This window comes from Alosa pseudoharengus, unplaced genomic scaffold (assembly GCF_046254945.1).
Source record: "Alosa pseudoharengus isolate Yale_2024_CS ecotype anadromous, Long Island Sound unplaced genomic scaffold, YU_APseudo_1.1 YU_APseudo_1.1_scf_5, whole genome shotgun sequence".
NCBI classification, from domain to species: domain Eukaryota; kingdom Metazoa; phylum Chordata; class Actinopteri; order Clupeiformes; family Clupeidae; genus Alosa; species Alosa pseudoharengus.
In genome coordinates, this window is record NW_027468837.1 from 5655517 (window position 1) to 5943874 (window position 288358).

The following is a 288358-nucleotide window of genomic DNA, read 5'->3' on the forward strand; positions in this document are numbered from 1 at the left end:
CTAATGAGATTTGCTTGTGTGGCTCCTGCAGCATGTCGAGTGGTTCAGACAAGCAGGGCCACACATGAGCTCCCACTGTGGCGAGTCCTCCAGCTCCCGGTTCCCAGGAAGCTCAAGGTGGATTCACTGATTATCTGCACACAGCACAACGGAGGAAGTCTGCATTTGAGATTTAACACTCGTTAGCTGGTCAGAAATGCCAGATTAGGCTGATTATGGACCTCATTCATGAGAAAAAGCTCTTATTAGTTTATTGCAAGCTGATTTCACATCCGCCCAGTAAAGAAAAGAGGCATTCATTCAATCTTCTATATTCTTCTTTGCCATTCAATCATTCATTCATTCATTTATTCATTCATTCTTTCTTTCTCTTCTCATTTTTGTTTCATTGTGGCTAATAATTCTATTTCCTTCCTGTGGTTCATTCCACACCTCCTTGCAACCAGTAGCCAGTAATATTTAGTGAACTTTTGATGAAAGGAATGTTCATTCCATTTGATCAACCTCTCCCCTTGTAAAACAGTTTCAGCAAAGGATTAGGATAGAGAGCTACACAATAGTGGAAATATCTCTTGAAATCCAGCCTCAATCACCAAAAAGCTAACTATGCAGTTAACTATGCCGTTATTGGCTATGTAGTTGTATACCTCTAGTTAAAGCCACAGTGAGTGCTGTATTTTTAAGTTTTGCCGTTTTGACGAGTGACAAAATTATGTCATATGCATAACATACACAGTGATCCTTAGCAACGTTCTGTTTTGGATATTCTTTGTTGCATAGTCAGTCAGTGGATTTTTATACCCCCCTACACATGCACACACACACACACACACATGCACATTAGACTCTTTCCCATTGCTACTCTACCTAGCAAAACAGGTGTGGAATGGTATGTTCTCTCTCTCACTCTCTCTCTCTGACAGTGAAAACACCCATGAAATATTCATATTGTAATGGTTTGAATAGAAGTGAGTTTAACCCTTTTAGAGGCATTTCCCGCCTCGGTGTGAATGCGGAGGCATTTGGGAGGTCAGAAAACAGAGGTCTTGGCAGCAGAAGGAGTCCTTCCAGCCGCCTCTTACCAGCCTGCATCCTGTGTTTGCCAAGATCAAAGGATTAAAGACACCAATCATAAATGAAAGACAAGGAACTGTGCATGTTTTCCTTACACACACACACACACACACACACACACACACACACACACACACACACACACATCCCTAGACAATTGTACACACACATAATACACAGATAATTAAGTATCAACTCTGCTAGATGCACACGTGCACACACACACACACACACACACACACACACACACACACACACACACACACACACACACACACACACACACACACACACACACACACACACATACACACACACACACACACACACACACACACACACACACACACACATCCAATTAGCCCCTCATTGTGCACTGGAATGGGCTGCTGGGGCCTGAGCTGTCTCAGAGGAGTGCTGAAAGGAACAGGTGCTTTTCTCCTTCCCTCCCTTCCTAATGCCTTCAATCAGAGCAAGGCCACGGGACCACCCACATCTCGAGGTTCCATTAGTGAGATGGCGGAAGGTCTCCCTGTGCCCCTGATTTGAGTCTTGTGCCCAGTCCCTCATGATAATCACATTTCAGTCTACTGACTCTTCTTCCTTTTATGCATTTCAGCATGCAGGTTATCTGCTGATGCTGAGGGTCCATTTCTTTTTTCTGCGACCGCTAAAAGATTAGTGTTAGTTAGTCCCAAATAAGCCTAAAGTTACTATGTCCAAGAGTGTCTGTGTAAATGTTGAATACACTGGAGTAGAAAACAAACAATATCATATTTATGTTACAGACATATTCATGCGATGATGACGCATCATTCAGCAACATGATTTCTGGCTGCCTTACTCACTGCTGAAGAGCTGAACAGTGCTTTACATGCTTTCACCACCTCTCTGTCCCTTTGCTCCAAGTACTGAGTGCTTTTCTAGCTAAGCACATCCTTCCTTCTCGCCACCACTACCAACACTGCGGAATGCCTCACAGGCACAAACCGGTTAGATCTAGTTCCTGTTAAGCCATCTTATCTCTAGTCGAGCAGGCTTCCTGTCAGAAATCCAGCGGCTTGATTGCTCCATAATGACACTGGGCTGGGCTCCAAGCCTGCGTTGACGCTGCTGTGGCGTAGCCCAGTCATGTGACCTAGTGCCACTGCGACACGCTGCACAGCTCCATTCATAGCAGCTCGATCAATGGGGTGGAAATTTGTGTGTGTGTGTGTGTGTGTGTGTGTGAATGCGTGTGTTTGACTACAACTGACTCGCATGCTCCCTGTGGCGGGATCTGTTCTCTCTCTCTCTCTCTCTCTCTCTCTCTCTCTCTCTCTCTCTCTCTCTCTCTCTCTCTCCATCTCTCAGCTCTAATTATTTAGCTTGTACCTTTCCTTTCCTCCTCTCTTTCATAGCTTTTTACTCTATGTCTTCTTTTCTCAGATTCTTTCTCTCTCTCTCTCTCTCTATCTATCTCTCCCCAGACCTTTTCTTTTCAGCTGAATGATAAGCGGCGGTGTGTCCAGCTGAATGGGAACAGGCAGCCCCTCCCCTCTGATGCAGCGCGCCACTCTGCTGTACTCTGATGAATAACTCGGCTGTGCCGCAGCACAGATCAGGAGCTGCATTCGAAAAGCTTCCCTTCCTGCCCAACTCCCCAGACACCCTTTCCTGGACAATCATTCAGAAGACATTCATTGATATATACATTTATATATTGTGTTTACACACGGAAGAACAGGTATGATTTATCAGAGAAACACATCATATTTCCTCCAGTAATTACCTGGAACACAAATACTGTGGGTAACGCTGATTCATGTTCTGTCGTATATACTAGTAATGCTCAGTGTTACCACCATGGACATACACAAGATACTGTATGGGACCAGGGTCTGGCTGCTGGCTGTGTGGATGCATATTAGGAGGTCTGCATGGTTCTTTGAGCATTACCAGTGGACATCTCCATTTCACATGCTAACTGACTTCCTGTTGGCATATAACACCAGACAATGTAATGTTAGCTGCCACTCCTCAGACACAGGCCCCAGAGCATACAGGTGAAATGAAGTGCAATTGTTCACTGTGCATGATGCATTTAGTTATGGGCAGACTTATGAATGTGAAATTACTTTTGATGCTAACCTAGTAGAGTGTGTTTCTCTGCTTCCTGTGTAGGAGCTACAGTCTTGCACCATTGTCCTCTCTGCCAGTATTCTCACTTGGTAATTGCACACATTTGCTTTGGATGACAGAAGATCATTTCCTGTATGAAAAAGAATGTAGGGAAGCTTTCAGTAACTGGGTCAGGTCTAAACCTCAGCTTAGTTTTTTTTGCCTTGGATGTCTCTTCTTTTCAGCTGCAGTTTTTGAGCAAATCCTTGACAGGTGGTGAATTTACTGGATTCTCAAACGGAGAACACGGTTTATAAATGCATCAGTGTGGGTGTTTCAAAGATACTCTCTATGTTTGGCTTCCAACATTCTCCAGCCCACTCCCCCCATTCCAACTTTCGTTCATCAAGGACTAGCAAGATATGTTATTTAAAAGTCATTGACTATTGCTGTAAGCACTCGGAGTGAGCAGGGGCTTAGTCAATAATGGAGAGCTGGTGACTCACTCCTAAGCCGTGGTGCGGAGGCAGACTAGGATGTAAATGGAGCCTGGTGAAGATCTATGGGTCATGCTTGTGCAGAAGTGAAAGATTTGGGAAAGGAAGCATTATGTAATGACCTTTGATGGGCATGTATTGATGCCTGAACCAGCTTGCATTTGGAGCATGGTGACTCTGTCTTGACTTGTTTTACTGGGGATTTTTGAAAGAAACTGTTAGCTTGTTGTTTATATAATCCCTCTCCTACACATCCATGAATGAGGCGAGGCTTACAGGAGATGAGCCAGGGACTAGTCACACTGAATGAATGGATGAGTGAGGACACAGTCAGTCAGTTGCTCCATTCACATAGTGTCACTGACTTGCTTGCTGTACGCTTGCTCTTAATACCAAGAGACAGAGAACATGACCAACTTGGCTTATTTGTAAAGGAACCTACAATGACCTTAGTGTGACAATACCTCCCTCTATGATTAGAAATTAAAGAAATGTGAAAAGTGGACTAATACAGTATTTATTGTGGAATAAATACACTTAATGGATTAAACAAATACTGTTAACATTGACATAATGGACGTAATTAGAACTGACCAAATCCAAATGACCAGAGCAGAGGGCAGATTTGAGGTAATATGACATTTTACCTGGCTGAAGCCAAGTGAGACTGCTGAAACCCTGGCATGTCAGACAGCAAGTGGTAAAGGACTACGTCATTTATATACCGTAAGCCATTTTAACCACTGGGCAGGGAACAAAGTCTAAGCAAACATTACCTCACATTTAAATGACATCCCGTATGCAAACAAGTGTGGCGCACCCCTGTGAAAAAAAGCGGACAGATGGAGGAGAAGGTGTAAATCATGTGGCATCTCTACCTTGGGCTGGCCTGTCACTATTACACTTGGGCTCCAGAGATGGATTCTTTTTGTCTCACTGAACCGGAAACAGAGGGCAATTTTAGTGCTGCCAGGGCCCACACACCCCCATGTGGGTGAGGCGAGGTGAGGCGAGGCAGGAGGCTCATGGGAAGGGAAGTGGTGGCCTGAGCTCTGTAATCTGGAATGGCCGTCAGCAGCCTGCCTCTGACTCATCCTTCCTGCTGACAGATGAGGAGCTGAGGAACTGAGGGATGCCAGAGCAGAGCCTGCTTTCCACTTCCTCTTTGAGGCCTCTCTCTCCAGCTCTCTCCTGCCCCGTCGCGTGGCCAGCACCAGCACCAGGACCTGCTCACCACTTTGCCTTTGGTCTTAAAGAAGGGTCTTATAGAGACACCACTAGCCTTTAGTGTCATAATTCATCTGTAATATCGGATCCTCATTTAGCCACAGGAGGCAAAACAATCTTTGGTTTTAAATGTGAACTGAATGCATACCTGTTGCCTGGTTTGTGATGCTGGTTTTGTCCATTGGAGCATTATAATGTGGAACAAGGACTATTTTCCCATCAACTTTGTCATTGCTAAGCTCAGTGAGGTCAAATGACTTTGATGACCTTAACCCCACAGGCTTGGTGGAGCACAGTATTCCTTTCATGAAGCTGCCGTGAGTAATTATCCATATTTACAGTGATCATAAATACGCTTAATCACAAAGGCACTTTTGTCATTGTCCACTCCTGAGATCCAAAGTGCAACATCAACTCTGGCAACTCATGGCAACGTACAGTGCTCTACTGTACACGTGTCATCTCAACTGTACTGCTCTGTTCTGATAAGCCGGCTCAGTTTTCGTACAAGTCCTGGGCTCAGTTTTCGTACAAGTCTTGGAAGAGAGGACTCAATTCCATTATAAACCAAAACAATTTGTTGAGCAATACAACAGGAACTAAAGCAGCCTTTGAGGCATTAACGCAGTAATTGCATTCCTTGAGATAATCCAAGATTTTTGTGGCTGATGAATTGGGTTATTTGTAATGAGCTTTTATTAAAACTGGTGGAAGGAGGGGGCCCTTGACTGGTTGTATTGCGCATTTCCAATAATACGGAAGATTTAAGGAGTGCTGTTTAGGCATTATTATTCATGGCTAGCTTGGAACTTAAAACTTGTATCATAAAACTTCCTTTAGCACTTTGAGCTGGTGTGTGTGTGTGTGTGCACATAGTTGCGTGCTCGAGGAACATACAACAGATACCATACTACAGCAGCAGTATGCAGGGTTTTACAGCTTTTGAGATTTGTTTGTGTAGGTTACTAGATTGCTGTGCCATGGCAGTCCACATGGCAGATTTCTGTCCCCTTCTTACCGTATACGGTCACTGTGAGGTTTAGTGGCACCTGGCACTGACACTGACACCACAGGCCTGAACTCATTCAACTCATTGAACATGAACATGACTCATGTATACTCATTGACCTCATTCAAATGTACCACTCATCAGAAAACAGCTAATATGGGTTAACCTGAGGTTAACATGAAGGGAGGAGACAGTTGCCAAAACAACAGAGAGAAGCCTCAGGCAACCATCTGACCGAGCTAACTATGCAGAGAAACACCTGGGAAATATGTTCATGCTCTGCTATGAAAGCTGTTACACTTTCATATTGGAAGCGGTATATAGTCTTTTGGGTCCCCACATTGACTTCAAGGCAGGGTTAGGGCTAGGGTTAGGTGCCTTGAAGTCAGCGGTGGCAGTGCTGCCTTGAAGTCAATGGTGGGGGCCCAAAACACCATCTAGCATTGGAGGCACACACACATGCACACACTCACACACACACACACACACACACACACACACACACACACACACACACACACACACACACACACACACACACACACACACACACCCCAAACACAGTTTTAGAGCCTACAATTGTTGTTTGTTTTAAGTCACCACCTTTCTTTCTTTCCTTATTTCAGTCCTCTCTTTCTTCCTCTCCCCATATCTCCTGTGTTCTTTTCTGTCAGTCACACCCTCCCACTCTCACTCATTGAACTCTTGAGTTGGTGGACTGGCAACATTCCAGGCACCTTCAGCAACAGTTCAGTTCCCACAGTGTCATTTGCGAAGCAGCCATTCATTTAATGTTCCTTTACAGCAGAATGTGCACTTTCATCCACTGCAGTGAAATGAACTCACAATAGTATTCAGCATCATATGCAAGACGTCTGCTCTAATGAGTGAGGGATAAATGAGTGTGTTTCAGTAATATAGCCCCTTTGGCAACAGGGTATAGTAATAATAATGAATTATCCATCCCCACCCCTGCCTACTGGTCGCTATATTAAAATATATGAATATGAAGGCAAGAAACTGTTATAAGACAAGCCTTTTCAAGCTTTGTTGCTGCTCTCATGGTGTTCAGCATTAAACAGGGTCATTAAATGATAGGAAAAGATGCATTTTCAGCCACAAAAAAAAAAACAGGTCACAAATGTCAAGTTGTCCTGAGACACAGATTAGTCAATATGGCCATGTTAAAAATCTTACTGAATGGTATACAGTATGTGTGTGTCTGAATGTGTGTCTGTGTCTATGTGTGTGTCTGTGTGTGAGACGAGCAGAATGAGTCATCAGACATGCCTTACGTAACTAAATCACTTCTCTCATACACCACACCCTATCTTCTCCCACTCCACAGCTGATTGATAGCATAGATGGCTGTGTTCTTGGACAGTCAGACACCCCCATTTTCCTCCTAATTTATCCCTTAAATGCCCTTAGTCACATTAACACCTGTTATTTATAGCTCTGCCTTTTCATCTGCCACATTCTACTGTATAGAGGCACTAGAATCTTAATTGAGGAAGTGCTAAGTGTAGAGACAGGTCGGAATGTACATGTGTGCAAGTATGTGTGTGTGCTCCTGGACCTGATAGCACATTAGACACACAGGATTAGTGTGAGCTGCCTCCATCTGCCTAATGCCTGCACTGATTCATTGTGCATGTGTCTGTACTGCATTGCTCTCTGTCTCTCTCTCTCTCTTTCTCTCTCTCTCTCTCTCTCTCTCTGTCTCTCTCTCTCTCTCTGTGTTTGTGTGTATGTGTGTGTGTATGTGTATGTGTGTGTGTGTGTGTGTTTGTGTACGTGGGTTTCTCACACAAACATACACACGGCGAGGACTCCGTGCAGTGCCAGCCCCAGATGAGCCGCAACAGCTGGCTCCCATTCAAATCAGCTGCCCCTCATTCACTCTCTCTGCCAGCCAATCACAGAGGCTGATCTCATCCAGGCGCGCGGGTGCTTCCTCCCCCCCGCTTTGTTCCCTCCAGTCCTCTCTTCATTCTAGTATGCCAAAGTCCCGCCCCTCCGTGCAGTGTGAGCAGACACTCAACCAATCGAGGAGAGGGGAGTGTGTGTGTACTGCAGTGGTGGTGGTGGTAGCAGCTGTGGGGTGGTGCTCACGGCTCAGGGACAGAAGAGGACATAGCACACACACACACACACACACACACACACACACACACACACATACCACCCTCCCTCTGACTATCTTAGCCCACCCTCCCTCCCCTTACTCAGTCCCTTCCTCTCACATCTTTTCTTTCCAAAGGCTTTCAGGACAGAACACCATTCAACAACCCCCCCCCCCCCCCACCCCTCCATCTCTTCCGCTCCTTAGCTAACCACATGACTTCATTGGAGTGGGCTGGCAGCTATTCCCACATGGAGGAGGCAAAATGTCAAATGCTCTAGGGTCCCTCGTGCACAGCTCCCGCACTGAAAGAGAGAGAGAGGGAGGGAGAGAGGAGAAAGAAAAAGAGAAGCAGTGGTGGAAGACTTTACATTCACAAGAGACCAGAAACACCCCCCCCCCCCGCCTCTTTTTACAACACAGAGATGACAGGTCTATTCCAAGTGATAACAGACTGTCTGCAAAGCCAGGCGCAGCACAAGGTGTCACTGGCATATGCTTCTGTGCTTCCTTCGTGCTCTCCCACATCCATCCCCCGGCACATGCCAGGGCACAGGAAGATGGCTTTAACATGGACGTGGCAACACATCAATGGTGCTGATGAGAGAGAGGAGAAACAACCAACCTCAGGGACTGATTACAGCACACTGCAGTGTAATGCTTTCCAAATGGCCTCTCTCCATCTTTTTTATCTCTCAAATTCCTTGACTCTCCCTCTTACTCTCACCCTCCATATTTCTCTAATGGGCACCTGTCCCTTTTCCTGGAGCTTGGACTTGGCCTGGTCTAACTCTCGTTGTAATATGAGACGACACCCAGCAGAAGACAGTTGTCTCTAATGCGAGCCACATGCACGTCTAGGCGTGTCTGCGGTTTTCCTCAGTGCTCACTCTCCAATTGAAAGTTCCGTGACAGGTTCCAGGATGTGGGTGGGATATTTTATCCCCCTCTTTCCTCTTTCGCCCTCTCTCTCTCTCTTTGCGATCACCCTCTCTCCTCTGCACCCTGTCCTTCTTTCTCTCTCTCCCTGCCTGTCTGCTCCAAGGAAGCTCTCCTGTTTTGAGTGGGTGTACTTTAATTGCAGTAATTATATGGCTTGGGTGGTGGAGAAAGTTTTATTTTTTTACTAGGTTTATTTTTCACTGTCGCTCTGGTGATCCCTGCCTTGAGTGGAGTATCTGTACCTCATTTCCCTTACCAACAACCTGTGGTCTTGGTCCTCTAGGATGGCTCTCTGCTGCCTGTGGTCTTGCCCCTCTAGGATGGCTCTCTGCTGCCTGTGGTCAGGCAACTAGCAGGCCGTGCAGGGAATATACAGAATGACAACAAAGAAGGCCACAAGTAGACAGGCAGAGAAAAGGGCCACTGGCTCCCTTCACATACAGTACACATAACCTGGCAAAGGAAGTGCTGCACAGAAGAAATGGAACCTAAAAGAATGAATGTGTAAAAAGGCAACTTTGATATTATGTTGTATATTAGACATGATGCATTTCTGTAGTTTAGGGCCATTGGAAGTGCGCAAAGTTCAAGTTTCACTGGCAAGTGCAGCTGTGGTTGGAGGTTTTTGAACAAACTGCACAGGTATTCAAATTCAGCACATCACATAATTTAACTCATTTATTATTTAGACCTCAGTGCATCAGTGTCATCCCATATGTCACTTCTGAAAAGGCATGATTCTGTAGTTCCTGTGGGACTGACCGCTCACAGAAGGCAACCCATTAGCTAAAACCATGGAAACCATGGCATTTATGAAGAGCCCAAGGGCCCTATTTTGAATGCTAGGCAAAGAGCAAAGTCTTAAAAAATTACAACTATTTTGATAACTAGGCAAAATCGATTTGCTAATTTGGGCAAGACTGTAAGCACAAAGATTGATGAGTCAGCTCAATGCTCCCACATACCACAGGATAGTTTTAATTCATGCAGAACTAGCTTGTTGACAGACTTTGCCTGCCATTTGTATTAGAAGTTGGAGATAGTGCTTGAGATAATGATATTAGTTCTGCAGCACTGATACATTTTAGAATCTCTGCAGAGGGGTAGTTGTGCTGGAGCAATATGAAAGTTTCTTAGTCACGTATGTTGAACATGGCATTAAGGGTCTCCTAGATTTGCAACGTTGCACATTTTCAGTCAGAGTTGTCTCAGCACCTGCCTGTTTTCCTGTGTGCGTTCGCAAATCAAACTCCTTTGTAATAACCCCAGTGATATATTTTTCATTAACAAAATCTAACTCAGCAACAATGCAGACACTCATGTGGCTTTCAGCCTGAAGCATGATTGCTCAACTACTGGCAATTCATTATTCACATAATTAATCAGCCATATCCTTGTGGGTCCTCATTATGCCCGTTGCCTAGACTGTGAATGTTTTATTTTTACATGTGTATGGCTCTTGTGAGAAGCTGCAGTCTGTTTTTCAAGTGTATAGTTAATTTAGTTTTAGGCTCTATTTGTCCACAGGGATGTATGTGTTGATGTACACAAGAGTGATGTCACCCACACAGAAATACTGCTATTCTCTTCAGAATCCAAAGCCCAGGTATGAATGTCTTTGCATAACAGTCAATTGTATCTTGATTGCATTATGTACGAGTGAGGATGGCACAGTTGGATATGACCAGTGGTTCATCTGAGAGCTGATTTAAAGGAGGTGCAGAAGACCTTCACTCTCCTCTGATGTAATCACACAAGCATGCATAATTTAGCAACATCAAGCCATTTGAATTCCAATGAAATGGCTTCCATAGTTGCAAAAGGTTTGCAGTATTTCTCTCAGATTGAGAAATATATACATCTACATTTCTCTTATTTGGCCCCAAGTAATATCCTGTTTCACACAATAACCAATACTGCCCTCTGATGACTTCTATTCCATGAGCGTTCGAAAGCTTTAGTGTTTCTATTTTCAAGACCATTCACTTGTGGAAGGTAGGTGGCTGAAATAACCCTCCTTTTATTTCCCTCCTTCTTTCATCTCAGTCTCTCTCTGCTGCTTTGGAAGAATAAGCACTTTCCCTTTCAGATAAAGACCTCCTCACCCCCTCTGGCAATCCACACCATACTGCCCAAACAGTTAGGTGTGCTCCCAGGAGGGATTTGCTCAAATCACCCAGACAACAAAGGGGGATTTTGCAAGGAGATCTCTCTAGTTCTTGCAGATAAAAGAGCAGGAGCGGGAAGGGAAGGAGCGGGGCTTAGAGATGAAGCCAGCCTAGCGCTGGGATGGACCATGTGATTCCTGCTGTGGTTCATCAGGCTGCTGTTACATAAGCATCATGGGTAACCTTCATGCTATGTAAGGAACTGGTAGCTGGAGGCAAATGGCTTTCCCTGTCCTGGTGGTCCTTCCTGTCTGCATTTCTGATTAGGGGAGTGGGGAACATGTCTAAAATGAAAAGGTGCAAATACTCATCTCATCTCACAGCTCACATCCTATTCTACAGCCTATTTGATTAGTGTTTCTATGTATCTAATATTTTATTTACTAATTGAGATTTGAGGCGATCATGATGAGAAAAGATTAACAAAATATGAAAGATGACTGTGTGCTCATAAGTTCAGCGAGCATTACGCACAGTATCCAACACAACTACATTATTATAGAAATGTTCTTCCAATTCAGATGTCTGAGAAGTTTCATTTGAATAAAAACTGTCCAGATTTACAGTCTACTGTTAAGCAATGCCTTGTGTGTAAATGAAGAGTACTAAAGGCCCTGAATGCAATGCCTGTGAGAGGGGAGTCGGGGCAGCATCAGCGATGAAGGAAGGGTCTAAATATAGGATGCTGCGTGATTACTTCAGCTTCAGTGGAGCTTTGCCTCGCTTGAGCAGCGAGTGCTCACAGAGGAGAGGAGACGAGTGAGTGAGTGAGTGAGAGAGAGAGAGAGTGAGAGAGAGAGAGAGGGAGAGAGAGAGCCATGCACTGTGAGGCTTAAAGATATTCCAAGTTGTGTGATTTGTGCACGAGATCTACTCCACATCACATGGCCTTTGATGATACCACAACACAGAGAGGAGGCAAGAGGAGGGGTTTCCTGGTGCTCTCCACATCATACCCACATCAACTCATCTCAAATCTGTACAGCAGAGAGAACGGCACCTCCTGGTTGAAGGATCCACTTCCATCTGAATGGTCAGAGGAGAGTGCTGAAAAACACTATACCACCACTAATTATTCTGTTCATTTTCTGTACTGTGTATGAACAATTTGTTACATGACCAATACAGAAGCAATGTTATCCCATCAGCAAGAAATGTTTCCATGCAGTTTTGTGCACATAAATCAAATAAAATTACATATTTTATCAATTCGTAAATATTCTCCTTTGGAAGCTGGCGGATGTTTTAAAACACAAATCAAAATGTGTTTTTGACCTAAAATATCTTACTTAAAGAAGAGACTGTAAACTAGTGGTGCAGATTGCGCTCACGTGATTACAAATGTGGTTTGCAGATGAAATAGATATTTTTTGTTCAGCTGGCTCCCTGTTGGTAAGGAGGTGTGTAACATGGGTTCTTTGCCTCAGCTAGAAGATGCCAGAAGCCAGAAGATGTCTCCTGGATGCTAAAACATTGAGCAATACTGACACCCTGTGGAAAGAATTATAATGTAACTGGTCTTTTTCCATTTTTTTGTGGTGTTTGAAAGTTTGTGAATGCAAATTCAGAAGTATGACTTAATGTGATCTTCCATATCATAAAAAATGTTAAATAGAAGCTGGTTCAATATTGATAGACTTATTTACAGAAATGGGTACGTTACTTGTTATGACCAATGATTTTGACATAGTCAATCAAGAAGACAATTTCCTCAGCTATAGTAATTATTTGCTAGACTGACTTATGTGCATAAAGTCAAGCTCCAAATAGACAGCCTCACATTCTGTCGCAGAATTTATTTGCACAACACAGAAATCATTTCTGTCAGTGATGACATGCTACCCCCTGGTCCTGAGGCCTCATTTATTTATTTTTCATTCTGCTTAATATTGTGTGTTTATGTTTATGAGGATTTATCCAGCTCACCACATAGAGCCTAGGCCTACAGGTCATGAGAAATTGAGATACACGATATTGTGCCTACTACTTAGTAGGCTATATATTGAAGCACATCATTTTATAAATTTGCCAATGCAATAAATTAAGATTAAAACAGATGACTGGTAACTCTGTGAGGAGCAAAGGAGAAAAGGGCCATTCCATGATCAGATAAACATGCAATCTAGGCACTCCATGGAGGTTTCTTTTTTATTTTATTTTTTTATCATAAACCATTATACAGGCTTTGTCATCTCCTCTTCCCTCGTCCTTACCTTCCTTGGAGTGCCTAGATTGCTTTTGTATATCATACAATAAATGAAGTGTAGGCACTGTCTCTTAATGCAATACACCTTTGTTTGGAAAGAATCAGTTGTCCTTACGTGCTCCTTCATGTGTGCACTCAAAATAAAGCTCTAGTCTTGACTCTGTAAATGGGAAATAAGCTAAACATACTGGCTATAGTGGGCACAAATACATCAAAAACTATTTTGTTACAAATTACAAATACTGGCTCATGAAATGTAAAAAAATAAAATACAAAATACTGATGTGAAAAATGTATTTAATTAAAATACAAGTAATTTGGAAATACAAAAATACCCACAGAATAATCATGGTATACTAACAAGGCATATTATTGAAAATGTACCGGTATCCCCAAGAGACAAGAAATACTATTTTTGATTGGCTGGCAAGGGGCTATTAATTCTGTACATTGGGGCACCTATGAAGTAGATCTGGTAAAAAATGTAATCACCATCCCACCACTACCAAACTACCCACCATCATTTTCCGTAACCAATGAAAGTAGTACAACAAATTGAACAGGTCGGCCTCTTTTTAAACTGAACTACATTTCCCTTGTTGTGCTATAAATGTATGCCTGCTGGCAACATGGGGGATAAACAGAATAACAACCTATAAGGTGTCCCAATATAAGGAATGAATTAACTTGGGAGAGAATTCCACTCCGGGAGGTCTTTGTCTCTGTCTCCTCCATTATTTCTGCATATCAGGACACTTCAGCGGATGTTACTCCTTACATAAATCCTCATGTCAAATCCAAGTTTTAATACTGTCCTGTAGTAAGAATGAACATCAGCTATTAGGTACTCAAGGTCATGGGGTCAAAGGCTGTGGTCCTAATATTCTCCCTCAGTATCTTATCTGTATCGTTTTCAAATTTTAACACAGCTGACAATTCAAGCTCCTAGTTACTTTTTTAATTTCTTTCAACTTCCTGACATGTTCTAAGCGGTTCTAAGGGGCTTTAAGTTGTCTACAGGGTGACAAAAATTGACATAAACAAACAAATTGGGTTTACACCCCATGTTGTCCCTACAGAAGGGTGATAAAGTTGACCATTTTGGCTCCCACAATTGACTTCTCTTTTCATTTTTTTCAACTTTACACATGTTCGGAGGGGATCGTATAAATAAATACGTATTTTAAATACATATAATTGAAATACTGCCCATGTAAGGAGGCCATTAGATGTTTTTTGCCCACATAGGGGGCAGCATTGGTTTTATTGTGGAGTTCCAGGCCTGCTACTTCGGTTCTTTCATATTTCCCACAATTCCATCGTGTGTCCTCTTCCGGTGCAGAACCCCTACGTGTGGCAGGTATTAGATTTTTCTCACAACATGTTTTCTGAATCTAAAGCAATCTTACATCTTTCAAGCTTTATTTCAAGCTGTTGTTCTAAAGAAATTAATAACCATTAGTGTGCTATATAGATTTGTCTTTATGTTACAACTCTCTTGTAGTATCACTTCAAAATTATAAGCTAATTTCTACTCATCACAGATTTCAGTTCTGTAACGTTAGTGTCCCTTTTGTGCTACCTAACTACGAATTTTCTTGAAACCAATTTATCGCACAATGTTATCACAATTAACACCACAATGCATTCTATTCGTAGCTTTCTGGTGTGTCGGAGTAAGTGGTTAATGTTAAATGTAAGGGCATTTGTGGATGTTGGTATGGTTGGCTAACGTTCGCTGGCTATTTGCATCTTCTCCCTCCCTTTCTTTCTAACAGAATCAGCTACCGAAATGGCAAAGTCAAAGAATCATACCACCCACAACCAGTGTAAGTAGTTCCACTGTGTTCATTGTAATACCTTATAAACCACCGTAATTAATGTGGTAAAACTGAGGTCGATGTTGGACAACTAACGTTGACGCTAGACAGCTAGCCTAACATTAGTGTAGCTTGGTGCAAGCTCATGTTGTGAACATCAATTCAGCTTCCCCTGTGTTTTGAAGTCTTGTAATATTCTTAATCTTCAGCTCGCAAATGGCACAGAAATGGCATCAAGAAGCCAAAGTCCAACCGTTACGAGTCTTTGAAGGGGGTAAGTTGAAATTAATAGTTTTTGCTGAAGATGTAAGCTTGCTGGTTAGTGGAAGTGTAGGCTACACTTTCATGTTGTTGGATTAAAGTTACCTGTTTTGGTAGGCGTGTTCAAGTCGACCATGCTTGTTACTGTTTTGTGCAATGTCTTACTGTGATTTCAACTGTTTTAACTTCTATGTTCATGTGTATCTATTACTGACTCCCAACTTTTTGACTAAAGTGCTCGCGTGTGTGTCCTTTACCAACCGCACTCACACCCATAGTACTTAAACAGTTTTCAATCAGATATTTCTAACAAAATGAATTGCATCCATATATCCTTGGTCGATGTGTGACTATTTGGGTGCACCTACATTTGGGTCAATGGAGTCTGAAGTGAGTCTGGAGCCCTGAATGGCAATCAATGGAACAGCAGCAATTGCTGTTTTCAGTTAAAGTGTATTTTGGTTTAGGGCATGATTTGAGCCTAGTGACCCTTTACTGAAATAATGGGGTATGCCATCATTGTTTCCTGCAGCAGGTATGAGAAAATGGTTCTCAAAAGGGAATTTTGTGGAAGTATGGGTAAACATAAAAATATACTGAAGATTGATACATTTGCAAATACTGACCCTGGCCTAATGACCAGACAATCAGTTGACACCTAGTCCTGAGGTTTAGCAGTGCTGCCTTTTTAGTCATTTCTCTGCAGCTAAGGCTTCATAGCTCTTGTATTATTGTTGAGTGTGCTTGTGGATTAAGCACTGACATGGCAGTTGATATTGTCTGTTGATTGCTGCTTCTGATGCATGCGGTCATCTTATCTCTGGTTCTGTTTCCCCTGAGTTTGGATGACCATACTGTCAATCACTAAAGCGTAGATGAACAGTCAGATGTGTTTTCAGACATGGTCGATGTGATCCTTGCCTAACTCTGACATGGACAGCTAATCAGTCTTGATAATCATTGCATTAATGCAGTGCCAACCTCAGCAGATTCTATAAGATCTACTTAAAGGATTTTATTTGTCAGGACATGAAGTCCTTTCGACATGAGTCCCCCATGGCTTGTAGTCTTTGATATTGGTACTGCAGGGTCTGGTTTTCACTGCCTTTGTCTTTTCCTGCAGGTTTGCCCTAAGTTCTTGAGGAACATGCGTTTTGCCAAGAAACACAACAAGAAGGGGGCGCAGGCCATTGCCAAGAAATAAAACAGCAAGAGATATTCCAGAGGCACCACATATACCATCTTTCCTAATGGACTGTGTACTACCACAACAATAAAGCCATGGTTTGTTAAGGACACTGTCAACAACTCATTATTAGTGTGAATGGAACATGAGGGTTTTTTTTTTTTCCCATGCAGATTCATGTAGTTTCTGTGAAGCATTATGACCAGCTGAACTGCATTTTTGAAAAGGTTCACTGCTACTTTCATTTTACATTAAAGTCTTGGGTGTGCCTGTAATCCTCAAACTAATTCTGGTGTCTGTTCTCAAATATTGTGCAATGGGAATCCATTGGCCTCTTGTTAGTTTACCTTGATGTGGTAATCAATTCTTTACGGATTCTTGACATCCTGGAGAAGTCCTTTTTTGCCACTGCATTTATTTTGGTTGACATGGTCAGTTGAATATTCATGGATTTCATCAGGTCCCTTTCCACAGGTGTATTAATCAAGCACCATGCAGTCTGCATTGATAATTAAGGTGCTTGATTTTATACACCTGTGGAAAGGGACCTGATGAAACCCATGAATAGTGGAGTTCAACAGGGTTAAATGTTGAAGCGCTATTCACTAGCGCAGACCTGAGCTCCTTCTCGTACTTTCCCAGTAGCGAGGTCCTGAGTTAAAACGTTGTAGAGCTCTATGGCTATTGCTTTACTGTGGTGATCTTAAAGTAATATTATAAGCCAATATACTTTGCCACACTCGGTAAATGTCAAGCCAATAGAAGTATGCATGCACACTGGAAAAAAATATTGCAGGCTCCTTTTACCGACTGATACTCACCCGTGGAGCACTGAAGGGGGGTATATTAGTTCGGCTATTGAATTCAAATATCAACACTTTCTCCAGTATTACTGAACTTTCCTTCAGAGGCATTAACAACCTTCACAATATGGCTGCTGCAAGTGGCAATGAATCACCTTGAATCATTGGTCTAATAGCATTCCTGTTGTCAGGACTGCAGAACTTTTGAAAATGTGCAACATCTAATGCAAAGTGAATTTATTACCTCATTGTTAGTAGCAGCTTAATAGACACACTGTCTCACGATTTGTTCATTGAGCAGAAATAGCACAGTGGGGCACACAATCTCTCAATGGTCCAGTTTTCATTTTCATGACTGATTTATGCTCATGGCCCTGGATATTTGGGGTTATATGCACGAGTTGTTTCTCACAGGAGCAACAAGGTTATTTCCTGTGATTACACATTACTAGAGGTATGTGCACTAGCAACACTTGAGAGTTTTACAATATCTCTACACAAAGACTTAATAGAAGAACATAGCATAGACATGTACCATTCATTGTTCATTTTTAACATGTATGAGGAGTATGAAAGCAACTGAGCCAAGGCCAAGTGTCTTATAACATTCAGACATGTCTGCAACTGCATTTGATGGAGAGTGATGATGCATGACACGTGCATGTTAAAACAACAGTAAGCCATTCTTTGAATGTTTAAGAGCCAAGTAGCTAAAATGCAACAGATGGACACTAATAGAGGTAGCTTATTGGTGTGTTCTGACAATATAAATATATTGTCAAAACACACCAGTTATCTAGTTCAAGTTCAAAATTCTCCACCTCAAAATTAAATTGTCCTTGTTTTTCGTGCAGGTAAAAGTCTGGTCAAAAGCCATGTTTCATCATTCCCTCATTTACCTATGTACCATCAGAGTGAGGCACATCAGTTAAGCATATCGTTAAAAGAATGAAGTAAAAACCTGCACAATATGCCATTAACTTTACAGTGGAACTATTTTAAGCAGACTTCCTTGGAACATTTGTAGAAAGTTTAAATACAGGTCATGATGAGCCAATTGTCTTACACAATCTCACTAGAGACACTGCCTTTGGTATGTGTGGGTCATTTTAATTTCTGTCATGACCCATGCATGACTCCAAGTCTTGTCGTTGGCCTTTTTTCCTAAACAACTGTTTGACAGCTGTACTAAGCACAGATGAGGTAGTGACAGACAGATGAGGTTCCTCTGCAGTGCATTGGGAGGTCAGAGTCTCAAGCCTGTTGCTGCCCCTTAGAAATCCTCTTTGGTGAATTTAAATGTTGTTTTGAAATGTAGCTGTTTAAAACATCCCATGGTGTGGTGGTTGCAAAAAGGGATAGTGTAGCTTGTGAAACATTTCAGTATTTTATTGTGTTCCATAACATTGACATTGGTATGGTCTTGCGGTGAAAATAAGAAAATAAAATAGTGATGTGTGTTGCTAAAAGCTGAAATGTCTATTGCCTTAACAACACGCATTGTACAACACGCATCTGATGGTTTGCAAAGACATCTGGCAACTTCAGTATTTCCCCATGCATGTGAGGTTGGGACAAGGCTGCATCTAAAACAAAAAATATATATTCTAGCATACAACATTACAAACCAGAGCACATTACCATTTGTTTGTTTGGGTGAACATGAAATTTGCATTACAGTGATTGCTGTTGTGAGACTTAATCAAATACTCAAAGCAATTCAATTTACACAGTCTTGATCTACTGGGTTTACTCCACTCCTTTCATGAATTCCAGGAATTCTGAGGGAGAAAATATATTGTTCTTAGATGATGGTCGTAGAAATGCTCTAACAAACATCATTCAGAAATACAATCACAACAGTCAATTATGCTTGTTTTTAACCAGTTTATCAAATATATTCAAATATACAATCAATGGGCTGCTATTGGACTGTCTATTCCAATCAGTATCTTACCATCATAATCAATTTTCCCATCATTGTTCCTGTCTCCATCTTTCATCAATTCTTCTATGTCGTCCTCTGTGACGGCCTCCCCAGTGGCTTCCAGCATCATCTTCAACTCCTCCAAATCAATATATCCATCTGCATTTCTGTTGGACAGCATTCGTTTAAAATAATTTGATTAGTTAGGCTATTACTTTATTAAGGGAATCACACACAACAGGTGGATGGAGTAACAAATGTAACTCACTTGTCAAACATTCTGAAAATGTCTGCAAGCTCCTCTTCAGACCTGTTTTTGCTGTCGTCCTTCATGCACCTCACCATCATAACCAGGAACTCATCAAAGTCCACTGTGCCACTTCCTGAGAAGTGTCACCCAACACAGGAAAAACTAGTGACTTAATAGGCAAATGCCTGTGGTTGATCTGGATTATACAGAGCAGGCTAATATACATGTACAGCAAAATAATGATCTTGGGTGAACAAACTAAGTTTCCAACCCAGAGCTAGTTCCATTTAAAGTAATGCCATTCATATTATCTGAAAAGCACATTGCTCATACATGTCATGTGTACATGCTGTTTGAATAATTGCACATGTAGAACTGCATCACAAGAATTGTTGACATGTAAGTGAGACAGCAGTATACAGTAGATGCCAACATTACCATCCTCATCCACCTCGTCAATAATCTCTTGGAGTTCCTCTGGTGTGGGGTTCTGACCCAGCATCCTCATCACTTTACCAAGCTCCTTTGTGCTAATGCAGCCATCTTCAGCATCTTGCACAAATATGTCAAAGGCAGCCTTGAACTCTGTATTGTCATACAGATAGCAGCCAGATGAAAGAATACATCTTTTGCTTTCGAGGAAACAAGGAAGGCAACTGGTTCCAAGTCGTTACTCAAGTACGTATGTACCAGTTACTTCTTGTATAATACATATAGACATCTATACATTTGATCAATTAAAACTTCCCTTATTTATTTGTTCCTATGTTGAATATTTGAACAGTGTTTTACATGCATAGTGTGGGGTGTAGTCCCAGAATGTGGTAACATCTATGCAAAGTAAAAATCATTGCCTCATTATTGTTAGTAGCAGCTGAATAGACACGCGCTATCTCATGATGATTTGTTGTTTATTGAACAGAAATAGCACATGCACCATGTGAGGTGGGGCACACTGTCTCTCAATGGTCCAGTTTTCATTTACATGACTGATGTATGCCCAGGGCCCTGGGTATTTGGGGTTAAATGCACGAGTTGTTTCTCACAGGAGCAACAAGATTATTTTCTGTGGTTACACATTACTGGAGGTATGTGCACTAACACTGAGTGTTTTACAATATCTCTTTACACAAAGACTTAATAGAATTACATAGCATATAGACATGTACCATTCATTGTTCATTTTTAACATTTAATGGTCAAAGCAACTCAGCTTGAAGGCCAGTGTTTTACAATATCTTATACACAAACAAAGATCGAATAGAAGAACATAGACATGTACCATTTTTTTGCTCCTCTGTAAGTTGTTCAACCTGTACAGGAGAGATGAATTAATTTTATCATCTCATTCATCTGTAAAGCTTTCCTGAGACACAAATTGTATAAGGATATACACATGAAGCAAACAATTATTACTTTGAGCTATGATATGCTTTTAGTATAGCACATTATAGTAACCCAAATTGCTTCCAGATGTGTTTCAATAAAGTACAGAAAAATGGAGTCAGTCATTACCCATTTAGTCTCACATTTAGGTTTTTTTCAGTCAAAGAGGGCACATCTAACTCCTCTGCTACTCACCTCTCACTGGCTGCTATAGAGTTCAATTGAAACCCCTCACTCTTGGACAATCACTGGCCCAGCACTAGTTAATCTAAAAATGCTATGGATCAAATCTATTCCCCTTCTTGATGTCATCTACTTGTATTATACCTTCTGGAGGATTATAACATTGCTAAATTAAATGACCTTAAATGTGGTTTAAAGAAGGGGAAATCTATGCTTAATTCTGCAGTCAACATTTGATCAAAATTCATTATATTACATTAAGGATTAAGCTATCTGTCTTTTTTTCTTGGTTGTTCTTGATGATGAAATAATAATTTCCTATTAGAGAAAATATTTTATGAAATGTATAACTTCTCCTCTTAAAAATGATTTCATTTACATATTGCTGTTTTGATGATAAAAAATACTGGAGCCCATGGCGGATTTTTTAATTTAACATAATTTACATTTAAAGTTTACTTTGCACGCTGATCTGTTGTAGTGGAAAGAAAGGCTTACGTACCGCTGCCTTGTAGATGTTGTCCATGGTGTTTCAGAGATGGCTTGTTTAAAGTTCAACCCTTACTTTATTCCACAGGTGGAAAGACTTTATAAAGAAAAGGACTGGCAAAAGTGGGTTTTATAATCTAGCCTAACAACTGGGGGTGGGTCCTACCTCCAAATATGGACCCCTAAATTGTCTGAGATTCCCTTCACTCCTTTTTCATAATCTTGGTGGGACATGGAAGGTAGTGACAGATCCTGTCAATGTTTGTCTGTATATATATATAGATCATTCAGGGGAAAAAAATAAAAAGGGAAATTGGAATGGAAATTGGACACTGAGGATAATCCACACGTCAATAAGACCCCAATGTGACACGAATGCACAAGTTGAGCATTGATCACATTAAGGAATAATAAAGATCATCCAAATCTGGATCATAGGCCTACACATGTAGCCTGTGCATCAGTTAAAGCTGATTATTTATGTTTCTCATTAATCAGCCATTCCTTTTTTATAGGACTTTAACCTCATAAAATCAAGGGCCTGTAGCCAGATGTTTATAGTAAACTTGTATAATATTTCTATGACGTTCTGTAATACCGCTGCATTATCCTTCTAGTGTTCCCATGGGCCTACTGCAGTATCTAAGGCATAGCTAACTTCTTTAGTAGGTTGTCCCAAAAGATAGGCTGTAAGATTGCTATGGTTTAATCTATTAGGCAGTCCCACCTTTTATAGGAAATTGGTTAGATGATCTGAAACATTTGCTTGGACAGAAAGTGCAAGTGTACAGAAATGGAGTGAAAGTATGACCTCTGCTGGTCAACAGGAAAGTTTTGCATTTTGACACACTTCATTGGTCATTTGAGCTGTTTAGTCAGGGGGCCTATGTGGTTTCTGTGGGATTGAAATGTTAATTTTTGGAGAGTGGTTGGACTGTCTTTAGAGGTCATTGAACATGGAGAAAAATGATGTCTCCATTTTTTTTTACCTGTTTTAACCCTATTTCTGTGAATTTGTATATTTCACTATAATTAACACCATATATTTCGCCTAAATCACAACAGTTATTTTCTTATTTTTAACATTATGATTGTATGTCAGTATTATGATTGTATGTCAAACAATTAGAGATAAGATCAATAACCAATCAGTTTCACCAAATACACATACTCCATTGCTGAAAGATAGCAAAATCACAGAATCACAGATGAGACCTCAAACAACATTTAATTCATTTACATATACACAACATATTAGATCTCACCTCCACAATTTCCTCATCAAAATCTACTAGTCTACTACTACAACTAGTCTACTAAACCTTATTCCTACTCGCCTTCTTAAGACTGCTCTCCCCTTCCTGGATAATGTTTTGCTCTAGATTATAAATAATTCAATGCTATCAGGGCATGTACCGCAGTCGTTTAAGACATCTGTTATTAAGCCCTCCCTCAAAAAACCTAGCCTTGTATCGATACTGGTCTTCCTGGACCTCAGCGCTGCATTTGACACCATAGACAATGACATACTACTTAGGCTTGAAAATTTGAAGGCATCAAAGACTCAGCACTCGCTTGGTTTAGATCAGTGTTTTTCAACCACTGTGCCGGGGCACACTAGTGTGCCGTGAGAGATCATCAGGTGTGCCGCAGAAAATTACCCAAATGTCACTCACTGGTCCAGAAAAGCAACTGTTGCATCAAAGAATTTATAACCACATACTCTCATTGATTGTATGATTGCACTATTTGTGGTATGCAGGCATTGTACAACGGGGGCCCCATATCCAGTATTCACAGAATCATCACATATCCAGTTCAAAACAACAATTAAATTAGATATAGTCACCTACAAATGAAACAGAGGGCGCTTGTTATATTGAGCAGGTCTTGCATAGAAGCCATAATAAGGCCATATCTGTGTATTATTTGAAATTTTAGGCTATGGTATGTTTATTTTTTCTTCACACAGGATTACTGTGTTAGTGTGCCGTGGGACATTTTAAGTGTCAAAAGTGTGCCGTGGCACAAAAAAGGTCGAAAAACACTGGTTTAGATCATATCTTCCTAACCGTCAATTTGTACAGGTCCATAATAAACCATCTACCCAGATTATGGTAAAATGTGGAGTGCCTCAAGGCTCAGTACTGAGGCCCCTGTTGTTTAGCAGATGATGCATAACTATACCTCTCCATAAAACCTGATGAATTAACACTGTTAGCCAGACACATGTATAAGAGATATAAAGACATGGATGACGAATAATTTCCTGCTTTTGAACTCAGATAAAACAGAAGTCATGGTTTTAGGTTCTAAAAAGATGAGGGATATCCTATCCACATCACAGGCTACATATGGTGATCTTCCACTGACCTCATCCACAAGTGTTAAAAACCTAGGAGTTATAATTGACCAGGACCTAGCACTAAGTAATCACATAAAACAGATCACCAAAACTTAATTTTACCATTTAAGGAACATTTCAAAGATAAGAAAGTCCTTATCCTTACCAGATGCCGAGAAATTAATGTTTTGTCATCTCAAGGATGGACTATTGCAATGCTATTGCAATGCTATTATGCTGGCTGTAATAATACCTGTCTAAAGAGCTTACAGCTTATACAAAATGCAGCTGCTCACACACAAAAAAAATATGAACATATTTCCCCCATTCTAGCATCTTTACACTGGCTACCTGTTAAAAGTCATTGACTTCAAAATATTACTTATAGTTCTTGGTTGGTCGCCTGCATTGAAAGAGGACATCTCATGAAGACGCTCTTTTGTCTGCTTCTGACAGAAGGAGCACTTATCTATGCTGGCAGCAGCTGCTGCTGAACAAGTGTCCCTCTAGATGGACTTGATGCAGTTGCAGGTGTTGCTGCAGGTTCAGAAGATGGTCTACCGCGTCATTTCTGAAGACACTGAGTCCTGCCTGCTTCACATGATTTGTAGTAGCGAATCTTAGCATGCTGCAGATGCTCTGTTACAGGTGGATTTGTAGCAGTTCCTGTGCCTAACTGCTTTGTTCTGTTGTAAAATAACTGCACTGTAACAATGTAATCGTTGGCTGATCTGTGATACCCATCTCCATACTCTCTCATGGACAAAAACAAGAAATTTGGCATATGTCTCTAGTGATGGGTCATTCACCAGTCCACACATATCTGCCACTGGATACATAGCCCAAAATCTGTTTCTTTTAGAATATGTGTGCCATCACCTGACTAACAGAAAGACACCTCAGAAACTAGACTGTGCCACCATGAACTATGAAAGTGTGCTTGCTCAAATGTAGAAGGCTAGAAGGTCACTATCACCAACCATGAAGAACAGAGCACTATGTGCTTCAAGTTATTCGATATTCTAAATTCTATCACTGCCAGATATCAACAGCCAACTGTCACTGGTAGTCAGGGATGGATTACTGCACGGGCCTACCGGGCCCAAACCCAGAGGCCCAAGGAGTCAGAGGGCCCAAGCCATTGCATGGAATCATTGCCTCAATATCAACACATAGGCTATGAATCTGATTGAAATAAAGTATTGGCCATCCCCAAAATGCACCAGAATACAGGAAATCACATCAAATAAATTTAAAAAATGTCCCCTGCAACAATTAGTGGGGGGCCCTTAATACATCAGAAAGTTCATAATCCGTCCATGCTGGTAGTGTCTCTCTTTCTCTTTCTCTCTCTTATACACACACACACACCTTTCTGTTTGTCTAGCTGATCCTTTACCCTTTCTTTTCTTCACACTTACATAGGCTTCGGAAGGCCTTACAGACTTCAGCTGGTACTATGTAAAAGTTTATTAAACTTGATTTAACAGAGATCTCTGCACTTTGTGCTCTGAAAAAATGTTTTATAATGTTGTATTGTTTATGTGGTCCACTTTTGCACACTACCTTGTAGAATATCTTTGCTTTTTGGCACCAAACCCTATGCTATAATACCAGCAATGTGAGGTTTATGGACAAAACACCAAATTTGACCTTTTCTGAATTTGACCTTTGATTTGGGTCCTTCAAAACCTTCAAAAAAATGGAGACATTTTTTTTTTTTACTATTAAGAACCCCTAGAACAAAGATATAATACTCTCCAAAAATTAACATGCGAATCCGACAAGCCCCCAAATTAGACACATAGGCCCCCCTTCTAGTTTGAAAGAACGCTAACATCATACCAATGGCTAGATACCCTAGTAGGCTACTTCAAACTTCCTTACACTGCTGCTATAATTCTTATATTAGGCTACTATGTTTACATTTTTCTCTATATTGTCCATATAATTATACTATAACTGTTATGCTTACATTTTTTCTCTTATAGCCTATTGTCCATATTTAATGCTGGACTAGGCTAGACTTTAACCATGCACTGTAGCACTGTTGGACTTATTTGCACTACCACCATGGTCCATGACATACACCTCATTGAGCACCTTACCACTGCATACTGAATCACAGTGTCAATCCCTGCCCTGTCACTGCAAGCGCCTCATACAGTACAGAAAGTGAATCCTTGTTTTAGAAGGCTATCTTTAGTATCTTTTACTGTTCATTTTAGTCATGTGGATTTTTTTATTTTTTTTAAATCATCCTCTTTATCTTGTTGTGTGTGATGTCTTAAGCTACTGGGACCTTGAATTTCCCCTTGGGGATCAATAAAGCATGTATCTATCTAGATCATAGACTGTAAAAAATAGATGCAGTCGACATTCTCTGTCGTGCACTTTGGTATCTATGGTTAAATACAGGGGTAACATTTCCGGTTCCGCTCACGCTTTCCTTTCAGTTGCATCATTTCCCTGTCACCTCCCCTTTCAGCTCACCGGCGAAGCCAGCATGTGAGTAGATTGTAGTATTGAAAATATTACACAGATCTTCCTGCGACTTTCAGTAACATCTTAGAAATCATAATTATTTAGAGCGTCTGTGTAAAGTCGCATTCCACTTTTAGTAAGCAACAGTTGCTTTGACGCGCAGCTAATCAGTTCATGTTAGCTGAAGTTAGAAAGCATACTAACGTTAACGTTAGCTAACAAAATTTAGGCTACGTCATTTCTTTGACAGGTCGTGCATTGTCTAGTTGTTGTACAACCTGCAACACCGGTATCTTTTTGTTTTGGTTTTAGTTCAGGAATAAGATCAATATAATTCGTTGCTCAAAAGCAATCCAGAAAAGTTACTTTTTCATTGTAAGTCTGCGTTTTAGAGTAACTGAATCAAAACACTTGTGAGTAAGATGAACTTGTGGACTTGAGTGGAAATGTGGTGTTTGTTTTAGATAGATAGATAGATAGATAGATAGATAGATAGATACTTACTTTATTGATCCCCAAGGGGTTTTGTCTGCAACTTTGCTCGTAATGCATTAAAAACTACAGCTGTTTCAATCCAAGGCTCACACACATGACAATGCCATATCCTCTGGTTCCTATTGGTTTGTTGTTTATATTGACTTGTTTGATCGGTAGACACCATGGTGGAACCAGTGCCTGAATCCATCCACTTTCCCTCTGAGGAGGAACGGGTGCTCCAGTTCTGGAAGGACAAGGACTGCTTCCAAGAATGTCTCAAACAGTCCAAGAACCGACCAAGGTATGACAGACAGAGTTTAATGGTTTGTAAGAGTATTGTGTTTTTTATTATTATAAATTAGATTGTAATGTATCAGCAATAAACATTATTGCAGCCATACTTTATATTAAGCCATAACTGAAAATGTAGTAAACTCACAATTCACTACACAAAGCAACATTCCTCAAATGTTGTGTGTGGAGTGGGGATGATGTCCTTTAATCACAACCCAATTCTTCATCAGAAAAATGTCTTGCCTTGTTTTCTTCGCCTCATCACTTCATTCCACATTAAGTTAAGGTCATTGACCTGCATGTAGAGAACCCAAACAAAGTGGAATGTTGCAATGCTGGTTTACCATTGTCCAAGATTGCTTCCTGGATATATTGTCATTGCGGTTAGTGATGTCATTTTCTAAATAATTCTGTCTTGATGTCACTCGTAGGTACACATTCTATGATGGGCCTCCATTTGCCACTGGCTTGCCTCATTATGGTCACATCCTGGCTGGTACCATCAAGGACATTGTCACCAGGTTTGCCCATCAGAGTGGCTTTCATGTAGACAGGAGATTTGGCTGGGATTGCCATGGATTGCCTGTGGTATGAACCATTTATGTTGCACTTTTCAATTCCGTGTGTGGCTTGTTGAATGGTAGTAGAGCTGCAAGTCTTACAGTATCCATTTCCCCCAAAATGTATTTGTTTTGACTGTAATAGCTGTTTCAGTACTACCACAGCATTGTCCTCAGTAGGGATGTAACGATTACTGGTTTAACGGTAAACCCCAATAAAATTCTTGACGATAGCAATTACCGTTTTGATTTTAATTATCTTAATTACCATGGTGTGAAAAATGTGTGTGGAGTTCTTTCCAGCATCATCTGAGTAGAAAAAGGCGCACAGGCGCAGCATCAACGTGGACTTGTCATGTGTTTGAAATCAGGTGCCACTGCTGCGCATAGTTCAGGATGACTGCAAACACAAATAAACCTAGCTAGATTTGTGGATCTGCGGTGCATTTTTGCAGGCCTACTCTCACAGGAATGGTTCTCCATTGAATCTATCAAATGTATAAGATAAGTGGCATAACACTTTTGAGATTTTGAGATTTTTTACCACTCGTCTGATATGAATGCATACAACTGCCTACTGCATCTTGGAAGTTTGTTGTGATAAACACTCATGGCATCTACTAGGCTACAGCTAACGACAACTTGTGGCGGCCATTCATTCACGATATGTTGTAAAATATTGAAATTGTCGGAAGTTTACATAGGCTAGTTTAAACTGTAGCCTATGCTTTTCTTGTCCCCCATGCCTGCTTCATTCATCCTGACCAGGAGGGACAAATGAAACAATACGCACATTCCGCTTTTGTTGAAATAATTCCTGAAAGGTTTTGTTTAGAGCTGAAAATGCAACTATATGTTACAGAGGACAGATGTAGGTTGCTAGTGACAAAATATTAACTTTCAGTGTGGCACAATCTTTTTGTGAATTAAGTTTAATTAAAAGGTGTTTAATGGTCCCAGCTCTCCCTTATGGGTGGCTAGTTGTGAGCAACAGACATGCACAAGATACAGCTTCAATCAAATGAGTTGCAGCTTTTTTTTAGTGACTAACAATTGACTAACTTTACCTTAGTCAACTGCCCATATTCTATTCGTTTTTCATGTTTTCTCTCTCCCTCTGCACTAACATGCACCAAGTAGCAAAAAGGGAGCCTTTTTCTCTTAAAGGAGCTATTTCATGACAAGACACTATTCTATTCTGTTGACTCAGAAACATTTTCAGCACATTTGAAAAATACTGTGATAGTACCAACAACCGTGACAATTATGGTCACTATAATAGTCATGTTAAATTTTCATACCGTTACATCTCTAGTCCTGTGTGTCTCAAGTAATAGCAATTGAGACAGAGATGTTATACATTTGCATTTTTGTACTATAATGTCTAATGTTTCTTCCCCCTCTGTCCCTCTTAGGAATATGAAATTGATAAAACCCTTGGCATTAAAGGGCCAGAGGATGTGGCCAAGATGGGAATTGCGGAATACAACAAGCAGTGCAGGAACATTGTTATGAGATACTCAAATGAATGGGAGGTATGTTTATGTTCAATACTTGGTACTTGTTCAGTACTTGGTGTTGAAACTTTTCAATGTGTTTCCAGTAGTAGAGACTATTTATTTGTTGGACCACATTGTTGTGAGCATCTCTGTCTTGCTTGATCACACACAAGGCTAACACATATAGGGGTAGGGTGGGGATAGTCACACATTGGTCCTTGTCTGAGGTACGAAATAATGACTTTGGATATTTCACTGAATCAAAACATATGTGATAAAAGGAAAGTGGTGTAAAGGCAAGACTGAGATTTGGCCTGAGAAGGAGATATTGAAATGGATGTTCATATCTAAAATCCTGATTTGAGATACGATTGACCTCAAACTCATTATTATTATTTTTTTTATCAGGTATCTGTTACCCGTATGGGACGATGGATTGACTTTAAGAATGACTACAAGACTCTTTATCCTTGGTTCATGGAGACTGTTTGGTAAGTTCAGTCATTATAGACAATGTCATCAGTAAAATAAACAAGCAAAACCACAACATAACAAGACACCATGTTGTTAGCTGACAGTCATTATTCAGACATAGGACAGAACAGATTTGAACTGAAATAGTTAAGAACTATTGATATTGATATTACTAGCTGTAACTATTAAAAAAAGTAGTTCCACCGCACTTCTGATTGCCAATCTGGTGCTTCACGGGAGAGGACCGATCATGTGGAGAGCGGGAGGAATCACCGGAGCACACAGACGTGGATGCTTGTTATTTTATTTTGGAGCAGTAAAAAGAGACGTTTCGATGGGTATTACATCTTATCATTTGTTTAGAATATTTCTTCCCGGTGCGGGGGTGTGAAAAGTGCTTTGTTTTGGTGGAGTTTGAGCACTGTGTGCAGTTGCTGCACTTGTGAAAACATTGAGGTGGATTGGAAAGCCAGGTTATGGGACAAGGGATTTTCATGTCTGAATGGACAAGGTGGTCTCTAATATTTTCGAGAGTGTCTGAAAGTGAATAGTAGTAGACTCCCTGAGGGTCAGGTTGCATTGGAGAATATGCCAATGTTTGCGGATTATGTTTTTTATTTTCCTGGCTGCTGGAGAGTAACAAGTTGACGTCTGATTTTGCGTAGCCCCTTTGCTCAAAGCCATTTGATAACTTGAACGGCCTTGGATGCAAAATCTGAGATGGAACTGCAGTTCTTCCTCACTCGTAGAAATTGGCCCATTGGAATGTTCCGACTTAAGTGAGTTAGATGGTTATTGTCAGCTCTAAGAAGGGTATTTCTGCTTAAGGATTTGCGAGAGATGGTAGTTTGTAATGTATCATTTTCATCCCTATAGATGCTGAGGTCCATCTTGGTAGTGTATAGGTCTAATTGAGTGACTGTCACTTTAAGACGTTCGTGAGGGAACCCTTGCAATTGTAACACAGTTAAAAGGCTGCTGATGTGTGGATGCAATTCATTACGTTTTCTACATAAAATAAAGGTTCGTACTTTGGGACAAGCACTTTTGAATTTTGGAAAACACTTTTCCATTTATATCGGGATTTTGCAAACATTCAGTGTCAGAGTCAATAAAATCAACCCTTCAACGAAAAAAAATCAACGAAAAAATCAACGAAATTGACAAGCAGCTGTAAGTAGGCTAAGCATGCTAAATTCGACATCCAAACAGTATTCTAACGTTAGCTTTGAGATACTGCTTGATTGCATAACTTAACTTAGTTTAGTCTCCTCAATGTAGCCTACTATGTTGTGATAAGACCTTAGCAGAGTTAACTTTAATGCAGCAGTTTTGAACAAATTTGCGCAGCATGGTCACGATGCTAAGCGGATTTAATAGCAATTTAGCCAGACGTATTCTATGCAATGCTTCTATGTGGCATTAATCCTTCAACATTCGTGAATATTTTGTTAAATGCACATGCAGAGGAGTGGCAGCGGGCTACGAGAGAGAGCGGGGCGGGGCAAGGAAAGGCTGGGTGTGTAAAAAGTGCAGCTCAATGCAAGGATTTGATCTTATATTTAATTTAAATTAAATTAAATTGAATTAAACACAGAATATTAATGTGGGGCGGCCGGTTTTGATTTCATGGCGCCCCGCCACAGATTAGTCAATGTATGGGAAACACTGCCCCCTTATGAACGGAATTCCACAAAACTCAGTATGCATTCAGAGGGTGTCAAAGTGATCCTACAGGTCAAATTTGTGGAGTTCTAAACACGTCAGTCAAAGATACCTAGTAGTATAGGGCCATTAGTAGAATGTAATGTAGTGGAATTCTTCTCCACCCTAAATTTTTTGAAAAATGGGTTACTTCTAAATAGACTATTTCAATACATGTTATTGCATTCAAGGGCTACACATTTGCAAAATAAGATGGAAGGAAGGGTTTGTTTTAGTTTTGTACCCTTTGTACCCTACTTCCAAATGCTGTTTTCACACTGTTCACATCTGCGCTCATGCTCATTTTAGTGTTTTTAAATTCCCATTATTTTGGTTTATGGCCCAATGAATCTAATGCCTTATTAATAATCTAACTACTACTAAATTCTCAACCATGCCTGTGTGCTCCCCCTTCTTAATGTGTTGTTTCCTCTCTTACCTCAGGTGGGTGTTTAAGCAGCTGTATGACAAAGGCTTGGTCTACAGGGGAGTGAAAGTCATGCCATTCTCCACTGCCTGCAATACTCCTCTTTCTAACTTTGAGTCTCACCAGAACTACAAGGTATGCTGCTGGCCTGCTTGCTGTACTGCCCACACACATTCACACTCACAGCAAAGGAATTGGCAGTTCGCTGTTGTAGTGCAATAGATTAAACAAGGAAAAACTTGTACATTTCTTCTGCTATACCCTCACAACGACCAGATTGTTTTTGATATTTGTTTGTTTTTGCTGGACAAGTGAAGGCTTTGGCGCATGTCAGTTGTGATGGGTGTTTCGTGTGCTCACTCATGTCAGTGTTTGCGAGTGTGCTAATGGGCTAGCACTACAAACAGGAAATATTTCATTGACATGACTCAGGGCTGTGAGTTACACCACTACAAGTGAGAAAGACAGAGAGAGAGAGAGAAGAAAAGCTGGGATACGGCATATAGCCTGAGGTCATTCGTATCTACATGTTAAGTATGCACAAACAGCAAAACATGCAGTACCGTTCAAATCAGGCAAGAGTCAAAATACCCCTGCCCCTCGTGATTTATTAAATCTCTCTTGATCTTTATAAATAGTTGGTGATTCCCCCAAGAGCACCACTGCGCAGAAATAAGTTGAATAACCAATCACATTTCACTCCGTGTTCTAGTATCTCTATGTATGTGACAAATACAAGTCTTGGACACTGCTGAAGATGTGGGGACTCTTCAGTCATCACACCTTATGTCCCAAAGTCATTTTTTAGTTGGCTTGCAGATGAATGTTAAACATCTAATACGTGCTAGCTATCTGCTAAAATGAATAGCATAACTAGCCAACAAGCCTTGTAAATATTATCAACAATAAAGTTGGCACTGATGAAGTTAGTAGCTGATGTGTTTGGGTCATAATTGGTGTGTAGTGAAAAACCTAGAAAAATGGTGCCAGTATCGACAGACATGTTTAGCTCTTAATCATATGACCACATACCATCAGAAAGTGTTTGAGGATGGCAAACTTGTTAACTACCAAAACATACCTTAAAACCTTATAAACCTGCCTAATATTGTTATGGCTAAAACATCCTTGCACTGGATCGCAGGCTAATCATGTTCATAATGAGTTTTATCAAGTAATATGTGGATTCTTTTTTTTCCTCTTGATCAATCATCGTGATCTCCCTCTCCAGGATGTCCAGGACCCATCTGTCATTGTCAACTTCCCTTTGTTGGAGGATGAGGCTGTTAGTCTGATTGCCTGGACCACTACCCCCTGGACTCTGCCCAGTAACCTGGCCCTCTGTGTCAATCCAGAGTTCCAGTATGTCAAGGTCAAAGGTCAGTCTGTGTTTTAAAGGCTCAATTACGCTCAACATTAAATACAGATATGGATGCAGTTGGAGCCTTCTGTTCATCCTTGTGTGTTCATTTCGTCTGTCTTTTGCAAATGTTCTGAAAGCTTGTGGATGGAACAGAACAATGTTTGAATCAGACAGATCCATGTTTGTATGAAATGGGAGCATACAGTACAGTACATCAGACATAAATCGGATATGAAAAATCATAATGATAACTACATTAATGATAAGCCTTACATTTGTCCTTTCTAACAAAGGGCCGCCATGGGTCAGTTAATTTGATGCTGATGCTGAAACCATTTGACTGTTCTTAAATGTTATTCTTTTTGCAAAAAGGGCATAATAAGGTGTCCTTCAGCTGACATTTTTGAATATATTCTCCAGTTAGAACTGTGATGCTTTGAAGCTCTAAAGGTCTACAAGTCTTCAAATCAGGTCACTCAAAAAGCCTAGTCTTTTTTTTTAATATAAAAATAGCCCTGGACTCTTTTGTGTGTGTGTCTCTGTGTGTCTGTGTGTGTGTCTGTGTGTGTGTCTGTGTGTGTGTCTGTGTGTGTCTGTGTGTGTCTGTGTCTGTTTGTGTAGGCATGAGTGTGTATTGCTGTGGTTCCCTTTTAGAGAGTGCTGGTGGTAGATGGTTGACCTACTTTCTGTGTAGACTGGTGCAGTTACCAGCTAAAGCAAGCAGGGGGCACTGTTGCCCCTCAGCACAGCCTGCTGTTGCCTGATTGCTGCATGGGAGAACTGCACAGAATACCAATCTGCTTTGCGTCGATGGCTTGGGCCCACGCAAACTGCCAGCAGCAGCAGCCGGCATGGCCTGCGCAATCATTTATTGGCCCGCTCCAGAGGGACGATGTGCCATCTTTTATTGATGTGCTTCCCCCCTTCCCTCTCTCCCTTTGTTTCCCATTCTTCACCTCTTTTTTCGGTCTTCCTCTCCCCCTTCACCAGACCCTGTTTTTGGTCCCATTAGTCAAGACTGGTTTGGAGCCTTGCTCACCTCCTCTCACTGTTCCTAAGTGCTTACACCCATCTCCTGCGGTTCCATGAGTGTGTCTGAAACCCACTGACCACACACTAGTGTTTATACTATATGGAGTCAGGACCTCTGCAGATACAACTGGAATATAAATGCGCTGAGATTTGATTAGCTTGTTTTCTCAATGTTAGATTGGATGTAGAACCAATGTTTTGTATGACTTCACTTTAGTTTCTAATATTTGAAAATGGTCTTTTAATCTTTTTAGTGCAACAACCAGCTCTTCCATTTGGAGAATCTCAATCATTTAAGAAAAAAGGTTGGTCTAATAACAACCTAGGGTCTATTTTTAGATGATAACAAGAGTAAATGGTTGTTGGGGATGTTAACAACATTAATTGGTAGCCTGGAAACCAGCCCAAAATTTGAGGTCGGGAAATTTGGTCAAGCCTTTATGCCCGTATGAGAATCAGCTGACCAATCAGATTGTCCAGGTGAGCTTGATGGACAGATGAGACAGTGACAGTGCCTATTTATTCTCATGACCTGAGCACGCTTCGGTTGATACTGTTACCAGCGGAAAGCTTGTTGCTAGAGAAGCTAGACGTTCAGATGTCGCTATCGCATCTGTCCCACAGTGGAATAACTTTTAAAAAACAAACAGAAAGCTGTGATAAAGGCATTTGTTGAGATGAAGGATCTTTTGACTGTTTGCATGATTCACGGTAGGCTATTTTGTTGTGCTGATTGGTTGGGTCTATCCAATTGTGTGCAGAGGCATTTTTCCTCCTGTGTCTGTTGAAACACGCCCCATATTTACGTCTCAATGCTCCAATTCCAGACTCATATTCTGACTAGAATTGAGTTCTGGCTACGTCAGGCTAATTAATTGGAGTAATTTTGAGTAAGACCGGAATATACATTTGCAATGAAAATGCTAGGGGAAGTCCATACAAAATCATTACAGAATGCAACATAAGCTACTGCATAGGCTCTAATTGCAGGTATCTTTGGCTGATGTGAATTGCACGAAATTTGACCTGTAGGATCACTTTTACACCCTCTGAAGGCATGCTGAGTTTCATGGAATTCTGTTCATGGGATGCACACGCACACTCACATAAACACACCAACACACGCGCGCACACACACGCGCGCGCACACACACACACACACACACACACACACACACACACACACACACACACACACACACACACACACACACACACACACACACACACACACACACACACACACACACACACACACACACACACACACACACACACACACACACACACACACACACACACACACACACACACACACACACACACACACACACACACACACACACACACACACACACACACACACACACAGGCACATAAACATACACACACATAAACAGACATACACACACCATTAACCCCCCCCCCACACACACACACTCACAAGTGAACACACACGCACAGAGAAGCACACATATACACAGAAGCAAGCACACACATGCACACAATCATTTACATGTACATACACAAAAATTGCAAGAGTAGGAGATGGAGACAAATTGACAAGCGTGATTTAATTTTACGGGAAGAATGTGCAGGACTGGGCAGCAGTCAGATTTTGTACCGCTCTGCGGTACATCTAGTTGATACTGCAGTATGTCTGCAGGAACCCTCTCCACAGTATCATAGAAGTGTAATGATGATTTGAGCCTTGTCAGTATCTTAAAGTAGTGATTTACTATGAGTAGCAAGTTTGCCAACAAGGCTATAGCTAGCTATATACTGTTTTGTTGAAAATACATATTCTGGTCTTACTCAAAACTACCCCGATTAATGTTGTTAACATCCACAAGGACATTTTATACTAGTTAAGTTCTAAAAATAGGCCCTCGGTAGACCAAACTTTTTCCTTTAATGAATGATCATAGCTGTTCTATTTTCCTGTTCAGGCAGAAAAGGCTTTACACTTGCATGTTAAATTTGGTACAGTTTTAACCTGTGCCATTGCTCTCCTTGTCAACTTGATGCAGCAAGCAGCTGACTGCCTATTGCTCTGTGTTTCCTTTCCCCTCAGATAATGCCACGGAGAAGGTCTACATCATGATGGAGGCACGCCTGGGAGCTCTGTTCAAGTCGGAGGCAGAGTACACCCTGCTGGACAAGTAAGCGCCAACCTTTGACCTGCTAGCTGTAGCTACTCTCTGCTGGACCTGTCTGAATTCTCAGACGTATTTGCTCAGCTCTTCCCCTGGCCTGTTTAACTCCCACTGCCTGGAAGGCTGGAGCTCAGCGCTGAACTGCACTGTGGGGAGATGAGGCCGCCTGCTTCCTGAGTGGTGATGGGAGGAGAAGGTCCTTGGCCGTTTTAACATCTTAAGCCTTTATTTGTTATTTTTGCAAGTGGTTTGTTGGAGCTGTTAGAATCCCAGTGTCACATTTAAATATAATTTTGTGCTGTCAAACAGTTAGAAAGCTATGATAATGAGCTAAGCTGTTTCGTGACTAACTTGGATTCTTTTCTCTTGTGTGTTTTTTTATAAATTATAATTGTAACTTGTGCTGCAGATTGTTGCTTTGGGTGAATGAGAATTACCCCTCATTGCTTTCACCTTGAAACTCTATTCATGACCTTTATGCCCTCTCATTGTCCTTGGACAGCTTTAGCTGTTGAACTTTCTTTTACTCTTTCTTTTACGCCGCAGTCAACCATAGGCTGAGCCAGACTTTGAGAGATATGACTAAAAGAGAGAACAGAGGACAAAGGAGAGACAGAAGTCATTACACAGCTCAGTGGCTGTCCTCAGAGCTGCAGGAAGCAGCGTCAGAGGATGGGGTGAGACTGGACAGGCAGAGAGACAGTCAGACAAAACAGATCCTGCTCCATAGAGCTGCCTACGCCAGGCACACTACTGGCTCCTATGGAGGCTGACAGGCCAATAAGCTTACGGTGTCAGGAAAGATTGAACCGCTGTCTTCACTGCTCTCATCTCCCTCCCCCAGGTTCCCTGGCAAGGCACTGAAAGGGAAGAAGTATAAGCCACTCTTTGAGTACTTCAGCAGGGTAAGCGCTCGTCTGACCTCTGATACAATCAATATGTGGGCTCTTTGGGAGAGTTATATTAAGCTTTATGGTATAGTGTGCTCTTGAGCTGTAAAATAAGTTAACTTGGGGCTATTCTGTGGCTTTACAAAGTCATTGCCAAAAAACTTGAATGTGTTCGAAAGGCCTGTGTCAGATTAGCATACAGTAAGTCATTTTGTTTAGTTCCATAACTTGGTTGGAACTAGCTTTTGTCTGTTTATTTTTCATGTTGGTCTCTCTCTCTCCGGTGCAGTGTAAGGAACATGGGGCCTTCCAGGTGGTGTTGGATAACTATGTCCGTGAAGAAGAGGGTACAGGGGTGGTCCACCAGGCACCATACTTTGGCGCTGTAAGTACTATTGGGCTGCTGAAAAAAAGACACTTCCTCTCACCTCATTTATTTTAATTTATTTAATTTAAGTCCCACGCATAACTGTTGTAGCATACAAACCCTAGCGGCATTACCTTAGTGCTGTATGTGGAGATATAAAAATGTGTGCAAATCAATGGGAAATATAGCAATTACCACACTGCCTCTGTCATCACAGACGTAAAGCCATTGGCCCATGGTAGGGTGTTTACATTTTTTTCATGCTGGTGCAAGGGGCCGTTCAAAGGTAAAATATAAAGCAGCTACAGCACAAAGGACATAAAAAATCAAGTCAAAATATGTTGTTGCAGATCTCCCAGTATAGGCTTGCACGACAGCGTGTGTAATGTAACAGTATGAAAATTGAACATCACGATTATAGTGACCAAAATGATTGTGGTTGGCAGTATTATCGCAATTACATGTTGAAGTGTGGTGGAAATGATGGAAAGTCAGCAGAATAGCATTAATGTCAATGTCAATTTATTTTATATAGCACATTTAAAAAACACCAACAGTTGACCAAAGTGAAAGTGCTGTAAAAATAAATAAATAAATAAAATAATAGTAATAACAATACAAAGTAGATCCTACATTAACAAAATAGTAATAAATGAAAGCAGTTGTCACAAAAAAAACAAATCAATGAAAAGAAAACCGGATCAAGAACAAAAAGAAATGAAATACAAGGTAATAATCTAAAATCTAAAATATGGTAGTGGTGGTAGTATATAGCAAAAAGCAATTGTTTTTCAGTCCTTGAACAATCATGCACAAACCGTATGGGATGAACACGGAATGGCCACAGAACTTTCGCAAAGATATGCTTTCATTGGCTAAACCATCGGGAAAATAAGACCCCACCGCTGGTGCTTGGGGGTCCGGTTCGCCCTGTTGGGACTTATTTTCCCGATAATGACCGGCGTTCTATACATTATCCCTTACATACTCATATATGGTATATGGTCATAATAATAATAATAATACAATTCAATGCTAGCGTGACAGAGAGCATAAAGGCAAGCAGACTAGTAGGCTATCTTTCCAAACACGCTCACATCATTAGCAGACAAACCATCTAGATGAACAGACTGAGTTTTTCCTCCAAGTAGCAGGTTAAATGGGCAGAAAAGGCACACAAAAGAGAAGATTTAATTTCACCGGTGGGATCATTTCTGATGGGCCATTGGACAGGGTGTGGGCCCATTTTGGTGGCCGATGAGCCCTGAGTATGTGTTGTGGAACAAATTGGGAGACAGAAACTTGGTCATAGAAAAATACAGGAATTACCCTTGAGGAAAACAGAGAATGGCATAGAGCAGGGATAACTGGTACCAATATGCATATCATAATGGGCAGAGTATTTTTTTTAGACAGAAACATTTTCATTTATTTCATGTCCTCAAGCCTTTAAAGTTTCAGTTTTTGAAACCAAATCGTTTCATCCATGATGGCGTTGTGTTCTTCCCTCAGGATGATTACCGTGTCTGTATGGACTATGACATTATTCAGAGAGACTCCGCGCCAATCTGTCCTGTGGATTCATCCGGCTGCTTCACGGCTGAAGTCACCCACTTTGTTGGGCAATATGTGAAGGTATGGTGCCCTCTGAATACATTAAAGAGCCCATCTGAGTTCTGGCACTGCAATATTTCGTTTTTCACACTTTTCTTGCAGGTTTGAAAGCTTCCAACATATGAACGCAGTTAATCAAACATTATTAGCCAATATACCAATGATGAGCACACAATCCCTGCATGAGTCTGTGGAACCACCACAGATTTGTGAAATTGCAGATTTTGATACGTACTTTATGTATGAATTTGGCACACGGTGTATTATAGAAAAATGGGATGTTTGAATTTTCCAGTCTGTTGGCATTGGAAGTTGTGTTCTACATCAGTTAAATGAGCTGTGCTCACAATGAAATGTAGATTTTTCATGAAATGTTTCACAAATGATCACAAATTGTGTCAAAACATTGTTTCAAATGACCTGATTTCTATGGAAATTCCATTTCATTTTGATGTCACATTGTGAAACCTCCAAGCAACACGGCTTTTGGCAGCCTTTACACGTCAATGAAAATAATACCACATGATTGTGGGTTCTACCTGCTCTGTAGTCTTAGGTGTCTTGCTGTATACATATCCCCTCCTTAGTCTTCCTTGACAAATGTATTGCCATTTATCTTTTTTCCGATGGACTTGGGCTTGAGGTAATTAAAGAAGAAAAGCTCCTGACTTCTATTTGTCAGGATCTCTGTCCTGCTGGCAGCTTCTACATTTATAGTAGTTTCAGCCTGCTGCTCACTGTCCTCCTTCGGACAAACACAGGGCGATAAAGGGCAGGCTGGTGAGTTACAGGCCAGAACAGAGGAGCTGCTGTCAGCACTATGCCCAGGAGGGTGGGGGAGTGGGCAGGACCTGCAATGCAACAGCACTGCGCTTCTCCGAGGAGGTCCATCGAGGGGATGGATGCTAATGATGAGCAGAGGAGCCCCTAGCTTCCACAGTGGCAGTGCCTGTCTTTCTTTTTTTTTATCATGACACCCCCAGAATCACACACACAGACATAGGCTGCCAAAATGTCAGTAGTCTTCCAGCTGCCACCTGTGACTTCTAGGTCAGTTAGCTCTCCGTTGTGTTGTGTTGTGTTTTGGTCTGAATGTAGGCTCCAGCACTTCACGTTTGTCTGTCAGTATCAGACTGTGGTGGTTTGCTTGCCATTTAATCTGCTTGCTTTTGGCTGTAGGGCCGTTAGCCACATATCTGCCCTCAAGGTTATTTTGGCAGAGGACAAGATGGCTGTCAGGATTATTCCTTTCTTTTCCGGTCTGTAGCACCATTCTGTTTCGTTTGGAAATATTGCTGATGAAGGTTTTGCAACACCAGGACAGAACCTATCAATGTAAATGTCCCTAGTATGTTCTTTCACATTGTCAGCATAGAAGATGTCCAAGTGTTAATTATATCATTGTATTTTTGGCAAACTGCAAACTCAGCCCTCCTCCACATCTTATGGCTAAAACACTCACCTATGGTTTGGTTGTGAAACACATTTATCTCTTTGTGAGGATTTTGTTCTCAGAATAAATGTGCTTCCCTTTAAGGTTTGTGAAACCAAGATTAAGCAGTAAAAGAAGATTTTCCCCACCTGTTTTACTCATCTTTACCAGGGGTGCCAGTAAATATGCAGGTCACTGTATGTCAGTGGAGAATACCATGCTTCAATGCTTATAGATCTATGCTTATAGATCTCAGTGAAAGGATATCGGATAGGTGCAAATACTGCCAGGCTTTAGGGAGTTGAACAATTGGCATGGTAAAATTCAACAGAAGCCTGGTGTAACGCTGGAGGTCAAGAAAAGGGCACTGACAGCACTTTATAATATCTGGGGGCCCAGAAGTATTGTCTGTGATAGAACCCAATTTTTCTAGCAGTGCCCCTGCTACAAGGACACAGTGGACATGTCTCCATTGAATTAATATGACTTTTTGTAGGCAGTTTGGCGCATCATTACAGCGGGAGTGAAATGTGTCAAAAAAGGGATGTAGTGAACGGAGAGAGCAGTGACCCCACCCGGTCTTGAACCCAGGTCTCCGGGCCACTAAACCTGCAGCTTGACCGCAACACCAAAGAGCCAGGCCCGTTGGTATGGCAGTCAGAGTGCATACTCAGCCGTCACACTGCCCTCCCCTTCGGAAAGCTTGCCCATGCGCTTCACGCACAATAGCGTCCCTCACGCAATCACCAGCCATACTTCCAGCGTAATAATCAAGGACTGTTGCAAACGTACCATGGGCACAGCAGTACAATGATATCATGCAGCACCTGAAAATAGTCCCCGTAGGCTATAACTTCCAGCAACAAGTTTGAGCGGCAGCAGATTATTACACCAGAATAAGAGTATAGTTCCATGTCAAATCAGCCTAAAAAATCTCCATGTTTCATATTCCGTTAGTCTTATTACACTTTCTAACTTGAGAAGAGACAAGTTTTAAATAGGAAAATTACCGGAAATCTTAAGTCATTTAAGCGTGATGCTAGCGGGCGAGATGCTAATGGTCTAATCCGATTCAATGATCTATGCTAGGCTGGAGCTAAAAGTAGAATCGCCAGACTCAGAGAAAGGCTGGATGAAACGGAGACAGGTAAAACTCAATTGTTTAACTCAAGGGGAGGTGGAAAATGAGCATATTTCTTCAAATGGTGGCTCTTTAAGAAAAAGCGACAATGAGGTATTAATGCTACCAATGAAGCATTGTTGATGTATTCTGTTTATTTGGCTGTCCCTTGTAATTTATTAATCCTCTGTCCCCTTTAGGATGCTGACAAAAACATCATAAAATGGTTGAAGGAAAGTGGACGCCTGGTGAATGCCAGTTCGTTCAAACATAGCTACCCTTTTTGCTGGAGGTGAGTAGTAGAGTGAGTGACGATCCAGAACTTTGTGTTGTCATCTTGTCGACTTTGTCCATTAAAGATGTCCATTTGTCCTCCTTAATGCTCAATCTATGTTTAAGCACCTGCTTGTTGTAAGAAAAAGTGAATGGTGTGTGTGTGTGTGTGTGTGTGTGTGTGTGTGTGTGTGTTTAAGGGTGTATTGAACATGTTTAAGTAGGCTTGACAGGAGGCTTCCTTCAGTGCAAGTCAGTAAAACATTAGCATTTTCTGTCGATACTATCTTTTGCTGGCTCAGCATCTGTTGCCATTGAGGGAAAGGTCAGTAAAGTGTCGTATCCCCACCCATCGACCCTCTCCCACCCAGTGTTACACATGCTCATTAACCTCTCATAAATGCTGCAGCTCTGATGTCTTGCCTTTTGCGGTCTTCATGGAACGTCTGCTCCCCAGCTGGCTAAAGGGTTTCCCCTTTGCTGCCACCTCTGGTGCACCTCATTTAATTAATAAGTCAAGCATTGAACGCATCATGGACGAGTGTGAGGAATGACATCCACACTGTGCTTGTACAGGACAAGTGTAATGGGTAGTTAGTATCCGTTGGTGAGGACAAGCTCTGACATGAATGTCTAAATGAAATACAAAAGCAATACAAATCTGCAAGTTGTGGATTTCGCTGAATATCACTGTAGTGACAAGGGAGATTCAGTTTCAAACGGTAAATTTTTCATCTATCCAGGGCTGGACTACCCCTGTATTCTCAGGATACGTTACAGATACCCCAGTTTCACCGTCCCGGATACTTTATATAGGATACAGTATGTAGCCGGTTTAGGGGCCTGTTTAGAGCCATTAGTTGCATGGTGAATAATCTCTAGTAGGGGGGTTGAAAGGGGACATTTGCATTTTGGGCCACCTGGTATTCATCAAATGTGTGCATGGGTTTTTGGATCTAATTGACAGGTCAGACACACCGCTGATCTACAAGGCAGTACCAAGCTGGTTTGTTCGCGTTGAGCACATGGTTGAGAAACTTTTGGAAAACAACGGCAAATGTTACTGGTGAGACTGAACCCCTAACATAACACAACAGCACTTACACCTCTACCTCAATAATGCTTTTCCCCCTTAATACACCTCAGTGTGTAACAATGGACACTTTCTTGTGCAATATGGAAGTAATTAAAAGAAAGATGTTACAGCTACTGAAGTAAAACCAATTTGTCGTCTACCTTTCCTGCACAGTTTTAATTGATGTTATCATTACATATGAAGAATATAAAGACAGTGAGTCTCCTCAAAATGAGTCTCCAGTGAGTCTCCTCAAAATGAGTCTCCTCAAAATGGAATTGAAATGAAAAAAGAGAGAATCTCTAAGACTTTTAATTACTTGAAAAGCACTGTAGGTATTACTTGAAGAATTTTCAGTTAATTGACAGATGCATTACATTAGAGGGTAGTTGTTGAGGTTTAATTTTATTTATTGGTAGCTAATATTCTTTCTGCTGTAACAAGTCTGCCTTCTGCATTGTCTGCAAGCAAGCCTACTTCATAAACTGTAGATAAATAGCCTAGGTTGTAACATCCTAGTCAGAGTTGTCTACCCCCCTCGAGCAGACATGTTTGACTTTTAAAAATGGATTAATCAAAACCATTTGATTAAACTTTTCTTAAGTGTTTGTACCATGATGTGCATGTATTCTGCTTGTTGACAGTGCTGTTTGATCATCTTGTCGTGGGCAGAAAAAGATTTAGCTTCACTAAAACTGATTAGATCTACTCATGGTTTGATCCACAAAATAGCGCATTCATTTTTGTGTATGCTCACAACTTTCACAAGTAAACACACTTTGTGAAAAATATTTTGGTGATCTATTTAATAGCTGCTACTGTACAGTACATGAAAGGCTCCTTGAATCAGGTGTGTTCCAGACCACATTAGTTCACCACCTGATGTCACTGTACAGCTCTGTCTAGGGACACAAACCCTCCCCCTCTCCTCTGTCCTGGTAACATGGGGTCAGGGTTGATCACTGATGTACTGTAGATGCATCCAGGTGTGTTTTCGTTCCGGTGCGGTTCACAGACCTGCCGGGAAAGGGTCGGCAGCTCCAGTGACACCTGCCCTGATTGTTGTGCTCTTGTGAAGGCTACTGTTTGCCAACAGACACACAGACTCTGGTCTTAAGTAACGGCTTGAGGTGAATTATTTAAAGATCAGATGGAAAGAAAAGATGAAGGTCATGTGGCCAGGAAAGATGGTGACCTGAACCATCAGCACATCCGGACTGCAAAAAAACTACTGGCTGGCTTTCAGGCAGCAGTAAGACATTGCTAATATGACTAGAAAATAGCAATTGCTCATTTGAGTCTTACTGTAGTGTCTTCACACAAGTGTATTTCATAATTTTCTTTGCTTGGTGAAATATATTTTGATATCTAGGGACCCAGAAATGCAGCCATCTTGTGCAACTTTGACATCTACCACAGCAGTTAATGGCATCCTGTTCTTGTGGTGCATGATGTGATATTTGTGTTCATATGTTTGTCTTCCATGCTACAAAGTTTAGACAGGCTAGGAATAAAGGTTTTAAAGATAATAATGTCCAAACATGGCCGCCGTGACAAGACATTTTTGAGAGTGTAAAATTGATGGAAAATCAAGGGTGAATGTATGAAAACATTGGAATGGAAGTTTTGGGACCTAAACATTATGTAGACAAACTTTGAGCAAAATCTGAGATGGTGTAGCAACCATTTTCATGGATTCTGTCTGTTTTGACACAGAATGACCCTTAACTCACTTTCTGGAGACATCTATCTTACTCTCACACAGAACTGACTGGTCTTTACTTAACATGGTTTATTATGATGATGAATGGATTGAAGAATTTCACCAACTGCTTTTCATGAGCAAGAAAATAGCCTTGTCCTTTCCTTTGTCTAACCTCAGGTAGACCAAAGTTATCAGTTGAATTGGAGCAGGGCAGAGAATTTGAAGCATATGGAGAATTATTGACTAGATAAAAAAGCTGATGAAAAAGATGATTATAAGAAGAGAAGAGAGTGGAGTTGAAATATGAACCTGCTTCTTGACAACAAGTGCTGTATTTCCTGCGCTATGAGTCTGTGATATACATTTACAAACAAACCACACTCAGGGGTCGAATTCGGTACCTCTGTTACCTCACATCATTCAGTTCTCCTCTCCACACAGTGCAGTGGTACTGATTGGTAAACCTTATCTTGTTTAACGCTCCCAAAAGGGTCCCACCTGGGAGAGAGCCAGATGCAGTTTGGACATTTGTATGCTGAGAGAATGGCCCCAGCTCAATGCTGCTAGTCCCTCTCCACACACACCTATGACAAACTGCCCAGATGTTGTATATGTTAATACACTGCAGTGTAGCATTGCGCTTCAATGCCATTTAATCCTTTCATTATTTCATACATTGGTTGAAGGGTGAAAGCCCTTAAATGTCCATGCTGTCATTATTTTAAAGGTCAGAGAAAGACTTTTTAGACTTTCTTCGATAACTTCGCTTTAACCCTCTACCTAATAACAAAGACTGGAAAACAGAATCAGACACTTACGACAAGGAATTTTTATTATACGGTGGTATTGGTTGTCAATTAACCATTGGAAGTCTTTTACCATCATTGAAGATGAATTATGTCAATTGTAAAACTGTTCATTATGTGGATTGATATAGCTAAATGTTGAACTAAGCTGCATTTCCAGCAAATGGGGAACCATGGTCTATTTCAGTGGTCCCCAAACTCTTTCTTCCGAGGGCCAGCTCACTATGCCTGGCTCTAAGAGAGGGCCAGATACTCTGAGTATATCAACCATAAATAGCTTAGTGCTGTGAAAAACAGCAGTCTACCTTAGTTGAATATTCCATTACATTTAATCATAGGCTACTGCAATTTAATACCATTGCTAGCTATTTTTTTATGTTGCCACCATGCCATATCAGTGTAAAATGTAGCTCAAATGAAATAATACTAATAAAAAGTAAAAGTAAAAAGTTGTGAACAAGCAATATCCTACAAATAATTTAAAGTTATCAAACTATGAGAGTTTTATGAAGTGCTGGCAAACACATCTGAAATGACCACCATTCTAACTTTCACTCACCTGATGAGAACTTTGAACTCTGTATGAACATTTGAACGTGTGAATAGAAATAGAAATAATTATCCCAGAAAGTCCCAGAAATATGACTTGAATAGAAGTTAGTTAGTTGATAAACTTTTAGAATACTTTGAGCACTGATGCAGTCAGCATAGGCCTCTTACATTGTTTACAGGTAGGCCTACATTTCATTCCGTTTTCGATGGCAAACGCGAAACAGCGCCAAAACAACCACCAGTGGACAAAAAGAATCCTGTTAAGACTCGCCATAGAGAATGAATGGGGAAATTACGGAGGTTAAAGTTTGACGATGTCGTACTCCCGTGCGGGCCAGATGCTATATACCACGTACATGTTTTGGGGGGCCACCTAAAATGAGTTGGCGGGCCGTAGTTTGGGGACCACTGGTCTATTTTTTTAAACTCAAATTGGACCATATTTATTTCGCTGTGATTTATTTCGGTGTGATTTTGACCTAAAGTGTGTTGAAACATGATACCGAGTGTGAATGCATGTCTCATAGCTCACCTCGGCTTGTCCCTTGCACTCAGAAATCTGGCGCTAGTTAGCCAATGCTACCAACACAGTGTTTCGTTGTGGTGCCTCGGGCATCAGCCTAGCCATGCAAATAAATCACTGTGAAAACAATGTGGTACGATCACTTAAAATAATTACTAGTGGCTTTAGTTATCAGTAAAATTCTGTTATAGCAATTCACAGAAAAATGACAGCCCCTGACTAAAATGACAGCCCCTGCACAAGCTATCAGGTTAAATTGATGCTCCTTTCTCTTAGTCTAAGTATTTTGATGAGCAGGTTTTGTATGGAATGTATTGAATTCCTCAAATATACATTCAGAAATTGTTTTCATGAAAAAAATCCCCCTTTAGCCTTAATATGGTTTAAATGTAACTTCACACTTTCTTGTGGGATTAGGATCTATCTGGCCCTGCCCCCTCTCCAAACAATGTTCAGCTACTACTGGCTGCTGCAGCTGACACACTAGCTAGCTTGTTTGCGTCTTAAGGAAGAATTGTCCCACCCCAGGGTACTCAGGATTGGTTCTGTACCCTTATGGTGCACTAATGGATTGATGCCTGAATTGGGCCACATAGACTGTGATTGGTTGAAACATAGTTCTAAAGTAGAAATCCTCAGCCGTGACATTGACTGCTTATTTCGCTTATGATACATCTTGGAAAACATAATACGTAGACATCATACAAACATGTTAAAATGTTAACTTGATTTTCACCAGAGGACTCTCTGACTTACTCCAGTTGTTGGACTTTCAGTTGTGTGGCTTAGGTCTTGTTGAAGGTGTTTTAAAGGAGATTCTCAAAGGAGAGGCTTAGTTTGGTCTGTGTGTTGCTGCTGGAGGGAGGCGGTATGATTAGTTGTGCCAAACCCACATGCTCCTTCTGTGCGCCCTCTGAACACTTATTGATTGGATCCCCCTCCTCATCCTTTATGATTGGGATCTCAGAGTCCACCTATTACCTAGTGGAAAGAGGGCACTGTGTTTGCCATACCCTTATGGCTGGAAATACTCTGAAAGCATAATTGCAGGAACCAAATCAATATGTTCTCATATCCCATTCGCCTTCATTATTCTCTTTTATTTTTTTTGTTAAATGTCCGATATAATTCAAGTCGGGCCTATAACCTACTGAAATCATGAAATGAATGAAAATAATTGTAACTGTTTGGGTAGAGTTGCTAATAATTTTCCTCTTCACCTAGTATAAGGTTCCTCCTCCCCTCCCCCTAGACGCTACATACTGTAATTAGGGCTGTAATGGAACACAAAAATCGGTTTTGAAGCCACGTTAATTTTTGGTACAGTAAGCCTGTAGGTACTGCTAACCTAAAATTCAATATTTTTGATCCACAGTGGGAATAGTATTTTGAAAAGGTGTCATGTGTTTTGACATTAATTGACTAAACTGACATGACTCAAGTTTGAAACATGGTCCGCAAGCAAAAAAGCGTACTGTTGATTACTGTTAAAGAGTGAATTTGGTATATTCGGTTCGCATATTTAACCTAACGTCCTCTACGTTCAGTACAAATATGTGTATCTTTACACCCCTATTAATCAAATGACAACTCTCCTATGCTCCTGAAGCAGGCTGTTCGTTGGCTGGAATTCGTTCCCCATTTGTATCTGTTTTCCGTGCACGCTTAATGGACAATTAGAGCACTGTGGGAAGTGATCAGCTGAATTTATCAAAAAAGTGGATTGGATTAGGATCATGGACTGTAAACTAGAAAACAAAGGCATGAGGCGCCAACATGATGATGTTTAATTAATCCTACACAGTCACACTTTACATTCCACATTTACTCCTAAGGAGAGGGAGGAAAAGAGAGTGAGGTGGAGAAAATCATTCAATTGATATATTGGGTGCCTAAATAGTAATGCCTGCCACAAATGGGAATTGATGAACTCGTTGCTCAGCTGGTGGAACATGCCTTCCCATTTATACGCTGATGTTCTCTAAGGGTAGCACCATGTCCCACAAAAAGAAAAGAAAAAAAAACATTATAAAAATTGAAAACTGTTGAGATGAAGGGGATGCCTGGGAGAGAGCTTTAACCTTTGCAACTTGTAAAAGAAGGCTACAGTTTATTTTTAGATGCATAAAAGAATCAAGAAGCTGCGAGAAATGACACTGCTTCAGAGAAATTACATTTGAAATGACTGATTTTGAGTAAGTTACACAAATGACTCCTATGCTAGTGAAGCATATGACTAAACCAAGTTAATGCTGTAATAGCATATCTGTGTCATGAAGGATGTATTCAACAGCATGGATGGATGATTTAATTCAATAATAGTAACAATTGTAAAAATAAAATTCTTAAAATGATATTAAGTGATATCCTTCAGTAAAAACATCCACTAAATCCACCCTGCGGATAACATTAATGACATTAAAGGTGCCCTGCCACACAAAACCGTTTTTATTTGTATTTTTTTTAAACATGTTAGGTCCATATGTGTTTGTGCTATGTCGTGAATGTGAAAATGAACAGCTACCTCCTCTGTCAGCTCTAGCCACTGAAAAGAAATAAGCAGAGAAATTAGGCCAATTGCAAAAGCTCTTCAGATTGATGTGGAATTGATGAGCTCATTACTATTCATGAGCTCGCCCAGTTGAGACCTATGCAAGGATGGCTGAATGTCAACGGACTTGTGCGCAATGCACAAATAGAACTTCAACAATGCATTTTGCCCAAGAACCCAGACTTAAGGATCAAATGGCTTCAGTTTATTTTTTGGGACAATGTCACAGGCTTTGCGAAAAGGTTGCTGTTGAAGCCTGGAGCAGTAGGCTACCATCGCAGTCTACGACCAGTGCCTGTAAGTAAGACGTAATTGTCAACTAAAGGAAGTGCTATGTTATACAGGTTTAATGCACTCGCTAGCTTAGCACTCGCTAGCCAAGCTAAGTTCATGCCATGAAGCTAAAATTAGTTGATAACACCTGTCATGTTATGGACGAAACCTACTAGCTGTTAGCCAATCAGAGTCAAGCAGCTTAGCTCGTTGAATATTAATGAGAACTGGAGCAAATCGAGCTGAGTCTTCATGCAGGCTTTCAATACCACGCTAAAATGGCTTGAAACAAGGTAACCAAGGCATGTTTTCCACAAAAAATGTTAGAGACCATGGTAGAACTTCAGACATTACCACAAAGTAATGAAATACGTGTGGCAGGGCATCTTTAAGGTCTGTTTGATTATATTTATGAAACTATCTCCCATAAAAAAGAGCACCTATTTCAAATCAAACAGACTTTCCGGTCACTTTTGATTTTTAGTGTCAAGGATTAAATAGGTCTCAGTTTGACCCATGTCTCAAACTTCTTTACTTGCAACAGAGCTGTGATATACACCTAAAAAGTGTGCATTGTGGGTATTTAAAGTCCTGCTGAACTTCACTACTCATTCTACTGTGTGATTTACCGATCGTCGTGGTTTCCAAACAGATGTGCTGGTTGTGCTGGGAAATTATATAAGCTTCATTGTATAAAATTTTTTCTGTTCCCACTAGTTTATGCATCATATCTCTGTGCTTGCCTTCTCACCACAACACCCCCTCCCCCAACCACAACCTCTTTATTTTAATACCCCAAAGCACCACCCCACACACATTTCAGGGAACTAATTTCTTGCTGTCCTGAGGAATTTGATTTGTCTTCTAGGGTGCCAGAGTTTGTGCGGGAGAAGCGCTTTGGCAACTGGCTGCGTGATGCTCGCGACTGGGCCATCTCACGGAACCGCTACTGGGGCACCCCTATCCCACTGTGGGTCAGCGATGACTATGAGGAGGTCAGTCATGTGGGAGCGACCAGGGGCTCTGTCTGTCGCTCTTACTAGCGTCATGACAATTTTGTGCAGTTCCACACATGGGGTTGTTGAGTCCTAAGAATAGATTAATGCTGAAGTATATGTTACAGAACAGGGTCTGAAATGACGAGTGGAACAGTGGCTGTCAATCTTGGGTGGGCAACTAATGTTAGAGTCTAAGAACATTAAGTAAACTCATTTGATTCCTTATTTAACTATATGTACCGCATAGCGGTACAAAATACCACCGCCGCTCAGTCCTGTACATCCATTCCACGAAACTAAATCATATTAATGAATTTGTCTCCATCTTCTACTCCATCCCCCACTCTTGAAACTTTTGTGTATGCTTGTTTGGAATGTGTGTTTGCGGGCCGCACACAAAGTAGCCTACTGGCGCTGCAAAGGTGAATAGATTTGTAGCACTTGCCAAAAAATTTGTAGCATTGTTATAAAACCTTTAAAATCTCTAAACAATCACAAGTAGGGCAGTTCATCACAGTCCATCCTTTGCAACTGGACTGATGAAAGGTACACCCGTAGGCTACATTGTATTTGGGAAAAGCAGAAGGTAGCAGCATAATGTATTTATTTATTTATTATTAAACAAAACAATCCCTGTCAGTTCCATGCAGTTTTCAACAGCTATCAAGAAGAGAGGTCATTTCATGGATTTTTGTGAATGTTTGTTCTTCTACATATGCATAAGTTTAGTCATCTAGTTCAAATGATATTCAGCTTTATTGTCAATGCACAAATTAAATACCAGTAGTCTAAAACAAAATGCTGTTTTACCCAGTGGTGCAAATAACTGACATGTCCAAAAGGGCCTTCATGAAATGCGTTGCTAGACTGTTCATACACATTTTAACGGGCCAAGTTGACGAGCTACTGTCCGTTATTGTTTGTGCAAATAATATGCTGACTCATGTTCCCTTGCATTTTGCAACTATGAGGTCCATGGTTAGTCTGGCGAAAAGCTCAATCTTTTAAGAAATCGAAAAGGAATCGCCGGCAGATCAGGCTGAGTTCACCCAGCCTAGTCCATGGTAGGCGCTCGATAGAAATATTGTTTAATTTTGCGATTTAGATATTCACGCACTGGGGCCCCCCCCCTGCGCTTTTTGAGACTTTGAGCAGAAATGTCCCAGCCCGGTGTTTAGGATGCATCATATGTATCTTTCAGGTAGCCTATAGGCCATATTTTCCATTAGAAAACCATCAGGTAGCGAACGTGTCTAACTCACTTAGCTCCTGTTAGTAGCCTAGGTTATGGTCATAAGCAAATGAGATGACAGTCGAAAGATACAATTAGTGCTGTTATCAATTTGCTTGGTAGCCTATAACTGCATTTATGGTTTTCTACAAATAAATCAATAATCAAATTGGCCTCCATCACTCAACCAATGCTAACTGTAACATTATTTTACCTACGTCCTAGGCTATTGATATAACTTAAGATTAACATAGCCTACATGCAGTAAAAACCAAGCATGTCCGATAAACATTCTCAGATTTATTTCGGCTTTAAGAAGAAATGGGAATTACATGTCATTCAGAAATCATTCTACCCTTATTAGACGTTCTCTGCAGTAAACTACAGTTGTAGCGTAGTGTCTTTCCAACCCACTTTAGATTAACTTCCAACAGAATTACGTCTCACTGCAACGATGCGCCATCTGGTGGACACACGACTACGTGACGCCAATACTGGAAATGCAGCCAAAATATTATGATGAATATTTGGTTTTCCTTTAATCCTACTGAATTTGTAATTATATATCGGCCGTTCTAATTGCCGATACTGATGGTATCTGCGTGCCTGTGTGTGTGTGCGTGTGTATATTTGTGCACCACCATCTACAGGCCAATGAGTGTACAGTCACTAAATGTATTCATAACTTCATTTTTTTAGACCCCCCCCCATGATGGATCAAATTTTACGAAACTTGGCATACCCCCAGAGAATGTCAAGTTAATCATACACATAAAATTTGGTGCAGTTCTGAACATCTTAACTGAAGAGAGGGGCGATTAAAGCAGAATGATATTGCATTTTCATTTTTTACCGGGGGGGGGGGGGGTGCAAATCACAAATGAGTGATTATGGGCTAGGTTGATGTGGGCCCTTGAGACCAACATACCACAAAAATGTCTTCATCCTCGGTGCCACGGTTCAGGTAGTTATTTAGGAAAAACTGCATTTTTTGGGTTTCGGGGGGCCCAGCGAGGGGGGACGGGGGGGGGGGGACGGGGGGTTGGCCCCCTGGGACCAAACTAAATTTTTCCGTAAAAGTCTAGTGGGGCTACATACCCATCAAATTTCATGTGCCCCGGTGGTTCGGTGTCCCGGGTATCATTGACCAAAAATTCCGGATGTAGATGACGGGGGGGGGGGGGGGACTTTGACAATCCCTATATGACCGCTTCGCTAGCTGCAGTCATAATTAGTGACATTGTGAATCTTTAGGGAAAATGACTCATTTGCAGTATGCCTGGCCTCCATTGCCAAAAGGGGAAGCGTTTTTTACTGAATCAATAACTTGTCAAATAAATCACAACCAGGAAAGACATCTCCATAATTGCACACCCATTAAGTTATTATAAGAACCTTTACAAGTGAATGGTCATCTATCCAATAAATAGACCTGGGAAGTAGTGAAAAAAATGTAAAAAAGATGAAACCCCAAAAAAGTATTTGCAGTTGGCTTATGGGTGACAGAAGTGGGTTGTTGGGGCTCTCTACACACATGGTAAACGAATCCACTGTGGTGAGAAGAGAAAGAGGGACAGCGTCCTGCTTCCTGAAAATAGCCTTATGACTGTTTCAAGGCGGCGGTCTCTGGAGTGCTTCCTTGAACTCCCCAAGCTCAAGGCAGTCCAGGAAAAGTGGATCTCCTGCTCTTCATGCTCTTCATGCCGCCAGAGGCCTCAATCTGGGCCAGCGCTCCAGCAGCCTGCTCTGGAAGTGGAACAGGGGGCCGCTGGCTTCTCTGCTCGCGGAGGGAGACGGATGCTGTGCGTTCTTTATTTATTTATAATTTGGCTCGAGTCCTAGACAAGTTCAGCAACCCACCTGATCAGTCTGACCCTGTTAGCTTCAGCTTTTAGTTTACGGACATAGGTTGGAAGGAAAAAGAAATCTTACTTATGTTTGTATACTTTGTTAATATAAAAAGTAGAAAAAAAGCCTATAACAGGTTATTGGACTTAAATAGGGACTGGATGAAGAGCTTTTCTGTGGATAAAGTCCGTTTCTCATGTTTATTCTAGGCATCATCTAGTGAAATGTCTCTTGTGTGTCTTGATGCCCCTAAAAAGTATGTCAGCAGGCAATCAGTTCACCTCACTTAGTGACAATTAGGTCACATCCATCCACCAGTCTGAAGTCTGAAATGATGCTCTGACCTTACAAGAATGGCAACTGCTTCAGCACTTGTTCCGTTTCTGGAAAGAGAACTGTAGCTAAATTTAAGCTCCTTTAATGAAGATGTTCACCATCTCCTTCAACACGCTTCAAACCTAAAATACTGCAGTCTTCTACAGGAAGAATAGATTCAAAGGTTGGATGGTTGCCAGTGAATGTGAAGGGACTAGAGGTGAAAAATGGGAATGAGAAACTGTACATTTTAACAGTACTGTGCATGTGCAACTGTACTTCTTTTAGAATTATTATTATTTCAAATGAACAGTGACTACATTTGTAAGTTTTGTGAAAACATTTCACGCTGATCCAAAGAAAGGCTTACAGATCATTTTGAATGCTAGTTTTAGAATATTTGACATACATTTTGAACTATTTGATATATATAGGTTACCCTAGTGTCATTATTATTTAGGTTAACTTTTTTGTCTGCCATCTGAAGGACACTTGAGCTCAGGTACCATTTTTAAAGTAGAGCAAACCTCACAGACTTGTTTTCTGTCTTCCCTTGCTGTGTCTGTCTGTGTGTCTCTCTGTTGTTCAGGTTGTTTGTGTGGGCTCCATGGCTGAGCTCGAGGAGCTGAGTGGAGTGAAAGTAACCGATCTGCATCGGGAGAGGTGAGTCACTGATCGCCTGGTCCGCCATCACACCGGATCTCTCTCTCTCTCTCTCTCTCTCTCTCTCTCTCTCTCCCCCTCCCTCCTCTTCCTCCTCCACTCTCTCTCCACCACTGAGGCGGAACGGGTGGTGGTACCTAGAGGAGAGGGCTGGATCACTTTCACCTCTTAATTACTCTTAATTAAGTGCAGCACAAGGACTCCTCCCTTTGTCTGACGACTGAGGAGGATCACTCAGCTCGTCCCTCTTTTATGGGCGCCGTGCCTACTCACCCTGGTCAGCCCATTGTGTGGGAAATACTGTTTTGCCTGCAGTTAGAAAATGGCAGCTGTGCGTGTAGTTCAGCAATGGCACAAACAATTCTCTGGCATTTAGGATGAGTAATTTAGCTTTAGCACAAATTGGAAATAATTAGATGCAAAAAGAAATTGCAAATTATTTAAACAATCAAGAAAGTGCCAAAGTCACATCTTTTGAAGATAACTTTTTCATTGTATTAGAGAAACTATCCACATCCCTTCCTTTTTGCGTTGTTGTGCTAATACTTACCGGCTGACTACACATTAGCTCATACCTAACTGAAAGCCCCAAACGCTAACCTACACACTGGCCCCACGTGGTGTAAAGACTTGAAAGTAAGACCTATGGTGTGTCATTGAAATGTGTGTGTCAGCTTGACAGAGCTCCAGTGAGAGGTCACTTACCTATGGCTCTCACTCCCCATTAATAGCTCTCTCCCAACGTACCTTCTGGATAGCCAGTCTCCTCACAAAGGCCTGTAGTTATTGTGAGCCCCGAAGGTGAGGACAGGTGTTCATTTAACCAATTAGCCACAGGTAGTGGCATCACTGAAGCCCCGCCTGTAAGTCAGTGCTTTCCCTACCTCATGCCTAACCTATCGCAACAGTGTTTAGTATTACATTTAATTTGATTTGAACAAAAAGCCCTTTGATTTCATCTCACCTATAACATATACCCTTACATGCTTGCATGTGTGTGTGTGTGTGTGTGTTTGTAGCATTGATGGCCTGACCATTCCTTCTCGCTGTGGCAAGGGCCAACTGAAGCGTATTTCCGAGGTGTTTGACTGCTGGTTTGAGAGTGGCAGTATGCCCTACGCTCAGGCGCACTACCCCTTTGAGAACCGCAGGGAGTTTGAAGACACCTTCCCTGCTGACTTTATTGCAGAGGGCATTGACCAGACCAGAGGATGGTAAGAAGCCGTGACCGACATCTCTTAATGCCACATTTACAGACTACGAAGAAGCCACAAGGTGTCGTGTCATTTAGACCTGTTGTGTAGCCTTTCATTGTTGATTTTTTTGTTATTTTGTTGCTGTTAAGTATACATATTTAACATTAACAGCATACATATTCAGCATGTGGCATTAGTAGGAGCAACTCTATCAGTTTGTAGTAGTAAGAGGAAATATGTTATGTTCTGTTGGTCAAAAGATGCATTGTGATGTGTAATTGTGTTCACTTGTATAGGTTTTACACACTGCTGGTGCTGTCTACGGCCCTCTTTGGTAGACCTCCCTTCAAAAATGTGATTGTCAATGGACTGGTGCTGGCCAGGTTTGTGCTCTTTTTAGTCTCCGACCATATGCAGTGATGCTGTATGACATTCAGCCAGTGGGCTTATCATATGCTGCCGACAGGTTTCTTGTCTTTAGGCATAAATACACACACACACACACACACACACCCACACACACACACACACACACTCAAACTCATGCAAGGACATCCATGCTTACAATACATGCTAATAACTAAGTGACCTGGAAAGCTTTGTCGAGTTACTAGCAGCATTCACTTGGCTGATATGCTTTTCTGTATGCAGTGATGGCCAGAAGATGAGCAAAAGGAAGAAAAACTACCCTGACCCAAATGTTATTGTGCAGAACTATGGTGCTGATGCCTTGAGGTAAGGAACTACGATCATTTAGACAAATAGCGAATCAAAAAGCCATTATTTTGTGGAATAATCCTGAAATGCATGTGAAGAGGAAATGCATGTTTTGCCTCAGACAGAGCTAGCTAATATGAAGTGAAGCATGCAATTGATGTGTTTAAATTCTCTATTTTCCTTTTTTCCCCTCTTTGCTCTATTTTAATCAAATGGTTTTAGGCGATCAAGTGACATTGCCATATGGCTAGTGAATGAAGCATTATTGAATACATCCATATGTTCAAGACAGTTCCACAGTAGCCATTGTTTGCCCTGAAGCTTATAATTCCAAATGCTGTTTAGTTTGCTCTCCTGTCTGTTTTTGCTTTTTTGAGTTAATTGCATTTGTCTCACATTGATCTGTATCCACAAAAGAACAAACGCAGCCATTATTGACCCTCCAGCTAAATTGGCATCTAAACTATCCAAATATTTTCTCTCTAATGAGACTTGGGCCAATTATCTGCATGGATGCTGATCCTTGTAGCTGAGTCAGTGGTTGCACCTCTTGAGTTATTTGACTCTCCTGTGACCTGTAAATCACAAAGCATTTGGATAGTTGACTGCAGGTGTTCTACCACAGAGGTGAAGCTCCTAATCTGTGTCAGGGAGCAGCATTACTCCAGAACACTGTCTTCACCATGTTTTAATGTGGCCTCTGAAAGCATTTGTTTTTAGCGAGGCAGTCTTTTTCATCTGCTGTTGGACTGCCATTTGTTCAGACCACCATATGTCAGCTTGGACCGTGCTAGGGCTGCAATGGGCACGTGGCTGGCCTGATTTACTCTCTCCTCTCCCCGATCATCAGACACGACCGAGACGGGCTGGGCTCAGTGTATTATATCTCTCTCTCCTCGTTGGGAACCCTGTGATCAATGCTCAGAGAAATGACTTCATGTGTCTTCCAGACAATCCCATGAAAACTCAGCAAATGCATTCCTGGGAAAAGAAAAAATCATCTTGCTTATTCACTCTACTCACCATCTGCCTGACTGGTGTCTCGCTCTCCCCCTTTCCCTTTCTGCTTAGTGCTTGATCTCATTTCTGGGCAGTGTGGCCTGATGACCATTACATCAGGGTGATTCATGATCCCCACAGCCAGGAACCTCTCGTCCCTCCACACATTTACGTCCCGCTGACTTGCAAATCGATGGCCGGCAATGACCAACCGCTCTCGCAAATCATCTGCATTCTAGGAAGAGTGCAATTGAATGGCCTGTTGATGAGACGAGAAAAGGGGGATTGGGAGTGGCAAGAGTTAGGGAGGTGAAGATGTGAGCCTCCAGCTAGGGAGAGAGAGTGAGAGAGAGAGAGAGAGAGAGAGAGAGAGGGGGAGATAGAGAGAGAGGGAGAGAGGGGGAGATAGAGAGAGAGGGAGAGAGGGGGAGAGAGAGAGATGGAGAGAGAGGGAGAGAGGGGGGGTAGAGGGGGAGAGAGAGGGGGAGAGAGAGAGAGGGGGAGAGAGATTGAGAGAGAGTGGGGGGGAGAGAGAGAATGGCTTAAGGCAGGATGCTGGAAAGGAAGAAGGGAGAATTAAAATGCATGATGAGAACCAGTTCTAATCTGGTGATGTGCGGTTCCCTAGGCTCTACCTAATCAACTCCCCAGTGGTGCGTGCCGAGAACCTGCGCTTCAAGGAGGATGGTGTGAGAGATGTGCTGAAGGATGTCTTTCTGCCCTGGTACAACGCCTATCGCTTCCTGGTGCAAAATATACACAGGTTGCAAAAGGTAACTGATTCCTCAGAGACTAGTACTAAGACACTACTAGACAGTGGTAGGCACTAGTACAACATTGTGCATTATCCATCACTTCAAATGAACATGTGTCTGAAAATTCCAGTATGGAAAGATCCCAGATCATTCCCATACAGTTTTAGAGTTTTTTAGAGTATGCCCATGTACACCCCTTAAATAAGGACCTGAAGTGTTGTAGACTCTTTACCACCTACACGGTCAAAGACAGTGGGATACTCACAGAAATAAAAACATTAAGTAACCCTCAATCATTTTCACTTGTGCCTACAGGAGGAAAGTATCCCATTCCTGTACCATGAGGGCACTGCCAAGCCTAGCAACAACATCATGGACAAGTGGATCCAGTCTTTTACTCAGTCACTCATCCAGTTCTTCAAGGCTGAGATGGATGGTGGGCCTCACATCACACATTCACTCCAGTTTGATGAAATGAACGTTAGTGAGCACACAGGGACAGCTATGGAGAGTGTTTCTAGAGCATACACTCTGTGATGAGGGAGATGGATATGCTCACTCATATATGCCAGATTAACTCATACATGAGGACTTCTGGCCTGGAGTATGAGTTATTGGTTATCCTATTCATATCCTGACATGTCCTGTTCTGTTCAGACAAAAATATATGGGTCCACTTTTCACTTTTCATCAAATGTATGGCTCCACGTCTCACTACTAAAAGGGTTGTCATTATCAACCAAGAGGTTGGAAAGGGACTAACTAGATTGCTGCCAATTCAAAGGCTACTTCTACTTCCAACATGCTCTGTGTTCTGCTCTGTCCAGCGTACAGGCTCTACACTGTGGTTCCCAGACTGGTCAAGTTTGTGGATATGCTCACCAACTGGTATGTGAGGACTAACCGCAGGCGTCTAAAGGTATGGTGTGGTCATGTTTCACCTGAAAATTGACTAGGGGTGCAATGGATCACCCCCAGCGGTTCGGCATGCAGGTGAACTGCAGATTGGTTGGAAAGTTTAAATAGAGCAAATTCTAATACATCAGTACAATAGAGCAGATCAAGCATGGCTGCCGCAGTTACTGTTGCTGAGTACTGAGTTATAATTCCCCACATCTCCATACAGAGTTGCCATGAGGAGAGAAAGAGGAAGCAGTTCATGTGTGAAGAGCAGTTGACCGTGACTGTCATAAATATAGAGAAAAAAGAAAGAACTGCAGTGAAATCGGATTCATGTTTGATATTCAGTGCAGCCCTAGGCTATTCAATTTTGTTTTTGTAGGCTACGTTCGGACATGCCAAAACACCCCAACTTAATTACGTAATGTTAATGGAATGTACACTGTAATGTGCTAAGGAAAACAGCAACACTTGTTATTTATTTTAATCCAAAAACAGTTTCACGACTTAACCTACTACGTTCTGCTTAAGGCATCATCTGTAAATGACACATTTAATTCATTTTAATGTTTTATTAATGAATAAAATCACCTTTACACCACCTCAGCGGTCTAGGGCTAGACCACCTCAAGGGCCAGCTCAACATTCAGGGCTTGAACATAATCAAGCCCTGAACTAAAACTTTACCTCAGTTCAAATAACATTAGGATATTTACTTTGATGTACTAGAGTACTAGGTTTTGCACTTGAAAAAATGATCCAATCTGTTATTCAGAACTGTGGTATGATCCTGCTGTGAGTTTTGTGATCCATTGCACCTCTACTTCATATGTGTTCACATGTCCAAATATTCCTTTCAATTTATAGAGAGAGAAAAATAACTGAAAACATGTCTCTATGAAGCAGTGGATGAATTCATTTAAATGTTTGATAAAGTCTCCTGTATTTTTTGCTCTCTTTGATATCCAACATTGTTTAAAAAGATAGGGTCTGACCACATGAAAGTGACAATTTTGTCCTGAAGAATGATCTTGAACATCTAAACAGGCTTAATGGGAGATTAAGGGCCTACAGACTGCAGCTATTCAAATATGTGGGGAGTAATGTGTTCATCAGGATGGTCACTTACAGAAGTATGTGTCTGTTGTGTTAGCCTGTGTGTGTGTGTGTGTGTTGTGAATAGCTGCAGTACTACAGCTGTCCCTGAAGGCTCAGCGTTTTACAGAGATTCAATGTTTTGACAGTGTGGTGACTGCAGTGGGTTCATCTGTGGGTAGCAAACCCAGGACCTGCAGTCATGTCATGACTGTGTGTGTGTGTGTGTGTGTGTGTGTGTGTGTGTGTGTGCGCGTGTGTGACCTGTAGGGTGAGAGTGGAACGGAGGATTGCCTGTGGGCGCTGGAGACCCTCTCCAGTGTGCTGTTCTCCATGTGCCGGCTGATGGTGAGTCATTCTATGTGTGTGGGTTTCCGCATGTGTGAATGTGCTTGTGCTTTGTGTGGGATTAGGCCTATGTGTGAGCATGTCTGTGATTTTATGCATGACTACCTACGGTGTGTGTGTGTGTGTGTGTGGTGAAGTGCAGGGGAGATTGCGTGTGTGTGTATCTGAGTGGGGGTGTATGGCTTCTACTGAGTTTTTGTGTGTGTGTGTGTGTGTGTGTGTCTGTGTGTGTGTGTGTGTGTGTGTGTGTGTGTGTGTGTGTGTGTGTTTCTGTGTGTGTGTGTGTGTGTGTGTGTGTGTTTGCCTGTAAACTCCTGAGCGTGACAGTGTGTGGATGTGTGTGCATTTATGTCTTTGACCTGGTTACATCAGAGCAGTTTGTGTAATGCTTATGTGGGGATTTTCTCTGTCAGTATTTTTTCTTTTTTTGTGAGTGTTTTAAATATATATTCAGATATAGAGTATGTCAGCTTCTCATTGAATATATGATTGAGAGTAAATCAGATAGAGCACTTGGTCTCCGACAATCTATGTATTTAACTTCCTAAGACTGGTGAACCGCATACTATAGGAGTCATCAGGAGTCTATGAGGATATGGATGAAAGTTTTCTGAAGGTGACAAGTGATCATTTCTCAGTAATAAATCTTCCAGCGGAATGAGAGCAAACCTAACCTAATGCAAAGCTGATGTAGAAGCACTCTCTTGAGTATCTCAGCGCTAATTCATGACATTAAATACATTTTCAGATTCATCAAACTATCTAATTTTCCACCTGAATGATTCGCTAGTGCCACGCTAAGTGTTGATTAATCAGATTGCAGTGCAGAAGAGGCCAGAGTAGTGGATGATGCTGTGCACATTAATTTGGGTAACTCTTAGGAACTAAGATCTGGTTAGGAGACTGTTGGAAAGTGTTTTAGATTGTTCTTTTGATTTCTCAAGAATGCACCATCACGAGCAATATACAATTTCAGCTTGAGCCTCTTACAGCTTAGCCAATGGAGAATTATTTATTCTACATTTATTCAGGTTAGATATAGATTATTTCAGTTAAGTATAGACGAATTTGTTCAGGCTCTTCAAGCAGTTACCTCAGTAAAGCCCAGTTTCCTCTCTGATTGTTTTCCTAATATCAACTCTAATTAGCCAAACTGAAGCCCACACAGTTATGGGACAAACTGCTTATCATTAACAAGGAGTCATTTCACATTTCTTTGTATTGGATTTAAGTGTGTTGACCAGGTGTGTGTTTTTCTCTCTCGCAGGCTCCCTTCACTCCCTTCATCACCGAGATAATGTACCAGAACCTCCGGCATCTGATTGACCCATCCAGCGTGGAGGAGAAGGACGCCAGCAGCATCCACTACCTTATGCTGCCTCAAGCCAGGTACATCAAGTCATCCCCTGACATCCACCTTCTGATTCGTCTCTGTCCTCTGCTGTAAAGCTCTGTGTGGCAATTTGTGTTCATCTTCCCCTACAGCTCATTATTGACTAAGTTTGGGCATTTTAGGGTGAAATTGCAATCATTTTATGGTGATCGATATATGTTTTGATAAGAAATTATGTTAGAATTATGCATTTTATCTTCCTTTTGGCACACCATGAAGGATAACTGTGGTCACAACATAACACATTTCTTTCTATTATGCCAATATGTCATCCATCTACCATTAGCTTGGTTGTTAGCTAGTTAGTCAGGTTGAAGTATTTTAATCAAAACATTTCCAAGTGTCTGGTAAATCCTGAGTGCAGTCATCAAAAGAGCTAAGGGTTGTAAATTTTGCTCAACAGAACTCCCCATAACTATCTTGTATACAACTAAATTGTCATTTTGGGGTTCATTTTCATTGAGTGATTAATTTTCGTATGCAACTGCATAACTTTCCGGAAACACGTCTTATCATTTTATGCAGCTACACTGACGTCATGCTCTATCGCTTTAACTGGAGAGCCCAAAGTAGTGCTCAGAGAGTGAATAAACGAACAACAATTCCAAAAGTATTACGAATTTATATTTCAAACTAAATTCCGGAATGCCAACAGTGCTTGGAGTGGCATATTGTTAAAGTCAAGATCCGCTAAATGTTTGCCTGCCAGTAGGCACACCGTGTCCGCCATAATGTTGAGATGATGTTGATTTTGTTATTTTCATCCAAGCAAAGTCAATCCTGACACTGCTTTCACTTGTGTTCTTAGCAATACACCTTTCAAATGTGAAGACAGTCAAATATAGCTACAAATATGCAATGCACAATGAATCAATCCCTACAACAGTTGAAACATCTTACAGGAAATTACTAAAATCTAGATCCTCATTGAGGTCATTGTAATGGGTTGCCTTTAACCTGAACTAAAAAAAATAATCATGTACGCATTGCCTCTTTCACTGAATAAATGTATTCATGGCAACTTTCATATCCTCAACTTTGTTACCTTTTCAATTTTGTTTTACCTTTAGCAGTGGTGGTTATTATAATTTGAGGGAAAGCCTATGCTGCTGTCTCTTTTGTCAGTCTCTACACCTGTTCTCCACTCCAGCAATGGTTGTGAGGAAATCACAATGGCTTCCTGTCCAATTAAATTAACCATTGTCTGTTTACCAAAAGGCCCCCTTTAGATCAACTCCCTCAGTACAATTCCAGAGCCAAGCAGAGATGAATCTGAGCTCGCCCGGCAAATCAGGCTGGATGCACCGAGTTCCTTCCCCTTCTCACCTATCTCTGGCATTTGAATTTGATTGTTTTGCTCCTCAGGTAAACAGACTCAGCCATTAGCGTGAGTGACGCATCTCCGTCCGTCTGGGCTGCCTAATGAGAAGCGCTGCTGATAATTGTATTGTGATGGATTTCTGTGCGACACCCCTGGAACCTGGAACTGCAAAACAGGCGATCTAGAACAGAGTTCATTAGAGAGTAGTGAGCTGCCAGAAAGCGGCAGTGCTGAAGCTGTCAATCAGGCGATGAGAGCCCATGTCAAACAGCTCTCTCACTTTCTAGCTGTAGTAAAAAAAAAAAAAATGTGACTGGGTCTCACTTAAGAAATACAGCATGAGGGAGAGTGAAGGATTATTAAGAAAAGAAATTTGAGGTAATAGGGTATAGTTAACCTCAGAGAGAGTTCATGCAATAAGATGCAGTCTTATGTGCATGCAAAGAACGGCATTTCAGCTATGGAGTTTTGGCTTAGCATAAAATGGTTTTGACATACTCTATATCTTCATTACTTACTGAAATATGCTGAGATGGAATAGTTTTCATCTGCAATCACTTATTTTGCATTATATATTTTTTATTTAAAATGAGATTAAAGATGGGATTTTTGTAAATTATTGTAAAAAAAGGTCAAATTAAATTGACAAATCCATATATTAAAGTAATAAAAGGGGAAATATGCAAGGGGCGTGAATACCTTTTATAGGCACTGTACGTGCTTCGCTGTTGGTACTAGTGCATTCACTGTGGTAGTCCTGACCAGATTCACACCAAACACTTTGGACCCCATTTGTGCAGAACAGCCCTTAGGCATTAGCTTGGAAATCCAGACCCAAATCCGAAAGATGGCCCAACTCGAGGGGCGGCACCAAGCATGCATTTGAATATCATTAGATAACACTAAGACCAATGTTTACTGACTGATTCTGGACTTCGACGTTGCAGTGCAGTCGTCATCTGTTTAGCTCACCTCTGGCCCGCTTATATCAGATACACTGATGTGATTGGTGCAGCCCTGCTCCATGGGCATAGTTAATGAGCATCTTTACTCATCACCAGAGTGACTCTCTGAGCATATTAAATTGTGCTCGCGCAAAAACTCTGGATTTCCAGGGTACTTAGGCATGACAATTCAAGATTAAACTTTGCTGAACATGAAAATAATGTGATGCAATTTTGAATTATTTGCCATTCTTTTTTAATGAAAATGAATAAATATGAATGAAAATGCAACAAGGAACTTAACTCAATGCCTTTTGATGTTGTTACCATTCGTGGTTTCCGCTGAGAAAAAAATAAGTTCTTCACGCAAATGATGTTCTTGAATGTTCAGGAGTGGCGTAGCAACGCATTACTTGATGCCTGACTTTTTAAATCGGACCTCTGAATGTTGGGAAGGCCCATTTAAGTCTAGGGAACTTTTTGCAGTCTTCTGAAGAGTCGTGTAATAAATGGTTTAAAGTGAATACCATCTAGTTAGTATGCTGTTCTAGAGGCACATTCTCTCAATTGCCCCTAAATGTCCTCATGTCTCCTGTGCCCTCCTGTCTGGGCATTCTGACAGCAGTACCTTACATCTCACGGGACATTGAGTAGCCAGTCGTGTGTGTGGTGCCGACCTTGATGACCTTTAGTGACAATCGAGTCTCATTAACAGTAATGCATCTGTCAAGTCTCTAAAAAAGATGCAGCTCATTTAAAATAACATGTATTTTTGCTGTGTCATTGATACATTAACTATTTTAAAATGATCCAACTGCGGAGGTTGAAAGAGCTCATGCATTGTACATTTGGTCATAGAGGACAAATAAAATGTAAAGAGAGGGGAGGGGAGACACTCTGCTTAATAGTAAATGGGTCATGTAAAAATATCATGTGCTGTTCCCTTGGTTGCCATGAGTTAACAGCAGCTTTTTTGCAGTGGGAAGTTCAAAGAGGACCCACCGACTCAACTCTTAAGTGTCTAACTGCCTAATATGTGAAGCACTCTTCCTCCACTGTCTGACTAACATTCTCCCTTTGCCCACTTTCTGCGCCTCTCTCTCTGACTGTCCTCTAATGCAGGGAGTCATTGATTGACAAGCGCATTGAGAGCGCCGTGTCCCAGATGCAGTCTGTCATTGAGCTGGGCCGAGTCATCCGGGACAGAAAGACCATGCCTGTGAAGGTTCGGCTGCTGCCATCGTCTTTGCTTTGAGGAGTTTCATAAAAATCCCTGTTTTGAAAAATGTGCAGGAAGATGGCATCCTTTCTCGGAGCTGTCAAGAGAGGGAGGCGGCAGCCCCACCATGTCTTATTATTTCTCCCAAACATCTGGCACACAGTTATTTATTTATGCTTCTTCTATTTGGCCATGAATCTTTCATTTTTATCCCACATTGGTCTGAGTCACAGTGCCATGTTGCGTCTCTCTGCTTTTGTAACCAGCTTCTTGGTAGAGGGTATTTATATAAGTCGGCATACAAATAGAGATGAACACACACACACACGCACACACACACACGCACACACTACCCATATACATCTCTGTCTTCTGAATGTTGGTGTGTGTGTGAGTTTGTGTTTTGTGAGGAGACTTGATGTTTTGGGTTGTATTTTTAGTATCCCCTGAAGGAGGTGGTGGTGATCCACCAGGACTCTGAAGCTCTGCAGGATATCCAGTCCCTACAGAAGTACATTCTAGAGGTGAGCCTGCCGCTCTGCCCATCTGTGTGGAAGTTCCCAGTTACTGGCTCTGTACTCAACCCCGTCTCCTCAACTTCCACTCTCTCCTGTGACTTGTTGCTCCCCTTGGTTATATCAGTTGCTTGGCTCTCTCTCTCTCTCTCTCTCTCACTCACTCGCTCTGTCATACCCCCCCCCCCCCCTCTCTGCCACCCTTTTAAAGTCTGTGTTCTTGGAGTCTTGGTTATTCTCCAATGGGGAGACCTGTGCAAGCAACCTTAGACAGCAACATTAATGTCCAATAGTCATACAACATTGATTTGCTGTATTACTAGATTAGTAGTATATCAGTTATTAACTCATTGAGTGCCAAAAACGTAATATTAAGTTTTTCCTTCCCATGCGTTGAGTGCCAAAAACTTAATATTACGTTTTTAGCTTTTTTTTTAAAATTACGAAACTAGACACTCTTAACACACCTTATATGTGATTTTGGATGGAAATGAAATATATGACGATCGAAAACTCATGAAAACGCAAGATCTGGACATTTTATCTGGACGTTTGATCTTAACTTGGCTTTTGATGGTTGCCGCTTTGTTTCGAATCAGTCACTGATTAGCCTATCAGTGACATGCACGCCAGGTGAAAATCAGGTCATTTATTTTCGTGGGTTTATCACTAGGTGGCAGGTCTCGTTAGATCTCTTCCCAGAAACTTTGCAGGCAACACTTCTCAGGTGCTGAAGGGAGAAATGAAAAAGTCCACCTTTCTACTAAGACAAGATGACTCTGACCACGACAGGTCAAAAACATTACAAGGAGTGACTGAACACCGTGCTGAGGAGGGAGTTCCATCTCCACCACGAGCCGGGCCTAGCGGAGTGGGTGGTAGGCCAAGTCGCGCTTGCAAGAGGGCATGCCCTTGCCAGAGTGCCGAATATGTCGGTGATAGTGACTCATGAAAGATGCAATATCTTCATTTCTAGAAAAAAAACAGGGATTTTGATGAAAACTAGCCACTGTTTAGCGTGGGATTTCTCAGGAACAGAGGCGTGTAGAAATACACGGTTTGCACCCACTGAGAGCTTAAAGTCTCACCTTTTAAACGAGCCATTGTATGTGTTCATAGCTATAACACAGAATATGCTGTGGCTGTACAAAAATCATCAACAATGGTCTAGATTGCTGGCACTCTAGGACAAAGCTTCCGAAAACAGCTTGGCATTCAATGAGTTAAGACGACAGCCTTCGTATAAATGCTACGGTCTTCATTTGTAAAGGGAGAACCACATTTTAAAAGGTCTTAAGACTTCATGATTTAAGAGATGATGGACAGTGATGGCTTGCATTTGGGTCTGACATCATTGTGTGCCCATGTATCATTTACATGTTTTTTTCAGAACACATCTGGCCTGATCCAATGTTGCTGTGTTACAGCTATAACTATATTCTATACTTTTGATAGAGCAACTGTGTTAAAGTAAAGCAAGGACAGCCTTGATGATTTTAAATTACAGTAATTCCACCCCATTATATATCTGGCTGTAGTAAACACCTTGGGACATAAACAACTTTATCTCTGTCAGTGCAACTCAGCCTTATCAGCCCCTCTTTATTGCATGAGAAATTGCAAGCTCGACTTTCAACCTTGGCCATGCCTCCCATACGTAAACATTTTTTATCCTCTAATGTTTTTGTTTTTTCATCTCTACAGGGTATTGAAATAATTTTGTGCAGTTCACAAGTCCATCAACTGGACTTGTAGGTAGAGGAATACATTGTACAAATTCAAAATCCGTCCTCAAGTTCGAAGACTATAACAATATGACCTCTTGACTATTAATTTCAAAACAGTCTTATTTCTTATCCATCTCATTTCAGTTCAGGCTCTCAGGTTGTCCATCTGCATTTTTCTTTTAAATATATATTTTGGGGCCTTTTGCCTTTTATTTTGATAGAGAGAAACTAACAGGAAGTGAGTGGAAGAGAGAGATGGGGTGGGATTGGGATGACTCGGGTCGGACTAGAACCCAGGTCCCTGTGGTGCGGGCGCTGTAGCCAGTTGCGCCACAGTGCCCCTGTTCATCTGTATTTTGGTCACTTCTAAGTTAGAAATGATGATTTAGGGGGACATGTGATATAAGTGGCTAGAATGTCCATACCATTTTCGGGAATTTTTAGCACTGTGCTGCTTCACCTCTTCATTTAACAACATTTTGTAAATGTTTAGGAACTAAGGAGACCAGTTGCTAGAGTTTTTAGATTGAAATGTCGTCCCATTCCTGCCCGATATAGAATTTTAGTTGCTCAACAGTATGGGGTATTCTTAGTCATGTTTTTCATTCCAGCATAATTTGACAGGCCTGGTCTGCATTTTGGCATTGTTTTCTTGAAATATTCAGGGTCTTCCCTGGAAAACACATTGCCTGTGTGGCAGTATATGTTTCTCAAAAAACCTGTACAGTGTATACATCATTCGGAATTGATTGTGCCTTGCCAGATGTGCAAAATGCCCATGCTGTAGGCACTAATGCACCCCCACACTGTCATAGATATTGGGTTTCAAACTGAGCACTAAAACAAGTTATGTTCGATAGCCCCTCTCCTCTTTAGCCCAAATGAGTCCATGATTTCCAAAATGAATTGCAAACTTTGATTGATCTAACCACAGGACCTTTTTCCTCATTACCTCAGTCCATTTTAAACAAGCTTAGCTCAAACTTAAGACGGCGTTATTTCTGTATCGTGTCTAAATACAATTTTGGCTGTTGCATGGTAAAGTTTAGACTAGCATTTCTGAATTGAGTATCAAACTGTGCTCATAGACAATTCTTATCAGAGGTTTTCCTCAATTCAAATTCAAAATTTACATATATTTTCCATGAAATAGTCAAATTTGTCATTTTTATCATTTGATACAGTATGTTGTCTGTGTCCTTTTTGCAACTAAGTAGGAGTTTATGAGATTTGCAGATTATTACATTCTGTTTTTATTTGCATTTTACACAACGTCCCAACTTTTTCTGATTTGGGGTTGTACATATGGTATGTAGAATGTAGTCTTCAGGTATAGTCTGCGTCATACTTTTAAGAAGAATATAATTAAAAACATTGTTCAGTGTAGGTCAGCCTTCTCAGTTGTATTTGAATGCCATTTTACACAATATTCTAGTAATTAAATAAGTTACATTTTAGTTCTGTTGTAGGACTGAACCTGCTAAAACAGCACATGGAAGATGCCATGGAAGTGTTTAAATGTACATTCCACTTGTAGAAGGCACCACTGCATCTGGTCATTCAGCCTGTCCTTCACCCCCCACCTCTCTGTCAGGGTAGCCTGATTGATGGGAAGGCCGTGGTGCAGACCTAAATTTAGCGCCCCCTTTGCTGTGCCTGACACGGGCAATTTTGTGGCAATGATGTGTGAGAGAGGTCTGCAACATCATGCTGCTGCACCAGGGATTGATAGACCACAAAACATGTATTCCTCTCAGCCTTAAAAGCACAAACTTGCTTCAGCTTGCAACTCCATGCAAGTGCACATACATTTTCACACAGTATGTCACAAATGCTGGACAATACTATGATATTTTATAGTGTACAGTAATATTCACTAATTATTTAAGCCACATTTACATTTATATAACATATTTTAAACAGTTAACTATTGTATTGCACATACTTGTTTGAGTCACAGACTTTACCCTGTACATTTCTAACGTAGCCCAGTTTTGCATTATTTAAAAAAAGAAAAATAAATCACCTTATCTTTGCAGTTTAGACCCAGAAGCACCTATCCTGTTACAGAAAGGAATAGCTTTTCACACTGCACAGACATTCTGTTACCTGTAGCCAGCCAGCCAAGCATAGCGGAACTAGGTTAACCTGAGGACAACTGTCAGAGATTCCTCCAGCCTTAATGTGTGCTTAGACATGTGTTATTATATTTTTTATTTCGCCAGAGAAGTGGATGATAAAGGGTTATTAAATGGCCACCTGTCTGTCCTGACTGTGAGTCTCACTGTTAGGTGTGTTTGTTTGTTTTATTCTGATCTGGATCTGACACTTGTTCTAGATTAAAAAACTAAAGTAGATGGAGTTACAGCTGTGGACACTGGTCTTGTCAGAGAGATTAATTTCCGTTTGACCAGACCAGACTGCAGCAATAGTATCCGGCTGCAGTTTTTACTTCTCTAGATATGTAGGACCTGCTGTCTCTTCCATTGATATATCAGATATTGAGATCAGCATATCTTGTATTTTTTGCATTACTAATTTTATACCTTAACATCTATATATTTGCGTGTTGTTCCAGTTGTTTTCTCGTTTTCCCATTTAGCAGCATAAGTATATATACTCTTTTGATCCCGTGAGGGAAATTTGGTCTCTGCATTTATCCCAATCTGTGAATTAGTGAAACACACTCAGCACACAGTGAACACACAGTGAGGTGAAGCACACACTAATCCTGGCGCCTTCAATAACAGCGGCGCTCAGGGAGCAGTGAGGGGTTAGGTGCCTGGCTCAAGGGCACTTCAGCCATGCCTACTGGTCAGGGTTCGAACCTGCAACCCTCCGGTTACAAGTCCGAAGCGCTAACCAGTAGGCCACGGCATGGCACGGCTGTGGTTGCCTTTCTTTTTCATTTTGCTGTGTTATGGAAAGAGCTTTTAGGGTTGCCTATGAGCGCTACTGCTCCTTAGCGAATGACCTATCTCCCTGGTCTCCCTGACTTTCATATTTCTGTAGCTCTCTGGTCTTCTCTAGTGTCCCAGACGTTCACCCTGGTAAAGCAGGGTGCTGCCATGGTCTTAATGAGGCAGACGTACTGTTAGAATATACACGTGCTGTCATTTCAGTTAGTTTGTATACGGACACTTTCATTTAAACACAACTATTTCTCTGTTTTTTCCTCTCAACTGTCTTTGTTTCCATATTCATCCCTTACCGGTCTCTCCCTCACCCTCTCCAGGAGCTGAATGTGCGCCAGCTTACTCTGTCCACTGACAAAGACAAATATGGCATCCGTCTGAGGGCGGAACCTGATCACATGGTGCTGGGCAAGCGTCTAAAGGGAGCCTTCAAGGCTGTCACTGCCTCCATCAAGGAGCTGAAGAGTGAGCAGCTGGAGGCGTTCCAGAAGTCTGGTGAGCATTCTGCACACCTACAAGCCACTTATGCACTTTATGCCAAGCATGACTGCAGAGCAAGGCCTTGTGGTGAAATTGTGATCGTTATTAGACACCTAGGCATCCTTTCATACAAAGCTGCACACATACCCTCTACAATCCTGCAGTAGCAGTCTTTGTATACTTTTAGTCTGCTAATATGTAGTCTAAATGGCTGTGTTCCTGCACTCATTATGTATAACATTGTAGGCATTTGGCATTGTTTCAGTTACTTTCATGGACTGGAAGAAAGGAAAGAGCCCTTTCATTATCTCTTGAATAAATCAGGAAAACGCAGCGATTCATGCTTGAATACATAAGGGTTGCTGCATTGGGCCTGTCAGTCATCATGACGTCTCATATTCATAAATTATTCTGCTTCATGTGTGACACATCAGCGTCTGGAGTAGATAAAAAAAAAACATCTAAAGAATGTCCGACAGCCGCAACCCTTTGATGGAGCTTACATTTGGTTCCTTTTCAACATAGCTGGAGGTGCTGGTGTTGAATTCAGTTCTGTCTTCATATTTAATCCTAGTGGACCAAAGGGTAGAGCTCCAGGGTTGAAACATGTTGGAAACTCAGCTTCCTGACTTTTGACCCCCCCCCCCCCCAATTCACCCCCCTCCTTCAGTGTGTGTAGGTGGCTGTCTTGCCAGTTAGCTGCAACCAATCCGTCTTATGAGGTGGGTGGTAGGTTTTAATGAGTGGTAGCTTTACACGTGAGAACAAACTGCCTGCCCTAGAGGAAAGAAGAGGAGGAACGGAGTGTGGAAATCAGGCATATAAGGCGCAATCAGTCTGATAACAATGTTCCACCTAACATGGCCATTTTAGATGTATTTCATGCTTTTTACACACAATCAGCATGGAAATCTGGAACATCAGATAAGGCTTTGTTTGATAAGAAACAAACTACATAAACAACATCATAACTCATGCTTTGTATCCAAGTATCTCTAATGGTAGTAGCTTTCAACAGCTCATATTTAGTGCTTGTGCCTTGTCAGGTTCCATCGTGGTGGATGGACATGAACTCCATGAGGAGGATCTGCGTTTGATGTACACCTTTGATCAGACGTCTGGTTCATCAACTCAGTATGAGGCCCACTCCGATGCTCAGGTACTGGCCGTGACAACCACTCCGATATCAACAAGGGCCGGTTGGCTGAACTTGACGCTTTCTTTTCAATATACAGTATCTAGTCTCTAGCTAGCCATTGCTCTTACTCCTAAAAAGGAAAAGTTTAAAGTCCTCAAGTCAGTACTTAAAGTCGGACAAAGCTCTTGTAAAATCCTCTTTGCAGTTTACAGGTATGGTAGAGAGATTCATCATGTTGTCCTGCTCTTGCCTTGCCCTAGTCCGTGCTCCATAGAAGAAACCATATTGTCAGGAGCAGAGCCTGCCTTTAATGAAAAGCTATAATGGCCCAGTTAGGAATTCATCAGTCACACAGAAAGTGTCTCTAGCTCAATCACTCTGTAGATTTACCCTACTTGAACGTTGATAGGATGTTTAATAATCTTTACTGAAACAGAAGTCTGAAATATCTACATATCTCCTCTAATCAGCATTTCTCATAACATTCTACCTCTTGATTAAGGTATCCTGCCTAGCCACTATATGATGGCAGAATCTAATGATAAGCTTCAATGTGCCATTGAAGAGGCAAATGTTAAAGTGCTTAAGTATCCTAATGAATGGTAACACTAACTGTATAGTAAAACATGCCTACCACTGACAGATCAGTGTCAGATCAAATTCTTTTTCATGGTTTTTTTGTTGTGTATTCTTCTGATTGTGTGTTTGTGTGAATATGTGTCACTTCAGGTGCTGGTTCTGCTCGATGTTACACCAGACCAGTCCATGGTGGATGAAGGTGTTGCCCGTGAGGTCATCAACCGCATTCAAAAATTACGCAAAAAGGTGAGCAGCTGCTGCTTTGGCCTGTGCTACAGAATATCAATAGCGGTTGTTGACTGTTACACCTCTATTGGTTAAATGCTGTAATTCAAACAAAGATTGATCGACATCTTCATTGGAGCAATATTTGGCACAACACACAAGCTTTACATAGTTTAGAATACACCTTCTTCCCATTGTCCCATCTCTGCCATAGATTGAAATTGTTTCACTCGGGGTTTGTATATGGAGTCATTATAAATATGGGTGTGTAGAGCTAATTCCCGATCCATGGTTCCAAGCAAAAAGTTTCTGTACTATTTAGCTGGTGTGGACAGTTTCAAAATCTTGGTCTTTGAGTAAATTACTTAAATAGAGGGGGAAACAGCTCTGGGCTTACCACTGAGAGCTCACTTGAAGAACGAACACAGCTTTGAAGTGTTGTTTTAGTAATGTGAAGCATGACAGATTTCCTTCCTTTCGTCCTCTTAATAAACAAAAATGTTTCTGTCCTGTAGCTGTTGCTGGGGACTGTGTTGCTGAAGAAAGGGGGTCGGGAATAAGGGAGTGAATATGGCAGCATTGGCTGCCTGCCAGGGTTGAATTCCTGTTGTTATTGAAAAATCTAAAATCTGCCGGAATTTTTCCATAGCAGGGAATTAGGTTTATTTATTTTTTTCAGACATGTCCTGTGATGAGTACAGGACAGGTAACCAGGGGGCATTGACTCCTGAGGGGCCTCAGATAAATATGGAAAGGTGAGGAATGAGGTTAACCCTTGGAGGATGAGGATTGGCCTTGGGGTGGGGGGTTGCTACATGGAATGTGCAGAAAAGCAATACAAGGATTCCTACACTAATTAAGCCAAGTTATATATGTGTGTTTGTGCGTGTGTTTGTGCGTTGTGTTGTGTCTGTGTATGTATGTGCGCAGGTGCGCGCGTGTGTGTGTACAAATATGTGGGTGTGTGTATGCATGCTTCTGCGTGTCTGTGTGTGTGTGTGTGTGCGTGCCTGTGCATGTGCCTGTGTGTGCCTGTGTGTGTGTGTGTGTGTGAGAGAGAGAGAGAGAGAGAATGAGAGTGTGTGTCTGTCTGTCTACATTCTCTGTCTCTGCGTTGAACTGGACCGTAATTGCTGGTTTGGTGGATTAAGGACATCGAGACAGAGCTATATCCACCTCAAACATGGGAGATGGGAAGTTGGGGGTTGAGAATGTTGAAGGAGCCAGGAGGAGGAAATTAGAACTTGATGATCAGATGAGTGCCATCCTGTCAACCTGCCTTGAATGTCTAATCTGCTCTCAGTCCAGAGCCAGCTACACCACCTGCTGTTTCTGTAACAGTTAGTCTCTGCAGCACTGCTTGCTTTATGAATGAGAGAACAGCACAGTGGTATGTCAAGAAAATATCTGGGGACAGTGCAGTACCATTTTTTTAAAACCCCATTGAATGTGTAACACGCATGCACAAGTTTGTTGTAATGTAATATATTGATTTTGAGTAATTAATTTCCTAGGGCCACCTGGTTCCCTCTGATGAAATCACAGTGTACTACAGCTGCCAGCCTGCAGGGGAGTACCTGGACAAAGTTATCCAGGCACACACAGACTTCATCCTGGCCACGACTAAGGCTCCACTCAAACCCTACCCTGTGCCCAACACGGCCAGTGTCATCATTCAGGAGAAAACTCAAGTAATGCTCAGGCCTACCTGCACAGATGTTTTTTATTGAAGATAACATGTTAATAGTAATCAGTAATCATTTTAAGAATGGGTAACATTACACTGTCTAAGGCAATGCGCTTCAATTTCTGTTTCTTGTTTTGGTATGCCATGCATCTAAGCAGAAGAAGTAGAAATAACATTATGTTGTTATGCTTGAGTGATTTTATAAACAAACCTTTAGGTGTCAACTCTTTGTGTTGGTTAAATATAATGCAAGAATGACATAAGTCAATGAATATACAGAATTTCAACAGTACAGTCTACCTAATTCACTAATATGGAAACAAACATGACTTCTTTGCTCACTGTAATTGTTTTGTTTGTATCATATTAGCTGAAGGGTGCAGACCTGGATCTGACCATTGTGAAGGGAGCTGCAGCTTCAAGAGCCCCTCTAAATGGCCCAGCCTGCGCCTATGTCAACCTCAGACTTCATCTTGGCAACAAGGAGCAGGGTACTGTGTATACTTAAGACTGGAACCAAAACGTTTAACCCCAAACAACTGGTTTAATTGGTTATGTCTGGAGTTGCTATTGTAGTAATATGTCTTTCCGATGCTTCAGCTATCTATAAGGTTAATGGCAGGAGAAGTTGTCTGTTAAACATACAATGTATTGCTGATGTACAGAATTTGATTTAAAAAAAATCCATCTTTACTGTGAACATTATCATATAGGCATAATAACTATTTTTTAACTGTTGTTTAACTGTTGTTTAACTGTTTTTTTAACATCAAAACACAAATCCCAGTCCAATAGACTTCTTTGATCTTATCATATCTAGAGGGTGTTGCACTTCTGGAGAATCCCAAAGGAGACAACAAGCTTAATGTGGAAAAACTTAAAGTGGTGTGCCAGAGCATTTTTGGGCAGCAGAACTCCTCACTTGCAGTTTTCAATGGGAAAAATGGTAAGCCAGCCAGTTTTAATATGTAAAATCATGAACTATATATTGACAAAGTGCCACGAACACTGACTAACAGAAAATTGAGGCCGTCAGCTTGGGTGAATCCTTTCCTGAGTTTGTTGTGTGTATACGTTGTGTACTGAACATATCATAGTGTGTATTTGAACTCAGTCACACTCTCCGTTTACAGTTACAGTCTGGTCTGATCTGAAATACAGTCTGCTTGCATTTGAAGCATTCCCGGTGGAACCATTTGATAGGTTATTTTTAGCTTCACTGAAATTATTCACTTGCCCAAAGGATGGTATCTTTTTGATGTTCATGCCACTTTTAGAAAAACGTGAGTGTTCGTATTTGTGAGGGAAGCTTGAAAGAGGTTCAGTAGAATTTGGGGTAAATCGACTTTGTCTAGTTGGCCTGTCCAGTTTTGTAGCTTGAAGGATGTATTTTTTGCAGGACAGGTCAATTGAGGAATTTACTGAGTTGAATATGTGTGATCAAAATGCCCTTGCCTAGGCCTTGCCATGTGCATGTGAAAGCATAGGTGTGTTGGTGCAGGTGCTGTACAATTTCCTCCCTCTTTGGCCCCAACAGTCAGTTTTTCAGTGGGTCTTCTGGACCTGCCAAGAGAGAGAGAGAGGGGGGGGGGGTGAAGGAAGAGAGCGAGTGTGGAAGAGCGGCTTCTCTCAAATGATTCCCCATCTTGAGTCAGTTCATCTTCTTGTGTCTAAAAATTGATGCGTCATAACCCCAGTTGCTTAGGAAGGACAGGGAACGAGTTATGAAACAACAACAGGTAGGTCTAGAGATTATTATTATGTTTTATAAACTACTCTTCAAAATAGCCTATTTCAATAAAATATACAGTCAGTGTTGAGGTTGTATAGCCCCAAGACATTTCAAATGTGCAGGCTGCTGGTGACAGGCCTAGCTTTTGCTCTCTCCTTCCCTCCCACACATAGCCTAGGCACACACAGTAAAGACGACTCGTGATACAGTGCCAATTTCTCAAGTTCTGTGTGGTAGGAAGCAAATGAACAGCTCTGGAAAAAAAGAGACCACTGCACATTTTCTGATGTCCTCCTACGGTTGCTGAGTGGCATTTGAAAGAATGGACAGTCATATTCAAAATTGAGAGACCACTGCCAATTTGAATATGACCATTCGACGACAACTCATTCGAATGTCACTCAACCGTAGGATGACATCTGAGAAATGTGCAGTGGTGTAGGTCCTCTGAATTAACGTATGAAGCATTTGTTTTGTATTAGATGTAACTGTGCAATTTAAAAGGGGAGTCTTGTCACGTAGGCTATGGTTGTTTGACACATTAATGTAATGGCCAGTGTAGGTCAAGTTACTTGGAAAAAGTAATTAGTTACTGATTACTGATTACTTATCCAAGAAAGTAATCCAGTTACTTTACTGATTACTTATTTTCAAAAGTAATTAGTTACTTTACTAATTACTTTACTTAGTTACTTTTCAAAAACACACTAGCTATACACAACCTGAATACGCTTTTTTAAAACTTGGTTTTATTAGTTTCAATCTTAACTTTTTGGTGTGTATACTCCTTCATTCGAATAGATGTAAATAAAATACAGCAATAAAATAATTAAAACCAAAGTCTCTATTAACATTTACATCTTTTAACAGTTGCAGTGCAGAGAGGAGTAATGCATTTACCAAAACAGAAAATGCTGTTGCATGCCACATTTAGGCTGTTCTAATGTCAAAGAAGATGTGTTTGAACTGTGTGTGTGCAGTGCCGCTGCTGGCTGTTTTGGTGCACAAATAAAATTATATTGTAATGTATATTATTTAAATGATAATAATGACATTTTAGTTTAAAATATTTCTTAAGAAATACTACTAATTTGATGCAGTTTAACTCATTTATAAATGGTGCGCTGTCACTTTAAGAGTGTCTACACAACTCTCATAATGATCAGCTCCATTCAAATATAAGCCTATGGCTAGTCCACAAACTCCACATTTAGCACAATATTAGCAATAGTGATGATGATATTAAGTTGGTATAATCAGCTAGCTAGACATTTTTTGTTTGCAATCAAAAGTGATAGTTATCTGAGTGGAATGTGTTTCAATCGGCATAGGCTACTGTGCTTCATGTAAATGCTTAGTTTAAGGGAAACTAATTATTGAAGACTTCAACACTCATCAGACCCATTACAAAAAGGCAAAGACCACAATATATTTGTGCCCTTTTTCCAAATCACAGTGAATGCAGCCAAAATATTATAATGCCCTGGCTCCTTTTATAACGGGGCGGGCCAGTAGGCTACAGGGAACCGGCGACGTAAGTCTATTTTCACCTGTTGCTGCAGCCGTCATGTCGGGATCTGGGGGTGTCTCAATGAGTTTCACATTCCTGTGCCGGCTTGCTAAGGGCTTTTCGTAATGTCTGAACTGCAATGAATTAAATACTCCATGTTCGCGCTCTCTCCCGCACTCCATGTCTTGCACACGTGTGTCTGTTGTTTACATCTATGTCGCGCAGCTTTGGGGTTACGTCATTGTCACGAGTTAGTCTCACAAAGCAAAATCCATACAGCAAAATCCCAAATTATTTTACTGTCTATGGCAAAATCACGGTTTAGTAACGCAGGCTGCTTGCAGGAAAGTAAAAGTAATCTCATTACTGTTTTTGCAATTGTAATCCCTTACTTTACTAGTTATTTGAAAAAAGTAATGGGATTACAGTAACGCGCTACTTTTAACGCGTTACTGCCCATCACTGGTAATGGCCCACCTTACTTCACCCTAGACTCACCACTGCGATACGTGTGTACATTTGTCAATGTATTACTCAGTAAATGTTGTAAATCTTCTAAACAGAACCATCGTTATCTATCATTGTCTTATATGTGACCATATGTTCCTTTTCTGGCCTTTTTTTTTATGCCTTTATTGATAGGACCGTGGAGAGTGACAGAAAGCGAATGGGAGAAAGAGCAGGGGTGGGATCCGGAAAGGACCACGGGACGGGAATCGAACCCGGGTCGCCGGCGTACAGTGCAGGTGCCCCAGCCAGTTGCGCCACAGCTGGGGCCCATATGTTCCTTTTCTGATGTATTTGTGTGTTCTTTTCTAGAGCTAACTGGAAAAAGCGATCTATTTGCACTGAGTGGGAAGACTCTGTATGTATCTACAAATGGAGTCTCCAGTGAAGCTCCCAGCTCTAACACCCTACTCTGTCCCTATGTCAACCTCCAACTTGTCAATGCTCAGCCTGCAGGTAAGTCCTCCTGGTCATTCTCTCACCTTTCACTCAATTTAACTAAGCGTTCACTTCCTGGTTTAGAGAGTGTGTATGTGTGTAATGAGCAATAAACATGAGCTTATTGAAGTGCCTGACCCATGTAGAAGAAGGTGCCGTTTTGGTTAGTTGTCTGACTTCCCTCGCCTTCCTGTGCTGTAGAATGCCAAAGTGGGAATGTGGGAACTCTGCTGCTGTCCAACCCAGTGGGCCAGAATGGCCTGACGTATGACAACCTCCTCACAGAGACTGGCAAGGTATTTGGCCTCCGCAGTCGAAGACTCAAGCTCTACCTGGATGAAGACCTCTCACAAGGTATTAAGGCTGCACAATTAATTCATTTTTAACCGAAATTGCAATTTGCAAATGCAATTAGCTAATCACAGTTAATCATGCAGCAGGCATCTTTGCCCCAGTCGTTAATCTTGGCACATCTATGATTTTTATGGTCATGTTATCCTCTTTATGTGACTTCTCGTACACTAGACATGCTCACCAATGAGAAGTAGCCCAACGTAAAAGATTGTAATTCTCCTAAACAACCCAAACTAGCAGGTGCCTCTACACCTACTGTTGACCTTATTCTGAAGTATAATTACAGTGCATGAAAATGCACTGTTCTGTTATCCGAAGTCGTTTTCTTCTTCTTCTTCTTCTTCTTCTTCTTCTTCTTCTTCTTCTTCTTCTTCTTCTTCTTCTTCTTCTTCTTCTTCTTCTTCTTCTTCTTCTTCTTCTTCTTCTTCTTCTTCTTCTTCTTCTTCTTCTTCTTCTTCTTCTTCTTCTTCTTCTTCTTCTTCTTCTTCTTCTTCTTCTTCTTCTTCTTCTTCTTCTTCTTCTTCTTCTTCTTCTTCTTCTTCTTACCATTCACTCATCCACCCATTAAACTATCTATTAACATCCATTACAATCTGCCTATCAGCATCCATTAAACTTTCTGTCTATCAACAATCATTACACTATCTACATTCTACTTTTAAACTATCTACTCTGTCTCAGGCTTTAAGCATACAATCTGGCTCTCTTAAGACTACAGATCCTGTTCAACTGTTTCCTCTGCCCACAACTGTTTTAAAATAGATGTCCTCACTACAATAATTCACTATTAAATAATTTATCTATTTAAACTACTCAATGATTAACTCTTCAGCCATTGCAACTGTCTGTTGTCATCAACTATGACTCCCGCCAACTGTTTCCTCTGCCTACAACTGTTTCAAAATAAAGTCCTCACTGCAATTAATCCCTATTAAATAATTTAACTATTTAAACTATCCAACTATTTAACTATTCAGCCATTCCAACTGGCAGTTATCATCAACTATGCCTCCAGCCAACTATATTAAACCACCACCTACCCAGCAACCAACATAGCAACCATTGAAATAAAGCATCTATGTCAGTTTCCATAGCAACCGACATGATTACCCTAGCAACCATCATAGAAACAGCTTTATTTAACATTGCAACAACCTTGTCTACCTAAGCAAAATCATTGTAACTATCTCTACATTATCTGTTTTAACACTGTATATTTTACATCATATGTTTTGCATTTTCATGCACTGGTAATTCCTCGGAATTACTTTTTCTAGTTTAAAAGTGAAATTTGTTTACCTTATCTCGTTAAGGCATTAACCCTTCATTATTGTTGCAAATTTGATGTTATCTTGAATTAAGTTGAATAAAATTAAAAGACATAAACAAGACTATAAACATCCTTAATGATGTTGAATGTTAAACATCCATGTTAGACCGACACAATTGGGAATTGCTATACGTCCCCGGTCCCTTTTAGGGGAAAGTAGACCGCTTTGATTGAATGGAAACCAATGGTGCTGCATTGACGTGGTGAGGTGAAAAGTGCTTACATATTAAATGTTTGGGCAAACGTGAATAAAAGGGACAAAATAAGATTGGTGTGACATCTGTGTACATCTGTGTGTACGTGGGATTTAGGAGACCATTACATTCCTATTTTTTGCTCTTTCCAGTTTACTAACAGGAGTATCAAACAAAGTCATGCCTGCCTGTGACAGTATAGCTAAGTTTGGCAAGCTTGACATGTCATAACATCAACTAAACTTAAGTCTCTGCTTAATTCTGTCGCTTGAAATATGAACGTTTTTTCTACAACTAAGGCCAAATAATTGGCTATGTTATACTAAAGATCCACAGTTTGCTAGTTAGCAAAACTTGTTTAGATGTTTATTATATCATTTTCCAGAGCTGTATTTTATTATATTCCTGTCTGTTCCATGTGAGGGTTGATCCAGCTTAGTGTCACTCATGACACCCTCAGACCATTTTAGAGTACATTTTGGAAAAAAAAAACATGGCTAAGATCCTGTCACCTGAGTCCCAGCCATTGTATCCCAGGTCTTGTAAAAGCATTGACAAAGGGGTTGTCTGGCTGCACATTATGTATGTTTGTTTGTGGCTGGTCAGAGTGGGAGTAAAAGTAGGTTGTGTAGGCTGTGAAGGCACAGTGTCGCTTTATCCTGTCAGACCTGTGAAGGACACTTTCACTGATAAAATCCGCTCCTATTTCGTTTCCCGCCTGTCTAGAAAAAGCTAATGATGTGCAACTTCCCAGCAACCTGACACCCTACAGATATTGCTGCTGTCCATCCAAAGTTCGATTCATGTGACATTTAGCATCTTGTCATCTCTTGTCTTTGTAAACCAAAAAGTTTCATTCCTTAACACATTTCTGTGGTTAATTGACTTCAATATTATATTTTCTTTCAGAGTTCACAGATCAATGTCCTCTGAAGACCCTGAACACGAAAACTTTGTTCGTTTGGGTGCGACCCACAACTGCTGAAGCCTGAATATCAGGGAACCTACTGTACATCAAAGAAGTGACATGTCCACCTTCAATATTAAGAATACTCTACAACTTCTCTTGTTGTGGAAAGTCTCTACTTTTCTTATCAGGTCAGAAAGGGCTGTTCACCATTCTGTTCACCACTCTGGGCTTTCTTTAGGGAATAATCAGAAGGACTGTGGAGAATCTGCTTAGTGGGTGTGGAACTTTTTGTTTTTAGGTGCCATATACTTAAGGGAAATGTCAATCATGGGGAAAATTAAGAACAGAAAAAGTAACATAGTAACATTACCATACATACTCTTTTACAACATAATGTGTGTTATTTGTTGCCTAATGTTGAAGGTTGTCTACTGTACATGATGATCCACTTAAAGGAATTGACTAGAAGTATTCCCCTATAAAAGGTCCTCATTGAACTCTTTGCTTTCAAAGCACACTCTCAAATTGGTCTTTCTCTATTAACCTAAAAACATGATGAATTTAACTTTAGAGACAAACAAATAAAGTACTTTGAACCATCATTATTGCTTTTTTTACCAGCATTTGCCTTACCAGTTTCTGTAAATAGCATACATTTCCTGTGTTTCTGGTTAAGAAAGCACCAGCCAAGCATGCTTGCATAAAGAAGCCTATATGTGACTAGTGACTCTCCAGAACCCCTGGAAAGAAAAATATCTACTCCTGCTGTGAGCCAGTTAGTAAGTGGGCATCTGTTGCCATTCCCTTGTGTTTTTGTTTTGGTAAGTTGCTGTTTCCATGAAAGCTCTGCCCAGCAGTTTGTGCCACTCTACAGTTGGTGGTGCTGTTGTTGCTGAGGTGACACCAGTCTTGCTATATTTGCACTTGTGCATCCTTGGTGTCTAGCAGATAAATAAAAACCCATCAGCTCACACTATATCAGACAGTCCATCATCATAGTCCCAGAAACATGATTTAATACCTGCAGCTGAGACTCAAGGTGCTCGCTGTCTGCCTGTCTGGCTTTGCCTCACCTCCAAAGTCTTGCTAAAGGTCAGGCTCCGTTCCCTGCTGCCATTGCAGTCACACTGAACAAAGATGCCTGTCCGTTGTTTGAAGGGAACATCCTTGAATAGCAATGACTTGGCCTTTCCATGCCACGATGGCCTGTACTGCATCTTGTGCATATTAAACACACCTTACTCCATCTGCTCGTGCCGCACTAGCGCACACACACACACACACACACACACACTCATACATTCACACTATCGCTGTGTCTCCTCTCCATCTGAAGATTCTCAGCCGGGGAAAAACCTAAGCCAGCCAACCATCTGCTGATTCACACACACACACACACGTGCCCAGCTTATGATGTCCATGTCTGTTCTTTAGCAATTTTTCGGAGGAATATTAGAGCTGCTGTTAAATCCCAGTCCCTTTTCAAAGTTAAATGTCAGCATATTGCACTCAAACTATTTCACTATGCAGATACATACTGTACGATTATTCAAACTGCAACCTGAGCTCTGTTGTCCCAACATGCTATATAGGCTACTCAGGGGTTGCATTTCACACATTCACAGACATAAGGTCCATGTAATTAAGGGTGAAGTGGAGTGGACCAATAAGTGGTTTCAGTCTAATGCCACACCTGGTCTCTGTAAGAATGTTGGATGTCGATCAAATGTCATCACTGAAAGTCTAGTTAAGACCTTTACTATTCCACAGGGTTACCTCCAACATAACCTGAAATTCATAACTGGTGCAATAAGCAGTTTTATTTTTTTGAGTGTTTGCTGCAGATCAGTATGATTTTAATTCATGGAGTATTTTAGGATGAAAGTTCACAGAGAGCTTCCACTGAGGATGAGATTCTACCTCTGGACTCCAACAGATTTAATTAACTGTCTAACAAGAAGGTCTTCAGTGAGTAAGACTAGCAAGTGGGGCTACTGAGGGTGAGTGCAATGGGAACATCAGAACATAGCTCAGGTTCCTACCTCAATTAATGTTCAGCATAGAGCTGTGTAATGAAACCTCTTGTTTTCAAGTTGATACTGTTAGGTTATCTACTACAGAATTCTTAATCTGTAGGCTACTGTCAGTGTTCCTAAAACTAAAACACAGTCATTGCTAAGTAAAACAGTCCAAATGGTTTCCTCTGGTGCATGATGTAGGCTATTACTGGTTTAGTAGACCTGTCATAGTATTCCCATAGGGTTTTGTGCCATTATGCTTTAGGAATCATGTTTAACATGTAGCCTACACTGAATGAATACTGGTTTCCATTAGTTTTTATTCTAAGATAAAAAATCTAAGTTCAACAAGGACTGTAAAATTCTTGATGATTGGAGCAACAGAAAAATAAACATTTATCATTGAAAATGAGACGCTGCATCTTTAAACGTTTAAATACACCATTATGCCTTTGTCAATGAAAACCTCACAGTGTGCGCTCCCTTTTCAGCTTCCCCCAGGCCCTGCATGTGTGGTACGTAATGGAAAAATCTAAGTAACTTAAATCTACTTTCAGGCCCCCTTGCCCTCTCTGACAGAATCCTTTACCCACTGGACGTTGCTCTTAGGACCACCACACGCAAATAGGAAAAGAAAAATAGGTAAGAATGCAACTTGGCACAGGCATTGCCGCGATTTACGGAGCTTGATTCACTTGTGTTGCTGTTTGTTTGACAGTTTCCGTTAACATACATTATGCACGCACGAACATGTTAGGCTACACGTTAGGATGCAGCACCACTATCACAGAAACATCCTGCTGGACAAATGTCTGGTTTGTGAGTAGCCTACCATATGTAGGCCTACTCGTAAACTCACACTATTGCTATTTCCTAGGCTATTCAGTGTAGAATTTGGGGGTGGAGTGGGGAGGGGTTGGGAACTGTAAAAATCGGCATCATGTGCAACTTGGATTTCTGACCCTACCCGCCCTTCGGTCTCTCATGTTCTGTGTCAAGCAACTGCCTTCCTATGTAGAGTTAGAGACCAACTTGTGTGGCTAGTGGTCTGGAGGTGAATGGTATTTTACAAACTCTCTTGGTTATTGTCACCGTAGACTAGCCTACTAACTTTAGACAATGCGTCGAACGTAGGTCACAAACTAAAGCCTGCGAATATTTGATGAAATAGCCTAAACTCCAACCCGCCAGAAAAGGATGTTCCTTGTCTGTGTGCGGCTCAGCGAAGGTGTGCACGCGCCACATAGCAACAGCATCCCTTCGTCAGTGCGTCTCCGACAGAGGTAACTGTAACAGGTAAGCTTAGGCTATATCTATCTTTTTACCACTTGTATAAGCGTCTGTGTACTGGTGTGATTCTATAGCCAAATGTGCTTAACAGCAACAGTTTTTGTCCACATGTTGTCCGAAAATGAGAGATTAAGGGTGGGACTCATTCATTGCCTGCAGCGTGTCCTGTCTTGACTTAATGTCGACGTCTGAAGGCGTGATATGTGTCGCTCACCTCATACGCATCGCTTTGCTCCGATAGGATGCGTCGTTAAAAGGTTAACACTAATGCAAATGCCATTGATAGGCTAACGAACAGAAGTCTAGTCTTGTGATATTTTTTTTTTAAACAATGCAGAACGACAGAAGACTAAATGTGGTTATTTTTACAATTATTCGTAGCCTATGCAGATCAGTCGTAAACCCATCTACATTGAAATTTCTTTTATTGTACCGAGATGTGATATATTAGGCAGTAGCCTAGCCTATCTTAGATATCCAGACGTGAATAGGTCATGCATGAGGCATTTTCTTTCTAGTAGTTTAGTCTACACAACTGCTGTAGCCTATCATTGGTGCCCCCTCGGTCAGTGCCCCTAAAATTGAGACATCTGACTTTTCCTTTTCTGTAAGTGACAAATATTTAACATGGATAGATGAAATTGACAAGTAGTCGAAAATGCTCTGACGTGACTGCCACTGAAGGCCTACTGACAGGAAAATGTCAGCCAACATCTGCTGCTTTAAATTGATTTAATGCAGTAGTCTATGTATGGCAATCTTTCCTGTAAATAATAGGCTACTGAGCATGCATGCCCTCACAACCTTACATTCCCCGGCAAAACAAAGACTGGTTTATGACCAGACTACAAGTCTATATTACAGACAGCTTTACAGATTAAGTAGGCTATTTAGAGAAATTATGTTCTGTAAAACACTTTGGAATCTACAGTCTGCAGAACTGTGAGCTGGTTAGTACCCCTGGGTTTAATGATGACAAAGTCATTGATTAATGTGTCTTTTTTGTTTTTATTGTTGCCCACCATTATGTTTCTCTTTTCTGTTGGTGGCCTACAACAATATACCGTCGATGCTGTGGACATTGATTCATCGTCATATGGTAGAATATGGGATATGAGTGCATGCACACCAGCTGTACTGTGCACAAGTATGTGCTACAACATATTGTGATAAAAAGTCTATTTGTGTCATCTTACAAGAGTGGTGTCTGATGAAGACATTCAGGTCAAAATGTCCAGCTAAAACTTTCAGAACAGTATGTGTGGGTATTTTCAGACTCAATCAGTCACAGAGAGATCTACTAAGGCTGATACTGAAACAAAGTTTTAGACCAGCAAAACAATTTCATTGTAATGCCATTCAGTAATGTTGCATTGCCAATTGAACAGTTACTGAACAATGTTAGGATGAATTGTGTATCAAGTTTGGTGTTTGGGAGCTTTAGAGGAGTTCAACAGAACAAGGGAGAATTGTGTTATCCTTTTTACAAAGGACGTGCCCTAGTAGCAAAGAATAATCTAATTGGGGTCTAGAGACCTCCATGAGGATTTTCTATTTGTGTCCATCTCTGACCACTCCCTCCTATTCCCTCTCCTTTTCTGTTCATCCCCTCTTCTGAAGGGTTTGACATGTTTTCCCTCTTAACTGATACATTTCATTATCTTCCTCATCCTTCTTGATGTAGGTTTGGAAAAAGCCACAGAATGTCCCCTGCCCTTGATACTTTTTCTCACTTTCAGGACACGAAACATCTGAATTGTGTTTACTTAGATAGATAGATAGATAGATAGATAGATAGATAGATAGATACTTTATTGATCCCCAAGGGGAAATTCAGGATTCACTTACTGTCTTCTGTGAAAAAGTGGCAAATAAAATATGAAAGATTTGGCCATAGGTTGAGGAAGGCACATTTTTGTTCAATGATGCCACTTGATGCCACCATTGATGAATTGGCATACAGTGGCTGAAATATTTAATGAGTGTATATGCAGTGCTGTTGACCAGAACCTTGTTGGCTAGTATAGAGGCGCGAGCAATGTGAATGCACTTATCACAACAACTTAGTAAGAACTCGTACCTGCTGGCCAGAAATGGGTGCTTGCTTTGATTATGTATGGTTTTGAGATCTACATTAGTAGAGCAGCCTTGGCTTGCACTGTTCACAAGCATATGTTTGTCTGAAAATTTCTTCAGTTGAACCCATGTGGTATTCATGGTAAGCGGCATGTTTAGACTGTCCGAAGAAGAGACTAATTGACATATAAAAAATGTTGTCTGATGCCACTTTTGTACATTTGCACATTTTGTACATTTGCTTCTTCAGCACAGCTGTGGTGTGCAGCCCCTCATTTAAAAAGATCTAGATCTGTCTTCACTAACGAAGTGAGATGCTATTTTGTTTTAATTGTGCCCCCCCCCCCCCCCTCCCCCCCAACACACACACACCACCATCACCAATGATATCTGACTATCGTCCTATACTGCTTCCTGGGTTTCCTGACCATTTCCCTCCTCAGGGGTTCTGATCAATGCATACATGTAGATTCAAAATGAAGTTTCTCAACCTTTCTCCAGTTCCAAGTCTTTGAAAAATTACAATGGCAGCCGAAATACACTGAGAAGTTGTACATACAACTGCAAATACAATGTAGGCTTGGAAAGCTATAATACAAGTGACTTCTGCCATTAATATGTTCAGAGTTATAGAGTGTGTAATATCGAATGCCCTTTTGGGGACACAGTATGACTGAGATTTAGGTCTCAGAATAGGTTTGGAATCGGCTTTGACTGTTTCATTAGTTGGCTCCTTGGCTGGCCATTTAATCCAAAGGAAATGACAAAATTCTGAAGCATATTAGAACAGTAGCAGTTTTTTTTCTTACTGTTGACATTTAGGTCAAGCCCCTAAATGTACTGCAGTCTTGCACTGTATAAGGCATGAAGCCATTAGTCAATCACTATGTCGCTGTATACTCACTGACAAAGTGAAAGAGAGTTTCATGTTAGTTTCACATCATACGGATGAATGAATAAGGTGGACGTGTGGTATTTCATGAAAGACCTGTTTTAAGTTGGTTTATTCAGAATGACCTTATACTTTAATCATACAGTGTTGTAACAACCTTTGAAGGTATTGTTTTTCCACCTGCTGTACATTCTAATCCTAGTTTACTCCTTGGACAACGTAAATCCGGTGATATACTGCAAAAACTGCTTATCTAATAAAATCTAACCAAGTTTTATTGATCAAAAAATCTAGTTGGTATTGTTTTCAGTATATAGAGTCTTACCTAGCGCTTTCTCGTAAAATCATTTGACTTAATTTAAGAAGAGTTTGATTTCTTTTAAGACGTCTCATCGTGAAAACAAGCAAATTTGTCTGCCAGTGTGTTAAGCAAATTTGTCTGCCAGTGCGTGATAAGACTCCTTAAAATAAGTCAAAGTGTTCTTAAATTAAGTCAAAATGATCTTTCGAGAGAGTGCTGTATGAAGTCTCTTCATACTAAAAACAATACCAAATAGATTTTTTGATCTTAATATAAATATCTTATTTTTTGCAGTGTATCCAGTGGAAAAATAGTGGATAAAATGTTGGATTATGCTGACTCAGCTAGCCAAACTTGTGGCCAACTGAGTCAGCATATGGTCACAGCATACGTTGACTAGCTGGAGGACTAGAACTAGTCATGAATGCATGCAGTGTCCCTCTTGAACACATACTGAATGTGGTGTGCATTTCAATATTTTATAATATATTATTCTTTCACAGAACCTCTCTTATCACTGTTAAAACAGTTCATGAATATAGTTAAAACAATAACATTAATACAAAATAATAATAGTAATAATGATAAATGCATTTTTATTAGGAAATAACAAATGTTTTATTAATAGTAGCTGTAAACATCAGTAGCTTGTTAAGTTTTTCCCAAATGCTATGTAAATTCAATAAATTGGCTCCACACGCATGGGTTTTTCCAAATGCTTACTAAATGTAAACACAATAAATTAGCTCCACACCCATGAGAACATTTATGAGCTGGCTGGCAGCCAAGAATTCAGCCAGGCTAATCACTTACAGAAACTCAACATGGCTAACAACAAACTGTAAATGTCAAGTATTAACTGTAATTCAGAATACTTTCCAAATGCCAGAAAAAGTTTAAATTATTTACATTTACATTAATTGATTGTAACCTCTGCTAACTTGATGGAGTTAAACATTTTAGACCATAGGAATACCTCACAAACATCACATGAACTAACTGATAACATATCTGAAGTCACGTTCATTTCTGTAGTTCATATCAACAAAACTTGTTTGCTGCACAGACTCAGTTAGGGAAAGAATGAAGTAATAAATCACACAAAAAAATTAGATTCTAACCCATGACAATGAAGTGATAAATAGAAAATATACAGTTTTCAGGGAGTGCTTAATTTATATTTAACAACAGATATGAAAAGAGTATAGCAATAGCCTTTGCTGAACCTTTGCTGCTTTGCTCTTAACGGAGAACATAATTTGTGCTTCCTGCTGTGACGGCTGAGCCACTGATTGTAGCCTTAAGAGTTTTATGTTTGTCCCTTTGCTGCTGTACTTCCCCATGGGAGTAGAGCTATTTTATCAAAGAACCCCTTCTTGCTCCAGTCCTCTGTGTTGGCCTTCATGAAAAACTGTCCCGTCACTGTTTATTTGAACAGACCTTCTTAAAAACATGCCAAGTTGAAACTTGTAAAAATTGTTAAGTTGAAGTTTGTGAAAATTGATTATTATCCTTTTGTATAAATATATATGAACCTTTTAAAGTGAACTATTTAACAGTCTAGTCTAGTGATAGTTTTAGTATGGTTGAGTATGGGTTGACTAATAAGGACTTGGATAATAAGCTGGATGTATTGGCTCAGTAATAGTTTTAGTTAAGAGGTTTTGTTCTAGAACGACTTCTTGGAAAGTATAAATTTGCCCTAGTTGTGAAATGTTTTTTTCTTTTCCTTTTGTAGAGGGATTAAGAATATTTTTTTTTACTTGGTGTGTATTATGGTTATGTAACAAAAGGGATTGGATTTGTATAGACCGTGGATAAGTCACACATATACCCTTGGTCCTCTGTTGGAAATCAAGACCCCGAGACAACTGAGCGATTAGCAGGATAGCAATGTTTCATGGGACATTCAAATTATTGTAGTATTGAATTAAGTTTGATGTATACTGGTCTTTGAATCACACACTCTTCTTACTTTCATGTGTGGAGTGTCTAAGCTTGAAAGCTGACAACCAATTCTTTCTGAGGAGTAATCTTCTCGTCTTGTCCGCCACAGCTAGGATAGTTGCTAGGATGGCATAATGGACATGGAAAAAATCCCCTCACAGCTGAAGAAACAAAAACAGGTTTATTTTTACCACAGAGTGAAACACAAATCCTGCTTGGCCAGAGTGACTTAATCACTTCAGGAGAGTTGCTTTGAATGATTATCTGCTGTTTGCTGGTTAGTTGGACCTAAAGCATGGATATTAATTTAGGACAAACAGTTAGTCTTTTCCTTTTGTCACAGGTGATAAAAGAGACATTGTCACCCTTTGTGACTATTTGTAATGTATTCTATCTTCTATAATCTATTAGATGTACACATGAGTGTATACTTGACATGTTGTACAGTGCAGTCTTTTGTGTACAGCATAGTGTAGGTGTTGTGTGTAAAACATGGTTGTGTTGCAGTAGTTTTGACCACACAAAGGGGCCTGTCACCTTAAAGCAAGGCCTCTTGTTGGATTCTGTTCCCCTGGGAGGGATATAGACTCCTGTAGAGCCTGCAGCTGTACAAGTCTGTGGGAGTTTGTTGTTATGGCAAAGATGTACAAGTCTGCTGTTGCACTGCGCTTGGGTCCTTGGTAGGAGCAGACGATCATTAAAAAATGATAATCCTCATAAAATGTTAATGTAACTTGTCTGACTGCAGAATGGTAGTTAAGAGCTCATGTTTGAGCTTTTGCAAACCGAGACACCAATTAGCAGCATGGATTTAATCGGCCGCAAAAGAGGACTTGTTCTCTTATATATTACCTTTCCCTGATTTATCTGATCAAAGTGTGCATCCACCTCAGATATATAGTTGATGGTAGGTCATACTGTTCTGGCATCTACGTAAATGATGTGTGTTTATCACAGTTGCAAAAACGGTGTTCAATCAGTTGTTTAATTTAAATGCTGTGACATACCAGTTTGTCACTGTCTTTCCCTAAATTCAAGTGTTATCCAATTGCGTCGAAGTACGGAATCAGTCAGTAAACATTGGTTGTAGTGTTATCCAATTGCGTGCAGTGATATTTTCAAATGCATGCTTGGTGCCGCCCCTCGAGTTCGGCCATTTTCATTACTCGTGGCCAGACCCTTAATCTTTCTAGATTTCCGGGTCTGGATTTCCAGGCTACTGCCACTATAGAAATGAGGTCTACATAAATTGTGGCATCAATTTTGAAATATAAGTACACATATCATCAGAGATGCAGATTGGGAGGGAAGTGTGCACCGCCTTTTCATCAGTAGATGCAGCAGGTTCTGGTTGCCGTGCCGAACGTGCAGCTGACACAGCCAGGAGAATTTACTGCATGCATGTTAGGTGGCACAGGGCCACATGCTTCCACTCATCGCCATAGATGTTATACAACTGGTAATTTAATCTTTGCCTTTGACCTTGAGTCCTGTACAATAAAGATTCAGTGCCATCTGGTGCTGACATCTCAACCTCTATTATTCAAGCCAGAGCTAGCTTGGAGATCAAACTGATGCTACCGTTTTACCCCACAGTCACCAGATCAGACAGGTTTGACTTCTCTAACGTAACATTCTAATATGGATGGGTATCATTTGAAAATGGCATTGATGTAGAGGTATTTGTTTTTCGACCTTGACTTTCGAAAGTGATACATTTCACCAATACAGTAGCTACATTTCCTATGTTTGTTTATGCATAAGACATGGGTGTTATCTCAGGTCATATTAGGTTGTTATGGGGTTTAACTTAATTATTAAACCACACATTTATATTACAGTGTATCTGCAATTACTGCTGTAATTGTCAGAATATAACTGGGATGGAATGATCTTAAAGATCCCATGTCTTCTCTGTTTTTTGACATAATTATTTTGAAGAATATCACCTTGTTATTCTTTGCTGCATTTATTTGTACAATATTTCTTACCATGGAAGGGAAAGCCAGTAGATCTTAAACTGATGAGCCAATATGTTAGACAAAAGCCTACTGTAAGGCAAGTCAAATAATACTTAAGAACTAGACTGCATTTCCGGCGGGAACTGCGAAAGTGTGCTTGCCCTGGTCCGGTCACCAACGTGAGCAGACAGTGGCATACGCTATGCTGAACCTGGCTTGATCCAGGCATTGTAACAGTGCCTTTCAGTGTTGGAGCAGTGGCAATGTCTCAAAAGCTCTAGGAGAGGGCTATTCAACTATTGGCTTGCGGGTTGAATACGGTTCGTTGGATTTTACCTTTGGGCCTGCCTTCGAATTTAGCTTCTATGACTGAGATCAAATCAATAAAATAAAATGACAGCAGTGATTGGCTGCAAAAATAAATAATGTCACGCGTTTTGCGCCTCTCAAACTGGGCTATCAGGTAACCTACAGAGGAATTGAAGTTATGAAATATGACCAAGGAATTAAAAAGCTGCTTGTTTGTCAGGATACTTTTTCACTGATTTATTTAAAAAAATATGAGCTATGAGTGTGAATGTTATATATTCCATCCCACCAGTGGCGTAACAAGCCAATGGTGGGCCCAGGTGCGAGAGCGCTAAGCGGGCCCCATACCGACGAACTTTGGCCCAGGATGAATTAGCTCTGATACATGCAATACACATTAAGGGCGACTTCAATTGTTTATGCAAAGGGGCTGAGGCACCGAAGTAGTTTAGTAGTTACAGATTACAATTTCAAATAAAAAACACACGACTACATATCCATTACATGTAAAAAATATTAAAAAATAATTTTATTAACAGCCTGCAGGCCAGGGTAATCTAATATTACTGCATTAACATCAACTCGCATGGAATTATGGGAACACTCAATGCGCTTCTTCAACCCTCTGCTGAAACTGCAAGCGTAGATTGCTTGCTTATAAACTCGCACTGCGCAGAAACAAAACTTAATGTAGCCTAACTTATTTAACCGTCCAGAAACCAAATAAAATCATTCATATGCATACAATCCCCAATATGCGTGAATTAGGCCATTAGAAGAAGGCCATCTTACGAGCCTTTCGTTGTGCAAAATCGTCAACGATGTTCCCAATATTTAATGCTCTGGCTCTCGTATTTTCAATGGACAGGATAGCTAACCCACGGAGCCTCTCCTGCCCCATGCTGCTTATTAGGTATAGGTCTTAATAAGTTTGAGTTTGGAAAAAGATCGCTTAGCTGTTGCCACAGTCACAGGCAATGTCAGAAACAACATGAGCCCGAATGTGGATGTTACACTGTCAATCTACCACCAGCATTTTGGCAAGTTGAAAAATAGATGACTTCTGTGAAATCTCTGCTTTAAAGCAAGACCTGAATGAGAGGAGTTGTGTTTGGAATGTCGGTGCAATGTCCCTGCTATAATGGTCTGACAAACGTCTTGCCTTTTCAAGCAGTTCATCATCACCTGCGAGTTGAAGGGTCATAGGACGTAAAGACTCAAACACATGACAAGTTTCCCGCATACTTGCAAATCTTTGGGAGAGCTGACTGATTATGATGTCCAGAGTTGCATTAAATACCTGCACTTTGAAGTATCTCTCTGCATCGGTTAAGCGCTCATCTTCCGATAGATCGTCAAAGTGACGCTTCACTCTCCGTGCTCTAACATTCTAAAGTTCTAAAAAAAAAAAAAAGGGCGGGGGTAGCGACGGGCCCCGGGAGGTCACGGGCCCTGGTGCGACTGCACTTGCTGCACCTACTATAGTTACGCCACAAATTATGTTTTACTTGTTTATTTGACAAATAATCTATATGGATTTGCTCTATAAAGACCTTATGTCTGTTTGGGATTGTTTTGTGATCCTGGGGTTGTTTTGAGAGCCTATTGATGTAGCCTATCTCAGATGTATCTCAGAATAAAGGAATAGCCTACTTCATATTACTCTAAACCACCGTCTGTAAATCAACTGTATACTACTGTCTACATTGCACTATATTTCTTGACCTGTCTCTGTATATTTCATCACCTTTCTATACTTTGCCTCACATTGCAACACAGCTCAGATCTTTGGTTGCTATGAAGGCCAATCGTTCTAAATGGATGGTTGCTATGGCCAAAGGCCAGTTCTACGTATCTCTGCCGTTGTCAAGCGGCATATCATAGAATTCTGATTAATCTTATCTTATTTAAAAACATCTCTATTTTACTTAGCCCACTTCCATACAGTGGGTCCCATTAAGAAGTGGCCACTTCATTCGCGCTTACCATGATTCACACAGCAGCATTATTAAATTAATCTGTCACCATATGCCTATGCCTACGTTTGCAAAAAAAAAACATTTTAATTTGATTCACATGAAACGTCACATTTAATGTACATGTTGACAATGAGTAGGCTGGTTTTGGTTGTTGGTGGTGTTATTGCATTCCTTAGTTATGCCTACAATGCAAGTTCCCTCGCGATATGGAAGCTCCTGTAGACCATTAGGAGTTAGGAGTCCTCGCCACTTCTTTTAAGCTGTCACAGACTTAGGTGCTACTTTTAGGGCTAAAGTGCTTCGTAAATTACTGTTAGTAAAAAAAATAGCAGTCCTAAAGTTACAAGTGACGAAGTTACGAGTGCAAGCATCTCATATCAAATGACCATATGGCATTACGCTAAACAACATAAATCCCAATTAGCAACATACATCTCCTCCCTATAGTTAGCCACATAAGAAATTATTGATACTAAATCTCTGCTTAGCATGCTTCTCCGCTTAGTATTCTAATAACAGAAGGGGCACATTTGTGTTGACCACTACAACATGACTCATTATGTCTGTAACGTTAACTGTATAAAACACTTACTTTCATAAAGGACGCACACCATCCAGCACATATACATGGAAACCGATATTTTAGGTTCTTGGCCACAAACTCAAAACGTGTTTCTCTGAAGCCCTGTTCTAGAATCTTTGCTCTGAAGGCTGCGTTGCTAGGCAACATCAAATAAACGATAGTCTTTTCAAGGTATTACAAGTGTACGTGTGTTTACGAATGGATGTGTGTGGTTTGCAATTAGAATAAACAAGAAATAACATTTCCAATAATTTCCCATGATAAATTACATAATATTTGCACCTTCCTTACTTATGAAGCTCACACCGTATTTAGTGAAATGTAATACAACGTTGCCACCTAGCGTTCAGATGTATTTAACACTAACGTGACATTTCCTGCTTATTCTTTCGTCAACTCTATGCTTTTAGGAAAACAATCTTTTTATCATAGTTCCCTCTTCAATGAGTGATTACCAGCTCGTTTTTGTAACAGATAGCTGTTTATTGTCCCTAGGTTTACAGAAACACCTATTCATATTAATACGTATGGAGTGCTGCCGACCACTGTTCATATATCACATGGCCCAGAATGCCTTGCATGTCTTTACAACAAAACAACACAGTAAAACCTAAATGCCCGTAAACATATGAATTTGCATACTTGTAACCTTTTTAATAATACTCTCCCATCATGATATTTAACAATAATGAAAAATTTATTTTGAATACCGTCAATGTGAAAATAACTGTACTACATCAGCAATAAATATAGCTAGTGTTCTCCTTACCATTTCAGTTCGTAAGTCCATACTATCCCATGGCTGAGCAAGGATTTCATGATTGGGCAAGGCTGCCCAGACACATTGTGGCTGCCCAGAGACACTGTGTATACTTGGAGGGCATTGTGATAGAAGTACAACTGTGAATGTGAAAGGTGATAGTTACCAAATACGGGTGGGTGGTTTGCCAAATGCTGGAATCTTTTGGAATGTTTTCTTTTTTTTTAGCTTATGCACCCTCACATTGGAGTCCCGAGTTTAAATACAAAATTTGTTATCGATATGTGACAGTGTTCCTGAGATATGGACGACTTCCTGTTTCGGAGCTTCGCCACCGATTTCGTTTGGCTGTGACGGGCAAACGCTTTCGAAAATCAAAAGTCCTTCTGGTAACTTTTGTAAGGCTTGGTTCAAGGATAATGTACGTCAAGTTTTGTGGCGTTCGGACCAAATTTGTGACCTGTGAAAATTTTGTTTCGCTTTCTGTTCAATCCAATATGGCGGACGAACGACATGCCCACCTGACATCATCTTCGTGAGCAACTTACACTGGTACTTCCCGGACGTTTTAAAGTTGGAACGGTGTCTCTGTCTCAAAGGGCCTAGGCGCAAGAGCTGACAAAAAATTAGGGAGACGGGAATAATAATAAAACTTAAGAAGAACAAATATAGCTGCAAGCAGCAATGAGGGGGCCAAGCAGTTAAGCAGGAGTTGGGATTGGATTGGATTGGATTGGACTGGACTTGACTGTGTTGTGTTAGATTGGATTGGACTTGATTGGATTGGACTGGACTGGATTTGAAGGTCACCAAATTTGTTGTGTGTCCTCAAGATGTACTCCTAAGTCCACATACCAAGTTTGGTTTAAATCCGTGAAAGTATTGATAATTATAGCACCCCTAGTGGTGAAAGCACACCAAATGAATTGTGCATCCTCAGGATGTAGTCCAAAGTCCACATACCAAGTTTGGTTGCGATAGGTGAAAGTGTTGCTAATCATAGAGCCCCTAGTGGTCAAATGTCACCAAATGTATTGTGGGTCCTTAGGATGTGTTTTAGAATCAACGTATCAATTTTGGTGTCGATACGTAAAACTCTTTCTAATTATAGCGCCCCTAGTGGTCAAAGTATACCAAATGTATTGTGTGTCCTCAGGATCCGATCCCGAGTCCATGTACCAAGTTTGGTTTTGATAGATAAAGGCGCTGCTGAGATATGAGCTAATTTCCTGTATCTCTAGCGCCCCCCTAGTGGTCTAAGGTCACCAAATGTATTGTGTATCTTCAGAATGGGGTCTCAAGTCCATGTACCAAGTTTGGTTTCAATATGTGTAAGCATTGCTGAGATATGAGCCTACTTCCTGTGATTATAGCGCCACACAGTGGTCAAAATGTACCAAATTTCTTGAGCCTCCTCCTAATTGGGTTCTGAGCCCAGGTAACAAGTTTGGTTTTGATATGTGAAAGCATTACTGAGATATCCCTTCACTTTCTGTTTGGTGGCTTCGCCGCCAATTTTGTATGGCTGTTACGGGCGAACGGTTTTAGGTTTGAAGACAAAAAGGGATAACTTTTTTGAGGCTTGGACTGAAGATTATGTGTGTCAAGTTTGGTGTCAATCGGACAAACTTTGTGACCTGTGAAAACTTTTAGGTGTTTTTTATTAAATCCAATATGGCGGCCGAATCAATTAGGATGACATCACAGTTTTGCTTGGGTCAGCCTAAGGACCTCCGACTGTATTAACAGACCCCACTAGTACATTTTAATTCCAAACACAACAGCAGCTACAGGCCAAAACACATTGCTCCTAATTGCAGCGCCCCCTAGAGGTCAAAGGTCACTAAAGTATTTGAACATCCTTCTGATGGAGTAATGAGTCTACGTACTAATTTTGGTTATGATACATGAAATGGTTGCGGAGATATGAGCTCACTTCCTGTTTGGCGGCTTCACCACAAATTTCGATTGGCTGTTACGGGAGAGCGGTTTTAGTTCCGAAGACGAAAAGGGATAACTTTTGTGCGGCTTGGTCTGAAGATCATATATACTAAGTTTTGTGAAAATCGGACAAACTATGTGAGGCGTGAAACTTTAGTTTCACTTCCGATAAAATCCATCATGGCGGAAAATGACGTCATAGGGTGCGTTGAACTCGGCATGGGCCAAGGATTCCAACAATACCTCTTTTTGACAATCGGGTCAACAGGTCAAAAGTTACGTGCGTGAACGCACGTCCAACTTTGGCCTGTTGGTGGCATTAGAGTGCTCAAGGTGCCGACTTGAAACTTGGTGAAATTAATCATGGGACTGTGCCTAATTTGTGTGCCAAATTTTACAACTTTTTACCAGATGGTTCTATGGGCTGCCATAGACTTCCATGACGGAATAATAATAATAGGAAAACGTAGAAACACAATGGGTGCCTTCGCAGCTTTGCTGCTTGGCCCCCAATAAGTGTGCTGCTTTGCAAGCACACTTAATTATTCAGTGTATCAAGATTCTTAGAAAGGGAATTCCTCCGAAACATTATTCAACAAGGTGCCTTCAAGCGATCATGTTCAGGTATTATATTAGGTCTACCCAACTTCATTAATTAACAATTGGTACTTGGGTCAGATCAATAATTTAACTCTCTTGCTTTCGTGGAACTTAATGCTTATGCAATGTAAACAGATGAGCCTCTGTATGGGTTCGTTTTATGGCAGTAGGATCATGAGAGTGTGATGTGTGTTAAGAGCACAAAGGCCAAATATTGTAAGACAGTGTGTTTTACTTTGTGTTTATGAGATGACAATAACGTGTATTATACCCCTTCAGTTAGACAAGTATAAACATTCCTTGGATAGATGATAGGATAGCATAAATTCTTTGGACAGATGATAGGATAGCATCTTATGGCAGAAGTATTCAATCATTCCTGTACTTTGTTAGTAAATATTGCTACGTTCTGAACTTCTGGTTACTGGCTGTATTTCATCGTCTTTGCACTTATGCTCAATGACAAAGTTGAATCTAAACTAAACTAATCTAATCTAATCTAATATCAACTTTATTTCCAGCTATGTTGGATTTCCTACCATGGTGGTTCCCATAGTGGCCTGCTTGCAGCATTTTCATTTCTGAATATCTTCTACTGAACTCATCTGCTTATCAACCCAGCTTAGATTTATCTACGGTGGCCTGGAAGTGCCAAAAAAAATAACAATGGTAAAATATAGCTGCAAGCAGCAATGAGGGGGCCAAGCAGAATAGGCCGGAGTAGCCAGGGCGACAAGATAGAACTCAACTCAGCAGACATCCGCGATCAACGCTTTCAACTAGTGTAACATCAAAACATAACTGACTTTGTAGGGCTGAAACAGGGCTGAGTATTGCTGCTGCCTCCGCCAGCCAGCCCCCCACCTAATCACCCCTGCCCGTCCCACTCCGTCCTGCCCCGCCCCGCCCTTGCACGCACGCATTAGAATGAACTGGATGGAACATGTTGTCATCAGTTTCACATCAAAAAATAAAAGATCGATAAAACACATCAGCAACTACAGATCAAAATGCAATATTGCTAATTGCAGCACCCCCTACAGGTCAAAGGTCACCAACGTTTTTGAGCGTCCTCCTAATGGGGTCATGAATCCATGTAGTAAGTTTGGTTATGATACATGGCTGGGTTGCTGAGATATGAGCTCACTTCCTGTTTGGCGGCTTCGCCACCAATTTCGATTGACTGTTACGGGCAAATACTTTTGTCAATTGTTCCAGAAAGCAATATATTGATAGGTTATGGTCTGAAGATGGTCTCTGCCAATTTTGGTGAGGATCCGCTAAAATTTGTGACCTGCGAGAACTTGTACGTGTTTTTGATTAAATCCAATATGCCGGCCGAATCAATTACGATGACATCACAAGTTGGCTTGGGTCGGCCTAAGGACCTCCAACAGTATTACCAGACACCACTAGTGCGTTTTAATTCTAAGCACAACAGCAGCTACAGGCCAAAAGGCATGTTCTAAATTACAGCGCCCCCTAGAGGTCAAAGGTCACCAGATTTCTTGAGCGTCCCCCTGATTGGGTCCTGAGTCCATGCACCAAGTTCGGCTTTGATATATGCAAGGGTTGCTGAGATATGAGCTCACTTCCTGTTTGGCGACTTCTCCGCAAATTTTGATTGGCTGTTACGGGCAAATGGTTTTAGTTCCGAAGAGGAAAAGGAGTATCTTTTGTGAGGCTTGGTCTGAAGATTTGGTGGATTTGAAGGTTTGGTGTTGATTGGACAAAATTTGTGACCTGTGAAAACTTTTTAGTGTTTTTGATGAAATCCAAAATGGCGGAAAATCCATCATGGCGTAAAATGACGTCATAGGGTGCATTGAACTCGGCTTGGTCCAAGGATTCCAACGATACATCATTTTTGAAAATCGGCCATACAGGTCAAAAGTTACGTGCATGAACGCACATCCAACTTTGGCCTGTTGGTGGCGCTAGAGCGCTTAAGGTGCCGACATGAAACTTGGTGACATTAATCATGGGACTCAGCCTAATTAGTGTGCCAAATTTCACAACTTTTCACCAGACGGTTATATGGGCTGCCATAGACTTCAATGGCAGAGGAATAATAATAAGAAGAAACAATAGAAACACAATGGGTGCCTTCGCAGCTTCGCTGCTTGGCCCCCAATGAATTACAAGTTTTTAAACAAATGTACAATGTTTTAAGCAAATTGACAATTTGTTAAACAAATTTACAAGTTTTAAACAAATTTACAATGAGTGAATAAATGTACAAGTTTTTAAACAAATTGACAATGAGTGAACAAATTTAAAAGTTTTTAAACAAATGTACGTTTTTTACGGAAAGGGTAGGTACAATAGACGGAAGTCTGGTCTAGGGGTGGGCGATATATATCGTCTGCAATAATATCGTGATTGTTGTTTTAACGATGTGCAAATTGACATTATCGAGTATTTAAATTTACTTATGGCGGAAAAACACTCGAAATCACGCATTGAAGACTCATACATTCCCAGGAGGTGTATGCGGAAAAGCCTATGGGAAAAGCCCCTGGCCGCAGCAGAGCAAGTGTCACGTGATCACTAGTGGGTCACAACGTTGTCACACGCACGCTTATGTTTATTTTGTGCAGCAAGAGTATACTTGGGATTTTATGCAGCTACTTCTGTTCAAGTAGCATTGATTAGACAGTCACGTTTTTTCCTACACGGTATTATATGGAGAGAAAACATTAGCCTTTGAGTATTTTAATAGTCAGTTGTAAACAAAGAACTATTCTCATGTAACTCTTTTCTAAATGGACAGAAGTTCGCTCTAAATATCTACGGTTACCGATTATGCTAACCGTTAGCATCTCTATGGGATTTCTCATATACATTAGCCATAAGGTAACGCATTCGTTTCTATTCTGTAACTTGGAATGCTAGCCTATGATTGCTCTTAAACTAAACATCGAAGGAAATTACTGAGATGTACTCTGTTGGTCTGCTTAGTTTTACAGTGAATCCTATGCAAAGGTTTGAAAGGAACCAGCTATAGACTTTCTCTTGGGAAACTGTTAGGCCTATTCATCTTCTCTAATGTATCTGGCTAGACCATGTCTTTGCCACACACACAAGTGGGGGCAGAATTGGAAATGTGTCATAGAGCGACAATGCATTGGTTGATTTGGTTAAAAAGTCACAGGTTAGGTTATTGGTTATTATTGTAATGATGCTATTCATAAAGAATGAGCTGTAAATTAACTCAGACTTTAACAAAAACAATTCTTTAAAGGATATCGACTAATTATCGTTATCGTCAAAATCACAAAAAATAGAGATTTTATTTTTTGTCCATATCGCCCACCCCTAGTGTGGTCTATCAAACACTTCACACTTCCTAGCCTTCTTGTTAGCTAAAACGTATTGCGAAGCCGCTATTCACCAGATAATTTAATACTTTAATCGAGGCCTAAACCTTGCATGGGGTTAAGATTAGTCTGCGCAGTTTAAAAAACAAACTTAAAGAGGCTGGACTGTCTCGTCGCAAAGGATTTTCCCCAAGGAATATAGTGAGGAGAGCGATCAGGCTGGAACTTCGTGGGCCAGGGCAACTTTTTGGCTACAGAACAATGTGGCAAGTTCTGAAGCAAAAGTACCAGCTGACAGTTAAACGGGATGATGTGATGGTATGTGAGCTCAATCCTGTCGGATGCGAAAGGAGATCGCGGAGGAGGTTTGTCCGAAGAACAACTCCATGGGCCCAAATTATCTCTGGCATGCAGACGGTTATGACAAGTTAAAACCGTTTGGCTTGGCCATCTCAGGGTCATGCTACTGTTTGAAAAGACCTCACTTCCTGTAGCCACTACTTCTGTCTATTGTACCTACCCTTTCCGTAAAAAACTTACATATGTTTAAAAACTTGTAAATCTGTTCACTCATTGTCAATTTGTTTAAAAAGTTGTAAATTTGTTTACTCATTGTAAATTTGTTTAAAACTTGTAAATTTGTTTAAAAAAATGTAAATTTGCTTAAAACATTGTACATTTGTTTAAAAACTTTACTCTTGTAAATAATTAATTTACCATTGTTATTTTTTTTGCACTTTCAGGCCACCGTACTTATCTTAGACTACTCTCAAGTGCTCTAACAAACACCACCAATAATATTTCATAACATTTACATTATTCATTTAGCAGACGATTTGATCCAATGGGGAATGACATTCCAGCTAAAATGCAGAGGAAACTTAGCCTGGGTGTTCCCATGCTGCCTTGCGCGCGATTTGATTCACGCTGCTAAGGCAGCCTGGAGACCATGGAGCAAATTTTCGCCTGAGATAGGAGACCAATCACAGAACAAGGGGGAAAGCAAGACGATGATGAGCTATGCACAGACGCATTTGATAGACATCCGTGGCACCCAATAAACGGATCTGGGCATTTTTTTCAAATACGAGAAAATTAATGCTTGGTTCCCAGACCACGTCTCATTGAGAAGTGGTGGCGCTAGCCAGGCTAGAGGAGACTAAGAATTAAGAATACTAAGAATTAACACAGGACTATACATTCATACAAGAAAAAGGAAATATATACATATACATATAAATATATACAGTACATATACATATATAGCAACATACAATAACTGTAGGGTATTTAGCATACATAGCTTGAATGTATACGGTTATTTGACATTTATGAGCCCACTGGACTGAAATCCAAATGTTCTAAATTCACTCAAATGCTCATGTACATTTCATGTACTGTAAATGTACATCATGTAAAGCTATGAAGCCACTGGAGTCAGTGCAGAAACGTTTACTCTGCGCTTCAGCTTGAGCTTCAGCATTTGGTGGCTTTCATTCTCTGAAGACAGGTCCAGTTCTGTTCTGTACATGTATATAGACCTTTTAGAATAGAACACCAGCTCGTGTTTTCTCGTGATGGAAGGCTGGGTCACTTGCCAACCAAAACAACTGAGTATGATGGGTGTGAGAATTAAAAACATCTTCTTTAGGTCCCAGGCCTTTTATGGGGGTTGGATTCTTACAAGCTCATACTAAAAAGAGATTTTTGGGGGTGCTCTCATACAGTATATAGCCAAGAGGTTGACGAAGATATGCAGGGTCTCTCTGCACAAGTAAATTTAGTCTAAGTAGAAAAGCAGGAAAGGAAACCTTCCTTTCTTTGTCAGCATCCATGAAAGGTTAGCCTTTAGCCATATAGGATTTGGTCTCCTTGTTCTTCATATTAGCTCCCTGGAAACAAACAGAAGAACAAAGATTAATTGCTTACTTTTACTGTGTGTGTGTGTGTGTGTGCGTGCGTGTGTGTGCGTGTGTGTGCATGCGTGTGTGTGTGTCTTTGAGTGAGTGTGTGTGTCTGTGTTTTAAATGATAAGTCTGTCTTCTTCTTCAGCTCCAAACTTTTGCATCCAATAACTTATTTTGCACTGTTTTAACTGTCCTATTGAACGTAATAAAATGTTGTTTACTAAGCATAAAATCCGTACACAGCGTCAGAGTTATGCTCTATTTGACATCTTTTAATAGAGCAAGTGAAACCAATCTTTCTATCACTTAATTAAATTCATCCTACTTGAGCATGATTGTTCCCTGCGTCCACGTTCTATTCTTAGCATCTCAATGTCGAATGAATGACATGATACAAATTAGGTGGACAGGAATCTCACTGGGATCCTCAGCAGGTGTGAGAAAACAACAGTGATGGCTTGGTGGTGGGGGTGGGGCTGAAGCATTTATTTCACGCTGACTGAAGTGTGAAATAAAAGGAGATTACGCCAATCAAACAGAGGACACTCATGCAGGGCTGGAGTCTCACTCCCAATGCTGAGGCTCCCACGCGCCTCTTGTCCAGTACAGGCTGGCCTCCCTGTCCTGTCGCGGTGTCATTGAAGGTCACTGTGCTGTGGGCTCTCTGGGAAAGTGGCTGTCATGCGCTGCCTGTGTCAGAAGCAGGAGGCTGTAACCACAGCCCTTCCCTCACGTTCGGCACACATCCGTATCAGGAGGAGGTCAGCACACACAGTGCATTGAGCGAACACTTGCTTCATTACAAGCCTTCGAAAATGCGAAAATGAGAGATTACAGCCTGATTGACTTTGTTCTTTTTGGTGGGGGAGGGAGGGGGGCTGAGAGTATGGGAAGATTAAAGGCACCGGAAAAAAAAATCAGAGATTCTTGCTCTGTTCAATTATGCTGAGGTATTGCAAGGCTTTTATGGTCTACCCGCGAGTTTCTTCCACACCTTTAAACAGTTGTAGACCTCAACACCCATTAACCCTGGATAACGGTTGGTACCATTCTATGCCATTGTGTCCCCTTGCATCATATGATGACCATCTTTGGCATCGGAGCACAAGAAGAGTGACTGATGGTTGCTCTCAAACTCCGTACTGCTAAGCAGTGGGTGGTAAGCAGGCTTGTCGTGTCGCTGTCTGCAATCAGCCCATTCTCAACTTTAAAAATTTCTCACTTGAACAATGTCGTTTCAGCAGCATGGATTTGTTTTTTAGCCACAATCTGACGTTGTAATCCCTCTCCAAGACAGCAGAGAAACTGACACGACAGCACATGAATTTTGCATGATTTTCGCAGATGCATTACTTAACATCTGATATACTTTGAATGGTCTTGCTGCTTGTACACTGTTATTCAGTTTGATTGCACACATTAATCATGTCAAGTGACTTCTGTTAATTGAGGCCAGGGGTCTAGTATGTAGGTCACAGGAGTCTTGCAACTGTTTGGACAGAAAGCACACGATTAATCAGGCTACTGGTGCTCATTGCAGAAAGGGCTAACCTTGAGGGATGGGTAAGTCAAGGTTTAAGGGCAGACTGCTCGGATGCTTTTCAGTAGAGGGCAGTGTTTGCCTTTAACTATGAATCCCTTGAGCATGTCAGCTAAGCCAGACCAAAGCTCTGTTTGCTCCGTCCCAAGTGCCCAGGTCTCTATGGCTGCCCCTGTGTCCAAGCAGTTGACATGCAGCTATGCTTGCTGTTTCTGTACACATGACACAAATAGGTTTAACCAGCAAAGAATGAATATATTGCCTTTTTCCCATTCAAAAGTCCAAGTGTGTGTGCACAAGCAGTGAATATATGGGAGTATATAGGGGGTTGTTTCAATGGGCTTTGAGTACAACTGCTCTGTTAAATATCAAATGCACTTAGAGTCAAATGTGCTTGACCATTAATAATCAAAAGGATGGGTCATTGTGACTGATATTATTGTTATTTTTTTACAGTTGGTCTTCTAGTGCTTAGAGCCCTCCGAGGCATGAGTGTGTGTTTTTTTTAATGTACAGTGTGAGAATGTCATGTACACACTGAATCAATTTTAGTGCTAAAAATAGTGACCTTTGAACATGCTTCAGTGCCTGACTTTCATTAGCTGCAGAAAGCACATCATTTCTTGGGTTGATATGAATGCCCATACACATCCGGCCCCTCACTCCATCTAGCTCTAGCTCCACCGAGGACAGAGGGAGGAGCGGGTCATGGCTGAGCTTGATTTTTATGGAGCTGGTGATACTTGGTAAAGCCACCACGCTAACCACTGTACGAAGCCACATGTGAAATTTCTCTTACAACGTGAATTCAGCTTTGCATTGGAATCACAATGCTTGCAGGGCTAGCGTGCTTGTATCTAGCATGCTTGCATGCTCTACTCACCATCCACCATCAGACTTGGCTAGTGCAGACCTTATCATATGCATGAACGCACATTTGTATGAGGCATTCTAGCTTTGCTCATCAGGAATCTGTTTTGAATAAAACAAGTCTTTATTTGTGTTGCACCCAGAATTGCCATTAAATTACAAATTAATGCCCTCTATCTGTTGGCCTGATTTTTATTTTGTAGTGTACAATTTCATCTTTTTGAGAGGGGGAGAATAGAGGAAGAAAATAAAAAAAGTTGCTTGTTGCTGGCTCCAGGGGAAACAATTGAAGTGACAGACAATCCATTTGCTATTAGGTTCACATAATGCCATTCCGAATCAGTGCCTGTCTTCTGATGTACCATCTCAAAGTGCCATGGGCAGCAATTACATGACTATAGAACAATATCTTAAAACACAGCTAAGCATGCTGCTCTCTTAAGAGGCATGCTGCATGACTAATCGCTGAGTGAAACATGGCTTCTATAGTTGATCCTGTATACAACCACGTAGGCCTATCACATCAAAAACGGTGGTATGTGTCTGCACACTCAGTATCTTTGATAACTTGCTTGTTCAGCTTGTTGGGCAAATCAAGAATTACCAGCTGAAGTAGATCTTGGGTCAAGTGTGAGTGTATTGTTGCTTTAATGTCACCTTTAGGGATGGAGGTAGTTCATTAGTATTGTCACTAATGGGTGTTTTGTAGTTGCTCAAGTCTTGTTTCTGTTAAGTAATTCAAGTAAAGCATCTCATTTATTACATTGAAATCACAAGGCTGATTTCAGGAACACAACGCAGCGGGAGGGAATGCAGAATTCAGTCCGCACTCTCTGCACACTCTACTACACTAGAATATATTTTCTGATAAGCCTGATCATGAGGTTTGAAAAGTGCATCTGTAACTTCTCGGAATGGTTCCAGGGAAGGTCTCCATTTTCCCTCTGCATATGAACAGCTGACAGCATTATTAGCAGTGATTACATGACATTAAAAGCATTACATTTTTGAAGTGCTCTCAGCAATGGTGTGAAATTTTAATGGAGGGCCCTCCTCATGATTTATTTAGCCTGGGGCAAGGGGGGCCACTGGTGTGTGCTTTACCCTGTCAAGGGGACTGTGTAGCCCACCATGCATGGAGCCTCTGGCCTCTGATGTCTTTTGACATCACCTTAGGTACATGAGCAGCCTACGGTTTGTGCAATTCGTCTGTAACTTTGTTGTAACTGTTCTTTCTGAAATGTGTCATTTTAGTTTGATGGTGTCTACACACTCTAGTGAGTCTGAATCGTCATGCTGTGTCTTTTTGTCTTTCCTTCATTTGCCTTTGCAGTACTCTTCTCAATATTGCAGGCCCTGTTTTGTATTCACTCGGCCTGTCAACATTTCAGATGGAAATTGCGGTCCTCAATAAATATGCAAACAAGCAAACTGAAACAGGACACACAGATATATGTAGATGGCAGCATTTGAAAGCCAAATGCATCTTTTTCAGCTAAACCTTCTGGGTTGTATCTCTATTGATAAAACAGTGGCTGTTCCTGGTGCTAAATGTTTACCATGTTAAGCCATCCAGTTTTTACTTACTGTAAAATAAGGCAACAAATCTCAGATGCTTTGAGAAGGATGAACTGAGACTGACTGCCACTAAGAGGACCTTTGAACATGAGGACCTACTACATACTGTAGTAGGCTACTCAAACATGTCCTAAAACAACCCTTAACATTCGTTTTCAAAACTGTGCAACTCACCGAGTGGTTAGTGGTGTTCGTTGATGTTCCAAAACAAGTAGCGTAGCGAAATACAGTTTCTGTTGTGTTTTATTTGGCATTTTGAAAAATCCCATTGATTTCTGTTGGAAGACTCATTGCACGTTGATATTACTGTGCCACCGTCTATGCTTCAGGTTCAAATATTGAGTGGAAGTTTATACACGGTTGTGAGGTGTCTGAATAAATAGTTCCACAATAGGCCTAGCAAGTAGGATGGCTGGAAATCATACATTGTGACGATATATTTGCTTTTAATAGTCAACGAACTCCACTAACCACACGGTGAGTTGCACAGTTTTGAAAACGAACGTTAAGGGTTGTTTTAGGGCATGTTTGAGTAGCCTAACGTTACAGTATGCCTGTTGGCAGCCACCCTGAGCAGTCAAAGGCTATTCAAAAACGAGTCAGAAAAGTCGAGACAGGACCAATCGTCAAAATTTCGGTGTCCACCAGTCTAGTTCATCCAAAACAAACCAGAAAAGGGCCTTAAAGTGCTAAAAACCGGAATTTTCCTTTAATATGATTGTAGAACTACATTTGAATGCTGTAGATGGTGTTTTCCGTATTGGTCTCCGTGTTAGTGTTATCTTATTCTTGCTAAAGGAGTAGTTTGTAGACTATTTTTTTTTTTACTAAAAATGTACCAAAAGCTACCGCTATGAGAAAATCAAGAGGTTCTGAGTGCCCACTGAAAAACTGAAAAGCCCATGTAGGCTGCTATTAATAGCTGTGTTTTTGGGAGAGGGGGTGCAGGCTATTTAAAGAGCGGTTTTCCTGTGAGAGATGTCCAACTCCTATCCAAAGGGCATGGGAAGTCTGATTCAACAATTGGCTTCTCATATCCTCTCCTGACCACTGTGTACTGTAGCTCTGACTGTAACAGAGAAAAAAGAAAAAAGAAAACCTTCACTGAAAACCACCTATTGTGTTAGTTACAGGAAAAGAGTATCAGACCCTCATATGCTGACCCCCCTCCAAAAGTACCTCCCACCCAATCCTCCGCCTCCATATCATCTCATTATGGGTTACAAATTACAATATTGTCTTCTCTAAAAAAAATAATATAAAAAACTGTATTAGTGGGCAGTTATCAAGTAGAAATATGTTGCATTCTGACATTTAGTGTCATTTAATAACCTTTTCTACAATGAATATGCAAGGCTGGTTTACTAGCACAGTTGTAGGGTGGGCGGAGGACAGCACTAAAGCAGTGTCACAGAGGGCACTAAGTGACAGAGCAGGAGTGAATGGCTGCGCTCTGGACTCTCCACAGGCACCTGCTGATGGGGCAGTCACAGGCGCACGGCAGCTGTTCCGCTCTGACCTTATGTGATCGTGCGGAGGCTGTGCCCGCCTCAGATGTAGGTATGTGCAGCCACGCTCACTCACCCGCCCCATAATGACCATGGCTGGGCCCCCGCAGGGAATCTGTAGCCGGCTTTTCTGGCCTCGGAATGGGCTTTCTCATGACAAATGCATTGTCCGCGTGGAAAAGCGTGATCTGAGCTCTAGCCCTGACTATTTTTAGCTGCCGGCAGCCCTACAGGATGTTCATGTAGATATGCCATGCTTTCTCAGATGTTTTAGAGTAAGTATAGTTTTTGTGTTGCTTGTTTCTACGACACAAAGTGTTTTTATGTATCTAGAAAAGACAAATTGATATTGTTGAATTATACTTGTGGTGTTTTGGGAGTTATAGTTTTTGGTGTAGTGAGGGTGATGTGTGACCACATATTTCATTATTTGATCAATGCTTTGTCATTAAATTATTAATGTTGGAGGTGAATGCAACATGTTGCTATTTTATAGAGCATTTTAACTTTAGAAAATGTATTAATATTTCTGTTGGTAAGATTTTTCTAAATTGATAGATAGGTGTAACTATTATAATTGTTCATAGCCCTTGCCATAAGTCTATCCATATCTTAGTAAAAGGTTCTGCTCATGCTGGTACAAGTGCATGCGCACTTCTTGTGGATGGTCTTTTTTTAATCTCATTGATTTGTAGCATTATATAACATGCATAAATAGCCCTTTTGGTTTCATAATAACCCTGGGTTTTTAGATGTTATGAGATGTGGTCTGAAGTCGTGATGATCTCTGAAAAATGACCCATTTTTAAAGTTTGTAACAAAAGTAATCCCCGGATGAAACTGTGCGTACGTCTGACAGATTGGTCTGGACATTATCCCACTGAGAGCAGAAGCACTTTGACAGCAGAGAGTAGAGATGGGAAGCATTCTTGGGTGTGCTTAGACACCGGTGGATTATTTTCACTTCTTGGGAGTGCCAATAGGGCTTCTCAGTTCAGTTGAAGTAAATGGAAACTTCGTAAGCAAGGCTGTGATCCTTTAAAATGGAAAATAAAATGTGCTGTACCAAACTCCATTTGTCAGGAGCCAAGGCATGCTCATGACATTTCTGAAAGTTAATATCAGAAATAAGATCAGGACATGGAGGACCAATTAAGTATTTTATTAAACATTTGACAAAAAAGTAGAATATTATTAGAACATTATTAGAACATAATGGCCAAATATACTTTTTTTTTAAATGTCAGCCGCTGTGGTGTTTTTTTCTGGTTAAATGGTTAGTTTTAGATGTTGATAGAAATTTGTGGAGAGGGTTTTCCAGTTTTGTCTGGTAGACCATGAATTCTGACATGAAAAGTATGTAATCTACTGAATTATATAACTGTCATAGCTTTATTGTAGGTCATCTGTACGTAATTGAACCATAAACTATTGTAGGTCATCTGCACAATTGAACCAATTACTACCAGGGGGGATTCCAGTTCAAAGAAAATCCTGTGACGTATAGTAATATTCATCATGTAATGTCTTCATATATAGCATTCCTATGAAAACATGTTTTCAGGCAGTTTTGCTTAACTCAAAAACTAATTTCATGTGATATATATATCGCATATATATATAGCGAGAACATCCCCGAAAATGCATAGTGCATTGCAAATTAGAGTTTTATACTTTTATTATTATTATTGTATTATACTTATACTTTGCAAATTAGATATTAGAGCACTTAGACAATGCTCTCTGATCAGATTTAGCTGGTCAGGCAAGTATCATGCATCATGCTGAGTGATGAATGATCCAACTCCAATGATATCTATGATGATGACAATTCAACACCACATACCATACATGCTTATAAAACAGCACATAGTCTATTCCCAATACACAATGTAAAAGTCCAGCTGATCTGCCGGTAAATATCATTTGAAAGTGTCAGCTGTATTACTGTCCTAGCCAGAGGGGCATGAAGATCATTATTGAACTCTTGGAGATGGTTCCACAGCCTGTTCCAGAGGAGATGGCTTTAAAGTTATTGTCGTTTTACCCCTCAGTTCGAGTGACGTGCTTTAACACAAATATCTTAACTAAACTAGTGTATTTCCCACACACATACACCGTGACTTCATCTCAGCTTTGTGCAGTGACTGATGTGACAAAGAGCCTGGATAACAGGACAGTGGGCCTAATGGGATGGCTCTTGGTATCCAATGCAAGCGGTCACTGACACTCTCTTAACAAAAAGAGGAGGTTGACTAAGCAATGTGCCTTCTTCATAGTTCAGGATGTTGTATATGAGTTGCTAGTTGGTATGAGTCAGTGGTTTCTTTTTAGATGCCATAAAGACAATTTGGTGTCTAAGATTAGCACTCAAAACAGGGGACATTTAGTTTGTAGTTAAATGAATATACTACAATAATGCACATTTTTGTCTCTCCTGGAGTCTGATCAGGTCTTAATTCATAGTGAAGGTTTGGCTGCCCCCCAATTTGCTGTGAGATCTGGAGAGGGTTCTCCTAGTCATTGGTCACGGCGGCCTTTGAGAGGTGGGGTGGGTTGCATGGGATGTGTCCCCAGGGGAAATCTCCAGTCAGTGGCTACCAATCAAACTAACACATAAGGTCACTCAAGGTCCAATCAATATTTTCCCTCTCCGACAGCGGTGACCAGGCTGAAGCCTGGCTGCAGTGCAGTTATGACACATTTAATCACTCCATCACCATTTGCAAGCCACTTATGAAGGTTCTCTTATCTGTCCTTCAGGTGACTTAATACATTAACAAGTCCAGTGTTATTAGGAAATTAACATGTGTTTTGATAGGCTAGAAAAGAACTGGTCATTTGATAGAGGATCAGAATAATGCCTACCCTCAAATTAATTGTTTTAGTTTTCCGGCACTAGATATTTGCTTTTAATTAACAAAGACTCGGATCAACCCCTTTATTTACGCAGTGAAAAGAAGCATCCAACAAAGAATGCAATCATTTTGCCTTGCACCAAAATACTTCTCACAACAGCATTAATCACTTGAAGCAGCACTTGTCTGCTCATATCAGGCATTATCACAGCGAACTGGCCCATCATGTGACTGGCTCTCTTTTGTGGCCTGCCTGTGCTGCCGCAGGCGTGCATGCATCAAGCTGGACTCATGTGCACTGGCATGCCCTGGGCTGCACGGCTGCTCCGTGTGCCTTCAGCGCTGTTCAACTCAATGGGCCAGTAAGGCTGTTAGACCTCCAGAGCTACTCAAGTGGTTTTGCCCTTACAGTACAAATGAAGCAGTCATCGGTATAGTGCCCTTTGCTGTATACTTTAAAATTTTTTGTGATTAGTTATTAAATCCATTGTTTATGGAAAGCCTTAATTGTTAATGAATTTCACATATGTGTACCCTATAAAGAAGGATGTATAAGTATTTATATATTGATTTAACTCGCTATGGTGAAATTCATTAATAACTTAAAATGAGTGTGCTAATGTTACATATTCAATGTGTAGAAAAAAAAACTTTGCTGTGCCTGTCTGTTTCAGTAAGGAAACTGTGTTGTTCAGCCGGAATGATGGAAAATCACAGCTAGCACTTTCTTACACTCCAAGCAGTGGAAAATGCTTGCCAGTGGAAAGAACCACAGAGAATAAATAACTTGATAATGCTAATGGCAGACTCAAACAACAAGTAAGAAGCCCATTAAAGTGCCTTGCAAGATGCTATCTACAATAGCCATGTAGTTGAGGACACAGGAGGGACCTAAGTGTAACTGACCAAAAGAGGTCTGCCTCTTTAAAAATAGAGAACAAGAAGTATCCCACTGCAGGGGTGACTCGGTTCAATTAGAGTGTATAATTAATTGACTGTTTATAATAATTACGTAAGTGGAAAAGAGTTGCCTCTGATGGAGGCTCAATACTTCCAGCAAATAGCTCCATGGCCCTTGGAGAGATAGGTTGCTACACATTAGTGTTTGGTTTGACATTCGCGGACAGTCTTGATTTGATACAGTTGTAGAGAAGCGTTTAATCTCAGATGAAGGCTTTTTGTGTGCATGCATCGTTTGCAGCCATCTGTACTCAATGCAGAAGTTCACTTTGTTTCAAGAATTCCTGACCAAGTGCTGAAGAAAAGCCTGGCTAGGTATTTGTGTGGTAGTCCTGAAACTAGGTGGATATTTAGTCATAAATAACTAAAAAAATTACCATGTTTCTTTTATCATCCTCAGGGACAGCCCATGATGAGTTAAATGGGCATTTCATAATTCAGCTTCAGCAATAACTGCTCAACAAAAGGTAAGCCCTCTCTGAAAAGTCTATTTACAGTTATTTAGGAGGGTTGCAGCAAATGCCTTGGTCCAGCTGGATGATTCTACTCCATAAGAGGAGAAATATATGAGCCTTTATGCCTTTGGAGAGAAGTCCAGTTTTTATTTTTTACTCAGTCCTGCTGGTATTGGACCTATTACTTACCCAATCCACTATCAATATGCTTTCTGCTGAGAATAGGAATATTAAGCATACTTTTTTCCTCTGTCATTTGTTTATTGTTGTTTTCCCCAGTGCTTCCATTTCATTGAAATTCTTGACTGGACATTCATCCAGGGTATAAAGAAGGTTGCAGAGCAGAGATGTACAGCAGAGATGTACATTTTCACTTACAGAAATCTCACCTGCACACTTTCAACCATTCAACCATCCGGTGGAGATAGTGAGGACATAGATGAGCAGAGCACAGATTATAATGCAAAAATGTGGGCAACCCCTTATTGCTGGTGATGTTACAGACGATACATTGATCTATGGCTAACTGTCATTATACCACAACTGTCACATTTTACAGATCTGTCACATGTTACATGTACCAGATTTCAGTATAGCGTTTGGAAAATCTTGTGGCTGTGGACAGTTCAGCAGCTGGCTGTTTACCAGCAATTGAGTGCAGATTATTCTTATCTCTCCTCTGATTTGCTGATTTACATACATTGCTGCTTATTTTAGATTGTTATTTGGGCTTTTTATTGTGACAGATTAAATGGTATGGTATTAGGCAAAATTAGCCTTGTCTTCATTTGAATGGGAATGGTAGAATACAGTATGTGCTTCTTTCTTTAGAATCAGAATCTTTAATCTATTGATAAAATAGAGAAATAAATAAAATAACTTAAAGCATTGTGCTTTGAGAGAAGTGATGGTATTGCAGATGTATAGTTGTCATTTATCCAATAAGTATTTCATACCCATAAAGAACCATATTCCTTCAGATGGAAGTTATGTATTTGTTCCTCTACTGCAGCATAACTTGGGGAGCCTCCCTTGAAGTAATTTTAAAGTTATTTGCAACCATTAGCAGTGGGGCATTTTATGTATACATATCTCTGATGCAGTTATCCCACTGAAAAGTAATGGAGTGCACACACACACACACACACACACACAGCCACTAAAGAAATGTTTTGATTTTGTTGATGAAATATGCTTTAAATGTGTTACATTTCCCGGATGTGTATGCAGGTGTGCTCACATGTTTTACCAGCTGGGGATCCAGTAGGTCAAGAAGAACTGCTCACGCTATGGGACACCCTTCTCTACTGAATATTTGATTGAAGATGTTAGATTTAACTTCCTGTAGTATACTCACCACTGAATGAAATGGGGCCACACCATGAAAATGTTGCATTTTTTTAAATACACACAGAAACTTAAAATAAGTTTCTTAATTAGTGCACCTAAATCACATTAGATTAGAGTTAGAAAGCCTCTTAAGTTTAATCAAGAGTGGAGTCGAGTAATTGGAGTAATTTTCAAAACGCAAAGGAAACTTTCAAAATACACTTAATAGTGATAATACAATTAATTTATTCCTTAATTTGTTGGGAGCAGAATTGTATTTTTGCACATTATCGTATTCATATTTAAAGACATCGATCCAGACATTAGAAATCGTATTCTCACATTTTTTTTGTGAGAGTGCAGTTACAAAGGCCATTTAGGAACACAGCACATAACTGCTGTATCTTGTCTTTCATAGTGAACACTGCTGGGAGTTACATTCAGCTTTCTTTTGGCAAACTATGAACTGCACATCTGCTAGTGCTACTTCTCATTTCTGACTTCTGACTGTCCAAGTGTCAGACAGGTAGCTTAGTTTTGGCCTTTGCTATAATGTGTTACAGGAGCCATAATGTGGTATACTTTTTGCATTTCGGGCGGTGTTTGGGCTAGCGTGCAGTAGTCTGAAAGTTGTGGGTTTAATTCCCGGCTTCCACCATTGTGCCCTTGAGCAAAGCACTAAACCCCAAGTTGCTCTGGGGACAATGTAATCCCTTGTAGTATATTTGACATATGTAAGTCACTTTGGCTAAATGAATACATGTAAATGTAAATACATGAACATGTTGGTGCCTTTCAATGTTAATATGAAACATCTAGAAAAAAAGAGTCAGACAACAGATATTTATCTTTTTTTAAAGACATTTTCTGACTCAAACATTTGACAAAATACAAAAGGGAAGTTGCAAGAATTTCATTATAATTGAAGTCTAGTCTCTCAAATTAACAGATTAACACAGCTTCGACTTGTACTGTTCTGTGATAGGTCAGTTAACAATGACCTTTCTTGACGTTTTCATAGGCAGAATGTGTTCATGTGTCAGTGTGCTGCTATGTTCATTGAAAGAGTCTAAAGCAGAGGAGAAATCCTCCCAGCTGACAAGCTTGTCTCTAGTATGAAAATGCAACCAGCATGGCAAATGCTCTTATTGCACTTAAGGCAACCATGTAGCTGCAGAGAATTCTGATGTTTCCAATTGCTGAACATTCAGCTCATCAAATAAATAAATAACAGGAATATGCAGTGCATATTTTGTAATTGTATACAAGTATACATATAACTAGTATGCTTTATAGCAACAACAATCAACACAATAGGTAAGGTAAAGTCATGCTAATTTTATAAACAACAATACCTGTTTGATTTGTATTTCCAAAGCATAAAATTAAATGAATCAATAAATGCCAGAGGCCAGAGGCTCAAATATGCCAATCCATGGGATTAGACAAAAACCTCATGACTATCTGAAAAAGTTCTTTTGCAAGATTATCTTATTTTAATGTTGTGTGTGGAAGGATAGCCCATCACTTTTTAAGTTCACATGCCTGTGTAATAAGTGGCAGTGCAGAGCTGTTTTCTCTCTCTCTCTCTCTCTTTCTATCTCTCTCTCTTTCTCTCCCTCTCTCTCTTTCTATCTCTCCCTCTCTCTCCCTCTCTCTCTCTCTCTCTCTCTCTCTCTGTGTGTTAGTCCTTGTGGAATGAAAAGCTCATGTGGAGGTGTTTGTTAACTAGGTCAGGGACAGTGGGTTTCAATGTTCTTGAAACAAAATGGCTCTCTATACAACATAGCAGAGTGCATGTCGTATTTGTGATATGATAAAAACAGCACATTCTCAAATATACTAAAAATAATTATTTATAAAACATTGTCCTTGTTGCAATCATACAAAAACCTAAAATAAATAAGCAATATTATGTTTTATAGGTAGTGTATGATATCCTTATGAGTTCCTTTTACATCATATCAAGCATCTGCATTAATGACATTGTCAATCACAATAACTAGACCACTCTCTTTATGGAGCTACTGACCACTGCACTGTCTTATCCAACTATTCCTCATTCTGTCCTGTTCTTATCTGTTTGGTCCCTGACTCGGAATGAGATGGGGATGCCCATGAGATGACTGTGAACTCTGGGTATGTCTCCACACGAAGAAGTAGGCTCAGTAGGTGGCTCTCTCTCACATGCACTGAGGTGACTGCCTGACACTTGCCTGTTCTACTGTTTAGTTGTGCTGCAGAGTGGCTACATTAGCCGAATAGCATGCAGGCGTCAGGATGAGAGATGCACTGCTGCAGTAGAGCCTGCATCCTAGCGCAGCATATTGGCATGAGGCAGAGATCCCAGATAGCCAAGCTGTTCTTAATGCAGTCAGGTGTTCTCTTGTTGCACCCTCTTTTTAGGTCTCTTCTCTTCAGTTCCTTGGTGGTCATTTTTCACTTCTCTTTTCATATGATGAATTCCGGATGTGCTCATTTGGGGAATGTAAGACAGATGAATAAAACCTCCAGAATAAAACCAGAAACCTCCCAGGCTGTCTGAAATGCTGTTTGTCCTTGGTAATGCCCTTCAAGATAATAGCTACTTAGCTGAGATACTTTAAATGTGAATGTATTGCCAGTTACACTGGAATGTTCATGAATGTTGACTAAATGATGTTGATGGTGTTTATTATCATAAATTGGTGATAATTTAGACAGGATTCAGGTGTCACTGTAATTTATGATTTCACTATAAAATGTATTAACATTCATAGCTCATTTTGTAGTCCCTTCTCCTGTAGACTCCTGCCTAAGCAATTTTCATGGCACAGAGTTGAATGACCTTAGTTACTTTCCTAATCATGATCCTTCCTAATATTTCTGGTAGCCGTTTCACATTCATTTAGAGTTGAAGTGCTATGCTTGTTGCTGATTGCATGTAAAGCAGACCTGTTGGAAAAATGCTAATAGCAGTTAAATCTTTGCTCTTTACGACCATTACAGTTCATCATGCCAATTCAGTTATGTTGTCAGACTGAGAATGTTCCATTTTTATCTAGAACAAGTTGACTCCAGTCTATAAGCGCAGTGAGAAGCAGACCCAGCAAAGATGTTTGTGAGCGGTGCCATGATCATCATTCACAGTGCCGGGTCTGGTTTGTTGCTTAGCAACTGGAACTTTTGAGGCCACAGCACCTTTCACCATTGGAATGTGTCAAATAGATATGCATAGACAGGATGAAAAGCCCACTAAGTGACATTATTGTGCGATTTGCCAGCATAGTCATGTTCAATAATGCTTTGGACACAAACTGTTCCCTGATTTAGGAGTTCAATTTGAATCTGAAGAGCACAACGAATTTAAATGAGAGTCTCACTTTGCACCTGCATTGAAGCACATTCTGCTGTAACATGTCCTCAAGAAGACGCAGTTCTCAGTTCTCACACTCTCTCTGTGTCACCCAGACATGGTGTGCTGTGATGTACAGTCAGGGTCATGACTGCCCAGTTCCAGGGGGATGCCCCAGGGCCTGTCACAATTATCTTAATGCTAAAGTGCCCTGATTACTCAGTTGAATGCATAGATCATGGTGCAGGGGGTGGGGTGGCAACCATTTAGCCTGAGCCAATACTGGCTTGGTAATGACCCCCTGCAGTGAAGAGTCAGTAGTGGGCTAGATTCCCTGAAACACACATGAAATTCTGCAAGTAGAGTATACACTCAGGCACGTATACATCTGAACTTCTGCCAGATGGACATTTGGGCCCATATTCACAAAGAATCGTAAGGCTGAAAGTAGCTCCTAACTGGCGGATTTAGGAGGAACTCCTAAAACGAATGGGCATGTCATTTTCAAAGCATTCACAAGCAATTCACAAAGCATTTTAGTGCTAAAAGTAGCACCTATGTCTGGGACAAGTTAGAACTAGTTGTGAGGACTCGTAATTCACTAAGATACTATTCACAAACAATCGTAAGCAGCTGTTTGTAGCATTCCACGTCGCATGCACATGCAGAATCACTTAGGCTGACAGCAGATCTCAATCGTGAGGGAATAAGTGTGCATTGTAAGGGATGCAATAACGCCACCAACAACAACCAAAACCATCACTGCAAGCAAGCTCTTGCATGAGAAATTACGTCAATCATAGCAACGGAGCTCTTATCTTATCTAAGGAATTATCACTTTTCCTTACTAGAAGTTGGTCTTAGCAGCTTTGTGAATAGATTTTTGTATGAATAGTGAATAGAGTTGTGGCTTGTGGTTTATTTTTCTTTGCCTCCATGGTAGGCTAGCCTACATCAAGCTACAGGTAGCTGAGTTGAGATCAATGACACTTGAATTGGTTTAGAACATAATTATGTAGGCAGAGTATGGTTGCTTGTCTGTATCATGTTTGATTGTTATAGTTCAGTCCCTCTAATCTTGTCCCAAAGTGCATTTAGCTGTTTAGTTTACTATTGCATTCACTATTGCATCACTATTACTATTGAACAAAAGTTTGGTGTGTGAATGAGCAGATTAGTTTGCTACTTCTGTGGGTTGATCATCTCATCATCACCATAATAATAATGATACTACTACTACTAATGCATTCTACAGTATTTATAATAATCATTATTTTTGTCATTATCATCATCATTGTTTCCACCAAGCATTGTTTCCAAGTCCTGAAATCAATCTGAATGGAATATATTTGGGAGTTAGTTAACCCAAAGACTACTTTAATGTAGTCTTAATAAGGTGAATGATGCCACTGGAAAAGAAACTGACATGTTTTCTTCCTGACATCCTGACCTAATGAAAACGGAGCTATACTTTGAATATGTTGAACATTGCAATGAATGACTGAGTGAATTTACTGAAGTTCTGTTCTTTGTGACAGCAGCCAACATGGCCATTTCATTGTTGTGCCTGTGTGACACAACTTAATCCCTTGGTTGGGAGAAAGCCCTTTCAGAACACAAAAACACTGCCGTGTAGGAGGCCTGTGGACTACATGCTATAGAGCTGTCACATTGTAGTCATTCCTAGCCTGGTAGTGAATGCAGCTGGACACTGGAAATAGAGGTGTATATTACTGCAGAAGTCCCCATGCTAAATTTGTCTTTGCAGGCAGGGTGTGATTATGTTGCTGCAGTTGATATGCTGGATTTCCTCCTGCAAAGAATACAATAGCAGTTGTGAAGTTAGTGATGTGATCAGTTAAGCTTTGCAGTCCATAGGAAAATATTATAGTCAAAGACAGATTCTGTCATAGAAACAAATAAAAATGCAAAAACAAAACATTTTTATTTCGCACATCATCATGTGAAATGTCTTTTTTTTTTTTATATTGGGCACCCTGTAAAAATATTCTCTCAAAAGTGTGATGGCCCCATTCCACAATACTATTCTGCTCCATATTAAGGTCTTAAAATGTAGCATATACTGCATGCTTACAATAGGAAAAATATAGTAGTTATCTGGAAATGTCATATGGACTCATAGCTATGTCCATGGTCTATCTATGCATCTAGCTTACATGAGGCCCTTGGCAACCACCCCCTAGAAAAAATAACATGTAGCCTACAGTATGTGAAACTATAGAAAACATCTGTATGTGAGACCTTCTCAACAGCAAATACACTCGCCTGCACAGTGACACATGATTGACTTGACGTGCAAATGAGCAATGGAAACCCGATTGCCACAAATGAAAGCTAACAAATACTCAGATTTCCTTTTTTTCTTCTTCTTTTTAGCTAGTGCTCGTGCCGCCATCGACAAGAGGCTGCCCTCGGCGGTTGGCAATATTGTCCATATGAGGATCCGCCACTGGGTCTATGTGATAATGGCCTTGTTGTTTTCCGTGTAATTGATATACAGAAAAAATATTCCTGATATACAAACTCTTCTACTTAGCTTATCTAGTCTATTCCATTAGTTTAATACACCTTTACAACCACTATTCCTTACACGTACAGTAGTAATTGAATAAATATCCATTTAACCCAAAGCATAAATTGCACTTGTAGATATGAAATGAAGCTTGAGCAGTATTGGAATGTTATACATTAATTCTATGTGCTTTTCATATGAAATTGATTGTTTTGATGTTTTTATATGGGATTATTTACGCTTACTGTACAAAATGACGTGTCTGCTGATTGCTGAAGATCTGATGCATGTGTGTCACATTCACACTTTCACTGAGTAAAGTTAGGTGAAAGTTACTGATCCAGAATATGAGAATTGAGGTTCCCTTGTTAGAAAGAGAAAGAGATAGAGAAATAGAGATATAGGTTGACAGCACATGAGTGAAATATTTCTTAAACTTTTAACATGGGTACATTTTGTCAACCTTCAAAGACAATGTAGTTATGGTTTTGTATTACTGAATTGTAAGACTTACTTCTTCTCATTACTAGCACTAAATGTCACAAAATAGAGCTTGACCTATATTAAAATGCAAATGACAATGCTGCTAATCATGGAAATATAGCCGTGTGACGGTGGGGATGAATTGGAGCTCTCTTGCTGGCTGCAGCACGGTGATATTTTTGTGTCACTTGAGGCTGTCATGCTTGCTGTCTACAGTATGTGTCGACAGCATGTCAGAAAGAAGTCCCTGTCATTCCTGAGCAGCGCTGACTGTCTCATTTGGTTGACAGTTCCCAGTTTGAGAGTAAGATATAGGAGGGAGTCATTGCTCAGCCCCATAATTCTGTGTCTTTCTCACTCTACTCCTGCTTTAAACTGAAGTCAATTTGCTCTCTCTCTTTCTTGTCTCTCTGTTTCCTCGTCCTCATTCCTGCATCTTCATTTCACACTTCTCTAAAATCCTGTGGGTGCTCTGTGCACTCCATCACCCTTTGGCATGATGTTGTCTACGTAGTGTTTTTGCATGTCTTTTTCCCTCACTTTTTGCTTTCATTTCACCCGCCTTTAATTATCCTATCTCTGTATCATTTAATATTATAATTCTTGTATGTGGGTGGGTGTCTCATTCTCACTCTCCTTGCTGATCTGCAAGGTCAGTGCATGTGAAGATGGAGTCTGCAGTCAGCCCATCCTACTGCACTCCTCTGTCTGTCCATTCTCCTTAACCTGGTGACAACAGAGTGTGTCATTGTATGACCCTGAGTGTCGGCCTGTCCCTTTGCCTAGCATTGAGAACATTCTTGGCACTGAGTAGAAGACTTTCTCTGAGTGAGTAGTTCATGGAGAAAGTAACCTCACTATAAAGCAGAAGTGCCACATTTCTACTACCTCTTCAAAATATTATCACTATGTGTTCATCTGGCGCTTATCTGGTGCTGCACTGTGTATGTGGAGACATTCTGTAGGCTTATGTTTGAACATGAATTTGGTAATGTGACTATTTCAACCATCGGTTATATGGTTTCATTAATCCCCCCACACACATACATCCCATTTTATTCAAGCTGCACTTTTCCTTCACCTGATTTGCATTTGTGTTGAATAAATGGGAACTTGTGGTACAATGTTATCAGTTAATTTGATAGGGGAAGCTAACAATGCCACCACAATGTGTAAACCTTCAGTCTTATTTTTAACATAGAAATATATTTTAAGAAAGCAAAAATATTTATGGATTCAATTATGTGAGTGTGTGCACTGTGCGTCAATGTGCATGGAAATCAAATCAATTAATGGAACTTTTGCTTGTGCAATAGTACTCATTTTATTTGGAATTATTGGAATGGCCAACATTTCAGAGCGGCTCAGTCCTCGATTGATGACATTAAAACTCAAGTGACATTTTTTTGGTCGTTCCATGTTTTCCATTCAGAATATAAATCAACAACAACAACTGCTTCCAATGCAGGGTTCATAATTAAAGCCAATATGCAGAGCATTTTAAATTTATTGGAATTAATGTGGGGATCCAACAAGGCCTGCTCTGGCTCTGTTTGTGTCGCATCTCCAACGTGTAACATATTTCTTCTCTGCATTCATGATCTGCATAGGTCTTTAATGGCAAATGAAGCCATGGAAGCATGTATGATATGAAAGGAACAGGACAAAGTGCTGAACTTTGTGGGACACAAGACAATTCCACCAATTCATTCTGCCTTCCATACAGATTTGCTGGAGAGACATTCAAGCCTGTTCAAAGCGATGTTGTGTTTTCATGGTATGAAGATGTGCTTGAATCAAAAATCTAGTACTTAAATGTAGTGGTACAATAGACATAAGGTTTCATTTTTGCCTTCTGACCAATTTTGAAAAGCCCTCAATAGGTGGTAGGGCATTCAGTGTAGTTGTAATTTTGAAATGCCCTCAATAGGTGGTAGGGCATTCAGTGTAGTTGTAATGCCCTCAATAGGTGGTAGGGCATTCAGTGTAGTTGCTACAGAACTTTGAAAATCTCTCCCACAGTCTTTCAGCTTTTCCTCAAAACTTTAATCTGTATGCTGGCTGCTCTCTTGATCTACTTTAACTGTTATTCATTCTTTAGCTGTTGTTCTTTGTAATGCCGTTAATACTTTTGGCTTGTTTTGTTGTGTTTGTTCATTCCTTATTTTCATATTCCTTATTTTTGTCAAGGAATCTTGTTCGGCCATGCAATGTAGAAGATTATTATTATATAATAATAATAATAATAATATTAATAATAATATTATTATTATTTTAGTAGTAGTAATAGTAATATCTAAGGTCGTCATACTCCTGAAATCTTCAAAATATGATTCAGGCAGTATATGAAACAGTATTAAATGGTATCTTCCCATTTAATATATATATATATATATATATATATATATATAGCCATTCTGACAAGCAAAATACTCAGGGACTCTGGCACACAGACTATCCACTATCTACTCATCTCCAAGATCCTCTGTGAAGCACTGGCAGTCAAGGTGCATCTATTAGGGAAGAGTTACAGTATGATGTGATGTTCTAATAAGTCTATTAATTGTTTAATTATTATTATTATAATTTAATTTAACACCACAATGTTGCAGTCCCTTGGGATTTGCTTGTCTGGCTCGGCAGACCTTTGTAATTGTGTCTGTTTGCCTTAAAACAGATTTAGTGTCCTTTCAGGTGGTATCTTGTCAGATCTGTAGGCCTACATCTCCTTAAACATTATGTGTTGCAGAATGTCAGCTTTATTTGTAGATGGGACCATTTTTGCATGAAGATAGATTACTTGCACAGGGATCCGTTGCTGAAATTGAGCTGTGACAGCAAGGCATTGGTTCATGACAACCATGAACCAGCTATTTCACTGAGCTCGCCAGCATCTCTGCAGAGAGCTTGAGGCTGATGTTAGGTATGGATGCAGTTTAAGGTGAGCTTTAATCATAGTTCTAATTGCTAATGTTGCTGTCTCAATGTCTGATTAAGCTATTTTAGAGGGAGCTGAATGTTGTGTGGACACAACATTAATTTTGTGTTTCCTCTCATTCGCCCTTCTCAGTCCTATGAGTCTGACTGGGAGACAAAAGGTTTAGTGACAGCGGCCTTTGAAATATTCGTTTTGGTGTCTTTGCATGATAGTCTGATCAAATAAATGTCAGTTCTGGTTGATTATGCATGCCTTTGAGCTGTCTTTGAATACTGTGCTAGCCAGGATTATTATGTCTACATAAATTCCCCTAATGAGGCCAGCAGGGCCAAAGCTGCAGAGTGTCATGGAAGTTCAAGGTCAAACTTTGCCCTTGAGAATTAAAATTCCAGTATACAGTATGAATAATAAAATAGAAATTACCATTTGGTCTTTCTGAGCTGTTCCTCTGCTGGAGTCTGGAATATAAGATGTGTGAATGTTCATATAATGTATTGTAAGTTCTAAAAAATATGCATGTTCTTCAAGAAGCATGTTCTTGAAAACTTCTGAGGATGAACATTTCTTCATTGTTCTCTCCAGTCAGGTTACATTACTATTTTGGAGTATGGTGGTAAATTTGATAATTCCAACTAGTTAATCCATGCTTAAAGGTAATAAAAGATTAGCATGGATTTCTCAGCATGGATTTCTGTGTGTAAAAGTGAGTTTATAAATGCCGTTTCACTGACTGGTTTGCTGGAACCGTAGGGAGAAAATGCTGGTCACAGTGCGTTTTCACAACCCGATGTCCATTTGGCTCCTAGCTGCAGCATCTAAACCCCCACTGTAACTTTAGATCGAGGGGGCAGCCCCAAGGAGACGACTCAAATCCATTGAGTCTGACAAATGCTGATGACTACAGGGTCTTTGGGCCCGTCCCAATACCTCCCCTACCCCTAGATTTTTGCCCTAACCCTCGTTTTTGCGCGTGCACGTGTAGGGTTAGGGTGTCCCATTACTTTAGGGAGCAAGGGGAAGTGCTATTTTCCCCATAAAATCAACCCTCAAAATATAGCCAGGACCGATGAAGGCTTAAAACGAAGTGGGAGATGAAATTACCCAGGATACCGTGCAAGCTCAGCGAGCCGGCCAAATGTTTCATATATTTTCGCAAATAAGCATATTAAAATTTCGAAATATGTTGGAATATGTTAGTTTGATGCACATCTGATGGACTGTTGAGTTTTGAACACTAATGTTAGAAAATATCTCACGACGCTATCTGACGATGTTCATGATATCTGCTGAGTGCTTTGAGAGAGTCTGCCCATCAAATAACGTTATATATCTGATTCTGATCTGAGTTTCGTCAATATTTAAGGTGTGTGTTCTGGCATTCACATGAACACTAATATCTTTGTTGATTAACCAGACGTAGATAAACCAGCACAGCCCACACAACAATGACCGCTGGAACGGGCATGTTCCTGAATGAAAATAGTAGCAGGCTACTACCTGTAGATGCGTCGGCGCTGCGCGTGACGTAGGTGAGCACGTTCGCTACGCTAATTTGCATATAGTGGTGTCCCAATTCATAGGGAAAGATCTTCACCTCCACTTCCCTTGTCGAGGGGGCTTTAATGTTGAGGGCAATCAAAACCAAGTGGAAGTTTTAAGGGGGAAGAAATGGGACGGAGCAACTTCTCTTGAGATAAAAAGTGAAAATACAAAAACATTTACACAACAGTTCGAGAGCTGACTAAATGCTAAAGCTAATCACAGGCACCTTGTCAGTTCCCATAAAAGTTCAGCAGTTTCATAGAAGAATTGCAATAATAATAGTCAGATCCTAATAAACTGTATGGTGCCTTCGGGGTGTAGATTTAGTTGAATTCTTGTGTTGAGTGCTATGAAGATCTTTGCTTACAGCTAGATTTTCACAGCAAGGGCTTTACTATCACAAATATCACAAAAGTGTTGATTGAACATATAATATAACAATACATTATCCCTTACATAGTAAAATTACATCGCACCAATTGATTTGAACTGAATTGTATGTATCCCCAGCAAGTATTTTCTCGCAAATACATTGAATTGTCATCTGTCACAAGCTATAAAACTAGCATTGCATTCACATTTCTGCCACCAATTAATATTGGTGGTCCTCCATGATATTATTACCTTTACCTGAGAACTGATTTCACAGAGGCATCTCATTGCATGTTGATAAATATTGGATAAGAGAAGGCAAGTTTATTGCTTTTTCTCCCTTCATTTGGAGTACTGACCTTTGCCTTATCACGTCAACTACAGATGAATGGCCTTGTGTAACATCAGCAGTGCAGTGTCACAGCAGACTCCTGTAGACAGAGCCCTGGGCAGGTGGAAATGGTCCCCAGGCAGAGGCCAGGAGTGAGTGTGGTCTGGATGTCTTTGCACTCAGGAAATGAAACCGTCAGTCATTTAGGAGCACCGCTCGCAGGGGTCATTACATGTCCGGGGATTGGAGGGTGGGGTGGGTGAAGCTTTCTCATACAGATTAAAAGGGGTCAAAGGCCAAGTGACTCTTTGGTAAGGGCTCTGATGATGCTCTGAGGAGCCCTATGGTTATATCTGATATATCTGATAGCTGGATGCATGCCATTTTTGTAAAGTGAGAGGTAGATATGTATCATGTGAACATCAATAAATATCCCATTTGCTGTTTTGGATTGTAGAGATTATTTACTTAAAAAAAAAAAAAACACCTCCGGACATTTACATACATCGATGACTGCCAGGTATGATGGTATTGTTTTGCCATAATGTGCATTATAATACTTTCCAATCTGACAGAGGTATCCACATCTGATCGCAATGCTATTACACCATTGAGTTAATACGTGGCCTGATGTATTTATTGGCATATAAACTCTATCATGATTTATTAAATGTAAACGTAAACCTTAACACGATTCATTTCTGTATAATGTCTTTAGTGCTCTATGTACTAAAAGAGCCTCTTTTGAATTCAAATGGATCTTTTATGGTAACCTGAGCCAGCTTTAATCAATGCCAGTGGGAGGATGTTATGTCCTCTGAGAGTGTCCCCTGAGCATAGGGCTAATGTCTCTAATGTGTCACATGACTGAAGATCATTTCATTAAGACTGACAGAGTAAATCAAACAGTGCACACTCACACACACACACATGAGTGAGCACACAGGCGCAGGCTGGCACGCATCCACATGAGGGACTATAAACCAGCTGCGCTTGAGAGAGAGAGAGAGGTGCTTTGCCTGTCAGCACAGAGGGCCTGCCAATTAAAACAGCACTCTGAAGCTTGACTTGAGTTTAGATGCCTCTCTTAATGCAATTTCACAAACAGCCCCAGCCACACAGCCAACCAGCACAAGCAGTCAACTTTAGTGCAGATGGCATGAGGCTCATTCAGCACAAAGGCCAGGCGGTACCCTGTTGACCAGGCCCGTGTGGAGATGCACGCAGCACTCCTTTTTTGAAGCACTCGGCGCTCTCACACTCTGTTATGCTCCTGTGCCTCCGTGTGGTGCTCTAGTGGGCCGCTAATTAGACACGTTACCTGCCGCTGCTCTCCCGTGTCTCCGCTACACTGCCCGGAGGAGAGGAGGGGCTTTCACATCTCTCTTCAGATCCTCCAGAGAAACACAGGTGGCCAGTGATGAGTCACAGTCCAGCGGCGGGGGGGTCAGTCGCTATCCAGGCAGTTAAGCTGAGAGGGAGGAGTGGGGGCTGGGCGCAGGATTTGATGGTTTGGGGAACTGGAGACTAACTTGCTGTGACATTAATTGCTAACTGCTAGCCATGTTCTTACAGGGCAAAGCAGTAGCCAAAGCTCTCAAGTATTTATACCAGACAGTGTAATCCAACCCTGTTCACTTTGGTCTGATTTAGTCCATTCTGGTGCATTTGATACAATCATTTGGAATCTCCATAATTCAGTTTGTTCACTCAGCCTTCTCTTACAGAGTGTGGAAAGTGAAAGCCATAGCTGAGCATTCACTGGGGTGCTGGGGAGAGATGAAGTTGCTGACTCTGGATCCTATTGGTCCATTATCTGGTGTGGATCAGAACTGAGTCTGTTTCTGAGTCAGCTATTATTCTGCGAAGGAGTCCTTCTTTGTGGACAGTGAGAGAAGGAGAGTATCTTGTCATCAAATTCCTTGGCAGTTCTGTGTGTGGTAGCATATACTAGTTGTCAGTGAGCAGCACCATGGCAGCCATTGGGTGTGAGGGGAACTTTCCTCAGAGTTCCCTTTGCCTCTCCCCCACACCTGTACTTTTTGGTGCACTGCAGCCCAAGCTGGCAAGTACTGCATTGATATTCAGCAGCTGTGTTAGATCCTCATCACTGCCTCTCCCTTCTATTTCTCTCTTTCTGTCTCTCTCACTCTCTCTACCTCTCTTCCCTCTCCTTATTTCTCTCTGTTAATAACCTCATTCCCAAACCTGTCTGTTTCTCTTCATTTCTCTATTTCTCTTCCCCTACCTTTTACCTGTTTATCTGACTATTCTCACTATCTCCCTCCCTTTCTCTCTCCCACACACACACACACACACACACACACATATTGAAGGTTCCACAGGCACTCTTATCTGTCCTGCAACAGTAGTCTCTCACTACAGGTACACCCTACTGCACTGTAAAAGCTGTTTAATCAGTGAGCTGTAGGCTCTCCTTGTAACAGCTCTTGGGTCCTATTGCGATTTACAGTAAACGTCCAATGTTTTCAAGAATCACAAATCACATCAATACAAATCCACTTGTCTGAGAGACATTTTCTTTAGAAAGGACATTCAGCACTTAAGGCCTTAAGTGTTTTGGCATACCCTGGACAAGCAGATGTGTTCGGTGTGTCATGACTCAGCTCAGGAAACCTTTCTACTGAGAGATGGAGAGGCTATCGTTTCATTCATTCATTTATTCATTCATTTAGCAGCATTTCAATCGTATGCCACGTGCTGCATAGCTTGGACTGTTCCAGAGTGATGTTGTTTTTGTCTGTGTTTGCACGTGTTGCATGTGCTTCTCTGTCAGACAGCACCGGCATGGAATGTGTGACAGGTGTGTATAGATGCGAAGGATGTAGCGGTGCCTAGAGATAGGTGTGTGTGTGTCTGTGTATCTGTGTGTGTCTGTGTATGCATATGGGGGCTTAAAGCAGGGTGGTGTCCACCTTGCTAAAAGGCGCAAGCCATCCTGACACTGTGTGTCCTTGAAAGTTCCCCTCTGTGTCCTCCTCTCCGCCCCCCTTCAATCGAATTGAAGTGGCGTAGTCCTGCTGGTGTGCCTCCTCCAGCAGCCCAGTCTCTGGGGACGCTAAGCCACTGAGGGGGAGAGAGAGAGAGAGAGAGAGAGAGAGAGAGAGAGAGAGAGAGAGAGAGAGAGAGAGAGAAAGGAGAGGGAGAGGGAGGGAGGACATTGTGTTCTCTCACCTCTGTGATCTGTCTCAGAGTAAAAGCCCCCCCATCCCTTCATCCTTTGCTGTTCCTTCTCATTCTCTCTGTGTCTCTCTGTCTCTCCAGCACATCCCCTCCCACTCCTCTCCTGTGCTCTCCTCTCACTCTTCTGCATCTTCCCCATTCCCACTGTCTGTCTGTGGAGCCTTATGAAACACCTTAAACACCTTTATACACATTTTCACCCATGTCCTCTTTGTTGTCATTAGCAAAGACATTACATGTCTCAGTCTGTCTGTTTCTTCTTCTCTCTCTATCTCTTTTCTCTCTCTCTCTCTCTCTCTCTCTCTCTCTACCTCTCTACCTATCTGCATCTCAGCATTCAGAAGGGCTGTCCATATCCTCCCTCCTCTGCCACTCCTCTCTCCCACCCCCCTACTGTGCAGTGACATGGTACAGTCGATGTGCAGCGCCTGTTGTAATGTAGCCTCAGCTCATCCAGCCTTTACAGATGCTGAATGGTGATTACGCCAGGCTGTAATTGAAATCATTTTGGATTGGAGATGATTGCATTGCCAAGTAAGTATCGGCTGCTTTGCATGCAAAAAAATAATCTCTTTTTCTCTGTCCCTCTCTCTCTCTCACTCTCACTCTCACTCTCACTCTCTCGGTGTCTCACTGTGACTGTCTCTCTCTGTATCCCTGTGCATATGTTTGGTATTGATAGGTTTCTCTTGCCAAATAGTGTCCTTTAGCGTTAAGTTTGTCCCCTTGTTCCCTCCCACCGTTTTTTAAAGCTATGCTATCCATCTGCCCTCCAGGAGAGAGAGAGAGAGGGGGGGGGTTACATACCTAAACACCAGCTCTACCTCCTGTGCTTTTTCCCCCTCTCTGTCGGTCTCTGTCTCATCTTTATTCTTCCCTGTGTTTTGTGTTTGGGGGAGGCTCAGATGACCAGTGCACGGGATGTGAATGGGTCAGAGCCTTGTTAGAATGCATAGCCTGTGCTGGGCAACTCCGGGGCAGGCTTGAGTAAGGTGAGAGGACCGGCTGTCGGGTGACGACAGGGACGTTCGGTGGCGCATGGAACCGCTGCTCCAGGTGAAGGAGGACGCTGTTTCTAGGGCAGCAAAAAGTTGCTCCTTTCCCCTGTCTCCCTCTCCTTCCTTTCTCTCCCTCTCTCTCTCTCTCTCTCTCCCTTTCTCTCGCTCTATCTCTCTCTCTCCCTCTTATTAGACGAGCTCTCTCTCTCTCTCCCTCCTCTCTCTCTCCCCAGCCCTGTCTCTGTCCTCTATTCCTTTGGCTCATTTTTGTTCGGTGAGACGGAGAAAATTGATTCTTCTCCCACAGGAGTGGATGGAGGTGGCCACACTGCGTCAAGAGAACAGAGCGGTGCTGAGGCAAAGGTTAGATGGGACTAGTGAGGTAGAGACGGAGGGAGAAAAGGCTCATACTACAACAGATGCTCATGATGATGCATGTGTATCTTGTACTGTTATTTTTTGGTGTGTGAAGTCTCTGTGCCTGTTTGATGGGACTGCACTTGTTAGTTTTCAAGGATATCATACTGTATATCTATCTATCTATCTATCTATACATTTACCTATATATATATGTCTATATTTGTATATATGTATGTCTATATTTGTCTAGATGTATGTCTATATAGTGAAGGCTACCATTATAAATAAGCTCTGTTTAAGGTCACATTGTCCTTTAGAATAGTATTCCAATCAAGCCCTGTCTTGCTGCAGTTGAGCGTAGGCGCTCATGCGTTCATGGGTTCCTTTTCATAGTTTGTTGAAGCTGGTTTTGTTCTGCAGTTGGGCTGGTTGGAGTGCAGGCTTGAAGTGGTGTGATTCTGTGGTGGTGGATCTCCTTGCGGCAAGGCTGACTCATAGATTGTTATCTAATTTCTAGTGGGGAAAAGACAGATAAGTACTGCTTGTTGGTCCAGGGTGTATTTATTGTTGGGAAAGCGGTCTGGCTTACTCATCATCCGAGGTCCTAGAGGCAAATGGTTTTGCTGCTGTCAGGACAGACTGAATTGGGCAAACCGACACTGCCCTGCTACATGTGTCCTAACTCTCACACAGCGGATTGACAAACATCATTATAACATTGTGTGTGTGTGTGTGTGTGTGTGTATTTCTGCCTTTGAATCAGGGTGTATGCATTGCATATGAAGTATGACATTATGACATTCAAGATTGTGGTGCTGTGTCTACTGCACCCTTAGTCTGTTGATCTGCTCATTAAATGACATGCCTAAACTGTAGAAATGATTACCCACATTTTACAGATGCTCGTAATCTTCAAATACTGCAGCTAGGGAAGTCCAACAATATCATTAATCACTTTATGCATTACATTGTCATTGGATGTGGAGACAAAGGTCAAGAAGGATTTGAACAGCTCCTATGTGGTCAGCAGACACATGTACACTAGACTCAATTCAAATGTAGATCTCTAGAAGTTTCCTTAAATGAAGTGGGTAGCAACCTTTTGATTGGCAGTATGCTATTTGGATATTACAGATTGAAAAGGACAGACGGCAGGTGAAATGCAGAGGAGCTCATGTCGCACGTTAAAGTTAAGCTCCGTGACCTGGTTAACAAGTAGCCTGTCCATAGCAAGATCCAGCCAAACTGCAGCATGAAAAAAATCCCATTATTTACGTCATAGGAAAGGCAAAGCATATATCTAAAAATCATTCTTCAGAAGTGACACTACAGTAAAAGAGTCTTTTTTGTAATTTTAGCATATTTTTAGAGAAGTTGGTAGCTGAATCTTGCTTCTATTTACAGGTCATGTCCCCACTAAGTTCTGTTGAGAGGGCTGACCACAGCACAATGACAGATGTTAGTTTTCCGTGTCCCCTCATCACCAGAAGTCACACAGATACCTGTCTAACATAACATTTTCCTTTTTGGTCATCTCTTTTTTGCATTCATTAACACTAATGACCCTTTATTTGTTTATTTACTTTTTCCAGATGATTATGTATTACAGAGAAACTACAGCAAATATGAAAAGGGGTGGGTGCTCATTAGTGGAATAGAGTCCTCCTGACTCAGTGTTCACTTTTGTCATCATATATCTCATCAGTCTTTGTTTAGACATTGTACTACTTATGTGATACAGTAGATTATGGTTCAGACAAATATGGTAATTTGTTCTGACCAACAAGCAGCTGCAATGCAGCACTAAATGCAGTGTGTGTAAAATATATGTACATTGTATAATTGTACATTGTTGACTTATTAGCACACATTTGGGTACTTGTTATTCAATGGGTATATTACTTTTACTTTAATTTGCACTGTTATTTTTTAGATGGTGTTGTGTTGTGTTGTTTTATGCTTTAAGAGGGGTGTAAGAGTTGCCAAGATGATTTATCTGCATGGGGGTGTAAGAGTCAAACCAGGCTTACAGGCCATGGTGAGTGGAACAGCTAATTAGCTGATAAGTTTACTGGTTAGTGGTGTATCCCACGATTCCTGGAAGAGCTCTGAGGAGGCTATCTAATGTAAGGACTAGACCTGCCTCCATAGTGCTTACCGTGTTTGGTTGAAAAAGACACCTGCTTGAGGCGGGGCGGGGTGGAGTTGGGAAGATTGGTTACAGTATTGCCATAAGACTTGCCCAATGTTGCTAGGGATCCATTTTGAGCATGGTGGTTGTATCTAGAGTATAGTATGAGCCATATGAGCTGTGCTAGTGCAGAGCTGTACATGCATGTCACCATGCACATCTTTTTCTCATGACCTTGTCTTAATTATGTAGCTCATGGGATTATTTCCTACTGCCAAAATGCCTGCTCTTTATGTGCTCCTCCTAGTGCACTGTGTGCATATCACACACACACACACACACACACACACACACACACACACACACATCTGGCAGGTACTGTATTTAATGAGATTTGATAAGTACAAAAAAGAACGCGCACATCCAGATTCAACAGGTGCTGGACCAGAATACTTCAGAAATAAAAAATGACGTTAGTCCGCACACTGAGAACTCCTTTTAATCACCACATGTGACGTTTCGGGCTGAATACCCTTCTTCAGACATGAAGACAGCAAAAAGACAAGGCACATACACACACCAATCGAAGTCACCTGACAGAACACCTGTTACAGGTTATTATCTTAAAGTGCAAAGTGTCCATTAAAGTGCAAAGTATCCATTAAAGTGCAAGTGCAGACACAAAGTCACATGACAATACTGTGTACTATACATAGTGCCCCAGGCAATCTTAAAGTGGTGATCAAATACAGGCACAGTTAAGCAAAAAAGCAAAAAAGCCACAGCTTATCACAGTAACATGACCTAGCTTAAGAAGTCACAGTAACATGGCCTGTCTTAACAGAGTAATGATGAAATACAAGCCCAGAAGAGCAAAAAACAAGCGAACAGGCCACAACTTATACATCACAGTGATGTGACCTAGCTTAGGAAATCACGGTAACATGGCCTAGCTTGAGAGAGCAATGATCTGATACAGTTAGACCCAATCAGTGACATACAAACAATAAAGTATTTAAATGAGATTTGAACACTCGTTTTTTAACTAGCACAGAGTCGAGTAATATAGACATGATAGTAGCGTATGCAAATGTCCTTGCCCTTGCATGCACATTATTGAAATATCACTGAGGCAAAGCCAATTAAAATATTCTCTACTGAACAACTCTGCCAACTAACGTGAAAGCAGTGCAAAAGAAAAGCCATTTATGCACAAGAACATACAAACAATACATGAAAGAGCAAACAGAAGCCCTAGGATGAGTTGACGAGGAGAGGGAAGTCAGGTTTGTCCTCTGTCAGGTCCATTAGCATGCGCTAATTAATGTTCCAGTGAGGTGCTGTGGGCTCCTCTTACAGGCTATTTATTAGCCCCTCAGAGTGTCCCTGAGTGCTGCAGCACTACTGCATCTGCACCCACAACTGCAGCCGCTCAGGAAGGGATACATGCACCACCATGGCCATTTGTGCTCTCTGTGGAGTGGTGGTGGTGGTGGTCCTGTAGGTATGGTGCAAGGCACCTAACCCCTCACTGCTCCCCGAGCGCCGCGGTAGCAAGGCAGCTCACTGCTCCGGGTTAGTGTGTGCTTCACCTCACTGTGTGCTCTGTGTGTTCACTAATTCACGGATGGGATAAATGCAGAGACCAAATTCCTTGTATGTGCAAGTATACTTGGCATAGAAAACCTGATTTACATGGTGACTTGTGTTATACGTGTGAATGAGAGACTGTGAGGTTTTGTGTCTGCTTCAACTGGTAGTCTGTCTGTCCTTGGGTATGTCTCACCTTGTCTATGCTTAGCACATAATTCTTGGCACACTGGCTTCCAGGACTTGGCTGAATCCTGGCCGTGAGTGGAGGCGTGCATGTTGGAGAAAGTTGATAGTGGTGGGCCAGGCACGAGGTGCTACGGTTATGGCCTGGAGTGGAAGTGGTGCCGCACGGAATAGAATTAGTCACAGCCAAACTTGCCTTTACTGAAATCCGTAGGATCACGAATGGAAGCTAAATATAGTGTGATTGATGGGTGAGCAATGGAGGATGGTGGCAGTTGAAGGCTAGTTCCACCTTGTCACTGTCAACAAATGGAGACTGTCACTCTGTCACTGCCAACAGCACTGGCTAGAGGGCAGAGCACACATGCGAAGGCACAGCAGCCCACAGATCCTGAAGTAAATGCCCAGCTATTAATGTCATAGCCCTGCTGGAAGAGACAAGCAACAACTCTTCCCATTCCCATATACAGGTATTTTTTACATGACCTGTTAAAAGGTTCACGTAACAAAGAGATGTCCATTGGTCTCTGCTCTTATTAGTCAGTGCAAGTGGTTAAGGGATATGGCACATGTATCTGATACTATCACTGTACTTAAAGATTAGGCAATCAGGTCTAAGCTTATTCAGGTAGCAGAACTGTTCATTATACAAATTGTAGTTGTGGTTATCTGAGTCATTAAGCGAGTCAAGTCAATACTCAGCTTCTCATTTCTCTACTTTGTTTACCTTTAGCCAGACAGCCAGATGAATATCACATAAATCATGGCATTCAAGGGAAATCTCAGAATGCAAATCACTGAATGAGTGAGTGAAATGATAAATTGGTTATTTGTGATTACTTCCATTTGGAAGTATTCCATGGTCCATTTTAGTATACATGACCCCTGCAGTCCCTGGAAGAATTGGGATGCACATGTATGTGCTTTAAAAGCTAAACGATACCTTGCTTCTGTCATAAATATGTCACATACAGTTTTTGTCATCCATGAACAACTGTAATCCATGAATTGCTGTAATTCTGTAATTTCAATTACTTTCTGTTGATAAAGGCTCTGTGAGCAGCAGGTTTTAGAGCGCTATAATATTTAAGCTTTAGTTATCACAGCACCAGAGGTCTGCCCTTTGGGCTTAATCTTCTGACTGCCACCCCCCCCCCCTTCCAAGCTCCCCTTGTTATAGCTGAGGTAGATGCATCAGCATGGGCCAGCATTTATCCCTGGCACTCTCTCCTCTCCTGTAAGCTGAGTCTGTGTGCTGAATTTAATTAGAACAATAGCTCCCTAATGATTTTTGCACAATGATTTGGAACAAGTGGAGGGCACTGCCTGCAACCCCCCCCCCCCCCCCCCCCCTTCTTATCCTAAATGACCTTGCGGTCAAAGGTGTGTTTGCTGGCTAAGAAGCATTTTTTTTCTGTGCCACATTTGTCTGCAGTGGTCTGTACATGTAACACATAGACACGCGCACACTCCCAGTGAAGCCATTGTTCTTGTTATTCTGTCATGTTTCCTCTTGTTCCTGTCCTCTATGGTTATCTTGCTCCCAGGCAATAGTGCAGCCATGGTGCTTGAAGAGAGCCAGAAAAGCAAGGTATTAGAGGAGCCAGATGTTTAATTCGGTATTGTTATGTGACAGATGTTGTGCCTCAGAGTCAAACCAATGCAAAAAGAGTGACAGATTGTTAGCAAATACCCCCACCGTGGCCACTCTAACCCCAGCCCCTGCTTTCGCAAGCGCTGTCCTCATTATGCAACAAAAGACAGACACTCTGTTGTCCTGTTGTCATATTAGTGGATTAGTAGACATACATGGGTATTTACTTGACGTGGATCCATCGTCTCGGCAGCAGAGATAAAACCCTCAGATGTGTGCCCTGACACTAAAAAAGAAGATCTGCCTTTGAAAGTCAGTCACATCAAATTGGATTGTGTCTTTTTGTTGGTCGGTTTTCATATTCCATGCTTTGTTTCTCCAAACGAAGCATGCCATTTGAGAAATCAGAAATCAGAGAAATCTTTATGATTTGAATTTAGATCTTGATTTGGTTTTCAGTATGAAGATTTTGTTCTTGTTTTCTTGAATGCAGACAGATTTGCTGTTTACTGATACATTTAATACCATTATTTATGTTGTGTATTCAAATATATTTTGGTATAGAATCTCCATCATACATACAGTATATATCTGAATCTCCATCATACATACAGTATATATCTGAACTATATTGATAGAACTAGATGTAGTGTGTATACAGTAGAGTAAAGCTATTAAATATCCCCTGAACCCTGTTCCATTACATTAAATATCCGCTGAAGCATTCTGTGATTTGCCACATCAGTACTGAAAAGTAACGTTCTTGTAAATGTTGATGTTACACCATAACACACACACAGAGCTTTGGTTGCGTCTCCACTTAGAAATCCTTACGCTATCCGTCATGCTAAAGCTTGGAGCATGTATACGTTTAACACTGACATTATTCTGGGTCAGTGGCCACACAACAGCAGTATGTGTCATGGTTGTGCAGAATGTCTTGCACTGCTCCTTCAGGCTCCCAGTCTGGAATGAGTGGGCAGAAGGCAGCCAAAGCTTGTGGATGACCACAGCACTTAATTTAACCTGGCCTGTCATAACACACAGCACATAGCTGTCATGGGTGCAATGTATAGTACCTTAGGGCAAAGCCTGTAACATCAGCATACGACAGTGAATTCATGACGGGAAAAACTGCAGATAAGCTACCGACCTTTCTGTGCCAATTCTTGGTTGTTCTGTTGTTGTAGTATATCACAACACTTTATGTTACAACAGCTATTCCCAATGCAATGTCATTTCAGTAAATAAACATTGTCTTTGTAATATTGGCTAAATAGTACACTGATTCTGCTGACAAATTGCATTTCAAACCTAAAGGACATGACAGATTGAAATCCATTCAAGAACTCTGCTGGACACCTCCCAGCTCATTCATCTGAGGCTGCGCTGAATGCTCACAAGGGCCTTTTTAAAAATAAAAAACAAGGAGTGTCAGTATCATTTCTCTAAGCCAGAGGTCACCGCCACTCATCTCCTGTGTGCGGGATGCTGCTAATGTCGTAGCAGCAGAGACAGCAGCCCTCACGCTGTTCACCCCACTCCAACATCAGATCAATGTGCATGGTCAGCACTTCAACAGCGGCCTTAAGGTCGAGAGAGGGATAAAGTGGACCCCTACTAACCAGTCAACATGGAGGTCCAATGACCACCTGTAATATAGGAATGCCATTCCCTATGCCCACATGGTTTTTAGCATGTTCTGTGAGGGTGGGTGTAAACCTCTCATCTGCAGGATATGTTGAACAGGATCCATGCAGAGAGGCAGTTTTGTTGCATAACAGCAATAAATTGTTGAGGTGCTAAAGAGGCTTTCCTCAGAACGTCTTATTACCTTTTAAGTCAATGCATGACCCTTAGGTATTTCACCTATTTGCTTACAGCACATCTACGACGAATTACTGATAATGCTAAAACAATGTATTCCTCAAATCCTTAATCCTTAAAAAAAGAAAACAAGTACAAAACGCACACATACACACAGAAATGGCTGAATGTCCCTGAGGAAAAGGATGATGATTTGTATCTGCCTGCTTGTGAGGTAGCTCAAGGACACTGGTGCTGTATTTGAGGTGACGCAGAGTTGGTATAGGGACAGTGAACGGGAGAATGAGGGAAAGCAAGTAGAAATCGAGAACATTTTCTCATTTCATGCATCTAGTAGATGAGTAAACATGAAATTTCCTCTGGAATCATCAGGGGCATTTCTGCCCGGTTGCCCCTCCCTCTGTGCCTCTCTTGAGGCATCTCGGAGTGAGTCACACCAGGCCATCCACCTTGTGGCATGTGGCTCCCTCTCCTAGAAGCCTTTATGGAGACAAGCCCTTTCATCCACAGCAGCACTCAGAGGCATGTGGATGCATTAAAGGTCCCAACTGTAACAAAGACAAGATCACACAAGCTGGCTGCCCCGCTTTGCAACGTGCGGGACACTGTGTGTAATCTCTGCCACTCCGAGGCAAAAGGAAGCCTTAGCCAGCCCAGGGCAATCCACCCCTCTATTTTTCAAAAGCTTTCACTTTCTCCGTAAACAAAAGGAGAGCCTATGCAGGAGAAAGAGCCATGGAGTCCCGTCTCTTTACCCTTTCCACTGACATGACCTCCACCATTTGTCTCTAAAATAGCGCTCCATCCTTTGCCTTTGTGGGCTTTCCATGGCATTCAGTGGGGTTGACAGGTGCTTTCAACACAATTAGAAGTCACGATTCACAGCACATTGGCCAGGCAAGACCACTCAACATCAGAGTTTACTTACAAGTCTCCCTTTTAGCAGGCTGCCATTTAGATGCCTCACTTAGGATGTGCAATGACGTCAAAAAATGCTGTAACAAAGTTGTAGGAAAGCACTATGTTGTGTAACAACAACAGTTGTGTAACAGGAATGTACATTGGCATGTTTGTAAGTGTGCATTCACTCATGTCAATGACCACAGGACCACACAGAAGCATTTTCAGGGCTTGATCATTCAATTTGAAAAGTTATTGTCAAATTTTCAGTAATACATTTAAATTTGAAAAGTGCTATATGAGCTGTGGTTGATTGTTATGCACAAAAACAACAAAAAGAAATTGGCTAGCTTTACATTTTTGTGCCTTTTTTATTTGTTGCTGTAAAGCACTTGATGCAGTAGAGACATGCTACTGTATATCTGTCTAAGTCATTTTGTGAATATCACATTTTATATAAGCATTTTTAAACATCTTTAAAACATGTATTGATTCCAGTTCAGAGATACATTTGTGTATGTTTGCACATGCATGCACACACAGCCACATATAAATGCAAGACAAGCAAGCATGCAAATAAAACAAATCAGGGAGAGAGAGACAAAGGTAGACGGCACAGCCTTCCCACTCTCGCTGGTGGCTGGAGATCAGGCTGCCGTCACCTCAAAGCAAGTAGCAATTATTTAGTAACTGCACGATTAAGTGTCTAGCCCCCTCCACAGCGCCCCCGCTCAGCGCCCAGGAGGACCTGTCATGTCTGGTCCCCTGGAGGGGCTTTAGTTTAGATGTTCATGCTAACCTTAGTCATCCTCAGGCTTAGTCCTTACAACTCGTTCAAGCTCCAAGGAAAGGCACGACACGTGGGTACAGAGTTTTTGTGAGACATCTAATTTTACAATACGTTTAAGCAATAGCATGAAAGATTGAGAAAAAAGAACTACTTATAGATCTATGAAATTCTTGAGACTCTATGGACATGTTTAATGGGCCCCATTTCCTTTCTTTTAGACAAATGCAATGAGAGGTTCTTTCCTCAGGCCTGACTCCATACTGTAAATGTAGGCCAAGGGTTTCTCAGTGGTAAACTGAGACGGTTCCCTTTGTTGAAAACATAATCCACCCCCATCCATTTTATGGATTAAATCATGCCCCTCAAAAATTACTTGTACCATACAGTATCATTACCATCTCAGATGAATGATGGTTTCATCTAGTGTGATGTTAATGTTATACACTTTAGATATGCATTAAAAAGCAAACATTAACATCAGTTACAAATTAATACCAGTCCTTTCCTAATAGTGTGAATGATGGGGCTATCAGCCCATGTTCTTGTTCATTATAGCCAATTAAAATTTAGCATTTAAAAATCAAATGCTTACATCAATAATTAAAATGGCCGCCTAAATGTACTGTAAACAATTTCATTACTCATCTTGAATGAGGTTCTCTTGCAAATTGTATAAATGTTGAAAGATTGAGGTGTCATTCAACAGCAGTGGGTAAACAAGAGGCATGTCATTCCTTCCCATCTGTTGGTCTGACATTTCTCAACTGTGCATGTATCTTACTGCCCCCTCTTCAAAAAACCCAATGGCTGCATACAAAGCAGAATGATTGGGAAGAGGGATCTCTGAAGAGAATAGACCACGCCTGAGGTTGGGAAGCTGCACATTCCATGTTATGTTGGACTGGATTATTGATGTTTTTAAGTCAACATGCTCGTATATCTATGGAGTGCAAACATTGAACTTTTCAGGCATTTTATGTGCACCAACTATAGACAGAGCTGCATGACAAACAGCTAAAATCAAATATTTGTCTGAAGACATTTCTGTACTCTACCTTTTCTGTGTTAATGGAGGTGTATTTCTAAACGGCTATGGTAATATTCACGTGGTTAATCATGTACTCTCATTATTTGAGATTATTTATCTCTAAAATAAAGGTTTTTAAAGTATTGCTTATATGCTTATGCTTATAAATATGCGTTACTATTTTTCTGTTTCTCTCTGCTTGACTTTTAAAAACCAAGTTAGAAGTTAGTTTCATCTGAGATATCATGATAAATTGCCATTCAAGCACATGCTAGTGAATCACCTGAAGAATGCCGTTGCAATGCCACTGCACAGGTCTCCAGTGAGCCCCTTTTAGCTCCGCTCCATGTGCCTCTCTGGGGCCCTCCCTCGCCTGTTCTCATTGGACACGCTGGCACAGCTGGGCGGAAATGGCACGGATAGTACCGCGGTGGCACAAGCTTTGATTACCCAGCCTGCCTCCCTGGGCAGGGAGGACTTGAGGAGATCCTGCTGTCTGCCAGCCAGCCATCTCCAGGAGCCAGACGCCACCCCAGTGGCTGGGAGGCTGCCACGGCCCCTGCCCCTTACCTCTGCAGTGAGCTCTGCCAGTCATGCCACGAGACCAGGCAGCAGGAGGTGCTCATGGTGATGTGCATCACCACTATGGGATGTGCCACGCTGGAGCCATACCTTCTGGTTCTTGACTCTTTTTGTACAGAAGGGGAGCAGTCTGGTGTACAATTGTTTCCCACACCAGTTCCTGTACTACTGCAATTTGAATGGTTGATATTTATAATGTATAATTAAGTAGTGTAAGGCTGTCAAGTGGGCTAAATAGGATGGTAGGGGTATCGTTTATAGAGGGTAAATAATATTTTCATACTGATTGACTCCACACACAGGCACAGGCACTGTGTACAATAGAAGACATACCCTGACATGTGCAAATGTGCAAAAATGTGCGTATGTACGTACACACCACCATCACCCACTCTCTGTCCTTCAGCAATTTCTCTCCCTCTTTCTCCTTCTCTCTCTCATGCTCTCGATCTCTCTTTCTCTCACGCACACACATATCACACAAGTGTAAAATGGAGCTGTGAGGCACTCAGATGCTCTCTCATTAATATGTATGAGGCGCTGTATTTAGCCATAGCTCATGGGATTGATCAAAGAGTAGAGCTGGGATGTGACTGGGTTCTGCTGGTGCTGATGCTGGTGCTGATGCTGATGCTGGTGCTGGTGCTGATGCTGGTGCTGATGCTGATGTTGCTGCTGCATCCGTGTGCATGTGACCCAGGCAGCTGCGTGGACGTGTTCCCTCCCATGGCTCCTCCCCACCACACACGTCTAACGAGGCTCCGTGCCGGGGCTGCTGCATCCCTCCCTCCCTCCCTCTCTCACACCATTTCTGCTCCTCTTGCTCCTTCACTCCCCTCCTCTCTGCTCGCACCCGCCTACTCGCTCCTCCCCCCTTCCTCTCACTCTCCTCCGTCTCTCTCCTCCTCTGCCTTGCTGTCCTTCTCTCCTCCTCCCACCCTCTCTCCCCTCCCCTCTGGCGACCGTGCTGCAACGCTCTCCTTTGTACCAGTGCCTCAGAAACTGACTCCTCTTTCTTGTCTCTCTCTCTCTCTCCCTCTCTCTCCCTCTCTCTCTCTCTCTTTCTCTCTTCCTTCTCTGAAGGAGTAATGGAGTGGAGCACCATGTAGACAGAGGCAGACTGAGGCCAACCAGAATGGGACAGTGCACATGGAGTGGTGCCGGTCTGCAGCCGTGCTGTTGAATGCAGGTCGCCCGGAGCAGCTGATCCTGAGCTCTCTCTCGCCTTCCCGGAGTTTCGCGCTGCTCGCCGCCCTCTGAAACCGCCAGGAGGAAACCTGCCTGCCTGCCTGCTACTCAGACCCAACGCCTCTTCCACACTGAGGACTGGATTTGTTTTCCCTCTCTTCCCTCCTTCTCTCTCTTCCTCTCTGCCTCTTTCTACATATTCTCTCAGCTTCTCTCTCCCCCCACTCCCCCCGCGTCTCCTCTGTGATTAGCCACGCTGCCCGGTGGCGGCCCGTTTTGCCGGTCCTTGTCCCCAGTGATTTTTTTATCAACGATTCTCTTCAGCTCTGCATCGAGCGACACCAAGCAATACTTGCCGCTATGGGGGACATGACTAACAGTGATTTTTACACCAAGAACCAAAGAAATGAGGGCAACCATGCCGAGGGCTTTGGCATCTCGCTCATGGAGCTGCGCTCCCTTATGGAACTGCGAGGCACGGAAGCCGTGGTCAAAATCCAAGAGGACTATGGGGGCACGGAGGGACTCTGCCAGAGGCTCAAGACATCGCCAACGGAGGGTGAGTGGGTGATCCATTTGCTCTTTCTTCTTGTGTGTTTGTGTGAGTAAATATGGTGGGTATATACACACACACACAAATACAACAAACACAATATATACAAACTCTCTCTCTTCCAGTTACTTACTCCCCCCCTCTTTCACACACACACACACACACACACACACACACACAATCAGAAATCAGAGCAGCAATGTGTTGTACTAAATGAGCAGCTTTATGATGACTGAAGATATTCCTCCTGTTCAGAAGCATCTCTGTTTAGCTATTCTGAAGCCTGCCCTTCAGAGCACACCCTCCTTTCTCCCCTCTCCTTTCACCTGCCTCACACAGGAGTTATTAGACAAAATATGTATCCTGGGCAACAACATAGAGGTCAGTCTAAATGTGCCTCCTTGTAATGTGGAGGCACTACCCGCAGTGGTAGAAATGCCAGCTTTGATTGATGACTGGTCTCGCACAAGCTTCTCTCTAATGACTGTTTTGCCTGAGTAATTAAAAAGAAAGTATGCGTTCCAAAACTCCATTTGTGGGCCATCACATTTTGTTGGAAAGTACATGTGGGAAGCCTGCAGGCCTTGTCCTATTAGATGGCACAGAAGAATGTTCTGTTTGCTGCAGCGCTATTCTTCATTGCCCCCACTGTAATGGGATAGGGGCTAGAGTGGACGCCAGAGTAATGTCTGTAATCTATAGCTTTATAGATAGCTACATCAACTTGATCTATGACTGGATGTTTTGTCTGTACGTGTTCATCAATAACAACAGTTGCCCTGTGTGGCACATTAATTATGGTATCTCGTAGATGTTGTTTGTAAAGTAGGCAATGTTGTGTTTTGTTTATCAGATCAATAATTCTTTCATGCACATCATTTCATGTCTTAAATATGCCCAGTGTCTTTCAATGTCATTAGAACCCATTGAACATAGTTAGTCTTTTAAATAACAAACTGCATTTCTGACCACCTCTGTAAATAACCAACCACTGGGAATTATTGATCTAACTGCCAATGTAAATTCAGCTCGGTGTGTAACAGCTCTCAATAGCCTAGCATGATTGTTGTGTTTCGCCACACACATGTTGCTTATACAGCATCATGTAACCACTACTCTAGTCCCTTGTGGTACTGTATATACGAACACAGAAATGAGATACGGCCTCTCTGCCCTGCACTGAAAAACTGTCTGTCAACAGAGTATGTGACTGAGCTAACGGACAGAGGCTTATGAGCCTGTAATGGAAAAAAGTCCATAGCCCCGGAGGTTATCCCAGTCATCAAGCTACTTAAATACTCTTTAGGCTTTGAATACATCTTATGACACAACCCACAGGTATGCAGTTATTCTGTATACTGATTATGTGTGCGACTTTTCCGACTGATTCAGGGATTTTTTCAAGAAAAGAGAAAAGTGTGACACACTAATGAAGACAAATGGTCCCATCCAGTCCTTGTTAATGCGGTGCTGCGTGGCACGGCGTGCTGAGGTGTTCTCTCTGAGGAGCGGGTGGGACTCAGTCACCTTCATGCGCTCAGCAGCCCTCGGTGTGTAGTGCCATTAGGTGCTATAGCTCCCATAATGTGTCCACTCCTTCTGATTTATCTCCACAGGAGACCCAGCACATGCCTGTGCTGACAGCCAGTAGGGGTGGTAGGTCTGTAGTTGGAGGGAGGACACGTAGCACTTGGCTCTTTAGATGTGGTCCATGGGGGTGAATAGCAGGAGTTCATGTCAAGAGTGAATTGGGATGATAGATCTATATCTTGGTAGTGAGATGAGTAGCCAGCCTAATGACATCAAACTGCTTTGATTCAGCCTATGGAGTGGAGGCTGTGGGTGGAGATATATCAGTTGCAAGGTTACCTTGCCCACAGATGATTTTATTATATGAATGAGTCCTGGTATGAGCATGTGGATTCCCAAGTGTCTTCACAGAAAGCTGTTGCCTTCGAGCTGCCTCTGCTTATTATGTGCCTGATGATGCCTTGGTGTCCATGTTCCGTGTCCTTCTTGTAATGGGAATAGCATTGCTTGCCATCTTAGCATAGGATGTGTTTGGGCTCTGGAGCCAAGCTGATCAAATGTTCTTAACTGTTTTTCTCTGCTTGAGCACAGGCAGTTTTTTGGGCAGCTTGCTTTAAAACACAATCGCCACACAGGTGAGCTTGGGTCAGGGGCTGCTTTGAACTTTAGTATACCACTGGAAGCAAAGGGATCTTACCTGCTGTTACAACCTGCCATAGATGCTAATGTTGCCATTCGGTATCACTTAAGTGGTCATTTGTATGCCCTTGTCTCACCAGGGAAACATCTCAGGCGCTTTTATATCGGTTATGCATTTGGTGGAGACACAGAAATGGCCCTCCAGAGAGGGAGAGAGGCTGTGAGAGATAGCTGCTGTATGCTTATATCTGCAGCAGAGCAGCTGTGGCCTACACAGCAGCTGTGAGTTGGCGAGAAGTGTCTGGAGCTGGTAGAACCTGTCCTCCTACACGACTCCCTCCTCTCACATGCCTATTTCTGTTGGATCAATTAAAATGGGACATAACCTACACGTTGCTGCTCTCCTGAATTGCACTGGCTGAGAGTTAGCCATTTCTATTTATTCATTCACTGTGTTGTTTAGATACATGATCAGATTGAAGCATATTTTAAAAGATGGGAGCTGTTTTTTTGAATGATTTTTGATCACTTTGGATGGAAATCCCTCATTTGCTCTGGCAGTCCTGATTTCCTGAAATCGCCACCATGCACCTTTTGGCTGTGAGAATAGTCTTTTTCTCATGCCTAATTATCTCTTTGTGAAGTTAACAAATGACCATAGATGTGTGCTCATGCCCAAAGTGAACAACAAAGTCAGAGAAATCTTTGTGTGCCTATGAATGTGTATGCTCAGGCAGTGGACGAGCAGATGAAACTGGTTGCAGCTCCATTAGTCTCCTGAAGGTCACAGAGGAGAGTGAGAAGCTGCTGTACTGTAAATACAAGCCGACACATGCATCAGACAGCCCGTATTCAGCCCCACTTACCACATCTGCACATGCTGATACAATTCACTGCAGTACAGTGAGACTTTGCATTTATCTGTGTTTTGTGCTGTTTTCATCCAGTTTGACATTGTGCTGAAGGACACAGGGTTTTAGCACGGCTCATTCTCTGCCACTTCTCCGCTTCACGTGGCCAGTTAAATGGTGTCCCAACTCTGAACAACTAACCCCTCGCCCCCCCCCTCCCCCCACCCTTGAGCATGCTAATCTGGTCCACCAAGCGGGCCTTGCATTCCCCTCTGACACATCCTATTTAATCTCAGCCCCACCAGGAATTGCTCAGATAGAGCGCAATCTCCTTTAATAAGGACACTTTCTCCTCCTCACCAGCAAGGCTGCCCTCATTCCAGCAGTGGTTCTTAAAAAGGAGAAATGTGTCTCTCCAAGGAGTGATTATTAATGATACATGGCCTTTTTTCTGCCCCCAAAGGCACTGCAGCTCCCAATCTGATGACCTTGGGGGAACTAGAATAAAATAAAACAAATGTTGCACCGTCTGTGACACAGTATCAGAGGTTGCATGTTAAAATGTCTTTGGTCTGGCTTCATGGAAGATAGTTAGAGCTGGGGAGAAATAAAATGATGTTGAAAACACTCCTTTGATCATCTGTGCTCCTTACACACAACTGATTATCACAGCTTAGTCACCTGAGCTTGCAGCACCTTGACACAACTTAATAGTACAAGTGCAGATTCCCAAGCCTGGCATCTCTTCTCCCAGATTTGATTTTGTCATTTGTGTGTGTTTATTTTTTAGTTCATACTATAGCTGTTAACAGTTAAGTGTGGCGTTACACAGACCTGGCTCTGCTTGTGCCAGATGCTCCACACAATCACAGCCCTCATCTCTCACCATTCAGCCTGCTACTTGTAGGGGATTCAGAGCGCTGAGGGGTGACAGCGCCATTTTAGAAACACCCGGTGATCTGGGGGGCTGACAGGACTCGGCAAGTGAGACCGGCCGAGCTGGTGTGTGATTGCTAGCGTTTCGACGGCGAAGTGTGACGCACCTTCACCTCGGCCAAGATCCGCCGGCATCTGTCATCCACTGTCACCCAGGTCGGCTGTCCCAGTGTCTGTCGGAGAACTGATGCAAATGGCTGCTGACTAAGATGCAACGTCGGCCGGTGTTTAGACCGGCAGCTGGCTCGGTGTCCTGTTTGACCCCCTTGCTGCTATTTTTACAAGGTGGTGATGTGGGCGTGAACGTACACGTAGGATTGTGTGGAGACCAGAGCATTGTCATCCATCCCCTACTATAACAGCAGGTGTCGGAACTGCTCAGTAAGGTGACAGGTACAGGCCAAAGATGGATCGCTGTGTTCCAGAATGTCTGTGGCACCAGGCTGAAAAGCAGCCAAAGCGTGTGACACATGGCAAACACATGCCTCTAAAATAACAGCCAAACTCAAGGCATAAAAGGATTTTAAATTCTAATATTCTCCATTTCCTTCTGTGTCACTTCAGATACAATGCCATCTCAAGGTCGGACAGGCTCAACCGTTGAATAGAAGGAATCTCAAATCTCTTGCTAAGCAGTCTACAGTCCAGGCTTGTAGCACATGCATGTGCTCTTTATTCTCAGGCGAGACGAGGAGTTGCTCGTGAGGTGTAGAGTCTGAGTAATGTGTAAACAGCCGAATCCAACAGCACCCAACACCTCGTCCTCCTCTGTAATATGCCCATTATGAGCCAATTGTTTTAGCACTGCTGCATAAACAGCACAGTAACTCATCGTCTGTCCATGCCGAGAGGAGCAATAAATTACCATATGCTAGGGAAGGTCTGAGGGCTTAATATTACATTCACAATAGAGTTGTGCTGTAGGGGACCCCATCAAGTCTCTAGCAGTTTCATTAACCTCTGTCTGCAACCAGGAGAACTAAAGCTGAAAGAGGCAGATAGATAAAGGAACATCTCTATCTCTTCTTATTGTCAGCAGTTGTTGCTGTACGTATCTATGGGCTTCTGGTTATTTTAGCTTTATATTTCTTTGTCATAGAGGTAGACTATACGATAGAGGGATGGCATGTTGTGTATAAAAAAAAAAAAGACATTTGTGGTTGTATTTTGTCATTATTGCTGAGGGGACCCCAGGGTGGACTGGTATTTTGTATGGATTTAATGTTAGTGATAAGTTAGTGTTTACCTTATGTCCGGAATACATGATGATCCATTGGGAGTAAAATGAATAGGGCCATTATGGGCTCCCGAGTAGGGTTGCAAAATTCCGGGAATTTTCAAAGTTGGAAACATTCCATAGTAATTAACGGGAATATATGGGAATTAACAGGAATAAACGGGAATTAATGGGAATAAACTGGGAATTTTTAATATAGAAAGTTAGTCTATAACAGGGAATTTAAATGTAGTGGACAAAACCCCATCTAGAGCATAATATTCGTTAAAACAACCTGATTTAATGCAATTTCAGTCGAATTTGTACCCTGCACATCAGTCAGTCACATGCACACAGCACTCAGCATAGTGGTGTGGTGTATCTTGGGCAGTTCAGTGTTGCTAGTTTAGCATGCTAGTAAACAATAGGCAGAGAATGGGATTCCCGCTAGCATGCTAGTTAACTTTGTATGCTAAGCTACAGTAAGCGAAAATACAAACATTCAAATCAAATTGCTTATTACGAAAGAAAATGTTTGTTTATATATGAATAAGTTTGTATGAATTACCCAAAATTCACAGTTAATTACCATAAATTCCAATTAATTCCCATAATTACTTTTAATTCCATTAAAGTTACCAATTTGGAATATTTCCAAAATTCCCCAGCTTAACTTCCCATGGTAAGTTTCCGGAAAGTTTCCGGAAATTTACCGGAAATTTTCTGCCCCTTTGCAACCCTACTCCCGAGTGAATCAATAGTAGGCTATGTGAAATTTGTGCTTTGTTGTGACAATATATCAACTGAGGAAGGTCTTTAAAATTGAAAAATATGTATGCGTTGTAAAACCATATTACTGTAACTTAGTTATGTGGCATTTATTGGTAAGCTTTTGCTCCAATGTTATCATTTTATGCTGTCACCATGCAGTGATTTTGAACAAAACACTGGTAAACTTAGTGTCAGAGTTATCAAAACTAACAGGCTGCTAATATATAACCATGTTTTAACAATGCAATTACATTAGCATATTCTCCCTTTTCACATACATTTCCATAAAATATAAGGCACTGTAGAGACCTCTATACATATGACTGCTGTGACTTATGGCTTATGTGTGGGCAGACCACTTTTTAATGTCTTTTTCCCACATAATTTCTCTCACTTCCCCTCATCATGAGTCTTTCATGAGTTTCTGGGCTAATCTGCATGCTAATGAGCTGCCAGTGAGGTAAGGGCTAACACCTGAACCCAGCAGGAGGAACGTGGAATCTGACACCACAGCCTGCAGACCGGGGGACGGCCATGTCACTACACACACACACACACATAAACACACACACACAATCACATTCGATCCATGCGTACCACCTGAGTTGTATGAAGTCATTGTAACCTTTCTCCCTCTCTCTCTCTCTCTCTCTCTCTCTGTCTCTTTGTCTCTCTCTCTTTCTCTCTCTCTCTCTCTCTTTCTCTCTCTCTCCTCTCTATATGTATCCACATATAAACATGTAAAGCCTTTTCCTATGGTTTCTAGCACTTGTTTCTGTGCTGACTGACTCGAGTATCCCAGTCTGCCTGTGCTGGTCTGGCCTGGCAGGTGGGCACTCATGTCCAAACACACACGCTCTGACCCCCCAGCAGATGTCTAATTAAGTTAGGATCTTACCCAGGGCCAGCTGCCCTGGCAACTGGGCTGAAACAGATGTGCAGGAGGGCTAATGAAGGCTACATTTTTTGTGATTTGTAGTTTCTTTACCTTACCTAAATACCACATACCGGTACACACATATTATATTTTATGTGAAATAAAAGTAATTTTTGTAAGTAATAAGTCAGTGTTCTTTTCAGAAGTGTACATTTTTTAATCTCAACAGATACAGATGCAGAATGTAGATGCAATAATGGAAACTGCTCCAGATTGGATGTATTCAGCCACCATATCCAATACGGTTTCACATTCATGAACAAGACATACAGCACATGTACTCACACAAAACCACAGCATCTCCAAAGTTCATTAGTGAGTTTAACATCTTTAATGAACAAGTAAAAAATACTTAATGTCAGCAAAACCCGAGAATGTGCTTTCCCTTTACAGTAGATAGCCAAATAGCCACAATGTGTGATGGTCTACAGGGGCGCAGGAGGCACGGGGGGCGTGGGGGATATGTCCCAAGCAGTGCTGAAGAGACAGTCGCCGACTTTTGATAAGGAAAAAAAGCCTTATAGGTGCACTAAATAAGTAATAACATATAGGATTTGCGCTAACTGTAAAACTCCCCATTAACAGCATCACATCACTAACCACAGCCATCTACAGTAGGCCTACTGTAAGACTGCACAATCTCATATTCACTCTGTTGGATATCTGAAGCCAGTTTGTCTACTAACAATCATAAAATAATCCAAGCTACTTGCTTAGCATAAATCATTTATCATCATCTTTATTTGAGGCAGGCTGGTATTCGAGGCAGGCTTTTTTAAATATGTCTAACCTGCATTTAGACATGCATTTCGTTTGGAGCGGCATGCATACCCGTAGGCTATCAAAAGCATTTTCGGTTTGGTTTGGGATTTAATTTACTTTTGGACTGTTTGATTATATTGCTAAATGTTGGGACTGATGGGCACTGAAATCTGGAAGATATTTGATGGTTCACTGTTAAGTTTCATGCAGTTGAAAAAGTGTCGGGATTTCCACTGCTGTTTATTGCGAGACAAGGCAGCCCTTCATTGGGGTTGTGCTGTAATGGAAACCTTTTTGCGTAGCCAAGTAGCCTAAATTGAGTTATTGTTTATTTATGCATGATTTAATATTTTTTTTAAATAAAATTCGTAGGCTGGAATGCCTTGAGTCGCAACAATTGTGTTTAAATGTAGTAGGCTTCAGCCTCTGGCAATTAGCTCGAAAGGGGCGGCAAGAGAATGAGCTTGAGAACGTGTGTTGGAGACCCATGGTAGGAAAACGACTTTTCTTTGCCAACCGTAGGCTATCCAACCAACATAATACAATACAATACAACATATAATAAAATATTAAGAAGAGGTTATTTCATTGACTTAAATCGAACAATGTCTTCTAGTGGACTGATGGCAATTGTTGGTATGGTAGGCAATTGTTACCCCGTCTTGTACTGTATATGGGAACCTGCCTTTATTTGTCCTGCTATAAATAGAATCAATCCCGGGCATAATTTGAGGATTTATGGTAGCCTAGTGCTCAACTCCTCCTGCTCAACATGACGTTAGCTGTTATGTTTATGATAACAAACTCAACTAGCCTACTTATCAACTCGTTTTCACTAGCCTAACTATAAAATACAAGTCTATCAACGTTTTTGTTCTAAGACATTTATTTCAAACATAATTTCAAGACACAAATTGGATACTTCAGTTACCTTGGTGCATAAATCCCAGAGAGTAGGCCACACCCTAGAGTGATGGGCCTAGCGTTCTTATGCGTTCAGTGTGGGGTATAAACAAGCTGAGAATTTAGCGGTGTCACGTCTGCCTGTCACAGACGTGGGGAGCTCTTTGAAGCTTGGGATAATGTGATACAGTCACTCACTACAGTAACAGTATTTTTTTTTTTTCAATTTTATAAATGCTTTGTTTAAATGCTGTTGGAACAAATAGTTGATTATAAAGGCAACTTTCTGTTGCAATTTTCTGTGTGTTCTGGACTGGTAACTTGTTAAGCCAACACTTGTTAAGTTCTAACGTTGCATAAATATTAACTGCAAACACACAGTGGAGAGTTGATTTGGTTTATACCAGACAATTTAAGTACTGTAGGCCTAACTAGGCTATTTGATCATGTAGTCTTTGTTTGGATCATAGGCATGATGATTCATTCATGGCTTCATAAAATATCAACATCCCATGTTGCTTTTTTCTACCATTGGCCCAAGTAGTGACCAGTATTCTACCATTGGCCCAAGTAGTGAAAACAATTGTTTGAAAACAATCAATGGTATTATCTTAATATTCTGGCAAGTTTAAAATATGATGGTCGAAAGTGGGCCAGAGGTGGCGATCCGATATCTGGAAATCTGATCTCACTATGGGTTTGTGTTCACAATTTGGTCCCCCTCACTTTCAAAATATCTCCTGCGCCCCTGCTGGTCTATATTGTCCCCTTCTTGAGAGCCTCCGCAGTGTCTTTCACTTGTGTCTGTATCCACTGCAGCTTGCCTCCTGTGCCACCAGCATCATCATTGGTTTTGTTTACAGACAGTGAGCTGATAAACCAGAGGTGGACATTTTATGAAAAGTGTGACATGTCTGTGTTGGTATTGGAAATCACTTAGTGCCACAACCCAGACCATATCCCTGAAGGCATAGTTGTCTTTGGGACAGGGATGTTCTGTGTGTGTGTGTGTGTGTGTGTGTGTGTGTGTGTGTACTGTATGTGTGTGTGTGTGTGTGTGTGTGTGTGTGTGTGTGTGTGTGTGTGTGTGTGTGTCTGTGTGTCTGTGTCTGTGTCTGTGTGTGTGTGTCTGTGTGTGTAGGTGTGTGTGTGTGTCTGTGTGTGTAGGTGTGTGTGTGTGTCTGTGTGTGTGTGTGAGTCTGTGTGTGTGTCTGTGTTCACCTATGTATGTGTGTTTAAGAGTTTGTTTGTGTACTGTATATGTGTACATGTCTGCCAAGTGTGTGTGTGTGTGTGTGTGTGTGTGTGTGTGTGTGTGTGTGTGCGCACTAGTGGATGTGTGTCCATTCTCCAAGCCTGGGGGATCAATTACAGGGTGGCCTCGTCCATGTGCACTGGCACAGAAGCCAGGGGCTGCCCTCACTGCTCTTCCCTGGCATGGAGCCGTCAGCCCTGTCCAACACAAACTACTCAGACCAACCTAAAGTAGTCTCTTATGACTGGATCAAAATAAAATGTCCATGCTTTACCATCTTCCATTTGACCTCTAATAGAGAATGACAAGGTCAGAGAGTGCAGACCATTTTGAAACGTTGGAAATTGTTATCAATTATTTTCATGTTATTTCAAAGTGGGCTAAGCTAGTAAAATTGTAATTTTGCTAAATGTCTCTCATTAGCTGTATTATACAAAATTTACATTTGAATGAATCTATCAGTATATGATATTATTCTGTGTATAATATTTTTGCTTGAAACTAGATAAAGTACTCCTACAGATGGGGCTGAAATATTGGTTGTGAGAAACATCAATAAGATGCATCACAACAGGTTTCCAAGGAAACTAGTTTTGGATACAGCACACCATAAAAAAGATACTCAGAATCTGACAGACTGGTGCACTAGAATTCTATGGCATTTAGTCAATGTATAGCAAACAGCATGATTTATTCAAGCATGTCAGTTGTTATTTTTGCTCCTATTTGTCTTCTGTACACACTTTGTTGTGTATTGCTATTGATCTTCCCCTTGTGCCCCCACATTGCCATTCTATTCATCCATCATGTCCTCAAGTATTTTCCGTGACCTGCAATTTCTCGAATGTTCTCATTACGCTCCTGCTCCTGTTCCAGTAAATTACTGATCTAGGGCCAGTCCGGGTCCCTTAGCAACAGAGGGAGCCTTGCATTGGTCGCCTGAGCACAATGGAAACATGGAATTTGCTTTCTCAAGCTCTAGTGGGACAGTTTGAGATAATCTGTTAATGCCTCCAGTGCTAGCTAACCTGAAAGTTGTCTGGCTGAAAAAAGAAAGTCTCTATGTTGCTGTTAAGCCACACTGCAGGCTTTGCAGTGCGCTGACGAACATTCCCATCTAGCCTGTATGATGTGTAGGGTTTCCATGGCAATCTATTTTTAACCATGGTGAAAAAAAACAAATGTTGAAATATGCAATAATGCCCCCTGCTTCTCTCTCTCTCTCTCTCTCTCTCTCTCTCTCTCTCTCTCTCTCTCTCTCTCTCTCTCTCTCTCTCACACACACAGACACTGTCTCTCTCTCTCTCTCTCTTTCTCTCTCTCTCTCTCTCTCTCTCTCTCTCCCCATACACATACACACAGTAGCTTTGGTTTCAGTACCGAATAGGCTCTGCATTCACCTGAGTATCTTTACAAATGTAATCAACAGCAGTGATTGTGAGATAAATGGCTGGGGGTGGCAAGAGTATGTTTTTTGACGTTGGTGCCCAGAGGGGGTTCCAAATGGTCTGGAAATCAATTCAGCCTATTCCCTGTTGCACTTCCCCACACCTCCAGTGTGACACCTCCTCATCAGTGCGCATGAGTGTCCTCATTTCCCTCCCCAAATGAGCCAGGGGGTTCTGTTGGAGCGCCGGCGCTCCCTCCAGTCCCCTCAGCCACCCTCCCCTGGTGCATAATGAGCTCCACTCAACACTTCGCATGTCTCCCATTTGATCTGCTGAGCAAACTGCAGCCGCAACATGTCTCTGTTGATAAATACATACATACATACATACATACATACATACATACATACATACATACATGCATACATACTTACATAGATACACACACACACACACACACACACACATACATACACATATACATACTGTACATACATACATACATTCATACATACACACACACATAGCCCACTCATAGCCCATTCCACCTTCTGATTTATGCTGAGTGTTTGATTTTCTCTGATTTATATGTTGGCTGTTTTGAAGTTAATATTTTAATTTAGTTTAAATGTATTTTTAGTGTTTTGTGTGCGGCAGCACTCACAAGAGCTCAGTAATGTTTTTTACAAAGTACTTTATGAAGCCAAGTAACAAAATGGTGCAATAACTGTTCAATTAACATCAAGGAGATGACGAATACTGTACTGTGGTCATATTTCTTGTGCTGTGAGCTCTTAAATGCCTAATAAAACAGGCACTTTGTAGGAAATTGGAACTCGGTCCAAAATGCACATTGAATTTTTATACTTTAATATTCATATCTCCTTGGAAATTCTGCTGCTGGGTAATGGCTTGGCTTCAGTGTAAGGCTTGCTATGATGACATGCTTTATGTATTCATAACACATAGCTTGTATCACCCTGCTAACATCAGCGCACCATTTTCATAAAACCCACACACGCACCATTTGCATATTCAGACTTCCTCACAGCTCCTAACTTCCCAGCTTATTTCCCGTGACTCCCTGGCGCTCCTGGTCTCGTCATGCGTGCGCCACACTGGGCGCTGGCTGGGGGAGCCTCTGCGGGCAGGCTGGGGTGTGACCGCTGACCTGCTTCTGTTAATTGAGAGTGGCTGGCTGAGGAGCGCAGCGTCTCCGTGAGTGATGCTCAGCTGCTATGGCAGCGCTGGGTGACTGCGTGAGGCCGGTGTCAGCCGTGCTCAGTGCGGTGGGGCTCAGCCAATGAGAGGGCGGCTCTGCTCGGCTCTGCTCTGCTCTGCTCACCCCCGCAGCCCATAGCGGTGGGCCGGGCCGTGGGAAACACGCGTGGGTGCAAGATCAATGAGAGGATCTCCACGCATGCCCAGGCACAATTAAAAAGGGAATGCTTAATGAGGCTATTTTTGGCTGCTCATTTTTATTTGGACATGGGGTGTTTTTGGCTTTATCCCCCTCCTCCCCAATACCGCCCCTCTGCCACTAAGCTGCCCACACATATAGCAACACACTCTCAACTATATCCATGCTCTTGTGTGTGTGTGTGTGTGTGTGTGTGTGTGTGTGTGTGTGTGTGTGTGTGTGTGTGTTATGGAGGAGAGGGAGCTGGTGTTTCCAGGCAACTTCACCCTACTCTGTTCACTTTCACATCATCTATTTTGTGTGGAGGTGGACTTATTTCCGATTGGCTCAGTTCTCTTTATCATTAAAGCCTTTGGGGAAAAGATACAGCAAGACACCCTATCACATTATGTACTTACATCATGATATAAATAAAATGTGTATTTTAAAAACGGATTCCCTAGTCCTTGTCCTGAAGTGAATGTCCTCATTTTCATAAATATCCACCCTCTCTATAGTGGTGAAGAGCCTGCGCTTTCCTCTTGACCATGCCAAGGACACTGGTGTTGCAGTGGCGGCCTGACATGCCTCACTGGACCAGGCAGCTAAATGACAGCAAATTCATATTGAAGCTCTAATCCCTGAAAAGCATTGATGGCAGCAGGGGTGCGTTACAAAAGCACAGACAGTTTCCCGGTGTTCCTGGCCAGGTTTGGCCGCTCTGAGACTCAAAATCAGCAGAGCGCAGCTGGACAGATGAGGCCACTGAAATAGCAGACTTCCACAAATCCTGTTTATCAGGGACCTGAGAAAACAAGGGCCCATGCCCAATCACATTTGCCCAGCTGCCGGCCACAGTTTATCGCTGCCAATAATGTGCCAGTATTCTGAATGCTGTCCAATAGAATTATCTGCTCTGGTGTTGGCCTGGAACAGAGGCATGTGTATTATATCAGCTTCTTGTTCAAATTTGCATTTGCTGTTTTCATTCATTATAGGCTGAGTGATTTGTTTATGTGCAAATGAGAAGATTGACACAACGATGGATTTCCTACAGCAGCCCACCGCTGTGACTGCTCATAGATCCCCTTGATGCTAAGATTAGTTGCAGCTCATTGCTCATCAGCGTCCAGTTTGACCATAATACTTCCATAAGACTTATTCCTTCATGTAGTGCTACTGTACAGATGCATAAATGCAGAACGCTCTTTAGCGGTATGTATGTATGCTAATAGTTTGATAAAGTGCTAGCAATGGGGGGCTGCAGGTATTACAAAAGCAAATGGCTCCTTATCATGCATTTTATCTTAACATGAGACCCAACAACTCTCAAAGAGTTTTTCCAGACTACAAAACAAGACTTCCATACTGTAGCCACATACAGTGCTATTCTCAGTAGTATAGTCTTGGTGATAGCAGTCCCCATTTTTTTTCTCCAATTTTTTTTTTTCTTTTGCTGTTGGTCCACGTTTAAAGTCAATTTATCTTGTTGGCATGAGCCCTAATGGCTTCTGTGGTCTGGGCAGGTGTTATATTTTCTCAGCGGCTGTACAGACACCCCAGCTATGGGGTCTTGAATCATCTGCAGAAGGGTTAGTGGAAGCCTGTATCATATCCCAGCTATCAATTGCCCTGTAAACATATGTCCACAGAAGGAATGGTTAAGTGCCAGCAGTGCACTCCATTCGCATGAGAAAGCTCTAAAAAACTCTCTTAGCTCAAGGTGATATTCTGACATGTAAGGAACCTGTTCTATTGTCATATGACAACAGATGTGCATGTGTATAATGGTAGGGGCATAATAGATATATTCTATAAGTTAGGGTGATGCGATACTATTCAGCTTTATTCAGTAGTATATCTAACATTAACTTCGTTGACTCAGGCAGGCAGCAAGTATATAAGACTAATGCAGTAATACTTGTATTGAAGTTGGGCAATGAATTCACACTTAGTTCAGTGTCAGCTGTTGTAATTCTACAGGGAAGTCACGCTTCCCTGATTTGACATTTGCAGCATAATGTGCCCTTTAGCTGTGTGACGATCATATCGATAAGCCTATTTATACTGCTGCTTTAAGTTTTGATGTGAAATGTCAGTTGAAATGTATCCAGCGGATGGACTATTCCAAAGCGAAATATCCTAGAGTCATATCTTCTTCTGAGCTGCAGCATGGGGCGTCAGAAAAGGGTTGAATCCTGGCAGTTGAACTCTATGTCACTTTTCTATGTTTTTCATCTCTGAGCTAACAGTTAAGTGTGCCTTGAGCCTGCTAGAGAGCTGCTAACACAGGGATGATTTGCATGGCACATGGTATCTGCAGAGGAGGGAAGGGCAGAGGCCAGGGCCCGCTCTCACAAATGCATTATATAAGAGCACAGCTCCGCCCTGGCTGGTGAGTCAGCAGCATAATTGGAGGCTGTGGAGGACACGAGGGCCTGGGAGAAGGGGAGCGGAAGAGAAAGGAAGATTGCGCCGTTTTTAAACTCATGGACACCATGCTCTGTGCCTTACTTATTCTTGGCAAAATTCGTTTGTGTCATTTATTAACTGCTAATTCTGAAGCTCACACTCAAAAGGTAAAAACATAGGATGGGGGGTCACCAAAAATGTTTGCACAACACATTAAATAAGGGCATGTAGTTTGATGAGCCATTAAAAAAATCCTGAGTGGTTAAAAATAGATTGCCATGGAAACCCTACACATCATACAGGCTAGATGGGAATGTTCGTCAGCGCACTGCAAAGCCTGCAGTGTGGCTTAACAGCAACATAGAGACTTTCTTTTTTCAGCCAGACAACTTTCAGGTTAGCTAGCACTGGAGGCATTAACAGATTATCTCAAACTGTCCCACTAGAGCTTGAGAAAGCAAATTCCATGTTTCCATTGTACTCTATTCTGTATGTTTCACCTTCCGAGTGCAAGCTGTAGTGTTGGTTTTGTGATTTGCATTCTGTTTAGAGCCTGCACACCAACACTAGTATAGCCATTTTAAAAGGCGCAGATTTATTCTTGGATAACTTCATTTCTTAACTGCTGAAATAAAATAAATCAAGCCTTGAAACATCAGCCTTGGATATTCTTTGTTGGGAGTCAGGCTTTAACAAACATGCACTGACCTTGTGGATGCCGTCTTCCCTGAGATGTGATCACTGACTTGACCTTTCAAATACATACATTATCATCCTTTCCCAAGAGTTGTCCAACATTTGCTATGCACATCTTACATCTTACTTGCATAATTATGTAACTATCACAGACTTTCTGATTACAAGTGAAATGTTTGAGTGTTTGGTGATGGAAAACAGTTGAAATAAAGCCTAGGACCTTCTAGGACTGTTTAATGCCTATTTAATTGGCTAAATTGTCACCTGTAGTCACATGAAACATCACTGTTTGTATTTCTTCGATGGTGGAATAAGTTACCAAGCACTACTAGAGTTGTAACAAACCTAACTTGCCTACCTCACACTAACCATCCACTTTCTTTTTACCCACTACTATACAGTATCTTAATGACTTTTTCTGGTTTGTCACTTGATTAATTCTGTTTGTCACTTAAACGTCTGTACTCTCATCCTCTGATTATCTTGTACTCTTTGTAAAGGTACTATTTATCTTTACTCTAAAGTATCCTGTTGCATTGTAGCTTAAATGTCAGTCCTTATTTGGTCGTGTTGGATGAAAGTGTCAGGTAAATAAATAAATTTATTTTTTATTTTCTCATGCCCCTGCAGGTTTGGCAGGAGTTGCACCTGACTTAGAAAAGAGAATAGAAGTGTATGGACAAAATCTTATACCTCCAAAGAAGCCAAAAACATTCTTACAGTTAGTATGGGAAGCCCTTCAAGATGTGACCCTCATCATCCTGGAAATCGCTGCCTTGATCTCACTGGGGCTGTCCTTCTACCAGCCCCCAGGGGAGGGGGCTGAGGGTGAGTAACATTTGTTTTGTGTAATGAAAGGCATTCGGCTTGTTTTACATTTTGATATTTTAAATGTGGCAACAAACATTTTTTTTTAACTAAACCTAGACCATGTGATGATGTTTCTCTAAATAGTGGCAGTGCTTGAAATGTGTTAGTGTAATGATATGGGGTCAGGACAGGAGTGGTTGTGAGACATGTACTGCCATGCTGAAGTGGCAGACATCAGTCTCACAACAGTCTCAGGGGGTGTTCCATGATCAAGGTGAAGGGATACTGTTGAAGCTTTTTCAGAGTCAGTTTCTCTCTAACCATTTATTAGTTTCACTCCATGACCATTGAAGCTCATTTGGACTGGACTGGACTGGACAAGTCCTCATCCAGGCATTATGCTTGTATACAGTGTTTCCTTCACACAGCCTTCGGCATTCTGTAAACCCCAGCATTTTTATCACAGTGAAAATATTAAAGCACATAGCCAGTGCCACCACCCAATGGGACATATAAACATTGTTTTTCCTGGGCAGCATTTGCAAAGAAATGAGGCAAAGTGATGGGTTCACCCGCTCAGGAAACGTTCGCAAATCAGTGCACCATTCATATGCAGCTCAGAATATTTACTGTGAGCTGTGCTTAAGCACCTCACCGCAGGCCTTGTTAACAAGAGTGACTGTGCATTCTGAGCTCTCTCAGACAAGTCAGGGGAGTGAGTACTGGAGGGTGGAGGAGGTTGGGCTGGGGGGCGGTGGGTTTATGGCACAAGCACTCTTGAGAGAGATAGAGAGAGAGAGAGAGAGAGAGAGAGAGAGGACAGGCTAATGAAGGCCGCCCCAGGGGAATAACCTTTAGGTGAAGGCTATACATCAAAGCAGCCGGCTATAAAATGTGCAATGAAGACATGGCCATTAAGAAAGTGTGGGGGAGATGCTGAGTAAGTAATATCAATCATCGTAATGGTCCCAAATTCAATTATACCAGGAGCTGAGAATGATCTTTAATTCTGAACATACAGTATTTGGAAGACTAGTGCCAGATGAGGGTTTCTCTTCATGAAAGCAGAATGTTTCTCTTGTTGGTCTTAGTTAGTAGCATTGCTAAAAAGCTGTCTCTGGGCTGAGAGACTAAATTTGATGCGAAAAGTAGTACACACAGTGTAAATAAAAGAGGAAGGGAAAATGGCATCCTTATCATTAACATGCAAATTGCTATGCCTATCCACAATAGGAGCCTGATAATCACAGATCCATCTGAGTCTTAACAGATGTCTTGCCTGCATTTGCCTGTCATGAAGTGTTTGTCTGAATAGCTGCATACATTCTGACTGCAATCTGGAGTTGCTCTGGAAATCCTCTTCTCCTGTACTTTTGCACAGTTTGGAGGCTTTTGTTGCAGAATCCTTTTGAATCCCACTCATACTTCAGTAATCAGTATGTGTTATGTGCATACTCTGAATGTCATTAGTTTTAATTACTGGATTTGCATAGTCATTTGCAGCCTTTTGGATCGCTTTAAAAAGATTAATGATCTGCGGGATTTGCATGGTATGGTTCGATATTAAGCTGAACTTTCATGGGTTTCCTATGGGTTTCTTGTCTGTATTTGACAGTGAAGTTTACTATATCTAGGCTTGAATATAAAAATACCTCAGAATACTGTGTAACTCTTCTTTGGTATATAACCATTTGAAGGTGAAAAAAATGTAAAAAACAAACAAATATAATTTTCTATTTAGCCTGGCTGAGAAGGCATTTAGGAGAATCCTTTTCTATTTGGCCTAGCTGAGAAGGCATTTAGGAGCGAGTGATAAATGAAGATTGTGTTTCCCATGTCACAGTAAGAATTTTCTCCTTGGTAGACACCTTGACAAGCTTTTGATAGCTCTTGAAAGATGCAGGCATGTTTGTATTTGATGACAGCATCACACATGACTTCAATCACAATATAACACGCCATTCCAGCCTCTCAGCACAGCGACTCTGGTCGTAGTATTCATTTTTCTTAAAGACTTTAATTCTGTTGCCAGGAGAGTGACATTGTTGATGTTCCCTTAGGAAGATTAATTGTGTTGCCTGTCTGTGCTTCCAGACATCCCTGGTGTTCAAATTGAATCATGCCATCACAGTGTCTCTGCCTGCAGCTAGCCATGGCTAGATAAGCACGCTCGCATTAGGATCAATGCGGCCTCTGCAGAAAGAAAATGTCATTTTTCTCTGTGTGGCAGTGAGAACTATGACTGTAGAAAGCATTGTTTCATGGAATTGTTTATTGGGCATTCTCCATGGTAGATCCAAGAGTAACCAAATGCCAAAGTTCATTTAATATAAAAGTGTTACATGACAAACAGTACAAATGATAGAACTGAATGGCCTCTGAAATCTGTTTTGAGTTCCTTAGCTCTCGCTAATTGTTGTTTATTTTTCTGTGGAAATGTAAACTTGCATGTGACAGGGCTGACTTCATTAGTGGCAGCCCATTGATGCGGGTGACCTGCTGTAGTATGCTGAGTTGGGTTATCTAACCGAGAGCGTCTCTTCAGCACCACGGACAGCTCCTGACAGTCTGGTGGACACACTGTACTCAGAGTGGCCACAGACTAGCAGGCAGTAGCATGCTGCAGGGGATTAAGTCACATTAAGAGATCTGCAGTGCAGTCACTGATGGGAGATTTGGGCTGATGGGAGCCACAATGGCATCTCATTGCAGTAATGATGGCACTGATGTGTTAAATACCTCGTGGTCACCTCTTAAAGACACATTTCTGTAGGGTAGTCACAATTCAGATAACGGTAAGGACTCTCAACTTATTGGAGCAAAATGGTGATCTTGACATGTTTTTACTCTAAACAGCACACATGCCCTTGTTGATGGTGAAATGATTTGAGCTCTGTGCTCTGGTCCCACCAGAGCGTCTCATTTGCTTTGATCAGTGCATATTATTACACAGCTGTTGACCTCGACTTCGACAAATCAGCCTAATGAAAGTGTGACCACCACCATCTCACTGAGGCAGACTATACAGTATACCTCTGTGGCCAATTTTGTAAAATATTTTTATTCCGTGTTGTGGCTGAATTTTCCACACAGAGCTGCTGCCTCTATGTTATATATCAGGGCTTCCTATGGTGTTAGTGCTTTGTAAAGTAGAACTATCCCTCCACTGAGAGTCGTTTAGCAGGTTTGCTCAATATGTTGCCTTTAGAGCTTCACAGATAAATGGGTTGAATGCATTGTGGTGACAATAAAAGCTACAGTAATTGTGCTCCAAATAGATTTAGGCTTCACACAGTTCAAATGGACACTTTTGAGCCTTAAATTACTCACATGTGTAAATGTGGAGGTTACATGTGTACTGTTGTTAGTGTAAGATTTAAAGATATGGCGAGATTCTTTGTGTGATAAATTGTTAACCTAACCACGTAATGTCCACATGATGTCTACAGGTCTGCATGTCTCCACACATTCTGGAAACCCTGCTTGTTGTGTCTGTTGTGAATTGTTGTTATTTGTTTGGATATGTTTGAAGGCATCACATAGGCACAGCTCAAGCTGGCTATTCTCAAAATATCTATCACATACAGTATGTGGTGTTTTAGAGAATATTCTTTCACTTACTCTGCTTCTGATAACAATACAGATTTATTTTTATCACAGGATGAAGAAGTTTTAAGATCTCAAAGGAATATGACTTCACAGACATTTCCTTTTAAATACAATAAAAAATGAAAACCTCTAAATACCAATTGCACTGCAGTCATTTTAAATAGATTGCTTTTTATCTTTAAAGTACAATTCTAAATGCAAATGTCGCTTACATTTTACTCGCCAACAAAGCTAACCAATACTTTCATAGCATGCAAAAGATCACAATTTCCCAGAAGGTGAATGAATTGAATGCAGTTAATTGCTGATCATCTTACTTGATTATAGACCTTATTTGGTGCTTGTATAAAAGACAAAATGACAGAACATAGAGATGCGATATGTTTTGTATGTGTGCAGGCACACTGAGTGTGCCTTTTAATGGGTTTTATCACTAGACAATCCTCACTATGTACAGTATCTGTATACTATGTATGTACTGTATACTGTACATCTGTGTACCTAGTATGTACTGAATGTCTAACATATATACCTGTACCTACAGTAGTATGTACTGAATGTCTAACATATATACCTGTACCTAGTATGTACTGAATGTCTGACATATATACCTGTACCTACAGTAGTATGTACTGAATGTCTGACATATATACCTGTACCTACAGTAGTATGTACTGAATGTCTGACATATATACCTGTACCTAGTATGTACTGAATGTCTGACATATATACCTGTACCTACAGTAGTATGTACTGAATGTCTAACATATATACCTGTACCTACAGTAGTATGTACTGAATGTCTAACATATATACCTGTACCTAGTATGTTCTGAATGTCTGACATATATACCTGTACCTACAGTAGTATGTACTGAATGTCTGACATCTCCTTGAGTGCAGGCTGTGGATCAGCGGCTGCAGGGGCAGAGGATGAGGGGGAAGCTGAAGCCGGCTGGATAGAGGGTGCCGCCATCTTGCTCTCAGTGGTGTGTGTGGTGCTGGTCACAGCCTTTAATGACTGGAGCAAAGAGAAGCAGTTCCGTGGACTTCAGAGTCGCATCGAGCAGGAACAAAAGTTCCAGGTGGTGCGTGGGAGCCAGGTCATCCAACTGCCCGTCGCTGACATCGTGGTCGGAGATATTGCCCAAATCAAGTATGGTGCGTACTGCCTCTCTTTAACTGACACACTACTGTTTTCCACATGTGTTGTTTGAAATATGCTACAGTAACTTACTGTAGCAATAGGTTGTTTCATATCATATAGCTGCTTTATATGACAAAGGATCAGTGCAGTTCTTCTGCAGCCTCTGCAGTCCTATTTCCATTGACTATAATCATGCTTTTCACAAAGCATTTGAACCATTAAAGCTCAACAGTTGATCCATGAAAAACTCCTGTGAGAACAGTGTATCCTTCAGCAGTGGAATGAAACCATGTGGTAATTTGCTGTAGCTTTGGGTCTCTAGTATATCTAAAAATATGTATATGTAATGAAGCTTAATGAGGCAAGGAAGTAATTGGTATGTTTTTTTGACTGATGGGATCCACACGTTTCAAACCCACTGAGTTCAGAGGCATTCACTAATTACTGATTGGAGAACACCAGTGTAGCTCAGCCTCATAGTTGTTTTTAACCTGTGAGCCATACATAGATCTTTATGCATCCTGCAATCTGTTAGGTGCTAAGTCCGTTTTAAAGGGTTTTAATGGGGAAATCCTTGCATTGATAAGAAAAAGGGCAAACATTTTCAAATGCTACTGGAGTGCAGACACAAGGAGACAGTTTCCACCCAATAATGCGAATGTCAAACAAATGAGTTTCCTGTCTCTTCTTAAAGGTGACCTGCTTCCTGCTGATGGAGTGTTGATACAGGGCAACGACCTAAAGATTGATGAGAGTTCTCTGACTGGCGAATCAGACCACGTGCGGAAAGCTGCGGACAAAGATCCCATGCTTCTGTCTGGTTAGTGTACTGCAGACTCTCACTCACACTTTGTTGACCTTACCTGTGTTTGTAGATTATTGACTGTTTTGCAGACATTTTGAACTTTACGCTTTATTGACATTTCTAAGTAGGCAAAATGGGAAACTAATTGAACAAAAAAATCTAAATGGCCTGACATTTAGTCATATGCTGACATTTTATGGATGAACCGAAAGTACAACATTAGCAAAAACAAAGGCAGAAAATCAGTGTTTGTCAAACTCTGTTGTGCTCTGTTGCAGTATTTTGGCTCTAATGGGTGACATGAAGAATGCAACTGACTTCACTCTGTTATAAAAGTAAAAACATATGTGAAATAAAAGACAGAGCTTAGACATGTTCATTCTAATGACTTTCACCATATTTCTTCTCCTACTAAATGAGCCACTGGGGGACTAGCAAGGTCGACTGGTACATCTACCCACTCAAATGAATAATATTATCTTGGCACAGAACATGGAGGGCAAAAGCAATAGAATGAGAGCAGAATCAGTTGCCATATTAGACATGTTCATGAAAAATGATAAATTCAGTTGACGTTTGCTGGCATCTACAAAAGATGACATTGCCATTATTATTCTCCTTATAAAAGCTTTCTCTAGAAACCAGGAAATCATAACGTGGGCTTTATTAAAGGAGGAGAAGAGAATGGGAGAGGGTGTGTTTCTTTAACCCTTTTGCCCTTGCTGAAATCATTCAACATAGGACTACCTTGGTTGTTAAACAGACATTGTAAACTAGGTCTACTTTTATGTCTCCGGTTAAAAGGCACACAGTATTGTAGGGCTTCCTTTAAGATATCTTAATAGCGGTAAGAAGTGTTCAGTGTTAATCTCTCTGAATAAGGGACTGCTATTGATAACGCAATGCCCTTGTGGTCTGTGTCGTTATCTAATGGCCATTATTTACACTGTTTGCTGTAAGCTCCTCAGATGCCAAGCGTCATCTCTATCTAGGCTTGCGCCAGCCCCTGGTGCTGTAGCCAGTAGTGATTGTCATTCTGTTACTTGTCATTTTATAAAGCAGCTTTGTACTCCTTGTGGTTTCTATTTGCCATTGCCAACATCTTGTCCCGTTGATCTTAGCCTGATAACTGCCTGCTACTGCAGACAATGCTTCTGTTTCTTTAGACAGTCATTCTTTAAATGGCCAGTCTTAATTATAGACTCTGTTGAGTTTGCAGTTATTTCTTGCTGCGAGTCCCCTAGCCAGTGTTACCTTTGCATTGCATATTTGAACTGATAGGGCATGCTGGCCCACTCTGCAGGTACTCATGTGATGGAGGGCTCTGGGAGGATGGTGGTGACTGCGGTGGGAGTGAACTCCCAGACGGGGATCATCTTCACCCTGCTGGGTGCCGGTGGAGAGGAGGAGGAGAAGAAGGAGAAGAAAGGTATGTCTGCTTCATGTCTCAGCTCTAAAGACACACGTTCGGACTGAAGGCCCACCATTGCTTTGGTCCACTTCTGATTATAATCCAGGGGAACTGACCTTTTTGAGATCCTGGAGAGTGCCCCTTTCCAAGAAGGTAGTTTTGGTAAATATGGCTGTGTTTGATATAAAGTAAAACATTCTGATTTATTTTATGAAATCTGATACCAGACAGACACCAGATGTTTAATACACTAGTGTGTATACCATATCTCATCAGCTCTGGTATAAATGTGATGAAAGAGGTTTTGCCTCTAATCTCCTCTTTTGTGGAAACATCAGTCGACAGATTTTTGCGGGATTGTAATGTGACATCCACTCACAAAGGGATCAGTGTATTAATCAGATGTACAGTGAACTTTGTGAGAAACAGGAACTGGACATTTACTCTGGAATAGATGTTTCCTCACAGCGTGCTGTGCTCTGTGGATGTGAATTCCTTGACAAGGTGCTGTGTAGATCTGAAGATCACTTAATATACAGATATATACTATTGCTGTGTCATGAACCAAATACAGTCCTAAACAGGAGAAAAGACACCACAAAAATCAGTAGATTCAGAGTGTGAGAGATGGGGTTTGATCTGATCTGTGAGTGCACCACACACACGTGCATCTCCTGTTTGTGTGACTGTCATTCTACATACCACCATGCAGGTCAGACAGTTGAAGATGGCCAACAGCTCACAGGTAGAGTATGTCTCACTCCCACTCGCCCATCCCATGTTTTTCCCTCGGGGGCTTCCACCAAACCTGATCACGACTCAACCTCCTGTAACCGTGTGATCACCTTACTAAACCTCCCTCCTCCTCCTCCTCCCCCTCTTCCTCCTCCTCCTCCTCCTTGGCACCCTGCTTTAGCCACAGTGATTCTCCACTTAAAAAGAGGAGCCTCCCTAACGCATCTTTTTAAGTCTAAACAGAAACACATTCCATTCATACCCCTGCATAGAGCTCCTGATCAATGGTTGTACCAAATCGGTTTTAGCGTTTCAAATCACTCCCCTTTGTCAAGTTTGAATCCATGACACTAAGTCTCAGTTATTTTCTATCCTTTGAGAAATGTGCAAGGTTTTTATGGTTGTATTATAATTATGCCGTAGGTGCTATTTACAAATTGTCTGTGAATTTGTGAAAACATAGAGCTTTAAATATTGTCACTCTAACAAGGGCAAAGTAAAACAATATTCATAAAAGTTGTGCATATATTACAGATGACTACTCCTTGTAGTGTATTAATGTCAGTGGAAAATGTATTGCTGAACTAAAAAGACCTCTGTTCCTAACGAGCATGCTAGGTTTAGACCATCTCTGTTAAGGTAATCCTCTAAAGAGCTTTTATATCCTGTCTATAAATGACGCATAAAATGGCTTGCAGGCTTGAAATAAACAAGCTCTAGCTCCCAGATGTCAGGTGGTCAAGCTATCACTGTAAACGGTTAAATGTTCATATGCTCTTCAAGTATCCTTTAGAAAATAAAATGAAATTATTTTCTTCCACCTAATACACTCTCTAACCCTCAAGTCAAAATGATTTTTGCCTTTTATACTGGTCTTAGCATACCAAGTATTGGTCAATTCTGGCTGATTGTTGTACCATTGATCATTGTGTTGTGCTGTGTACACTCTTTGTTTTGTTCATCCATTTTATATGTGACTGTGTTTTATGTTGCATTTTGAATGTTACGCCTATTATTGCCATCCCTCGAGCCCTTTTAGGTGAAAGCAGTTGACTGAAGAAGCAAGCTCAGCTAACTAATCATAGTGAAGAAGCTCTTAACCATGTTATTTTTGCTCACTATTATCCCTTTTTTCGCCCATTATTACTTGCTAGACTGCTCCCATCCCTCCTCCCACCCCATCGCAACTATAGCCACCGATGGTGCTGCAGGTGCAAATGCCCCTGGTAACGCCAGCCTAGTCAATGGTAGGTTGAGAAGACCTCCGTTGTTCTTTTCCCATGGGTCTCCCTTTCCTTCCCTGTCCTCAGTTCTCCTGTCCTCCCCCTCTGCTGACTGTACAACCCTTCGCAAATGCATGCCTCTGGAAGTTGTGAATATTTCCTCCTTTTTCCTTGCTGTTATCCCCCCTTCTCTCATCTCCCCCAACTCTCAGAGATGGAATGCCACAATAAGAGGTTCTCTGGTTGTTAGTTGCAGGAGTTTGTGTGCAAGCCCTGACAAAAGAAGGGAAGCGTGTGTTCTGTTGGCTGTGGACATAGGCACATACTCGTTGACATTAATCCACAGGTTATGTACTCTATTAGAGTGTTTTGTGACTGGAAATCAAAGGCGAGTAATCCTTTTTTCCTTGTCCATTGTATGATGTCCGTTCCAAGAATGCATCTGTCTCTCTGAGTATTCTTTATGGTTATTCTAACCTCTGACCATATGCTACGTTGATTGAAGGAGGGCTATGGGTTGTTTTGTGTGATTTGACACCAGTGCAGAAACAGTGATCTCTAGTGAACACTAGACACTTGACTGCCAATTTCCAGACTATAAATCTTACTGTATTATTAGTAGCAACCACCTGAAATCTCTTGTTATCAAGAGAGCAATACTATATGTGCACAAAAGTTGCATCAGGGTGAAAGTGACCTTAAATCATGCACTACTGTGACCTTTAACCTAATACTTTGTCTCAGTGCCACTCCACTGGTTTAGAGGTGCAGTTAAGTTTTGTTGTCCTTAAAATAATACCTGCAGAGTTTTAAGAAACATAATTTAAGCAGTATGTGTAAACTGTCATCGGAGGTTCATAAACAGCAACATCTAATAGTATTCCTCTTATGCCACACCACCAGCATTGTTTTCCATGTTGGTTGCTTAGCTTTGGTATTGTTCTTGGTATTTAATCCAGATGTTGCCCTGTTATTTCAAAGACTGCCCATGGCATAGACAGTTTTTTATGTTTGTATTGTATCATTGTCTTTGTGGCACATTGTGTTCATGGATTAATATGAAATATTGGTACAATTCCTCTAGGACTGTATTTACCCTATATGTACCCAGCAGAAGACAATACCTTTCTGGAGGCTCGTGTAGAGATTAAATATATTAAATATATTTAAAATACAGCACTTATTATGACACTAATCAAATAGAGACTGCATATGCCTTGTTTATTGTTTAGAAGGTTAATGTGACTTATATGGGAAAACAACAACACATCACAATACAATCAATACAAATATTAGGAATTTCAACAAAGATTGGGCTGAAAACTGTTTGACATCATAGGCTTCCTTACTATTGAAATTAATATTGTGGCAGTTCCTTTCGCATGCTCAACCTTTAAACTTCCCAAGCATGGTGGCTTAATATACTTTGTATTTCATTGCTAACATGCTTCCTTTAAACTTGATTCATGTGCAGAGTCATGTTGAATTTCTTGGAGTTTATGAGCATTAATGGAGTACAATGCACATCAACAGGTCAGAGTAGTTTAAATGATACTTCGGCATTGTATATTAAACTAAAACCAACATAAAAAACAAGTTGTTTTTTTGTATTTTACTGTATATAGCAAATGGATAATCTGGAAGACAGTACAGAATATGTTTTAATGTCTTATATGTCTGAAGCCAGAGGTTTATGTGACTGACTTGTATGTGTACGTTATTTATCAAAACACATTGGAACTAATACATTTTTAAGATATGCCACATTGAAAATATTCAGTGAGGAAAATAAGATTGATGTTTGAGTTTGAGTTGAAGATGCTTTGGCAGATGACAGATAGGGACATGTTTTGAGAGGTGTGAATGTCCAGTCATGTGTTATTAGGTATAAGTATGCCCCATTTTAGCATCAGGCTTTAGTCACATACCACCCCTCCTTTCTACCTTGACCAATGAGATGTTGCATGCGCATCCTTGTGTGGGTGTGGTGGTGGTCTGCATGTCCTCAGTGTCAGTGTGTGTACCTGTGTCGCTCTATCCTGCATCAGTGTGTTTAATATGTGATTGTTTCGTCTGTACTACTTCTGTAGAACAGCCTTTTCTTGTCTTGTTAAAATGTCAGACTCTCTCTAGTCTTTAATGTGAGTATGTCACTGACTCATTACAAATAGATTATACCATATACTGTACCAACACACAGAAAATTATTATAAAACATTTAAAACATTATAAATAATTATTAACCTTTTTTCTGATTTTAATAAATCAGAGCAAATACACTAGACTGCAGTCTAATTTTGCACATGCTGTTATCCAAATTGTGCAGATTACTTTCACTGAAAGTGGTTAAATTCTACACTTTTTATTGCCATACCCATTCATGTTAAAGTAAAAGTGACTGTCAGTGATAATGTTTCAATTGATAAAGCACACAGAAAATCATATGCCATAAAGTAGCTGCATCATGGCAATCTGTTGCACCCTCACCAAGACCACACCATTAAAATGCAACGTTATGTTATGTATGTTACTGTCATTGAAATGTTGAATAAATCTTCATATTCTGTCTTCCTTTTTTATTTTGATTTCATTGTAATGTCCTTGTTAACGTTTGGTGTCTTACTGTCTGCTTTGGTTACTTTTTTGTCTTTTTCTTGTTCTGTGTCTTGTATGTCTTCATCATAGGTAAAATGCAGGATGGAAATACGGAGAACAACCAGACAAAAGGTAACCTCCTCTCACCTGAGCCCTCCCTCTGGTTCCTCCCCCTCTCTGGTGGCCTGCTAGCTCCAGGGCTTCCCATTTAAGCCTGACATCTGTGTTTGCAGCACTGTCACTCTGTGTCCCACCTGTCTGCTGCTCCTACTGAGCCTGTCACGGTCTCTTGATGATCTATCTATCTGTGTGCTCCTGCCTGCACACTCAGGCCGTAGTGGCGGTGGCCAAAGGTTGGGTCTGGGCAGCCGTATGCACCGTGACCTGGAGAGAAACTGATTTGCTGAATGTTTTGTAGTGCTCTAAATAGGACATGCAGTTAGGCAGGAGGGTGAAGAAGACAAGATGAGTACATGTATATGTACTGATGTATGTTGAGATGTATTGCTCTAAGACCATTAAACAGAGGTCTCCAAAAAAAGTTAAAAAGCAAGAAGTATGCTGTAAAAAATTATTTGCAAAAGAAAGGATTCAAACAGGATCCTAGGAACATCACAACAAACATTTATAATAAATATTATACAGTTCTAAATGCAATAAACAGCAAATAAAATGATAATAAAGTAACCATTATACCATAACCATTATAACATAACTTTTCATATTTGTATAGATTTCAGACAATGCTAGTGTCTACCCTAAAGGACAATAGGAGAGGAAAGTAAAATTATGACAGCAAGATTACACCGTCTGTCATGCATTTGGTCTGAGGGATTAATAACATCCACTTGGCTCAGTGAGGCCGAGGGTGCTGAGAGCTCAGGGTGACTCATCCATGCATACAGTTGGTACGGGCCAGAGCCCTGCGGCCAGCATGCTCTCCCACAGAGGAGCCTCAAGGTGCTGGGAGGTGGCTGCTTTAACCTCAGGTGCTGGTCTTTTAAAGGCACAGGGGCTTGACAAGAAGGATTCGGAGTGACAACAAGCCCACCTTTCTCTACAGACCAGCGGAATGTAAATGCAATGAAGCACTAGATCAAACATTTGAAAAAGATGCCAAGCTTGGTCCTTTGACCTATTTTCAGGAACTATTTTAAGTCTGCTGAATATTGTGTTTGGACTGAAATACTGGTGCAATTTTTTGATTTTCTAAACATGGAATGGCAGATTGGCTTTATGTTTATATATAGTGTCAGTGACTGAATTGAACGCGCCTTTCAACTTGCCCAAATGTATAACAACAAAGAGGCACTCTGCATAACCGACGCCTGCTCTCCTCTCCTCTCCCCATTGCAGTGAAGAAGCAAGATGGAGCTGCTGCGATGGAGATGCAACCCCTCAAGAGTGCGGAGGGAGGAGAGACTGACGAGAAAGAGAAGAAGAAAGCCAACGTCTCCAAGAAAGAGAAGTCCGTCCTGCAAGGAAAGCTGACCAAGCTGGCTGTTCAGATCGGAAAAGCTGGTACAGTGTCTAGTCATGCCTCACCTAGTTTCAAAACTTGCCTTGTGCTTCAGTTTTTAAAAACAATCCTCATATGATAAACTACAGATCAAAATGAGTAACGACAGGATGTCCATATGAGCCTGATAATCATGAATGGCAACAACAGCATCTTTTTCTATGCCCTTCCTTTAGGTCTGGTGATGTCTGCCATTACGGTCATCATCCTGGTGCTATACTTTGCCATCGACAACTTTGTTCTTCAGAAGAGGCCGTGGATGCCCGAGTGCACTCCCATCTATATCCAGTACTTTGTGAAGTTCTTCATCATTGGTGTGACAGTGCTGGTAGTAGCTGTTCCTGAAGGCCTTCCACTGGCAGTCACCATCTCCTTGGCCTACTCAGTCAAGGTACTTCAATGATAGTCAATAATAATTCAATCACTCTAACTGGACAATCAAATGGAAATTTTGCTATCTGGTGTTTAGACCATAATAAATGTTTTGTCTTTGCAATGTAGTAATAATCAATAATTAATGACATACACAAGGCTTTAATCACAAGGCTTTAAACCAATTTCTGTTTTGACAGAAAATGATGAAAGACAACAACTTGGTGAGGCACTTGGATGCTTGTGAAACCATGGGTAATGCCACCGCCATCTGCTCTGACAAGACGGGCACGCTGACGACCAATCGCATGACTGCAGTGCAGTGCTATGTTGGAGACGTCCATTACAAAGAGATCCCCGACCCTGGCGCCATCAATGTGAAGACACTGGACATTCTTGTTAACTCTATATCCATCAACAGCGCCTACACCACCAAGATTCTGGTAAGACACTGAGGGCCAGATGTACATTTGCGAACGTAGCGTTATCAGCGTCATGGACAAACCGCAGATTGCGGACTCTGTCAGACCCAAGTTTCCGTCGTATTTATCAAACTAGTGTAAACTGCGCCTTTCTCTGCCTTTCTCCGCCCATAAACGCAATTTACGAACGTCCACAACTGAATGGCAGTGCCTATACAAGCGCAGTTGAATGAAGTTAACTGATGACAACATTAAAAAGAATCAAACATTTAGCAATCATGAAATAATACATACAGTACATGATAAGATGTCAACAAGCAGGGAGATAATGAAGATCAGTAGTTTTACTCAAAGTACTTGTACCCGTAGGCTATGGAAAATTGGTCAAATCTAGCAAGTAGGAAAGTTTAAGTGAATGACGTGAAAGTGAAAGTAAGACATTCAAAAGGCCAACGAAAGTTAAGGTTGCTTTTGATAGTACAAATACTTACAAATCTGGTGCTCTAAATAGCGATTCTGTTGTCTTTGAAAGGTTCTCTTATTGACGCATTGAACTGCAATTTGGATTAACACCTGCGTTTACAAGGCGGAAGTATTTAGGCGCAGAATAGACGTGCGCTTTCAGGAGCAGTCTATGTACATACCGCGGAATACATAATTAAGCGCTCTTTACGCTTCCCCTCCCATCTCTTTACGCTAAACTCCCACTTTCCCCTGGATCCTCCCATGAATGCATATGCATGACACGAAAAATGCAATTAGCCATTCAGCTCCTGTGACAGGCAGTTTGCGCTTTTACATCATTGCGGCCTGTTTGTAACCTGACTCTCGCCAGATGAATTTCTTTCCGCTAGCTCCGCCTAGCTTCACTCACATCCATCTGGGACCTCTTCCATTGAGAGTGATTTCTGCACCAGATTTTATGGTACAGCCAATCAGGATGCAGGGCGGGAGTTTCATAGATGTGACATAGCGTAGAAGCGACTGTGAGACTGTTATCAGCGTAACGGGTTGGCTTCGATGTGAGTGGTTGAAGTAGCACGTCAATTAGATGACGGACAAGTGGCTTATTCAATCATATGCAAGCATTTTTTGATTAGGCCCAGCCTTCTGAAGCAACACTCCAATGGATTGGTCCCAGATGGATGAGTGGAGCTAGGCGGAATGAAATTCATCTGGCGAGAGTCAGGTTAGCCTGTTTGTACATACCTCGCAATGATTTTACACGCACGTTGCGAAACAAATACGCCTGAAGTGGGCGCAAACGCATTAGTACATCTGGCCCTGAGTCAGCTGTTTCAAACGCAATCTGGTCGAGTTTAGTCTCCACTGTCATCTGCAGTACACACAGATGAGGAGTAACAGAATACATGTAACAGGATTACATATTTAAAAAACAAATTATGAGTAACTGTATTTAAATACAAATTTAAATTGAAACTGGTGGTGTTCAGAATACAGTTACACTAATCATTTGATGAAGGGGTTACTTTTTAAATCATCAATCTAACATGAAGGCGTAGGCTTTTCATGTTCAAATTCAAATCTTTATAGACAAAGTACAGGTGTCTCCTTTCTCCTGCTCTCTCTGGTTATAGATAGCCAAATGAAACCTCTCCAGAAATGTGATCAGTTTGTCATAGGCCAATGGGGCTAATGTACAGCCAGCATGTTTTAGGCCAGCCATAGTTTCAGGTTCCTTGACAAAAATGTTCTACTAAAAGGAATATAACTCCCTTTGTGTTGGTTAAAAAAACCCAACTGCTTTCCCGTCAGTGCATCATTCAGTCTATGAAAGTATAGTTTAAGTGCTAGTGTTACTTAAAAAAAGAATAAATAGAAACATATAAAACAGCAGAATACATATAGCAGAATACATAAACACACATATACACACCCAGTCATTGCATGAAAAACAGTATGAACATACATCTACATACATGCATACTTTCTGTCATTGCACTAATCCATTTTACAACAGATTCCATATCACACCTTATTTCTTTGCAACATTGATGGTGGTTATTGCGGATGGATAAAATCTGTGCTTGAGTTGAGTTCCTGTTGTAGGTTTTTTGACAGTGATGTTCATGTTTCATAGGCCTACATGAATCTATCCTTACTATCAAGCAGGGTCATGGGTTGTTGTTGGCATTGGCTGTGAGTCTTACAACCTCAGTGTTTGAAATAACTGTTTCATCCACAGCTAATAAAATGCCAATGCCAATGTAATCGGTTGTAGAATATGTTACTCACCTTAAGCAATGTAACAGAATATACAGTACAAACCTTTTAGGACATTTATTCTCTAATCTGTAGTGGAATACTGTACATTTGATGAATAACCTTGACTATCTACATATGGGTGCAGTGGTTCTCCTTAAAAGCCAGAGTCAACCCCTACTTGTCAATACAAAGACATTTAAAGCTTTGCTGAAATGAAATATGGATAAAATCAGAACTGAGTTGAAAAGCACTCATGGAGAGTTTGAAGTACCTTTATACCAAAAGTCAACAGAGGTTGCAAACTTGGACTGAGACTAAATAAAGAATTCTGTTTTGAATTATTTTGTAGTTTCTCTTTCAAGACACTGAAGTTTTCTGATTTTACAAACTGGGGTTAACAAAAAAGAAACTGCAGATACAGTTATAGGGAGGAGGAGGAGGAGTATATCACACAGGGTCCTGCAATTCAATTGACCTTCATTCATTCATCTCATCCCATTGCCTTGCTACTTGGCATGCCTCTGCAATAAGGCATGCTCTCCCATCTTAAGTCTGGTCACAGCTGGATGGCTACAGAGCTTAATGCTCATTTAATAAAGACACCCTCCTTAAATACCTCAGGGCATGAACACAGTGGTACCAAAATGAAGGAGCTAATTTGGACCACCATCCCTTGATGTATTTTAAATTACATTGGGCGTTAATTAAAGTCTTTTTCTGTTCAGAATTGCGTTATAAAATCAATATGTATGTATTCCAAATTAGAAGGCCCCTAAAGCATGAACCATTTAAAATAGAAGTAACCAGGGGTCACCAGAGTTGCTTAGGAGGTGATCAAATCTGAAATGTAACTTGGGAGGTGTCCTACATTTCCTAGTCTTCTCTGCTGAAATAGTGCTCATCTGAATTGTGATATCTTGCCATCTGCTTGGTGAGTTGGACTGGCACGTTCCATCATGGGAGTAGACTCTCATTTCAGATGTCCCTTTTAACACTGTTCAGAGGTTGTTTCATCACACTCATCCTTGTACTCTCTTTCTGTGTAGACTATGGATGGTCTGTGGATATTGAGCCAAGCCCCCCTCCGAGAAATGCAGTAATTTTGAAGTGTATACAATTCATTTGTTTTAGCAATCCCAATTGTATTTAATTATCTGCATGTTGCAATTCGGTGAAAAGACAGATGCAGATTACAGTCAGAAATGAAATGGCTGTGTGATGAATGGATGCATGAAATGGATTTCAGGTGCATGTTATAGAAACTGAATTCCATGTCAGTTTATTTGCTACAAACTTACAGTAGTGTGGTGAGCCCAATGGCATGCTTGTGTATTCATTCTCATCACAGCACTTGGTTGGTTGGTTTTTCTCTGTATATTTCATCAATGTACCTACAAAGTGTAATTTGACATGGCTGACTAGCTTTTCAGCTCTGATTATCCTGTAAAGTTCTTTCAGAAATGGACTAGTTTTGAAATGTTAATTAATATCTTCAAACAGCTGGTGTGGTTTGCTCATGAATTCTATTATCCAGGCAGAGAGGGGTTGTCAAGAAATCAAAAAAATGTTCTGTTTCACTCTTTACATGCCTGTTAAAGATTATCATTTCTGTTCTCTTAGACAAAGAGATATTGTATGAAAGTATGGCTTCATGCTTTCTGGTATGATGTTAGCGAATCAAGAAGTCTTCTTTTGAGACATGAGTCAGGCTGTTTCTAAGTTTTCCTGCAAGGGATGCTGGCCCAAACATTGTGTCCTAATCAGGAGAAAAGGCTTTGGGATCTCCAAGCACAAGGCCCATCAGAGTCCTATTCCCTTGAGGCCTTCCGTGCTTGCGTAACCTGTCTTCCGTGGGCTACCCCTGGTGAGCTTTGATCACCATACAAAAGACAGCTTTGATATCCACATCATTGCCGCTGTCTCTCCCTCATCCTTAAGAAACTGTACTAAGCCCACTCAGTGATACGGCGTTACATAACTCACACCGTAACCCACTACTCTCTCAGCAAGTTAACTTTTCTCTCTCTCAACTTTAAAACTTTCTTTTAAAATGAACTGTCTAGTCAATTTAAGTCACACTTAGTAGCCAAGGGAACAAGACAACACATTCAGGTCAGCCTTGACAGCATAACATGTACAGTGTACAGTAAGCACAGCAAGTGTTACAGATATCCAATGTGACTACAGTATGGCACTTTCTGATATCTTTTTGATATCTTTTTGATAGCTAAGCAGGTAAAGAAATTGATGCATTCGTTCCTCTCCAGAAAACCAAGAGAGAGACTTTCAATATACAGTGTGTGTGTGTGTGTGTGTGTGTGTATATATATATATATATATATAAAGAATATCCAATCAATATCAATAAGATATTATCAATAATATTGAATATTCTTCTTTGAGTTTTGCCACTGACAATACTCCTAGTTGCTAGCCTAGCAGAGTTGATAGATTTCCTGAAATCTTTTGCACGCATGCTGAAATCTGATCTTTTAATATAGGTGGGCTTCGCCAGCCACCTGTTCCAGTGATGCATTGCTAGCTTGGGCCTCTGAGCAACCTCTCAGGTTCCCAGTCCCAATGATAACTCTCTAGTGTCTTTGGTGTAAACTTTTAGTAATTTAGTAAATGCTCCCTACAAAATATGTGTAGAGACTACTGTACTTCATAAAGTGTTCACACATACAGTACATTAAATGTGTGATGCCACACATTCCACATGTAAAATAGCTATATGTATTTAATGTATAACAAAGACAGGTAACAGTGTGTGAAATACAATAGCTATTCTGTATAGTAATGGAACATGATGAGCAGATTTGGATATTTTTTCAGAGCTATTTGATTATTCACAGACAAATTTGTTTTAAAGAGAAATCCATCGGCAATACCATAAACATTTTACATTCAAAACACACTTACCAGTAGTCTGCATTACTCTCTACTTAACACCCTGAGAATTTAGATGATGTTACTAAGTAGTTAAACCAATTACCAATTGTAGTTAAGACAATTTAATGTGTTAAGCCAGCAGAGGTAGATGTAGTAGTTGTACCTGTCCATTATTCCTGGCCTGAGATATTCCCTGTGTCTCAATGGGATTTGCTGCTGTGTGCAATTGCAGGGTTTTTAGCACTGTTACTGCAATGCCAGACATGTCCCTGGACTACTTCAAATGAGTGTTATATTGACTAGCTCTGAATCACTGTGGGCAAGAGTGCATGTTGACCAGCTCCCTTCACCATGTGAAGTCAGAGGCTGCCAAGATCCTCTTTGTAAGCTCTGGGTTCCCCCTCTTTCGTGAACGCCATTTGGGCACCTAGCAGTGAGTGGCTCACCTCTCATCCCTTAAGCAGGCTCCATCAAATTCTGTCTTTAATGAGCTGAAATCAAAGAGGTAAAAATGAAAACGACCTTATTGAGGACGCAGGAGGGGATTGTGGGGCCCTGCAGAGCAGGGGATGCTGGGAGTGGAGGCCTGTGGTGTGGTTTGGGGGGGTAGGCGGCAGGAGTGGCACGGCTGCTAGTGTGAAAAGAGCTCTAAAGAGGAAGTGGCGCTGCCAGCTCTCTGTGCGCCATATGCCGTGGATCGCAGCGGCGCCCGCTGACCAGGGAGAGGACAGCTGTTACCCTGTGCCACTTATGCCAGCTCCTCTCCCCGGGCATCCGAGTACCACGTCAAACAGGACCTTGGTTGGGTCCTCCAGAAATGACCCTGTGTGACTTTCCTGCCTGGAAAATATTTTGAAAAAATTGCTGATGCCTGCCTTAGACATGTTGGAGAGGATTCATGCACAAAGTGAATTCCCTGTCCATTTGTTTGTCCTTTATTAGGTCTATGAGCAGTGGTGGGCATAATAAGGAGATGGACACTGAAAACTAGCATCTCAAATCTAGTGACGTACCGTAATATAATGTACTTTTAATCAGAAAACATCTGGCCTACTTATACAGTAGTTGTTTCGTTACACCATGTACAGTATACAGCTCCTGAACAGCTAAATGGCAAACAGATGTTTTTTAGTATGTTGTTTTTATGTGACTGCTCATACATGATTGAGAGAGGCAAGTAGACAGAGCAAAGTGTTACAGAGTGAAGGCCTGGAAAGTGTGTGTGTGAGAGAGATGGAATGGAGAGTGTGAAATAAATCTAGCCGTGGAGAGCAGGAGTCATCTCCTTGTCACTTTGCCTAACAGCACCTCAGCTATCATTGCTATGGCAACCACCATTTTCCTGTACCCACTGAAATGGCTCTGAGAAAAGCACTTTAAATCTCCTGAAACACTCACATGTACATTATTTCACTTCAGTGAAGAGACTAACAGAAAGTACAGGCATGTGGATAGCTGAAATGTGGGGTACCAGATCAGCAGCTTTATCCGTGTCATAAATGCAGACTATGCCCAGGTAGCCCCAACCATCAAATCATATTTAATCTCACCATGCAGCTTAAGCCCACCCCTCTGTATGTTTCCCAAATGTTTCAGTTTTTCACAGACATGCATTAGTGCAGAGAAGTGCACCTGAAATCCATGATATCTGTGCAGAACCCTGTATGACTTTAAAACCATTTGGGATGGGAAAGCAATTTTTTTCCACTGCAACTGAACTCTCATTAATGACCTGATTCCTGCTGATGTCTCCCCAGCCCCCTGACAAGGAAGGTGGTCTCCCCAAGCAAGTTGGCAATAAAACCGAATGCGGCTTGTTGGGTTTGGTCCTGGAACTTAAACGAGACTACCAGACTGTTCGCAACCAGATCCCCGAGGAGAAGCTCTACAAGGTCTACACCTTCAATTCTGTCCGAAAGTCCATGAGCACTGTGACCAAGCTCCCAGATGGCAGCTTCCGCATGTACAGCAAGGGGGCATCTGAGATTGTGCTCAAGAAGTAAGTGGCTTCAGATAACATTTTAGGCTGCATGCCAGTAAGGAAATTGTTTTACCAGATATTTATGTAAATCTACTCCACAACTTGGCAGGGCTCTTGTACTTGATAAGCATGCTTTTTGAATATTTATGTAATTTGACCCCCTGTCATTTATTTATTTCAGTGATATACTTTCGTGAAGAGAATGTTTAGTTTATGGCAAAGAGAGGAGACCTAGTCTTGATTTTGAGTGTCCCATTGCATTGCAGGTGCTCTCGTATCATGAGTGATGTTGGGGAGCCACGAGTATTCAGGCCTCGGGACAGGGATGAAATGGTGAAGAAGGTGATTGAGCCCATGGCCTGTGACGGGCTGAGGACCATCTGCGTGGCGTACCGCGACTTCCCTGCTGACCCTGAACCAAACTGGGATGATGAGAACGGCATTCTGAGCGAGTTGACAGCAATCTGCGTGGTTGGCATTGAAGATCCTGTTCGGCCTGAGGTAAGGCATGGTTAGTCATGCCTCTCCTGTGAATCAGTTGTCATGCTGCTGTGTACAGCTGACCTGTTATATCATTCCTGGACTGCAGGCATCAATTGTGTTGCAATACATGCATAGGCCGCTCTTTAAAAATGGAGCTGGGAGAGATGACCATGTGCTCATTTCCATTGATCACTAATTCCTAGTAATAGGTATGCAGTCTAACACTAAACCGAGGCAAGAACAAATCACATGTTGGGTTAGCCTTGTTTCCTCTAATAAAAAGGAGCCCTTGCTTGATATATGTCCTTAGACTGTCATTCAACATATTCCTTTGACATTTGTAAGTTTTCACATTTTACATAGTATTTTACATTTCAAATGTGACAGAGATGTTAAGTCCTTAAACACTGTTTCCTTAGATCACAGCACCTCAGGGATCACAAGCCTGAGAAAAACAAGCCTGCTTCTGCATTATTCAACCTCCCTCTTTTATCTCTCCATCTCCTGTGCACTCGTTACCTCTCGCTCTCCTTTACTGACTTGTGCCCTCCCTCTGCCTCCTCCTCCCACTCATCCTCCCTCCCTCTCTCTCTAGCCTTAAATCTCTGCATATGTCTCTTGTCTCAACTATAATCTTCAGCTTTAGAGGACCTTCCCAAGATGATCAAAATCCATGTGTGAAAAGTTCAGTTATGGGAAAGAGTGTAGTCTAGAGACCATCAGTAGAGAAGCACTTGCTCTCTACTTGGCCAGTCAGCAGGTTGGGTTGTGGTGACAAAAATGATGACAAAGGAGGAGAACTGTTATCTCAAATCCAATTATATCCAAGGTTTGCTAAGTGGCATTCGATTTTTGGAAATTATAAGTGAAATCATGGAGAATGTTGCACACGCATTTTCCAAGGGACCTTGAAGTTATAGTAGCTGTTCTCCCAACTGGATTTGTTTGATTTTGTCAACCCGGCCTTTAAAGCAACATTTGAACATCTAAATCTCATTTTGATACCACCCTGCATTGAATAAGGAGAATAGATATTGCCGATGTGCACCCAGAACGGCTGGTATTGCACTACTGTAATGCAATATTGCTGTTGTGGGTAGGAGCATGACCTTTTTCATTGGTTTTAGACTAATTGAGCTAAATGGGTAGCCAGTATGTTGAAATGTTGGGGATTCCTCCATCATGTTACTTTAAATGTTGTAAAATCAGTTTTCCTGTTTCCCCATTAATCGATCAAATATCTTTCAGTGCAGTTGTGATTGATGATCATGGGTTACATGCAGCTAATCCAGTTGAATTGAGGATGCCAAGACAAACATGAAACACAGTGACCTTCATGGGTTGGTGATGTCATTGGCCAATGTGATTATACGTACATTTGGACTGTCATCTGGAAATCAACAGAAACTCATTGTTGAGTATTCTTAGAATATACCTCTACATAAATTAGAGGGTATGCGAATCCCTGGGTATGCGAACTTCATTAATAGATAATTAAGTCTTTGCTGCTTTATCTTTAGTGCTAGTGCCACATTCATTCCCATGATGTGGATGGTTGTTTTGTGGTAATTCGATGACAGTGCAACTGCTGAACTGAAGCTGCACTTTGAACCAGCCAGTGTCCTGAGTGTGTGGCGGGCCTCCAGGTCCCTGTATCTAGATAAGATACTAAAGGCGGGAACATGAGTATGTGTAAACAAATACATTGGAGTTTGAAGTCTACAGTTACAAAGTCACCTTCCTCTGCCATTGTCTATTATTGATGAGGCTTTTCCTTCGCATGGCCCATGTCCAGTGAGTTAAGTGGGTTAGACAGTCATTATGCTGAACAAATCCTTGGGAATGCCCCTGACATGTTTCCAAGGAGATACCATCAGTGTCTAACTGATGTGTCTGGTCTTTTGTCCATTTCCACATGTGTTTATAGAGATGTGCTGTACCATATGTACCGTAATCAAACATACTGTTGTTTCAGATGCATGCTGCATTGCTTGCATGGAAAATTCAATTTTTATCATAATGAATTATTGACCTGGTCAGAACATAAATGATCCATGAAGAAATCTGTGAGCTACAGCGTCAACAAGAGGCAAACCAAATAAATCTGATGGACCCATTAGTGTGTTGCTGGGCAGCTTTAGAGCTAAACAAACACGTGCATGGACGTGTCATTCTTCACTTCTGAACTAATTGTTGCTGCTACCGACCACCATCTCTTGACCATCACAGGTGCCTGATGCCATCTTGAGGTGCCAGCGTGCAGGCATCACCGTGCGCATGGTCACTGGAGACAACATCAACACAGCTCGCGCCATCGCAATCAAATGTGGAATCATCCACCCTGGAGAGGACTTCCTCTGCATCGATGGAAAGGAGTTCAACAGGAGGATCCGTAACGAGAAGGGAGAGGTAACCCAGCGCATCTCCCAGAAGAGTTCTTTATCTCATTAGTGTGTGTGTGTGTGTGTGTGTGTGTGTGTGTGTGTGTGTGTGTGTGTGTGTGTGTGTGTGTGTGTGTGTGTGTGTGTGTGTGTGTGTGTGTGTGTGTGTGTGTGCGCGCATGTGCATTGTCCAAGAATCTGAGGGTGTCCAGCTCAAGTTTTTCTCCTACTGATTACTTTCCAGTGTCCTTGAAGATTTAGAACATACAGTAAGCCCTTTTTCAGTACATTTCCTCTTTCAGTATGTTGTGTGTGTTTGTGCGTGTGTGCTCTGCAGGTGGAACAGGAGCGCATTGATAAGGTGTGGCCCAAACTGCGAGTGCTGGCCAGGTCCTCCCCCACTGACAAACACACACTGGTCAAAGGTGTGTGTGCCAGCCCTTCTGTTTCTAATACGAGACCTCCTTGGGTTTATGTAATGCAGCAGGAAGGTGTGGGCTTGATCGACAATGGATTCAACCAGCCTATTTAAAACGGTTACCTTGAACACACACCAAAACGGTGCAAGAGAATCCCGAAAAACTAAAGAATCTTTTAGAGCAGAAACAGAATCAGAATCTTTAACTCACCACATACTGGGAGTACAAGGAATTTCTTTGGTGTTATATATTATATATATATATATATATATATATATATTTATATATATATATATATATATATATATATATATATAGCATACAGTATATAAGCTATATTATATACACCTGTAACAGTAAACTTTGTGGCAGTTTGTATCTATCTGACACACAAGTGAAATGGTGTTATTTTTGATATGTAGTTTAGCAATAACTGGTACAGCTTACTAGTGACAGCTAGCCATGCTTGCTACCTTTTCCTATAAAATCAGATGTAAATGCACTCCTCTCTCATTCTCTTTTAGGAATCATTGACAGCACATTGGTAGACCAGAGACAGGTTGTCGCAGTAACAGGTGATGGGACCAATGATGGGCCGGCCCTTAAGAAGGCAGATGTGGGCTTTGCTATGGTGAGGAAAGCAACAGAGTCCTGGATCACACACACACACACACACCATGACCATCTTTCTGTTACCAAAATAACAGAGGAATTAGACTGCCCTCTGGTGTATGTCTGTAGTAAATAAAATTGTTGCTTTACTGAGACATGTTTTTACATTTCCCTCTTCGTCTGTCTTGAATGTCCCTTTCCTTTTGATTGTATTTCACTGTAGTAGCCATGGATATCATATACACTACTCACAAAAAGTCAGGGATATTTGGCTTTCGGGTGAAATTTCAGGATGAACCCAAAATCCACTATAAGCCAGTTTACAGGTGAACTTAATGAGACCTTCTCTTAACTTTGGAATGTGCATGTCCAACAGTTCAGTGTTTCAGTACTTTCTGTACTGAAAGATTAAATTTCACCCGAAAGTCAGATATCCCTATCTTTTTGTGAGTAGTGTATTTCCAGAGTTCACTGAAAAATCTGATGTATTAGCCATAGCTTTAGTGATTTTACCATCAGTCACCAGTTATAAGGCAAAGCTTTCAAAAATGTAATCTCTTTATAGTATTAAAAGCTGTATCTAAGACACCAATATCACATATTTGTTAATAGAAAACCTTAGCAGGAGGCAACCCATACACATATTTTCTCTCAAAGGGGTATTTCACTTTAACTGTTCTTCATTTGACCTTATTCTCCCTCATCCATGTTTGTTCAGCTCTGTCCTTTGGTGTTAGAAATTACTTTGTGCCACTCTGCGTGAGCCTCAGTGGAGTGGTGTTATGAGCTGGTGAGTACAGGCCTTGTGTAGCTGATGCCCTTTCTCTCTCCCTAACAGGGCATCGCTGGGACAGACGTGGCCAAGGAGGCCTCGGACATCATCCTGACAGACGACAACTTCAGCAGTATTGTGAAGGCGGTGATGTGGGGGCGCAACGTCTACGACAGCATCTCCAAGTTCCTGCAGTTCCAGCTGACTGTGAACGTGGTGGCCGTGATCGTGGCTTTCACGGGGGCATGCATCACACAGGTGTGCACCGCCCCCACCTTCTCTACTCTTCATCCTCCTCTCACACCATCCTTTCTTTCCTTCTTTCATCCTTTGCTAGCTGTCGCCATTCCCTGTTGTTTGTTCTGTTTGCTGGTACTCTCTTTTCTTCCTTGTATCCTTGTCTTAGTTATCTCACCAAGCGGTCCTACAGCATTGTAGCTTTATCCTCTGTCTGACTAGCTATTGGCCTTATGGCTGGAGAAAGTGGATCTTTGTAAAATCATCAAGAGATCAAGTTTTTTTACTGGAAGAACAGAGTCAGTAGTCGTATGCCATCACTAGGCTATTTGGGCTGATCCAGGAGATAAGCAGGCCAGAAGGCCTGGGACCTGCCTTTCCCAAGCCCATTTCCTTTATGTATAAAAATACTTTGTACCAGGGAGAATGTGGCATCAGAAGCATTATGTTTTGGAAGTAAATGACAGACTATTAATCTTCATTGATATATTCTTTGTAGTCATTTCCCAGTGTTTCTGACCATTTGAGCTGTGATTGCATTTCATAACTAGAAATGTAATGCCAGAGGAATTACAATAGTGGATGGAAAGCTGCTGGCTTAATGTCAAGGCATTCTTGAGATATCGTGCTCAGAGTATTCATGGACTTGACCTTTGACCTTTGACCTCTGACCTCCAACATCAACTCACTTCATCTTTGAGTCCATACAAACACTTGTACCAAATTTGAAGCGTCAAGCCGCTCTGGAGATATAATGCGCAAAGCATGAGATATGGCTGTGACTTTTATTTTGACACACGGGAAACACTTAAACAGAATGTGAAGTTTTAGGGAGCGCCAGATTGTATGCATTAGAAGCTGAGACAGATGGATTCACAGGTGACACCTGTGCCAGTGTTCTGATTAGCCCGGGAACTACCCTGGGAGCTTAACGAGCGCAGCTGGCTTTAGGCCATTATGACATCACAGCCATTCAAGTCTATGGGGGAAAAATGAGCTTTTTAACATTTTTAATCCCCTATTTCTCAAAAAGTATAAACTTTGAAAAAAAATCTGAAATAATAACTCTTGCCCCACTCCAGACCTTCAGAACGGTTATTTCGACATGTCTGTACGTTAAGTGGTTAGAGTCGCATTCATTCTTGAAAAGGTAAAAAGAAAAGGTTATAATAAGAAGAAGCCAGGAGATTTCAAGATAGTGGATTCCATCCACTATAACTAGGGTATTTGTGACAGACTTTGACAATCCTAAGTGTAATGCGATATTAATCCGTCCGTGCATGTCCATGAGATGACAATACTCATTCTTAGGAGGCGTAAACTAGATGCCTGCACCTTGTCATGACTGTAAGAGCACTACAGAGGACATGCTTTATATGGTTCAAAGCCAGGCTGTTACTTGGAGATGTTCTCAGCAGCTTGAGGAAAAGAGTAGTGAAAGAATGGTGTTTCTGCCTGCCTTCCTCCTCTAACTGTGCTCTGTGGTCCCAGGACTCTCCTCTGAAGGCTGTGCAGATGCTGTGGGTGAACCTGATCATGGACACGTTTGCCTCCCTGGCCCTGGCCACAGAGCCGCCCACTGAGTCTCTCCTCATGAGGAAGCCATACGGCAGGGACAAGCCTCTCATCTCCAGCACCATGACCAAGAACATCCTGGGCCACGGGATCTATCAGCTCACCATCATCTTCACTCTGCTCTTTGCAGGTTTGTAACACTGCTCACTCAATGGCACAGAATCAGTTGTATACATATCTCACAGAGGTTATTTTCATAGTGGCTTAGAGCGCAACCACTGCCTTGCCAGTAATTTCATATTGATATGTGCCTTCCTCAGGGGAACAGATCTTTGACATTGACAGTGGCCGCAATGCCCCACTGCACTCCCCCCCTTCTGAGCACTACACAATCATCTTCAACACCTTTGTCATGATGCAACTCTTCAACGAAATAAATGCCCGTAAGATCCATGGCGAGAGGAATGTGTTTGATGGCATCTTCAGAAACCCAATCTTCTGCTCGATCGTACTGGGAACCTTTGCCATCCAGGTAAGGGATTCATGACTGATTAGATCTTCCTTTTATTATCAGTTTTGACAGCAGGATTATACCCAACACTTCCTGCCATTCTTTATCCAAGTGCTATATATATATATAGCAGCTATTGTTCCATGAATCAAGGCACTTGAGATCCCGCTGTATTTACATACAATCCAAACATCAAGACATTTTTCTCATGTATAGCAGCATGCTATTGGTACATATTAGAGTAAAGCAAAGAAAGTTTGAAAAGAGATAATTTGTGGTTTATTTTACGTAGATAAATGGCCTAGACAGATTTGTTGGTACCTCTGGAATAAATAAATCATTATAGTATATAATTATAGATTATAGTGATGTTTAAAGCTAACTGTTTCATCTTAATTAGTATTACAGATGTTAATCCTGCGGGAGTGCAGGCCTCTTCCCCAGCTTGCTGTTGTGATGTGATAAATAAGGGCTATATTCAATTTCTTGTAGATTGTGATTGTGCAGTTTGGAGGAAAGCCATTCAGCTGCTCCCCACTGGACTTGGAGAAGTGGATGTGGTGTGTCTTTCTAGGGCTAGGAGAACTGGTCTGGGGTCAGGTAACACACATGCTTTTCATCTTTACAACCAATACAGCTCACACCTGAAGCTTCACTCAAGAAGTGAAATGGAAACATTCCATTGTTTGGATTATTTATCTATTAGGGGTGTAACGGTACACAAAAATCTTAATCGCTTTGAAGTCACGGTTAATTTTTGGTACGGTATAGCTTAATTCACTGACAATATTGTTAATGCGCAAGGGGAAATAGTATTTTGAAAAGGTATCAAATGTTTTTTGATGTTAATTGACTAAACTGACATGGTCCGCCACTTAATATGTTTGTGTGGGAACTCGAATTTGAAACATGGTCCAAACGCAAAAATGCCTTCTCTTGATGACTCTTAAAGACTGCATTCGGTACATTTGATACACATCTAAATTGAACCTAATGGTAGGAATATGTGTCCTATTATCTAAGCTAGTGTGACAGAAGATGTAAGGATATGAGTGCTGTTAAACATGACTAATGTTCTGAACAGTATAGTTGTGTACTGTAATACTGCAGTCTCATTGTTTAAGTACTCTGCCTTTATGTTTTCACTGACCTTTCTCCACAAGTGGAATCCCCACCTCCCTCTCTAACTCCTTTCTCCCTCTGATCAGGTCATCTCCACAATCCCCAATAGTAAGCTGCGGTTCCTGAGAGGAGCAGGGCGGCTGACCCAGAAGGACGAAATGCCTGAGGAGGACAACAACGATGACCAAGAGGAGATTGACCACGCAGAGAGGGAACTGCGACGCGGACAGATCCTCTGGTTCCGCGGCCTCAACCGCATCCAGACACAGGTAAAGGACCTGGGCTGAGCTGATAACTGCCTCCATTGTTAAGTCATTTTGCTGTCACACTAGAGGTTATGGGTGAATCACTAATATTGGATATGGCTGACACTGATTCAATTGATGGATTTGTGCTTAAAGATTAATGCTTAAACTTTTTGAAAATTTACTTTAGACTTTAGTACATCTGCACTGCATTTAAATAGCACAAGGTAGTGAACATCATGTAATTTATAGGAAGTACTTATATCCTTGTCACAAAATGCATGGTTCTAGTGCATGTGGCAATCTATGCATTTGTTACAACAGTATTGTATTATAGTAACAAATCTCCTATGAATTGAAGCCTTTCTACTCCACTCCCTGGGGTATACTGTACCTACAGTGACCACAAGACCCACAAGATACCTACAGATGAACTCAACAGAACCTCGTAGAGTCACAGAAGCTCTTCTACCATCTGACCTTCTGTTTCCTTCAGCCATTCGTGTTATATGGGCCATTCATTATTGTTCATGTGAAGTGATGTTTTGTCTTCAAGCCAGTTTGTTCTCTTCAACCAACATGGTCATGCTAGTGTAATTCCGTCTGCCATTGGCTCCCTATTCTCTCGCTCTCGGTGAGCCCCAACTATACATTTGTGTCTATCTGTCTCCTCATTCTTGCAGATCGAAGTAGTGAACACATTCAAGAGCGGGACTTCCTTTCAGGGTGCTCTGAGGCGGCAGTCCTCCACCACCAGCCAGAATCAGGATGTAACCAATGTTTCTAGTCCTAGTCATGTGTCCTTGTCCAATGCCCTTTCTTCTCCTACCAGCACCACTGCAGTTCCTACTGGCCGTGAGTGAAACTTCTCTCTGTGCTGGTCAGAGATGCCCCCAATACCCCCCCCCCACTACCACCAAAACAAGCAAGAATTACCATGACACAGTCAGTTCAATCAGGTTCAGTCAAATGTCACAAAGATAGAGAGAAGACTTTTCAATATATCTTTGTGTTCATGTAGACCAAATGTCAAGCCAAAAAAATCTAATTTTCAACATCACTATGAAAAACTGATGTTTTTCAATATGAAAAACATCACGGAAACATAACAACTACATAATAATAAAGAAAACATGTACTGGCATCATTAAGAAAATAATGAAACATTCACTAAAGGAGTAAGTTGTATTTCACAAGATTATCTGGATAAAGACAAATCTGCTGATCTTACAAAATATTTTTGAAAAAGTTGCAAAGTCAGTGTGATTTTTTAATTCCCCAATTTCCTGTAATCAATTTGAACTAAAACTGGTTTAACTTTACTCCAGTCATGTCTGTTGTAGCCCATGCCACCCTAATGTCAGTAGCAATGACATTTTGCCGGTTGTTAGATCTACACTTTCACAAATTCTTCTCTAAACACAAGCAACAGTAGTAATAGTGGTAGTGTGGTATAACTAGAGGAAGAATAACAGTGGACACACACCACTAGTACAATATGTGTTTCAATGGGGGAATTTCAAGTACACAAACTTGAGATGTGAGTACAAATCTGTTTTGAGCCCTCATAATCATTATTTGTGGAGTGCGCACATCCAAAATATATTTTCACAGGTGCCAGACAAAACATGTCAGAGAGAGAATGAGATGGTCTGCACTACTGTATATGAGCCCCAAGAAATACTTTATTTTCTTTAAAAAGGCAACGTTTCAATCTCAACAGATCTTCATCAGGCAAAAATGAGACATGGAAGAGACGGCCTATATCACCCTAGGCCTTTTAATCAGACACCTGCCTTAACCAGGCAGGGTGCATCCATAGGTGGCAATCAGCACAGACATACAAGGCACTAGGCCCAAATATCTAACTGCATTGAAAGCTGTTCATTTAAACAGAAACAGCATTATGCAAAATACATGGAATAGCAATACCACCTTATAATCATTAACAGTCAGATGAATCTGATTGCCAAACTGTTGCAGATAAACATTTCTGTAATACAAGCACTGAATGATAATCCCACTCATTTATGGGGGCATCTTTGAGCTTTTCTTCATTGCTTTCTGGCTCTCTGCAGTTTTCCTCTTTCAATTCCCATGTTTGTTCTTAATTCATCTTCTGAGCCCAGCTCTCGAGAGCACTATTGTCTCAATGTCCCATGTGTTTGTCTTCCCCAGAGTGCTAGGAGCCCTGGAGTAGGGGGTACATCCTAAGGAGTGAATTTCAGGTTGTGAGTCCCTCCATTGTCTGAAAAGTAAAATTGATGTCAATTTTTTTATATATATTTTGTTTGAAAACCAATTCAACTGGGCTGGGTAAACATTCAAGTATAAGCTGATGGGTTTGAGCTGGGTTAAGTTGGGTGGAGATAGTCTCTCGGATAAGGCTCAACACTTTGTGTCTCCCTTAGTGTGTGATAGAAGGGTGGTCACCTAGTAAGGCTAACTTCATGGCCGGATGGTTTTTGTCTCAGTCGAATGTACAAAAAGAGTGGAGTCCCTCCCCCCTCATAGTCCTGTCTTACATGTCATCAGTGTATGGTGTACAGAGAGACGCATGTTTGGGTTCCACAGAGACCTGTGTTCTGTCTCGTGGCTTCACATTGTTGCTCTTTTGATGGACTTCCGTGTGTCTCTACACTGGAGTCCCTGTGTTGCGCAGGCTCAGTCTGCCACCCATTGATGTGCTCCGTGTTGACATCACTTCTCCCATCTCATTCAGAGCAGTGTAATTTTTGTTTTGTTTCTGTTATGCATCTCTTATAACATAAGCCCAATAGCAGAGTACCTCCTATTCCATTTTTGTCAGATATTTTAATTTTTATCTTTGGAAAAACATCTAGAAATATGGAAGATAGACCAACCTAGGTATTAATAAAGCAGGATTCACAAAATTCATATACTTCTAATCAGAAGGGGTATACAGTACAGTATATGGAACGCTCGTATATCGTCCCGACAGAGCGAACCGGACCCTCAATTCTTTAGAAATTGCGGAATGATATGAAAGACGTGAATCAAAAGCACAAAACCTGTTGCCATTGACAACGGTAATTATATGTTTCAGTGGTAATTACATAAATATATTTGACCGTAGAAACTAGAAATGGAAGAAAAAGACTTATCTGTAGACTATTCTCTCTTAATGACCTAATCTTGGTACTGTATCAACAGTTCCTGCACACTGGTGTCTTGTCTATTGCATTACAGACAGTAGCAAACATGTATTAAAACATAGAATGTCAGCATGTCGCTATCATGTGAGATGTGCGTTCAAGATGAGGTGGCTGAGGATATGAGATGAATCAATTGTCTCCAAAGGATATTTAGTTATATTATGGGGGCTGATTTATTTCCTATTATGATTAAGTATGTGGTTGTAAAAACAAATATACTGCTATTTCGTTGGGGTTATATAGCAGCTAAGGTTGGTTTTACAGTAATGGACTGTTTAGTCCATTAGTAGTAGATAGATTTTAGTGGCATACCGATTTAAACAGCACTTTTGGGCCTATACTTGAGTGTTTACACAGATATGCATGGAATTGTGGAAAGAACAGAATTTTTCATCTGTTCTCATCTATTTTCGTGTGTCTGTGTGTGTGCGTGTGTTTTAACACTTATTTTTCTTCAGCCGTCTACGTAACTGTATTCGTTTTAGTGTACCAACACAGTCTTGTCTAAGCTGCATGTTCAGTGTCCTTTGGTTGAGTACTGGATCCGTTGGTCTGCTTTGTTGTCTTGTGGCACCATACCTCTATGAGCATCAGTCTTGTTTGTTTCATTTCCATGTTGAGACCACTGTGTTCCCCTCCCTCAGCCATGCCTGTTCATTCATACCGGGAGTCTTTGTGGAGTTTTCTTTTCCCCTCTCCTTTTAAACTCTTCCTGGATCTGACACGCTTCCTCTGAACAATTTACCACAAGACTTCAACTTGCATGTGTACATTTTCCTTTATTAACGTGGCTTGTCTCTAGGTATACATCATACTGGATTGTAGCGTATACTGTTCTTAACAGCATCGCCTGTGTTTTCTTGTGTGGCTTTTGAAAACCTTTTTTTGTTTTTAACATGTTTTAGTTGTTATTCTCTTCTGTTTCTGTTGATTGACTGCAGTTCCCAGTGTTTCAGTGCACGTGAACAGTTGAGCTATGAATGTCTCCCAAAGTAACATGACCGCAGAAACTGTGACATGTGGTTTCTCCCAATGCTTCTTCCCATCCTCTGCCCCTCTATCTCCTCTCTCTATGACAATCCGTGGGTCCTCCATGTTGGATGCTGATATCACTTCCTGGTTACTAATACTCGATTTTTTTCTTTTCATTTCTTTCTTTACAACTATACAGATCCGTGTTGTGAATGCATTTCGTAGCTCTCTCTATGAAGGCTTGGAAAAACCAGATTCCAGACCCTCCATTCACAATTTCATGACCCATCCCGAGTTTAGAATAGAAGACTCCACACCCCACATCCCACTCATAGATGACACTGACATCGACGACGAGGCCAGGAAGAACTTGGCTAGTCAGCCTTCTTCACCCAACAAGAACAACAACGCCATTGACAGTGGCATCAACCTCACCACCGACACAAGTAAATCAGCTGCCTCCTCCAGTCCAGGCAGCCCCCTCCATAGTTTGGAAACATCCCTTTAGCCCTCATCTCCTGGGGAAAAAAGATTTATTATGGGGAAAAAATAATAAACTCTACAATTTCAAGCATAACAAAGGCAACACAACATGTGTAAGGCACCTGCGCTGCAGACTGAAGAAGTGTTCCGAACCATTTTTTAGTTGTTTTTCCCTCTCTCTTCTTGGTGGCAATGTTAAGGAGACACAGCTGTGGCTGAACTTGAACAGTATCCGATTCAAACTGACCACTCTTTTTGCTGGCAACAGTGACTGTAATAATAATATTTTAAAAGCCAGTTGACTTCAACTATTATAATTCCTCCTGCATGAATGTACATTACCCAAGTTTTTATTTAAATTGTTGAAAACTTTATTTGGACTCTATGATTTTGATTTGGTGGGAAGTGCCGTGGACTGCTATTTTAAGACAGATTATCCAATTCACTGGTCTGTGAGTTTCTTGTGTGGCATGTATCTAACTGTATAGATTTATTTCATTAAATAAAGTGTATCAAGGTTGCAGGGCTCAACTTGCACTGTAGATTTGCACCTGTTGGAAAAGAGGAACCCATGAATAATAGCATTTATTAAAATATAATATATAAAACTATATATACATATATGTATAAACATATACATATGTATACATATATGTATTATATATATCTATATATGCAGAGTTTATCTTTGTTTGTTGGCATGTTGCCTTGTTTCTGCTTAAATGGCTCTAAACTACTTTAACTTATTTATGTCCTAAAGAGAATGTAATTTGTTTACAAAACCGTAGAAGCGTCCTGGTTTATTTGTAGGGTTCAAATCCATACAGCAGATCTAGTCAGAACAGCTCAAGATGTTGAATACTCCTGTAATATTGGACTAGGTGTTTTATTACAAACTGTGTGCTGGACTTGCCTGCTATTTTGTCAGATATTGTAGATAATTTTAGAGGATAACAAAAGAAACCAAAATATAGTGGGATATATAATTCATGTGGCATCTTAGTATTACATGATTGTTTGGATCAACTCTGAGCGATTCCCTCTGTTTCCAACCACAGATCTTAAGATGAAGTTGGGTTTTTTTCCATTATTAATCTATTTTTTTAATGCTTGAATGAACTTGAAGTCAATCTCAAAAATGAGTGGGCCATTCAGGTGTAATTAAATTAACTATCTACTCAACAACTACTGCTTGTTTAACGAAAAGTGTTTTCAATTATGTGTGACCCTTCAAAGGATGCGATGGATTTTTTTTATGTTAGAAACAAATGGAAACTAAGTTATATTTGGCTTTTCTGTATGGAAATCAAAACATTGTGTTGAAATCTTGTGATATATTGTGCTGATTCTTTTTTTTACTTGTTTCATTTATTTTTCTTTAAAAGAAAGAACCCAGCTCAAGAGCTGATGACATTTTAAACAACTGAAAAAATAACAAAATGGAATGTTGCTTTTGACTCATTTCTAAGAAATATATATATAAGAAATATACAGTATAGAAGTATATATATATATTTCTATATATATGAGACACATGAACCTTTTCTGCACTACCCTGATATGAATGAATTATGTGGTGTTAATGTAGATGTGCTTCTGTGTTTTAAACAAGCTTGTCTTCCTGCCGTCACAAAATATATTCCAGCATTTCGCTAGTTGTAAAATATTTATTGTGGTATAGAAATGAAAGATCACATAGAAGATCAATTTTTGGAGGGACATATGAGGATGCATCAAGTTGTTCCTGACCCTGATATTGTATCCCAGTTGTTTGGTTATCACCACTTAGAGCCATTGGGGAAGCATGATGCTATATGTTCAATATGCAATTTGAGCCCATCCACCTTTCTACCAGTATGCTTTTATACTCTCTCTTCACCTACTCTTGATTTAAGCCCATCCACCTTTCTACCAGTATGCTTTTATACTCTCTCTTCACCTACTCTTGATTTAAGCCCATCCACCTTTCTACCAGTATGCTTTTATACTCTCTCTTCACCTACTCTTTATTTGCCTGTTTCATCCTCTTTCTTTTTATTAGTCAGTTGTTTCATTGTGCAAGGGTGAACAAGCTTTAACTGTTAGCTCAGGCAAGGACTTCAGCAAAGGAACATTTATGAGATCCCTGGTTTAGCACAGCAAGTATTATTTCCATCCTGGTGATCCCCACTGAGAATGATTTGTTTTGATATATTGCCTGAATTTCTTTGAAAATATATCAGATGCATTTCCACATCCACCAAAAATCCAGCTTTAACATAACAGATATAAGAACATGTATCATTTGTTCATGGAGCGCAGTCTCACTTCAAACCACGTCTACAGCCAGGTTTGCGTGGGCAGGGACTGAAGCTTATTTCATTTATTTCATATAAGTCCTCTCCAAGTCATCAGTACAACTGGTCAAGTCTTTCTGCACAGTGCCCCACCACTGATGTTGGGCCAAATCACAGATGCAGTTGAAATGCATAACAACATAACAAACATCTTAATGACAATGTTGAAGTATTCTAATACGAATAATAACAATGATATGAATAATATTTCTTGCAATACATCAAACTGCTTCTATGTACTGTACTTAGCAGCATGCATTTTGTGAAACAAAGAATATATATATATATATATATATATATATATGCCAACAAATGTTTGGCACTCTAGCAATTTATGGGTAAATGATAAGTGTTCATCCATCTTGTTTTTATGAATTTTTTATCTCTACAATAATTGTAAATAAAGAACTTAATGTCTTTGTTCATTTAATACTATGCAAAAGTCATGCTTTCTGATTGTTACCAAACCTAAACCCCTAGAGTGTGTTGCTGGAATGTTTGTGGTCTAAAAAAGTCAGTAAACAATGTGATGTACATGATTTTTTAGCTTGACAGCAAGAAAAAGCAATGAACTGTGACTCTTGCTGCCTACCTGTCCATAACACAACTCCAGACAGGAGCGCAAGTGAAAAAAACAGCACTAAATAAATTCCCAGAGCAGCATGAACCTGAATGGTGTCCCATGAGCAGTCGTGCGTCTGTGTGATGTTTGCATTTGCTGGGCCCAGCCACTCTTTTTGTGTGCATTGTGTCTACTATGTGTGTGTCTATGTTCAGTGCAATAGCTTCCAGAGTCCAAGCAGCCAGAAGATGGAACAGATGAGATCTTAGTCATTAAAAAGGAGGAATGAGCATGACCATGAAGCACTGATGTTACTAAGGATTTTGTGACATGTTAACTACATGTGTTATACATCTAAATAGAGATGTGATGCCTTATACTCATCCTGTGTACTGAGGTCCAGCATTGAGGAGCTTACCTCACTGTGCACTAAAATATACTTCTCCTACTTCAGTATGTAAAGTTAAGACTGGGATAATTCAACCTCTATTAACATGGTGTGGTTTTGAAACTTCAGCAAGGCAATAGTAATCAGGGTGCTTTATCACCACAGTTGAGCTACCAGTAGAAGGTCTATTTGCTTCATGTGGCTGACTAGTGGCCTTCATGATACATGACTATTGTTACTTCTTGTATCTTCCAGCAGAGGGTGGTATTCAATTAGAAATGTTACATTTTCATGTTCATCTTAGGCTCATACATACATAGGCAGAAATGGCCATCTTAGATCCAACCATGAGTTGCAAACACAGAGATGAGCAGAATGATGTAAATGCATATGCTAATGAAAAACAAGTATTATGACCATCATGTATATTTGTGCATGACATCAGCAACTTGATGTTGAGCACATCATTGATTTTTTTTAAAACTAACCCACACCATTAGTATTTTCTCTGACTTTTCGAATGAATTCAGGTTTTTAAGCCACAGAGCTCATTCATGCTTCTGTTTGTGTGGTAAAATAAAGCTCATAAATGCACACATTTCAATTTGATTGAAGAGAGGATGAAGAGCAGGTGGATGCATCTCTGTTGATGTCTACGTTAGTTGTAAGAGACGTTTTATAATTGTATGCAAAATAATGTGTTCGAAATATTGAATATCATGCTTAGTATATTTTGCCACATAAATGCTCCCATCTGTATGGGATAAATTGTTTTATATTAGTGCTCTGCTTGTGGATCCAAGATGTGTTGTTTATGGTTGAAATGATACAGAAATAGAACAATCACAAGCAATTTAGTATAAAGATGAGCTGATTGGCCTCAAACATCCCTTGTTCAAAAGTACTCAAATCTTTCTAGCAATAAGACAAAGTGTCTCTCAGGTGCAGACAGTTTTTGTCATACAATGAGTAACACTGGTTTAGCAACAGCACTGTCATTTAACCTCACCATTTTTTATGTGGTTACATCATACAATACTTGGACATGTTGATTGCTCATCTTGATACAGGACTGCTTAATACGTTTAAGAAGGTATTCAGACATACAGTACAGTAGCATTAAGGCTGAAGACCTCTGTGAAGTCCTTTCAACCTCACTTTTCCCAACAGTCAGATTTTAACTCAGAATTTAACTAATTTAGACATAAGAATCCTCATGGTTTACACACACATTCGTTTTACTGTGGCCAGAAAAAATGATGTGCTGTAACAATTACAAGTAATATGCTTCCTTCCTGTGCTTGACAAGGATAAGGAGCATGCTGGCTTAATGAGAAAGCAAGCCCATTTCTCTTCTTTTGTTGCATGAACTCTTAAAGACTTCCTGTTGTCAAGCACAGCTGTGAGGAGAACTTTATTTCCATCATATATCAAAGCATGCCTGGGCCTGCCGTGCTTCCACAGCGCTGAGTGACCCCTTATACCACAAGCGCCGTGTGCAGCTGAAACCATTTGTTCCCCGTGGCTGTGTGTGGGAAAGTTCAGCCTCCCAGCAAGAGCACCACTTCACGAATGTTGTTGCTTTAGTGGGCTTTCATCAATACAGGGGAGGACAAAATAGTGGGACGATGTCAGTTAGTGGAATAGTGGAAGATGTCAGTTCAAAAAATGCGAACATGAAAGTTCTGTTAAGTTGAATTTCCTTTTGTGGGTAGGTGATTTCCCATGCTTCAATTCACTTTACAATTGGATCAAACTCTAAATGCATCTCTGTGGAGGTATAAGCCAAAAACTCTGTGGAGGGGACAGTAAAAATCAGAGGGAGGCAGGGAAGCAAGAGCGCGAAACATATTTTTTGCGGGTTGCAAATTGAAGTGGCAGAGAGAAAGAGAGAGAGAGCAGATAAAGGCTCTCTACGTCAGGAATGCACAATTTGCATGCAGCGATGTGGCTGGCACGGCCAATGAATATTTAGTGGGCTCCCACAGCCCTGCAGAGATTAATGCCGAATGAATTCTAGTCCATGCGCGGGCTGATTTCCCTGAAGAATAGGCCTTTATTGGGGCCCAGTTGAATCACACTGCTTTCCTTTGGCCAAATGGAGGTAGAGGTAATTGACAGTCCTTTAGAAACTGCCAACACTGGTGCTTTTTTGGAAGGGATTGATTTTGAAATTACATTGCCCTGGGGTCTTTAAAGGCCAGGCTGGAAAATGCAGCCTTTAGTAATTGTTCTAATGAGATCAGCGTACCTATGGTTCCTGTTTGGGAAGCCCAGTTGTGGGAATGACATGGGAAACTAAGAGAGACCCCCCCCCCGCACCACCTCCTCCCACCCAACACCGTCCCCATCCCGACAGATAGAAATCCATTTTGTTACAGCTTTCCTTGTTCAAACTGATTCTGTTTTACATTGTTTTCCTTCAATAAGAATGACTTTGGCATTTCCAGAAAGATAAATAAAATAAAAATAAAAATAGCATTGAATTATTTATAATAAAAAGAAGAGTCAAAGCAATCTCTTTTCTCTAAACTTCACTTCTCAAGTTTTCCAAATGACCTCATTAATGGAGTTATCCTTAGTGTCAGCATCTTAACAAGGTCTATTTAGGAGCCAAGAAAAACGGCACATTCAATAAAAAACATCAAAGAACAGCGGTAGACATTATACAAATTAATTATCTGTCACAGCAAATTAACCTGTTGACTAAAGAAAAAAAAAATCTCTACACAGTTTAAAAGATTGGCGGCTTATTACGAAGGCTACTGAGAAATTCTTCAAATAGAGTAATAAAAGACGCCACGTGATCCAGTTCATATGAGGACTGAATGTGGTAGGCAACACTGTAAACAAACCTGCAAACAAATAAATAAACATTAATAAATAAATGTGAGCTGTAATTGAAAACTGCTACCAGCAGGTGTCCTCCACATCAATAAGGGGTCATTTGTATCCTATTTAACAAACACTTTACACCAGTTATGCTCCCCTAGTCCCCTTGGAGATGCTTTTCAAATTACTTAAACATTTGAGTATGGCATGAGTTCACAAGGAAATTACCCTTTTTACTTGTTAGCTTTACAGCTTTTTTCTGTTGCATGTTTTAAGTCACATGTATCCTACACAACAAAGATTTCAACAGGTCCATTTTGTATAAAGTGCACACAGTGAGTCTTGTGTCTTGTGATGTATGTGCTATTAAATACTCACATTTAAGTTACCTGAAACTATTCATCATTTTCAAAAGGTACTTACATACATTTTCCCACGTTTATTACGCACATTTATCTACCATATTTCCAAAGGCAATATCCGCAAGCATCACACCACCCAGATGCGTTGTAAGAGATGCTGTCCCCCAAAACTGAGGAAGATAGTAACTGATGGGGGAGGCCACCATAGTCCCACTGCCCCAACAAATAGAGAGAGTAAATAGAGTATAGTACTACAGGAAGTGGCTGGACCACAGTGGAACTGGGGAGCAGACCGACATTTCACAATGTTAAGAGCCATCCATAAAACTGGACATGTAAGTATGTATGTATAGAGGTTGCTTACTAGTATATAAAAATGGTTATGAGACCAAAATCGAGCATTTTGGCCAACCCTCAAAGGCACACATCTATGACCCCTCAAGAGACACCATCCAAATCAAGAAATATGGCAGTGGTAACATTATTCTATGGATATTACTTTTGTCTACAGAAGCTGGGAGACCTTGAAATAATCCCTCGTGTTGGGAGAGGGATTACCTATCAGTAGGACAATCACCCAAGGCCCAACCAAGATGACCTGTACATTCTATAAAGAAGAATGGCAGGGGAACACTGCAGCACCTGCATTGTCTTACTTCAAAAGACAAGACAAGTGTCAATGTAGAGGGCTTGAATACATTTGAGTATTTATTTTATTTTTGATTAGTAAACAAATAATGTCAGGTTTTGATTGTAACCTCGGGTTCTCTGAAGGAGAACATGACAGCTGGACAGCCTGTGACAGAAGTGTTTCAGTAAGAGAAACACCAAGACATTTATGTGGAGGCGCCTCTACACACTCGTCCACACTATGGTGGCTGTCCGTCCCATGTGCACATCTCCCCAGCCATGGAGTGAGGCGTTTGTGGATACGACACGCCTGCAGCTCACCTGGCCCAGGAGCACACCTGTGCACAATGAGCTCGGGGAGAGCCAGAAGGCTAGTCTGTTCCAGCACTGCTCGTCCACTACTAGCACTGCTCGCCCACTACTATCACTGCTCGCCCACTACTAGCACTGCTCATCCACTACTAGCACTGCTCGTCCACTACTAGCACTGCTCGCCCACTACTAGCACTGCTCGCCCACTACCAGCCGCCATTGTCTGATCCTTTGTTGGGTGGACACGGTGGCTGTTCAGCCAGGTTTGCAGCAGGCTGAGCAGAACTGCTGCTAATGCAGCTGCTAGAAGACCCAGTAGCCTTTGGCAGTGGTGTACACTGACTGCGTGTCCCAAGCGGAGTCGAGCTCGAGTCCAACAAACGCCAGCCGCTGATTGGGCGTGAGGGAGCATTTCGACCAGTTCACCTGCAAGCCTGCAAGTCGGCTGAGTGTGGTAGCTTGGTGAGCATGCAGCATCACTGGAGAGGCTGCCGTCAGCATCCAATCGTCCAAACAAATTAGAATGCGGATGCCGTCTTGTTTCTGGGGACAGAGATAGCCTGAACAGGTGGACTGTGAACTCCCGCACCTTGCCTTTGAATTGAAAGTGTACATACTTCCAAAATGGACAAACTCTTCCTTCGATGCTGACTGATAATTCTGAATGACATTTGTTTTGTGTGAGGGTCTGAGACCGCCATCATTTTTAGGTACAATAAAGAGCAGTGGGAGAAGATATACATGTCGGCGCACCCTGGGCGGAGTTTGGTTGAGGTCACTGAGGATACTGGGCAACAGAGGAGCTCACTGGCGTAGACTTCAGGAAGTTCTGTGGTGTTCAGTGCTCTGCACGATTGCCCCACGCAGGTGTACAACTTCTCAGCCAGAGAATCCGTAATGTGGCAGGACTGTCCTGCCATCGGTTGACGGGCCCTATGGGGCAAGGTAGGCGGCCACTGCCTCCTCGACACAGGGCAGTGAGGAGTAACCCAGCTGATCCATGTCCCAGAGTGACTAGAAGATTGAGTTTCCTAAGCAAAATACAGGATTGCAGTTAGTGGTCTCTCATGTTTGTCTGGGCGGGCCCCGAAGAAGCTGCTGTCCATCCTGGTTTCAGTCAATGGGGGTTCAGCCGGCAATGGGATGCAGTTGAGATAAAATACAAAATTCAACATTCCCCGGGTCCCTATCACATCTTACAAGTGCCATCCAGTGCCTCCCATTCTGAATAAAGAATAGATCTCCTGGAGGGTAACATGCTGATTTGTGCTTTACTCATGACAGAATACAGTAAAGATGCTTCCCCCCAGGTGAAGATAACTAAGAGGCGGCTCTACATGGGCAGATGTCAAACCCATGGCAGCAGATGTCCCTGCCTCCTGTCATGTTCAAGCTGCGGCCCGGTATTACCAGTGAGGTACAGCAATCCAGTCTTCCACAATGGGAATTCCACCAACATTACTACTACTTGGACATTCTCACAGACATACTTTCCACACTGAACACCACCATATATTCTCAACTACAAACCCTGGAATTTTAAAGAGCTGTATGGTCATTATTTCTATCTTTTTAAAGATTTTTCCTGAATGTTTACATGTGTTCATTTAGTCTTCAACAAGCAAACTTGCTTGCTATTAAAGGAGAATTCCGGTGTGATATTGACCTAAAGTGTGTTGAAACATGATACCGAGTGTGAACATTATGTCTCATAGCCCATCTCGGCTTGTCCTCTGCACTCCGAAATCTGGCGGTAGTATAAATGAACAGGTATGATAAGGGATCAGATTCCAAAAATAATTCCATGGAAATGAATGGATTCCAGTTGCTGCTACTGGAAGAAACTGGAATCCATGCATTTTCACAGAACTATTTTTGGAATCTGATCCCTTATCATACCTCTTCATTCTTACTCGTCGTTCGACTTATCGTGACTAAATTCAAGATGGCTGCAAACGCTAAACTTCGTGAAGATACTGTCTGTATAAATTGTCTTTTAAGTAAACTACCAGTGCTTTTTCATTGTTCTCAATGTCTCGTTTTAAATGTCAGGGCCCTCAGAAGTCTACCAATTAAGTGTGGAGATACGTTGAGCCTCGTAAATGGTGTAAAACAGTGATTTATTTGCATGGCTAGTCCGATGCCCGAAGGCACCCCCATTGAAAAAGCTGTTGGTAGCATCGGCTAACTAGCGCCAGATTTCGGAGTGCAGGAACACTCGGTATAATGTTTCAACACACTTTAGGTCAATATGACACCGGAATTCTCCTTTAATTAAGTTTAGTCATGTATTTTTTTCAAAATTAGTTATTTTCGTTTTTTTTGCAGAATGTGCAAATTGAAGTCCTAAAGAAGCAATTCCATTTTCAGATAACAGCATTGGTTGCTTTAAAAGTGTATATTTTGTCTTTGAAAATGGTTAAGTTTCAGGGTTTGTAAACGTTTGAATTGGGCGTGACTATTAGTGCTCTTTTGTTTTGTCGGCCAATCAGCTGTATGCTAGAAGTAACCTCATGGCTACTTACTGAACCAGCATGCTGTTTGTTTACAATTGACCGATCCCAAGCCACGCCCCCTTTTAATATGTCACAATGTGGACTTCGGAGGACCTCGGTCAACCTCGGTCAATTTTGAATTTTCTAGTGTCCATTCTGTATGACAATACGCCGGTTATGCGAATGCTATAATGCTTCTTTTGCGAGTAGCCTAAGTAACTAAATAACTAAAGAGCTCAAAAAGGTTCAAAGATAAGCCTGGGATACTTGTAGAAGTGACATCCGATATCCTGACCGTGTGAAACGTTGACACACATAGCATAGGCCTAACTTTGCATAACTTTGGATAGCTACTTTTCAGTAAAGAAATCTGAGTGTGTACGAAAATGTTGCCTTTATTTGTGTTCATAACTACACACAAAAACATAACTAAATCTGGTTTCCACTGATGAAACGACAACATAAGCCTACGCAAAAAATTATACCTACCTTGCAGGAACTGAACTCGCACATTCATACGAAAGACGCACAAAAGGCTACAGTACACCTTCAATCACGTATCGCCTTACACACAACAAGAATAAGCCTACTTTCAGCTTTGCTACCTTGCCATGTTTAACTTGGGATAGAAGGAAGACTGTTCACAGAAATAAGCTAATGATCATTTTTTCAACAAACGCAATAATAGCCTACTGCATGGCTGAACGAGATAGCCAATGTCTTCTAAAGATCGAATCGTGCAAATTCAAAACTATGCCTTGCTATATAGGCTATGCAGTCTCGAAATCGCCAATATTAGACCTAGGCTACTACATTGCCTATGTTTAAATTAATTATAGCATAAGCGGGCACTGATGAAGTCTAGTGCAAGACAAATCACGTCTGCAAACATATGTCATGCGTGATATGGGTTTGAACTCGGAGTGGTTTCTTTTCAATACACTTGTATCATGTTTATTTGAACTCTTCCTTCTAAAGCAGCCATTCAAAATAATAAGTAGGCTATCGGCCTACCGAAGAGAAGCTATCTCTCCACCCCAACATGATCTGCTTAACAGGCTAGTCACTCTCCTAAGTTGCGTGGGAACTTGGATCTGCAGCACTTGGTCCCGTTTATTAATCCTCGAAATATGGTTAGATTTTGTTATGGACACGTCGACACCATATTTTTGCACAGTCTGTTTATTGAATCAGAGTCACATCTGCAGCAAATACGGTAAACTACCTGCTCGTGATAACGTGCTAATTGTTTATCCCCAGTTAACATGCATCCCATAAGATCCACGACACCGGATTGGTTTGTCCTCAATTTGTGGTGTTCCACCTCGTTGATAACAGCGGACATTGTAAATGTGTCCATCTGCATACTGAAGGCTTTTCTGACCTCTGTTTTTTGAATATATCAATATTACTTGACGCCCAGAAATCCAGCATACTGTTGCACTCGGCTAAATGGGGGTGCTGCGTCCCCATGTTGAACACGCGTTCTCCCACACTTTCCTGCAAACTTGTCCGACTTAGCAACAGTAACTATGGGACTGACAATGGGAGGAGGGGCTTGGGATCGGTCAATTGGAATAGAGTGGTGAAGTCCCGCCCCTTCTACTTCCGGTCCATGGGACCTATCTTTCAAAAAATTATGAACGGGAGTTAATGGAGAGATAACAATTATTTTTTGGTCCAGTTTGAATTGTGCCACAAATTTCACATATGATGTGTGTGAATTTAAAAGATAATTTTTCACGTCAAGAAAGTACTGTTGTTCGATAGACTTCAAAAGTTATGTTGGTTTTGTGCGAATCCACTCAGTGGACTACATCTCTTGTCTCGAACGATGTACGTCACCAACGTAATGAAACGATAAGAGCTGTTATGCTAGTTAACGGTTGCATGTTGATGCCTGCTATGTCACTTAACAGTATGTAATGTACAGTCCATGGATGAATACAACTTACCTGATGTGTTTAATCCTCTGACTCATGGTATTTTCTTCGGCAAGGAAAGCCCAATTAAGACCTGTTGCTGGTATGCTTGTACAATCTAGTGTGGCTGTGAATGAGCTAACGTCACTAGCGCGACTTATGGGTTTGTAGTCGTTGGAATTACGATCTTTCACAATGTTGTAATTCAGTAGTTACGAAACAAACTGCAAATGTCTTTACATGAAAAATTGTCTTTAAAATTGACAAACATCATATGGGTAATTCAAGGCACAAGTCAACCGGGACCAGAAAATAATTTATTTTTCGCCATAGACTGCCGTTCAAATTTTTTTGAAAGATAGGTCCCATGTAGGCAAACGGAAGGGGCGGGACTTCACCACTCTATGGAGATGGACAAAGCACAGCGGATTGCAGATGAACTGAATCTGATGATGAAGGCGACTTCATTACATTGGAGAACATCCCTAATCTAGAGCTGACTTTAGCCGAAGATAATTACAACGAGGAAGAATCTCTCGGTCTGGCAGCAGAGGAGCTAGATGTAAGATATCAGATGCTATTTCCACAGTTACATTTGACGGAAATAAAGTTTGTGTGTTAGAAACTTTAACCATTGCTACTAGCTAACGTAGGCCTACTGTCGTTAGCTATTGGCACCATAGGCTACTAGCCAAAACCCATTACAGATAGTTTCGGTGGGCAATTAATTTGAATATTAATTGCGAGAATGTCTTGTTTTGACTGATGGCAGGGTGCCTTGCATCGTGTGTGCATTCAAATTAACAGGGTTTGCAAACGTGATCTCATGTTTAGTTCGTGTTTTAGACTGTTTTATCTATTGCTAAACCTGCTAAATCCATTGCCAACCTGGTGCCTTGCACTGGGTGTTCATTCAAAATAACATGGTTTGCAATGTATTATATTTCCATGTACCTTTAAAAGTACACTGCTCAAAATAAATAAGGGGACACTTTTTCATAGGAGTATAGCATCATGTCTATCAAACTTGTAAGCTATTGGTCTGGCCAGTTATGTAACAGAGGTGGTTGTGAATCAGTTTCACCTGCTTTGGTGTCATCAAAGTTAACAACAGGTGCACTAGGGGGGCAACGATGAGACGACCCCCAAAACAGGAATGGTTTTACAGGTGGTCTTGAGTTCTTTCTTCTTGAGTGATTTTTCACAAGTTTCGCATTTGGGTAGGGTCAGTGTCACTACTGGTAGCATAATCCAGTACCTGGAGCCTACAAAGGTTGCACAGGTAGTCCAACTCCTCCAGAATGGCACACCAATACGTTCCATTGCCAAGACTTCTGTGTCTCCCAGCGCAGTCTCAAAAGGAGAATCCTGGAGACAGGCAGTTGCTCTAAGAGAGCTGGGCAGTGTGGTAGAAGATCCTGTACCCAGCAGCAGGACCAGTATCTGCTCCTTTGTGCAAGGAGGAACAGTAGGAGCCCTGCCAGAAACCTACAAAATGACCTCCAGCAGGCCGCTGGTGTGAATATCTCTGACCACACTGTCAGAAACAGACTTCATGAGGGTGGCCTGAGGGCCTGAGGGCCTCTAGAGGGACCTGTGCTCACTGTTCAGCACTGTGGAGCTCAATTGCCATTTGCCATATAATACAAAATTATCAGGTCCGCCATTGGCGCCCTGTGCTTTTCACAGATGAGAGCAGGTTCACCCTGAGCACATGTGACAGACGTGAAAGGGTCTGGACATGTTGTGGAGAACGTTATGCTGCCTGCAACATCATTCAGCATGACCGATTTGGTGGTGGGTCAGTGATGGTCTGGGGAGGCATACCCTTGGAGGGACGTACAGACCTCTATGGGCAAGACAATGGCACCCTCACTGCTCTTAGGTATCGGGATGAATCTTCAGACCCATTGTCTGACCCTGTGCTGGTGCAGAGGCCCCTGGGTTCCTCCTGGTGCACAACAATGGCCGGCCACATGTGGCGAGAGTGTGCAGGCAGTTCCTGGAGGATGAAGGAATTGATACCATTCACAGCATAGATATCCAGCATGAGTTTTTCCCCATTGAGATCTGATGTGTTTTCCAAGTGTTCCTTTAATTTTTTTGAGCAGTGTACTTTTTTTCTGGTCTGACATACAATTATTACTAGCTGCATTTGTTCATCTTGGGAAGAATGAAGGCTCTTGGCATTTGTGTATTCTATCCAATTGCTATTTCAAGTTACTTTCCAGACATTTGCACACACACTTTCACACAAACACCTCACGCAACAGCTGCTAATAAACTTCTTTCAAAAGAAATGTGAGCACAAACGTTAAAACACGAAATCCCATGGTGTTAAACTAATTGAATATCTCTGCAATAGAACTAAGACAACCGTTTGAAAGAGCGGAAAATACACTTTCCTAGGTTACACAGGTTATCCTTGTGATCCACCTCCATCTCTTTCAGAAAAACTTGGTGCGAGCTTGATTCATGCCCTATGGTAGGCTACATGCTGATCATTGTCACTGTAGTGGTTCCGGGCGCAATTCGGTTTTCTTTAGTCTTTTTTTTTACTCAGTAACGGATGGGATTTGTGATGTAGCGAAGTAGAATACTTCACTCAAAACCTAACAAATAAAAATTACCTATTTTAAAAACTACTTAAAAATACAAAATACACAAAAAAACAAGTCAATACAGTCACGTGAGTAAATGTAATTCGTTAGCAGCGTAACATGTTCCCTTATGGGTTGGTTGAAGGCCAGGCGCGCCGCTGCATTCTGGATCATCTGAAGGCAGGGCTCTAGAGTGCGACCAATTTAAGGGTGCGACTACATTTTTACCTGGGTCGGACTGGTGCACCCAACGTCATACGGGTAAGCGCCTAGACTTTCCTCGCATCTGCTGTTTCTTCACAAACTAAGCGTTTGTTCTCCTTTGACTAGTGTTGCATGATGCACCGATACTACAAAAGTATTGCAAAACCCTGAAATTAGAAATGTCCCAATATCTAATTTTATTAGTATCGTTTTAAGAATGACAATCGGTGCTTCCTGTAGCCTTGTCTTTTCTCCTCACACGCACACACGCAGCTTTTAACCCGCATCTGTCATGTAATAAGTATAGCCAGACATGGCTGCTAGTTTAAGTGATGCTGTGCCCGCATAGCAACAAATAATAGTAGGCTAATGTTAAGTTGATTTGCTGACTTGCACCTCTCAAGTTTGTGTTGCTAGTACACCTAGGCTATGGAATTGAGTTAATTTAGGCCTAGTGTTGGGTTTGATGACATTTCTGAAATAAGCTACACAACCTATTGGCAAACTTTTACATCTTGAGAGAGTTCCTCCTAGATAAATATCCTGTTAGCTCACACGTCATGTTTATCATTAATGTAGTCTACTCACCAAAATCATAGAAATAAACATTGCAGTCACTTATCTCTTCTATGACCCCAGAAAGATTTTCCTTTGACTTGTTAGTTTTTCGAACATTTATTTTATGTAATGACATAGAAAACATAATGAATTGCATCCATATATCCTTGGACTATGAACAACTAATTTCCTCTAAAACGCCTAAAACCGTGAGAATGAAAGCTAATTAGGCTACTTTCACGTTTTTCTTAAAGTGACAGGCACTCAATTAGACCTACACACCACCACTGTAATGACATTAATGATGAGTGTAATAGTTAAAGAATCAATATGAAATATTCAAATTGCTAAATATGTTAAGCTATTAGTAATTATGCAGATCATAAAATAGGCTACTATAAGTTATTAACAAAATATATAAAGTTTATGATCACACAGTATTCAATATTACTGTTGGCTTCAAGGTGGTGGGGGTACCAAATCCAATCAATAACCTACTGTCATTCCTGGTCCATGCTCTGACAACAGCTCAGACACGGAATGTACAGTATATGGAAAGCAATAAAAAGGTGACCTTAGAATTGTAGCATTAAAGGTGGCATGATACAAAATTTGGGTGCACTTAAATTTTGTGCTGGTTCACCTAAATAAAGAAAGTTAGGCTCACCAGTGCAACCAATGCAACAAGTGAGTCTGGAGCCCTGGAAGGGGTTTCACTGTGCAGGCTAGGGGACCTGTCAGGAGTGCGTTACAGTAGTCAAGTCGTGAGATGACTATGGCCTGTACCAGGAGTTGGGTAGCATATTGAGTCAGGTAAGTCCTAATTTTATGTATGTTGTAGAGTGCGAAACGGCACGACTGGGCAACCGAGGCAACATGATCGGAGGTTAGTTGGTTGTCGAGCACGACTCCTAAATTTCTTGCAGCCCTGGTAGGTGCAACAGCCAGGGAGTCAATTTTGATGTTGATGTGATGATTTATAGTAGGTTTAGCTGGGAGGACCGTGACTGTGGTCACCCTGGCTTCCTTTAAAGCTTCTGTCACGGACAGCAGAGCTGTTTCGGTTGAGCCTCTCTGGAACCCAGATTGGTTTGGATCAAGAACGTTGTTCCGTGAAAGGAATTTAGAGACTGCTCGTTTGATACCTTTGGATAGGAAGGGTAGGAGTGAGACAGGGCGGTAGTTCTCAAGTTGAGCAAGTGTAACCGGTGGTAATCGGCTCTGCGTTGTGATTGGTTGAAGTGGTGGTATAAAAATGGTGACGCAGACACAGCTGTTCCTTTCGTTCTTTTACTCTGAAAACCAACAAACAGTACACAGCTGGGTGTTAAGTCAAGTCAAGTCAGTTTTATTTGTATAGCGCATTTAACGTGCGCTCCACATACAAGACATTGTCAATGACACATAGATTAACAAAGACAATTGACCTCTCCAGGATAAGTCCCGCCTCCGTAACTTCCGTATCCATCCAACTTCCGGGCGTGGATTGTCTATGAGAAATAACATGGCGTTTCGAAATATCATACCGGTAAAACATATGTAGGTAGCGAAGTTGAAAAAGCTGGTGGGAAGATTGGCCTACACACTTCTGCCATATAGTTTCCACTGGATTTTTTGATTGTCGGTGCCGTTTAAGTAGTATACTATAGACCAGTGTTTTTCAACCTTTTTTGTGCCATGGCACACTTTTGACACTTAAAATGTCCCACGGCACACTAACATCCTGTGTGAAGAAAAAATAAACATACCATAGCCTAAAATTTCAAATAATACACAGATGGCCTTATTATGGCTTCTATGCAAGACCTGCTCAATAAAACAAGCGCCCTCTGTCATTTGTAGGTGACTATATCTAATTTAATTGCTGTTTTGAACTGGATATGTGATGATTCTGTGAATTCTGGATATGGGGCCCCCGTTGTAAAATGCCTGCATACCACAAATAGTGCAATCATACAATCAATGAGAGCATGTGGTTCTAAATTCTTTGATGCAACAGTTGCTTTTCTGGACCAGTGAGTGCAAGGGCGTAGGTTTGGTCTGAGCTTTGGTGGGGACACTACCCACTAATTCCCCCGAAAAAAAAAAAGGAAAAGCCACTCAACTCTTTCACCAGCCACTATAGATATATAAAATGATTAAAATGTGCTACTGTCCAACTACCCATGATTAAAATGTGCTACTGTCCAACTTGATCTATACTGTGTAGCACATAATCTGATTTTAATATGTATACATATGTAGGCTATATTTAACATTTATTTTCTATTTGGTCTGTTATGAAATCATGCATTGACCCATTTAAGCACAGCTCAGTTTTAAGAAACTTAAATACATGCATGCTTAGCATTTTGTGAAAAGAATCATTAAGGCTACATTGACAACTCTTAACCATAAGCTGCCTGTATATTCTCTAATAGGCCTATTTACAGATATCTAGGCGATGTAAGCACAGCTCAGTTTTAAGAAATGCTTAAAGCCGAAAGACCATGTTGAATTTTTCTACAATTTATTTCAAAACCGGATTACTCTGGAACAGCTAACTATACACGGGAATGCTTTACACCTTTGTGTTCGGTAAGGTCTGCTGTTTATTCTGATATATGGGTTGTCATGTGTTGCGTGAATTGGAACGATATTCCACCGAGACGAATGGATGTGGAGATGGGCACAGAGAATAATTATTAAATCTCTTGAAGTTAATTTTTCTCGCAAACTGTTTATCACAGCAAATAGTGGCTATAGCACCGTTTAAAAGCTGAGAAAAGGCTCTTTCATGTGACACATGTGTGATGAGTAGCCTACTCGAGGAGTTCAACAGAGAAGAATGGATGAATTAGGACGCACTTCATATGCCTTGTAGTGAAGTGAAGCTGAAGCGCAGCGTCTCCTGCGGCTCACTGGTAGTTATTATAGGTAACTTCAAATCAGCGCGATTTACCCTTATAGGCTACTGCACATTACACGATCTGTACAAGATGATCCGCAGCAAAGTGAGAAAGTATTTAACTCTTTGTAGCGCATGTGAGCGCTCCCCCCCCCCCCCACTTCAACCTGAATATTGGTGGGGACATTTCAGTCGTAATCTGACATTGGTGTGGACACGTCCTTCGGTCCCCACGCAAATCTACGCCCCTGAGTGAGTGACATTTGGGTAATTTTCTGCGGCACACCTGATGATCTCTCACGGCACACTAGTGTGCCGCGGCACAGTGGTTGAAAAACACTGCTATAGACTATACTACTTAAACGGCACCGAAAGTAAAAAAATCCAGTGGAAACTAGATGGCAGAAGTGTGTAGGCCAATCTGCCCAGCAGCTTTTTCTACTTTGTCACCTACAGAGTTTGACAGGTACGATCTTTCAAAACGCCATGTTATTTCCCATAGACAATCCACGCCCGGAAGTTGGATGGATACGGAAGTTAGGAGGCGGGATATATTCTGGAGAGGTCTATAGCGGACGGAGCGGCGTTGTCGCCAGCGTACCCGTGACACCAAGACAGAACTACAATTAAGAAATAACAAACACAAAAGATGCCGGACGGAGCGGCGTAGTCGCCAGCGTTCCCGTGACACTAAGACATACAAGACAGACAACACAGCAAATTGAAAATAAATAAATAAAATAATAAAAATCATTTTTTAAAATTAGTCCAATTTCCAACCGGCTGAAAAAGTCCAAGGGCAATGATGACCCGCGTGAAACTGCCAATGCAAGACCAACAAAGTTCTTTCACTGACCAACTCAGAGAATTGACTGGCAGTCTGAAGAGCAGAGCGCCGGAAGAACAACAGTCTGAAGTCATGATGGGCGATCTTCCTGCTGATCAGCAGCTCGGTGGCTTTAGCAAGGACCGTTTGTTACTTCATGGCTCCCGACGTCGCCATCAGAGCTCCCCACCTCAGCAGTCAATCCAGACTGCAGGCACCCAGCGTCAGAGGCTACCGTTACGTTAACGTTAAGGCAGCTCGCAGGTCAGCCGCAGCTCGGTGGTCTTGGCAGCTGCAGATCTCTCGCAAAGCAGGCCCATTGCCCTGAGCAATCTTTCCGTCCAGACGAGTCCAGACAGAGGATATGTGCAGCGTCAGATGGAAGAGGGACGGCTAACGTTAGTCAAGGCAAGCTCATCAGCCCAGTCGAATAGAAACTAACGTTACCGTTAGTGCAGCCAGTAAAAGGACCAAGAATAACACAAAACGATTGAAAATAACGTAAATAAAAGGTGAAAACATTAAACTTGACAAATAATACAAAATTAAATAACAAAACATTACATAAAATTACGAACATTACATAAAAACAAACAAAAACATGATGCCAGACGGAGCGGCGTGTCTCGCCAGCGTCCCCGTAACCTAGCAACTTAATTAATAAGTTAATCTCTCCTTCCCCAACTCCTCTTCCCCAGAGTGACAGAAACAGGGCAGGTAACTCAATTACAATTTAAACATGAAATAAAGTTAAATAAAACCCAACAAATACAGTTTAAGCTACCCAGACAAACCTCCAGGGTCTAGGGAGTAATTCAAGGCAACACATTAAAAACCTAGCCTAGCCTCCCATTCAAACAGTGTAGCTAGTTAGCTCGCTAGCTAGCGGGAGCCATAGATATATACACTAGATGTCGCCTTGACTACTGCTGTTCATTGGAACGAATGCGTCAATCGAGACGCCATCTTGCTTCAGTGATCCACTCCTCTATAATGCATTAGCGTCAATCTGGGCAAAGATCTAGCGAAAATAAAATCACCATAAATCGTCAAAATCTCAAGCAATTATGTAGTTTTTTGGGTTGTTCCAACTGACAGGCATGTATTTATGGTTGAGTCTAGAGAAAACTAAGCTTAAGACGATAATAAAGATACATTTTACCCGTCTAGCCCCATAGACTCCCATTCATTCTGCACTAGCTAGCGGCGGCCCCTAGAGGAACAATGAGTAAACTGCAACCAGGTTCGATACAATGAAAGTAAACAGGCTCTTCGTAGACAGGCTCTGGTTGAGGCCACATACCCCTCGTCTCGTTTACTCATGTAAGTTGTAATCTCACCAGAAGTTGCTGTATATCTGTAGAACATTTACCTCTGCTACTACATAGGCTACGCCAGTCGTTACTTTTATATGCATGGGTCAGTGCCATGGGCAAACGAGATGTAGCTGAATTCATAAATGACAAAGCCATGAGAAAGGTGATTTTCTTACGTTTCAACAACAAAGAACCCGATCTGCCATCATTGTGAGAAGTTCCCAAATTTGTCGCTAATCGCTAAAAAGGTTTTCTATCGCTGGGGATGGCCAAACGTCGCTAAATAGGTAACGCTGACAATACAGGAGAACTAGTTTAGCGCTTCAGATCCCTGTACCATGATGGCGGCGGTGTTGACGCATGCTGAGAAGCAGAAGGCGACATCTAGTGTATATATCTATGAGCGGGAGCTAGCATAAAACAGAAATGAGCTAACTTGCTAGGATCACACTAACAGAAACACACAAACCACAAATCAACAAACCAATCGAAATTAATGACACACCTGAAAACCAACACACAGTAAGTACACAGCTGGGTGTTAATCTCTCCTTCCCCAACTCCTATAAGAAGCAACAAAGAAAATGCTAAGTCGTTAGCCACGATGCTAATCGCTAGCCATCAATCGCTAACCAGTGTACAGTAGCCTACACACTGTACAGTAGGCTAACTAGGTAGCTAATTAGTCACTGGTTTATGTTACACCATGTGACGCTATGTTACATAACAAAATACATGAAACCAAACAAATTACCACTACAATACATTAAGGGAAATATGCAGAGAGAAATAATATACAAAATCATAGTTTTAAAAGTGATGGATGGTAATGTAAAGAAGGGATATATATTAGATTTAGAAAAGTGAATTAGACAGAAAGCATATCTCTTCCCCAGGGTGACAGAAACAGGGAAGAGGTGAAGGGGGCAATTATAAAAAATAAGAAAAAAGGAAATATTAGAGGGGGATAAGAGGAGGGGGGCAGGAAGCTCCATAGACACCCAGAAGAAGAAGACACTGTACATACATATGGTGTATCAAAATAAGAACATCTTTGTGTAATTATAAATACTGGAAAATGTACACTGTTACACAGGGTTGAGAGAAGTTTTCTTAAGTAATGGTGTTACCCGAGCCGTTTTGAATGCTGTTGGAAACATGCAATATATATATAATATATATATATAAAATATATCAAATGCGTCATTAGTACGATGACTCAGTATTGGCAGAAGAGAGCTTGTCCAAAAGAAAATGTCTTGACTCAAATTTATTTTCTTTGTCTCACAAAAAATGAACAAGCTCTTAGCGAGATCTGACCTGTTTGTCCTAAACCCCCCTTTGGCGGTAAAAAAGAGCAATAAGAATAAATAATAATGATAATAATAATAATACAAATAAAAATAAACAGAGTATTTTGAGATTTTAAGCTGAATTTATGAGATGTGTTTGGCAGGGACTAAAAATGGAAGAGGAGTTTCCTGCTGTTTAGGCATGGTAGCATACAGCTCCATATGGCACTTCCTGCATGTCAGATTACTTATGGTTAATGCGCTCTGATGGACCATGAACCTGAGACCCTTGGGGATGATGAGAGGGAAGGGATGCTGGGGGACTGTGCAAAATTCTGGGGGTTGGTGTACTTTACAATTGCAATACAGTATATGAAATTGATATACCAGTTCATTGACTTCAAGTTTAAATGCACATTGTTGTTCTTTTTCCAAATTATGATCCAAACAAGTACATTGAAAATAATAACCTGTAGGATATTTTTACCCCAGCCTAAACACATCTTCGTTCCTCAAAATACATATTCATTTTTTTAAATGACAAATATCCCTTCATGACCTTGAAATGGCTTCTGTGGATCTCTACACCCTCTTTCTCATATCTGATGTGGACAAAAGTCTCTATTAATTAACCTGACTCTTGTGACAAAGCCGGTTAATTCAAATGGCAAATAGATCTTAGACTCTTTGGGCCGTATTATTAACAATCTAAGCGCAATTTGCAATTATTAAGTCTAAAGCGCAATTTGCATGAAGGTTTAGGGTGTGTCTGAATCGATATGTTATTTTGACAGTAAAAATGGTTGTGTTATCTGGGACTCGTTGCTAAGGTCTCACCAATTGTTACATTTCGTGACAGTGCGCCTTCAAAACTTTAGACACTTTAGACCAGCTTTTTCTTGGTCAGAGGTGTTATCATTATTAGTGGTGCTAAAATAGCAATTTGTGATCATGCGCCTGACCACACCTATTTTTTTCATTGTCATACTGTACCTGTATGTGCGAAAAGTTAATTTGACAACTTGTGAACTTGTACGCTTGCTGGATTAATTATCACTGTGTTGGGTGTAAGCAAGGAAGAAGACTTGCGTCTGGCTCCACAATGTGCCGGGTGTAAGATATCATAAACGTGCTAATTACCAACCATTTAGTTCGAAAATTCTTAAAACAACGATGTTTTTTAATACTTCAAAATAACATTTGCTAAATGAACCTTACATTTTTCAGTAGACATAGGTAGATTTGAACAAAATATAGTTTGGTTCTTACCAGGGCTTTTACTGCCTGAAATATCCGTTTTTTTGTTTTGTTTACCACGCTCGGATTTTAGTCCTTGGGCTGGTGGGTACTTACATTATTCCCAACCTTTCTCACGGCACATCAACGGTTAGCCCGAGAATTCTCGTCGCAATTCAAAATTCCACTGGAGCTCCAAGCGGATTTGTACATGCAGACTTACAACACTGTTTACAGCTCTTCGAGTCATGGTAAAATGTCATTTTTGACATAGCTAATTTAGATTTTTTTTAGATCTTAGTTTGTATAGAAATGAATATTAAGTGACACATACACGTAAGAGGTTGGACATACGTGACGGTTGGTAATGTGTGACGTTCCGATAGGGCCCTTAGTCTGAATGTGTTTTTATTTCATCGTCTATCCACACACAGTATTTCCCTTGTGCCAGTTTGGCTGGTGATCATATTGACTGGTGATATTTGCATTAAAACAGTGAATATTCAACAATGCACTGTCTAGTTCTAAACAGGGTTCTGCTCTGCCTCCGCCCCTGGTGTTTGTTAAATGAGAAATCCGGCCGATTTTTACATGGATCTTGATCGCTACATGTCGCCGAGTACTGTCAATAGGAAAAATAACGACCAAAATCGGTACTGAACTGGAGTAGCTACAGCTAATGGCCAGTACTCCCATTGAGCCACAATGCTAGGTCTGGGGGTATTATCCAAACGTGCCTTTTTTGCCTCTTAACAGACTCAAAATGTCATTAAAAGGTCTGTACAATATGAACAGAGTCCTTACGTAACAAAAGAATGCATTTTGTACTCATTAGCTGTGAAGAAACCGTCTAAAACCAATGGGTGCTAGCATCATGTCTCTGAAGGTGTCCCTAGCATATTTCTTAATGTTAATTTGGAACACTGAAATGGCATGCAAGGGCAATTAGCTCTTTATACCAACATGTCACTCCTTAAATGCATATTAAGAAAAATATGAACTTTTGCAGTCATAATAATATTATAAAACACAAACATTTATTATGAATACAGAAGACAGTGTCATAAAACACAACATATCCCTGCTGCAGGAAGGTCGCAAAAGAGGCAAAGAAGGGATAGGGGAGAACGGGGTAAGATGAGCATGGGGTAAGATGAGCCACCCCTTTCTTCTAGAAACACATTTTATCATGTGACAGCATTTTAAGGAAGAGGGGTTCATTCTTTACAATATGTAGAAAGGTAGCCGTCCGAGCCAGACCCACATCAAGATGTAGGGTCTGGGAACCCACCATCATGGGAACTCCCGTCAACTAGATCGTTTAGTGTATGGTGCCAATCTTAGCGGTTTTAAGTCAGTCGGAGTCAGTCTTTTTCTAGTTTTGGCATTACGACAATATCAAACAATGAAATAATATGCATTTTCCATATGCAAAATGCATATTATTTCAATGAGGTTTTTATCACTGAAAACGATTATTTCTGAAAACTTTGGCCAAAGTTGATATGTGGGAAAACTCCGGTTTCACTTTCATCAAGGGAACACAGCATGTTTGCATTGTTACATGTTGTTCTCTTGTTTGTTTTAAATATCTGATTGGCCACCTGTTTGCTCAAGGGGTTTGCGACACCCTTCCCCAGCTGTTTATAACATGTTTGTAGCATTGGTGTAATAAGTATAAGTATATATAAGTATAAGTATACTCATTTGATCCCGTGAGGGAAATTTGGTCTCTGCATTTATCCCAATCCGTGAATTAGTGAAACACACTCAGCACACAGTGAACACACAGGGAGGTGAAGCACACACTAATCCCGGCGCAGTGAGCTGCCTGCAACAACAGCGGCGCTCGGGGAGCAGTGAGGGGTTACAGTAGGTGCCTTGCTCAAGGGCACTTCAGCCGTTCCTACTGGTCGGGGTTCGAACCGGCAACCCTCCGGTTACAAGTCCGAAGTGCTAACCAGTAGGCCGCGGCTGCCCCACGCTATTTTGTTGTCTTAGATTTCGCTATCAGGTGTTGTAGAAGATATTGACAGCACAATAGCTTATACAAAAGACCAGAAAACAGTGTTAAGGCATTTGTGGAGAAGAAAGATGGTTCATGTGTTCTTCCTACAGCTCACGGTAAGCTATTTCGTTGCTCTAATTGGTTAGGTCTATCCAATTGAGTGAATCAACAATTGGATGTCCCTAAACCTTCTTCAGCTGAGCTAGGACAAAACTGAAGTAATATATTTGGCATACTGTATAAATCTCTAAATGGGTTGGGACTAAAATACCTTCTAGACATGCTTCAACAATAAAGGTGCAATAATAAAGATCTCAGGAGAGCACTTGTTAAGAAAACCCTCTGTCAGAACAAAACATTGTGAAGCAGCATTCAGGTACAATGAGGTTCAGCTTTGGAACAAACTCCCTGATGACATAAAGTATGCCAAACTGCTACCAGTTTTAAATACTTAAGACTAAAATATTTGCAGTTACTGTATCTTCTCCTAAGCTGATGTAAAGTATTTACCTGTTTATGTATTTATTTATTTTATTTTACCTGAATGTGCTTTTTTATTTTCTAATTATGTATTTTATGGCTTTTAATTATCTGTTATATAACTTTTTACTTTATTTTTATTATATTTTGTATGTATTTTAATTTATTAACTCATTTTCTACATGATTGTATTTGTCCTTCATGCTTTTACGCATTACTGCTTGTTTCTGTTTTCAGATGGTGGTGTAAAGCACACTGAATTTCCTTTGTGTATCAAATGCACTATATAATTGCCTTGCCTTGCCTTTTATCTATTTCATGTTTTTTAACCACACATTCATAACAACACTCTCTTTTCCCTGATACAAAGCTTTGAAAAACATGAATAAGTGGTTAGTTATTCTCTTCCTCTCGCTGGAACCAACATTGCCATAGAAACTTGTTCTGTTTCTATTAACCTTGTTTTCACCGTATGTCTTTTCAGCCCTTTTTAAAAGCCCTTTGTCAATGCGTAGCAAGTGGCCAACTCTAATACGTCACTATTCACAATCAAAAATGTATTTCCCCTGCTTCCCATTCATGGAAACAATTCTACAGTTGGGGCAGAGTTCAGCATAAGCTTTTTAACAGTATCCTATGGCAGCCTATCTTGTCTCTTTATATGTAATCATTGAAGATTAAAGCCATCAAAGATAAAAGTTATAAATTAACTAGAGCAGAAAGGAAATGGAGAAGATGGAAATTGTTTCATCAATTATCTTGATTTGTTGTCTCTTTACTTATTTCATTTCATGTAGAATTAATTGTGCTCCTTTATTTTCTCAATTTATCCACATCTACATTTTCATTTAACTAGTGCAGTGCCCGTTCAAACATGCTATTCCTGTAGCCCAATTACATGCCTGCAGGTAGGCCTGCTTTAAAAATAGGATGATAGGGAAAAACATAATTCCAGGTAAGCCTTCAATAATGAATAGGCCTACAGATAATTTAGGACCTTGCAGTTGGAATTGTCGTTTGTTTATTCAAAGTCTAAAGACAGTCCAAAGTAACCTGGGCTATTCATAAGTGACATCACACTGTCTGCCACTCGTTGCTTGTCGCTGGTTATGCTTTGCATGTGTGGCATTCTGGGACGTTCTTTGATTCGGGACCATTATCGCTCGTTTCAATTTAGGACCTTGCAGTTTGAATTGTCATGTGCTTATTCAAAGTCTAAAGACAGTCCAAAGTAGCCTGGGCTATTCGAAGTGTCCGCTTATTGCACATCATTTTTTACGTCATTTTGAAGAGCCACTGCATATAGCATACCTGTGTGTGTTGGCATGTTGGCGTGTTGTTGCCAAATCCGTGGAGTTATCTTGCACTCGCTCAAGTTTTTACCCGTGTAACCTACACTGATCCAATTCTGCCAAAGCCCTGCTTCTATCCTCACTGGTAGCTTACAGTCCTACAGTGCTGTGTGGGAAGGGGAGTGGCTAGCGGCGAAAGCCAATGCGTGCTTCTTTTACCAATATAGGCTATTTAACGATATCTTTTGCATTTCTTATCCAAACAACGTCAAATTCGGCAGTGCACTTAATCATGCCTGTAGCAAGACACCTGCCAAGTTTGTAATCAGTCTGACAAACGGTCAGCGAGATATGCGTGCCACAGACACACACACACACACACAGACGCTTCTTGCTTTATAGATAGATAGATTGTGCTTATATTAGAAATCAGCATGCAGTTTTTCTTTGTAGAGGTTTGTATTGTCTGAGACATAAGACAGAACATCTACATCATGATGTCATCTGTGGAAAATATAATTTAAAAATTCTCGAAAGGTTGTGGATATTTCACCTCAACAAACTCAATTTACACTATTTTTTCATGCTGATTGGCTTGAATTGTGTATGGTATTGTGTATGGTGTATGGTCTGAGACACAACATTTTTTAATCATTTACAGAGCCAGGACTGTCTACCAACACCATTTTCTTTAAATGCTAACACTGAACGGGAGATGAACCTGCATGTCACTCCATCTCTGTTTAAAACACTTGAATCCACTTCCCTTTCTCCAGTTAATTGTTGCCTTTCTAAATGTCTAAGAGTGCATGTCTGACGTGCATTAAAACACAAAATATTTATGATCAGTACAACCTGTGATCCAGCCACAGCACCACTCTCAAGATATGTTGGATTTAATTCACTCAGTCACACCATCTACAGTCACAAGGATTTTACATATATTTGTTTTAACTAGATGTACCGCATGGCGTGTGTGTGTGTGCATGTGTGTATGTCAATTTGTCTCCATCTCCCATAGAGCCTGACTGATATGGGATTTTGAGGGCCGATACCGATTTCAACATTTGAGTTTTTCAAAAACTGATAACCGATATATCGGCCGATAGTAATTTTTAGCAAACACAATGTAAAAATGTTCTCCCATAACAAGGTTCTAATCAAGGTAGGGCATTATGTGTTTGAATAGGCCTATGTAGTTTCCTAATGAACAGAGAAGTTGGTCATTTGGTAACTTTTGGACTTGAAAGCCCCGCAGACAAGTGTTTTAGTGTCTGAATGAAGCCATGTGCTGATACCTTAAAATGACTTTGTATCTCACTACGATGCAATAATTGTGATATTGTAATACTTCATAATGAATATGGCAGACAGATGTTTCCTATCTACTGGGGATCTTGCAAAGGTAATCACCCCCTAGTTTGAGTCAACTATTGGGGTCATATTTAGGTGAGGAAACAGTTGTGTCTAGGGGGGACCCTGGCTGTGTTTTAAAGCAATGACGTCCTCATGGCTTGGTCAACTCTGTACTCCTAAATAACTCACATATCTGGTTGGTTTTAACACACTACATTGTGTGTTGTGTGTCATACACAGTTGGTAACAATGTCATGTTCTGCAACAGACCCAAAGCAGTTATCCAAATCAGTTTTTGATAGAACGTTTATTTAAAATCATTTACCATCCTTAATGTGTATAATTAATTAAACGTTAATATATGGTGGGATACAAAAACATGGATAAGACAGGATTCATGTTTGCACTGTGTTAATGTACTTCCAATATGTACTGTAGCTATGGCCTAAATCTCCAGAGCGCTGATGAAGCAGACTCAATCTAATAAGGGTAGGCTTGGGCGGGCTCTGCGCATACCTCATGTGTTTACTCTAGCTACAAATAGACCTCACTGCAAGACTCTGGCTGAAATTTTGAAAATATGACAACGGCCTGCATGATTTTGAATGAACTATCCGTGAAAGTTTTTTGAATGAACTATCCGTGGCTCAAGCTGTTTGGGACAATGGGACCATGACATGTCCAGCTTTATAAACTAAACTCCCACGTCTTCAACCTTCTGAACTAGTAAACACTGCCCAATCTACACAGACCTTTACAGCGGCTGTGCAGCTGAGGACCTTTGCAGCCACTTCAGTTTTTCCAGCTGTGTGTCCCAGACCCACACAGAATCTTGACCCTCCCCCCCTTCTTTACCCTGAATAGCCCGTGGCAGACCATAGCATAATGAGATTTGTGTTTGGATAATAAGGTAGTCATCATTAAGACATTGAAATATGCAGCCGATTTCCATTAGCTGTAACAGGTGAACGCTTTGGACTATGGCTGAAAGCAAGACATTTGTAAGGCTTAGTCTGAAGATCATCTGCGGCAAGTTTTGTGACGAACGACCAAAATTTGTGACCTGTGAAAATGTTTTCGCATTTTCTATAAAATCCAATATGATGGCCGGATTGATTAGGTTGACATCAAAAGTTGGCATGTGTCAGCCTTAGGACCTCCCAGAGTTTTAACAGACACAGCTAGTATGTTTTTAATCCAAACATCAACAGTTACAAGCCAAAATGCATTTTTGGTCATATTAGCACCCTCTAAAGGTCAAAGGTCACCAAATTTCTTGTGCACTATAGTTCCTCACTATGGTGTCATGAGTCCATGTACTAAATTTGATTTTGATACAGTAAGCCCCTACCATCATATCACTTTGTCTGCTGTCCACCAGACTGTTTCACAGGGTATATTAGCCCTCCATCTGGACTGGTCATAACATATACATCTTATAACGTATTCCCTGTTTTATATTGTTCTGAAAGTATATTATTTTCCTTCTTTGTTGAGCAATTCTAATATGTTTACATTATTGTCTTTTCATAAGCATAGTTAATATTTAAGCAACATTATTGCACTGCACTTTTGTACTACCACCATTGCACACACTCTACTATAACACCTTAAAGATGCTATAAGTGATGCAGGGTCACTTCTTTTGACGTTCAAACAAAACAGAGCGCTACTCCCTCCCCCTCCCTCCTGTGCAATTGAAACTCTCTCATCGGTGATTTGCTGGAACAGTTTATGTTTTTATGGGCAAGTTTGCCCAAGTTGTTTTGTGGCCACTTTTTGGACCTAGGCTGTCCACGGTGAGAGTATTGGATTCAGAATTTATTATTTTTATATTCATGAGTGGTTTATGTCCTGATGCCTCTAAATTGGTTGATAATCTGAAAAGGTGGTACACCAATCTGAGGTGGAGATCCATAAAATAAATAATGGGATTATCCCAACCTCTTGGCAAAATGATATAGACGAGTTTCTGGATAGTTTAGGGGGATGGACCAAATATATGCTTTTTGATTTACTAGCACTTGTTCTGATTGTCGTGATGGTTTGCTATTGTACACTAATCATGTGTAGCTATTTTTCACAACTTATGAAGAAATCAGTTAAATCTAGTCATGTACCTGCTTATTTGGATCTGAGTAACTTTTATGAAACAATTGTATAATCATTTTTATGTTGTGCATTCCCCAGTGGCAGTATGTGATTAAATGTCCCAGCCATAAAGGCTGAAAAAGGGGGACTGAGAGAAAGTGGAATGGAGCATTATGTCCAATATTCCAATATGTGGTTTAAAGTTCTGCATTTCTCTCTAGTGGATCACTTTGACACTAAAAGTAAGATTCTATGTAATGACTGTATGATATTTGTACTGTCCCTGTGTATATTTATTTATGACTATGTATTTAGAGCGGGAATATTCTGATTTTGCAGTATTTCACTGTTCTGCATGGCTGCGTCAGTAGCTATCTGCTCCGGATTACAAGGATACAAGGATACAAGGAAGTTTATTGTCACATGCATATAGTTACTGGAAGTAAGAAATGCAGTGAAATTATGTCTGGTGTCAGCCTATTTGTGCATTAATGGGGGGGGGGGGGGGTAAAAAGTGCCGTAGAAGAGGGGTTTAGTAGATTAAGTGGCAAGGGCTGCATAAAAAAGGTGGGGGAGGATTGGGATTGGGTGGGGGGCACCAACAAGGAGCACCCAAGAGCAACAGGGGCAAGGAAAAACTCCCTTACCAAGGAAGAAACCTTGGGCAGATCCACGGCTCAAGGGGCTAACCCAACTGCCAGGGGTCTTGGTGTGTGTGTTGGGGGGATGACAGGGGAGATGGGATAGTGTGCTGTGTATATGGGGAGAGGGCAGTGTTCTGTAAGTATGTTGGGGGTGTGTGTTGGAGAAGCTTCCTGATGAAATAATGTGCTGTGTATGTAGGGGGGGGGGGGGGGCAGGGACTTACTATTGCAAGCAGAGTACTGTATGTATGATGTATGTGAGTGATGACAGTGAAGATGTGTGTGTGGGCGGGAGGGGAGTGGAGCAGTGACTGTGTGTAGTGTGTGTGTGGGTAGGTGGGGGCAGTGTGCTGTAAGTATGTAGAGGATGTGTGTTGGAGAAGATCCTGAAGACAATGTGCTGTGTATGTAGGGGGGGGGGGCAGTGTGCAGCAAGTATGTAGAGGAGGCTTACTGTAGCAAGCAGTGTGCTGTATGTATGTGAAGTGATGACAGTGATGATGTAAGTGTGTGTGTTGGGGATGGGGGTGGGGGGGGGCAGAAAGGCTAGGCAATCAAGGACATGGGTAGATGGAGGAGAAATCAAAAATAATAAATAAAAAGTTCTATGGAGATGTGCAAAAGTTGGAGAAAGTCAGATATGTGTTTGTGTGTTTTGACGTGTGATGAAATAAGAAAATAAATAAAAGGTCTGTAGCATAGGGAGAGGGATGTAAAAGTGCTAAAAGTCTTGTAGGTGTGTGTGGGTGGGGGGGGGGGGGGGTCATGAGTGCTGAGTAGTGAATGAGTGCAAAGTCAGTATAGTGTGAGTTCAGAGTTGGGAAATGTTTGAGAGTGCTGAGGAGTGAATGTGTGCAAAGTCAGTATAGTGTGAGTTCAGAGTTCGGATGGCCTGGGGATAAAAACTTCTCCTGAGTCTCTCAGTTCTGGCTTTGTGACTACATAGGCGTCTTCTTGATTTCAGCGGTAGGAATAATCCATTGTTAGGATGAGAAGAGTCCTTCAGAATCTTTTGGGCTCTTAGGAGTACTCTTCTGGAATAGATATCTTGTAGAGCAGGGAGTTGAGTTCTTATAGTACGTTCAGCTGAGCGCACTACTCTCTGCAGAGTACTACAATCTCTAACTGTGGAGTTCCCATACCAGGTGATGATGCTACCAGTTAGAACACTCTCAACCGCTGAAGTGTAGAAGGCCTTCATGATGGATGTAGAAACTTTGAATTTCCTTAGCTGACGAAGGAAGTAGAGTCGTTGTCTGGACTTCTTCAGAACATATTGAGTGTTAACAGTCCATGTTAAGTCTTCAGTAATGTGGACACCAAGGTATTTAAAACTTGTGACTCTCTCTACAGGTTGCCCGCTGATCATTAGTGGGGTGTAACTGTAGTTCTGCTGCTGCCTTCTGTAATCCACTACCATTTCTTTGGTTTTATTGATATTCAGTGTCAAGCTGTTAGATTGACACCACTGTGCCACCTCATCAACCTGATCCAAGTAGAGCTGTTCATTGATGTTACTAATCAGGCCCAAGATCACTGTGTCATCTGCAAACTTGATGATGGAGGTATGACTACTGTTGGCTTTGCAGTCATGTGTATAGATGTTGTACAGCAGTGGACTCAAAACACAGCCTTGGGGAGCACCAGTGCTGATGGTTAATGAGTCAGATGTCAGACCACTTGTGAACAGTTGGTGAGGAAGTCAAATATCCAGTGACACAGGGTGGTGTTCAGTCCTAAGGCCTTCATCTTTGTGACCAAGGTGAGAGGTACTATCGTGTTGAATGCTGAACTAAAGTCAATGAACAGCATCCTCACATAATTCCCATTCCCCAGGTGAGTTAAGGTGGTGTGCATGAGGTTTGAGATGGCATCCTATGTAGACATGTTGGCTCTGTAAGAAAATTGGAGGGGGTCGAAGGAGGCAGGGAGGGATGAGCAGATAATGTTTTTCACAAGCTTCTCAAAACACTTCATCACTGTAGACGTCAGGGCTACTGGGCGGTAGTCATTCAGACATTTTTCGGTACTGGAACAATAACAGACTGCTTGAGGCAAGTAGGAACTGTCTCTTGAGCCAATGATGTGTTAAAGATATAAGTGAACACAGGAGCTAACTGAGCAGCGCAGGATTTCAAAACCCTGTTAGAAATTCCATCCGGTCCAGTAGCTTTTCTACAATTAACCCTCCTAAAGGCATTGCTCACATCGACCTCAGAGACACAGAAAGGTGCATCCTCATTTGCTTCACATGCTGCAGCTAGTCCAATATAGTCTGTGTTTTTCATGTCAAAGCGAGCATAAAAAGCATTAAGTTCATCAGGGTGGGCTTTACTCACATTCATCATAGGAGGGGACTTTCTTTCAAAGCCAGTGATGGTTCGGAGTCCTTTCCACACTCGTGCTGGATCACCCTCCAAGAAATCAGCTTCAACTCTGTCTCTATAGCGCCGCTTAGCATCTTTAATAGCTCTACGTAAACTATAAGATGCTGCTTTGTAATCCGTCATATCCCCTGAAATAAGCCCAGCATTATAAGTCATGGTGCGTGTCTTTAATGCCGTTCTCACTTCTCTATCCACCCATGGCTTCTGGTTCGGGAAGCTTCGGATCTTTACAGTTGGGATGATGGAATCAGTTAGCATATTGATGTAACTCAATGATACTTCCGAATGGATTACCATTCCATGTGAGATGGGATGACCAATGCTATCTCCCGTCAGCCTGGAAGGATACTTAAACCCTAACTATTTCCTTGTCTAGTTAGAGCAGCTGATGGATCTTTAGGTGAAGTCATGCTGTCTCTCCCTTGATGCGCATCATTACAGTGCATGCAAATGCACTGTATTGTTATTCCACGGGCTTCTTCCGACTTATTATTATTCTTCCAGGCCCTAATTTGGCTTGAACCGCTTATCGTAGAAACTTGGTTCAAACTTCGACACGTAGCTCTGGCTGCAAATTTTCGTTCTATGACTTGCTCATATTTCTACGACTTTTACTTTTTGAGATATTAAATAAAAACTAAACTTTAAAATTACTTAACATGGCTTTATGACATCATAATAGGCTATTAAGGAAATAGAATGCAATCAACTGCACCTGTGCTCTCTCACTGACTGCCTGCAGCAACTTGAATGAACCTCTTCTCTGTGTCCCTCTCCATTCAACTGAATAGCTCACTTCTAATCCCAACTTTCTTTCACTTCCTTTTCTTCACTTTCCCTCATTTTCTCTATCCCTCTCTCTATTTCTCCCAATTTCAATAACTTTTAACTATTCTTACTTTTTTTACTATTTACACATTATAAAGCATGGTAACCACTATAATGACCCTAGCAACAACCTAGCAACCACTTTTATAGCATAGCAACCACTATCATAATCCTAGCAACAGCCTAGCAACCACCTTAAATATCCTAGCAACAACCTAGCAACCACTTTTATAGCATAGCAACCACTAAAATTACCCTAGCAACAGCCTAGCAACCGCCTTAAGTACCCTAGCAACAACCTAGCAACCAATTTTATAGCATAGCAACCACTATAATTACCTTAGCAACAGCCTAGCAACCACCTTAAGTACCCTAGCAACAACCTAGCAACCACTTTTATAGCATAGCAACCACTATAATTACCCTAGCAACAGCCTAGCAACCACTTTATAGCATAGCAACCACTATAATTACCCTAGCAACCAACCCAGCAACAACTTTGCATGCACTGTATTTCCTTCAGGAAATGCTTTTCTAGTTGTAAATAAAACTCTAATATTTTAAATTATTTACTCTTGTAAATAAAAAACAGATTTTTCATACTATTTGTCTGACTATAGGTCTCTATTCACCTGTGGTATCAAAATTACCATTAACGGAGACCACGTTTTTTTTGTGTATTCGGGACACAGGCAACTAGCAGATGGTGAGGTGATGTTAGCTGCATGTGACAAAAAATGTTTTAGCTTAGAAACCGTGTTACATCGCTTATAGCACCTTTAACATGGTCAATGCATCACATCCAGTCCACAGTCCATACCAAACTTTAGTAATCAATACACATGCTCCTTTAAATGTATACATTTCTGTGAGTGATCTTTATGTATGTGAGATATATGTGCATATGTGTGTTTGTTGTGTTATGGTTGTATAAGCTACTGGATGCCTAAAATGAATAAAGTATCTATCTAAAACATTGCAGATAAGAGATATCAGCTCATTTCGTGTTTGGTGGCTTTGCTGCCGAATTTGATTGGCTGTGACAGGCAAACGCTTTTGACAATCATTCCAGAAAGCAATGCGGTGGTAAGGCATATCTGTTTGTAAGCTTTTTGGTGTTTTAGATCAAAACCAAAATGGTGGAAAACCCGATATGCATGCAGAAATTCACGTCATAGAGTGCATTGAACTTGGCTTGTTCCACTGATTGCGATGATACCTCCATTTTGAAAATCATGAAAATGTGTCTGAACGCACATCCAACTTTGACCAGTTGGTGGCGCTACAGCACTTAAGGTGCTGACATGAACCTTGGTGCAATTAAACATGGGACTATTCCCAATCAGTGTGCCAAATTTCACAACTTTTTACCAGATGGTTCTATGGGCTGCCATAGACTCCAATGGCAGATTAATAATAAGAAGAAAAGGTGAAAACACAGTGGAAGCCTTCACAGCTTTTTCTGCTTGGCCCCCAAAAATTATGAATGGTACTAGATAGTGTGATTGTGATGAAGATGCGTTGCATCATCATCTGCTTGGGGGAGGTGCTAGGCTCCGTGAGAATAATGGAGACAAGGCTGAGATGGACATCAGATGGAAAATGATTACACTGGCACAGAACAGCTGCGGCTTTCTACCCAAGTGATATTCAGAACTTCTGTCCAGGTTATGGTACACCCTGCAGATTGTTTGCCAGTCTATTTGTTCATAATATAAACAAATCCCATCATTTGTATGGTTTTCTGATTCCTGGCTATTAAAAGATATGCCACTTTGGATAAAAGACTTTTCTAAATACCACTTGCTTTACCTTATCGCAACCATTTGAGTACACTGTATATGCAATAAGCTGTTCTACAACTTCTACTTTGAATGCTGTCTACTCTCAATTTTTATCTACTGTCAATCTTGTACAGTATGTCCTTAATACTAATATGTTTCTTTCCCACTGTTGGCTAAATGTTTTGTGAATTTATTTGATGGGTGTACAGACTATGTGTTCCAGAAAGAAGGCCTTTGCAGAAACTCAACAGTTCCTCTTACTGGAGGGCCTGAATAGGCACACCACTTCTGAAATGGGCTCTAATCATTCTGCTGACTTACTGTCCTTGACTGCACTGCTGACAGTACTTTACATGTCTGTGATGCCTGACCTAAAATAACGTAAATGCAGTACTGACTCAAGGTAACCTTAAGTGACCTGTGCATTCATCTCTGCTGATGCAAAGAAAGTAAATATGTTTTGTGTGTTGTCAGCTTTTTGTTCGCTAATGGTGTGGTGAGTGAAAATAACAACAATTAGGATCCAAAACATTTTGGATAATAATTGTGTTGTGTGCCATTTCAATGTGCTTCTTTCTTATTTGACATGTTTAGACTTAGACTTCGACTTCTTTAATGTCCATAAAACTTACATAAAATGTCTTTGACAATTTTAAATGAGTTTTAAATGAGAAAGCCAAACATTCACTACATTATGGCAATAAATGTCACAAAGGCAAATACCAACTTGTTTCTCTGCTCACTCGAGCCCTGACAGTTTGCCAGCATCTTTGGTGGCCACACTCTTTATGCAAGGCCCCTACTACTTTTTTTCATCTCAAATGACAACTGACCCTTAATTGAGGGGGGCATAGTGACTGGGTCAGTCTTTTCCATGGCTCTTGGATCTGCTGTGGGTGCAGTGAGCTCCCTGCCATACAGCCATTTCACTTAGCAAAGAAACGAACCAATCAAGTGTGAACAACTCCAAAAAAACTCATTAAGCGGTTTCAAGAAAACATTTGTTGAGCAGTTAGCGCGAAACTACTTTTTTTTTTACTGCTGCTGGTATATGAGGACACAAAATGGTCTGTGGGAATTTTACGGAGCAACACTGTCAATGAAAACAGATCATTCTATCTTTCTCAGAGGCTTGGAGTTCATCACTAATACAAACGCCAATCCCTCTGTAGGCTAACTGCTGCACAAAACAGGAACTCACCTGAGCTCACTCACCCTGACCCATGCAACAATCCTCTAATAGGCTAGGCCTACTTGTATAAAGGACCACTTATTTACTCACTATTTTTCACACACACTCTAGAACCACCTGTTCCATCTCTGCAAATGTATGCCTTTTAGACGTTAGCCTTCCAGGGTGCAGGCAACATGTTAATTTGGCATCCTTTTTCCTTAATTCACAGTCCTCTGAATTTCCAAAAAAAAACCTACACTATTGTATTTTGTCTTGAACTTACACTTTTGAACATTAAATATATCCTAAAGCCAATCACTTGAATAACTTTTGAGGTTTGAAGAAAGTTGCTTGCATGGTTGCTGGCTTGTCGACTCCTGTCCTGGTGACTTCGTCCCCACGTCTAGAGGTGACTGGTAAGTTACCGCGATATGATGCTGGATGTGTGTGTGTAGTTGCCACATGGCTCATTTCCAATGAGAGGCGGTTGAGATCACTTCGCGGCGACAGAGGCTCGGCAGTTGCAAGTTATCCCTCACCCGGTTATCAGATCTCATCGCCACAACTGGGATCCTCCTTTATATAGCCTACTGAGCCACAAACAAAGCGCCAGCATCCAGCACGGAGCTTGAATCCTTTTCTCTTTTCTCCCTCCCTTCTTTCTTATTTTGCCCCGGGTCAGGCTTAACTCTCCGTTGTCTTGTGAAGCCAATAGCGGGTGGTCATCGCGTGAGCCAAGGAGTTTTACTGTACAACCTATATTGGTGAGTAGACTAATATGTCTTCATCTTGTCAAGTACCGCTTTCATCCTCCCTGGCGTGGGAAAAGTCTACATTAATCTTGACTTTATCTGAGGTCTGACAATCTACTTGGATTGACTGTCACACTGTTTAACTGAATGAGGTTACAAGATACACTTCACTGTTTTCCCCATGACCTCTCATATTGCACAGGGCTCTCACTGTGAAGTTCTGAATGCGTGTTTGGTAATTATTACGAACTCAGAAGTTATTTGAATGTCATCCTGTATTGGTACATGAACTGTAATCGATTTTTTCAGGCTGTTAGAACGTCATGACAGCCGAAAAGACTCTTCCCATTATAAATGGAAAACCAGATGATGCTATGGACGCAGAGGCTTCGAAAACCAACTCGGTGCGCAGCAATGACCAAAAAGTGAACGAGAGGGGACACTGGAACAATAAGATTGAGTTTATACTGTCCGTCGCTGGGGAGATTATAGGACTTGGCAACGTATGGAGGTTCCCATATCTTTGTTACAAAAATGGAGGAGGTAAGACTATTCATATGTAACTTTAGTTGAATTCAGATCATAGCCTACTCCTTGTAGGTATCACTTCCAAAATTCCTTGTAGTAGGTATCACCTCCTTCTTGCACACAACTGAATACAACTTTGGATCCATGCAACAAACTGACTAGGTGAAAATATAGTGAGTGTGACATGATGTGACTGTTCCTTGAATGATACCTTTCCTTGACTCTCCCATTCAAAGCATAACTGGATAGTCAGCAACCTTTCTCACATGCATTTTTTTTATTATTGCACTGAAAGTAGACATTCATAAACATTAATATAGTTCATGTATAGATTATTCAGTGATGAAATCCCATGCAGTTTGTTCTTTGTTGTGCATTACTCATCATTTGATTGATGAGCTGCACATTATTTGTACATCATCTTATGCAGGCAAGACAAGGACATTTTGATGATGATGATTATTATTATTATTAGCAGTAGTAGTAATACTAATAGTAGTGGTAGTGGTTGTACTACTACTAGTAGTAGCGTATTAATTATGTTTTTTTTTTTAAATGTATATTCATAATCAGACCATTAATAATAGAATTTTGTTGTGATGTGGGGAATTACTGGTCCATAGGTAAGGTAATGTTGACTTTATACCTGCCATTGGACACAAAGTTTGTTATGTGTCATTTAGTACAAACTGTTCTAGATTTTTTAATTGTTTAACCTAACTAGTTATCTATGGGGCATAGTGAATGTTTATTTGTTTTGGGGCACAGAGGGATTTGGCTGGCAGTCAGCTGTCATCTACATTCATGATTACCTTGTATGTTCATGCATCTGTATCTTTTCCCCTTCAGGTGCTTTCTTTGTGCCCTATGTCATATTCTTTGTCTGCTGTGGAATCCCAGTGTTCTTCCTTGAGACAGCCCTGGGCCAGTTCACTAGTGAAGGAGGGATCACGTGTTGGCGAAAAGTCTGTCCACTATTTGAGGGTATTGTCTGAGTGACAGTGTTTGCAAGTCCTGTTGTAATTGCCTTAGGGCTGAACGATTAATCGTTTTTTTAATCAAAATTGCAATATGAACTTACGCATTTTAGCAAGGCCGCAATTGATGGAGCTCATGACTCTGATTATTTGGCCGTATTTTGCTACTTCCTGAGGCAACACGATAAACATGTACCAGCATTTTAAAACCACTATAGGGAGCAATAAAATGAATGTACAGCAAAAAAGACAAGCAGAATTAGTACTGGTCTTACTCAAAAAGTCATATTTCAGAGTCATTAGTAATTGTATTATATAGTGAATATTAAACTGAAGCTTGACTTCACAAACCATATTGCAATATATGTATATATATGTTTTGTATACCTCTAGTTAAAGCAAAATAATGTTTTGGAAAACAAAAACAAAAGCAGTAGGATGGCATATTGACTTGGAATGTCTATCCTTTTCACAGGAATTGGATATGCAACTCAAGTCATAGAAGCTCATCTCAATGTGTATTATATCGTCATCTTGGCCTGGGCAATCTTCTACCTGTTCAACTGCTTCACAACAGAGCTTCCCTGGGCATCATGTGGCCACGAGTGGAACACTGGTGAGAGGCATTATGAGTGGCACATGTCCAGTGAGAGGCATTATGAGTGGCACATGTCCAGTGAGAGGCATTATGAGTGGCACATGTCCAGTGAGAAGCATTATGAGTGGCACATGTCCAGTGAGAGGCATTAGGCCTACTGTATGAATGGCACATCTTCACCGGCTCCACTTGGTGTTTTCACTGTGGGGGGCCTGAGTGTGACTGTCACTGAAGTCTAATAAATAAGTCATAAAGCTGGAAATTCATTACAGGCCTGCTAAGATTTATTGATTCATACCTGTGGTTGCATAACTATCAGGTAGATCATTGTTACAAGCTAATTCATTGGCAGCATCTGAGTGTTTAAGTACAAAATGTTAAGTTACAAAATGCCTACTTTAATATCTTTCTTGCATGTATTCTATAGAAAACTGTGTGGACCATCGGAACTTGAGCGTTCACAACTTCTCCCACCCTCATGCCACCACTCCAGTTATTGAGTTTTGGGAGTGAGTATTAATAACCCTCAAATACACATTGATTACAACTGAGGTGTAACAAATTTAGTCTGAGCTGCAACAATGCTTTTTGCAAGGAACATTTAATTGTGGCGTTCAGGAATGGCTGACATGCTAATGCCAAGTTTCATTAGTCTTCCCAATTATTCCTTTCTCATCACACATGACATATTTGTGTGGCCATTGTAACAGAAGTGGTATTTTTTATAGCCATCTGAGGTTTTGCTTCACTCAAAAAGCCTGTAGTGTGACATGGAATTTATGCTGATTTTATCATTTATATTCCTGTGGGATGGGGGGGGGGTGTATTCTCCTTACCTAAGGCTATGTTTTTAACAGACGTGAGGATGGCAGAAGTAACAGAATGCCTTTGCCAGGATTGGCATGAGCTCTGGCATGGTGATCATGTTCTGCCTCACATTGCTGCTTATTATTCAGCAGAAATGTTTAACCTTCCTCTCTGATCATTTGTAATTCATGCTCATGTCTGTTGTCAACAAGCATCAAAAGGGCACTTGCACAGCTAGAAATGGTATGGACACAAATTTGGCGCTGTTTGCATTGTTTTTGAGCACAGAATTCCTGTACAGTTGCCAGTGGTGGACAGAGAGGAAACAGTATCGCCATAGCAGGCAGGCTGCTTGCACGGCTCCCAGACTGGCGTAGTATTAATGGGGCATTGCCCCAACAGTGGGAAGGATCTGAGCTGTCACAGTTGAGAGAAGTGAATAGAATAGGTTGGTTCCACGTGGCTCCTGTCCAGGCTGTGGAGGATTTCCAAGAACATGTCAAAAATGATGAATGCCATATTCTACCAGATACAAAGCAATTTAGTTATCAGGTACTTACCGTACTTGACATTGTTACCTTGAATTGCTTGAGATTGCTTGCTTATTTCTCTTATGATGCAAAGCCTTATGACTTGCCATTGTATCATCCAATGTCTTTGATGGACCTCTGCTTTGATGTGGAAACTGTGTGCATTCTTCTTATGTTCTTCTCATGTCACCAACACAAAATGTATTTAATTCCCTTAATTCCTTGCAGGCGGCGTGTGCTTAAAATATCCAGTGGCATTGAGCACATGGGGAAGTTGCGCTGGGAGCTTGCACTCTGTCTGCTAGTGGCATGGATCATTTGCTACTTCTGCATATGGAAGGGGCCCAAATCCACTGGAAAGGTAACCATAGGTGCTATTCGTAACAGCACAGTGGTAATTTAAAGAACATATTTTTGATGGTTTTGGGATTAAATGACATAAAGAGCATGCCATTCCATATTTCACCCATCAGAATTCTGTGTGTACAAATATCAGTAGCAGCTTCTTAGTAGTTCAGATTGATGCTACTTTAATATGTCTGCAAGTATGTCTGAATGCACATTGTGAATGTACATTGAGTGAGCACTTCACTGACACAGAAGAGTGGACATTACAGTTTCTTTCTTATTTGAATGGCTATTCAGTACAGCTGTAACAATTAATCCATTAATCGATTAGATGTCTACTGTTAAATGAATAGCTAAATCAATCAGTTTATTTTGCATGTGGACAAAACAGTGCTTTTGTGAATGTCATCTTCGGCTTTGAGAAATGCAGATTGACATTTTCTTCTCCAATTTCTGACATAGACTAAACAACTTATTAATTAATCAAGAATCAAGAAATAATTAACAGATTAATCAGTTAAAATTAAATAATTATTTTTAAATAATTCTTATTTGCAGCCCTACAATCTAGACAAAATCATTAACAAGGATGTCTTCATCCATACGGTGACGATGTATTGTTGCAGTTGTACACTGTTGAGGCCCAGTATTTATTCGATACAGCTCCTGAGTTTTGAACATTTTGTCATGGAGGATGTAAAATCCCTGCCTGTTTTTCTACACCATGCTAGAGGGTATCCGCTGGGTGATTTTCCTGCACATCTTAATGGATATAAAGACGTAATCAACAGCTGGTGTTGCCCATTCAGAAGCTTAGAGACCATGGTGGCTGCTTGACTAGACTTGTCTTGACTGGAATAATCCAAAGCAGTTTTTGAACAAGTTGTAGATTCTGTGTGGACAAACAAAACCAGGAAAAAAGCCGGGAGCCAATAGAGATTACCTTGGAAGGCAAATTGAACCCCAATGGAACAGTGGTAAACTTAAACACCCCACAGGGACAAACCTTTCCCCTTGAAAACACCAGGCTTTATCCCTGTCTCTGGAGCACAAAGGCCAAGACTGGCCTTCCTCTACCTTTGCCTTGTACCTAGAATGCACCACATCAGAGAACTCTCCATTCCTTTGCCAAGCCGCCGAAACTCAGTCACTAGCCTTCCTCTGGATGCTATTCTCTTTGCAGCCTTTAAGAAAGTCTAACAGATTCAATGAGGCAGAAAGAAAGGCGAGAGAAAAGAAGAGGGATGTGTGAAGAAAAATAAATGGGCTGACATTGTACAGGTCCTGGAAAAAAAGAGCCTCAGCAGCAATGCCTATATCTCCTGAAGTGTCTTTTGTTTAGACATGAAGCAACAGGAAAGAATACTCCTGCATGGCAAGGCTTAGCAGCCAGTCCAAGATTGATTTCTGTATTCACTGGGGGAAAGTAGAGCGCTCATGAGGAGCATGCAGAGAGCTCCCCCTCACTTGCCTCCTTCCCTTCTGTGAGGAATTACGACAACAGGGGAGACTTTCTTTTTGCCCACTTCTTTTTTGTGTTGGGGACACTATACAGATCTGAGCATTCAGGGGCAGTGGCTAAGCTGTTTGCTTCAGGGCTTTTGTGTGCCTGTTTGCAAGTGATTCTCACATAAGCCAGCACAAGATTTATGGCATTGGGTTGATCTGTAAATTTCGGGGGCTTAGTTGTTCACCCATGAAGAGCTAAGATAGGGTCAGTCTCTGTTCGCAGGGCAGGAAAGTATAAGTCCATTCATTTAAACAGAAAACCCAACCACACAAACGTGCGGAGCCATAGTTTACTGTAAATGCAGCAACAACATTATGTTTATTTGGCCAGTTGAACGGTTATTATGACACACGTTAAATGTAAAATAGCTTTATTTTGAGACTTTTATGAAATGTTCACTTTATAGCTTTTTAATCCGTATTAAGGTGGACTCCAAATATTTGTTAATGAATCAAGAAAGCATCTTTGTTTTCTCTGGGCAGAGATATTGTTCAAAATACAGTAGAACGACCCAAGCCAAATAATAGACGTATAATTGGAAGTTGCTTTACCCTACATTTTCCCACACTGCCAACTCTGTTGGGCTCCTTCTGAAGGGAAACTGGGCAGAAGGCTTTTGTGTCCAAACCCTGTCTTGTCTTTGCTTGGTCTTGAGTGGATGCCAGGGGTAGAGGGACCTAGGGCCGCCCCCAAGGGTGGTTTTGTTCCTGTCACTAAAAGAGCTTCGAAATCTTGAGCAGATTTCTAAGGAATCATGAATAGTCTCCTGCAAAATTGCTAGAAGTGCCAGAGCCGACACTCTTAATAGTGTGAGGACTCAGGCAGTTCAAATGTGTTAGTGGACTTACTCTGTAGTAGTCTAGCATCTCCATATACAGTAACATTCAGTGGAAATAGTAGGGAAAAGCTCATGTTACAGTACTTGTGTGTCGTTAATGTGTGTGTGTGTGTGTGTGTGTGTGTGTGTGTGTGTGTGTGTGTGTGTGTGTGTGTGTGTTTGTGTGTGGGTGTGTGTGTGTGTGTGTGTGTGTGTGTGTGTGTGTGTGTGTGAGTGTGAGTGTGTGTGTGAGAGAGAGAGAGAACGTACCTGTATGTTGTTAGACATATGTTGTGTTGAATGTTCTTCTGCACCAAACATGTTGGATTCGGCCTCAGTCTCTTCCCTTCTTCCCTCATCTTTCATTCTGCTCTCAATTAGGCTTTCAGAAAAGAACCTGGTTGCTTGGCACCATCATTGAACATTCCTTAACCCCTTCCGTTCTTCTCAAGAGCTTAGATCTCCCTGCCCCACCATTGTGAAGTCCTTAAACATGGCCCATAGTATTTGAGCTACATTTAAAGAGAAGAAAGGCATAATGTTTGGTAAAAGGGGGCTGTAGTAAAATCAGCAGGAGAAAGCAGCAGATCACCAGGCCCCAGAAATCACATTTACGCTTTGAATGTAACATATATGTGATGCATACACCCAGTGTGTTTTTCTTAGTCATTTGTCCTTTCAAGAAAATGAACTGTGTGCACATTGTGCCTTGTTTTCCTTAAAGATCAAAAGTCCTTTTAGGGCTATGTTTTGTTTAATATATCTAAGTTTCCTTCAGTTTAATATATCTACATTTCCTTCAGTAGGCCTATTAGTATTTCCATGTTTACCTTACCCATCATAGAACCTTTGTATATTGTAATACCATTTGCAGTTGAAAATAAGCCTCATAAGTCATTCTATTGCCACTATGCGCTGTTACTGTTAGCATGCCATGCTTTCAGCAGCATATACAATGTTTTTGTTAGCATAAAAAGGGATAAAGTCCAGATATTGCCCAAAAATTGTTTTGCTACCTAGTACATAAGGTTTTGGCCCAAGCTGTTAGCGTCTTACACTTTGAATTGTATAGCCCATGTTGTTTTCAAATCAATCCTCAAAAGACATGAACTTTCCATTTTCAAGGTGGTCTATGTCACTGCAACGTTCCCATATGTCATGCTGCTGGTCCTGCTCATCAGAGGAGTCACCCTTCCTGGAGCTGCCAATGGGATTAAGTTCTACCTCTACCCTGACATCTCACGCCTGTCTGACCCACAGGTAGGTCCACCAACATGGCGTCATCATTTTACTCCTTTCCCCTTGCAAAGTTTCATGTAAAGAAGAAATTGTTTACTGCACCTGTCGAGATTAGAGTATAGTAATACACTAGAAAGTCAGTAAAGTTCAGTATATTTATTTGCCTTCAGATAACTCAAAAAAACAGAATGACCTGATCTGTTGGTTGCAGACACCTGAGGTCGCTAGGCAACAGTACTGATATTGCCACTGCTTTGTGTTTGACAGACTGGTGCCATGGATCTGATGGATATTATATTATGTCCAATAATATTTTGTTGAAAGAAGTACTTTATACTGTGATGCAGACAGTATGTGTAAGGACTGTACATTTATTGCTACTATCTGCCGTTACTGTTAGTTGTTACTAGTTGCGCTGTTACTGTTTATTGCTTTGATTCATTTTGTTTCCATGAGTTTGAGTTCCATGAATTTCAGCAATCAGCCAGATCTTGCCAAATTATTAGATTCATTAAGGCCAAATACATACTCTGTGTACTGCTATGGCAACCTGTGCCTGTGTCAGGCTTATGTGTTTACAACTAAGGATGCATTGGGCGTTCTTGATTGTTTAGTGTTTAATGGTTTGTTTTGTTCATGAGATATCATGATAAACATCATGATAATGTTTCTACTGGATCTAATACAACACAAACTGAAGTCATTACTGACCAGCATGTTTCCCTAGATTCTCTCAGTTTGACCTATTGGAGTAGAATGGCTGCAATGCTCTGTAGTCTGTATGTACACATAGTACAGTGTACACAGCATAATGCCATACAGTACATGTGTATTGTCATTAAGAACCTGTGGCATGAACAGGCAGCATGAAGAGTGGGCTGGTGGCACCCAGAGTGAACAGATTTGTCATTGTGCTTTGAAGGCTAATTAAACATTGGTTTCACAAGCTGACTCTGCCAAAACAGCAGCTCTATATCACTGAAGTTTTCCTTGCACTTGTACATTTTCATGGCCTTCACTGTTTAGCCACAATCCACAAATTAGCCCTTTTCTTTGTGAAAATTGTGCTGTGGTTTTAGTGAATGTAGTGGTGGTTAATGTCCAGGCTATTCTCTAAGGTTTTTCCACATAGTAAGGTCTCTCTTCATCTGAGAGGATATTTAATAGTAAGATCATCACAGTGAAGCATTAGTTTACCACAGAAACTTTAAGAATGAGTAGTTTTAGTTTTCTTAGCCATGGAAAAACTAGCATGTTTTAGCCCAAACTTTTTGCCATGACCAATTCAGTCAGCTTGAGTACTCTACAGACAAGAAAAAAGCACCGGTGGTGGTTGTGTGCAGAGGGCATAAATGAACATCCCCTTAGAAAAGATGTTCTTGGAGGGACACTAGCCTGTGTTTGGGAGGTCAGCAGGGTTTCCACGGTAACACTCTGGGGAAGGAGAATACTGCAAGTTGTCAATTGTTTTCTTACTCGATAAGATTAGTGGCTCAATGGTGATGTGGGGCCATTTTCAAAGTGATTGTAGGTGTTTTACCACAAACCTAACAGTCTCACAGGAAAAACATTGCAGTATGATGTTGATGATGTTTGCATTACACTTTTATGGTCTTGGCCCGAAAACATCTTAAGTATCTTTTAACTTACCAATTAAGGATAAACTCCTAAAAATAATGGGCATGTCAGTCTTAGCTTTGGGCAGTTGGATGATTGAGGCTTAAATGGACAGTCTTGATTCAGGTGGGTGAGGGTGACTGGTTGGCTCAGATAGATCAGCTGAGGATCTAAGCACTAAGCAGACTAGTGTGGCCTGCCTGAACTCCATCTGCACTTGATATTGTCTGAATCAATGTCCATATCAACATCTGAAGCTTGTAAGGGATGCAAAGGATGTCACCAGCCAACCAAAAATCCATTTAGTGCTGAAACTGAATTTAATTGAATGTTTGATTGTAAAATGAAATCTGTCTACACAAACATGTCATCAGATTTTAAAAACTGTGTGAGCATGCTAGTGTATTCCAACCTATGTAACATGGTTATTCATTTCTTTGTTTGTCTGTCTGTGGTGGGCTATATTTTCGAACACCAACCGAACAGCAGTTATCATTTTGTGTGCTGCAGATTAGTATTGTTGTTCTGGATTGTAAAAAAAAACAGAAACAGAAAAATAACGCTCAATACCCTGCATTCAATTCTGTCCAATTAAAAACATGTTAAAGCAACACCAAAGAGTTTTTTGTACCTTAAAATAATGTTTCCAAAATCGTTTCAGTGGTTCATCAACTTGTAACAGGGTGAACGGCAATTCTGCATTCGCTTCGAGGCCCTCTATCTGCTATAACCGAACTATGTAAGTTTGCCAGATCGGGTAGCGGATCTGTAGTTCGATGGAATGAGACATAAGAAACTACAAATTTGACTTGCATCTGATGTCGCAATACATCGTACTTTTATCATGCAAAATATTCTACCTTGTCTGTGGACATTGTTATTTTCAAAGCCGGTGCTGGATAAACAAATAGCGTGTGTGCAACAGAGGGAAAGTTCTTTGGTGTTGCTTTATTAGCATCTCCATTATGGACTTACAGTAAGACACAGTATATCTAAAATAGATACATTTTTATTTTCCCTAGCCATGAAAATGGTTAGTTACAAAAGTCTGACTGCTAACTACACTTTCACTTACCAAATATTTTGGCTCACACCTTATTTTCTTTTTTCTTTTTTCTCTTTTGAGATGAGACGTGTCTTATACCCTGGATTAGTTGAGTATTTAATTGTGATTGGTTGTATTATTATATTTTCAAGTGTCCATAATAGCCATGAAGCAGTAAGAAGTTTGCTGGGTTTGTTCTTCCATGCCAGTTCTCCTCAGTCTTATGCTCATTACTATCATGTGCTGAAATAACAGTGGAGCAAACATTATAGTACTACATTGGGAATGACAGCACATTTTCCTGTCAATGAAGCTTGTTGTTAAGGGACTGAGTAATATGAGTGCAAAGTGTAACCTATATTTCGGCAGACGTTTGAAACAGACATGCGTTCTGTCCTGTGCCCTTCGAAGGCCAGGTGTGTGTGTGTGTGTGTGTGTGTGTGTGTGGAAAAACACCCATATACTTGCAATATATCAGTGCCTGTTTTCTAAAAGTGACTTAATATTCAGTACTATTAGTGGTTATGGTTCTGCACTGGTCACTGGAGTTGGCCTACTAGTGCCCACGAAATGGTAGCAGGCTTTTAATGAACCACTTTGTTCTAGTGCAACTGATGGACAAGCAGAACAAGTGGAGCCCAGACAACGCACCATTATGTAAGCAATAGAATAGGGTTAGGGTTAAACTCAGGGCATCCCATCTGGAGACATCCAAACTCCCTTTGCCAAGGAGACAAAGTGAGGGGCTGGCTGGTAGTGTCCTTGTGAAGGCCAATATGTCAAACTGATATCCTGTGTTATACAGTGTTCTGACGTGGTTATCTCCTTGCTGGACAAAAGATTCACTTGTTCCTGAACAAGCATACTTAGAATATTGTTGACATTGTCTTGTCTTGTGGTTGGTTTTGTTTTTTCAGGTATGGGTTGATGCAGGGACTCAAATTTTCTTCTCATATGCAATTTGTCTTGGCTGCTTAACTGCCCTTGGCAGCTACAATGCCTACAACAACAATTGCTACAGGTACCTTTGTCTCATTACACCTTTTAAAATGAATCCCAGGTCAAACAACCAGCTGCTTCTACTGTGTACACAAGCTGTCTATCTGACTTTTTGTAAAGATGATGATCCAGGTGACACCACTCGGAATGACGGACAATGATATTTGTGAGGAAGTGGCATCAATTCATAAATTCCTAAAATATCATTGTTGTGATCTCTCTTGGCAATAGGGATTGTCTCATGCTGTGCTGTCTGAACAGTGGCACAAGCTTCCTCGCTGGTTTCGCCATCTTCTCTGTGCTTGGCTTCATGGCCTATGAGCAGAACGTGCCCATTGAAGCAGTGGCTGAATCGGGTGAGTGCCACTTTTCATCAGCTCTAGATCGTGTGCTATGATGGAATGTAATAGCATTTTACATAATGGCAGTGATGGTTCAGAGGCTTTCTTACGATATGACTTATTCAAAATCAAACTGAATGATTTATACTGCCAGAGCAGGATTGAGTCTCCTCGGGCGTTGTTAGCGAGGGACAGGAAATGGCAGTGCCTCAAGCAGATGGGGGTTCAGTTGGGATTTAATCCTTCTTACCTTCATGCTTCTCTGTCTCTGAGCTTTTTTGCTCATCAATGTGTTAGTTGTGAAAGAAAGCTCCATTGTTTTAAAACAAATGTTATTTGAAGCTGTGGCCATTATTCTTGCCGTTCAATGTGGAGTACTGTACTGTAGAAAAAACACTCTTCCCTTTTTCCTATATTTTAGGTTATTTACAGGTTAAATAAAATAAACATATTTTCGGTATTGGACATTTATCATTTTGATACATATTTGCCATCACTATAATTTCATCTTGTGCCAGTGTCCTTGGAGTGAGTGATTGACAAATTAACAGATATGTCAACCTAAATCTTAGGGCCTGGACTGGCGTTCATTGCCTATCCCAAGGCGGTGACTATGATGCCCCTATCTCCCCTGTGGGCTTGCCTCTTCTTCATGATGCTCATCTTCCTGGGCCTGGACAGTCAGGTGATACAGTATGGTAGTTCAATGGACTGACAGATACCTCTTTCAATTTATTTTCAAATTGAGTAGTCAGTCAAGTTTATTTTCCTCCAACCAATGATGTCCCAGGCATTTTACACTTAAATGAGAATGAAACTAGGTCATTTATAATGTCTGATGTTGCACAAATGCAAGTTTTGTTGCAGGTTTTCTCACAATATGTTTTAGATAGATAGATAGATAGATAGATAGATAGATAGATAGATAGATAGATAGATAGATAGATAGATAGATAGATAGATAGATTGATAGATAGATAGATAGATAGATTATGTTGTTTTTCTATCGGTACCACAGTATTTTGTGCAAATTGACACACTCATGTTCCAGTGCTGACCAACACAACTAATATACACCTGTGTTTCTTCTATTTCTCTTGTTCAGTTTGTATGTGTGGAGAGTTTGGTGACAGCTGTGGTGGACATGTACCCCAAGACCTTCCGAGTGGGCTACCGACGGGAACTGCTGATCTTGGGCATGTCCATAGTATCCTTCCTGATTGGATTGATTATGCTGACAGAGGTATTTTGTAGGACTTTAAAGCATGCATGCTCCAGTCCTGTTGCATAGTTCTAAACGTTCTGCATGGTTCTAGAGACGCACAGTCCTCAAAACTAACAGTGTAGACATTTTCGGCTTGTTGCTGTACCATTTCCTTGCTTTGTCCTATTATGAAACTATCCACACTTGAATGCACTAGTGGTGATCATATTCATTCTGCAGACCTGCTGATGTCAGATCAAGTGTAACATAGTAGAGTTGCCATCTAGTCAGAAATGAAACTCATTTACCCACCATTTGAAGTCTTTGTTTTCCCTCTCACCCTGTCTGAAGCTGAAATTCCATGTAAAGGGATCAGAGTGATTTTGTGCTTACTTGACAGTGTATGCTGCTCTATGCTGCTCATAGGGCTCAGGCAGCGAGGAGTAGAAACATGCATCACAGAACCAGCGAAGGCTTTCAGTTGCTTTAAAGTTCAGTCAGGTGAACACTCCCACAGTATGCCCCTCCACCATCAGGCCCTCACGTGTGGTCGTCCGTGGAATCGAGATCTCTGTGCCAAGCGGAAATATCGGGCCTGTGCCTTTTCACTGAGCGGGGCTGTTACTATGGCAAGCTGGCTGGCACAGATAAAGGGAACACTAGCAGTAGCAGGAAGACAGTGAGAGCTTGAGCCCATGCCACCTATCGTGTTGGCGCACACTCAACTTCTGCTCTCCTTATGTAATCCCTGTGTCCTCTGATATGAGCCCTACCCTGTATCCATGCCGACGTCCCACATTGTGTTAGAACTTGATTTCACTGTCACAGTTTATATTTGAGCTCTGTGTAAGCAGGACAGTGCTCTATACGCATGCCTGTTCATTGTTTGTGATCTGATGTACATTGTGACATGAGAGGATAGTGATGCTTTAGTACCAAAGCATTGTCTCATTGGCATGTTCCTCTGTGCTGATCCCATTGCTGTCATGCTCTGTTAGGGCGGCATGTATGTGTTCCAGTTGTTTGATTCGTACGCGGCCAGTGGAATGTGTCTGCTATTTGTGGCCATCTTTGAGGCCATCTGCATTGGATGGGTTTACGGTAAGCTTTATCTCATCCTGTTTAACATGTATGGCTTACATTATGCAAACCATGTGCACCTTGATTCTGTGAGAATGAGGTTCAAGTTGACCTTTGTCCTACAATAGCAACCACATATTATTGTTATTATAATGCCCCCTGCTGGTGGTAAGCCTCAGGTACATAATGGCACATAGTACAGTGACACCACCTGTGGTAGGGTAGGAAAACATTTCAAGCATATTGTGTTTATACATGATGTTCTATAAGTGTTTCATATCACATATGCATACTGTTTATATTGCAAATCAATTGTATCAGTGAAATGGCTAATGGTAGTTTTTTTTTTATTATCTCAGGAAGTGACAGATTTTACCTGAATATTGAGGATATGATTGGATACAAGCCAGTATTTCTCATTAAGTGGTGCTGGAAGATCCTTACTCCTGGAATATGTGCTGTGAGTTTGTGTTTAGTTACCTGTGTATACAGTATATGTATGATTACTCTTCAAATATTACACACTCACAAAAAGTCAGGGATATTTGGCTTTCGGGGGAAATTTCAGGACAAACCTAAAATGTGACCTTGTCTAAACCTTTGAATGCACATGTCCAATAGTTCAATGTTTTAGTACTTTCTGTACTGAAACATTAAATTTCACCTGAAAGCCAGATATCACTAACTTTTTGTGAGTAGTGTATATTAACCACATGTACTGTAACTCAGATATACAGTACTGTACATGGAAATGTTTCAGATGCATTATTCACACGTTCATAATCTCTCTCTCTCTCCCTCTCTCTCTTCTCCCCCCCTCTCTTCTCGCTCTCTCTCCATTTTCTCTTTTCTTCTGTCAAACAGGCAATATTCCTGTTCTTTCTGATTAAGTACAAGCCATTGAAGTACAACAACGTGTACACATATCCCAACTGGGGCTATGCCATTGGCTGGATCATGGCTCTCTCCTCCATGATCTGCATTCCCCTGGGCATGGTCATTAAGATCTGGAAGACAGAAGGCACTTTCTCAGAGGTGAGACAGTCACAGTGTCCCTACTTGATTTTTTGTACTTTTTTCCCATTCATTTATTTGCCTGTTTTTAAAATCCAGGGGCCTCATTTATAAAGCGTTCTTACGCACAGATTTGATATTAGACCGTGCGTACGCTCAAATCCATGCCAACGCTCAGATTTATAAAAACCGTCTTTGACGTGGAAAAGTGCTTATCTCCACGTCAGGTTTAAACTTGACGTACGACCATTTCCTTGTGGTAATGCCGGGGTACTGCAAGTAATCTGATGTCTAAGTGCGATGCATTTTCAAAATTCCAAGACCAACGATATCATGTATTTCTTTGCCATATGCATGATCAATATCAGAAGATTTTTAAAGACGTTTTTGGACGCAGCTTAATGTTTAATGGTTTGGCATAAAACTGCTAATGAGAACTATAGCCCACTTAAGAAAGTGAAAAGACGTATAGCTTACTTATTTCACAATATCTAAAAAAAAACCCACCAAGACCGACGATAAAATAATTGAAACATTCTTACAGGTGATCTAGTATATTTAGTGTTCTCACCAATCTAATATTGACCATCAAATGTCCAATTGCCCTCGTTTAGGAGAGGAAGGCATTCAAAAAGGCATTCGAACAGTTTGATAATGTTGGAGGTTATTGTGCAGTATTGGGAATATAGGATAGTATTTGATCATACAGTTTTGAATGTTAAAAGTGAATAAACTCTTTTGAGAGGTGGATAAACTCTAATAAGAGGTGGGTAGGCCTAAACTGCGTTTACTCGCGTTTAGCCTCCACTACATCCTAATTTGCGCTCATAGGTCTATTCCCAGCTTCGTAACAGAAAGGTAATATTTGACTGTAAGCTATACAATGTAGGCTATAGATATTTTATATCATATATACTGTAGCCTACACAACCAAGGGATGGAAGTTATCCTCTGAAAGCAGGGCATCTTCATATTAAGTATTGCGTCGGAGTTGCGTAAAGAGGTGCAGAGCGCGTACCTGTTTGCTTTTTTTGACTGGCAGTGCCCAAGATCAGATGACAATACGTGAGTTGAATAATGTAGGATAAAATATAAAGGTAGGCCTAAAGCAAACAATAAAGGACAATGTTTAAGCCATTGGACATTATTGAAAGAAAATAATAGCAAAGAAATAGCAATGAAAAATGACCGGCGAACTAGCAAAAACATAGCCTACCCTAAAAGAAACGTTAAGCCTACATGACATATCACGCTTATAATTTAGTCCTCTGTTTTGTAGGCTAAATCAGCATATTACCCTGGGTCATATTGGAAACGTACAGTAGCCTACTGTACCATAACGTATAGGAATATGCTGTAGGCCTAGAGGTCTTTCCTCCATAAGGTAGGCCTACCCAATTTTTTTTTCTACAAAGTAGGCCTAAACATACTAAATGTTGATTATTCACATTACTGCAAGCAAAAGGAATGAAAGCGAGCAGAAATGGACATGAATGAAGATCTCTTTCCAGAAAGCTTTGCTGGAAAAAAACATAATTAGTAAAGCTATTCGAACTGACGCATATAGGCTAGTTAACATCAGATGGCATAGGCTAGGCCTATACTAATGTTTTTAATATATAATTTTACATAGGCTACAGCTTTTAGGCCATTGATTTCATTAAAACATATGCTAATGATATTGATGAGGGGGTGTTTACAAGGCGGAGACCTAAAACCATCCTGCTGCGCACAAGTTGATGTTCATTTGTGATTTATAATGGGCACACCTGGAAGGGTGGCATACGCACGTTTTTTTGTGCGTACGTTCGTTTTCTCTGAATCACACGTACGATCATTTCAGAAATTATCTAAGATCAAATGAAGGATGATTTCTACGCAACACTTTTATAAATGAGGCCCCAGTTCATTCATAGGTATTTACCCTTGGCTTATCTTTCAGTTGTGTTTAGAAAAATGGTCAATACTGTAGGTCTCCACCAAGTGTGTCGTGAGATGTGTATTTGTAATTATTTGTGTGCTGTGCCCTCTTCGATTCCCATTTGACGCACTCTTGACAGCTTTTCTCAAGGCATTAAGCGATGTTTGATGGCAGTGGATGGAAGCTGTCAGAGCCAAGTTACTCTTTAAATTGCCTTGGAAGAACTGGGCATCTCTTGAGGCACTATATGACAGTTAGAGATAAAGGTGAAGCAGCATGGCTGCCAAGATGCTGTGATACAAGAGCACTAGCCAGACGTCAGACTTTGGTGTGTGTGTGTGTGTGTGTGTGTGTGTGTGTGTGTGTGTGTGTTTCAATCAATGGCAAAACAATGTAGTTTCTCCCAAGATGACCTCATGTCATTCATTGAAAGAGGCTAAACTTCAGATAATTTATAATATCTTTTTAAAGCATGATTGCTACCACATCAATCACTTCATATTGCATTTAAGTATCATTCTCTTCTTTTATTGAAATGACCAGGTTAAAAAATGGAGCATGCTGAATCAGAATGTATTTCTGCACTTTTTTTTTATCTAAAAAGACTATAAAAAGGAAAAAAAATTTCCATTGGTTCTTTTAAAATGTTTGTAGTTATCTATTCATTGGAAATGATTGAAACGATTTAAAGATTTAGTCATTTAGAGTTAAGAAACTGAACTGCTGTTTGGGCGTGCCACTGGTTCTAAATGAGTGTTCTCTCTCGTGTCTCCAGCGTATTAAGAAACTGACCACTCCGAGTCCATCCCTGAAGATGAGAGGAAGGCCAGGCAAAGTCCCCTATGCTGTGAATGACTGTGATGCCAAATCTAAGATCTCAACCATCACAGAGAAGGAGACCCACTTTTGAGCAGGCACTGACACAAGCCAATGTTGCCACCACCACCAATGTGAACAAAAGATTTAATGAGACATTACATGTGTGTGTGTGTGTGTGTGTGTGAGAGGAAGTATTTACTGTGTGATTACCTTACAGTATATCCCACATCTCGCTTCTTTTGCACAAACTTCATTAACACATTAATTTCATATATAACATCATGACTTGAGTTAATAAATATATATTGTATTTGACATTGAAGAGAATATAGACTGATAAAAAACTATAATTTTATTTTTGTCAATAATGTGTGATACTAGCAAGCTTACTATATATTTAGGAAGACACCAATGTCAAATATGCTATAAAACTTTTCACTTCTTAGCCATGTGCTGTATGCTTTAGATAGCTGCCTAATGAGTTTTGAGTCATCAAACCATTCCAAACAGCACCATGTATGTTGGTGGGGAATTTTTCGTAGTGAATCTTTCAAACGACCAGAACTAGCTATCCCCTGTCGTAGTGCTAGCTGTGGCTCGCAGGGCGAGGTTCACAGTCTCTCTTGCAGAATGTGGGGCTGCTGCAGTTGAACAGCGATTAAATGGAAGTGGAGTGATGCTGGAGTGAAGCAGTTCATGGCTTCCTTTTGGCTGCCAAGCCTGCTTTTCTAGCTCACTTGTGTCCTCTACCGCTGCACTGCCCCTGGCCATGACACTGCTGTGGCCCACTGCTGCCTTGACTGTGCTGGGGCACGTCATCATGAGACACAGAAGGAGGAGGTTCTGAGAAAAGACATCACATTGTCTCAAACTCCTGATAAATACCTTCAGTGGAGGGCCGTGTCAGGTCTATCATATTGTATAATAGCAGATGTCTCACTGGGGAGGTTGGTTGTGCGGTAGATGGACGAGTAATTGCAAAGCAGTTTCTACATTGTCAGTGGCTGAGCTGGTCTCAGCAGCCTGTCATCACTCTCAGCATACACGCATGTCTGCAAATCACTTTTCTAAATCAAATCGTCTAGTGAATCGTCTAGGAAAGGCATGAATGCAATCACTGCTTAATTACTGGTTCAGTTTAGTTTGCCATATTTCCTTTTGGAGCTCCATTTGCTTTGTCATCTGTGATTTTAAAGTCAGTGGTTAGAGGATGGCAGAGGCTTCAGGTTAGAGCTGTGATTGGGAAGCTACTGTGACTCTCTGTTTTCATGCATGCTTTATTTGGAATGGTCTGCTTTATCACCACATCTTCATGTAAGTTTGTGCAAGTAGACAAATGTGCATTTAATAGATTGTTAACAATTAAGAATGGTGTATATTTTACATTCTGATAGTTTTATGCATATTATTCTTTGGAACTGAAAAGATCTTTCATGAAAGATTTTTGATATGTTGTACAACATGTTCTTATGGAGTTTTTAGAGGTAGGATGCATATGTTGTATGTACTGTTTACAATGAATTTGGTATTCACTTTACATGAGAATTGTCTGCTTACCCATTTTTGAAAATAAATTTGAAAGAAAAAAAATGTCGGTCCAATATTTTCATTCAATTGAAATACTTAATTGGTGTATAATTCAGTGCTGTCATGGGCCTTCATTCACCCTTTATCTTTCACATTTCACCTTATTTGATGTGGAATGAGCCACTAAATATGCACTTTCATCTGATCAGTTTTCTAATTTCCCAAAGCTAGCGTTGCCCTCAGTGTGTGTGTGTGTGTTTCAGTTTCAGTACTCTGGCCTGCAGTCAGATTAGCTACACGTCTGGTCAGCCTCATCACATTTCATTGGGATGTCAATTGGTGCATAGACAGGACAGGATAGCAGTACCCTTATAAGAGCAGACTATAAATATGGCAATGTAGTATTAGTTAGCTGGTTGTCACCGGGGTGCAGCGCTAGAGTTCAGTAGGGTGACAGCCGCAGGGAGGGAGAAGCTTCCTCTGAACCTGCTGGTTTGGGTGCGGAGAGACCTGTAACGCCTCCCGGAGGGGAGTGAGTGGGGAGAACAGTCTGTGGTTGGGGTGAGAACAGTCTTTGATGATGCTGCACGCCTTACACAATCATTGTTTGCCCTGGATGGTCTCGACGGAGGGAGTGAAGGACCGGTGATACGTTGGATAGTTTTCACCACCCTCTGCAGTGCTTTCCGGTCAGAGGCAGAGCAGTTGCCATACCATACTGTGACGCAGTTGGTGAGGATGCTCTCGATGGTGCAGCAGTAGAAGTGCACCAGGATCTGAGGAGACAGGTGGACCTTCTTGACAATAGTGTTAGAGCCATGTACATGCTAGCAGACTGATTTGAAATTGGTTCAGCGTACGATTCTGAAATCAGTATCAAACTGCCCACAATCCAGACCTACCATTTTGGTATTTTACACAGAGCAAGCCATTCCTGCAAGCTCTCATGGCACTGCTGTTTGCGGTGTGTCATAGAGAATACGGCAAGACAAACACAGCTGACAACAGGAAAAAAACAGACTTTCACAATTTTTCTCAGCTGAAAACACACGTCATTTGAGGGAAATAAGCCATATAATAAAATACTTAAATGACCTAACAAAATGTAAATCCAATCTTCACATGATCAAATGCATAGCTGCTCACCTTTCTGTGAGAGGCTTTGAAATGCTTTATGGCTCATCAAAGGATATCTGGCTGACGCAAAGGTTTGCATTTGGGGGGCAATGGTGCAGTAAGCACGTGCAGAGACACCTGAGATGGGGGTGAGGTTTTTGCAGAGTAAAGGCAGTGATAATTCCTTGGCAGTGAAATCAGCAGAAAGGCACAGTGCTGCCTTTAACAGCACAGCGAACGCTTAATGGAATGCCAATAACAGCTTGCAGAGTTGATAAGCAGGGCATACTGAGAGTCAGGCTGGGTGGGGGGCATTGTCAAACTAGGATGAACTCACACACACTGATTGCTGTTGAGTGTGATTGCCCCTGAGCCAAGTAAAGACCAGGGAGAGAGAGAGAGATAGAGAGAGAGAGAGAGCAAGGGTGAAAAAGAATGAGGTAATGGGGGGAAAGAGGGGAGAGAAAGTAAGGGAGGGAGAGTGAGGGTAAAATGCCATCTCACTGAGAGGTTATTTCAACATGATTGGCATTATTAATACCATAGCAACTCCTGCAGGAAGGCAGGGAGGAGAGAGAGAGGGAGGACAAAATCATTCTGTCGAAAATGCTTCACTGTATCACATAATTGCTGCAATGCTTTATCTCTCCTGTACAAAGTTTTTTTTCCTGTGTAAGTGCTTGCTTCATATAACTCTATATGTATCCGAGTTGTATACCACAATGCCGGGATGATCTTCATGGTCTTAACAGTGATGTGTTTCCTTCATGATATTCACAAACCATCAGCCAAGAAATCCACCACAGGCTGTTTACTGAGCAGCCACTTATTCCTGTTCTCCTTTCATCTCCATAATGATACCATAGCCTCCTTTTGTTCTCATTATTTCAGGCAGGAGTCCCAGAAGGGCTCTGTTTTTTTGAAAAGCTAGATTTGATTATGAGATGATTATTCACATGTCACTATTACGGAATCCTGTTGCCCCTCTAGACTCATTCACTGACTGCCTGTCCCTACACATCTCAGCCTACCTGCCTTCTGCAATGGGGCTGTGTGTAAACTGATTTTGTAACCAAAAATTTCCACAATAGCTGGGTACGTAAAATTTACATTCTTAATCAGTATATCAGGGCAACACAGATGAGATATCAGTCTTTTTGATTAGTCTTTTTGAGTCTCATTGAGATGACCCCCCCCCCCCACACACACACACACACACACACACACACACACACACACACACACACTTGCCTCAGAAACCAGGTCAGCTTTGGTATGAGGACACCACTCCCCCACCAAAAAAAGAAAAGAACGAATGACAGCAAGAAAGAAGGGATGAAAGCAATCTCCTCTGCCGGCAATGCACTGCTTTTAAGCAGCCAGGATGGGGGGGGGGGGTGTATTTCAGTATTCTTGACTCTTCCTGGTTAAATCCACAATCTCTGGGATGGGGAGTTATACTGTACTTTTCTTTAACCAATTCTGAGGGGTTGTGGCTTGTAGGTATAATACATATGGTACTGCACACACTCATACTCATACAAATTATTTATTAAAACATCTACATATTTGTTCACATGGCATCATATGGCTGGGCTAAATGGACGTGCACAGTGGAGTATGGCTAACCACTAGTGCACACTAGAGATCAGCAGAGGGCAGCACACTCAAAAACTACCTTTCCATCCACTCAGTCCTGGCACACTTCAACTGCCTGAAGTGGCTACATCAAAGAGACGTATGCGCTGCTATTTCCCGCTGACATTTTAAGTATTTAATTTTACATTAAAAAGGTTTCAGGAACGTCCCTCTCTGTTCAGTGCCGTGAAATGATGGCCAAGTGAATTTCAAAGACACTCCACCCAGCACTATTTGGAATCCGGTTTTAGGTTGCTATAGAAACAGAGACACTCTAGACCCCAATAGACTCCCCAAATTTAGGCGGCTGTAGGCCTATTTTTTATTGTCCCTTTATCCTTAAGTTCATGTTATGTGATAAGGTTACATCTGTACAATATGAGACTATATAATAACATGTTTATGGTTGCACTATACATTAAATTATTTCAGTTATTTGCCAGTCTGGAGAATGATCAATGCCCTATTACCTTGGATGGATGGTTATAATAGAAGAATTTTCATTTCAATATTCCACCACCTGAAATGATCAATGAAACCTATTATGCAATAAACTGAACCTTGCACTCCATGTCACAAACAATGTCACATAAATAATTGAATAGGAGCCTATTCCTCTGCCCTGATGTTGCCCTGGGGGGTGGAGATGTCTGGATTAGTTGGTCACTAACCTCCCTCCCCTTCTGCACTAGTTCATGGGTCAAAAGCACAAGACCCCTCAGGCCACTGCTCACAATCCATAGAAACTTATTTTTTTACAGTGGTATGACCAGATAGCGCAGATCTATATATATATATCCACAGAAAGGAGCACAGAACAAAGTGAACAAAGCAGATGCTTTTGAGGAGGATCCTTATAGTCCAGTGAGGAAATTTCAAATAAACTAGAATCTTAAGATGAAATGACAAGTGGGACACAATAAGGTAACATGTAAGAAGCGTAAAGAGGCACATTATGTTTTTTTTCACCATGCACTTTCGTGTTATGACCTCAATGAGACACAATATCATAAGCTTCATGATTGTAACATTTTTCACCCAAGAGAGCCTTCCCTAGACCATCTCCACAGAGTCACCTCCGGGCACTCTTCCAGTCCAGTGGCTTGAGAAGCTTCATTCCTGTTACTGTTGTGAGGGTGCACTCATTTTATACAGTATATATATATATATATATATATATATATATCTTTGTGTGCACATGTCTATATGTGCATATTTGGAAATGCTACTTGCTCACTGTCCACATCATGTTCATCATCATCATCATCATCATCATCATAGGCATCATGCAGCTCTCCTTACACATAAGCTACCAAAGATTCCATCTGTATCCCTCTTTGGGCTCTATAATTGGTTTCAAGCTACATGTCCATTTATTCAATGTTTCACTTGATAATAGACTTTCAAATGACAACATAAGGGTCCACATTGATTTTGTCTCCCTTTGTGCAGGAATGGATTATCTGTGAGGTAAAAATCAGTTAATGTGTGGACAAGCCAGGGGAAGACACAGAAAAACACTCAAATTACAGGGAGTGGCATTCAATACACTCCACATTGGAGTAGATACTAGGCTAGGGTGACATGACATCATACATACTGTATAAAGTCAAACATACACAGATCTCTATTTTTTTACTCAAATGCAAAGCTAAAATGGCAAATGCAGTGTATTTGTGAGGGGACAAGAGTGTGTAGAGTGTTTCCATGTGTGTGAGCCTGTGTGTGTGTGTGTGTGTGTGTGTGTGGTTATTTACCTTCATGGTGGTGTAATATGTTTTGGCAGCTGTGACATTCCTTTTGATTTACTGTTGACCTATCCACACATACCAGTACTCTTTCTCTCTTGCTCTCTCTCTCCTCTCCTCAGATCAGTCATCAGCCCGAACGTCCAGATGCTGGACGACCTCTGGACGTCACCTGACCTCACCCACGGCACACGAGGCCCCTCAGCAGAAATAGTGTGGGAGTCCAGAGCGTTGTGTCTCTTCCTTTGACACAACAGTGCACACACACACTGGGGCCTCGCAGGCCACCCCGGCCGCCTGCACCTCTCCCCATGTCACTGCTGATGAGGACCCAGCTGCAGCAGTCGCCGGCAGACGTGTGAGTGGGGCAGCCAGGCGCGAGGGGAAAGGCATATAGACAACCAGGCTGAGGAGAAGAGTGTCTAATGACTCTGATATGGGTGGCAACACAGCTGCTCCAAGCACCTGCCAGGCTTCAGACACGCTACATGCAATGCAACCAGTGCTTGGCAAATGTCTTTAGGCAAATTATTGAGGCTGCTGACTATAGTCACATAGAACTGTCCAACAATTTTTTTTCCCACCCAGAAATGTTACCATGTCAACATCACTTTTCTTATAAATGAAAACTCATCTCATCAGTGAAATTAAGACTTAAGAATCTGGGGCTAAAATTTGACTTCTATCTAAGAATAGAGTTTTTGTGCAAACTGAGGCAAACTCTCTGACCACAGGTTATGGCCAAGAGAAAAGCCATACAAACGTCATACATGAAATACATTTGGTTGTGTATATAACAAAACAGCGTACTATGTTGCTATTCAAACTAACAGTGTAAGAAAGTAATTTCACCAATCTTCAAGTAAAGCGACTAGGGCACATCCGGATATGTGGAAAAGATAACTTCATCCTTAGTACAAACAAGTAAGGAGGTCAGCATAGAGTCCCATTACTATAATAAAATACAAGAAGGCTACTTAAGACATGTTCAGGCCATGCACTACTTCACAGTTCACACTGATTACACAATCTAGTCTTGCAAATGGCTGCATGCAGCTATGCTGTGTGAACTGCACAGCGATTGTCATTGTTGTTGCATATCCTAAATAATACTCCACAATGCATTGCTGTTCAATGATTCCCACACTCGGTTCACTAGTCAACTAGGACATTACTTCCCAAGTCACTTCAAGATCATTGCATCCACTGTAGGCTGAGTTTACCAAATTATTCTTTGGATTTGAAGTTCCATTCTGCTGTTTGTCTATAAAAGAGAAATAAACTTCTCCTTTGTGCCCTGTTTGCTCCCATTTTCATTTCGGCCTTTCATGAAAGCATCTCAAAACTCTAACAAAACCCCACAGACTACTCACACCATGTCTTCTGAGGCGTACGGTTTATGCTGTTCTCACACCACCCCCTCTATCTCCTCCGGCCAGCTTTTAAAGCCCCGGGTAGGTAATTCACCTCTGTTTTTATTTTCCAAATAAGCCTTACCGAAAGTGACAAAAGCCTTTCCACTATCTGACATTTGCAGTGCTAGTGAGGATGGCTGTTCCATTATTGAGCATCATAATAGCTGCAGAACACCTTCACCTCTCCTTTCTATCGATTCAGAGCCAGATCAATTGAGGCTGGGATGCCTATTTAGAGTAATAAACACAGTCAGTAGCCCTTGATTGTTAGATGACTTCTCCTTCATGATTCATCACTTACAAGCTCTGCGGCTTGGGGATATCACAATAAGCCTCACTAAGGAATAAGCAATGATTGGTGGCAGGGCCGGCCCGAGGCATAAGCGAACTAAGCGGCTGCTTGGGGCCCCCAATCGAGTTTCTTTTTTTTTTTTTTTACATAATAAATAACGTAAACAAGTGACATCAATGAATGAATAAATGAAACAATGAATTCAAAACAAGAAAAAAATGATATTATGATCAATGTGCCTGCCTACCTCTACTAGAGGGAGAGCAGCTTCACAGAAGAGAACTTCTGACGGCAAATTTGAGGAAAAGTTGGTAAACCACCCTTCTTACCTAATTTGAGGGTGCTGATTCTGAATATTTTGTTTACCAAGCTCAATTCTCAGTTCTAAGCTGCATAATCAGCATTTTAACATAAAATAGCGATTATTTTTGCTTATTTTTCCCTAAATTGGGTTGATTTCAAAAGTAATCACTAAAACCAAATAAAAGTGTTCTCTAAATACATGTTTGAGCATTAAATAAGCCATACTATAGTTTATTAACGTATTTAATGGGAACATGATTACAGTAACATGTAATACACTCGGAAATTCTAATCAAAACACAACCATATTTTTATTGCTAACATAGTGAGTCACTCGTGGTGTTTAATGCATTTCATCACAATAACAAATTGCACAGATAACCTTCAACTCAGAATATATCCTACAGTACATGAACATAGATAGTGGCAATAAGCCTAATGCAGAACTGCATCTACCGTCAGCAACAACCGTCAAGTAAAAAACATTTTACTTCTAGTAACACTGGATTTGGTGTGCTTGCCTCCATACTAGAGCTTGATAATGTGCTCTTCTAATACGCCATTGAGCAGCATCACTTGTTGGTGGTAGAGCCTCCGATCCTCGACATCTAGAAAACAGAGTGGCTCTGGCATAGTTATCACGATACCAAAATTATGACTTCGATACAATACCTGCCATAAATATCTTGATACTCGATACTGAAGCGATATACAAATCCTAAAATACCTGGAAAAGGAAGGCCGCCGCAGGCCTCCTCCAAGTGTATTGAGTCATTTGTGTTGAATTTGGTGCACTTTTGGTCAATTCTGGGTTTCAAACTTCTAAACTTCCTACATAATTATTATTTTTGTAGTCAGTAAAATAGAAGTTTGTGTGTGATTAAGTCCTTTATTGTTTGTTATAGCTCATTTATATTGTGTGATGTTTTGGCAATAAATTACCTTTAAATAGCAAAAGTAGGCTAGATCAAGGTCAGTGTTCAAATTACTGCATGCAAATCACTTAATGCTATGCAGAAGAGCCTAATCTTTAGGCCATCTGATGTAGGCTACCCTAGGCCTTCCTGTGTTTATGGGATTTCTTTGACAGTTGCAAAGGGAAAAAGTGAAGATAGTCTTCTTTTCTCCCAGTGTAATTTAATAAGTATGTCTCAACCACTCTTTGGGTCTTAAAGGAACCATAAGATTGTGGGCAAAACTGGTACTGCAATCACTTTCAAATTACTGTACAGCGGTGTATACCCTCCCCCTCCCCCCTGACTCGAGGTTGCCAACCTGGATGCTGAAACACTACTGACTTTGTGATTAGTAGATAGGTGGAGGGTGGTGCATCAGGCCAAAACACAAAATGACAACATCAACATCAGTTGAGGGCTGCAACTTCACTTTTTAAATGACAATATCCTGGCCGGACTACTGTTGTCCGTGATATAAGTATTTCAAATGAACATGATTTATTAATGTCTAGTGACATATCAGGGCCATTTTATGATTAATTGAAATACATTTCTTACATATGGTTCCTTTAATCAGATATGCCTACACCATTATTACATTACATTACATTACATTTGGCTGACACATTTTTAACCAAAGCGACTAACAACATGGTAACAGTTAAGTTTTAAAGCAACTCTCTCAACAACTGGGTCTTCAGGAGTTTTTTGAAAATGGAGAGGGATGACCCTGCCCTTGTAGGAACTGGCAGTATGTTCCACCAACGAGGAACAACAGATGAGAAAAGTTTGGATTGGCCTGAGCGTATCTGTTGCAATATCTGTGTGCATTCCTACATTAGGTCTATTTCTTTGATAGTCAACATCATTTGCTACCACATAACAAATACCAAATAACAATACAAAAGTTTCTTACAAACTTTCCTGCATACTTCTTTAATGTGCTGCAATCAGACGGGTGCCCTAAAGACATAACTAGATCTTGAGCATCTATTACCAGTGTTGAATGAGCAGTTTTTGTAATGATCACTACTGGACATTCGACATTGCTAGACAGCACTTGAGTGAGGATGACTTATTTCCACTTCACAAATAACCATCGCTATCTGCAATAGCTACAGTACAGGGACATTAATCAGTTCATAGCTGAGTATTTATCCTAGGTCCACTTCCCTTTCAGCATCATATGCAGTAATGATGCACTGGAGAATGTTTCTTTTTGTTGCACTAAAAGGATATCTTGTCTAAATTTTATTTTTATTTGAAAATAATGCTATCTCCATAGCACTCTTCAGCAACCCTCAAACATGCACACTCTTCCATTTTTTTGCATGGCTGGGATTTGAATGATAGGAAAGAGCACCAGTGATGTTTTAACTCGGCAAGCACAGTTGCCTTTACAGTAAAAAAAAATACAGTGTAAATCCTCTATAAAGACTGACAACTCTTCATAATAGTTAGTGGCAAAATACTTTCTACAGAAAAATGAGCAGTCACCTACTATTCTATCAATTTATTATCAAGGAATCTATTTTGCTTCTAAACGTCATACTGAATTTTAGCTATTATTTCAATTTATATTTTAATTTTATCTTATTTTCATTTGCTACTTGAGGGTCATTGGGGTAATTCCTGTCCTGTCCTACAACATATTTGATACATAAAGAGTATATTAATGCCTTATTTTTTGCAATTCCTACGATATCTGATGGCAAAACCAAAAAGTATGTGAATTATGCTAACTAGGCTAATTAGCAAGCTTAAAACTCAAAATTGAGCTTGGTAAACAAAATATTTGAATTCAGCACCCTCAAATTGTGTGAAATAGCCCCTTTACCGACTTTTCCTCAAATTTGCCAACAGGACTTTTTCTGAACGTTTGTTAGCTATCTGCTCTCCCTCTATACTGTAGGCCTGTTAAACTCGATTCCTTTTAAGGATCCGGGTTATTCTGAGTCACTCACTAAACTGATCCGGGTTGAACGAGTCACTTGAGTCACTTGAGTCAGTATTGCTAAATCGCAAAGAAATTCAGTCCTACGTTCAAGCAGTGCAGTGGGGTGCTTCATTTCGTTAAGTGCCTTCTCATGTTGGATGTGGATCCTCCATGATTTGAAACCAGGTTTTTGCAGTACTTGCATTTAGCCTAAGAGTTTTGGTCTCCTGGTCAAAGTGCATCCACACATTGTTCATCTTTTTGGTGCTCATGTTCAGAAACTTTGATCTTATTGACAGGGAGGGTAGCCTATATTATAATAATTAATTATTTGTTGTTGTTTTGTTAACAATAGAAAATTTGCCTAGGTCTAATGCTACTCTGCTACAATGTTTATTACCACTACTATATACTAATAGTAGGCTACTAGGAATCTATTCTAATAGGTATTATAGGCAGCTAATACTAGGCAATTAGCCTATTAATCATAGCTATACATATATCATGTTAGGTAGACTAATATAATATCATATATAATATAATATAATATAACATAATATAATATAATATAAAATAGCCTAATATAATAGCATCAAAACCTCCACCCACTCACGGGAAAGAAAGCAGTTTGAGCCAGACTGTTTATTTATTGTCTTAGCCTAAGCAATTGACTTTCAATGTAGACATAGAAACAGGAACATAGAAATGCCCTGCAGTGACTAAATTATTATTATTATTATTATTATTATGACCGCCGCTAGCGAAGCTAGCGAAGCGGTCATATAGGGATTGTCAAAGTTTTTTTTTTTTTTTTTTTTTTTTTTCCCGTCATCTACTTCCTGAAATTTTGGTCAACGATACCCGGGGCACTGAAACACCGGGGCACATGAAATTTGGTGGGTATGTAGCCCCACTAGACTTTTACGGAAAAATTTCGTTTGGTCCCCGGGGGCCACTCCCCCTCCGCGCTGGGCCCCCCGAAACCCAAAAAATGCAGTTTTTCCTAAATAACTACCTGAACCGTGGCACCGAGGATGAAGAAATTTTTATGGTATGTTGGTCTCAAGGGCCCACATCAACTTAGCCCATAATCACTCATTTGTGATTTGCACCCCCCCGGTAAAAAATGAAAATGCAATATCATTCTGCTTTAATCGCCCCTCTCTTCAGTAAAGACGTTCAGAACTGCACCAAATTTTATGTGTATGATTAACCTGACATTCTATGGGGGTATGCCAAGTTTCGTAGAATTTCATCCATGGGGGGGTCTAAAAAATTAAGTTATGTGTACATTTAGTGACTCTACACTCATTGGCCTGTAGATGGTGGTGCACACATATACACATGCACACACACACACAGGCACCCACATACTATCGGTATTAGAACGGCTGATACATAATTACAAATTCAGTAGGATTAAAAGAAAGCCAAAATAAATATTCATCATCATCATCATGGCTGCATTTCCAGTATTGGCGATAAGTAGTCGTTTGTCCACTAGATGGCGCATCGTTGCAGTGAGACGTAATTTTGTTGGAAGTTAATCTAAAGTGGGTTAGAAAGACACTATGCTTCCTACAAGGACAAGACTGTAGGCTACAGTAGTTTACCGCAGAGAACGTCTAAGGGTAGGATGATTTCTGCATGAAATGTAATTCCCATTTCCTCTTGAAGCCGAAATAAATCTGAGAATGTTTATCGGACATGCTTGTTTTTTACTGCAGGTAGGCTACGTTAATCCTATCAATAGCAGAACGTAGGTAAAATAATGTTACCGTTAGCATGGTTGAGTGATGGAGGCCAATTTGATTATTGATGTATTTGTAGAAAACCATAAATGCGTTTATAGGCTACCAAGCAAATCGATAACAGCACTAATTGTATCTTTCGACTGTCATCTCATTTGCTTATGACCATAACCTAGGCTACTAACAGGAGCTAAGTGAGTTAGCCACAACACGTTCGCTACGTGATGGTTTTTTAATGGAAAATATATAGGCCTAGGCTACCTGAAAGATAACCTGTCTATGATCCCGTGATGATCTACATCTCCATTTAAACCAGATGTTTTAGAGCGCACGTTGAGATGTATTCAGGGCAGGGCTGTACCTACACATATTTGTTGCACGTGCTACAAAAATCATTCTTTGCGATGGATGATTTAGTACCAACGTTACACCGGTCAGATACAGTTTTGCCTATGGCTATTCCGTGAGACTGAGGCGCTTTTTGTTTGTTCGAAGTGCGTGTTTAGGGTGTGAGAGGGGAGTCGATGTGCTTTGATTCCAGCTTGGTAGTTGTAGTCTATGCGATTAAAAAACACGTGTGTGTGAAGTATCCAAACAATGATAACGCTTTCATTATGGCTGCTTTAGCCACAGACCTTGAGTTACTGTACAGTGGGTTGGGTTCCATTTAGAAGTGTCCACTTCATTCGCCCTTTCCGTGATTCACAGCTACGTGAAATGTATTACTACTGATATGCAAAACTATTAACTTTTCGCCAAGAGGTGGCAGCTTGATACTGTAAGGTGTAAGCCATTGGTTCCAACGGAGATTTTATTTGGGTCGCCAGCATAGCCTGGTGACAATTTGTGTTGTGTAATAGGCCTAGCATAGGGCCTACCTTATATAGCTTATAGTTTGTTAACAGTCACGGTTTTGTCATGCAATGTCTATGCATTTTTGCATTTAGAATAGCTCTAAAACCGGGGGGCGAACACGTCGCAGGGGGGGCGCCAGTGCGTGGATATCTCAATCGCAAAATTAAACAATATTTCTATCGGGCGCCTACCATGGACTAGGCTGGGTGAAAATCAAAAGATTGCGTCAAAAGATTGAGCTTAACCATGGACCTCATGGTTGCAAAATGCAAGGGAACATGAATCAGCATATTATTTGCACAAACAATAACGGAGAGTAGCTCTTCAACTTTGTCCGTTAAAATGTGTATGAACAGTCTCGCAACGCATTTCATGAAGGCCCTTTTGGACATGTCAGTTATTTGCACCACTGGGTAAAACGGCATTTTGTTTTAGACTACTGGTATTTAATTTGTGCATTGACAATAAAGCTGAATATAATTTGAACTAGATGACTAAACCTATGCATATGTAGAAGAAGAAACATTCACAAAAATCCATGACATGACCTCTCTTCTTGATAGCTGTTGAAAACTGCATGGAACTGACAGGGATTGTTTTAGTTTAATAATAAATAAATAAATACATTATGCTGCTACCTTCTGCTTTTCCCAAATACAATGTAGCCTACAGGTGTACCTTTCATCAGTCCAGTTGCAATGGATGGACTATGATGAACTGCCCTACTTGTGATTGTTTAGAGATTTTAAAGGTTTTATAACAATGTTACAGATTTTTTGGCCCAGAAACAAATCTATTCACCTTTGCAGCGCCAGTAGGCTACTTTGTTAGCGGAATGTGTGCAAACACACATTCCAAACAAGCATACACAAAAGTTTCAAGAGTGGGGGATGGAGTAGAAGATGGAGACAAATTCATTAATATGATTTATTTTCGCGGAATGGATGTGCAGGACTGAGCGGCGGTCATATTTTGTACCGCTACGCGGTACATCTAGTTATTATTATTATTATTATTATTATTACTACTACTACTACTACTATTCTCATTAGGCCTATTATTATGACCGCCGCTAGCGAAGCTAGCGAAGCGGTCATATAGGGATTGTCAAAGTTTTTTTTTTTTTTTTTTTTTTTTGTATTTAATTTTTTTCCCGTCATCTACTTCCTGAAATTTTGGTCAACGATACCCGGGGCACCGAAACACCGGGGCACATGAAATTTGGTGGGTATGTAGCCCCACTAGACTTTTACGGAAAAATTTCGTTTGGTCCCCGGGGGCCACTCCCCCTCCGCGCTGGGCCCCCCGAAACCCAAAAAATGCCGTTTTTCCTAAATAACTACCTGAACCGTGGCACCGAGGATGAAGAAATTTTTATGGTATGTTGGTCTCAAGGGCCCACATCAACCTAGCCCATAATCACTCATTTGTGATTTGCACCCCCCCGGTAAAAAATGAAAATGCAATATCATTCTGCTTTAATCGCCCCTCTCTTCAGTAAAGACGTTCAGAACTGCACCAAATTTTATGTGTATGATTAACCTGACATTCTCTGGGGGTATGCCAAGTTTCGTAGAATTTCATCCATGGGGGGGTCTAAAAAATTAAGTTATGTGTACATTTAGTGACTGTACACTCATTGGCCTGTAGATGGTGGTGCACACATATACACATGCACACACACACACAGGCACCCATATACTATCGGTATTAGAACGGCCGATACATAATTACAAATTCAGTAGGATTAAAAAAAAGCCAAAATAAATATTCATCATCATCATCATCATGGCTTGATTTCCAGTATTGGCGATAAGTAGTCGTTTGTCCACTAGATGGCGCATCGTTGCAGTGAGACATAATTTTGTTGGAAGTTAATCTAAAGTGGGTTGGAAAGGCTTCCTACAAGGACAAGACTGTAGGCTACAGTAGTTTACCGCAGAGAACGTCTAAGGGTAGGATGATTTCTGCATGACATGTAATTCCCATTTCCTCTTGAAGCCGAAATAAATCTGAGAATGTTTATCGGACATGCTTGTTTTTTACTGCAGGTAGGCTACGTTAATCCTATTAATAGCAGAACGTAGGTAAAATAATGTTACCGTTAGCATGGTTGAGTGATGGAGGCCAATTTGATTATTGATGTATTTGTAGAAAACCATAAATGCGTTTATAGGCTACCAAGCAAATCGATAACAGCACTAATTGTATCTTTCGACTGTCATCTCATTTGCTTATGACCATAACCTAGGCTACTAACAGGAGCTAAGTGAGTTAGCCACAACACGTTCGCTACGTGATGTTTTTTTAATGGAAAATATATAGGCTACCTGAAAGATAACCTGTCTATGATGCATCCTAAACACCGGGCTGGGACATTTCTGCTCAAGGTCTCAAAAAGCATCTGAGTCAACGTTCATTCCCAAACACCCATATAGGCTACTTCAATCCTGTATTTTCAAAGGTGATTCAAGTAAGGAAGAGCATGGCTCAAAGTAAAGTAACTGAAACTACATAAATTCTTCAAAGTGAATAATTTGTGTCAACTCGCCGCAATGTAGATTTATTAACGCACCCGTGATAATCTACATCTCCATTTAAACCAGATGTTTTAGAGCGCACGTTGAGATGTATTCAGGGCAGGGCTGTACCTACACATATTTGTTGCACGTGCTACAAAAATCATTCTTTGCGATGGATGATTTAGTACCAACGTTACACCGGTCAGATACAGTTTTGCCTATGGCTATTCCATGAGACTGAGGCGCTTTTTGTTTGTTCGAAGTGCGTGTTTAGGGTGTGAGAGGGGAGTCGATGTGCTTTGATTCCAGCTTGGTAGTTGTAGTCTATGCGATTAAAAAACACGTGTGTGTGAAGTATCCAAACAATGATAACGCTTTCATTGTGGCTGCTTTAGCCACAGACCTTGAGCTACTGTACAGTGGGTTGGGTTCCATTTAGAAGTGTCCACTTCATTCGCCCTTTCCGTGATGCACACAGCTACGTAAAATGTATTACTACTGATATGCAAAACTATTAACTTTTCGCCAAGAGGTGGCAGCTTGATACTGTAAGGTGTAAGCCATTGGTTCCAAAGGAGATTTTATTTGGGTCGCCAGCATAGCCTAGTGACAATTTGTGTTGTGTAATAGGCCTAGCATAGGGCCTACCTTATATAGCTTATTAACAGTCACGGTTTTGTCATAACTCCCTCTATGCATTTTTGCATTTAGAATAGGTCTAAAACCGGGGGGCGAACACGTCGCAGGGGGGGGGCGCCAGTGCGTGGATATCTCAATCGCAAAATTAAACAATATTTCTATCGGGCGCCTACCATGGACTAGGCTGGGTGTAAATCAAAAGATTGCGTCAAAAGATTGAGCTTAACCATGGACCTCATAGTTGCAAAATGCAAGGGAACATGAATCAGCATATTATTTGCACAAACAATAACGGACAGTACCTCTTCAACTTTGCCCGTTAAAATGTGTATGAACAGTCTCGCAACGCATTTCATGAAGGCCCTTTTGGACATGTCAGTTATTTGCACCACTGGGTAAAACGGCATTTTGTTTTAGACTACTGGTATTTAATTTGTGCATTGACAATAAAGCTGAATATAATTTGAACTAGATGGCTAAACTTATGCATATGTAGAAGAAGAAACATTCACAAAAATCCATGACATGACCTCTCTTCTTGATAGCTGTTGAAAACTGCATGGAACTGACAGGGATTGTTTTGTTTAATAATAAATAAATAAATACATTATGCTGCTACCTTCTGCTTTTCCCAAATACAATGTAGCCTACAGGTGTACCTTTCATCAGTCCAGTTGCAATGGATGGACTGTGATGAACTGCCCTACTTGTGATTGTTTAGAGATTTTAAAGGTTTTATAACAATGCTACAATTTTTTTGGCCCAGAAACAAATCTATGCGCCTTTGCAGTGCCAGTAGGCTACTTTGTGTGCGGAATGTGTGCAAACACACATTCCAAACAATCATACACAAAAGTTTCAAGAGTGGGGGATGGAGTAGAAGATGGAGACAAATTCATTAATATGATTTATTTTCGCGGAATGGATGTACAGGACAGAGCGGCGGTCATATTTTGTACCGCTATGCGGTACATCTAGTTATTATCACCTTGACACAAGTAGAAACTAGGCTACTTGCTCGTCTACAGATCCACTCATGACAACTAGCCGGCTGATTCGGCTGACTCGCACTCATAACAACAACGTAACCGGCCCGCTTGGCTGATCCACTGGCTAGCCTACTCTCCATACAGAGCTTGCAATGTTTCAGACTGTCTTCGCGACCTAATTGCATTTTAAAGTAGGCTATGCGTGCAGAATATATGTTATTTCAGAAGTGAACGCATGGCTTTTGTTGTGGATTTTCTTTTAACCTTGACGAGGAGTTACTCGCTCCTCTAAAGATCCACTCATGACAACGTATAGCCGGCTGATTCGGCTGACTCGCACTCATAACAACGTAACCGGCCCGCCCTGCAGATCCAACTGACCCGGCTAGCCTGAGCAGCTCCATACAGAGCTTGCAATGTTTCGGACTGTCTTCGCGACCTAATTGCATTTAAAAGTAGGCTATGCCTACGTGTAGAACACGGTATGCTATTTCAGAAGTGAAAGAATGGCTTTTGTTGTGGATTTGCTTTTCACCTTGACGAGGAGTTACTCGCTCGTCTACAGATCCACTCATGACAACGTAGCCGGCTGATTCGGCTGACTCGCACTCATAACAATGTAACCGGCCCGTCCTGCAGATCCAACTGACCCGGCTAGCCTGAGCAGCTCCATACAGAGCTTGCAATGTTTCTTACTGTCTTCGCGACCTAATTGCATTTAAAAGTAGGCTATGCCTACGTGTAGAACATTGTATGTTATTTCAGAAGTGAAAGAATGGCTTTTGTTGTGGATTTGCTTTTCACCTTGACGAGGAGTTACTCGCTCGTCTACTGATCCACTCATGACAATGTATCCGGCTGATTCGGCTGACTCGCACTCATAACGTAACCGCCCGGCCCAGCGATCCGACTAACCCGGGTATACAAAGCAGCTCCATTAAGAGCGTGCAATGTTTCGGACTGTCTGCGCGACCTAATTGCATTTTAATATGCTACACATCTATACACCAAATCTAAAGTATGCCTAGGCTACATGCAGAACATTGAATGTTATTTAACGAGGTGAAGAATGGCTTTTGTTGTGGAATTGATTTTCACTTTGAGGAGGAGCTACTCGCTCGTCTACAGCCACTCATGACAACGTAGCCGTAGCCGACTTGTACTCATGTAGCCTAACCGGCCGGCTGATCCGACTAACCCGGCTATGCGGGAAGTTAACCAGTTATCTCAGACTGCCTGCTCACTCAGTCGCTTGAGTTGATTTGTGGAGTTGTGGTTATCCTACTTACGAAATGGTTAAATTTTTGGCAGATATGATGGCTAGTAGGCTAGCTAATGTTGCAAGAGGTTTGTGTGTGGCGCTGTTTATCGTTTTAGATTGAATTGTAGTAGGACTCAACTGATCCGAGTTAATGATACTAGAGACTCGCGACTCGTGGGTTAATTTAAAGATACGGGTGAAAGATCCGAGTGAATCACGACTCAAACAGGCGTACTATACTGTGTCTGCCAGCCTTTGAGTCACGCGCATAAACTAGACACCTCGGGTTCATAGACAATTCGTGCAGACACTGCATCAAGTTCAAAAATCGGAAGAGACGGTGAGATGTTAAGACAAGTCACAAAAAAGGACGTATCCCTCTGAAGAAGAAAATGACAGAGGAGAAAAACGAGCAAGATACAGGTATGTTTGCATGATTATTTACAGTATGTTTTGTGCTTGAGGTAGCTAGCTAGCTGTCATGATCGAATATAAGCCATCACCAGAACTAAATCCCCGCCATCACCAGAGAAATGTCTCCCATTAATATATATTTATCTAGGTGTATTTCAGATGTCAAGGATATTGGGATTGTTTTGGATGTTCAATCAAGCATGTACCCTAGCTCTAGGTGGGCTTATGTTGTAAATTAAAGTTAGCTAGCTGACTGAAGTGGACATTAGCACTACAGTAGCTACATGAAAACATAGCTGAAGGCAAATGTACCACAGAGGGATTGTTTCTGATTTCGCACCTGAAAGTGTTGATAGTTTATCACTGTTCAATAATATGTAACATAGTGGTAAGTCTGATAGCAACAGCAGGCTAAGCCCAGGCTCCTAGTCCCAACCCCAACCCACTGACTAGCGCGACTCTGGGCATCGGTAACGTTCCAGCTTCATAGGCAAAGATGGAACAGTACGTGCGCTCTGCTCTAAGATATTTGGAGAGAGATGGTAGTGTTTGAGAAAATATACCATGTTGGGTGGGGAGACTTCTGTGATGAAAATAGACTTAAATTTGATTAAGACAGTGGCGAGTGATGTAGCGGTGCTACCCTAATATTTAGGCTGCAGTAGATCACCATGTTAAGCGTTCACCAGACCTTACTGCAAAGTATACTTTTGATTATGCCTCATTTGCCAATAGAATATGAATTGTTACATGTGGATTTGCTTGTTGATGTCTTGATGAGTGTTAGTAATGATAGCAAAATAAACTCATTCTGCTTGATCAAATATGCACTTTTTTTTCAGAGACACTGTCGAAGTACTTTGGAGCACATCTCTACCTCTACCTAACTCGCTGATGACACAGAAGGTGAGGTTTTCTTGATGGCAAATGGTTACATAGCCTGTTAATATGACATGAGACATTTAACATAGTTTTTAAAAAAAATATATTTATGTATTTATTTAATAATTGCAGGTTTGTCCACTGCAGAGTTGCAGATGCCTGAAAGCCAGGAACGAAGTAGGAATATGTATCTATTTTTTGGGACATTTTATTTTTGTTTTATTTTGTAGTTGAAGAATTCTCATTTAATGCACATTTGCAGATTTGTTCTGCAAATCTGTTGAAAAACAAGTCATTAAACTGATGTACTTGTTTACAGCAAATATAAATGCAGTTGCATTTTGTTATTTGTCAATTCAACTTCAGTAAACGACCTTTAGTGCTTCCCCCCCCCCCCCCCCCCCCCCACACCCCCGTTTGTACCCACATTTGCACAAATAGGGTAGGGGGAGAGGGTCCTTATGCATCTGTGTCCAGGGGGGCAGTAGTTCATAATCAGTCACTGTATTAATACATAACCTCACTGTATTAATTTATAATATGACATTATAGTGTGAAGTTGTCAATTATTGCCAAGCACAGGTGACTCTTCGTTGTGGGAGGGGGCCCCCAAATCAAATTCTGCTTAGGGCCCCCAAAAGGCTCAGGCCGGCACTGATTGGTGGTGAAATTAAGAGAGAGAGGGACAGAAAGAGAGAGAGCAGGAAATCAGAAAGTGAGTCTGTATCATTCCAGTTCAGTGTCATATCGATTGACCTAGGCAGGCTATTGCCTACTGTCCAAAAGGACACAATAAGACCTCTGGACAAAACTGTTTCAACAGATTTATTCATGAATAAATACAATAATAAATTGTTTGTCTGTGGGCTATTAGTGTGTTAAAATTAGGGCTGAATAATTAATCGCAATATGAACCAACGCAAAAGCATTATAATCATGCATGGTTAATTTTGACACATTTATGACTTCTATTTTCATTTCATCCTCCTTGCCTATGCCACTTCTAGTTAGTGGGTGTGCGCAGTATGTGAAGGGCACAGAACTTGTCTGTGTTTGCCTTCCCCTTTTTGTTCAGTGTGCACCTTGCCTGCATGCTCTTCCTGTGGTCGCTATAAACAGTGCCTGCTATGCTCTTTCTCTGACACCTTACTGGAAGATTGGTGGAACTTTCATATTGAGAAGGTGATATGGAGACTCATTACATGAAAATGTTTATATGACATCTATTACTACAGAAATAACACATATCCTACCTAGTCTGAGGTATACAAGATTGAAAGGGTACTGCAGATAGTTTAGACATGCAGATGAAACACAGAAATGCATAGGCGTATGGCAATATATGGTGGGTCACAGTAGGTGACAGTTAATCAAATGGAAATGTACATGTTCTACTGTTAGTTGTTTTGGCTCCTCCTGCCTCTCTTGCCTTAATAGATTGTCTCTTAATGGCTGGGGGCAATTCAACTGAAATTACAGTGGCCTCTTTTAGTCAAGGCTTTTAAGACATAATGTAGCATTAGTACACATTTCTTCCCCCAACACAGACAGCTTGAAAGGTCATTGTGTGAAACATCATAAAGTGAATCCTCATTTCAATGCACATCACTCTGCGGTTCTTCTCCTGGAAGGGATCTGGCTTAGCTCAGCCAGAATGAGAATTCTGTTATTAGCTTTTCATTCTCATCAGAATGTTGCCTTAGGTTTCTTTACCTGTGGAACTCATAAATGGTTAGACAGCAGTATGAGTATCATATTATGTATAGTTTTTCTAAATATCTAAACTAAAAGTGAATAGTCCCATCTCTTCACTTCAGGCGAACTATCCCTATCATCAGCATTCACGCCTCTCTCCGAGAATGAAGTATCTAGACTCCTGACATGCAGCCGTCCTACCACATGCTCGCTGGACCCTATACCTACGAGCCTACTTCAGTCCATCAGCCCGACCATCGCACCAGCTATCACACACGTGATCAATGCATCGCTAACCTCCGGCACATTTCCAACAGCGTTCAAAACGGCCCGGGTAACACCGTTACTTAAGAAAGCTTCTCTCAACCCTGCTCAAGTCGAGAACTACCGCCCTGTCTCACTCCTGCCTTTCTTATCCAAAGGCATTGAACGAGCAGTCTCCAAACAGGTCTCTGACTTCCTTTCACAGAACAACCTTCTGGATCCAAATCAGTCTGGGTTCAAAAGCGGCCACTCTACCGAAACGGCTCTGCTGTCTGTAACAGAAGCCTTAAAAGAAGCCAGGGCGACCGCTCGGTCATCAGTACTCATTCTGCTTGACTTATCGGCTGCCTTTGACACGGTTAATCACCGCATCCTTCTCTCTATACTCGCTAACATGGGAATCTCCGGTTCTGCTCTCTCCTGGTTTGAATCCTACCTCACAGGACGCTCGTTTAACGTATCATGGCTTGGTCAGCTATCTGCACCTCACCATCTCACCACAGGGGTCCCCCAGGGCTCAGTACTGGGCCCCCTTCTCTTTGCTATCTACACCACCTCCTTGGGACAGATTATCCGTTCGCATGGCTTCTCATACCACTGCTATGCAGACGACACACAGCTCTATCTGTCCTTTCCACCTGATGACCCCTTGGTTTCAGCACGGATCTCGGATTGCCTCTCAGACATAGCTACATGGATGAAGGCACACCACCTCCAGCTGAACCTCTCAAAGACTGAACTGCTGGTCCTCCCAGCTAAACCTACCATACACCACGACATCAACATCAAATTTGACTCTCTGTCTGTTTCACCTACCAGGACTGCAAGAAATCTAGGAGTTGTTCTCGACAACCAACTAAACTTCTCAGATCATGTTGCCTCAGTCGCCCGGTCATGCCGTTTCGCACTCTACAATATACGGAAAATCAGGACTTACTTAACTCAAGATGCCACCCAACTTCTGGTTCAGGCAATAGTCATCTCACGACTCGACTACTGCAACACCCTCCTGACAGGTCTCCCAGCCTGCGCAGTGAAACCACTTCAGATGATCCAGAACGCGGCAGCGCGCCTGGTCTACAACCAACCCAAGAGGGCACATGTTACCCCGCTACTCATCCAGCTACATTGGCTACCTATGGCGGCCCGCATCAAATTCAAGGCTCTAACGCTTGCCTACAAAGTAGTCTCCGGTTCTGCTCCCACCTACCTGAATGCCTTCATACAGACATACGCTACCTCCAGACCGCTGCGCTCCTCAGACGAACGACGTCTAGCTCTACCTCCGGTACGCTCAGGCCAATCAAAACTTTTCTCATCTGTTGTTCCTCGCTGGTGGAACACACTGCCAATTCCTACAAGGGCAGGGACATCCCTCTCCATTTTCAAAAAACTCCTGAAGACCCAGCTCTTTAGAGAACATCTCCTCTCATAGCAACACTTACAACAAGTCTTGCTGATCCTAGCACTCACCAGCCGTCTTAAACTGACACGTAACTGTTAAAAACAGCACTCACTGATGCACTTATTCTTACTGTACTCTAATGTTTTTTGAAATTGTCCTAATATTGTTGAGAATTGCTCTAAACTTAAACTGTTTACCATGTTGTTAGTCGCTTTGGCTAAAAATGCGTCAGCCAAATGTAATGTAATGTAATCCCTAATTTCAGATTTAGCCTACCCGGGAGAGGTGTTAGAATGGTGGTAGGTGGTAGAAATGCTTACAGAAGGGGATGTGTGCAACAAGTGCACTGCATATGCCCCATTGATACAGACACAATGTCTAATTGCCTAGAAAGAACAAAAGCTGGAGCAAACATCATCAGAGCAGCCTTCATGAGCAATTTTAAGCAGGCAGCTTCCTTCTTCAATGTTTTGGTGAATTAGGCCCACAACACCTCCAGCTTCCATTTAGGAAGCTATAGTGTATAGTATAAGTATATATACTATTTTGATCCCATGAGGGAAATTTGGTCTCTGCATTTATCCCAATCCGTGAATTAGTGAAACACTCAGCATACAGTGAACACACAAGTGAAGCACACACTAATCCCGACGCAGTGAGCTGCCTGCATCAACAGCGGCGATCGGGGAGCAGTGAGGGGTTAGGTGCCTTGCTCAAGGGCACTTCACCGGTTACTACTGATCGGGGTACGAACCGGCAACCCTCCGGTTACAAGTCCGAAGTGCTAACCAGTAGGCCACGGCTGCCCCATAACTAACCCCATGCATTTTTATGGAGGATTTCTATGTGTCTCCTCATTAGAAAGTTTCTGGTTACAGTAGAGAGTAATTATCCCTCCTATCTTTGCAAATTAATATAAGCTGGGTTAGTACATATTGATGGGCTATAAAAAAGTTTTTGTTACCAAGGTGTCACACAAGAAACATTTCATGATAGGTAAAAGCAATGAGTTCTCCCAAGACCTTTGCAACCTTCTTGTTGCAAAACATATCAATGGAACTGGTTACAGATGCATTTCAAAACATCAGAATCTTCCAGTAAGCATCATTGGAGCCATTATCTGCAAGTGTAAGGAACATCACTGCATCATCAGCGGGCCATGCACAGGATCTCCTCGCAAGATTTCTGACCAGGAAGTCAGAAGGATGGTCAGAAGAGTAGCCCAAGAGCCAAGGACCACTCAGTGAAAGCACCGACTCGGAGGCAGCAGAGTAAATCATAGGCAATGCTCTCCACTGTCGTGGCCTCTATGCACGCTCACCCCACATGACTCCATTGCTGAAAAGAAAAAAATGTTGAAGCTCGTTTAAAGGTGCTCTAAGCGATGCTGGGTAACGTCACTTCTGTTAACTTTCAAACAAAACAGAGAGCTAGCTCGCTACTTCCTCCCCCTCCCTCCTGTGCTGCTCCCGTTCAATTGAAACTCTCTTTAACGCGCATCTCGTCTGTGATTTGCTGGAACAGTTTGTTATGTTTTTATGGGCTAGGTTTGCCCAGGTTGTTTTTGTTGCCGTTTTTGGAGCCTGGGCTGTCCACAGAGATCGCGTTTTTTTTTTTTTTTTTACAGTAAATTCAGGACACAGACAGCTAGTGGTTGGTTATGTGATGTTTGCAGTAAGTGACAAAATGTTTTAGCCTAAAAAAACGCGTGGAATCGCTTAGAGCACCTTTAAAGTTTGCTGCACAACATTTGGACAAGCCTTTGAAATACGAGAAAACATAGTAGGGTCAGGCGAAAACAAAATTGAACTTTTTGGATGTCAGACTACACACCATGTTTGGAGGAGAAATGGCACTGTATATCACTCTAAAAATATCATAACAACAGTGAGGTTTGGACGTGAAGGCATCATGGTTAGACACGCCGCTCCGTCTGGCATGTTTTTGTTTGTTTTTATGTAATGTTTGTAATTTTATGTAATGTCATGTTTATTTTTTTGTATTGGTTTGTCTAGTTAAATGTTTTCCCCATTTATTTACGTTATTTTTGATAGTTTTCGTGTTATTCTTAGTCCTTTTTACTGCTTCTAAGTCAGCTGAAACGTCGTTGACGTTTGTCCATTAGGAGCTTGCTATGGCTTTTGCCCTAGCTGGGCATCGGACATCCTTCCATCCACAGCTGGGACAGCTGGACCTGGGCTACTCTGCGGGAGATCTGACGTGGCCGCCGAGCTGTTGCTGACCTGAGAGCTGCCATGCCAACTGCAGACTAACTGGGCCTCTGACATCCTTCCATCCATCCGTGAACGGTGCACTTCACTGTCTGGTCGAGGGGATCTCTCAGGACAGCTGGACCTAGGCTAGCTACTCTGCGAAAGATCTGCCATGGCCGCCGAGCTGTTGCTGACCTGCGAGCTGCCATGCCAACTGCAGACTAACGTTAGCCTAGCGGTGAGGAGCTGCAGTCCCACGGAGTAACAGACTGTCAGAAGTCCACCGAGTTGCGGATCTACACGATCGCCCACTACTTCAGACTGTGCTTCCAGTGATCTCCAGACTGCAGTCTACAAGGCCTAACGTTAACGTGATCTCCAGACTGCCAGTGAATTCACTGGGTTGATCATTTGCTAACGTAAAAGAACTTTGTTGCCATATCGGTTGTGAAGACACTGGTTTGGAAATTGGACTAATTTTAACATCACCTTTCCCTTTTTTAAATATATTTTCTTTTTTTTCACTTTTTATTTGTTTATTTGTTTTGTTGTCTGTCTTGTATGTCTTGGTGTCATGGGTACGCTGGCGACTACGCCGCTCCGTCCAGAATTTTTTGTCTTGTTATGTGTCTTGTTTGTTGGAGCGCTTTGGGTTGCACTATGTGCATGTTAAATGCGCTTTAAAAATAAAACTGACTTGACTTGACTTGATGGTGTGGGGCTGTTTTTCATCTCACACTTCCGCAATGCCATTTGTGCAGTGTGTCAAGAATTTGGGCCATGCTGAACTTTACGCAAATGAAAGCGGTGAACGCGAGCCGAATTAGCCAATGAAAGTAGATCCTCGATAAACAAATTCTCTCCTGCTCTAGTCTACCAGTCTACTAGGGACTGCTTCCTTATGTTGGAATATGCAACATTGTACAAACATGTAAGGGATACCTATGTGATATCTGCAACAGTGGTAGGCTACTGAAAATGATTTAATATTCTGTTAATTTATAGGCCTACGGTAGCTGGACACGTAGCCGACAGAAAACACATAGGCTACTTTTGAATTGGTGTGCTATGCGAGCATAACTCGAATGCTACACTTCAGTGTTTGCCTTGAAACAATTCCGGCATAATTGCTTTGAACCAGGGGTGCCCAATAGGTCGATTGCGATTGACTGGTCGATCGCAGAGCCAATGACGGTAGCTCACAGAACTCAGCAAAAAAAACCCCAACAACAACAAAAAAACCCGCACCTTTTCAGAAAAGCAATCCATCCTATCATGTCATTAAATTACCATGTGCCCGCTGATTGACGTGTAGACAGGCCAGTCTGCTGGTTGCTAGTTTTTTTTTTTTTTTACACTACGTTACCATAACAACCATAAACTACCAACGATTCTAGAGTAGAGCTAGCCCCAGTCGACACTACAGAAAAGTGCCATTGCTTTAGTTTTTACCGTTGCTTTTCGTTTTCGCTATTGCTCGTTTATTATCTGTATAGAAAAACTTATAAAAAAATATACCACAATGAATGAGGGAGTGAAAGAAATCAAAAAAGCAAAGACTTACCATTTCCATCAGGAATGGGAAGATGACTTCTTATTCACGATGTCATACTCAAAGTGTGTCTGTCTGATCTGTCGATCCAGCATTGCACTTCCAAAGAAGGGGAATGTAGAAATTTGAACGGTTTAGTCTCTCATTCCCCCTTCCTGCTTTATTGTTGGATTTCTATTCAACGTCACGAAAACATGCGTGCGCAACCAAGAGGCAGAAAGCACCATAGAACAGCATAGAGCAGGGGTATTCAATTAATCATCAGCGAGGTCCAGTTACGGAAAATTTCCTCAAGCAAAGGTCCGGAGCATCATAATGTTTAACGTGCGTGTTTAGGCTATGTATATGTACAGTATGTATGTATAATATTAGGATGGATGGATGGAGCCTAGTTGTAGATAGATAGATAGATAGATAGATAGATAGATACTTTATTGATCCCCAAGGGGAAATTCAAGAAATAGAAGAGTGTAAGCCTAGGCCTAATGTTTAATGTGAAATAAAATAAGTAGCCTAAAAGGCAACATTGGAAATGAGGAGAAATAAGGCAAGATAAGAGTAGCCTAATTGGGGAGAAAAACTTGAGTAGCCTTAAGATCTTAACGTGAACTTACTTGAGCTGAGACAAGGATGGATATTCCACAGCTGGTTCCTTGAACCCATTAATGAGCAAGTTTAATTTATTTTTTTTAGTTTTTTTTTATTTTGACCCGAAATCCCTGAAACCCAGGAATATCACGTTGTTGGGCAGTGAATGCATGTAGGCTTAACTAGATTGTGGTGGATCAATCATATTGCCTTCTTAAATCGTAAAATATTCTGTGGTCTCAGTTCACTGTTGAATGGGCCTAGCCTACCCTATGCTTGCTCAAAATATATGCTTTGTCTAGTAGAGGTGCTTCAAATTGGCGCTTAAAATTGCCTGTCTCAGAATATAGAAGAGGTCCAGGGCAATTCCACGCAAAACTGTCACATCCATATTTAGTTGGCGTTACGGACGTGACAGTTTTGTGTGGTATTGCCCCCGTATCGTTATATAAAGCTCTCTTCTCGCTCTCTAGCTTTCTCCTCTTTGAGCAATCGATGATTTGAAAATAACTTACTTATCGTTAACTTAGATATCCATCTGATTGTTTCTCGTCCCGTCTCCTCTCCTCGCTCGTTTCAGGCTATCAGTCTCTTCTCCATAGTAGGCTACTTTACTCACTGACTCGACTTTATCAGAATTCACAGATTTCACTGGCTGAGTAGCAGCAAGCGAAATGATGGTTCCTGAAGCTCCTGAAGTAAATGCTGTTATCCTAACCAACGAAACATTTAGCGCAGCTTTGAAATCTTACGTGAAAATCTAAATTAGGCTATTATGGTCTGGGTCCGGATAGGATCACGTCACGGTCCGGACTCGGAAGGCGGTCCGCCATTTGGTGATGGCTGGCATAGAGCAATGCAAAAAAACAAAAGAATAAAATTAGTTTTTGTGCTGAAAACTGCACCAATTCGAAATCACGATGGTTAGAGAATGTTAAATATGTTCAATATCCCTAACGGAATGCATGTCTTCGCCAAAAATGACAAAATACGATGTTATATTAATAATACAAATGAACGGCAAACTTTGAAATATAGTCTGAAATGAGATGTTATTATCATTGAGACAACAGGGGTATACAAAAAATCGGATTGTAGCTTACAGCAGCCGACTATTTAGGTTAAGTTTATAACGTTGTGGACAGCCACTAAGCGCCTTCTGCCCCACGGCTGCGCACGCATGTAGTTTTGTTGGTAAACGGGAAACCCGTGTATATGTCCCGGTCAGCCAGAAAGGACGAATTAAACACAATGCTCGTTTGAACGTGAACGGTTTTGTTCAGAGCTGAAAATGCAATTGTGTTTGACAGAGGGTAGATGTAAATTGCTTGTGACAAAATATTAGCTTTCAGTGTGGCACGATGTCTTTGTAAATTAGCCTACGTTTAATTAAAAAGTGGTTAATTCTTCCTGCTTCTCCCTACAACTAGACGTTGAATGCCCACATTGAAACTGTTGCAAATTGTGTGTTTACGTCACTCTATCTCTTTCGTTGCATTTTGATCGGCGTCCGTTTGGGAACGCCCTTTGGAAATGGGCTGTGAACGAACCTTCCCCAGACCCACTCTCAGTTACGACTGAGAAGGTTCTGGTTTCAACCGGGCTAATGGTAAGGTACTTTACAATCAGAATTGATTGGCAAGCAGCTGCAGTTAATTCTGTTTAATGCGGTATTGATTGCCTTTGGTTAATGTTTTCAATAAAAAGCCACCTATCTTCATTGAACAGAGAGAGAGTTAGATACAGAATATGGTGGAGAAGCAACGTAAAAAAGGGCACCAAGCTTTTCGTCAGAGGAACTTGAAGTTTTGCTGGATGAGGTGAGCTTGCACAAGGTGACACTGTTTTCCAGCTTTCGGAATAACTTGTGCAACAGCAACAAAAAAGAGCTATGGAGCGACATAGCAAGGAAGATGGCTGCCTCTGGATCAGGCACACCAAGGTCCTGGCAGGACGTCAGCAAAAAATGGCATGATTTTTCAAGCCAGGTTAAGGTGAGAGCTTTTGCTGTCCGTAGAGACTGGGCGAGGACAGGTGCAGGGACCAGTTCGGTGCAACCCTTAACAGCACTTGAGAAGAAGGCACTGGCGATCATGGGAGACACAGTCTCACATGGAATCCCTAGGGGGATTGACGTTAGAAGAGGTGACGCTGAACAGGCCTCATGTTCCAGGTCATCGCCACCCCCCCAATGTGCCAAGCTCCCCAGACACTGAGCCATCTGCTCGGTGCTGCTCTCCTCACCTGGCAGCACTGAGCCTGAAGGGTGCCCTACGCCACCACCTCCCGTATGCACGTCTTCGCCAGGACTTCTTTACATGACACAATCTCACCATGTCGGTGTAGCAAAGAGTCGGTGAACATTGAAAAGGAGAAGTTGGTCGTGTTGCAGGACATTCAGCGCAAGTTGACAGAAGCAAATGAGCTCGCTTGCCAGTCTCTGGAGCTGAAGAGATCCCAGCTGGAACTGGCCAAGCAGAGGTATGCCCTAGCAGAGGCACAATTCAACAGGCCCTCAATCTCGGTACCAATCTTGCTGCCAGCTGAAGGTGAGCCAGTTGTTCTTGGTTTCTAGATTTTGATGTTCCTTTCCTCACAGTTCCTAATCTGATTTTGGTATGTCTTTGTCTTTATAGATGCTGAGCAACAGTCACACAGTGGCCGTGTCTGTGTGTGTTTGTATGCGCATTTTCATTAAAAATACTTGATCAACAAGATTGTATGTCATTCTGTCATCCTTAATGAGTCAACAACTGATTCTCTATTGCCATTGGAAACCTATGAGTAAAATCTTGCTCTATCTATCAGATACCTTATTTATCCACAAGGAAATTAAGCAGTGTCAATCTAACTGCACGTTCAGATATAAAGGCTCGTTTGAAGAGACTGCGTAAAGACATTAGTTTGTGATGGACATTGTCTGTGTGTTTGACGACACGTAAGGCTATGCATGAGGCAAAGCAGCGGAAAGGGAATCCTCTGACTACCATGTGACCTGCGTTCAATGGCCAATAAATGAATAAAGATGAATCAGCAATGTGACATGGTAATTTGGGCATATGTCAACTTTTGACTCATAAACTCAGAAAGGCTCCTTCACCCACCTTAAGTGAAGCATGTCAATGATTGGCATTGCATAGAGCACTTATGGAATGGACACAATGATTAGAATCACACACAGAACATTTAATGGATGCAAGGTTTGAAACTTTGAAACTAAAAATTCCATCATACGAATCAAAAGAAAAGTCCATTCAATCATGGATGATGACTAATGATCAGCTCAGCAAGTTAATCCAAAAAGAAAATATAAATCAACCAAAAACATTTGCAATCAAATCAAATAATTTATGTTGCCTTGCCTCAACCCTGGCAGCGTGCAGGGCAGCCCTCTGTGGAGAATAGAGGACCTCAACTTCTCCCTCGCCATCTTCGTTCTCATCCGCTTACACCTCCTCCTCCCCCTCAGGAATAGGTGTGCCTCCGCGCACAGCCATGTTATGAAGTGTGGCCGTTGCCACCGTAACTGCGCAAGAGCTGAGAGGCTTCATACGTAGTCCTCCTGCCGACTTGTGCAAGCACCGAAAGCGCAGCTTCCAGATGCCAATTGCACGCTCAACAATGTTGTGCTTGCGAACGTGTGCAACATTGTAGGCTCTTTTAGCCCGAGTCTGTGGGTTGGTCAGCGGTGTGTTCTCAGAGCGTATCCTCTATCCCCAAGAAACCGGCTCTGACCAAACCCCTCTCTCTCCGCTTGTTCACCCACGGCAGAATTGGCGCAGACAAAACTGTAGTGGGTGCTGCCTGGCCACCTTGCCACCAGGTCAGAGATCACACCCCTATGGTCCACTATAACCTGCACGTTTATGGCCGCGTATCCCTTTCGCGATAGGTACGCCTGATCAATCACTGATGGATTGGCGATAGGGATGAGTGTGCCATCCACCAGGCCCAAGACTCTGGGAATGCCAGCAATGGCATGACAGCCCTGGTGCACCTCCTGACGTGTTGCCGGCAGCCGGATGTAATCCCCGGCATGGCGCAGAAGGGCGTTGGTGACGGTGTGGACGCACCTCCACACCTAGGTCTTGCTTAGGCCATAGCCCTCTCCCACGACTTCGATGAAGCTCCCTGTAGCAAAAAACCTTAGCGCTGCAAGCAGCTGGACTTCAGGACTTAAAGCAAAATTCCGCCGTGTTAGCCTGGCAAGCGCAGTTCTGAGAAGGTCCAGCAGCTCCATAATGGGGTTCTCTTGGGAGGCAAAATGTCAAAAGGGCTTAAGTTTTGCTGAATAAACAAATTGACATGGACTAAACAGCTCTGCGGCCAGCGCCTCTTTGATTCAATACAAGGACACTTTGGATTGCTGCCATAGTTGGTCGCTGAGTGGACACCACCATGCTTACCCATTTATAAATCTTAGCCATTTGGAGCCAAATTGTTTGCCTACTTTCAAAAGTTATCAAAAGTGATTGCCAATTTGAACGCTTTAAAGGGACACCAGGCAAGCCTGATGCTTTTCCTATTCTTGGCATCTTCCGTCAAAGGTTTTCGCTGCTTCTTCGCCGGCTTTGCCATTATACACACGTTTGCAACAATTGCTAGCGTTTCGTTATCCTGCTTCTGTGCTGTGGATGCAGGATGTAAACTGATGTCTGAGACTTTGAGAGACCGAAGGTCAGCGGGTACAATACACTGAACTTGCAAGCAGGCTATTCTTCCTAGGCTAATTACCACCATATTAGTTCTGATACCAAATAATCATCCGGCCTCTCGGTGGGTAGTAGGAGGACAGAAGCTCAAATCTGGTCTTCCTCTCCCTCCCATCAGAGCCTATATGGACGATATGACCATCCTTACCAGTGCCGGCCTGAGCCTTTTGGGGGCCCTAAGCAGAATTTGATTTGGGGCCCCCTCCCACAACGAAGAGTCACCTGTGCTTGGCGATAATTGACAACTTCACACTATAATGTCATATTATAAATTAATACAGTGAGGTTATGTATTAATACAGTGACTGATTATGAACTACTGCCCCCCTGGACACAGATGCATAAGGACCCTCTCCCCCTACCCTATTTGTGCAAATGTGGGTACAAACGGGGGGGGGGTGTGTGTGTGGGGGGGGGTTCTGGGGCTACTGTATATGGTATATGGATTTATTTGAAACATTCATATTCAAAGTGAAGCACTAAGGGTGGTTTACTGAAGTTGAATTGACAAATAACGAAATGCAACTGCATTTATATTTTTTGTAAACAAGTACATCAGTTTAATGACTTGTTTTTCACAGATTTGCAGAACAAATCTGCAAATGTGCATTAAATGAGAATTCTTCAACTACAAAATAAAACCAAAATAGACAAACATTAATAATCAAAAATAAAATGTCCCAAAAAATAGATACATATTCCTACTTCTTTCCTGGCTTTCAGGCATCTGCAACTCTGCAGTGGACAAACCTGCAATTATTAAATAAATACATAAATAAATGAAGAAAAAAAACTATGTTAAATGTCTCATGTCATATTAACAGTCTATGTAACCATTTGCCATCAAGAAAACCTCACCTTCTGTGTCATCAGCCATGGAGGCAGACACTTGATGAGGTAGAGTTAGGTAGAGGTAGAGATGTGCTCCAAAGTATTTCGACAGTGTCTCTGAAAAAAAAAGTGCATATTTGATCAAGCAGAATGAGTTTATTTTGCCATCATTACTTACACTCATCAAGACATCAACAAGCAATTCCACATGTAACAATTCATATCCTATTGGCAAATGAGGCATAATCAAAAGTATACTTTGCAGTATGGTCTGGTGAACGCTTAACATGGTGATCTACTGCAGCCTAAATATTAGGGTAGCACCGCTACATCACTCGCCACTGTCTTAATCAAATTTAAGTCTATTTTCATCACAGAAGTCTCCCCACCCAACATGGTATATTTTCTCAAACACTACCATCTCTCTCCAAATATCTTAGAGCAGAGCGCACGTACTGTTCCATCTTTGCCTATGAAGCTGGAACGTTACCGATGCCCAGAGTCGCGCTAGTCAGTGGGTTGTGGTTGGGACTAGGAGCCTGGGCTTAGCCTGCTGTTGCTATCAGACTTACCACTATGTTACATATTATTGAACAGTGATAAACTATCAACACTTTCAGGTGCGAAATCAGAAACAATCCCTCTGTGGTAAATTTGCCTTCAGCTACGTTTTCATGTAGCTACTGTAGTGCTAATGTCCACTTCAGTCAGCTAGCTAACTTTAATTTACAACATAAGCCCACCTAGAGCTAGGGTACATGCTTGATTGAACATCCAAAACAATCCCAATATCCTTGACATCTGAAATACACCTAGATAAATATATATATTAATGGGAGACATTTCTCTGGTGATGGCGGGGATTTAGTTCTGGTGATGGCTTATATTCTATCATGGCAGCTAGCTAGCTACCTCAAGCACAAAACATACTGTAAATAATCATGCAAACATACCTGTATCTTGCTCGTTTTTCTCCTCTGTCATTTTCTTCTTCACAGGAATACGTCCTTTTTTGTGACTTGTCTTAACATCTCACCGTCTCTTCCGATTTTTGAACTTGATGCAGTGTCTGCACGAATTGTCTATGAACCCGAGGTGTCTAGTTTATGCGCGTGACTCAAAGGCTGGCAGATACAGTAGAGGTAGGCAGGCACATTGATCATGAAATCAGAATTTTCTTGTTTTTAATTAATTGTTTCATTTATTCATTCATTGATGTCACTTGTTTACGTTATTTATTATGTAAAAAAAAAAAAGAAACTCGATTGGGGGCCCCAAGCAGCCGCTTAGTTCGCTTATGCCTCGGGCCGGCCCTGATCCTTACCACAACCAAGTCTTGTGCTAGGCGGCTGCTGAACAAGCTACAGGAGAACATCCAGTGGGCCCAGATGGAAATAAAGCCAAGCAAGTCCAGGAGCATTTCAGTCGTCAAGGGGAAGCTGTCAGAACATCAGCTTTATGTGGAGGAGCCTATACAAACAGTGGCAGAAAAGCCAGTTAAGAGTCTTGGACGTTGGTACCATGCCACCCTCAAGGACACAGAGCAAATGGACCAGTTTAGGCAGGACATCATGTGTGGCCCTGAGAGTATCAACAAGACAATGCTCCCTGGCAGGCTGAAGCTGTGGTGCCTTCAGTTTGGGCTACTACCCAGGCTGATGTGGCCTCTTACCATCTATGACGTCCCAATCTCAAAGGTAGAAAAACTAGAGAGGTTGGTAAGCTCATTTGCCAAAAAGTGGCTGGGACTCCCCAGATGCTTTACTAACATCAGGCTGTATGGAAGAGGCATCCTGGAGATGCCTGTTTCCAGCCTTACTTTAGAGCACTTAAACTCTTCTGCAAGGCTGGAAACAGCAAGACCAGACATACCCTCTGTCCATCCTCCGCAAACCTCAAACACATTCTGGTTGGCTGCAAGACACGTTTGTCACAAGGCTGTTACACCTGGCAGCACAGCCATGTCCTGAAGTGCTTAGCAGCTACCTTGGAGGCCAGACAGATAAAGATCAGTGCCCTGCCACCTCCATCATTCCATCCTTAATCCGCAAGGGAGTTCATCCGAGAAGGTGCAAAACCAGCCAAAGTCCATACAACATCGGTCATCCACCAGCACGGAGGGCCTCGTGACTGGCGGCAGATCTGAACCAAAGGCTCTGCTTCCCTTCTGAGATACCACAACGAACCTCAGACCACACCGTGTACATCATAGAGCTGACCGCTCCCTGACAGGCTGCTGTAGAGGAGGCATTTGAGCGCAAGAGCCTTAAGTACACCGAGCTTGCAGCTGATGCTGAGCAACGCGGATGGAAATCCAAGGTTTGCCCAGTGGAAGTCGACCGCGGAGGCTTCCTGGGCAAGTCAATCATCAGGTTGCTTAAGGAAATGGGCGTGCAAGGCCCCCTCAGATACAGCCCTCTCAGGTGCAGCAGAAGAAGCAAGTCGATGGCTATGGGTGAAAAGGGGAGACTCCACCTGGGCCCCTAACAACACCATGTAAGGGTTGAAATCAGAGGGGGGCACACCTGGGACGCCAGGTGCTGCTGATTAGCCCTCTGGAGGTGTCGTGGGCCTATCATTGAAACACCAGAGAAGGAGGGTGCCCACCTGATGAGCCCTGAGGATTGTTTCACCCGGTCCTAGAACATAACTGACTGAATGAATTTGTATTGGTCGTAACCAAAGGGTAGGGTCAGAATCGACAGCCCCTTCTCACATTATAAGAGTAACAAACAAATTGTCAAGGAAAAATTGACAAGACAAGAAAAGAACATATACACTTACCCAGATAACTTCCTACATACATGCATACATACAGTGTGTTTGCATATGCATGCATACACTTACCTACATATACATAAATACATGCCTACATATACCCATACGGGTCAATACTTACAGTATATACAGTACATTGCCACCATAAGATGAATATCTTAAAGAATGATGATAACCATAATGATAATAACGATGTTAGAATAATACGGGACTACTCAATGATAATATTTAACTTTTCGGGACATGAATGAATTCTTATTTAAACACAACACCTTAGCAAAACAAGTATCAACTTATTATTAAAGTTGACATGGTAGTTGAGGATAGCATGTGAAGATCTTTTCTTGGTTTAACTTTGTTAATTGCCATTCATAAATTACTATGAACTTGTTTTAAATTAAAAATTGACAGACGTGAGGGAATGGGAGTGGAATTTTCATCTTGGCGGCTTGGCTCAATTATTTCTGCAAACACTTCCGCGTAGGGTGCACCTCTGCTTCCTCATAGGGATATGAATCTAACGATTTGATTTTATTATGATTTTTTTTATTTGATTTGATTATGATTTTTTGATTTTATTATCCTGTCAAAGATTGAATTTGTTTAAATATAGTGAGACATCACGATGTGATGCATCCTTATTTTTATTTTTATTTTTATTTCCTTTTTTTCTTTATTTGTTGTTTACAAAAAACTTTTAATATCCATAATGGCCAAGTCTTGAGTAGGTGAATTAGCTAATTGTTTGCTGGTAACCAGCTACAAGTACAAGTTCTGTAATCGCTGCATGCGTGTGCTGTCATTCTCTCTCCTGCGCCAACAAAATATGTACATTCCGTCACAGTGCGTAGTTCTGTTGCATAAAGTTGAACAAATAAATTTGATTATTTTACAGAAAAGTACAAAAAGCCTATACTTTCATGCAGTTAATGGGCTACAGTACAGTGAAGAGTTGGGAAGTTATGGCAGGCCAACTTGCAGTGAATATACACACAGGGGAATTTCCAGGCAATTTCCCTCTCTCTTCGTAGCTGAGTAGCCTAATGGTACACACAGTGTGTATGGCCGTACATTTACAGGTGCCACTAATCAATCATATTTCATCAGCATCTTCATCATCACCATCATCATCATCAATAATACTGTTAGCATTAGAGAGTGATAAGGGACACCTTATGTCAAAAATGATGGATGACCCAAAGGTCAAAAAGGTCAGGTTCATGTTTGGGTCAGTGGGCGTGTCTAGCAGTGGGCGTGTCTAGTATATTCTAGAAGATTCTGGAACATTCCAATAAGGTCACATGATGTGGGTGTGTCTTATGACATCACATGAGGAGGCGTTACTTTGCAGATGATGACATCACATGAGGAGGCGTTACTTTGCAGATGATGACATCACATGAGGAGGCGTTACTTTGCGGATGATGAGATGTGATTTACCAATTTAATGGTTAATTAATTAATTGTATAGAATCAATAGAATTCTTTGTTCATGCTTGTGGAGATAGACGGTGAGAGTGTTTGCTGACATTTCACAAAAATCAGGCTCCCCAAAAGTCAGGCCGCCCTCTCACAGCTAGGGCTGGGGGGCACACACACGCACGCACACACACACACACACATACACAGACAGAGTAAAATGGTAGAATGAGTGCTAAAATGCTAAAAAATACCTCGGGGTGTAAAAAACCACAGAGTCCTGAGGAGATTCTGTAGGCAAAGGCCTGTGAGAGACAGAGTCCGTGTGTATGATTTTTAAAAAACCGCAGAGTCCTGAGGAGATTCTGAAGGCAAAGGTCTGTGAGAGACAGAGTCCCTGAGAGAGAGAGAGAGTCCGTGAGAGACTGAGTCCGTGAGAGAGTGAGTCCAGAGGAGATTCTGAAGACTGCGACCGTTCCCTCCGAGCGTATGACTGGAAATGAGTCGAAAACGAGAAGCTGGGAGGGCGTGGTTGTCCCAGATTTAGACTAGTATTTCTCGTACCAATGGGATCATTGGGTGTGGCCACCCTGTTAACCAATGAGCTTCCTTGAACTAGCGGTCATGTTCGGGCCATGTTCACCCATCCCCGGGTTACTATCGGTCACCCACCCACCCTCCCTGGGGCACCCAGCCCACCCTCCCTCTGCACCCTCTATGCAGACTCATCTGTAAGACATTAAAATCAAAGAAAGTTTTTACTAACCGTAGGGGTAAACCTAACTACCCCTAAAGTTCATGAGAGAGGTCATACTCACCCATTTCATGTGGTGTGAGGTTACTTTCGCCCACCCACCCTATGTGAACAACCCCGCACCCCACCAGGTGTGAGCATCCCCTGGGACTCATCTGTAAGACGTAAAATCAAAGAAAGTTTTTTACTACCCACAGGGGAAGACCTAACTACCCCTAAAGTTCATGAGAGAGGTCATACTCACCCATTTCATGTGGTGTGAGGTTACTTTCGCCCACCCACCCACCCCATCTGAACATCCCCGCACCCACCAGGTGTGAGCATCCCCTAGGGAGTCATAGGACTCATAGGACAACATGAACATCCTGGACCACCAAGTTTTAGGGGGTTTGTAAAAAAAAGAAATAGGAGGAGTTGCTTAGAGTTGTCGAGCCAATGGTGGAAGAAGTACAAGAAGAAGAAGAAGCGTTTGCCGGAACGTCTGGAGGAATCGTCACTCCTCAAAATGCTGTTTCTGAACCTGACGAGCGTTTGCTGGGAGCTCCTAGGAGAAAAAGACTCTTAGGATATCAAGAACCTCACCCCAATGAGTTAGGAGGAAAAGAGAGATGGTGTAATCTAAGTTTAGGGTACGACTTTTATTTTCATCTGGGCCAACTGGGTCTGTAGGCCTATAGACTACTGAGACCGAACTGACGGCGGGAGCTCCTCCCGACACCGTCATGACTTTGAGATCTTACGATTGGAAAATGTGTCAAGAGATCGTCAGTAACTGCATCAAAAGTAAAATGCCTGGGAATGAGAGTATTTCTGCAATGTGGTGCACGGTGCCTACCGATTTTGACAAAGTGTACATGCGGTTCTTTTGCTGCCTGAAGAATGAACCCCCTTTGTCTTTCATTACACTCTCTCGTCAAGTGGGTGAGGATGTGGAAAAGGCTACACTGTAAATTGTGATTAGTTCACTTTATTTAAAAAACTGTGGAAACCCGTTGCCTTAGAAAAAGTAAGTAAATTAACTTAAAGTTTGTTGTACTGTATATTGTACATAATATTCTGAGTTGTAAGTTCATACGAAAGTTGTTGTTACTCACACACTCACCAACACAAACACACACACACACACACACATCCATATGTATATGTATACAGACACACACGCACACACACACACACACACACACACACACACACACACATTCAACAAAATGTAGTCGTTCAAACTAACTTGAGCTTCAAACTAACTTTCTTGCTTAAAGATTATTAAGTAATTATTCCAATTGTTAATACAACTTATATTGCACATTAA

At 41.3% G+C, this 288358-nt stretch overlaps 5 protein-coding genes across 8 annotated transcripts; 4 read left to right on the forward strand and 1 right to left on the reverse strand.

The window, feature by feature from the left end:
* Positions 1-14636: 14636 nt before the first annotated feature.
* rpl29 (ribosomal protein L29) lies at positions 14637-16725 on the forward strand. The gene is made up of 4 exons (XM_076268453.1): positions 14637-14708; positions 15127-15177; positions 15378-15442; positions 16553-16725. The coding sequence occupies exons 2-4, from the start codon at positions 15141-15143 to the stop codon at positions 16631-16633; spliced, it is 183 nt and encodes a 60-aa protein (XP_076124568.1). The 5' UTR covers positions 14637-14708; positions 15127-15140; the 3' UTR covers positions 16634-16725.
* Positions 16726-19111: 2386 nt separating this feature from the next.
* Positions 19112-27128, reverse strand: LOC143104708 (troponin C, slow skeletal and cardiac muscles-like). Of its 2 annotated transcripts, XM_076268957.1 has the most exons (6): positions 26986-27128; positions 20878-20908; positions 20034-20180; positions 19614-19728; positions 19376-19512; positions 19112-19199 (listed from the first exon to the last, which is right to left on the reverse strand). In XM_076268957.1, the coding sequence occupies exons 1-6, from the start codon at positions 27031-27033 to the stop codon at positions 19168-19170; spliced, it is 510 nt and encodes a 169-aa protein (XP_076125072.1). In that variant the 5' UTR covers positions 27034-27128; the 3' UTR covers positions 19112-19167. The 2 variants fall into 2 exon arrangements, with proteins under 2 accessions (XP_076125072.1, XP_076125071.1); XM_076268956.1 differs by having other exon boundaries at positions 19158-19512.
* Positions 26454-82433, forward strand: iars1 (isoleucyl-tRNA synthetase 1). Of its 3 annotated transcripts, none has more exons than XM_076268953.1 (34): positions 26454-26505; positions 27136-27259; positions 27684-27840; positions 29228-29347; positions 29720-29802; positions 31934-32051; positions 33148-33295; positions 36386-36473; positions 37312-37372; positions 37647-37742; positions 39237-39359; positions 42091-42182; positions 43131-43229; positions 50517-50643; positions 54630-54703; positions 55723-55917; positions 56196-56282; positions 56551-56634; positions 58244-58388; positions 58686-58806; positions 59198-59289; positions 60636-60713; positions 61981-62102; positions 65494-65596; positions 66031-66114; positions 71068-71242; positions 72274-72386; positions 73095-73190; positions 74684-74860; positions 75227-75347; positions 75677-75802; positions 78918-79061; positions 79245-79397; positions 81831-82433. In XM_076268953.1, exons 2-34 carry the CDS (start codon positions 27141-27143, stop codon positions 81911-81913), a joined length of 3804 nt encoding a protein of 1267 aa, XP_076125068.1. In that variant the 5' UTR covers positions 26454-26505; positions 27136-27140; the 3' UTR covers positions 81914-82433. The 3 variants fall into 3 exon arrangements, with proteins under 3 accessions (XP_076125068.1, XP_076125069.1, XP_076125070.1); XM_076268954.1 differs by lacking the exon at positions 26454-26505 and adding an exon at positions 26721-26856; XM_076268955.1 differs by lacking the exon at positions 26454-26505 and adding an exon at positions 26876-26894.
* A 1998-nt stretch (positions 82434-84431) lies between these two features.
* atp2b2 (ATPase plasma membrane Ca2+ transporting 2) lies at positions 84432-194214 on the forward strand. The gene is made up of 24 exons (XM_076267941.1): positions 84432-84491; positions 113430-113496; positions 142619-143282; positions 159602-159799; positions 164294-164551; positions 165232-165357; positions 166646-166771; positions 168643-168735; positions 171397-171438; positions 172663-172827; positions 173002-173216; positions 173398-173640; positions 180495-180736; positions 180985-181219; positions 183431-183610; positions 183920-184007; positions 184526-184632; positions 185452-185643; positions 187114-187327; positions 187458-187669; positions 188141-188248; positions 188857-189039; positions 189699-189785; positions 193363-194214. Exons 3-24 carry the CDS (start codon positions 143084-143086, stop codon positions 193669-193671), a joined length of 3822 nt encoding a protein of 1273 aa, XP_076124056.1. The 5' UTR covers positions 84432-84491; positions 113430-113496; positions 142619-143083; the 3' UTR covers positions 193672-194214.
* Positions 194215-231523: 37309 nt separating this feature from the next.
* slc6a11b (solute carrier family 6 member 11b) lies at positions 231524-248718 on the forward strand. Its single transcript, XM_076269017.1, has 14 exons — positions 231524-231743; positions 232578-232712; positions 233181-233321; positions 233731-233812; positions 234869-235001; positions 238441-238575; positions 242134-242237; positions 242447-242571; positions 243129-243241; positions 243662-243799; positions 244759-244861; positions 245200-245300; positions 245705-245875; positions 248551-248718. Exons 1-14 carry the CDS (start codon positions 231524-231526, stop codon positions 248683-248685), a joined length of 1836 nt encoding a protein of 611 aa, XP_076125132.1. The 3' UTR covers positions 248686-248718.
* The last annotated feature ends 39640 nt before the right edge of the window (positions 248719-288358 follow it).

Bases quoted from the DNA above. Each gene is read 5' to 3' on its own strand.
- atp2b2 (XM_076267941.1), top strand. From the start codon at position 143,084: ATGGGGGACATGACTAACAGTGATTTTTACACCAAGAACCAAAGAAAT. The intron at 171,439-172,662 runs GTAACCTCCTCT...TCCCCATTGCAG, and splicing joins GGAGAACAACCAGACAAAAG to TGAAGAAGCAAGATGGAGCT. The intron at 184,633-185,451 runs GTGAGGAAAGCA...TCTCCCTAACAG, and splicing joins CAGATGTGGGCTTTGCTATG to GGCATCGCTGGGACAGACGT.
- iars1 (XM_076268953.1), top strand. From the start codon at position 27,141: ATGGTGGAACCAGTGCCTGAATCCATCCACTTTCCCTCTGAGGAGGAA. The intron at 62,103-65,493 runs GTACATCAAGTC...CCTCTAATGCAG, and splicing joins CTTATGCTGCCTCAAGCCAG to GGAGTCATTGATTGACAAGC. The intron at 73,191-74,683 runs GTGAGCAGCTGC...TTAATTTCCTAG, and splicing joins TTCAAAAATTACGCAAAAAG to GGCCACCTGGTTCCCTCTGA.
- slc6a11b (XM_076269017.1), top strand. From the start codon at position 231,524: ATGACAGCCGAAAAGACTCTTCCCATTATAAATGGAAAACCAGATGAT. The intron at 243,800-244,758 runs GTATTTTGTAGG...ATGCTCTGTTAG, and splicing joins GATTGATTATGCTGACAGAG to GGCGGCATGTATGTGTTCCA. The intron at 245,876-248,550 runs GTGAGACAGTCA...TCGTGTCTCCAG, and splicing joins CAGAAGGCACTTTCTCAGAG to CGTATTAAGAAACTGACCAC.
- rpl29 (XM_076268453.1), top strand. From the start codon at position 15,141: ATGGCAAAGTCAAAGAATCATACCACCCACAACCAGT. The intron at 15,178-15,377 runs GTAAGTAGTTCC...CTTAATCTTCAG, and splicing joins TCATACCACCCACAACCAGT to CTCGCAAATGGCACAGAAAT. The intron at 15,443-16,552 runs GTAAGTTGAAAT...CTTTTCCTGCAG, and splicing joins GTTACGAGTCTTTGAAGGGG to GTTTGCCCTAAGTTCTTGAG.
- LOC143104708 (XM_076268956.1), bottom strand. From the start codon at position 27,033: ATGCATTACGAGCAAAGTTGCAGACAAAACCCCTTGGGGATCAATAAA. The intron at 20,909-26,985 runs GTAAGTATCTAT...TCTCCTGTACAG, and splicing joins ACCCCTTGGGGATCAATAAA to GTTGAACAACTTACAGAGGA. The intron at 19,729-20,033 runs GTAATGTTGGCA...GACACTTCTCAG, and splicing joins TGACGAGGTGGATGAGGATG to GAAGTGGCACAGTGGACTTT.